The 252,494-nt window shown below is 47.2% G+C and overlaps 2 protein-coding genes across 2 annotated transcripts in view; both read left to right on the forward strand.

Moving 5' to 3' along the window:
• Positions 1–93,941: 93,941 nt before the first annotated feature.
• Positions 93,942–232,554, forward strand: DRC11 (dynein regulatory complex subunit 11). The gene is made up of 19 exons (XM_083154557.1): positions 93,942–94,762; positions 104,800–105,127; positions 111,212–111,331; positions 124,071–124,262; positions 125,376–125,447; positions 159,560–159,765; positions 189,059–189,143; positions 194,799–194,930; positions 210,698–210,773; positions 210,967–211,073; positions 212,568–212,660; positions 213,489–213,553; positions 215,220–215,302; positions 215,482–215,589; positions 221,527–221,726; positions 226,970–227,056; positions 229,809–229,986; positions 231,694–231,929; positions 232,394–232,554. The coding sequence occupies exons 1-19, from the start codon at positions 94,752–94,754 to the stop codon at positions 232,511–232,513; spliced, it is 2,499 nt and encodes an 832-aa protein (XP_083010683.1). The 5' UTR covers positions 93,942–94,751; the 3' UTR covers positions 232,514–232,554.
• Positions 232,555–249,383: 16,829 nt separating this feature from the next.
• Positions 249,384–252,494, forward strand: part of ASB18 (ankyrin repeat and SOCS box containing 18) — a 17,135-nt gene continuing 14,024 nt past the window's right edge. The window contains exons 1-3 of the mRNA XM_083155106.1: positions 249,384–249,555; positions 250,848–250,885; positions 251,602–251,948. Of these exons, the coding sequence (XP_083011232.1) occupies positions 249,384–249,555; positions 250,848–250,885; positions 251,602–251,948 (557 nt within the window). The remainder of the gene's footprint in view (positions 249,556–250,847; positions 250,886–251,601; positions 251,949–252,494) is intronic.

Below are 252,494 nucleotides of genomic sequence, written 5' to 3' on the forward strand. Positions count from 1 at the left end.
GATGGTGGCTGCCCCTGGAGACTGAGCTGTCTGCAGCGCCAGTGCTTTCTCTGTTACAGGAGCCAAGTGCTGCAGGAGACTGTGACGGGAGGCACTTTCTCAGTGTGGTCTGAGGAGTAGAGGAACCACTAACACATTCACATCCATAGGGCTAATTCGGATGTGGCTTAGTAAGCGATGTGCAGTGATGCACAGATATGGTAATGCAGCAGGAGTGGTCTGGTATAAGTGGATGTCTCCTGCATGCATGTGTGATCCATTGCTGTGTCCGATGATGCACCATCAGATAACTGCAATACAGAGTACTAAGCAACCCTAAGGTTATGTAGACTAGTCGCTGCAGCTCCATCGCTAAGGCCGGGAATTCTCCAACCCTGACCCCGGCACTCCCACAAAGCAGAGACCATCACTGCCCCCGCCCCGCCACAACCACCTTTGTAAGTGATGATACAGCAGTGACATGGGGCATGGGTAGGCAGAGCTGGCAGTGCCTCACCTGTCATACTCAAGTATACTCCAGTTTTGACTATAAAAATGATTACAATAAAAAGAGGATATTTACAACTTTGAAATATCATCTTTGTATTATTCTTGCCTCCCAGCCATAGACCTCACCGCACATCACTGTGACGCTGGACCATACTGCATGCCAGGTCCTATGAGGTATATTCTCCCCGTGCTCATAATTGTTGGACCTCCCGCATAAAATTTGCAGTAGGCCAATAGCCTAATGGGGCCCTCTGGAGGACCGGTGGCTCCTTTTTTTCTCATTCTTTGCCAATAGGACAGAGGGATAGAACTATGAAGCAGTGAAGAGAGTGTAGCAGGGTGCCATGACAACCAATCAGCTTTAAAATAACATTTGTCAAGTGCATTTATAATATTAGAGGTAGCAGCTGATTGGTTGCCACAGGCAACTTCTCCCTTGGCTCACTTCTCGTGGTGCAGGCTGCGCAGTGAGGTTGGTGCTGCCTCAACTGCCTGAAGTCAATGGGACCAGCCCTGTCATTAAGGGCATGAACGGACGGTGTAATGGTTAGCATTACAGCCTCACAGCGCTGAGGTCATGGGTTCTATTCCCACCATGGCCCTAACTATGCGGTGTTTGTATATTCTCCCCGTGCTTGCGTGGGTTTCCTCCGGGTACTCCGGTTTCCTCCCACAATCCAAACATATACTGGTAGGTTAATTGGCTCCCAACAAAAATTAACCCTAGAATGTCTGTGTGTGTGTGTACATGTGGTACGGAATATAGATTGTAAGCTCCACTGGGGCAGGGACTGATGTGAATGTTCAACTATTCTCTGTACAGCGCTGCGGAATATGTGTGCGCTATATAAGAAACTATTAATAAATAAATAAATGAGGGGATGTGATGTTGGGAGGGGATCTGTCAATGTGGGGAGATATTAATGTTGTGTATATAAATAAATACATGATAAATAGGCCCCTTTGTTTCAAGCTGGAATATATTTTGAACAAGACAATGCATCACTCAGTCTACACGTACTGTGTCTGTGCAATCTTTTCCTTTCACTCACATTGTCATCTTGTTCTATCTTGCTTGAGGTTGAACTCTTGGCTTCAGGCAGTCATGTGTGTGGGATTGGCAACACTTTAGTTGATGCTCTTGTTATCAAATTAAACAATGATGGAATTTGTTTCCTTGGGGTTAATATTTTGGCTAGCATTTACTAGATCACATTCATGGACAACAGGTATGATGCAGTTTTTGCTTTGACCTTTTATGTTGCAGACTAGCAAGTTGATAAACAGCAACATGGTGGTCGCCCGGGGGCCTTCATATACAGTGAAGAACCCACACAGGGTTAGTCTGACCCTGTAATTTCCAAGATCAGGGATCCAGGTAGGGACTGCTGCCACTCCATATTCAAGCATACAGAGTGCATGCAGTGCAGAGGGGCTCCCGAGCATTGGCGGATTTAGGGGGATGCAAATAAGGTGATCGCCTCTTCTCTGTAAATAGCCACCTATGGGTAGGCTGAGTGACACCCAAACAGTGGTCAGAGGGCAACACCTTGCCAGAAAATTAGCTGCCAACATTCCAATAAAAGAGCTCCTCTTTCTAACTTGGAAGGTGACCAAGGTGTCGAAGTCCAGCACCTTCTCTGGGTCATACTGGCTTTAGTATGGGTTAAGGGGCCATGTTTTTGGAGAACGACCTCACAACACAAACGAGCAGTTTTGTGGGGGGGGGGGGGGGGGTGTTGGTGGCATGGGGTATTCATGTATATACATTCTGGATACCAAATTTAGACAGATCTCCTACACCTGGCATGGGTTTGGCGTAAGTGCTGATGGTAACAATTACAGCTGCTCTCATTACAGAAGTGGTGGTGCACTCGCAGATATGTCTCTGAGTGTATAGCCGTATTAGTATTTCCTTTACATTTCATTTTTTTTGCATCTGTAATTTCATATAAATTGGGACAAATTAAAATTATTGTGCAGATATCAACAAGATGTTGGGGCCACGATGGAGCAAAGGCCCATGATGGAGCTAACACTAAGATCAAGCTCAGACCAAGATAGAACTAAGACCAAGATGGAGCAGAGGCAATGATCAAGCAGAGGCGCAGAGAACAATATGGAATAGAGGCCACAATGGAGCAAAAGTCAAGCTCCATAGCAGAGGCAAATGTGGAGTAAAGGGAAAGATAGAGCCAAGGCCAAGATGGTGCTGTGGCCAATTAGGAGAAAAGACAATATGGAGTAGTGCCCAAGATAGAGCAAAGGCCAAAGAGGAGGAGTGGCCAATGAGGAGAAAAGCCAAGATGAAGCAGAGGCCAAAGTATAGCAGAGGCCAGGGTGGAGCAGAAACCAAGGTGGAGCAAAGGCCAAAGAGGAACAGTGGCCAAGGAGGAGAAAAAACAAGGTGGAGCAGAGGCCAAAGTATAGCAGAGGCCAAGGTGGAGCAGAAGCCAAGGTGGAGCAGAAGCCAAGGTGGAGCAGAGGCTAAAGAGGAACAGTGGCAAAGGAGGAGAAAAGTCAAGGTGGAGCAGAGGCCAAGATGGAGCAGAGGCCAAAGTATTGCAGAGGTCAAGGTGGAGCAGAAGCCAAGTTATAGCAGAAGCCAAGGTGGAGCAGAGGCCAAAGAGGAACAGTGGCAAAGGAGGAGAAAGTCAAGGTGGAGCAGAGGCCAAGATGGAGCAGAGGCCAAAGTATAGCAGATGTCAAGGGGGAGCAGAAGCCAAGTTATAGCAGAGGCCAAGGTGGAGCAGAAGCCAAAGATGAACAGTGGCCAAGTAGGGAAAAAGGCCAACAGTGGCCAAGGAGGGGAAGTTATAGCAGAGGCCAAGATGGAGCAACGGCCAATATGGAGCAAAGGCCAAGGTGGAGCAGAGGCTAAGAAGGAGAGGAGCCAATATAAAGCAGACTCTTGAAGATTTTTAAATGAGCTGCCTCACGTCTTCATTGAATGGTCATTTTCATGATAAATCGTTTAGTAAAAATACTCCCCGGTCACAGTTTACATTTCTCCAGTAGAGTAAGAAATTCCTCCCCAGTGTTGTTTAGATTGCGAGGCTCAGATGTTGCCCTGGCTTTTGTGAAGTTAGCACAATGACTGAAGACTCTATAAGCCCATAAGAGACTCGAAAGCAACTGAATATTTATTTTTGAAAGCTAAACATTCCGCACTACACTTCCCGAAATTACTTGCCAAGTGCACAATGAACGTTACCCTTTTAATTAGGTGACATTTTTGTCCTTTAATTTTTGACAGTGCCGAGCCGGAGTGACATTGGACAGAGGTGTCTGCATGAGCTTTATTGAAGGTAAGATTTCCATACGTTTAAGAAAAAAAAAGCCACATTTTGTCTAAATAAAGTCTGTTCTTATTAAAGCAGGCGTCGTTTTTAGCAGGACAAGTCTGGTTCTTTATAGAGTTTGGCACAGTATTCCATTTCGTGTTGACGGAAAGCACTTTTGGGGCAGAACACCCCTCGGTTCTGTATTTTCCTTGCTTCCATCGCCTTGAATTGGATGGAGTTATACCAGCACTGACACATAAACAAATCGGGAATACATCAGTACGACAGACCCGCAGAGCGTTGCCGCACCGGCATGGCTCTGCGGCGCACCTCAGCAGTGTTAATTTAATCTGACACTACTGGTTTGTTTTCAGTGTTTGTATCCCTTACAAAGATCTCTTATGTTCTGATCTCAGTCTGTAGAAACTGCCGAAACAGCACTAATCCCCCAGGGTAACGCACGAGCTGGACAGGGAACATGATCCGTAACTGGGCTTTAACAAGTTGTTGAAAAGTCCCAAATGATGATAATTCAATAAGGCACGGCGGGATTCCGGTTACCATCTGATAACGCAACTCTGGGGACTGCATCGTTAAAGGGTTTTTTTTTTTTTTTTTAATTAGCCTTTTTATTTTTGCAGAAAGCATTTTGGGGAAGGATTTGGGGATGATTTGGGAATGATAGAATGATTCTATAATTTTCAGTAGGTAAAGAAGGAGCAGAGGATTGTGGGTGGAATCTGGGTCAATTATACCACTTTTACACCAGAATACCGGATAGGACCCGGGAAATCGAACACGGGATATTGCCAGGGCATGCCCTGCCTCAGACCCCATTTACACTGCACTTCAATCCGGGTTATTCCCGGGTAAGGCCCTTTCACACTGAAAACGGATGAGCCCTGTCTTTCCTTGCTGGTGTCATTAAAAATGGACCTTTGGGCTGTTTGAGATGAGGTCACAAGAAAGGGAAAAGGGAGGGGGTGGGTTCTGCTCCCAGCATTGCAGCAAAAATGGCAGACGGAGTAGCTGTGTTGCAGTTGCAGACATGATGGTGCAGATCAGGTTTGGGGTCAGCCAAAGTGGAACACACTGAGTGACAGCCAGTGTGTGCTGCAGCAGATGAGGCTGTAAACACAGTGTGGAGTGTGCTTGCAGCACAGAGTGTGGTAACGCTGCTGCTGCGCTGCTACATGCGCCCTGTGCGGGTCTCCAGCAGATGACATCATCTGCCAGAGCTGCAGAAGCACCAATCAGCTCTTTGCGCCCCTCTACCCACCAAATAACCCGGATAATGGCCATTTACACTACCCTGAGCCCCGGATAAGCCCTGTGTCCGACCCTGAACATTTGCCGGTTCAGATTCCCGGGGAACAGTACCCGTGTTATTTTTTTTCAGCCCATTTACACCATGCCCTGCCCCGGACTGGAGAGGCGATATCCCGGGTCCAACCTCTGGTGTAAAAGGGGTATTAGTGGCTTACTGTTCCACGTGATATAAAAGTAGCGCTTTGATTTCAGACCCATAGGGGCAAATGTACTAAGATGTGAGTTCTACTGAAGATGGGATATTGCCCGTAGCAACCAATCAGATCCGTCCTATCATCTTCTAGGAGGTGCTAAATAAATAATAAGCAAAATCTGATTGGTTGCTATTCGCAACAATATTATATCTTCAATAGAACTCCCATCTACTCCATCAGGACATGCAAATAATCCGTAAATGGTAAACTAAATATTTAAGGGGGAAATTTACTAAGATGGGAGTTCTATTTCACATGGGTTGTTGCTATGGGCAACCAATCAGAATCTACTTCTTACAGATGGAGCTGGCCTAGTTCTTGCAGGGGCTGGCCAAAGGATCGCCCGTGGCAACGGAGCTTGCCCTGGGTCCCCGCCACCTCCCCCCGTCATCGCCGCCGGTCCCCATCGCCGCCCCCACTTACAGGTAGCGGACGCCGATACGGCTAGAACAGACACGAGAGCATCCTGTGCCAGTCTAAATGCCCAATGCTGCCAGGCAGCTATTTCATCCACTACAGGACCATCTGACATATAGGCGTACTGCACAGCCCCAGCGGCCTGCAGCAGTGCTGGGTGGGGGGTCACCCAATCAGCCTGCCTCCAGCCTGCAGCCGGACAGTGAAAGGCTGATTGGTGGATCACTGGAGCTATCCACCAATCAGAGTGCTCACAGATATTCACTGTATGGTAGGGTGACCAACTCATCCCTTTAATCCGGGACACATATTAATTACACAGGTTCTGTGGCAGTTTAAAACCAGGTGAAATGGAGTCTTGAGGTGTGGCAGTTTAAAACCAGGTGAAAGCCAGCCACAGAACCTGTGTAATTAATATGTGTCCCGGATTAAAGGGATGAGTTGGTCACCTTACTGTATGGAAGCATGTGGAGAGACAGAGCAGGAATGCAGTATGGGCATGTTATCTTTATAATTGGTTCCTATGGCTGGGTAGGGGCCCCAGTGGGGCCACAGTGCATTGCTTTACTCACGGCCCACAGTCCTGGTAAGACGGCTCCGATCCATCGCTATCAACATATTCAACAAGACTATATTAAAGAGTAGTCTGTCCCTACTACAGCTATGGAACTACAGATCCCAGCATGCACTAACTGCCAAACTGTAACCGGACATGCTGGGATGTGTAGTTCCACAGCAGCTGCAGAGCCACACGTTAACTACTACAGTCATAGGGGGTGATTCTGATCTACTCGCCATAACGCGAGTTTGGCCTCCATCCCGATGTTTTGGGGACTGCGCATGTACATAGTCTGTTATGTCCATGTGCAGCTCCCCTTTGCGAATGGCTTCGGCGACTTGCATGGTGATTGGTACGCTGCGATGTTCAAACCAGAATCAGGGCCACAGTGTAACGTGTGTCTCTTATATAAACCATTTATTGCTACATAAATAATATTAAAAGTGATGCATATATTCACTATACGCAACCATCAGTCCTCATTGTAAGAATGCTGCAAGTCGGTGCGTTGCCTGGTACCACATTACAGCATGAAAGGCATCAGAAATGATTCAGTCATTGGACACAGGCAGGGGAAACGTAAGGCCCAACATTTCTTTTCATCTCAGAGTGACCCACTGTACATGAAAGAGACAGGGGGGCAATTCGGTTGATCCGCTGTCAGCACAGTGACACAGCCAGAGGAGAGTTCCTGACCTGCGTCCTGCAGGATGACACTGGGTGACACAGAGGCATACACTATAGCAGCTGTGGAACATGGCGTCTGACCTTCTGCAGGAAGGCTGGATCCCAGGGAAAACCCACCTCCGAGAATTTCTCTACAGATAAATGAAACAACATGACACATGAAAGTCGATGCTATGGGGTACCGCTATCTTTGTTATGGGGGAAACGTATCCAGACTTCTAAAGAGTGAAGTTGACCTTGGCAACCAATTATCATTTATAGAATACTAGTGTTATAAGTCCGTCAAAATGAGGCTTCTGCAATGTACTTTCACTTTGAGCTGTGACAGTTTTTACTTTCACTTTGAGCTGTGACAGTTTTTAGCCCACAAACTCTCCACCCCACCCCCAGTGTCTCTCTGCTCCTACCTCCAATCTCTGTCTTCACAGCTACCTCTCTCCATATCCAGCAAGTTTGAAACAGATCAGTGTCCCTGCAAAAATTGCTTTCATTTTCTGTTATGACATCCTTTAGCACACAAAGAAGTAATTTGATCTGTCTAGTGGCCTCTAGCGGTCACTGGCGGTACTTCACCTCAGAGGTGAGGAGTAGTCAGCCTTTAATATCTCTTATATATTTGGCTACATCTGTCACTCAAGTGTGTCTGAAGCTGTAACGCTGGGTGGAGCCTCTGACTCACATGACAGAGAACCAGCCCAGTGAGCCCACAGTCATAGGAGGGACACAATGCTCTGCTCCTGCACTTTCCTTTTAATGTATGATTGCCATCACCTGTGTTGAAGAACCTTTCCTATCAATTAACCTGTTCAACACAGATGGAGGTAATCATACATTAGGAAGAAAGTCCAGCGGCAGAGCATTGTGTCCCTCCTGGCATAGGTCATGTTAGGAGGTATGCACAGTGCCAGACACCCTCTGCCTCCCCATGTTACCCAGCAAAGACACAGCTACTCACCAGACACACCAGGTGAGCGCCCCACATACCTCCCAACATTACCCTCTCCAGGAGGGACAGAATGCTCTGTTTGTGGACTTCCATCTTAATTTAGGATTGTCATCACCTGTTTAAAACAGGGTAATTGATAAGGAAGGTGTTTAAGCACAGGTGATGGTAATCCATAAATTAAGAAGAAAGTCCAGAAACAGAGCAATGTGTCCCTCCTGGAGAGGGTCATGTTGGGTATGCACCTCCCTCCCTCCCCCCCCCCCCCCCCCCCCATTCACGGCATCCCCACGATTAAATGGCACATGCAAAACACTGACATGGCTATGGTCGACAATAAAAAAGGTTGACAAGATTTATTTTTCACTTTTTCAATGTTTTCATATTCATTCTTATGTGTCGACATGGACACCAATGAAGTGCCACACTTATGTCAACATTTACATGTGTTGACCTTTCTGAGTTGATTTTTTCTTGTGGCGATTCGCGGCACCCCCCGCAACCCCCCTCCTGCGATTTGCAGCACACTCCCCGCAATTCGCGGCACCCCCGGTGACTCCCGCGATTCGCGGCCCCACCCCGTGACACCCCCCCTTCTGCGATTCGCGGCACCCCGCGACCCCCCCTCCCGCGATTCGCGCCAACCCCCTGGGCCCCCCTCGCGAGGTTCACGGAGCCCCCCACGACCCACCCTCCCGCGATTCCCCACCCCGCGCCCCCTCCCACGATTCGCGGCACCCCCCCCCCCCGCGACCCCCCCTCCCGCAATTCACGGCATTCACCCACGACCCCTTCTCCCGTGATTCGCGGACACCCCTCACCTCCTCCCTCTCCCCCCCACCCCCGCGCGCGATTCACGGCAACCCCAGGATTAAATGGCACATGCACGGCTATGGTCGACAATGAAAAAGGTTGACATGAGTTTTTGAAGATTTATTTTTCTTTTTTTCAATGTTTTCATATTCATTCTCATGTGTCGACATGGACACCGATGAAGTGCCACACTTGTCAACATTTACATGTGTTGAACTTTCTGTGTTGATTTTTTCGTGTAGCAATTTTTTTCCAGTAACAACTATGAACTATGTGCACGTCAACCTACACATCATCAACCAATTCTTTGTATAATATATAACACCTGTTCTGTTTTACTGTAGGTGTTTACCGTCAGATCTTTTACTGCTACTATTACTGTTTATGTAAATGCATTCTGAATGACAGCAACATCCTACCATCCTTCTACAAGAATATATAACCAACTAGGTGATTCATCGCGCCCCGTGCCCCCCCCCCTCCCGCAATTCACGGCCCCCCCCCCCGCGCACCCCCTCCCGCGATTTGCAACCCCCCCCTCACGCAATTCACGCCCCCTCCCACGCTTTGCGGACCCCCGCCCTCTCCCGCGATTCGCCGACACCTGCGCCCCCTCCCTCCCTTGATTCACGGCACCCCCCGCGCCCCTCCCGCAATTCATGGCACCCCTAAGCCCCTCTTTAGTCCCCCGTATACTCACACACCCCTATCACTACCCAGCTTCCTGCTCTCCTGAACCGTAACTTCCACCACTGGGGAGTCGCTGACGCTGTTTTGCCCACATGCCCCTATCATGCCTCATAGCCCAGCCTCCTGCTCTCATGCACCCGAACTCCCACCCAGTAGGAGGAGACACTGACTAAGGGCCACCATCCTGTACTCCTGTACTGCCACGCTGGACCCTCACCCACTGGCAGAAGCTGCACAGTATCTCCCACACTCCTCTTTAGTCCCCCTTATGCCCACACACCCCTATCACTACCCAGCCTCCTGTTTTCCTGTGTCGTGACCTCCGCCAGTGGGGAGCCGCTGACTCAGAAACACCCTACTATACTATTGCACACACACACCTAAACAACATGCACACACAGCCCCCCCCCCACACCCACAAATGTCACTGTACCCTCCACACTATCAATGTACATCTTACTCTGTAACCGCTTTTTAATTAAACAAAACAATACACACCCCCTTCCACATCATATGCTCTCTATTTAACACATTTCACCTATAACTGAAGTTGCAATACAGGCCATCTTACATACAATTCTAACCATATTTCTCATATAAAAATGTTCACAAATTATGGGGGCGCAGCCCCTTACGACGGTGTGAAGAGCGCCCGTAGGGCGCGATGAATCACCTAGTGTATAATATATATATATATATATATATATATATATATATATAGTATTGGTGATCAAATAAATGAAGACCGGAGGCGGCACTCACAATAAGTCAAACAAAGCAAACTGTATTCAAATCATGTGGAAAAACATCACAGTGACAACAGTGTCAGCAAAACGTGTGTCGACCGTTTCGAGGCTTGCGCCCCTTCCTCAGGACAGCTGACTGTGCAAAAGAGCTTCAACAGCAAATAGTGCGGTGCAGAAAACAACAGACATTATAATCATCGTGGTTTAAATAGGTAAGCACACTTACGTGATCACAGGAGCTCGCTGTGCAGCGGGGCTGGCTTCCGGCAGCGTTGTCACGTGACAACTGACGTCAGTCCGTTGTCTCGGCAACCCGCCGGCGTCTGCTCACACTGACAGACGGCAAGTGAGGGGAGTCAATTTTAGAGTGCGATTCCTGTAATGAATACAAGGGCGCACAATTTACTAAGTGAATAAAGTGCATAGTGCTACAAGGTGACTATGGGCCTTATTCTGATCGGAGCGGCCAAACGTGCGTACGTTCGCTAATAACGTACGCTATCCGCACGCGGCCGTTGGGGTTAAGTCCACCCACAACTCAGCCGCATACGTACGGCCAGAAACAACGTCGAAGGGGAGTGGCGTACAAATGTGCGTACGCCAACGTACACGGACGGGCCAGCCCTTACTACTCCGACAACTGGCGTACAATTGAGCGTACACCACCGTTTACGGACGTCTCTCGTCCGTCTTCCCACCGACTTCTTGCGGCTATCTGAGCGTACGCCAGCTTGCACGGACGGGTCCCTATAGTTTTCAATAGAAAAGTCAGCTTATGTCACCGCTCGTGAGAGTGAGCGTACGTCCGTGTACGCTGACATACCCTTCACATATATGGACCTGCAAATCTTGCCTTTCAACTATAATTATGAAAATTAATTAATTGATTGAATTAATTAATGTGCAAAATAGTGGGCATGGGCTTAAAACATTGCTGAAACATCCTTTGTAGGTGTTAGATGTGGTTTATGTTATTGTATCATAAATACAAAACCTATGTTTGTATTAGAGTGAACACGTTGACACATGTCGACTTGTGTAGATTGAGTGTGCTACTGTGTAAAGTCTATGAAAGCACGTAGTGAATGTGTCTAACTGTTTAACAAATACCTACCTTAGCATATATAAGCAGGTCTTAAAAAGATTCTTACCTTAAATTAAACAAACCTTTAAATGTAGAGAAGTATGGAAAGATAAGCTTCCAATGTGTTTGAGTGCTGTGTGTGGCTTGCAGGTAGTGAAATCATGGTTTGGACTTAATAGACTGCAGCATTGGTTATTACATTCAGGTGTATGTGTTTGGTAGTAAGCAGCGTAAATTAGCAAACCCAGGCGCACGCTGGCATGCGGTATCTGTAGGGTGGTTTGAGATGGCGGTTGGCGGCCGCCTGTTTTGTGTCCGAAATGAACGGTGCTGTAGGCGATCGTGCGGTAGTAGCACCGCTCATTTTTGGTGCACACCCCCGTGTACGCCCATATTTACGCCCATTTTCCCTCATTATTTCGGCCGCTCCCCTCATCACGCCCCTATGCCGCCCCCAATGCCCGTACACTCGCGTATAGGTTTTTTCGCACGTAGAGACCCGTCCGTAAGCGTTGTGGAGTGGTCGCGCCTGCGCATTAGCGAATGTACGCATGCGCAGATCATAAAAAACACCGGGACGTCCGCGTACGGCCCGGCCGCTCCAACCAGAATAAGGCCCTATGTGCTTAACGTACAAAAATGCTTGAAATCAGGAACATAGCTATTAAACAGGAATCTATTCAAAAGTCAGGTCACGTTAGTGTACTTATGCTGACATTACAATAGCAACACATATCACAGTCATCTTAGTTTAGCTATGATACTTGCATGTTTAAAGAGACAACAATCACTATAGTATTATTGTTGCACCCAACAACACTGTATGTTACATGTTAATGCTAAATTTTGTGCATTTTTTGCACCATCTAATTTGCATAATGCCTATCAAAGGGGTCTATCTACTAAAAAGCTCACTGTAGACCAAGTCGACCTCTGTGTCGTCAGTTATACAATAATGTGTATTTTTTACGAAACTTGATGTATTGGTTAGGGGACTTCTGATAATAAAGGAAAGTGGCAGAAAATGGTTTACAACCCATTTATAGAAAGATATTTAAGGATGTCTTTTCATTTAGACCTTGTGGGGATCCTGAATTCAATACATGAATCCAGTAGGTCTCTCTTTGAAGGAGTTTTTTGATCCTATCGCCACCGCGGATCAGGGGTGGGACGTGTTCAATAATTTGATGCCTAAGGTCGGCTAAAGAATGTTGATGGGCCTTAAAGTGGCGTGCCACTGGCTGGTCTATATCTTTACCAGCAAGGCTATTTTTAATGGCCGACCGATGGGCTGTGGCTCGCTCCCGGAAGGGTCGACTCGTTTGGCCGACATAGATGTAAGCACAAGGGCACCTAATTACATATACCACAAAAGCTGTGGTACATGTTATAACCTGATTAATTTTATGGCGTTGACCAGTTTTTGGGTGTGTGAAGACTGGACCTGTATCCATGTGTCGACATGCCGTGCAGGTTGGGCAACGGTAGCACCCAGGGGCCTTAACTTGGGTGTTACTGGGGGTGATTGGCAATAAGTTGGTTTTCACAACATAATCTCTTATATTGCGTCCCCTTTTGAAGCTCGGCATAAGGGTGGTCTGTGAGAAACATGGGAGGTCTCGGTCACTCGTCACCAGTGGCCATGTGGCCTTTAGAACCCGCGGCAAAGCCGCACTGGTAGTGGAAAAGGAGGTCACAAAAGGAATTTTTTTACTTGTGTCTTTTTTGCTGTTGTTAGTTAGCAATTGTGCTCTAGGGGTATCCAATACCTCCTGTTTTTTGTTTACTGAGCAATCTATAATCGTACCCCCTTTCCAGAATTTTTTTTATCACAGTATTAAGGGCTTCATCCAATAGGTCATGGTCGCTGGTGATGCGCGCAATGCACAGCATTTGAGACCGAGGTAACCCCCTCTTCAGACTCGGCGCATGGTGGCTGCCGTGGTGAAGCAGGGTATTTCGGTCCGTGCTTTTGGTGTACACTGTAGTTTGAATAATGCCATCATTGAGATGGATCAACACATCAAGGTAGTTGATCACTGAGGGGTGGCATTGCATGGTCAATTTAATCGGGTTATCTAGGGCATTAATGTTGTGAACAAGGGCTTTCAAAGCCTCCTCACTGTTACCCCATAGTAGTATATTTATATATATATATATATATATACAAGCTTCCTCAGCATGGCAGCCGGAGACACAGACACTATGCTTTGCACCATTCACTTGGGGAATTACTTCAGTAGTCTCTGCCTTGTTATACAAATAATGACATGTGGAACTCGAGACTGTATCTTAGTATGGGATAATATACACAGAACAGAGAGCTTGTCTCTTGGACCAACAAGCAAACCAACCGTCCTGTATCATTGACTCAGTCTCCACCAGCGTCTCACAGCCTTTGATGTATAGATGCGTTCCCAGGGTAAATCAGGCACATTTACCTTGTACAGGTTGAGTATCCCTTATCCAAAATGCTCGGGACCAGGAGAATTTTGGATAACGGATTATTCCGTATTTCGGAATATTTTAATATTTCAATGATGTATTTTGAAGTATCTTGCATTTATGCTGTATAAACACATAATATACACACAAATATATTTTTTTACCACATAAAATACACACAAATATATTTTAATTGTTCAAAAAACAAGGTTTCAAAACGTGAAACAAAATGTGTGTACTATCTCAGCACTGAATTTGAATGCCAAGCAATCATTGTCTTGCACATATATAGTGCCAGTTACATATCATGTTCCCAGTGAAGCTGTTACAAATGTCCCCAGTGAGTTTTTAGCAAAAAAATTTTTTTTTTTTTCACTTTCTGGAATGTCCGTATTTCGGAATAATTTGGATAACGGATATTCGGATACGGGATACTCGACCTGTATATGCATCAGTGGAATTAAAGTCAAATGTGCACTTAGAGCTTACAGAAAATCACCATATCCTGTAACAATCCTCACCCATTATCACATAACACCCGGAAATTAAAATACAACATCTTCCAGTAATATTTACACATTATGTGACTGATTGAGCTTTGTTAGCAAATCCCAAAAAAAAACACCAAAATAGGTAAAACTATGCTGCACTGCAGATGGGGCAGATGTATCATGTGCAGAGAGTTAGATTTGGGTGGAGTGTGTTCAAACTGAAATCTAAATTGCAGTGTAAATACAGTATAAAGGTTGTAACATGTGTGGGCTACATGGAAATGCATCCAGTATTTACCCTGCACAGAAACAATATATATGTAAGTGCTCCCCTTGAATAGCAACATGGTGTGTTCCAGACACAAAATTACTTGGTTTTTTGCTATATTGAATCTGGCCCTATAACACTTAGTGGTCCTGCTCCAGCAGGTAACTGACCCTCTTGAGCCACTTTGAGTAACTATAGGGATATTCAGGATATTCAGAGTCCTGCGGGCCTCTGTGAGACAGCTGAAGATGGGCAGGTGGTTCACTTTCCCACACGAGAACAAAGGAGGAGGATTCTATCCTGATGAAGGAGAGTTGCATCTCCGAAACGCGTTGATGATCGGGGACCCTTGCACTTAGAAGCACTTTCTGGACGCACCATTGAAGCACTTTGTTGATGCACCAGTCACTTTATGGACGCAGACACCCTGGACTTCAAACAAAAAAGCCTATTCCGGTGGTGCCGAGCTTTATTGTTCGGACCGCTTAATCATTTGCTCTGGTCAGCAAAGCCCACTGCAGCATCTAGCCAGGGAGAGGGATTTCCATTGATTGGGATTTCCAGTCCTTTGTATGTGCACATTGTGTATATGGTCCCATAAAAATTTGTTTTATTTTATGTTTTATTATGTCTTCTGCATGCATATAAATACATTGTGTGTGATTTTCACAAAAAACATTGTTTGACATATTTTGCGCCGGATATATGCAAACTGCTTTTCTTCAACATGACAACAACCCTAAACTTTCCCACCAAAATAAGCATAGGAAGGCCGAATCAGTGATAAAGCTGCAGGACGCAGTGAAACGCGTTAGGTGAACCTGTACCCCCTTCCCTGCCTCAGGACCCTTTGTGAGACCTACTTCATTGTGGACATTCATTTCCTTGCCATTTATTGGAGACTACATTGCCAGGCGGACACCGTGTTCCCAGACACCACTGGTTATCAACATCCATACCGGTGAGACCATCCCTGGGCCACGGAAGCCTACCTCCATTCATCTGGACATTGCATTGGTCACTACGCCATAACTAACATCCTTCTGGTGTTGGAGACATATTCCATCTGTCTCACACCTCATCACGGAGGCCTTATCTAATTCAACGATTGCTGACTCCTCCAGTGGCACGACAAAATAGCCACATTCATCGTGAGGACCCAACCAGCACCGTACCTTCATTTGTTCTACAAGGATCCAATTGGTAAAGTGCACTTACCCGTTTTAGTCCACAAAATCAAGTGATTACATTATCACCCACAAATATATGTCCTTTGAGGCGGGACACTTTCACATTAACTTTATTTTTTCGTTAAATCCAGTTTACTTTTTATTCCCCACCTTCTCGATTTTATTAGGTTACATTATGCTATTTTGTTTATTATTGTAATAATGTATATTGTATGTACATGCATTTTTAAACCAGTAAAATATTTGTACTTTTATTAACAAATTTTGTTACTATTCATTGTCCTAAGCGCTGCCTTAATTCGCTTTGTGCGAATACTTTCTTCCTTTTTTACACTAGTGAGGAGTGACTACCCTCACACACTGGCAGCAGCTTATACTGTAGAAACAGCTCATTATTTAAGCGCCTGAATATTCCTAGTGAATATCCTTCCGAATCAGTGACCTGACTTAAATCATATAGAAAATATCTAGGTTGATTTAAAGAGAACAGTTTTGTCACCTCAAAATTTGAGTGAACGTGAACAATTCTGTAAGGGAGAATCTCTTATATATTTGGCCAGATCTGTCAGTCAACGCAGTGTGGCAAACGGTGGGCGGGGTTTCACGGGTGATTGACAGGCCCATCCACCGTCAGCCACACTGCAGAAGCAAGGCACTTCCGCACTTCCGTCCTACATGCTCTCCACAAGCACACACCCCTCCTCGCCCAACACTCCCCATGCCTGCCCACTAACTCCATCCATGGCTGCTCACCACCCACAACCCCTCCCCCAACACACTCATCCCCTGACCGCCCAGCAGAAGGCGGGCACAGGGCACCGCATGGCTCCCCCATAGGCTGTTGCGGACCATCTGCTCCCAGCTATATATATACACCGCCCGGCCGGACACAAGGTCGCTGCTACTACTTACATGTAACTTTCCGCAGCTGCTGCCAGGCGGGCGGGGAAGTGTGTGGGCACCGGGTGCTGGGCAGAGATCCGGCCAGAGAGGGCACCGGGTGCTGCAGAATGAGCCTGAGAAGTGGATTTAAAGGTCCGGCTGCGCTGACTGTGGCTGTGATTAGTGCGGCGCTGGCGCCTCCCCTGTGCTGGGGGTGGGAAGGGTCCCGGGGAGGGGGACAGGCATGAAAGAGCCACTGTGTTACTGCTGCTCTGTCCCTGCTGCCCATACCCAGCCAGCACGTATCTCCCTCCGTGCACACTCTGCTGGGGGGAGCTCAGAGGCGGCCTGGGCCGGGGGACAGAGTGACAGATGCCCCCCAGGCCAGTCCCATTCTCAGCAGTTTGGGCCGGCTGCTGGGCTTTCAGAGCTGCAACATGAGCTGCGTTATTGGCAGAACTAGGCAGCAGGAAATATGCACGAAAATGCTGGCACGTGAGTCCGCTGAGCTGTGAAACACAACCATGTTAAGATCGCTGACATGTTTACAGTCAGCGGTGAAGTGTGCCCGCCCTGCACCCCAGCCCGACATGGAGGAATAGTGCAGCAGGTGCGTGTCCCTACCCACTGTCTGTGCCTCTCTCCACTCCAGCCTGTCTGCATTTCCTGCCGCCAGTGAGGATGTGTGTGTGTCAGTGCAGTGCCACTGGATACAGAAGTGCTCTACTCCCGCCTGTCCCAGGCTCCCTTACACCTATAAAACCCGGTACCATACCTCTGTACTTTTAAACTAGGGAAACAGGATCCCTCGCGCGGCGACAGAAAGGGGGCGTGGTCGATGCTAATGAGGTTGCGGTGTATGCAAATTAGCCGCGATTGGGACACGCCCCCTTCCCTTTAGGCTGGGGGAACTGAGGAGCCATAAGGAACTGAAGCCATAGGCAGAGAACAGCTGCCGCCTGCCGGCCCCATCCATTGCACACAGAGTAAGGTAAAGGTGAGAGAGAAAATATATAGTTTACACAAACACACGTGCCCATTAACAGTGTGGTACATAGACACAGTGGTAGCTGGCTGCCCATTGATTGTAATGGAGTGGGCAGCTATGCCAAGAGAGGGGTGGTACTAATTACCTGGTGGAGGGGCCCGGTGGGTACAGGATGTCATAACTTCATGCGATAGTCGCACATTGCTCCTCTGGGAATGTTTTGTATGGCCCAGATATCTTTATGTGGCCTTTTGGGACCTCCTGGGTCTTAGGCAGGCACCTAGGTTGCCTTGTGGAAGTCTGCCTGGGCACGGGCCAGTGTTTTGTGCATGCCCCCCAGGCTAGACTTTGCCAGCCAGCCCCTGGGGGAGCTGCTGCAGCACCTCTTACATGCGGGGGGTTGCTTCTGAGTGTAATGACCCCCTTCCTGCAAATTTACTGTTACTTAATTTGGGTGGTAAAGATAGCACTGCGGTCCACCAGCCCTTCTCACAACTGAATCATGTAACCGCCTGGGGGGCCGGGATCCCCTTCTCGCAAATGACAACCTGTAACCGCTGGGTGATCCCGTTTTGCCCCCCGACGCCAGGCCTGGCGCCCACCTTGGCTGGCCCGCAGTACTTCCGCCCCCGACGCCAGGCCTAGCGCCATACCATGGCTGGTCTGCAGTACTTCCGTCTGTTGCTTTGCCTTCTTGAAGTTGCTTAATGTTGTTCCTTCTTCCTCTTGGGGTGGGTGGGTGGGATCCTTGCTGGGGTTGCTTCTGAGTGTAATGACCCCCATCCCCCCCCTTCCTTAAGTATGGCCTATCCCCTGGGGAGGGGCCATTTACCTTTTGTTCTTCACCTTATCTTCCCTCTTGCTTTAAGATGGCACCTACCCTACCTGCCTTCCCCCCTGCAGCAATTATGTCTCTTTTTTGTGGAGCACAGGCTGAGCGTTTACACTCATTCGTTGCTATTTGCAGCTCATTCTCTTTAAACCGCTGAGCGCCTGATGCCCCTCACCAGTCAACAAAACTTTGAACCCAAAGCACCATCTCCTCCCCTTCTTTCCCCTTTTGTAACCTTCCCCTTGTACCTGAAATAACCAGTCGGAGTCTAGTATTTTTGGCGAATTAAATGGTCACGATTTATTAACTTGATTTCAGATTTACTGTTACTTAATTTGGGTGGCAAAGATAGCACTGCGGTCCACCAGCCCTTATCAACTGAATCATGTAACCGCCTGGGGGGCCAGGATCCCCTTCTCGCAACTGACGACCTGTACCCGTGGGTGATCCCGTTTTGCCCCCCGACGCCAGGCCTGGCGCCCACCTTGGCTGGCCCGCAGTACTTCCGCCAACGCTAGGTCCTAGGACCGTAGCCCGCCACCCTACCATGACCCTACCTCGCCCTGGACTCTAGTCTGATGGGTTTTTCTGTCCCCTAATGCCTGCTGGTGTCCTAGTCCCCAGCTTACTCTCTGCCCAGATGGCTGTGACCGAGCTATGTTCTTGTCCATACTGTGCTCTGACCTTTGTTGCCTGTTGTTGTGGTAACATGGGTTGTGGGTAGGAGTGGCCTGTAGCAAGGGTTGCTAATGAATCCCTCACCATCTTGTTCACCTCGTCTTCACAATCTGCCATAAGTGAGGAGGACAGGTTAGACCTTGCAGCTGAGCCTGCGGTGCTGCCTCCCTAAAGGCTTTGCATTTTCCCCTGGAGAGGGCATCGGCTATTTTGTTGTCTACACCTGGCACGGTAGTTAATGTTGTGTTGCAGACACCCCAATACCAGGTGCCTGATCAGGTTAATCGCTGGCGGGGGGAGGCCTATCCTTGTTGACCGCCTGCACCACCCCAAGTTGTCACACCAGAAAGTTATCTCCTTGTTGGCTAACCTGCTGCCCCACAATTCCACTGCTACTATTATTGGGAACAGCTCCAGAAGCAGCTCTTAGAAGAAGTTCTTAGTCAGCCCCTCCTCTGCCCAGCTCTGGGGCCACAGTGCAGCGCACCATTCTCCCTCTAGGTAATCTCCGAAGCCCCATGACCCCGCTGCATCAGTGTATAGTTGCAGCTTCTTGTTTGGCACAGGCGCTGCCAGCCGGATCCTTACTCCATTGACTTTCTAGAAAAAGGTTTCCCCCATGAGCATGTCTTCTCTAATCTCTGCTGTTAACCTAAGTGATGCCCCTTTTCGTCCCTGTTGTGGCCCTTTCCAGTTTGCGGCAGAAGATTCTGCCCATGGGGATCACCCTGCACGCAAAGTTTAGTGACCCCAGCAATGATTGGAGCTGTTTTAGTGTCAGTTTCCTTGCCCTTGCGTGCTCCCTCATCTGCCCCAGGAGGTTGGACACCTTGCCTTCTGGTAACCTAAACGTCTTGTCTGAGGTGTCTATTTCTATGCCTAGGTAGGAGAGCCTTGTTGTTGGTCCTTCCGTTTTTTCGGTTGCTATTGGTACCCCAAATGTGTGGAATAGCACTTGGGTGGATTTGAGCAGCTGCTATCGGTATTAGCCTGGCCGACCATTAGAAAGTCGTTCAAGTAGTGTGCCATTGTCTTAATGTCTGTTCCGGCTTCCACACACCAGTGCAGGAACGTACTGAATTTTTCGAAGAAAGCGCATGAAATGGCGCAGCCCATTGGTAAGCATAGGTCAATGAAATAACTGCCCTCAAATTTGAGGCCCATGAATCTTTGACTCTGGGGGTGAAGCAGAAGGAGCCTGAATGCTGATTCGATATCTATCTTCCCCATAAGGGCCACTTCCCCGCAGCTGCGCACTATTTTGAGCACGTCCTCAAAAGACTGGTAAGCCACGCTGCACTGCTGTTTTTCTATAGCATCGTTTACCGACCCTCCTGCGGGGTATGACATGTGCTGTATTTATATGAATTTTCCAGGCGTCTTTTTTGGTACTACCCCCAAGGGGGACACTACTAGCTGCTGTAAAGTGGGTTCCTTTTCCAGAAACTCTGCATCTTCTTTGTTGTGGTACCATCCTAGCGATTTTTGCATGTTTTTAGTTGTATCGGGGTTGCGGCCTTACTTATTGCGCTGATGTCCTTCTGTTTTAGGCACTGTGTAACCCCCTGCTCTCTTGTAGCATTACTTTGCTGGGTGCCCTTTGCCGCAGTGTCTGCATGCGTGCCTGTATTTGCAGTACTGGCCCCTGGTGCTGTATGTGCTGTTGTATGTGAAGCATTATTGGGGACAGCTCCAGTAGCAGACCCTCCTCTTGCCTGCATGCCGGGTACCTCATACCTCCTCCATGCTAGCCTTAACTTGTTCTTTCCTGGGGCCCCATGAATGGCCATGCTAGCTTCACCCCTCCTTCCTGTCAAGGAAGAGTATTTTTGCATACTACGCTTTCTGCATTGTCGTAGCACAGTGTCCGTCCAGGTCATCAGCCTGCCAGCCTCCTCCGATCATTAGGCATCTGCATGTGGAAGAAGAAGGGTTGCACTGCGAGGTGACATAAAACATGTTAGTTTGTACTGTGTGTAAATACATTGGACCATGCAGCCTCCCAAACCTGAGCAATAATCCTATAATGCCACCTCCATGCATTCTCCTTTTTCCGTTTCTTAAACTGCCTCTATCCATATACAAGTGACTGAATTTGCGCTGATAACTACCCCCATGGAATTTGTAACGGCTTGTTCAGTAAATAGTTCATTACCTTTGTTCTAAATGACCATGATAGAGAACTTGTACTAAGCTTAAACAGAGAACCCAATTTCCTAATGAAAATTGGGGTTGTTAAACTGCTAGCATGTTGTTGAAGGGGCTGTTATCCCTCGTATTTGTATAAAGGTTAGAAGATTTAGCCACCACATTGCTGGCAGGTGCACTGCGCATATGTCTGCTTGCACCCTTCTGATCCCTGTCATTATTGCAGCTATGATGGTTTACTACCCAAGTTACATAAAATAACACAGCTTTTCTTATAATTATTGTGCTTTGCTTATTCCATGTCAGAATTTCCAGCACATTCCTCCTAATTGGCAAGCTAATGCCCACTGAGCAGTTACCTGTACTGTGCAGTTTATTTATTGATTTATAAACAGATTCTTATATAGCGCAGCAGATTCCGTTACAGTGTCTTATATAGCGCAGCAGATTCCATTGCGCTTTACAATTGTAAACAGAGATAAAACAAACTGGCTAACAACAGCTAGACTTGGAGGGAAGATTATGCGTACACCCATTTTTATTTATTTATTTACTTATTTATTTTGCCTTATCTGTTAAAGGATCCATCTACCTTTGCACCCAGCATCAGTAATATTTCTTCCATGCGAAGGCCATGCATGTACCGCAAACTTAGTTGCTATCAGAACTATGGTTCCCTCCCTGTGCCCTTATTAATAATACCCATTAGATATTGCACCGCGCTTTACAGAGAATATTTGAACATTCGGTCTAATACTGAAGTAAAATGCTAAACATGCACAAACATAATGAATTCACTTATTGATATCATGTACTACCATTATGATTGTACATATAAGCATGTAACAATGAAGTTACTATTTTGTATGCAACACCATGTTATACTTCTGAATGCAGCTTAATCTAACCTGATACAATATATCATTCCCCCATTCAGCAACATCTTTCTAATACTGTATATTATAACCCTATGATGCCTTGCACGCTGAAAAATGTGCCACCATATTAATTCTCCTGCCTTAAATTGCATTATATTAACATTATAAATATACACTTGCAACCATGCATTCCCATATTTGCATTCTGCCTCTTACATTATTGATTAGCCGCATCTTAATAACACTGCTACGCAATATTATATTATGTTACTGAAAAAACAATTCAGTTTTTCCAACATTTATCTGTACAAAACTATGCATTTGTTTCCATTGCTAGGCAGCCTGGTTCATGGTTCATGTTGGGAGGAGTAGATGCAGGGTGAAAGGCGATATCATCGCTATCAAAGAAAATCCCCCCTCCCCCCCCCCCTGCTATGTCATGTAAACAAGCCCTCAGTAATTTCATTAAGGGGGGGGGGGGGGGGGATCATGAGACTTGTTTTAAACTTGCTTGTCTCCATTGGGCCTAATTCTCTGCTGCTTTGCTAAAGGTTGCAGGGAGTATAATCTTAAATCCCTTTTATATATATATATATATATATATATATATATATATATATATATATATATATATATATATAAAGTACTTATATTTTGGCCTTGTCCCTTGTAGTAACCTCCTATTAAGCAGCATTGAACTACTCCTGCACTGAATCCCAACTGTACTATTAGGTAATTGGTGTACAAACCCTATAAGGTGCCTTTATTCCTTAGGGGAAAGTTGCCCAAACAGTATGTGGTATTACTGAGAGAGGACAGATGCATAATAAGAGAGCAGCAAAGGCAATCCTGCCCACTGTGACCAGGCAGGACCAGAACCTCTGTATGCTACATTGACTATTGAATTCATAAGATACATTGGGAGTTTGTGACAGCCGACTATAGAGGGTGGCAGGGTGCCGAATAGGAGATTAAGTAAAAGAATAAGAAGGAATACTTGTAAATAAATATTTCCAGATACTTAGGATAATTTCTGGTTCCTTTTCCTTGCTGCTGGATGATCCTTGCTGGGGTTGCTTCTGAGTGTAATGACCCCCATCCCCCCCCTTCCTTAAGTATGGCCTATCCCCTGGGGAGGGGCCATTTACCTTTTGTTCTTCACCTTATCTTCCCTCTTGCTTTAAGATGGCACCTACCCTACCTGCCTTCCCCCCTGCAGCAATTATGTCTCTTTTTTGTGGAGCACAGGCTGAGCGTTTACACTCATTCGTTGCTATTTGCAGCTCATTCTCTTTAAAACCCGGTACCATACCTCTGTACTTTTAAACTAGGGAAACAGGATCCCTCGCGCGGCGACAGAAAGGGGGCGTGGTCGATGCTAATGAGGTTGCGGTGTATGCAAATTAGCCGCGATTGGGACACGCCCCCTTCCCTTTAGGCTGGGGGAACTGAGGAGCCATAAGGAACTGAAGCCATAGGCAGAGAACAGCTGCCGCCTGCCGGCCCCATCCATTGCACACAGAGTAAGGTAAAGGTGAGAGAGAAAATATATAGTTTACACAAACACACGTGCCCATTAACAGTGTGGTACATAGACACAGTGGTAGCTGGCTGCCCATTGATTGTAATGGAGTGGGCAGCTATGCCAAGAGAGGGGTGGTACTAATTACCTGGTGGAGGGGCCCGGTGGGTACAGGATGTCATAACTTCATGCGATAGTCGCACATTGCTCCTCTGGGAATGTTTTGTATGGCCCAGATATCTTTATGTGGCCTTTTGGGACCTCCTGGGTCTTAGGCAGGCACCTAGGTTGCCTTGTGGAAGTCTGCCTGGGCACGGGCCAGTGTTTTGTGCATGCCCCCCAGGCTAGACTTTGCCAGCCAGCCCCTGGGGGAGCTGCTGCAGCACCTCTTACATGCCCTGGCCGTGCCCAGCACGTATCTCCGTGCACACTCTGCTGGGGGGAGCTGCTGCAGCACCTCTTACATGCCCTGTCCGTGCCCAGCACATAGCTCCGTGCACACTCTGCTGGGGGAAGCTGCTGCAGCACCTCTTACATGCCCTGTCCGTGCCCAGCACATAGCTCCGTGCACACTCTGCTGGGGGAAGCTGCTGCAGCACCTCTTACATGCCCTGTCCGTGCCCAGCACATAGCTCCGTGCACACTCTGCTGGGGGAAGCTGCTGCAGCACCTCTTACATGCCCTGGCCGTGCCCAGCACATAGCTCCGTGCACACTCTGCTGGGGGAAGCTGCTGCAGCACCTCTTACATGCCCTGGCCGTGCCCAGCACATAGCTCCGGCACACTCTGCTGGGGGAAGCTGCTGCAGCACCTCTTACATGCCCTGGCCGTGCCCAGCACATAGCTCCGTGCACACTCTGCTGGGGGAAGCTGCTGCAGCACCTCTTACATGCCCTGGCCGTGCCCAGCACATAGCTCCGGCACACTCTGCTGGGGGAAGCTGCTGCAGCACCTCTTACATGCCCTGGCCGTGCCCAGCACATAGCTCCGTGCACACATTTACTCTTCTGCAGCACCTCTTTTATGACCTGTCTGTGCCCAGCACATAGGGGATGTGGTCATTTGGTCTCCAACAACTGGGTCGACACCACTAGGTCGACATGGGTTTAGGTCGACACAAGCATTAGGTCGACATAGGCAAGGTCGACAGTCAAAAAATCCCACACGGACACCGCTACCTGCCTCCCAGGGGACCCGCTGCCTGACACTCCCAGCTGACTCCCAGCCAAACAACGCTACCTGCCGCCCAGGGGACCCGCTGCCTGACGCTCACACCGAACTCTGTCCGCTCCCAGGTAAGACACAAACGCTGCCTCCCAACCCCCCTCCCCACACTATCACAGACTACACCACCTTTGCAATTATATGCACTTTCATTTCTAAACATTTATGCTGTCACTCAAATTCACTTTCAGAACATTATTCACCAAATTACACTACATCTCACACATATTTCCACTTCAAATGGGGCGAAGCCCCTCACGACGGTGTGAAGAGCGCCCGGAGGGCGCGATGAATCACCTAGTGGGAAAATATTCCTTAATCTAGGTCAGGTCTGGCCAACCTGCATCTCTCTGGCTGTTGTAAAACTACACATCCCATAGAAACATAGAAACATAGAATTTGACAGCAGATAAGAACCATTTGGCCCATCTAGTCTGCCCCTTATTTACCCTTCAGGTAATCTCAACCCTTTTTAATCCTTATTTCTTTGTAAGGATATTCATATGCCTATCCCAAGCATGTTTAAATTGTTCTACTGTCTTAGCCTCTACCACCTCTGTTGGGAGGCTATTCCACTTATCCACTACCCTTTCTGTGAAGTAATTTTTTCTAACATTTCCCCTGAACCTACCTCCCTCCAGTTTCAGTGCATGTCCTCATGTTCTATTACTTCTTTTCCTTTGAAGAAAGTTTTGGTACTTGTTTCCTAGCACGGCCACAATCGTATGGATCGTATACCTTTAAGTTAAGGTACACGATCCATACGATGGACCCGATTTCCTTTGAAATCAGGTCCATTTTGCCGGCTAGGAGACAATATCGGGGGTATCGCGTCGGTCGGGACCATTAACAATGGTCCCGACGCGACCGACGCGATGCCCCCGATTTCCCCATAGGCTTCAATGTTAAAAAATATTTTAACATTGAAATCTTGTCGGGAAAGGTAAAATATCGGGGGCATCGCGTCGGTCGGGACCATTAACATTGGTCCCGACGCGATGCCCCCGATTTTTCCATAGGCTTCAATGTTAAAATATTTTTTAACATTGAAATCTTGAAAAAATGTGAAAAATGTGAAATGGGCCAATATGACCCATTTCACATTATAGATGTCCCCGTCGTCACCCCACGATAGACGCCAACCCGAAGCGTGGCGAGCGCAGCGAGCCCGCGAGGGGCGGCGGTGCGCGTCCTCCGACCTTTTCATTCCCCTACTATCCAGGTCGGCGTGGAGTTGAGAATAGAATAGTGTGGCGAGCGCAGCGAGCCACCGAGCCCGAAGCGTGGCGAGCGCAGCGAGCCCCGCGAGGGGACGCGTATACCTGTGAAGTTATACGCGTCCCCTCGCGGGGCTCGCTGCGCTCGCCACGCTTCGGGCTCGGTGGCTCGCTGCGCTCGCCACACTATTCTATTCTCAACTCCACGCCGACGTGGATAGTAGGGGAATGAAAAGGTCGGAGGACGCGCGCCGCCGCCCCTCGCGGGCTCGCTGCGCTCGCCACGCTTCAGGTTGGCGTCTATCGTGGGGTGGGGTGTACGCCGGGACATTTGGGGGGGTTGGGAATATTTTACATTGAATTCAATGTAAAATCGGGTCCCAGGGACCCGATTTACATTTCATTAAAAAAAAAAATCGGGTCCAAAATCGGTCGGTCGCGTCGATCGCATCGCATGCGACCAAATCGCATGCGATGCGATCGACCCGATTTTTCCGACACGACCACCCCGATGTAAATCGGTGTGGCCGTGCTAGGAAACAAGTACCAAAATTTTCCCTCCTGTACTATGTTAAAACCCTTGATATATTTGAAGATTTGGTACTTGTTTCCTAGAACGGCGCCCACGATTTTGATCTTAGGCATCGCAAGGAAAAAAATTGCGTCGGTCGCATCGCATGCGACCAAAAAATCACATGCGATGCGACCGACGCGATTACCACGATTTTACATAGGGAACAATGTTAAATGGCCCAATTGACCCGATTTCACAAAGGGAACAATGTTAAATGGCCCACAGACCCTAAATACCCACCCTAAAGTGTGAAATGGCCCCCCCAATTGTTAACGCCACCCCACGATCAACGTCAACCTGAAGCGTGGCGAGCGCAGCGAGCCCGCGAGGGGCGGCGGTACGCGTCCTCCGACCTTTTCATACCCCCACTATCCACGTCGGCGTGGAGTTGAGAGTAGAAAGTGTGGCGAGCCCCGCGAGGGGACGCGGAACACGCTCCCGAAGCGTGGCGAGCGGACACGGATTACTTAACATGTATTCTGCGTCCCCTCGCCACGCTTCGGGCTCGTATTCCGCGTCCCCTCGCGGGGCTCACTGCGCTCGCCACGATTCGGGCTCGTATTCCGCGTCCCCTTGCGGGGCTCGCTGTGCTCGCCACGCTTTGGGCTCGGTGGCTCGCTGCGCTCGCCACACTTTCTATTCTCAACTCCGCGCCGACGTGGATAGTGGGGGTATGAAAAGGTCGGAGGACGCGTACCGCCGCCCCTCGCGGGCTCGCTGCGCTCGCCACGCTTTGGGTTGACGTTGATTGTGGGTGGCGTTAACAATTGGGGGGGCCATTTCACACTTCAGGGTGGCTATTAGGGGTCTGCGGGCCATTTAACATTGTTCCCTATGTAAAATCGGGTCAATTGGACCATATAACATTGTTCCCTATGTAAAATCGGTAATCGCGTCGGTCGCATCGCAAGCGATTTTTTGGCCGGATGCGATGCGACCGACGCGATTTACATTTTACCATGCATTTCTATGTAAAATCGCGGTCGATCGCATCTGTCGCATCGCATGCCATTTTAATGGCATGCGATGTACATGCGATGCCCGCGATGGGCGCCGTTCTAGGAAACAAGTACCGAAGATTTCTATCATGTCCCCCCTTTCCCTTCTCTGCTCCAAACTATACATGTTAAGATCTTTTAGTCTATCCAGGTAAGTTTTGTGGTGTAGGCCATGAACCATTTTAGTTGCCCTTCTTTGTACAGTCTCCAATGTATTTATATCCTTCTGAAGATATGGCCTCCAGAACTGGACACAGTATTCCAGATGAGGTCGTACCAATGACCTATAAAGTGGCATTATTACGTCTTTTTTTCTGCTACTGATTCCTCTCCCTATGCAACCAAGCATCTGACTAGCCTTCCTCATTTCTTTGCTACATTGCTTTCCTGCCTTTAAGTCACTTGAAATAGTGACTCCTAGATCTCTTTCCTCCTCAGTAGTTTCCATTATAGTACCCTTGATACTATATTGAGCCTTTGGGTTTTTTGAGTCCCAAGTGCATAATTTTGCATTTTTTAGCATTAAACTGTAGTTGCCATTCTCTTGACCAATTCTCAAGTTTACTTAGATCATCAGTCATTTGATTTACCCCTCCTGGTGTGTCTACTCTGTTGCATATCTTTGTGTCATCTGCAAAAAGGCACACTTTCCCTTCAATACCATTTGCAATGTCACTAACAAAGATATTAAAGAGCTCTGGTCCAAGTAGAGATCCCTTGGGTACTCCACTGGTAACATGTCCCTCCATAGAATGCACTCCATTTACTACAACTGTCTGTTTCCTATCCTGCAACCAGGTTCTTATCCATTTAATTGTTTTATAATCCAATCCCACACTTTCAAGTTTATTTAGCAGCCTGCGATGTGGGACAGTGTCAAATGCCTTACTAAAGTCTAGATATGCCACATCTACAGCCCCCAACTTCATCTGGTATTTTGGTCACGGAGTCAAAAAAGTCAATGAGACTTGTTTGGCATGATCTCCCTGCAGTAAAACCATGCTGTTTTGGATCCTGTAAGTTGTTTAATTTAAGATATTCCACTATTCTTTCTTTAATAGTGTTTCCATTCATTTCCCTACTACTGATGTAAGGCTCACTGGTCTGTAGTTACTTGCTTCTTCTTTGCTTCCGCTTTTGTGCAGTGGAACTACATTTGCTCTTCTCCCGTCCTCTGGAACTGCACCTGTATCTAGTGACTGGTTGAATAAATCTGTTAATGGCGCTACCAACACATCTTTTTAGTCCCAGCATGCATTGCCACAGTTGTAGCATTTCCTAATAGCAAAACTGTAGCGTGCTGGGACTTGTAGTTTCATAGCAACTGGAGAGCCCCAAGTTGGCCAGGCCTAATCTAGGTGGCCAAAACAGGTGGAGACATAGACAAATGGACTGATGGCTGTAATTGCAGCAGCTGGTGGTTATACAAAGTATTACATCGGAGATAATTGATCACTTTTCCAACCCTATTGGTCTAGTTTTGATTTTTTCATTAATCTAGTGAACTGTTGACATTTTTTTAATTCGTTGAATGTTGTATGTTGAAATGTGTAAATAAAGCTGGAAAGAGTTGAATTGACTTTATATTCCAGGATGTGATGTCATTAAAAATATTGTAACAGTGTGTGATGATTTTCTAGAGGCGCTGTAATAGTGCAAAAGATCAGGGGTCTGATTCAGCAGGGCTCGCTAAGCAGCGGACATTCGCTAACTAGCGCGGCCATAAACTTCACACGTTGCCCAGCCTGACACACGCCCGTTCCCCCGCCGCAGAATCCCCTCGGTACAATGCGAACAAAAGAGGGGACGGGTGCTGACATCATGTGATGTCAGCCTTATTATTTATTAACAGTTTCTTATATAGCGCACACATATACCCAGTACTATTTTTCTGGAAAAATGGGTCCAGGAACTCCAGGTCTGGGGGTGGATCAATTAAATAAAAAATAATATATATAATAAAGAGAGGGAGGGAGAGAGAGATGTATATATTGTATTTAGAAGCAAAGGCACTCACAGGGGACTTTAAAATAAAACTTATCTTATAGAAAGTACATTTTAAGTTCCTGATTATGTCATATTTAATTAGAGGTTCAGGAACTGAGTTCCTGCTGGTTCCTGCTGAAAAATAGCACTGCATATACCGCAGCGCTTTACAGAGAATATTTGAGCATTCACATCAGTCCCTGCCCCCAGTGGAGTTTACAATCTATATTCCCTACCACATATACGCGCACACACAGACATTCTAGGGCTAATTTGTTTGGATCCAATTAGCCTACCAATATATTTTTGGATTGTGGGAGGAAACCGGAGTACCCGGAGGAAACCCACGCAAGTACGGGGAGAATATACAAACTCCACACAGTTAGGCCCATGATGGGAATCGAACCCATGACCTCAGCGATGTGAGACAGTAATGCTAACCATTACACCGTCCGTACTGCCCCTTATTCCACGAGCAGCCAACGGCCCACCTGCATTTCCAGGGGAATGCCCAAGAGTATATAGTAATATTTATATAAATTCAAGGGCAAGATGAATGGATGGACAGACTTTATTTATTTATTTCTGAACGACAAATTCCATTAGGGAATCCTTGGGATAAACTGATCCACCATATAATGGGGAACATGATACAAAAGGACTACAAACCGTGTGTATACAAAAGGCAGCTAAGTGTAATTTGGTCCCTGCAGTCTGGTGACATGATGCATGCACATTAATGGACAGAATGCTGGCTCTGGAGTTACTGGAAGGTATTGTGTAATGCCAGTAGACGCCAGCCCATGGAATCAAAGGGATTTTATTGGCCGGCCCTCAGTGGGAGATGACAATGAATGTCCCAGCCTTATTACTAGCCAGGATCCCGTGTAGATCTCAGTAGTCACATGCTATTTTGTAGATTGCTCTCCCTCCGTCTTTAGCTGTTTCTTCTTCAGTTAGGCTTCAAGTTTACGGCCACCGTATAAAAATCACAGTTATTGGACTTTCCCATCACAGAATGAATCCTTCAACTTCAGCTGTTATTTACCAGCAAACAGACAGAACCTTCTTCTAGGTAAAATATGCAGATAAGAGAAAGAAATGTTTCTGTGTGTTCTGAACTCTTTCCTTTGCGGTGTCAAGTGTAGAATCAGGGATTTCTAGGATCACTTATGTGGAACAACAGATTGCAGACCATACTGTGTCCTCTGCTCTGGCTGTACATAACCTATACTGTTTTTGCTTCCCCAATTTTATAACATCCCACACCCTGTACGGAGTTACAGGAAGATGTCTCTATGTAGGACTCTGCACCCCATACATGCATGGGACCGTTGTAGATGTACATGCAGTGCACACATACGCAGTGGCATAAGTTTGTCACAGTTCCCTGGAGGCTAGATAAATAGTGATGCTCCCCCCCCCCCACCCCCCCCCCCCCCCCCCCCCCCCACACACACACACACCAGGGTTGCCTACTCTGGACGGGAGGGTCCCAGAAATTGTGTCCCCCTCCCAGCCCCCAGAAAGGGGGCAAGCCTCCTGGAATGCTGGTCTTTTCCCAGGACACTGTCGGAGGGGGTCCGTGGGACCAAATGACGCATATCGCGTCATTGTAGCCCCGTTCCCACTGAGCAATGCCTGAAATAGCGGCAATGCATGGAGGGAGGGGGCATGGCCACAAGGATGCAATTGCACTGGCCCTCGCCCCAAATGGTGCCGTTCCATTGTAGCTTCACCCACACTCCGACCCTTTCTTGTCCCTTTCAGCAGCCCGCTTTCCTGTCTGAAGGAACTGTCTGCCCTCTCCCAGAGAGTAGGCAACCCTGACACACACACCACCTTATATAATTGTATGTATTGTGGCATAGACAGCATATCTCCACATGAGAGTGGAGATGTGGAGGATCCACACCAGGTTTTGGGAGCTGTAGCAGAAGCAAGGTTGGGTAATCAGCAGCACCTGTGATCTCCTGAGACAAGTGTTTCCAGGGCAAAGGGTAAATGCTCCTTAAGGTGGATTAGCTGCCCAAGTGATAGGCTGCGGTGTGGGCTATGGTAGGGACCAATGGTATGGTAGGACCACTTTGCAAGAGTCTGTTCTATGCTGTGATTACCGGTAATGTTGCTGCCGGTAACTCGCTTCCCTGGGAATTCATCTGGTATGCTGGGACTTGCTTTACAATATAAACATCAAAGACTTCATTTGAATCCCCGGGTATTTGATCCTTTTGACATATATTAACTGACTAATTAGCTGAAGTCAGTATTGCATAGCAAAATAGACTGTCCAGGCAAGGCAATTTTGACTACCTCTATGTCCGGTATTCAATGCAGCCGGCGAGGGGGTTAAACAGCGAGGATTGCAGAAAACCAGCGATCCTCGCTGTTTAACCCCCGCGCCGGCCGCTCGCTCTGTTCAATGTTCTGGGGAAATCCTCACTCACAGGACGGCGAGAATTCCCCAAAACAGCGAGACCCGCGGCTAATGCAGAAAACTCGCTGTATTTAGCTGCGAGTCTCGCTGCTTCTGGAGCCGCATACGCCAATTCCCCCTCGCTTAAAAAATGGAGCAAGGGGAAATTGGCGTATGAGGGGGCTGCGTTGAATACTGACAGGGTGAGTGGTGACAGCGAGCAGTACAGTGTACAAAACGGACATTCTAGACATTCTTAATATTGTCAAGAAGTACTTAATAGGAGAAAAGAAACACGAATGCTGATTAAGCAATGAGGGAGCATAAACCACTGATGGGTTCCTTTAGGTTGCACTTTGTAGATGTGAACTTCCTCTGTCCTGCGAAGCCCCACCCCCCCCCTTCCCTATTTCTCTCTTCTTCGGCGGCGGTAAAGAACGGTCATCCTTTAAGAACTCTGTGTGTGTGTAGATAGTCGGGTGCACTCTCCCTTGACATCGATTGTCATGGGCCTTGCTTCTGCACAGGGGATGGCCACACCACCTGCCTGGGTGGATGACCAGGGAGAGTGATCACCAGCGATGGTGTGTATGCCTAGTGATCTTTAACCCCAACCTTTCCTATAGTGACCGTTCTTTAGTGCCGCCACCATTTATAGTCATAGTTTTATTGTCAAAAATAAATTTGACATTCATTTTTTAAATTCCAGCACTTTGTGTCCGTGTCTTTTTTATTAGGATAAGTTAGTTAAGTTAAGGTGAAGTTACGGTTTAGAGTGTTAAGTTGTAAAGTGTGGACTTGGGGATACCCGATGGTGAGTTTATGGGAGGTTCGGCCTCATTCACAACGTTACACTTATTTAAAGAACAGTGAACAAAAGAACTAACTATCTTGCATAGAAAGTATAAATTTATTCACAGTAGTTATTGCCTGCTAAGATGCTCATGTGTAGTGAGTAACAGAGGGAGAGCGATGATAGTGAAATGATTTGTCATCTGATATTTCCATCTTATACACAGATGTGCTGAGCTGGCCGGACGCAGATCCACGAGCCAAACGCTGACGGATAAAATCACCCTGAAAGCATCTACATATGATATGTACCATACTATCCCTTTAAAGCGGGACACTAATGAATTACGCAGGTTCTGTGGCTGGCTGACTTCAAGCCTGCATCTCACCTGGTTTTAATCAGCCACAGAACCTGTGTGATCCTGGAACATTATGGTTTAAAGGGATGGCATTGGAAGCCTATGCATGTGGGTGACCACACTGGGTGAGTGCCAGCAGTTCTGGCTGACGCTGGCGCCTGTCAGTGATGTCATAAGAAGACAATATTTTGATTGAATTATCATTGGGCAACCAGCTGTAGAAAGATTTTAAAAACATCCTGATCTTTCTGAGAGGAGGTAGAATACTTCTCGAATGATCTAATTCTCAAGAGGGGGGATACTAATGTAAATATACGTGGCGCGCCCATTTAAACACGGGATTTGTTAGGTGACCTCATACAGTAACATTTTGAATTTGTAATGCGCTTCAGAGGCCTCAGAGAGAAAAACAAAGTAATGCAACATTGTGTACAGTGACAAACAGACTCACAACGTTGTCGTTTTGTATATATGCTCACAAACATGTGTATTGGGAGGGCATTCTGATTAGCAAACAGTTTGGGGTCAATCCTATTGTTCACGAAGGGTGCAACCAGTGGTGTAACAATGGTACTGCAGCCCAAGCGGTGGTTTGGGGGAGCTGGCGCTGTGAGGGGGCATGGTCTCTGCAGATTCCAATGGGTCATTTGTATGGAATCTGCTGAAAATGTCCCTCCAAAAATGGCCACCGCCTTGGAGGAGACAGATGCTAGAAGTCCTACTGGACAGATGGATAGATGCTGAAGGTCCTACTGGGTAGTGTATATCACAGTAAGTCAGGGTACGCTCTAAAGCACCTAACATAATATTACATTGCCGGCCTATCACCCAGCCGCATACCTCCCAACATGACCCTCTCCAGGAGGGACACAATGCTCTGTTCCTGGACTTCCCTCTTAATATATGATTGCCATTCCCTGTTTTGAACTGGGTACTTGATGAGAAAGGTGTTTCATTACAGGTGATGGCAATCAGTAATTAAGAGGGAAGTCCAGGAACAGAGCATTGTGTCCCTCCTGAAGAGGGTCATGTTGGGAGGTATGCAGCCGCTTTTCAGCATTGGGGGCAATGTATTCTTGCTCTGGACACACATCTAACAGGAAGCCACATGTACTGTTAATCATCCAAACCTTGACCACATACATTTAGGATATCTGAACTGGATGTAATTTTCCTGCTGCAGCTCTAATACCCGGACTGGATCTTCCACATTACCGTCATGTGGAAATATGCTGTACCTGCCACAATATACTGGTAGTAAAAATCAGTGCCCTCTTAGGAATAAAATCCCAAATAGCCTAAGAAAGCAGCACTCACTCATTTTATTCCAAAAAGTATATATATATATATATATATATATATATATATATATATATATATATATATAGATAGATATATATATAGATATATATAGATATATATATATATATCTATATACATCTATATATATATATATATATATATATATATATATATATATATATATACAGTATAAATAACTCGTGTTTCCATTCCAAATTTCTCTGTTCTCTTTATAAAGGAAATATTTAGCCCACTTGAAAGGACATTGTGCTCTGTGGTCCTGAAGGCATTAGAGCGGAGCACTGGTTTATGTGGGAAGTTTACATGTCCTGTAATCAAGGACGACTTTATGTAAATATTGGTGACAGGAGTCTTAGGAAAACAAAACACTGACCACTATTCCTCATCTCTGTGGGAAAGAGACGTAACCCATTAAGTCCCTGAGATCTGTGGGGCTGAGGAAGGAAGAGCAATAGTAAGTGGGAAAATCAGAATAAAATGCTGAGTATATCCCCCCGGCCATCCATAATGCATAATACCAGCAATAGGAAATGTGGGGGGGGGGGGGGGGGAGGATCCTACTTTTGTTTTCTTATGTAGAATGAAATAAACATTGGCGTTTCAGTATACAGTCACGTCCTCAACTCAGTTCAACTCAATGCGGAAAAAAGTCCATGACTATATTAGAGATTGGGGGTTTCCGAGTCGAATCCAGTCCCTACTCGATTTTCTCGGGACTCTGAGTCTAACCAAGTACCGGTTTAGAATCTTCCCGTAGTGCCTACTACGATGTGTATTCTACTTCACATGTGATGTTGCAATGGGCAACCAATCAGAATCTACTTTTATTTAGCACCCTCTAGAAGATAGTAGACAGGATCTGATTGGTTTCCTATAGCAACATCACATGTGAAGTAGAATACACATCTCAGTAAATTTCCCCCCATGTTTTCAGTTGCATTCCCAGAATGTTCCACGTGGCATTTCGGTGGTGACTGGAAAATAATGTTATTGATGTTGAAATCAAAACTAAAATCAAATCCAAATCTGAGTCCAAACCAAAACATGAGGCCGAATTTGCCAAGACGATAAACCAATACAAACACTGAGGGTGGTCCAAAAAGGGTGTGGTATAAGTGGCCGATGGGCGGGATCCCGACGGTCAGTATACCGCCATTTTTTTAAAGCGGCAATCATTTACACGGCATATCCAGGTAGATTTTGCCATGTAAAGGATTGCCGCTTTAATAAATTGTTAAAACTCTCCTAAAATCTCTCACCTTGTGATTCTTACACCCTATTACATTTGGCCCCTGGTTTGGTTCATAGGGTCAAAATATATTAGTTTGACAGTGTCTAGGTAGACCCCAAAAGGTCAAAATGCACAAGGCCGATTAATGTTTTTGTGTTTTGGGGGTATCGGTATTTATCTTGTAGCACCTGGACCCCCAATTAGTATCATGCATCCTCTCGCATGGTTCATCTCGCTCGCCAAACTTCTAGCCAGGTGACGGGTCCTGCTACATCTGAGCTCCGCCCACTTTCCTGTCCCCAATCGTAATCCATGTGGGAACAAGTTCAACAAAAATGAAAATAATTGTTAAATAGTAATACTAATGTCGACCATATGCTGTGTTGACTATTATGTCGATCTGCTGAGCATGTCGAACTATAAACCATGCATATCAACCAATAGTGGTAGACCTAATAACTGTCACTCTAAAGTCTGGATACCAATAAACCACAGCGCTTCGCTCATATGTTATCAATCCCTCATAGGGACTTTTTAGATGTTTAAAACAGTGATCCATAAAGTCTTTCTTCTGTCATACAGATGTAGCACCTCTCGGATCGACAACCACCAGCCCCCACCACAGAGCTGGCCTTAGGCATAGGCAGACTAGGCAATTGCCTAGGGCATTTGGAATGCCCAGGGGCATCAGCAGATTTTGCTGATTAAAATGATATGCAGCATGCCTATATTTTGTGTGTGAGTGAGGCTGTATCTGCATATGAAATAGTGTATTCATGGAAATCACTGTAACATAGCATTCTGTATGCAGGTACAGCCACAGTCGCACACAGAATATATTCATGCCACATATTTTAATCATCGGAAGCTCCTTGTGCTAGGCACCGGAGCGCCCCAGGCGGGGGGTCGCCCCGGCACCCACCGGAGCGCTGTTACGGGGTGGGATGATGCGGCCGCTGCGGAAGGGGGGGATGGAGGATGCAGTCGCTCCGGGGGGCAGAGCGGGAGCTGTGCGGCGGCAGCCGCCGAGTTTACTGGGGGTAGGGGGGAACCCGATCACCTGCCGGGTGCCTGCCACGTCGATCCACAGCGGCGTCTGGCAGGGGTTGGGTAGTGATGCGGCAGCCGCTGAGTTTGATGGGGGTGGGGGGGGGAAGCTGCTCACCTGCCGGGTGCCGCGTCTCTCCACAGCGGCGTTGGGTGGGTGGGTTGTCAGGGGGAGATGCATCGGCAGCCAACTAGGTTGCTGGGGTGGCGGGGGAGCCGCTTAGCTGCTCACCTACATCCAGGGGGATTCTCAGCTCCGGACTACCGCCCTCCAGTGGCCGGCGCCCTAGGCAAATGCCTAGAGCTGCCTAGTGGTGGCGCCGGCCCTGGCTGGTCATAACAATGCAAATAAGACGAATTTTCAGCAAAAAAGGCACCCAACGTTAGCAGAACTGGCCAGGAGCTGCATGGCCTATTGAGGCAAGATGTATGTGGAAACATCTGTATCCAAGCAGAGGCAGAGGTCACAGTGTTAGCGGCTGTGCGAGTGCTGTCTGCGGGTGGGTTGGTTGTGCAATAGTGTTCGGCATATGTGTAAGGGGCATTATGTGTGTCATGTTTAAATGCATTAATAATGTGCGACATGTGTAACAGGCATTATGTGTGTCATTATGTGTATGAAGGGCATTAATAAAGGTTGGCATAATGTGTAAGGGGCATTATGGTTATAAGGACATTAATAATGTGTGTCATGTGTAAGGGGCATTAACGTGAATAAGGGACACCATTGCATGATATAATGTGAATAAAGTTGCACTACTGTGTGGCATAATTTGAATTGGGGGTACTATTGTGTGGCCATGCCCCTTCCCAGCAAGAACACACCCCTATTTGGGCTGCGCACCGAATGTGTGCACTGTTTCTATTTAAAATATTGTGGATAGGAGCACCAAAATGATGACTGCTATGATGAGGGTTGATGGTGCTGGGAAAGGGGAGCAGGGTCAGAGGCGAAACTAGTGGCGGTGCTAGGGGGCACCAGCCAAAATCTTGCCTAGGGCATCATTTAGGCTAGGGCCGGCTCTGCCCCACCAGCCGCCTTAAGGGGATGCTCTCGTGTCCTCTTCCGACGGAGCCCTCCTCCGCATCCACGCCGCTTGTTGGCGATTTCCATCCCCTACCACTGAAATACTGGGACGTGCGTGCGTGTGAGGCAAGAGGTCTATATGTTATGTCAGCTGTCCGCCCCCCCCGCACGTGCGTCACAGACACATTAGCATGTGTACGCCCAGCTGGGCGTTCACATATGCTGGTCGCCCAGGCTAGCGCCCCACGCCCCTCTCCACCCCCCTCACAAGGCTGGGTGCGTGCACCCGGCGAACAGACTCTTCGCCAAGATCACACTCACCCAGCGTCTGCACATGCCCAGAAATGCTGCTGCGCATACGCAAAACATTTGTTTCCCTGTGCGAATTCGAACCGCGCGAGTCAACTGAATAAGGGCCATTGTGTAAGGATCACTATTACATAAGAATCAGTACTAGAATCTCCACTCATGTCTATGTGCTCTTACCAAAGCACATGCAGATACATTTATTACTGACAGTAATGATATAAACACTGCACAATTCTGTCTATATACATCCACTTGAAATATGAAAGAACCAGAAAGCACTTAAAGCCTCAGATGAGGACAGAGATGCATTGTACACGCTCCTAGGGAACCTCCTTATGTCTCCACTATCTGCATTAAATCTAAACTTATATGTCCTGTATTCTCCCTATAATGCAGCGTTCCCAGGGATCACCATCGATTCAACCCACCGCGGAATATAGGTAGCCGGCTTCTCAAATGTAATGCTATTTATTTTTGCCATCCAGATGAAGAGCGTTTCTTCGGCCTCGCTATATAACAAACTGGAAAGAAAAGAGAAAGATAGAAAGATTTTTGTATTTTGTGCCCCTTGCAGTCATTATCCCTCTATAGTTCATTTAGGCCTAACTTTATTCCACAATTACTGTTGTGTCCATTCAGTGGCACATCTATAGTGGAGGCAGTGTGGCCATTCAGGTGCAAAAAACACGTGGATGACTTTTCGCCCCCCCAAAAAAAGGTGAAAAGGCATGCGCGAAAAATGACAAACAAACAGGCGAAAACGCGAACAATTGAATACAATAGGGTAAATATAGTCCAATTTTTTCACCTAGTCAAAAAAAAACAGGACTAATTGAATACCCCCTTCTGTTTCCTATATTGTTCAAGGGTGCATCTGTGTCTCGAGGCTTCTCTCCCACTGACACTTTCTGCCTCTCCATGCCGTCCACTGCCTTCTCCCTGTCAGCCACTGCCTCTTTCTTCCATCCTCTGCCTCCCCCTGTCATCCACTGCCTCCCTGCCATCCCCAAAGACTTCACAGCATGTATAAGATTTAACATTTGGATGAATATATTAAAGAAACACACGCAGGGCAGGGGCTCGTAAAGTAGTAAAGTGAGTGGGTTAGTGGTCATTTCACTTCTGTTTTGTGCCTATGCAATGCTGTCGTGCATGTGAGCTCTGCTCACCACACGTATTTGGTGGCTGTTGAGAAATCAGCAGAAGCCATTTTGTTTTTCAGCATCCATTATTGTTCTTCTGAAGTTCAAATGTACCTGGGGAAATTCCAGTAGCAGAGCTATTTTGTGAATGTGTTGTGAGAAATGCTCACAGAGAAGAGGTTTACATGCCCGGTATCTGCAGATAAGATACTGAGGCCTTTGCTTCTTATTTAATGACAACTATACTTCTCAGACAACTCCTGGTTGCTTGGAATTGTTTTATGCAATGTCTGCTAGATGTGACCATTGGGTTATCTGAAGTAACTTGCTAGGGTCCTGTCAGAGGCGTAACTATAGCAACGCAGCCCCCGCGGCCGCGGGGGGGTGCTGTGCATGTGTGGGCGCCGGGGGCTGTGGTGCTATAGTTAGCCCCCTCCCGTCCGCCCATCTGCCGCCCATCTGCCGCCCGCCAATCCGCCGCCCGCAGCCTTACCTGTCTTGCTGGTCCCGTCCCGGCTCCCTTGCTGGCTTCATTCTTCTGCTAGTGAGACGGACCACAATAAAATGTCCGCCCCATATAGCAGACAGTTCTCTGAAACTGTCTGCTGTATGGGGGCGGACATTTTGTGTTGGTCCAGTTAGTGAGTAGTGTTCATTCTAGCACCTGCCATATTTGAAAACCCATGTAGTTCCTCTTCCCTGCCTGGGGTGTCGCTGTCTGCTGTGGTGTTTCTAGCACAGGACATGTTTGCATATCAGTGCTGATATACAGACCACACTGTTGTAGAAGCGCTACAGCAGACAGTGACACCCCAGGCAGGGAAGAGGAACTGCATGGGTTTTCAAATATGGCGGGTGCTAGAATGAACACTAAGGGCCAAATGTAATAGGGTGAGAGTTTCAGAAAGTGAGAGATTTTGGGAGAGTTTTCCCATGTTTTTTTAAAGCAGCAATCAATTACATGGCAAAATCAACCTGGTTTTGCAGTGTAAGTGATTGCTGCTTTAAAAAAAGGGTAAAACTCTCCCAAAATCTCTCACTTTCTGAAACTCTCACCCTATTACATTTGGCCCTAAGTGTGTGATTCTACGCATTTCTGTAGCCTGAGAGAAATGCGTGGACCTGTGGTGGAAGGCGTAACTGACTTTTGGTAATGCTAGGCAACATCCAAAAAGGATCCTACATAAAAACAACCAATTCTTACTGATTTCAATGCCCTGAACACAAATATGATGTTTAAAATTGTTTATTAGTTCAAGTGTTGAACAAGCGACTTGCAAAACTAAAGCGGCATTACAAGCAATGATTTGTGTTATTGTTGATGTTGTGTATGTATATTAAGCTATTTGTTTTCGAAAACAAATGTGAATAACTATAAAACGGCAACAAATATTTCAATTTCATTGTCATTTTCATTTTCATCACCCTAAATTCTATCAATAAACGTGTAATTTTCGGGATCAATTTTTTTTTTTTATTTGTTGTCTGGTGTAATAAATAAAACTCCAGCTGAGAGGGGTGTGGTATAGGGTTCCGACAGTCGGGATCCCGACAGTCATTATCCCGACGTCGGGATCCCGACTGGCCGGATCCAGACAGCATGGCGAGCGCAACTAAGCCCCTTGCGGGCACGGTGGCTCGCTACGCATACTGGCGTAAAAATCAGATAGTTTTCCAGTGACAATGGTCTTTACTAAAATCTAGTGTCATATTGTTCCCGTGGGATCTTGTTGTCGTTCTATCCCCTATATAGGGCACTATGGGTTCCCTGTGGTGGCTATATAAATGAAAAAATGAAAACAATAAATGATTACAATTGTGATTCATCTCATTCCTTCAGAGTTCATTGCCATTTGGCAAATTAAATAAATCATTTTGAGGCTAACGGCTAACATAATAATAACTAAATTGTGATAAAAAATAAATAATCTAACGTAGATAACATACATAGCATAAAGACCGGCACATACACAGTAAAAGCCTCTTGTCGGTATTTTCAGGACCAGTCGAGGCTTCTCTGTCCATGTGCTGGGTCCACAGATCGTCTGAAGAGGAACCATTGTACTCTTCCAAGAGCAGAACGTGGCATGCACAAGAGTCCGGGACTTCCCCTCAGTTTTATTTTTGGTCCTTGCGGTGCACTGTTACACAAAGTTGACGTCACCTTTTTCCCGCACTAAAGAACATCAATGACACTAATAAAAAAAAATTTGATGGAGAATTGGTCTTTGCATGGCCTGGAGAAGAATGCCCTGGCTGGTTTAGTTAAAAATCATTTGAAACGGGAGACGGCGGGCTTTATACACCAAAAATTTTGGGGGTTTTTAAGGCATTATTTTTTATCTATTTTTTTTATTATTACATCCTTTTGTAGACTCTTCAGAGAAAAAAATATATGAATAAAATAGATAACAAAATAAAAAAAACTGTCCAATAAAAAAACCTAAATAAAATAAAGTTAATTGCAATGAAATACTTTTTCGTAAAAAATAGACCATTTCTCAATCTCCATTTTACCTTACAGAAGTGTTTTTTCAACCACTGTGCCACGAGCTGATCTCAAGTGTGCCCGCAGATCTAGAGATGCCCAAACCAGTTTACAGCCACCACCAGTTCAACTTTTACTTATTGGTCTCTTCTTTTCATGTAAAGGGCAAATGTATTTTATTTTAGTTACCTGTGGGGACCAGTGTGATTGTTTTTTTTATATGGGGCCCAATAGGTTTTGTTTTTTCCTGTGGGGGCAAATGTGTTTTGCCCTGTGGGAATCTCATGGTGTGCCTTTTAAAATCTTATTTAGTGTGCCGCAAGGTAAAAAGGTTGAAAATCACTGCATTACAGGCTAATTGCATAGACAAACACTGAGTTGTTGCCCTAACTCCACTAAGTTAAACAACAGCACAACTATTTCAAACAAATTTGAGAAATTAACTTGTGGGAACTAATACTAACTTCTGGGATTAAAAGAAATGCTCCAAAAACAGCCCAAATTAAGTCCGGGGTTCTCTCCTCAATTTACCTTACAAGAAAATAACTGACAAGCTGTGATTGGGAACAATTATCCTAAAAAGATCTCAGTTCATTACTGGAGAATGCAGCGGGTGTTTGTTTATCTCATGTCACAAAGCTTTATTCGTCTCCAAAGACCTCGGCAATTTAACAATTACAAAATTCATTCCCAGCCGAAGGGACAGACAGTGTTTAAGACTACAGTACATGGGATCCGGTGTTAGGAAGATGCTTTGGAATTCCGTTCCTATCGTGTAAATCCTATAAACTTTTTGTTTCTCGTGCGTGTTCTATTATATATGAAAGAAAACAGTTGTTATAAAGGTAACCCATCTATCACCATGTAAGACTTTGCTGATCCAACAGCAACATGTGCGGTTTATTGGTACTTTTGCTCCTAACTGGTTAAAGTCTTATTCTGGCCAACAGGAGGTCAGTGGGTTAAATCCATAGCTCAAGGCTGATGTGCTGTCCCTTAGGATCAAAAACTCCTCATAAAAGACTATTGTAGGGTTTCTGCAGCTTGTAACTAGACCATCAGCTCATCCCGCATACACTGATTTCTACACAAACTATCCAGTTTCTACCTAGAAAGTGGCCCGTTAAATTATAGCCTGTCCGTGGTCTTAAAGAAAAACTGTTAATTTTTTTACAGAATATTGGCAAATATATATATAAATATATATTTATTTTCGAGAATATAAAAGTTTTTAGCAAGCTCCTGTACAGGCAGTGGCGGAACTTGCGGGTGGTGAACCCGGGTGCAAAAATATAATTTGGACCCCACTCTTCCACCCCAACCCAAGCTCACAATATGCTACACATTAGTGAGTGACAGGGAGAGGCAGAATGTGACAGGGAAAACAGTGGGTGCCAGGTGCAGAAGTAAGCCCCTAAGTTCTCAGCGGGCCCGGTGGACTGCTCCTGCTGCACCAATGGTAGTTCCGCCTCTGTGTACTGGTATACAGATTCCTTTTTGAATACTAATGCAGAACATTACACAGCTTACCCTCCAGAAAATACACAGCCATTTTCCTGGCATTTCGCATAAGGGCAGTAGACTCTGGGGCAGCACTAGGGTCCCCTAGTGCCAAACGTCTATGTCACGAAACTGTAATACTGGTCTATAAACTCAGGGATGTGCGTGACCTGACGCAGAGGCGTGGAGTCTCACTGTGCCAGGGGTTTTCTGCCAGTGACCCCTCCAATCGGGATTTGAGCTTCTGCGGAACCCGACACGCCTGTCGCGGCCCTCTGGTCAGGTTCCCTTTTTGAGCTGATATATATAGGAGATGGAATATGGATGTAGTCATCTAGCCGGGTTAGAAACAAGCGGGCGAGGCAGGTACCGAAGGGTTAAGAGAAGTCCAATGTCAGCCCGGGTCATACACAGGGAAACACAGTTTGCAGTAGACAAGGATGAGGCTGAAGAATAGTCGGGAACATGCTGGGATTGGTAACGATAGTCTGGATGGAATATAACTAGCACAAGGGAAGCTGGAACAGGATGTGAACCTATATACTCTGGCAGGGAATACCTCCTAGAGACTTCCTTAAATAGTCTGCAGACTCCTGATGATGTGTGCTAATTTTGCCTGCTGTCCCTTTAAAAATCTCCTTAGTGCGAGGCACGTGCCCGGACAACACGGAACCCGCCTGCCTCCTTCGCCCGCCAAGACCCCAGCACTGCAGGGAGCCACCTGCAGGTGCCCAGGGTCTCCCTGTCCACATGCCGCATGGACCTACGCTACCGCTACCCGGACCCCTGCCTTCCGCACCATCATTGCCCCCGGACCCGCTAAGTACCCCCTGTGGTCGGGGGGCTGTGACAGTCTACAGCACAGTCGGCTAGAGAGGAGGAGGCCTAGAAAGGGTCAGCATGCGGGTGTCCACTTCTCTAGAAGCACCCCTGTACACAGTGGTGTATGTGATATCGAAGCGTAGGCTTTTGCCTTTCGGCCTGAATCAGCATGGATTGTATATAAGCATGTCCAAAGTGCTCTGCTCCTGGACTTCTCTATTTATGATTGCTGTCACCTGGGTTGAAGAAACACCTTTCTCATCAATTAACTACAGGTGATACCAATCATATATTAAGAAGGACGTCCAGGAACAGAGCATTCTGTACTTGATGGAAGGGGTCATGTTGGAGGGTCTGCAAAAGCAATTAGCAAATAAGCCAAAGCGAGGCCAACTGCGATGCTGACCAAGCTATGGAAATCAGAGACTACGATGGAAGACAGTGTACATGGGTCAACTATCTGCAAGGCATTCCACTGAAAGGATGTTTATGGCTGAACAGTATTCACATTTACTGTTCTTTACAGAGTTTGCAGACTACAGAGGAGAAGTGAAGGCCAGTTTTATGGTCTGACCAAACTAAAGAGGAAGCTTTCGACCTGAAATCTAATGTGTACGGTTGGCACAAACGCAACTGAGCACCAGCCAGTTAACACTGTATCCACCGTGAAGTATGACAGTGTTAGCCGCAAGCTATAGGGATGCTGGGGACTGGCAGACTTTTAGGGATGAATGGGAAGATGGATGGTACACACTATAGACAAGTCCTGGACAAAAACCTGCTACCCTCTGCCAAACAGCTCACACTTAAGAGGAAGTTTTCCTTTCTGCAGGACAAAGAACCCAAGTGCTCCAGAAGAGCAACCATGGAAGGACTTAAAGTTAAGAAATAGATGTCCTCAAGTGGCCTAGTCAGTCTTGACCTTAACCTATGAACGGTCCTTAGCAGGGCCTCAAATCAGCTTTGATTCCGATCTTGGGGCTGATTTTATTAACGAGTTTTATCATAAGGAACAAGTTTTAAAAAATGTTGTGATTGATAAATGGTGCTTCGCTTCAGCCAATCAGCTTCCAGCTGCCATGTGTTTAAAAAATGACAGTAGTTGGTAGGTTAAATGGATTCTGAGCATACATTAACCCTACTGTGCGGTGTAATATGTGTGCGCTGTATAAATAAGTGTAAACAATTAATAAAGAGCGGTCTTTCATTGCCTAACAGAATATAAACTCCAATATTAAATGTTAGTAAGTTTTAAATAATTAAATGATTATTTTATCCGTAATAGTGAGTTTTATATCCTACTTAATTGGGGTAATTGGGAGTGATTGTGTCTGTACCCGTTGGAATGACAATGAACTAACCAAGTTAATTCTCATCCAGTTCCTGGGTACTCGGAAGTCTTTCATTTGATTGTGTGTCCCAAACAAGTGCCATCTATTCTGCCGAGTAAAGGGATTTGTGCTAATCGCAGTTACTTGTTACAATGAAGGTAAAATCCCATTAAAACGAAGTTCTTAAAAGAAGGAATTTGCAATCAAAATTGTGATATCCTAAGAGACATTCTTCCAGCTAAATCCAATGTGTGTCCCAGACATAGGGGGTTATTCACGTTCATTCGGTCCTCCGTGCATTCGCATGGAGGACCGATGTTGCGTTTCTGCGCAGGCGCGTTTCTGCGCATGTGGAGACGTAGAGTGAGTGCACCCATGGTGAACTTTCGGTTCGCTGGGTGCACGCATCCTACACGGTGTGCGGGGGGCGGAGGAGGGCGGTGGCCTTTCCATTACCATATGGGAGCGTGCAGCATTCTATGAGCGTTCCGATGAGAACGCTGGGCGTTCTCATGGTAATGAGGCGGTGATGCAGGAGCGGGGGGCTGGCAGCTGACATCACCGGATGTCAGCTGCCCGCCCATATCCGTCCCAGCGTGAACTTGATAGTCACTTTTATATGCGTGTACCTTCCACATCTTTCGATGGTTGCCAACCATTGAAAGATGTGGGAGGTTACCCGCGGTATACGAATGGATGTTTATGCTAAACATCCATTTGTAGCCTGTGTGAACCCGCGCTGCGAGGGGGGAGTGGGGGGCGGGCTGTGCATGCTGGGATGTGTAGTTCAACAACAGCTGGAGTGTCAAGGTTAGCCATCACAGTCAGGTTCGATGAATGGGAGAAGGAGACAAGGGAGAGAAGTACTGGTAATAATGCGGAGTGTACTAAGGAATAATTAGAGGGTCGGAGGTCCGTGCTGTAAGAACTTACATACAGCATACAGGTTGAGTATCCCTTACCCGAAATGTTTGGGACCACGAGCATTCTGGATAAGAGAAAATTCCGGTTTTTGGAATATTTTTTTTTGCCATACTTACCTGCCCCTGGTGGGTCCTCGATGGTCCCTCGGCGTCCATGAAATCTTCCGGCGTCCACGGCAGGCCACCAGCACCGTCTCCGGCATCTCCAGCGGTCCCAGGAGTGCTTTGCGCAAGTTCCCAGGCGCGCCAGTGACGTCACCGGCGCACTCGCGCAAAGCACTCCTGGGACCGCTGGAGACACCGGATACGGGATGCCCGGATACGGGATACCCGAACTGTATTAGCGATCCAAGCTGAATTAGGCCGTATGTCAGGTAAAGACATGTTTTCATAGTGATATTTGTGTGTTCCTCTTCACAAATTACCATGACCATACAAACTTGGCACAACCTTGAATAATTGTGACATTGCATTCTGGGGGTGATTCAGGTTGGTTTACAAAAGCAAGCTCTTTCTTTAATGGACAAAATCATGTGCACTGCAGGTGGGGCAGATGTAACATGTGTAGACAGAGTTAGATTTGGGTGAGTTATTTTGTTTCTGTGCAGAGTAAATACTGGCTGCTTTATTTTTACACTACAATTTAGATATCAGTTTGAACACACCCCGCCCAAATGTAACTCTCTCTGCACATGTTACATCTGCCGCACCTGCAGTGCAGCATGTCCATTAGAGAGAGATTTTCCTTTTGTGTGCCAACCTGAATTAGGCCCTCCGTAATTTATCTCATAAATGATATAGGGGAATATTATAACATATCATTGAACACAATTCCTTCCCAAACGTCTGCAAATGAACACATTTCATGCAAGACATTCTAGCAGATGGAAGAGTTCATGTGATTTAGCAGGGGGGGGGGGGGGGGGGGGGGTTCTGATGTCAAACATTACATCTCAATACATCTCAATAACTCAATGTAAAACAAGGGTGTAGAAATAAATGATGTCCTCACCCCTGCAAAATAAGATGAAAGCTCATTGCTGTGCGTTCCCCCCTCGTATGTGCAGGAATGTTAAACAGAATTCCAGAAAGTGCGTGTGCTGTAAGGCGCTGTGCGGGGCAGACGGTGTTTGTGCAGGGCTGCCATTGTCTTTGCACGTTGTCTCTTTGTACTCTTGTCACTGGGAGTTTGCAAAATGCCAGGGGAGCTATGAAGGAATGTGAGTATCCCGTCCCACGCTGTCTGCCCCCAGCATCACCTTGTGGCAGGCCAGGACCAGGGAATGGGTACATGGAATCCTGATTAATTCCACTCATTACTTTGCCGAATGGATTCCATGAAGTATTTGAGAGCATTAAGGTTTCTCTCATTTGAAAATCAAACACCAGTTCGCTAACGGGGCCGAATAAAGGTATCAGGAGTTCCCCTTAGTTCTAAGCACCTATGAAATATACAAGCTGCTGACATAAGGATGCAATATAACAAGGCCTGCTGGGCCCGGCCTGTTTGCACCTAGCAGTGTGGGCGTGGGGGGTGCGGTGGGGGTGAGGGGCTGCGCCCATGGGAACGTCCAGCGTTTCATAGGAATCCCCATGAAAATGCTGGAATTTCTGCAATTTTGAAATCTCCTGCTCGCCCGGCGCTGTCTCTACCCCCCTCTGGTCCTCGGTGCCGGCCTCTCTCCTGCAGCAGCAGGATAGAACCACCTTTTCCCTCTTACACTGCCAACACAACCGTCATCCCACAATGATGACACAGCCAGCATTCCTGCACTGCCGACACAACCACCACACACACAACCGCCAGCACAACCGCCACCTCTGTACTAACGACAACACCAACACCCCTTGTCACATTAAGTGTACTGTTGGTGTATCCGACCTTTACTGTGTTCAGCCCGCACTGTATCCAACCTGCTCTATATCCCACACTTTACCCAACCCGCATTGTAACCATCCTGAACTGCATCCATCCACATTGTAGGCAGCCTGCACTGTATCAATCTGCATTGTATCCAGCCTGCACTGAATCCATCTGCATTGTATCCAGCCTGCACTGAATCCATCTGCATTGTATCCAGCCTGCACTGTATCAATCTGCATTTATCCAGCCTGCACTGAATCCATCTGCATTGTATCCAGCCTGCACTGTATCAATCTGCATTATATCCAGCCTGCACAGTATCCATCTGCATTGTATCCAGTCTGCACTGTATCCATCCGCATTGTATCCAGCCTGCACTGAATAAATCTGCATTGTATCCAGCCTGCACTGTATCAATCTGCATTTATCCAGCCTGCACTGAATCCATCTGCATTGTATCCAGCCTGCACTGTATCAATCTGCATTTATCCAGCCTGCACTGAATCCATCTGCATTGTATCCAGCCTGCACTGTATCAATCTGCATTGTATCCAGCCTGCACTGTATCAATCTGCATTGTATCCAGCCTGCACTGAATCCATCTGCATTGTATCCAGCCTGCACTGTATCAATCTGCATTGTATCCAGCCTGCACTGAATCCATCTGCATTGTATCCAGCCTGCACAGTATCCATCTGCATTGTATCCAGTCTGCACTGTATCCATCCGCATTGTATCCAGCCTGCACTGAATCCATCTGCATTGTATCCAGCCTGCACTGTATCAATCTGCATTGTATCCAGCCTGCACTGAATCCATCCACATTGTATGCAGCCTGCACTGTATCAATCTGCATTGTATCCAGCCTGCACTGAATCCATCTGCATTGTATCCAGCCTGCACTGTATCCATCTGCATTGTATCCGGCCTGCACTGAATCCATCTGCATTGTATCCAGCCTGCATTGTATCCATCCCACATCACGCCCCTACATTTTGGGCATGCACCTTTAGCGTGCACTGTCCCTTTTTCCGAGTATGGGAGGGGGTAGGGGCGTTAATTCCCTTTATGGCACAGGGCACCAAAATTTCTAGTTCTGGCACTGGATGCAGTACTTAGCGTCTCTGTGTGAGCTGTTTCCGCTGCCACAGCCATTATACTTGTCCCTGCATTACCCCTAGTGCCATGCATTGCCTCTATTAATTCTGATACACTACATTACCGCTGTTACCACCTCTATCAGGTAAAGAGAGACAACAGAGTGAGGAGGAGACGAGAGGAAGAGGGATACAGGGGACAGGTGGACGGGGGAGAGAATAGGATGAGGGACAGGACTTCCTTGTCTGTGGGGAGGTGGAAGGAGCACGAGGTGGGAAGGCTGCAGGGAGAGGATGGTAGAGGCGGTGGAGTCACCGAGGGAACATGGAGAAGATTTCATGGCAGATAGCCTTAATTTTGGAGGAGAAGGAGGCCAATACAGTGGCAGTGAGGGAGGATGGGAGAGGAAAAGGAGGGTGAAAAGTGATAAAATGGAGATTGATAAACCACCAGCCAATCAGCTCCTATCTGTCATCTCACAGACTGTGTTAAAAAAAATGACAGTTGAGAGCTGATTGGTTGGTGGTTTATCATTGTCCATTTTATTTACTTTTCAAAGCTTAGTACATCTTGCAAGAGAGAGATAAAGTCCCTTAGATTAGTTGACCAGAGCACAGTAGCTTCAGTTATTTTATAGACTGGGCTAAATAAATGATAGCTATAACTGGTTGCTAGGGGCAACTTTCCCCCCCTTTATCTCTCCTGAAGGTTTCATACATCTCCAGTGTCTACAGGTGTCTGTTCAGCAATGATCCGAGGATTCTTATGAACTAGGACACCCTAGTGTGGCCTTGGATGTGTAGCCGGATTCACCAAAGTGCTTCTCGATCAGCAGAGAGCCGGTTACCCTGCTCCGTTCAAGGTCAGGAGGAGATTTGGGGAGACACGTTGATGAATGCCAGATACAGGAAGCTCAGATCTTATCTCCTGACTGTGTTTATACAGGTTGGAGAGAAGTCATGTAGTAATCATCCTTCTTCCATAGGCTCTCATAGGCCTGAGGGAGAATCTTGTGTGTTCCAAACTGACACTGTTCCCCTGGTTACTTCTCCATCTCTCTGAACCTAATGCTGTAGGTGTAAGTGACCTGACCTTCACATGACACCATCATGTTCAGAACATTATGGGTATGATGTTACGTATAAAACACATTTGCGTCCAAATTCACAAACATACAGGGTGGTATTCAATTGTTTTTACCCAGCATTTCATCCTGCTATCCCTGGGGGTGGTGAGCTTAAATGCACAAATGCGTGGCTAATCCTGGCCATAATGAGCGTGATATACGCAAACAATAGATCAATTAAATATCGCCCTACGATCTCCCATCATTTTAGACTGGAGATCGGCCGCGATATAACAATTGAATACCACCCAAAATGCTTGATCTATTAAAAATGCTTTGTCGTTTGCAGGTATATAAGCATCTTTTGCATTTGGAGGTATTCAATCCCGGCCGATTTGCCACTCAGTATTCAATCACAGGCATTTCTTTCTACTTTATCTCTTTCCTAGCTTAGGAATCTCCCTCTTCTTTATGGAAGATAAGAGTTGTCATAGGCCTCTCGGTTGGTTTCTTCGAATAAGAGTTTCAATGATCGGAATTGAAAAACAACATTTTTTTCCTGCTCTATATGATGGACTTGTCAGTGGTCTGAGAAAATTCCCGGTTTTGCTGTGAATGTCCTTTGAGCTTGTGAATCACTGATGCTAACAGACAGGTGTATTTGTTCTGAAATCAGCCTTTACTGCAGTAGGTGGGATCCAATCAATCACACGACTTCTGCAGACGCATTGTGGCACCAGGGTTTGCTTAGCTGTAGCTGAGGAAATGGATGTATTACTAATGTCATCACGTTTGTCTGGATGTATTTGTAATGAAGAACTATAAACTTGTTTCATTTGACATTGCAGAGTATTTTATATTGGTAGTTTGTAACAATTCCCATGTAAATGGGAATTGTTACTACAAAAACTAATACTACATAAAAAAAAACTGTTTATTAATAAAACTGTTCATAAATAAATAAATACATAAATGATTTCAATTTGAATAGAGAATCCTATATAATAAAATGCTCATGCTGCTCCTCACCTCTACAGAAATGTAAGTGTTGTGACCATCAGTGGCCACATGATGAAGCTATTTTTAAGTAATTGCCCCCTTTAAGACGCCGGGCAGACTCTCCATCAAGTCGCTGATGCCTCCATCTCAAAGACAATTATTTTTACCCCTTCATGTAATTTTTTTGGTCACTGACTTGTATTTGCATGCAAACACATGGGGCAGGATGCAGCAGGCATCCCACCTCCCTACGTATGCTTATAGGTGTCTAGTAAGGCCATAAGAATGTAGTAAAGGATGGCTCTTGCGCTGGTGTATTCTGAGCCGCAGATCGCCCAGTGGCGTTGTCCACAGCTAGTGCCATGATGTCCCTGTGCCACATCCCCATGTGTCCACATCACAAAGCACTCCCCGATAGGGATATCAGCTGACTCCTGCACACCTATCTACTACATATGAGGGTAATCATACATTAACCCTTTTAGCATACCTCCCAACATTGGAGAGGTAAAAAGAGGGACACTGTGCGCACCCCAAATTTTGGGGGTGTGACCTAGTGACAAGGGGCGTGGCCTATACCAGTAATGCAGCTGAGGACATGCTCCGCTTTTGGCGCAGTTGGGGACTAGTTAGCGGCTCTTTGAGCTGATAGCCATGCCCCCAGCCCCTCTGTTTGCGTCTATTCACAGATGACAGGGGGGACTCCCAACTGTCCCCCTGCAGCGGGACACTGGCAGCCCGAGCCGGACCACGGAACGTCCAAACAACCGGACGTAATACAAAAAGCGTGACAGTTGGGTGGTATGTCTTAGTGGTGGGTTTCAGGGGCAAACGCAGGATTTTCAGAAGGGGGTTTCCAGAGGGGCGGAACAAAGCACGGAGATGGACACTTAGGTGACCCAGTATATGCTGGGTCAGATAAAGTATTATAGATAGACCAAATGTATATAAATAATAATAATAATAATAATAATAATAATAATAATAATAAAAAAACAGCAGTGTAGACCCCTGGGCATAGCAATGTATTGGGGCACCTACCGATCCTCCAGCGGTAGGGGTGGGGAAGCATTGATGTCCCACGGGTGGTAGGGGGTATTATATCAACCGCTCAGCATGTAGGGCCTGGATCAGTTATTTCCTCTAATTGCCCCTTTACTGCACAGATGGTGGGAGAAGGGGGCATTGGGCTGAATGAAGGGGCCCTGATACATAACTTCCAGGGTGGTAGAGGATGTTTAATACGCAGAGGAGGGGTGTATAGTGGAGTCGGCTTATTATTCATAATTTTCTGGTGGGAGGACAGCTTGCTTGACTGCAGATATCTCCAGTTACCGGAAATAAATTTCTTAGATTTTAATGTAATTAAAAACTAGAGGATCCCACCTACCAAATGGTATTGGGGACCAGAGGATCAGAATTCAGGAGGCAGAGCAATCTGCCAATGAGTATATAAAACTACATACCAGGTGTGTGGTGCTGGAGCAGTAACCAGCTGCTGGAAGGTTGATAACTCTGGTTCTGGGAACAGTAGAGACAAGCTACTAGTGTCCATCAAGGGGGGAGAGTCCCAGCTTTTGGAATGTACCCTCAGAAAAGCTCTAAGTCAGAAAGAACCTGAAATATCTGACTGGGAAGAGCAATTAGCAGGCTTGGATGGGGACCACTGCTTTGAAGTCAGATATCTCCGGTTACAAAGGGCCGATTTTTAAAATTCTTGTACCTATGGAAAGAGGGGACCCTCAGCTTTCAACCTAAGGCCCTTAGACTCCTGGGGGTTTCTGGGTACTCAGAAACCCCCCCTGCGTGCGCTACTGGGTTTTCCCGGGGCAGGACAAACCTTCCAGGGCAGGTTTGTTCTGCCCAAGAAATACCACTCAAACTGTAGTCTCTGCTCTTCTGCCGCAGCCCCTACTCCCATGAGGCTGCTGCTGGCTTGGGTTGTTTCTGGCCACTTGGCGCTCAGGGAAGCCCAGAACCGCTTGGGGTAAAGGGGTGGGGGGCTTGGGTGCGCTCGGGTGTTCGAGTGTCAGTTGCCGGGCCGCTTCCGGCATGGGGCGCTCGCATGTGTAAGGCTGCAAAAGGATATTCATCATAAACATACATTCGCAGCTGTGAGGGGGAAGTCGGCGAGTGAGGGGGGGGGGCAGCCATGCGGTCAGCAGGCGGCGTTACAACCACACGTAATGCTGCAAATTTTGCAGCGTTGCGTGTGGACCAGAATAAGGTCCATGTATTGTTGCGCTCTTGCCGTTGTAAATTATGGGATTTATGCCCCTGACTGTAAGGTATGTGGTAGTTTCAGGGAAAAACTAATTTGTCTTGTAAATGGTAAAACATAATGCCTTCCAGAAGTGATACTTACATTATCTAGGATAATACTGAGCAATGCTGTAAAAGTACATGATCGGCCTCTGGGAGCCTATGTGGGACGCAGAGGGAAAGCCGCCGCGTATCTGCTGTTCCGATGCAGTTGTAATAAGTGGGGGGCGGGGGTGGGGGGGTGTAGGGATTTTACTGGTACTAAATATAACAGCATCATTTAGTATTCTTTATTGTTACACCACAATAATTGGCATTTATGTGTTTTCAGTACACACAACAGCCCACACACATAACAAGCCCATATAATATAAAGCAGATTTATACACAGGTCCACCAAGAGCTGGCCAGAACCTCGGTACTAAAGGTGACGTTAGCAAATCTGAGAGGAGAGGCCATACACCTTTGGGGGGAAAAAAAATAAAAAAAAGTCTCTGTGCACTTCAAAAAGACCTCATCAAGACTGCAAAAGGGGGGCATGTGTATCCCCCAGCATCTGACAGTATAAAGCAGCAAAAGCCAGAACTCAGTGATCATCAAACAGTAAACAGATCCTCCAGTGACCTTCATACAGTATACACAGCATAACAGGGACCACCATACAGTATACACAGCATAACAGTGACCGCCATACAGTATACACAGCATAACAGTGACCGCCATACAGTATACACAGCATAACAGTGACCGCCATACAGTATACACAGCATAACAGTGACCGCCATACAGTATACACAGCATAACAGGGACCACCATACAGTATACACAGCATAACAGTGACCGCCATACAGTATACACAGCATAACACTGACCACCATACAGTATACACAGCATAACAGTGACCGCCATACAGTATACACAGCATAACAGGGACCACCATACAGTATACACAGCATAACAGTGACCGCCATACAGTATACACAGCATAACAGTGACCGCCATACAGTATACACAGCATAACAGTGACCCCCATTAAGTACACACAACATAACACTGACCACCATACAGTATACACAGCATAACACTGACCGCCATACAGTATACACAGCATAACACTGACCGCCATACAGTATACACAGCATAACACTGACCGCCATACAGAAAGGAATCTAGGACGCGAGGGCATGAGTATAGATTAGAAGAAAAAAGATTTCATTCAGCTAGTAGAAAGAATTTCTTTACGGTCAGAACAGTCAAACTCTGGAACTCTCTTCCCAGAGAGGTGGTAACGGCTGGCTCATTAAATGCGTTCAAGGCAAAGTTGGACAAACATTTACTGGAGAAAAACATCCATGGGTACAAATAAGAAATATAAATTGTCTGTAAAATACCAGAACCTACCAAATCAGCAATGGATATCTATACCAGGTTGAACTAGATGGACGCAAGTCTTTTTTCAGCCTTACCTACTATGTAACTATGTATACACAGCATAACACTGACCACCATACAGTACACACAGCATAACAGTGACCGCCATACAGTATACACAGCATAACAGTGACCACCATACAGAATAGACAGCATTACAGTGACCACCATACAGTATACACAGCATAACACTGACCGCCATACAGTATACACAGCATAACAGTGACCGCCATACATTATACACAGCATAACAGTGACCACCATACAGTATACACAGTATAACATTGACCACCATACAGTATACACAGCATAACAGTGACCACCATACAGTATACACAGCATAACAGTGACCACCATACAGTATACACAGCATAACAGTGACCACCATACAGTATACACAGCATAACAGTGACCGCCATACAGTATACACAGCATAATAGTGACCTCCGTACAGTATACACAGCATAACAGTGACCTCCATAAAGTATACACAGCATAAGTGACCGCCATACAGTATACACAGCATAATAGGGACCTCCATACAGTATACACAGCATAACAGTGACCTCCATAAAGTATACACAGCATAAGTGACCACCATACACTATACACAGCATAACAGTGACTGCCATACAGTGTACACAGCATAACAGTGACCATCATACAGTACACACAGCATAACAGTGACCGCCATCCAGTATACACAGTATAACAGTGACCACCATACAGTATACACAGCATAACAGTGACCACCATGCAGTATACACAGTATAACAGTGACCACCATACAGTATACACAGCATAACAGTGACCGCCATACAGTACACAGAGCATAACACTGACCCCCATACAGTATACACAGCATAACATTGACCACCATACAGTATACACAGCATAACAGTGACCGCCATACAGTATACACAGCATAACAGTGACCGCCATACGGGATGCGGTTAATTTCCCGGCGGTCGGGATCCCGGCGGTCGGAATCCCGACACTGGAATCCCGACCGCCGAAATCCCGAAACTTTCTCCCTCCGTGGGTGTCCACGACACCCATAGAGGGAGAATATAATAGCGTGCCGAGCGTAGCGAGGCACCGGGCCCGCTGCGTGGCGAGCGCAGCGAGCCCGCAAGGGGGGGCGATCCATGTCCCCCCCTTGTCGGGATTTCGGCGGTCGGGATTCCAGTGTCGGGATTCCGACCGCCGGGATCCCGACCGCCGGGATATCATATCGGATCCTGCCATACAGTACACAGAGCATAACACTGACCCCCATACAGTATACACAGCATAACATTGACCACCATACAATATACACAGCATAACAGAGACCACCATACAGTATACACAGCATAACATTGACCACCATACAGTATACACAGCATAACAGTGACCGCCATACAGTATATACAGCATAACATTGACCGCCATACAGTACATACAGCATAACAGTGATCGCCATACAGTATACACAGCATAACAGTGACCATCATACAGTATATACTGCATAACATTGACCGCCATACAGTACATACAGCATAACAGTGACCGCCATACAGTATACAGAGCATAACACTGACCCCCATACAGTATACACAGCATAACACTGACCCCCATATAGTATACACAGCATAACAGTGACCACCATACAGTATACACAGCATAACATTGACCCCCATACAGTATACACAGCATAACAGTGACCTCCATACAGTATATACAACATAACATTGACCGCCATACAGTACATACAGCATAACAGTGACCGCCATACAGTATACACAGCATAACACTGACCGCCATACAGTGTACACAGCATAACAGTGACCCCCATACAGTATACACAGCATAACACTGACCACCATACAGTATAACAGTGACCACCATACAGTATACACAGCATAACACTGACCACCATACAGTATACACAACATAACAGTGACCGCCATACAGTATACACAGCATAACACTGACCACCATACAGTATAACAAAGAGAGGGGGTGTGGATCCACACAGACTTAAAACATGATTTTTTTTACGAAAAGCATCAGGGTGACCCACTAAGCTGTATTGAAAAGCAGAAGTCAACTGAACCTTAACTTCCACGTAACGACCAACCTGGTACTCTCATTCAACACCAAGTCTGAAAGGTAACCTACATACCCCAACACGGGCCAGAATCCAGCAGTACTAACAAGGGGCCAGCTTACTAACCAGAGAGGAGACTCCTGGTGAATAACTGGTTGGTAACATAGACAGGTGATTGAACAGCAGATACACAGGAGCCACCGGTCGTAGGAGTACTCTTCACGGGGGACTATTCTATCTTACATTATTCATTCGACTGGGACACCATCTTTTCTTGAGCATGAGAGTCAATAGTTATTATGGGATCACATTTAATGAGCATGAGAGACTGTCTGGGCTGATGTGGCTGAGCCATTTGTTGATATCTTGCTGAGGCAATTGAAACAGTGTAGATAAGTCTTTGAACATAAAGTGAGAATTTACTCAAATTAAATTGTCACACATTAAAAGAATAAGTGTGAATCGATATAAATTAAATTGTCGCACATCAAGACTAACTATGAGTCAAGCATGTCTTTCAATGTTTGTCTATGTCCTGTTTATATGTTGTGTGTGTTTTTTGATTGACAGTCAAATGAAAATGTACTAAATGACTGATTAAAAACTGACGAATGCTCCGTATATTTTAGATTAAGAAGTCCATTAAAAGTTATGTTTTAATGTAATAACCAAATCAAATTTAAATAATAAAGAGTGCGCCCAAAAAGGCACATTTGTCTTTTGGTTTGCTTCTTGCAAACACCCCCTTCCACTCACCATACAGTATACACAACATAACAGTGACCGCCATACAGTATACACAGCATAACACTGACCCCCATACAGTATGGTTGTTTATACTGTATCCCTGCTGCCCGATATTGGGGATGCGGCCTGCGGCGATGCAGGGGGATTGCAGCAGGGATTGGAGATTCCTGCTGTGGTCCCCCTTTGGTACATTCGGGGGATACTTGATATTTGCGGCTAACCCCCGAAAATGGGTGTTTTCCGGCATTTAGCCGCAAATATTTTTTGATACATGCGGCCCTAAACCTTCTCAAAAGAACAAGTGGAGAAGTTGTCCAAAGCAATGAATCAGCTTTCAACTGTGTGTAAAGTGATAGCTACAATCTAATTGGTAAGGACAGCACTCCACCAATTGACCTCTATATAATTGTCTTGTGTCAGCCAGCGCTGCAGACAGAAATTATTGGCAAAAAGGGCGCAGCGGCCATGTTCCCGGAGACCTGCTCATGCTCCTTAGAGTATGGCCCAAATCCAGTCTACAGCGCAGCCAGAGGGGAGGGGAACGCATGGAGCTTGCAGAGGGACCATCTCATCGCTTCAACAGCCCCTGCCTCCACTGCTTTTATGTAGAAGGTTTGATAAATGTCCCCCTAATTTGTAAAGCCTGGAGCAATGTGTCTTAACAATGTGATCTAAACCAGAATCAACAATGTCCCCATCGGTGATTATTTTAGCACTCTTAGCCGCTGACCTATCTCATCCATTTTGCACCAGGCGGTTTGATTAATTGTTCCACAAATCTTAACCTCTGACCCTGAACCGTCACCTTTATTCACATCATTCATTCTGTGTATTGGATAATATAGCCGAGAATGCAAACATTCCCAAACAATAAGAAAGGGAACTCTAAGCAGACTTAGCGAATTGTAAGTGGAAATGATAAATCAACAAAATGTAAGGAGCGAGGTGAAGGTGGAAGGGAAAAAAATGGCGATGGGTTAAAAAAGGAAAAAGTCTCCTCCTCAGGAATAGTGAATAAATCACTAGACAGGTCCACAGGTCCCACATCTGGAGCTGCTTACTGAGAACTGTGGGGATGATGTGCACGTGTGTGTGTGTGTGTGTGTGTGTGTGTGTGTGTGTGTGTGTGTGTGTGTGTGTGTGTGTGTGTGTGTGTGTGTGTGTGTGTGTGTGTGTGTGTCTTATTGTTCAAACATTAACACCTTCCCCTCCGGGTATGGGTAAAAACCGGACCAGGACAAGACGACTCAAACTCCGGTCCGGGGGGTGTCCCGTCCTGGGCGTGTCCTGTCCGGGGGGGAGGTAGTCCTTTCTCCTGCTACGTGACCAGCCTGGTGATAAGGCTGATTTATATAGTGCACATGTAGGGGGTCATTCTAAATAAAACAATCCCACATCTGCGCATGCACACACGGATGTATGCGCATGTGCAGGGTCCCTGGGCGCACAGATGCAGCGACTTGCATACTCACCGATCCGTTCGCACGGGACAGTGCGGGTGGGAGGTGTGGGGAGTTTCCATGAAAACACTGGCCATTCCCATGGTAATTCAGCGATGACACGGGTGGGGGGGGCAGTTGGCCATCGAATGATTTCCTCCCTGCAGGGAAGGTGCGAATGGATGTTTATGTTAAACGTCCATTCGCATGCGTGCGGGGATATTTGGCATGAGCAAACCCCAACCATCAAACCCCCACCACTACGAGTGATCCAGAATCGGCCCCTACCACATGCACACGACACACCCACCCGTTTTTTGTCAGCAGCCAATTGAACCAACCAGTGTGCTTTTGGATTGTGGGAGGAACCGATGCAAGCTTGTTCCGCGTTGGGAATCAACCTCGTGACTTCAGTGCTGTGCATAGTTACCTCCCCTCCTGCATTCTGCAGGAGACTCCCTGACATAGCAGCAATCTCCCTCTCTTCCTCATTAGTCTAGCAATCTCCCTCATGTCACCTAGCCCACAATACATTGTTACATCATAGCTGCCTACCCTCCTGCATTCTGCAGGAGACTCCCTGAAATATCAGCAATCTCCCTCTCTCTCTGATTAGTCTAGCAATCTCCCTCATGTCACCTAGCCCACATTACATTGTTACATCATAGCTGCCTACCCTCCTGCATTCTGCAGGAGACTCCCTGAAATAGCAGCAATCTCCCTCTCTCTCTCTCTGATTAGTCTAGCAATCTCCCTCATGTCACCTAGCCCACATTACACTGTTACATCATAGTTACCTCCCCTCCTGCATTCTGCAGGAGACTCCCTGACATAGCAGCAATCTCCCTCTCTCCCTCATTAGTCTAGCAATCTCCCTCATGTCACCTAGCCCACATTACACTGTTACATCATAGTTACCTCCCCTCCTGCATTCTGCAGGAGACTCCCTGGCATAGCAGCAATCTCCCTCACTCCGTCATTAGTCTATCAATCTCTCTCATGTCACCTAGCCCACATTACACTGTTACATCATAGTTACCTCCCCTCCTGCATTCTGCAGGAGAATCCCTGACATAGCAGCAATCTCCCTCTCTCCCTTATTAGTCTAGCAATCTTCCTCATGTCACCTAGCCCACATTACACTGTTACATCATAGTTACCTCCCCTCCTGCATTCTGCAGGAGACTCCCTGGCATAGCAGCAATCTCCCTCACTCCGTCATTAGTCTATCAATCTCCCTCATGTCACCTAGCCCACATTACACTGTTACATCATAGTTACCTCCCCTCCTGCATTCTGCAGGAGACTCCCTGACATAGCAGCAATCTCCCTCTCTCCCTCATTAGTCTAGCAATCTCCCTCATGTCACCTAGCCCACATTACACTGTTACATCATAGTTGCCTACCCTCCTGCATTCTGCAGGAGACTCCCTGACATAGCAGCAATCTCCCTCTCTCCCTCATTAGTCTAGCAATCTCCCTCATGTCACCTAGCCCACATTACACTGTTACATCATAGTTACCTCCCCTCCTGCATTCTGCAGGAGACTCCCTGACATAGCAGCAATCTCCCTCACTCCGTCATTAGTCTATCAATCTCCCTCATGTCACCTAGCCCACATTACACTGTTACATCATAGTTACCTCCCCTCCTGCATTCTGCAGGAGACTCCCTGACATAGCAGAAATCTCCCTCTCTCCTTCATTAGTCTAGCAATCTCCCTCATGTCACCTAGCCCACATTACACTGTTACATCATAGTTGCCTCCCCTCCTGCATTCTGCAGGAGACTCCCTGACATAGCAGCAATCTCCCTCTCTCCCTCATTAGTGTAGCAATCTCCCTCATGTCACCTAGCCCACATTACACTTACATCATAGCTGCCTCCCCTCCTGCATTCTGCAGGAGACTCCCTGAAATAGCAGCAATCTCCCTCTCTCTCTGATTAGTCTAGCAATCTCCCTCATGTCACCTAGCCCACATTACAGTTACATTTTGGAGGGAAAAAAGGGAATGAGAGATAGATACATTTACATTGAATCATCAGCACCATTTCCCAGCACTTTACCAAGTATATTATCTCTTACTAACTGCTTTGGGGCTCATCTACATTTGGATATTAGTCATGTTAGAAGATTCCTCTCAGATGTAGCAGTACACACCGAGGATTCTAGGTGCCAGTTTCACAATCTCTTTTCACAATCTCTCCATATATGGAACTAGACACGCCCTTTGGGTGGAGCAGGACACTCCCCCTCAATGGGGCACTGTGCAAAATTCTAGGCAATTATGGTGCTGTGAGGTAGCAATGCCAACCATTACATCAACCACGCTGCCTGCCACTGAAAGTCACAGAAGGTAACGCTATCCAGTAAACGCACCACAGCAACATTCCTACATCTAGATTCTTACATAGAATTTGTTAATGTTTCCCTTACAAAGCACAATACGAGGATAAGTTCTCGCAGTTCGACATGCACACAGGAGAGTCTACATATGAGAGCAGCCAGACTACAGACTCCTCACCGCACTCACACACAGTTATTGCTGATGAGGTAAGCGGTGATACTTACTTATATTCACCCAGGCTCAGCTCCAGGATTTAGAAATGCAAGAACCTAGTTGAAGGTTAGACATGAAGATTACTTCAGAATACAGTTCTGTAACACTGGACCCCTTCCAGCACAGAGCTAGACTGACATCTTTTTATTTTAAATAATGCGCATTTCCATACTGCACAGGCAAGCAGAAAATGTGCCAACAGAAATATGCAGCAGCATACGGATAAGCTTTCCCATGGCAGGGAATACCGACAGTGGTGCCGTGAGTATACTTACCTTTACCTGGTAAGTATACTCAAACTATATACAAAGTATACCTGGTAAGTATACTGAAACTGCCCTGACCAAAGTCACTAACGATCTACTATCGGCTAAATCCAAAGGCCTCTTCTCTATCCTCATCCAGCTTGATCTGTCGGCTGCCTTTGACACTGTTGACCACCCTCTCCTGCTCAACACCCTCCGCTCCTTTGGCATCACTGGCACGGTCTTCTCCTGGTTCACCTCATACCTCTCCGATCGCTCCTTCTCCGTCTCCACTCCAAGCTCCTCCTCTCCTACTACCCCCCAGCCAGTCGGTGTTCCCCAAGGGTCAGTCCTTGGCCCTCTCCTCTTCTCCCTCTACACCACCTCTCTGGGCACCCTCATCAGCTCCTATGGTTTTCATTACCACCTTTATGCTGATGATACCCTAATCTATCTCTCCTCCCCCGACTTATCCCCATCACTTCTGTCCAAGGTCTCCGAATGCCTCACGGCCATCTCAGCCTGGATGACCCAACGCTTCCTGAAACTAAACATGGCTAAAACTGAACTTCTAATCTTCCATCCCCCGAACATCCCCTCTTCTCCCACTATCTCCATCAGCATTGGTGAAACCGAGATCACGTCCACCGACCAAACGCGCTGCCTCGGTGTCATCATTGACTCCTCCCTCTCTTTCACCCCCCACATTCGTGCTCTCTCACAGTCTTGCCGCTTTCACCTACGCAACATCTCACGCATCAGACCATTCCTCTCCACTGACGCGACCAAAATTCTCATTCACTCTCTTGTCATCTCCCGCCTTGACTACTGCAACATCCTTCTCTCTGGGCTACCTCTCACCCGCCTCGCACCTCTCCAATCCATTCTTAACGCTGCTGCTAGGCTCATCTTCCTCTCCCGCCGCTCTACATCCGCCTCCCCCCTCTGTTTATCTCTTCACTGGCTCCCCATTCCTTTCCGAGTTCTCTTTAAACTCCTCACCACCACCTACAAGGCTCTCTCCTCCTCCACAGCTCCCTACCTCTCTTCACTGATCTCTATCCACACTCCCTCCCGTCCTCTTCGCTCCATCGCTGACCGCCGACTGACCTCTCACCTAATCACCTCCTCCCACTCCCGTGTCCAAGATTTCTCTCGCGCTGCCCCCCTGCACTGGAACAACCTCCCGCCACCCATCAGGCTATCTGATTCCCTTACCTCCTTCAAGCGCTCCCTCAAAACCCACTTTTTTCGACTAGCCTTTCCCTCCTCCTAACCTCTTTTGATCCTCCTATCCTGCCTCCGTTCCCCTCCGTTCCTACTTATCCTATTGTATTTCGTTCGTCCACCCACCTATTTTTAGTATGTTAACTCTTATGAGCAGGGCCCTCCTTCCTCACGTACTCACCCTACCTCATTACCTCACCTGTGCTCCTGTCCTGTTCTTCCCTTCCTCTACTTCATCTTCGGTCTCCTTGACTATTTTGACACCTACTTCTGAACTGATGCTGATTTTAGTTCTACCAGCTATACCCCTATTTATACTGTATCTTTCTACACACCCTGTACGTTACCTTGTAATTTTTTTTTTTTTTTTTGCTATGTACGGCGCTGCGGACACTTTGTGGCGCCTTATAAATAAACGTACTACTACTACTACTACCTGCTCTCCCATAACCCTAACCCTCACTCCCTGCAGCCCAACCCTAACCCTCACTCCCTGCAGCTGCCTAACCCTCCCCACTAGCACCTAACCCTAGCTTTTGGATCCTGGTACCTAAACCTAACCCTCCCTCCCTGCAGCCTAAACTTAACCTCCCCCCACAGTCAAATTCCCCGCTAGTGGCTAAACCTAACCCCACCCCTTGAGATAGGCCCTTATTCTGGTTCACTTGCAAAAGCAAATTCCTTCTCAAATGGACAAAACCATGTGAACTGCAGGGGGGCAAATGTAACATGTGCAAAGAGAATTAGATTTGGGTGGGGGTTTGCTTCAAAGTGACATCTAGTGTAAAAATAAAGCAGACAGTTTTTTCCCTGCACAGAAACAAAATAACTCACCCAAATCTAACTCTCTCTGCACATGTTACATCTGCCCCACCTGCAGTGCACATGGCTTTGTCCATTTGAGAAGGAATTTGCCTTTGCTAGTGAACCAGAATAAGGGCCATAATCCTTGACCCGTATGCATACACACTGTCGGGAGTTGTCTCTCTTGCAGGTGATAGACAAACTGATGATGACAGCCCTACTTAGCAATTTCTGATTGGCTGATTGCATCTTGAATCCTTCCACTGTTAGTACTTAATTCATTATATGAAGTTGTGGCCGTCTGTTTACTTTGCTTAACGAGTATTTCCATTTTTTGCTACAAAAATAATAAAGTTTCAAACAGTTGTTTGTAATTAGTATGTTGGACACCAGACATACAGTTACCTCCTGCTGGCAGCTCCCTTAATCCGCTAGGGGAGAGGCTCAGGGACAAGTCAATAATATAAATAAATTCGGTCATATTTAGTTAATCCTGCATTTAGAGATTTCAGTTTTTACCTTTTTTTAAAGGGAGGAAGGGAGACCCAGAGAAGAAAGGTAAATTTGTGTCTGGTCGGCATAATTGTGGTAGTAAAATCGAATGGAAGTGATAAGCTGTTGTAGAGGGTGAATCGAAGAGGGGCCAAAGACAGAACCTTAGGGGACCCCAACAATAAGAGGAAGTGGCAGGGAGATGAGTGCAGATATGGAAAGAACCATTTGAGAAGCAACAAGGTGAACCAGGAGAAAGTTATGTCATGAAGCCCAGGAGGAGTTCAGAGTCTGCAGGATGAGGGGTGGTCAACAGTGTCAAATGCTACTGTGAAGTCAAGGAGTATTGTAAGAGAATTTGAATTTAGCCAGGAGGCTATCATCATGGCTGATTGCCGTTTTAGTGGCAAGGAGATCGGAATAGGCCAAGAAGAGAGAGGCTAGAGTGGACAATCATCCATCCAGGGAGATTTGAGGCAAACAGGGGAAGAGAGATGGGATGGCATTTAGTGATGGGGGAGGGGTGAAGGAAAGGTCTCCTAGGAAGAAAAGATGTAGGAAAGGTGCCAGATTAGAGAGATATGTTGACCTGGTGGGCACATCAAAGTATGCTTCAAGGAGAATAAATTCAGAGCAGATTGGAGAAAATTGGTGGAAGGGAACAGGTGGAGAGTGAAGAAGAGACTGGGCAGAGAATTTAATCCCAGAGACCATAGTGACATAGGAAAAGGTTGGCAGTCCCAGTAGGGGAAAAGGGGAAGTGGGAGGTGGGACCTGAAGTTAGGACTAGGTTGGCAGTCCCAGTAGGAGAAAAGGGGTGTGGGAGTCGGGACCTAAAGTTAGGGCATTGAACTAAGTCTGTTTGGTGAGTGAGATTGCAGAGCTTTAAGTTGAGAGAATGAAGAGCTGTTCAGCAGATCAAGAGCACTTATGGAGAGCTTGGCTCATAGTAGAATGCTATGGTTGGGGAGGGGACTGTAGAAGAGTAATGGTAACAACTGAGGCATCACAGGAAACAACAGTAGTGAGGGCATGGTCAACGCAAGTGAGGGGAGGTAGACAATGAAATATATAAATACGAAGAAAGTGTAGGGATTAAATACATTAAGATTTCATCTAGTAAGAGTGGTCTTAGGTGTGGGGATGGAGTAGGGGGTAAATGTGATAAAGAAGGTAGTGGGAAAGGAAAGGGAGGGAGATTAGTTAGAGTTGGAAATAGTACAGACATGAAGACAAGGTCATTGAAGTGACCATTGTAGTAAGATAAGGAGAATGTCCATTAGGACACATTGAGAAGATGATTGGGATGTTGAAATCTCAAAGAATGAGGGACAGGAGGTCAAAGGAAATAAAGCTGAGAGGAGCAAGTCCAATAAGTCCAATAAGTTGGAATATTAGACCAGAAAAATGAAAAATGGCAACAATACAAAAGTAAATAGGATGGAAGAAGCATATTTCAAGTTGACCTCACAAACAAACCTATCATTCCAAAGGGCACAGTAGTGGTGACTCCAAAAAGACACACACTTACAGTAATGACCATATTTATTTATTTATTTACAGTTTCTTATATAGCGCAGCAGATTCCGTTACAGTGTCTTATATAGCGCAGCAGATTCCGTTACAGTGTCTTATATAGCGCAGCAGATTCCGTTACAGTGTCTCATATAGTGCAGCAGATTCCGTTACAGTTTCTTATATAGCGCAGCAGATTCCGTTACAGTGTCTTATATAGCGCAGCAGATTCCGTTACAGTGTCTCATATAGCGCAGCAGATTCCGTTACAGTGTCTTATATAGCGCAGCAGATTGCGTTGCAGTTTCTTATATAGCGCAGCAGATTCCGTTACAGTGTCTCATATAGCGCAGCAGATTCCGTTACAGTGTCTTATATAGCGCAGCAGATTGCGTTACAGTATCTTATATAGCGCAGCAGATTCCGTTGCGCTTTACAATAGTAGACAGTGATAACACAAACTGGGTAACAACAGACAGACTTGGAGGTAGGAGGGCCCTGCTGCAAGCTTACAATCTATAGGGATATAGGAGGGAAACACAAGGACAGGCACCAGTAATAGCATAGCAGTCCCACCAAGTTACATGTCCAGAAGGAAAGCTATATAATACATAAGTGCCTCAGAGGGTTATGCGTGTAGAACTTAAATATGATAGGCTTGCCTGAAGAGGTGAGTTTTCAGGGAACGCTTGGAAGTTTGGAGGCTAGTGGAGTCTTATTGTGCGTGGAAGGGCATGGAATATAGGATGGGAGAAGCCAGATGAAAGTCCTGTAATAGTGAATGGGAGCTAGTGATCCGTGCAGAAGAGAGACGCAGATCTTGTGCAGAGCAGAGAGGTCGTATGGGAGATATTTTGTGATAAGTAAAGCGATATATGCTGGTGCAGTATGGTTAATAGCTTTATATGCGAGGAGAAGTGTTTTATATTGAATACGGTAAGATACAGGCAACCAATGGAGGGACTGGCAGAGCGGATCAGCAGACGATGAGCGTCTTGCTAGGAAGATCAGCCTAGCAGCAGCATTTAGAATGGATTGCAGTGGTGAGAGTCTATTCTTGGGAAGACCAGTTAGGAGACTATTGCAATAATCAATCCGGGATATAATGAGTGCATGGATAAGAGATTTGGTAGTGTCTTGTGTGAGATAGAGTTGTATTTTGGATATGTTTTTTAGATGCATGTAACATGATTTGGAGACAGATTGAATGTGGGGAAGAAAGGATAGTTCAGAGTCATCCAAGATGAGATGGCAGATAGACATTCAGAGACTCGGCCCAAAACCACTGGTGACAACTCTGGGGTTGATAGATAGATTTGAGTATCGTCCGCATACAAGTGATACTGAAATCCGAAAGAGCTGATTGGTTTGCCAAGAGAGGAAGTATAGATTGATAAAAGCAGAGGACCATAGAGGGACTGAGGGTTAAAAGTTGAAGGACATCAGGATTTACCGTCCATTCCGAAGTTTATCAGATCAGCTGATTAATTTGAAACCATGTCTTCGAAAATCAGCCTTTATAATTTGTGCATATGTCAGAAACTTGAAGAGAAAAAACTTCAAGACTCATTGTGTATACCAGTAATGAGTACTGCTATGTTTTTGTGTGCACACCTGTGTGTAACGTAATCCAGTAGAAGCAAATAAAGCACAGTCTTCAACTTTGCTAAGTTACAACCCTTTTACTTAATTTAAATAGAGGATATACATTTAGCAAATTGTTCTTTGGTTCTCAAAGTTTGCACATCACCAGTGATGGACTACAGGCTTTATTTACCAATGGCAGATGAGCATTATGAAAGTGAAGTGAGAATTCAATTATTGGCGATGTGTGTGGTCTTTCTCTGAGAATTACAGTCTACAGCTACAGCTTTCACTTTAACTCTATTGGGTACAAGGGAAATGTTGGTGACTGCGAGGTGACTGTGTTCCAGGCTTTTCAGCATTGTCCTGATGACACTTTGCAGCCAACTAAGGGCGTAACTACCATAGGTGCAGGGGGTGCAGCTGCTATGGGGCCCAGAGCTGAAAGGGGCCCACTTTGCCTGTCAAGGTATATGGTACTGTATACATTTTTCAGCATTAGGTGCTAAATAGGGGCCCTTACAAACTTTTGCTATGGGGCCCACATGTATTTAGTTACGCCACTGCAGCCAACACTTCTAATTGTAGGTGTTTTTGCCAACGACAGCTCTCATTACTATGTGGCCCTATATCTAAGAGGGGGTAACAATCCCACTCAATCAAGTTCCCTCATGCATAACAAGATTTATCAAGTGTTCTTTAGTGTTGCTTTTTCCGGGAACAACAACTCAGTTACCATAGAATTACCATTTACAAAAAAAAAAAACGTGCTTTATTATATGAATATTACTAAAATATTTCAATCATGTTTAATGATAATTCTCAAACCAATGTTTGTAAGCGGGGACTGGGGGTGCCATTATGTCATTATTGCTGGACTGCCCAGGATTTTCCAATCTTCGAATGCCCTCTGGGATCGTCCAACTAGTGTTTGGATCAGGGCTTAAAGTGGTCCTGGAGAGGTGGTAAAACTCCTTTCCCCTAATACAGATCCCCCCCCCCTTCACAACACAGAGTAGCACAATCATGTACACATTATACCGTATGTAGTTCCTTTGATACATATTAAATCCTGCAGAATTGCCCCTTATACACATAGGGCGAGATTTAATAGAGTGCGATTTTTAAACTTTTTGTGATTTTTTTCACAAAAAAAGGCAGAATTCGCACGTTTTCCGAAAATCGCACATTTAATAGGATGCAAATTGTGCTAAAAATGACACCTTTTGCAGCGAAAATCGCACATTTTGACCTGTCGATTTTTTCTCACTCTTCAATTCGCATCAAGATGTTTTCCCATTATAAAGTATACAACTCGCACATTTAATAGGGTGCGATTTTTGGTAAACATTACCAAAAATCGCAACACAATAGATCAGGTTCAGGTTCTGAATTTGACAGAACCATGCACACACAGATCACTGAGATCTGTGCATGGTTCTGTCTTAAAAAATGTGTAAAAGTTCAAATTAAAAAAATAAATGGCGTGGGGTCCCCCCTCCTGAGCATAACCAGCCCCGGGCAGCACCCACCCTATGGAATGCCTTTCCACGCACATTAAGACTCTCCTCTAGCCTCCAAACTTTCAAGCGTTCCCTGATAACACGCCTCTTCAGTCAAGCCTATCATATTCCAGAACCCCCACATAACCTCTATTAGCATTCATATCTAATTGCATCCCATTAGGACTGTCTTGTAATCTGGTGGGACTGCCATGCTATGGAATTCTTTCCTCATGTATCCCTCCTATTATCCCTATAAATTGTAAGCTTGCGAGCAGGGCCCTCCTACCTCTATGTCCGTTTCTACCCAGTTTGTTTAGTCACGGTTGTTTCCAATTGTAAAGTGCAACGGAATATGCCGCGCTATATAAGAAACTATAAATAAATAAATAAATTGAGCTGGAGCTGGATCCAAAAAACTGGGGGTCCCCCGTATTTTTGAACCAGCACAAGGCTCCAACAGTAAGGTCCCCCGGGCGTACCATGCGCCCTGTGGCTGGTCAGCCCTGGACACGGTACCTGGGGGAGTGGGGACCACCTCAATACTCGGGTTCCCCCTCCCAGGCTTCACCCATCCAGGGCTGAAGGGCTATCCCCGGTGTCCCTAGGCAGGGGCGAATTTAGGGGTCAGGCCGCCTCTAGGCACAACATTTTTGTCGTCCCCCCCCATTTTCATGTAATCATATGTATATACATTGTTATTTATATATTTCATTACAATTTAACTGTAGCCCACCTTAATCTTTTTTTAAGCACTCTGGACTGCTCATGGTACGGAGGACCCGGAGGGAGGGAGGCACTTATTAGTACAGTGATTAGCACAGTGTCTCCGTCAGTCTCTCTCCGGCTCACACACTGTGACTAACAACTGAGCACAGGGGGGATCTGTGTGCCACTCAGCTCAGCTGTTGGATACACAGCAGCCAATAGACTGTGTGTGTGTGTAGAGTAGCCAATGGGCAGGAGCCGGCAGCAGTGAGCCTGAGCCATTTCTGGAAGCGCAGGGGGACCGTCGTACCCAGCCACTAAGCAGTGATGTAATGTGCATGGCAGAATGGGTGGGCAGTGGCGAGTGACGAGCGGCGCTGCCGCCGACATATGATAATTCATGTCTGCGGCGGCGGCGCTCGTCACTCACTGCTGCCCTCCTGCTGTGCCATGCTGCTATTTAACTGAATGTCAGCCTGCCTGCCGCCCTTAATTGGTGCCGCCCTGAGGCCGGTGCCTCACGGGCCTAGGCACAAATCCGGCCCTGTCCCTAGGCGGTGGATGCCAGGCTTATACATGTAAAATTAAATGAAAAAAACATTGTTTTTACAGTTGAACTACAACAACTACAATCCCAGCAGGCCTCCGACCTCCTGGGGATCCCGGGGACAGCCCCAGGCTTCAGCCCTGGATGGAAAAATTGCATGCTATTAAATCTCACTCATAGGGCCTTATTCTGGTTGGAGCGGCCGGGCCGTACGCGCACGTCCCGGGGTTTTTAATGATCTGCGCATGCGTACATTCGCTAATGCGCAGGCGCGAACACTCCACAACGCTCACGGACGGGTCTCTACGTGCGAAAAAACCTGTACGCGAGTGTACGGGCATTGGGGGCGGCATAGGGGCGTGATGAGGGGAGCGGCCCAAATAATGAGGGAAAATGGGCGTAAATATGGGCGTACACGGGGGTGTGCACCAAAAATGAGCGGTGCTACTACCGCACGATCGACTAAAGCACCGTTCATTTCGGACACAAAACAGGCGGCCGCCAACCGCCATCTCAAACCACCCCTACAGATACCGCATGCCAGCGTGCGGCTGGGTTAGCTAATTTACGCGGATTACTACCAAACACATACACCTGAATGTAATAACCAATGCTGCAGTCTATTAAGTCCAAACCATGATTTTACTACCTGCAAGCCACACACAGCACTCTAACACATTGGAAGCTTATCTTTCTATACTTCTCTACATTTAAAGGTTTGTTTAATTTAAGGTAAGAATCTTTGTAAGACCTGCTTATATATGCAAAGGTAGGTATTTGTTAAACAGTTAGACACATTCACTACGTGCTTTCATAGACTTTACACAGTAGCACACTCAATCGACACAAGTCGACATGTGTCAACGTGTTCACTCTAATACAAACATAGGTTTTGTATTTATGATACAATAACATAAACCACATCTAACACCTACAAAGGATGTTTCAGCAATGTTTTAATCCCATGGCCACTATTTTGCACATTAATTAATTCAATTAATTAATTAATTTTCATAATTATAGTTGAAAGGGAAGATATGCTGGTCCATATATGTGAAGGGTATGTCAGCGTACACGGACGTACGCTCACTCTCACGAGCGGTGACATAAGCTGACTTTTCTATTGAAAACAATAGGGACCCGTCCGTGCAAGCTGGCGTACGCTCAGATAGCCGCAAGAAGTCGGTGGGAAGACGGCCGAGACGTCCGTAAACGGTGGTGTACGCTCAATTGTACGCCAGTTGTCGGAGTGTAAGGGCTGGCCCGTCCGTGTACGTTGGCGTACGCACATTTGTACGCCACTCCCCTTCGACGTTGTTTCTGGCCGTACGTATGCGGCTGAGTTCTGGGTGGACTTAACCCCAACGGCCGCGTGCGGATAGCGTACGTTAATAGCGAACGTACGCACGTTTGGCCGCTCCAACCAGAATAAGGCCCATAATGTCCACAGTTGTGCTGCTTATACACATCTGTCTGTCACTCCAGCAGCTCACTGTCTATGTCCCGCAGCAGCACCATGCCCTGTGTCCCTCCAGCAGCTTCCCCACCTCTGAGTTCTTCCAGGCCCCTCTCACCCTGTCTGTGGCATATACAGAGCTTGCTCCTCTTAGTGGTTCTTCTTCACTTTAGCGGTGGTGATGGCATGACATCACATACGCCGTGCCAGAAGAAGAAGGCTCTGGGACAGGCTTTTCTGTTGGAATTACTATTCAGGGCTGTGGTAGAGGTGGAACTCAGTTCTCCCTACCATTAGAGGTGGTGGAACTCAGTTCCACCCTGTTCCCCCTCACTATAACCCAAGGTTGCTTATTTCCACTTCACTGCAGGGACTCCGGCCGGCAACATCATACTCAGCGCCGCAGGCGCAGGGACCTCCAGGCTCTCCCTGAATACAGGTACCATCGCGCCGCACGGACCCCCCTGCCAGCTCCCCGCTGCACCCACAAGCAGTGGGGAGCTGGCGGAGAAAAAATAGCACCCGCAGACCCCCAGCGCCTCCCCGCCACCGCGGGGGCTGCGGCCTTATAGTTACGCCACTGCATCAGCGGCCGCCCCGAATTCAGCCATCTCTGGTAAGAATAAAGGTCATTCTAGACTGACTTATATTGGCGATGGGGAAGAAAATCATTCAATGGTGAGCCCCCACTCCTGCATGACAGTGTCACCCCAGTCCCACAATTGTTAATTTTTTTTACATTCGTTTATTTTTAGGGGGGCGTGGACACACCATTTAAGGCCATGCACTGTTCATTGCTGGGGCTCCATGTGGCTATCTGAGCCCCTACCAACATCCCAGCAGAACCCAGACAGATATATCCTCCTCTCCCTTGTATTCACTTCCAACACTCTACAGATGCTGACATTGGGCGCCTCAGTTCTTGCACATCGGCCTCAGAAATTAAGCAGAGCGAAGACTGTTCCACTGATGTTTATGTTCATGAAGACAGAGAGAAATGTGTTTCTAGTAAACTATCCCGGAATCCTCGGCCTGCTCCCAGGAATTCATTGGTTCGTACAAATTATATCACCGAATTGTTATCCAAACTAGAACTGATTTTTATCAGTTGTGTTATTCTATCCCTGACTGTAAGGGTCTTTTTTGGAGGGGCCGGGCACCATTAATAAGGTCAGGAAAGTTTAAAGTGGTGGGGGTAACTGCGAAGAATGTAGAACGATGAACTTTCTAAAGGTAACAAAAACAAAATAACTTTTTTTTTTATTATTTAGAGCGAAATGGCCCCAATCTGTAACCCACTCATCAAACTCCAAATTTCTCTGTTGATTTACATCTGACAAATGCTGAGCACACAAATAGTTTTCATGAGAGTAAGATCCTGACCTAGATTGTGAACAACCAGTTAGAGCGGGGTTAAAGCCAAAGTGGTCCTCTCACTCAACTCCCGAAAGCCAACATTTGACTTTTGGTTAAAACATGCCATGTGCCTTAATGCTCAGTGTTTGTTGACCCTACATCACCCTGCTAAGAATCACAGGCAAGTCACGTTTGGTATCCGCAGAAGAGGGACACCGAGAGTGTGCAAGGAAAAAAATGATATGTCAGGAAGAGGTAACGGGGAGAATAACCTTTTAAACAAAACATGTCTCGGGTCTGGAGAGATAAGGAGATAAATATGTATTTAGCAAGTAATCCCGTGCTTATAGAAGGCTTTCTGGAAATAACATGAGGAATATATAGCAATGTATGGATCTGTCACTGTTATCTCCAGCACAGGATAGGTTGATCCGTAAGGGCCAGCCCAAGGACCACATGCATAGGAGTCTCTGTAATTGGTACAAGCTGTGTGGTGAACACGGCCCATGGGTCCAAGAAGGTCCACACCCAGCACCGTGCACCCTTTAATCTATCTATCTATCTACCTCTAGCTACTCCTCCCCTCTCTGAGGTGAAGTACCACCACTGACCACTAGAAGCCACTCGATGGACCAAATAACTCCTTTGAGTGCTGAATTATGTCACAACAAAAAGTAAAAGCTATTTTTGCAGGGACACTGGTCTGCTTCAAACTTGCTGGATATGGAGAGAGGTAGCTGTGAAGACAGAGATTGGAGGTAGGAGCAGATAGGGACTGGGGGTGGGGTGGAGAGTTTGTGGGCTACAAAATGGCACAGCTTAAAGTGAAAGTAAAAACTGTCACAGCTCAAAGTAAAAGTAAATTCGTAGAGAGCTTGACCAGTCATGGGCAGTTTAAGGGGATGTAGCTTAATCACAAATTTGTAATTAGTACCCCCCTTCTTAGTACCCCTGCACCTCCACACTATTAGCCCTAATGTCTCGAGATAGATATATATATATATATAGAGAGAGAGAGAGGGAGAGAGAGAGAATAATTGTGTCATTTTTGTGAGGAAAATATAAATACAATTTCCATGGGCGTTTTATGAGAGGAGGAGGCCCGTGTGCCGCCTATAACAATGGTTTTTATGCTACAGTACTAGGATGATGGATGTATGTAACTGAACATATGCATGTAAATGCAATTTGGCAATCACCATGATGCCTCTAATATCACATGGCAGCAATCACGGTGCCTCTAATACCACATGGCAGCCACCATGATGCCTCTAATATTTCATGGCAGCCACCATGATGCCTCTAATATTTCATGGCAGCCATCATGGTGCCTCTAATATCACATGGCAGCAATCATGGGGCCTCTAATACCACATGGCAGCCATCATGGTGCCTCTAATACCACATGGCAGCCATCATGGTGCCTCTAATATCACATGGCAGCCATCATGGCGCCTCTAATACCACATGGCAGCCATCATGGTGCCTCTAATATCACATGGCAGCCATCATGGCGCCTCTAATACCACATGGCAGCCATCATGGTGCCTCTAATATCACATGGCAGCCATCATGGTGCCTCTAATATCACATGGCAGCCACCATGGTGCCTCTAATATCACATGGCAGCCATCATGGGGCCTCTAATATCACATGGCAGCCATCATGGTGCCTCTAATATCACATGGCAGCCACCATGGTGCCTCTAATATCACATGGCAGCCATCATGGGGCCTCTAATATCACATGGCAGCCACCATGGTGCCTCTAATATCACACGGCAGCCATCATGGGGCCTCTAATATCACATGGCAGCCACCATGGTGCCTCTAGTGTCACATGGCAGCCATCATGGTGCCTCTAATATCACATGGCAGCCATCATGGTGCCTCTAATATAACATGGCAGCCACCATGGTGCCTCTAATATCACATGGCAGCCATCATGGGGCCTCTAATACCACATGGCAGCCATCATGGTGCCTCTAATATCACATGGCAGCCATCATGGTGCCTCTAATATCACATGGCAGCCACCATGGTGCCTCTAATATCACATGGCAGCCATCATGGGGCCTCTAATATCACATGGCATCCATCATGGTGCCTCTAATATCACATGGGAGCCATCATGGTGCCTCTAATATCACATGGCAGCCATCATGGTGCCTCTAATATCACATGGCAGCCATCATGGTGCCTCTAATATCACATGGCAGCCATCATGGTGCCTCTAATATCACATGGCAGCCACCATGGTGCCTCTAATATCACATGGCAGCCATCATGGGGCCTCTAATACCACATGGCAGCCATCATGGTGCCTCTAATATCACATGGCAGCCATCATGGTGCCTCTAATATCACATGGCAGCCATCATGGGGCCTCTAATACCACATGGCAGCCATCATGGTGCCTCTAATATCACATGGCAGCCACCATGGTGCCTCTAATATCACATGGCAGCCATCATGGGGCCTCTAATACCACATGGCAGCCATCATGGTGCCTCTAATATCACATGGCAGCCATCATGGTGCCTCTAATATCACATGGCAGCCACCATGGTGCCTCTAATATCACATGGCAGCCATCATGGGGCCTCTAATACCACATGGCAGCCATCATGGTGCCTCTAATATCACATGGCAGCCATCATGGTGCCTCTAATATCACATGGCAGCCACCATGGTGCCTCTAATATCACATGGCAGCCATCATGGGGCCTCTAATATCACATGGCATCCATCATGGTGCCTGTAATATCACACGGCAGCCATCACATGCCTCTAATATCACACGGCAGCCATCATGGTGCCTCAAATATCACATGGCAGCCACCATGGTGCCTCTAATATCACATGGCAGCCATCATGGGGCCTCTAATATCACATGGCAGCCATCATGGTGCCTCTAATATCACATGGCATCCGTCATGGTGCCTCTAATATCACATAGCAGCCATCATGGTGCCTCATATCACATGGCAGCCACCATGGTGCCTCTAGTATCACATGGCAGCCACCATGGTGCCTCTAATATCACATGGCAGCCATCATGGTGCCTCTAATATCACATGGCAGCCATCATGGTGCCTCTAATATCACATGGCAGCCACCATGGTGCCTCTAATATCACATGGCAGCCATCATGGGGCCTCTAATATCACATGGCATCCATCATGGTGCCTCTAATATCACATGGGAGCCATCATGGTGCCTCTAATATCACATGGCAGCCATCATGGTGCCTCTAATATCACATGGCAGCCACCATGGTGCCTCTAATATCACATGGCAGCCATCATGGGGCCTCTAATACCACATGGCAGCCATCATGGTGCCTCTAATATCACATGGCAGCCATCATGGTGCCTCTATTATCACATGGCAGCCATCATGGGGCCTCTAATACCACATGGCAGCCATCATGGTGCCTCTAATATCACATGGCAGCCACCATGGTGCCTCTAATATCACATGGCAGCCATCATGGGGCCTCTAATACCACATGGCAGCCATCATGGTGCCTCTAATATCACATGGCAGCCATCATGGTGCCTCTAATATCACATGGCAGCCACCATGGTGCCTCTAATATCACATGGCAGCCATCATGGGGCCTCTAATACCACATGGCAGCCATCATGGTGCCTCTAATATCACATGGCAGCCATCATGGTGCCTCTAATATCACATGTCAGCCACCATGGTGCCTCTAATATCACATGGCAGCCATCATGGGGCCTCTAATATCACATGGCATCCATCATGGTGCCTGTAATATCACACGGCAGCCATCACATGCCTCTAATATCACACGGCAGCCATCATGGTGCCTCTAATATCACATGGCAGCCACCATGGTGCCTCTAATATCACATGGCAGCCATCATGGGGCCTCTAATATCACATGGCAGCCATCATGGTGCCTCTAATATCACATGGCATCCGTCATGGTGCCTCTAATATCACATAGCAGCCATCATGGTGCCTCATATCACATGGCAGCCACCATGGTGCCTCTAGTATCACATGGCAGCCACCATGGTGCCTCTAATATCACATGGCAGCCATCATGGGGCCTCTAATACCACATGGCAGCCATCATGGTGCCTCTAATATCACATGGCAGCCATCATGGTGCCTCTAATATCACATGGCAGCCACCATGGTGCCTCTAATATCACATGGCAGCCACCATGGTGCCTCTAATATCACATGGCAGCCATCATGGGGCCTCTAATACCACATGGCAGCCATCATGGTGCCTCTAATATCACATGGCAGCCATCATGGTGCCTCTAATATCACATGGCAGCCACCATGGTGCCTCTAATATCACATGGCAGCCATCATGGTGCCTCTAATATCACATGGCAGCCATCATGGTGCCTCTAAAATCACATGGCAGCCATCATGGGGCTTCTAATATCACATGGCAGCCACCATGGTGCCTCTAATATCACATGGCAGCCACCATGGTGCCTCTAGTGTCACATGGCAGCCATCATGGTGCCTCTAATATCACATGGCAGCCATCATGGTGCCTCTAATATCACATAGCAGCCATCATGGTGCCTTATATCACATGGCAGCCACCATGGTGCCTCTAGTATCACATGGCAGCCATCATGGTGCCTCTAGTATCACATGGCAGCCATCACAGTGCCTCATATCACATGGTAGCTAGTGGCTATAACAGCAGTATATCTCGTCTTGAAAATGAGGCATCATCACAAACCATGAAGGACAAATTGTTATCATTTAGGTTGAAAGCTAAGGTGAGAGTCAGAGGGTAGAAAGTAGGATCTTTATGTAGTCTCTTTAGTACTAGGATATAAAGTGTGTTAGAGGACCAGGCAGGCAATAATATGGTTAATCCAAAACTTTGCCCTTCACAATAAGCAATAGCAATCTGTCCCTGACAGTGATTTATCACCTATATTCCTGTCCTAGCCATCCACTCCTTTGTGCTTGGGGAGAGGGGTGCCTCAGTGTAGAGGAATTGCTTAATTTGCTGCATTGTTTGGAGGTTTGAGTGATGACTTTCTATATAGAGGTATTATTGATGCTGACCACACAAATTTCCAATCTGTGACAGCCCCACTCAAAATCTCAGCTATCTAGACTTCCACTAATACGGGAGCAACTTAGCTATGGAGCGGGGAGACCAACTCTGAACCACACCTCCAACAGCTATTGTACCCCCCCCCCCCCCCCCATTTACACTGCACAGAACTACCTAGGTAATGAGCAATGCAGTACACTGAAATGCATCTTTTCGACAGAGGCTAGTATAACAGGATAATGTGACTGTAACATTTTTGGCCATAACTTTCTTTCCCTTATTCCCCCAAAAAGGGAAGTATGCAGTTAGCAACTTTGCGAAAACTAAATGTTTGGGGTCCTGTGGCATTGTCCAAACATCTTTGAGAACTGCCAGCTTCATTCCCGGACTTGAGAGAGCCATCGGCAAGAGAGCCCTATGTTTGGAGGCCAAGCCTGACATGCAGAAAAGAGCAATATTCATGTGCTAAAAGGCCCAGCCACACCTGTACAGCAGACCAGAAGTACATTCAATTAACATCCACCAGCTGGCTGCTGCGACTGATTCATCTGTTTTTGAGTCTAGTCCAAGTTTCCTATTTCCAACAATGCATTTCCTTGATTTTCTCCTTGGTGACTGTGAATATTGAGTCTCTGCTTCCGCTAAGTATTTGCATTTCCTGATTACTGTACCTGTAGTGAGAAATAATCAACCTGTTTTTATCGAAATTTTGGGCTTTTTAATTGAAAAGAGTTTAATTGATCATCGTGACAGCTCCGATTCTACCACAGCTGGTTTCAAAACTGATTCAAGTCATCAGAAAACCCTGGTCACGTATGAGAATGTGCTTTTTGGGTTTATTTTTTAAACAGCAGTTTCAATTTCTTTTTTTTACGGCGCCCGCACAGTATGCCGATATCTGTGAGGTCCGTCCACATTTACACAGACGTTAAAACCCTAATCAGGCTCTAATATACGGTGTCCATTTGCTCTCGCATCCATAGGATTTTACAAAGCGTTACAGCTGTTTTTTACCCTTAGAACTAATTCAAGTTCACCATATAGGCCCCAACAGATGTCTTCTATTTGTCTGTAGCATGAATGCCTGCCTACACTTTGAGCACATTAATGAATGCAGGTCTCGTCCAAGATCAGATTCATCCTTTTGGGTGGGAGAAGATCAGAATATAATTATAGTCGAGGGTAAATTAGTGTGGAAGCTTACAATGAGGAATGCAGAAAATGTTTGCGTCTGGATTAGCATAAGACGTAAATCGCTTCTGATAAAGAGTGAGAGTGAGAGTGAGAGCGAGAGAGACATTGGCAAAAAACTTCATTCAGGAACCTGTGGCCGATTCTTCAATCGGATTTTTAATAAAAAGACATTCTTGGCAAAGCCATCTATGTAAAAATCTGTAATAAAGAAAGGTTTACAAGTGCGTAATTTTAAGGTTTCGGAAATTAAATCTTCATATCTGATCCCTTCTGGCAATAAAACCGAAATGGTGTTTAATATGTCTTTTCCATTTAAACTGTTCAAAATTCTTAAAGGAAAATGAATTTTTTTAAAAATCCCACAACAAATAAACACTTTTGAATTTAAAGAATCTGTGCTACAAAATATTTAGAATTCTACATTCCATTTCTGTCCTTAAAATAATACTATATATTATAATTTTATATATCGTCTGCATGAAATGTTTATATAAGGATTTATTTATTTGGACGGATTTGTACCATGTGTGCTTTATACTCATTGTTGGCCAAGTATCCTGTTTTCTAATAACATTTTTTATATATATGAATCTCATAAGTAAGAGGGCTGGATTCCTTGCCTGGGGGACTGGTACGGCATTGTGCGTGGACGTTCTACGCACAGGAACCCTGCAGGAAGCTATCTAAGAGAGGGAGCTATTGTCTTCTTTCTCTCGTGTTATCAGAGAATAAATAAAAACGTGAAGCTTTCGCAAGTCAGTTGTGTTTAATCCAGAAACTTCAATACTTCACCGTTCAGGTCTAAATGCTGTGAATGGGACTTTGGGTCGTCTCTCTTGAATCATAAGCAGAGCAGGTGTTCAAACAATAAAATAACGCACCCCCCCCCCCTCCCCTTCCCCTCCCCTTTCCTACATCTGCCATACAAAAGCTTCCCCTATGTTTACCAGAAACAGGAACAATCCCCCTAAAAAACATCCTGTCTCCGGCACCTGACACTAGATTTGTTTCTTTTTATTTTTCTCACAGTCAATTTGAGTTATTTATAAAAAAAATAATAAGGTCTAGAAAGCAGCGAAAACAAGCATGAAATCCCTTTATACTGGTGAGCGCTGCTGTGGCTCTGCAAGGAAAACCAGGGTCAGTTCCAATGACCTTGGCGATGAACTTGAAAAGTCTTTAGATGTTTTGACCTCTTGCTGATCTAGAACAGAGCTACTGTTTGCTTTGAACTGAACCTTTAGGTGGATTTTCATCCTTTTTTGTAATTTTATTGTACTTAAATACTTATACCTATGTCACTTTCTTCAAGATGACCAATTATCTTCCATAAGATCTGTGTTAGAAACCAACTTTAAAGGATGTTGAGAAGTTCATAGTTATCAGAGTAGAAGTTAGAAGTCATATCTCAAACATAGTGATTACTTGGTGACACTGATGTACGGTAAAGAAAGTGATCTACAGTAAATTATGACATCACTTTATACATATACTGTAAAGGCCCACTAGTACCGGGTGAGTTGGGGGGGGGGGGGGGTGGCATGCAAGGTAGTGTATGGGGAGGTCATGGGTTAGATTCCCACCATGGCTCTAACTATGCAGAGTTTGTATATTCTCCCCGTACTTGCATGGGTACTCCGGTTTCCTCCCACCATCCAAAAATATACTGGTAGGTTAATTGGCTCCCAATAAAATGTAACCCTAGAATGTCTGTGTGTGCATGTACATGTGGTAGGGAATATAGATTGTAAGCTCCATTGGGGCAGGGACTGATGTGAATGTTCAAATATTATCTGTACAGCGCTGCGGAATATGTGTGCGCTATATAAATAACTGGTAATAAATAAATGGGTGCCTTAAGGGTTTATTTTGAGTTATGAGCAAAGAAAAAAAAAAAGCAAGAAACCTTGCAACTGGGGGGGGGGGGGGGGGGGTTGATGGTAAAAGGGGTTGCATGCAGGTCAAATACTGTCTGCATTTGTATACAGTTCACAAATGCTGGGTAGCGGTAGCGGTTGCTCTCCATGGGGTCTCAGCACACACCCCTAGCAAAAGATGTAATTGTACCTTTAATCTAGTTTTAAATATCTGCAGGTTTCTGCCTATCCATGTGGATGAGCGCCGTGCAGTGTCAGAATGGGGCATAAAGGGTGCCCACCGGAGGAATACACGGGTAGTGGTAATACACAAAAACCCAAATACATTTTTTCCTTTTTTATTGAATACAGTACACTATTGGACATTTTACATCCCCCCTTAGAAAACCGCTGGCTTTGCATTTAACGTATTTGATATTTAAATGTATAATATTATGTACTAATTAAAGGCCAGTCAAAATAACGGCTTTCACAATGTACTTTTACTTTGAGCTGTGACAGTTTTTAGCCCACAAACTCTGCAACGTCGAGTGGCCTTTAGTGGTCAGTGGCGGTACTTCATCTCATAGATATGAGGAGTAGTTAGCCATATATATATATATATACAGGTCGCACATACAATTACTTTGCTCATTTCTATTCCTGTAACAATTAGAGCAAAACAATGTCACCATAACAACTTTCCTTTATTTTCTAATACTGAACAATTGAACACTCACCCATAAGTCCTTTACCATGGGCTTGGGGCTTTGTGAGAGTGTGGGTGGTGGAGCTAAGCTCCTTGCCCCAACATTTTGTTAAAAAAATTATATTCTTTGCTTCTTCATCATCGATGGTGGGAAATCATCTGGTTCTCCCCCCCCATCAATGGTAAAAGTATTGGTCATTGACCATCGATGAGTTTGAATCAATGGTTGATGGCCATCCCTACTTTCAACTGACCCAGAAGGAAACTGGTAGGAAGGATGGCCAGATAAGGTTTCATGGTGATGGCTGATGGTAGGACTTCCATATGTTGTCTCATACTGGTGATATCTCCAGCAGGTCCACAGTCTGGGAAGATATACAGTAACTGTCTACATAAGTAAGCATATCGCACATGGAAGATGTCATGGTCTGCGCTTTCAGCCAGTTCTGGTCTTGGCTAGACTTCTATGTGTGTTGATTTATTAGGATGTATCTGAGAAATCTTTGGCAATCTGGAAACACTGGAATCCTTACATGTAACTTTAACTACAGGGAATTAATAGCACGCATCTTATACAGGACTGTACAGAATGCCAAATACACATTTATATGTTGCCTTATAAATAATTTTATCACTGATATTTGAAATGAAACATTCCCAAACACCAGATGAAAAGGATAAAATATATCTACACTGTCCTCCATATAATTCTCTCACAGATAATTTTCCATCATTCTGCTGTCCTCCATGAACAGAGTTATCTGTGAGTTGTGATGCCTGGTGGTATATATGGGAGTTGTGATGCCTGGCGGTATATAAATCACTTTATTACCCACCTGCGTAGCCATAATTTGCTCAGAGCTTCAACAGCATTTCAGCACATAGATATAAGACAGGCCCTTTACTTTCAGACCGTGTACTCCCAAGACTGAAATGCTGCCTTGGGAGTACACAGAAATGTAAAGTGTGACATTAATACCATGTGGAGAAAGCAGCTTTAAACAATTTTTCACTGTTACACTTATTGACACTTATTACACTTTGTTTTATACAATATTACGCTGGCTACCACTATTAAAAGTTATGTTTTAATTATACTGGGTTCCTGGAGTTCAGAAGTGCCCTGTATTGTTGTTTTTGAGTCTAGACAGTCACCAGGGGGTGTTGCTGATGGAGTGGCCAATCATTAGAGGGGCAAAATAATTCACTGGGCCCCTCTTCCCCCTCCGTGCAGGCAGCGGCGTATAGGCAGCTGGGTGGGAAGAAAGGTCTGCTGAATTTGAAAAGACTGGGTGGACGCTTGGCTGAGAGAATTCAGCCAATCAGTGTACAGCCAGTATTTTCAAATTCAGCAGCGCTTCCTGCCTGCCGCCTGGCAAATAGCTCTACAATCTCCCAGCTGGATCCCTTCAATGGGGTACAGCCAGCGGCGTCCAGGCAGCGGGGATCTGGGCCGCGATGGCTGGGAGCTTGTACCGCTATTTGCCAGGTGGCGGGCGGAAATCACTGCTGAATTTGAAAAGACTGGCCTGGCAGTGATTGGCTGAATTCTCTCTTGATTGTCTTATCAAATTCAGGAGCGCTTCCTGCTCCGCTGTATGGACGCCACTCTTTGGTCTCACTGGGCAGACAGCTGGCTCTGGCCACCTTCTCTGCCTACTTTTCTACCTTTCTCTATGGAGATATTTCCAGACTGGCCCATGTCCCGCTCCCTCTCTCCAGGGACCGTTCTAAACTCCTCCCCCTCCAATGGTGCCATTTTGGATGCTCCACCTTTTTCTGGTGACCTTGCTACAGCATGCTGGGAGCTGTAGGATGTTTGTTATAGAATCTTTGATGGTGACATTTGCAGATTAATAATATGGCACAGTGGGCTACATTTAGGAAGCATTCATTTGAACGAATATTAAACTGCTTTTAATAGGGCAGAGGGGGGATGTTTTTTTGGGGGATGGGGGGGTGTTTACACTGAGCACCAGACAAGCTGGTTATCAGCAGTACACCGCCAGTTCCGAAAGTTCAGACCAGGTACACTGCTAACGCTGCAATCTGGGCAAAATGAATAATATGTCTTTTTTGAGTACACAACACGTAATAACCCTGTCAGCAATGGTGAAGAATATACAGATGGAATTATAATGAATGTTTCAATAGATAAACAGGCAAAAATAAGCAAATATAATGAGAACGAAACCTTATTGTCAAACAGCTAATTAGGATCGCTATAGGAGTAGGCAGACCGAGAGAGATAACAGTCTCAGTATTTGTCTGTCTCCATGACAACACTCATGGAGGCAGATAGACCACATACTGTAGGTAACACAAAACCATGAGGTAGACGAAGGATTGGGGCCATTGCGCAGCCTACCGTAATCAAATTGGGGTTTTACCCACTTCAGAACTCAGGGAAGAGTGACCATTTTTTGCATAAGTGTCAGCCCAAGTTGTAGTAGGGAGGCTTGATTTCCCTAAAATGGTGGCAAAAGGTGGCATAGCCACAACAGAGCCCATTTTGTTGAACCGCTAAGTCTAGTCCAAGAACTCTTCCAGTCTGCTCACACATGGCCGGTGAAGACAGTGCAACCTCTATTATTTTCTTGTTTTAAACCAGTTAATTGTCCAGGCACAATTCAATGTGTGTTCAGTTTCTCTATTACTGCTTTCAGTTCGGTTATAGAATATTGCTATCTGTGATCCATTTGCACAGAATGCAGAATTAGCCTCTAATGGACCACTAAATTGTGCTGGAAAGTTCACTATAAGATTCTGGCTATTTCCCACCTGCGCCCCTATTGCTATAGTCAGCATTCTTTGCAGAATTGGCCTGTTCCCAGACTAGGATTTAACAAACTATTAAAAAATATCTTCTATTACAAGTTATTAAGAACATCTTATAATGTGATGAAGTTTTTAAATACTGTAGTCCGGGGGAGTACAAGTGTTATACTGGCGAGATGGATTTAAAAAACCACATACAAGTTGGCAAGTGATCCTGTTTTCCCCATCCGAGTTTACTGATTCCCACATTCCAGATGTTGCGGGTTTGAGGCAAGTTCTTTTGCTGGATGCATAATCCAAAGGTGGAACTAGCTGGGAACAGGTCCCGGAAAACACCAAGCTAAAAATGATCAGGTTCTTAAATATCCAAACTCTTATCTTCTAAAGGGTACGTGGTGCGATCTCAGCTAATGCCCTGGATTTCATTAAATTCTTCTGTTGATCCAACCTGCACACTGATAATGTAAATTGTCATCTAAACTATCATTTATTACACACTTACTCTGAGTTATTTGTGTAGGAATTTAACATTCAGCTCTGCAGATAGATTTTGGGGATTAATAATTTTTTCCCCCTTCATTTTGGTTTTCTTCCGAATGATATAATAATTGAAACTTGCTGTGTATTATCCGTTTATAAAAATCCCAGACATCCTCATTTGTCAAGGCATCAGTATTTGAAACGATCTGTTCTGTAAAAAAAATATATGGGGTCATTCAAGAAACAAATACAGATTTGAAACAGATTATTGTAATACGCGATTGCAATTGTTTATCCACTGGATGAAGAGTTGAGCGCAATTCCGCTCTGTAGACAGATCTGCCGAGTTTTAGGAATTGCCGATGCAGTTTTGAGTAACTACGGGGTGATTCAGAGTCATAGGCGTATCGGTCACTTCTCCGCTTGCATCTCAGTGGGCAGGGCCAGAATGGGAACTAAAAGCGGCCCTGGAAAAATTTCTAGAAGTGGTCTCATGTGGGCGGCACCACATCATATACAGGCTGAACCAACACCCAAAGAGGCGGGATTAATACATAACTACACCAGTGTGGAAGCCGTTGGTTTCAATACACGGGTGTGGTATATGGTTCTGACAGTCGGGATTCTGACAGTCATTAGCCCGACGTTGGGATCCTGACTGGCCGGACTCAGACAGCGGGGCGAGCGCAACAAGTGCCTTGCGGGCTCGCTGTGCTCGCCACGCTGCGGGCACGGTGGCTCGATACGCTCGCCACCTATTCTATTCCCCCCTTAATTGGAGTCGTGGCCCCCCACGAGGGAAAATAGCCGGTGGCCATCAGGATCTCGAGTGTTGGGTTTTTCAGTCATTACCCGACGTCGGGGTAATGACTGTCGGGATCCCGACTGTCTGGAAACTGTCCGGCACCCCAATACACTTGGCAGTCTAGTGGCCCCCAGAGCTTTAAGCTGCTGTGACCCACCGTAAGCCTCCACAGCTCACATAATACCCCCCCCTCCTCCCTCATTGAAACTGACCACAGAGCCCAAAATGTTTGTCAAGCAGACAAACATATTACCAGGAGATAAGGTCGCTGGGTTGACACTATAAAGGTCAACATACATTAAGTTGACCACTATCGACTTATTGGCTGTCAACCTTCCCATTGTCGACCTATTGCTTGTGTGGACCTTCCGACCGTGACAACCTTGGCCATGCCAACCTATTTAATGTGTCGACCTAGCACTGTCAAACCATTAGTGGTCGATCTCATAGGCAAACTCTTGGCAAGTGCCTTAAATTATGACAATAGCACTAGCATATAATATGAGCTGTCACCACATCATACAGTGTAAGGGACAGAGCAGAGCTGCTGCACATGCCCAGTGTACCAGCTTCTTCTACCACAGTTACTGCATGTGTGGATCTGAGCCCTCAAACATCGCAATGGACCAGAGAGCAGCTGCCAGGAGGAAGAAACAGGAGCCTTACCATAAAATGGGAGATTGTGAGCTTAGAAAGTGCAGTACTGTTAGTCTATTTATTTATTATATGTTAACCTTTTTTTCTGACCACTTATCACATTTGAATGTTTGAAACAGCCTATACTATAGACCATATGTACTGTTAAATATTAATACTCTGTTTCATACAGTATCCAGTGTATAAAAAGACCAATTTTCAGGGCTGTTACCACTCCCACAAACTTCCGGACTTACTCCAATGCACTGCAGAGAGGGAGATTATGGGGGGGTGTGGTATGTTTCACCAACAGTCGGGATCCCGACAGTCATTATCCCGACGTCGGGATCCCAACTGGCCGGTGTCAGACAGCGTGGCCAGCGCAACAAAGCCCCTTGCGGGCACGGTGGCGAGCTACGCTTGGGCATGCTCGGGCACCTATTCTATTCTCCCTCTATGGGGGTCGTGGACCCCCACGAGGGAAAATAGCCGGCGGCCGTCAGGAACCCGGCCGTCTGTGTTTTAACAGTCGGGATCCCGACTGTCGGGACCCCGCCCGGCACCCATTATGGGTTACATTTGGAAACCCCCTTTAAAAATCCTGTGTTTGGCACTGGATCTAATGTATTGATATTTATAAAAGCTTGGGGGGGGGGGATTAATGAAATTTCAGATAGAGATATAATGGATAGGTGATGTGATACCAACCAACCAGCTTACAGACTGCCAAAAATAAGTCAGGAGTACATTGTTGGTACATTTTATAGATGATACTAGTAACAATGTTTTTCATCTTTTTCTAGTATTGGGGGAGTCGGTAGTTTATGTACCAGGGAGGTCGATAGTCTATGTCCTTGGGGTGAGCGGTCCCATCCCTGTTGCCCTGTACCTGTGCATGCCTTTGCTGTGTGTCTGAAGAATTTTAGGCAGAGAGGTCAAAGTCTAAGATCAGAATGTATCAGGAAAACTCCTGTTGCAGAACTATTAGGAGCCAATTTCGTATAATAGCTGGCTGTGACCCCTTCTGGGCCTGGGGCTTTACAAACACAAGCGTCTCATTACCTAATGCAGGAAGATTACATGTTTGACAAAATAAGCTTTTAGCAACCAAGCTGGTTTTCAGGCTGACATGTAATTCACTGTAGTATTCTTTACATTCCTGCAGTTTATCTTAGGGCGTGTGACGGTGAAGCTTACACATATGGAGATCATGGGTTTAATAGTATCCAGTTGTTTTTATGTTATCATTATTATTATCGGCATAAAATGAGACTTCTCACAGATTTTCTGCTTTATTCATCAAAAGAATCATTAATTCTCCTGAACTGTTGTAAATTGTTTGAAGGTGATAGGACAGAATGATGAGGCCCTAATTAAAGGTGCGTTCGCTCAATAAGATATTGAAACGATATGCACGATAACAACATATTAGTATTACACCGACATTTTCAAGTTATATATTACGTCATCTGTACACGCAGGATGACAGAGGTAGCTAGTGAGAGCCATACTGTAGAATGTCCCCTTACTAGCCATCGCTTGCCGCACCGGCACTTGCCAATCCCATTGGGTCCCTGTCACTCAAGATTTTGCCAGCCCTATCTTTCTCCCTCCTCTCTTCTTCCCCCTTCTCTCACACCCCACACCCCTTCTCTCTTAATCTGTCTCTCCCCCACCCCACCCCTTTCCTCTTTTTAGCTCTCTCCCCATCCCCTTTCCTTTCACCTCTCTTCTCCTTTAATATTCATGCCCCCACCCCCTCTCTCTCTCTATCTCCTTTGCAGTCTCTCCTCTTGTTTATCTCTCTCTGCTGTCCCTCCCCCTGCACACTATCTCTCCTTTACCCTCTCTCATACCTCCCAACTTTATTTATTCATAAACCGGGACCTGCAACACGGAAGGCACGTCTCTGTCCCAAAAATGGGGTGGGGCTAAGGGTATAATGGCAAGGGCTGCCCTCTCCTAGCGACTGGGCGGCCCACTCACTGCCCTCCCTCCCTCTTCCCTGCACTGAAGAGATGCTGTGGGCAGGCTTCACTTTTGTGATCTCTGGCTCCCCCCAACTGCCCCCCCCCTGCCCGCCGGATATTGCCACCCATGGGAGGGACAGCAGGACAGTCGCCAAATAGTGGGACTGTCTCACTGTAATCTGGACAGTTGGGAGGTATGCTCTCTCACTCTCCCTCTGTCTCACCTCTCTCTCAACCCCTAGTCTCTTATCCCATATCTCTCTCCTCTTATCCCGTATCTCTCTCCTCTTCACCTCTTTCCTCCCTCTCAATGACAGTTCCCCCTTCTTTCACTGACACCCTCTCTCTCTCCCCCGCCATCTTTCCTTCTTTCTGTCTGACATTTTCCCTCTCACTGCCCCTTCTCTCTCACACAAACAACTCTATCATTCCCTTTTTTTTCCATGAAGCCCTTTTTCTCTCACTGACCACCCCTCTCTCTCTCGCTGACCACCCCTCTCTCTCCCTGACCACCCCTCTCTCTCCCCAACCACCCCTCTCTCTCCCCAACCACCCCTCTCTCTCCCTGACCACCACTCTCTCTCCCTGACCACCTCTCTCTCTCCTTGATCACCTCTCTCTCTCCCTGACCACTCCTCTCTCTCCTTGACGGCCCCTCTCTCTCTCCCTGACTACCCCTCTCTCTCTCCCTGACCACCCCTCTCTCTCTCACTGACCACCCTCTCTCTCTCCCTGACCACCCCTCTTTCTCCTGAACCACTCCTATCTCTCCCTGACTACCTCTCTCTGTCCTTGATCACATCACTCTCTCCCTGACCACTCCTCTCTCTCCCTGACCACCACTCTCTTTCACTGACCACCTCTTTCTCCCTGACCACCTCTCTCTCTGCCTGACCACCTCTCTCTCTCCCTCCCTGACCACCCCTCTCTCTCCCTGACAATCTCTCTCCCTGACCACCTCTCTATCTCCCTGACCACCTTTCTCTCTCTCCCTAACCACCCCTCTCTCTCCCTGACCACCCTTCTCTCTCCCTGACCACCCCTCTCTCTCCCTGACCACCTCTCTCTCTCCCTGACCACCTCTCTCTCCCTGACCACTCCTCTCTCTCCCTGACTACCCCTCTCTCTCTCGCTGACCCCTCTCTCTCTTTCTCTGACCACCTCTCTCTCCCTAACCACCACTCTTTCTCGCTGACCACTCCTCTCTCTCCCTTACCACCTCTCTCTCACTGACCACCCTCTCTCTCTCCCTGACCACCCCTCTTTCTCCCTAACCACTCCTCTCTCTCCCTGACTACCTCTCTCTGTCCTTGATCACATAACTCTCTCCCTGACCACTCCTCTCTCTTCCTGACCACCCCTCTCTGTTGTTGATCACCCCTCTCTCTTGCTGACTACCTCTTTCTCCCTGACCACTTCTCTCTCTCCCTCCCTGACCACCCCTCTCTCTCCCTGACCATCTGTCTCCCTTACCACCTCTCTCTCCCTGACCACCTCTCTCCCTGACCACCCCTCTCTCCCTGACCACCTCTCTCTCTCTCCCTGACCACATCTCTCTCTCTCCCTAACCACCACGCCCTCTTTCCCTGACCACTCCTCTCCCTCTTTGACCACCCTTCTTTATCCCTGACCACCCTTCTATTTCCCTAACTACCTCTCTCTCCATGACCACCTCTATGTCTCCCTGACAACCTCTCTCTCACCCTGACCGCCCCTCTTTCTCCCTAACCACCTCTCTCTCCCTGACCACCTATCTCTCTCCCTGACCACCCCTCTTTGTCCTTGATCACCCCTCTCTCTCCCAGACCACCTCTCTTTCCCTGACCACCCCTCTCTCTCCCTGACCACCCCCTCTCTTTCTCTGACCACCCCTCTTTCTCTCTAACCACCCCTCTCTCTCCCTTACCAACCCTATCTCTCTCCCTAACCACCCCTCTCTCTTTCTCTGACCACCTCTCTCTCTCTCCCCTAACCACCGCTCTTTCTCGCTGACCACTCCTCTCTCTCCCTTACCACCTCTCTCTCACTGACCACCCTCTCTCTCCCTGACCACCCTTCTTTCTCCCTAACCACTTCACTCTCTCTCCCTGACTACCTCTTTCTGTCCTTGATCATCTCTCTCTCTCCCTGACCACTCCTCTCTCTCCCTGACCACCCCTCTTTGTCCTTGATCACCCCTCTCTCTCCCTGACCAAATCTCTCTCCCTGACCACCTCTCTCTCTCCCTCCATGACCACCCTTCTATTTCTCTGACCACCTCTCTCTCTCCCTGACCACTTCTATCTCTCCCTGACCACCCCTCTTTCTCCCTAACCACCTCTCTTTCCCTGACCACCTATCTCTCTCCCTGACCACCCCTCTGTTTAATGATCACCTCTCTCTCTCCCTGACCACCTCTCTCTCTCTCGAATACCACCCCTCTCTCTTTGCCTGACCACCCCTCTCTCAGCCCTTAGTCGCTCTCTCTTTATCCCCTATCTCTCTCCTCTTCACCTCTTTCAACCCTCTCTATGACAGTTCCCCCTCCTCTCTCCCGCAATCTCTCCTTTTTTCTCTATGACATTTTTGCTCTCACTACCCCTTCTCTCTCACACACACAACTCTATCATTCCATTTTTTTCCATGAAGCCCTTTTTCTCTCACTGACTACCCCTCTCTCTTTCTCTGACCACCTTTCTCTCTCCCTAACCACCCCCCTCTCTCACTGACCACCCCTCTCTCTCCCTGACCACCCCTCTCTCCCTGACCACCCCTTTTTCTCCCCAACCACCCCTCTTTCTCCCTAACCACCCCTCTCTCTCCTTGATCACCTCTCTCTCTCCCTGACCACTCCTCTCTCTCCCTGACCACCCTTCCCTCTCTTCCTTACCACCTCTCTCTTTCTCTGACCACCTCTCTCTCTCCCTAACCACCCCTCTTTCTCGCTGACCACTCCTTTCCCTGACCACCTCTCTCACTGACCACCCCTCTTTCTCCCTAACCACTCCTCTCTTTCCCTGACTACCCCTCTCTGTCCTTGATCACCCCTCTCTCTCTCTGACCACCTCTCTCTCTCTCCCTAACCACCCCTCTCTCACTGACCACCCCTCTCTCCCTGACCACCCCTCTGTCTGCCTGACCACCCCTCTTTCTCCCTAACCACCCCTCTCTCTCCTTGATCACCTCTCTCTCACTGACCACCCTCTCTCTCCCTGACCACCCCCCTTTCTCCCTAACCACTCCTCTCTCTCCTTGACTACCCCTCTCTGTCCTTGATCAACCTTCTCTCTCCCTGACCACCTCTCTCTCTCCCTGATCCTCTCTCTCCCTTACCACCTCTCCCTCACCCTGACCACCTCTCTGTCCCTGACCACCCCTCTCTCCCTGACCACCTCTCTCTCTCTCTGACCACCTCTCTCTCCCTAACCACCCTTCTCGCTTTCCCTGACCACTCATCTCCCTCTTTAACCACCCCTCTTTCTCCCTGACCACCCCTCTATTTCCCTGACCACCTCTATCTCTCCCTAACCACCCCTCTTTCTCCCTAACCACCTCTCTCCCTTACCACCTATCTCTCTCCCTGACCACCCCACTGTTTTCATGATCACCCCTCTCTCTCCCTGACCACTCTATCTCTCTCCCTAACCACCCCTCCCTCTTTCCCCGACCACTCCTCTCCTTCCCTGACCACCCCTCTTTTTCCATGACCACCCCTCTCTCCCTGACCACCTCAATCTTTCCCTGTCCATCTATCTCTCTCCCTGACCACCCCTCTGTTGTTTTCATGATCACCCCTTTCTCTCCCTGACCACTCCTCTCTCTCCCTGACCACCTCTCCCGCGACCACCCCCTCTCTCTTTCCCTAACCACCCCTCTCTCTTTCCCTAAGCACCTCTCTCTCTTCCCCCGACCACCCTCTCTCTCCCCCTGACTACCCTCTCTCTTTCCCTGTCCACTCCTCTCTCCCTGACCACCTGTCTCTCTCCCCCTGACCACCTGTCTCTCTCCCCCTGACCACCCCTCTCTCTTTCCCTGACCACTCCTCTCTCCCTGACTACTCCTCTCTCCCTGACCACCTCTCTCCCCCTGACCACCCCTCTCTCTTTCCCTGACCACTCCTCTCTCCCTGACTACTCCTCTCTCCCTGACCACCTCTCTCTCCCCCTTACCACCCCTCTCTCTTTCCCTGACCACCTCTCTTCATGACCAACTCTCTCCCTGATCGCCTCTCTCTCTCCCTGACCACCCCTCTCTCTCCCTAACCATCTCTCCCTGATCACCTCTCTCCCTGACTACCCCTCTCTCTCCCTGATTACCTCTCTCTCTCCCTGACTACCCCTCTCTCTCCCTGACCACCTCTCTCCCTCCCTGACACTTTTCTTTCTCTCCCTAACCACGCCACCCTCTTTCCCCGACCACTCCTCTCCTTCCCTGACCACCCCTCTTTTTCCCTGACCACCCTCTCTCTCTCTCTCCCTGGCCACCTCTCACTCCCTAACCACCTCGATCTCTCCCTGTCCATCTATCTCTCTCCCTGACCACCCCTGTTTTCATGATCACCCCTTTCTCTCCCTGACCAATCCTCTCTTTCCCTGACCACCCCCCCCCCTCCACTTCCCCCTATCTCTTTCCCTAACCACCCCCTCTTTTTCCCTGACCACCTCTCTCTCTCCTCCTGACCACTCTCTCTCTCCTTCTGACCACCCTCTCTCTTTCCCTGACCACCTCCTCTATCCTTAACCACCTCTCTCTCCCTGACCACCTCCTCTCTCCTTGACCACCTCTCTCTCCCTGACCACCCCCCTTTCTCACACTCCTCTTTTTTTTCTCGCTTTCCAGACACCCTTTTTGTCTTCAGCTCACAATATAGGAAATATGTCTTATTTATGTCACTTTAGTGTAAAGTCACTTTGAATTATTCGTTGTTTTTTTATTAACGGTGCTTTTTATTTGCTACATTTATTTATTTTACCTACACAATACTTGTGCTATCACTTTATATAATAATGCTGCTCTTTTTGTATACGGAATGGGTTTGCTTGCTGCACTTTATACGTGACTTTTGTTTCATGTGACCCATTCGACTTATGTGTCGTGCGCGTCATCCGACTGGCCTTGGCGGCGGATTCCGTGGCGTGCACTAGCCCGGGCCCTCTGTCTGCCGCGGCCACGTCTCCTTAGCAACGGCCGGGCGGGGGCTCAAGAGCGCATGCGCGGCGTGCCCGAAGCTCGAGCACGCTGCATGTAAATAAACCGTATCCCAGGCAACAGAACCCGGGGACGGTCCTGAAACTGCAGTCACTGGCCCTCAGCTCATACACCGCGCATACAGCACTCTCATCATCCCACATTATATGCTGCCTATCTGTAATACATAGGATCCCTGTGTGTGCATATGATGCATGACAGTCACTACATGATTACCCTGTATATGCATCACACCTACATAACCTTAGTGCCCATGCATCCCCTCTAGGGCCCCATCCTACTAGCTATCACTCACACTGTTATATATTATACTACAGCAATGCATTCACCTGCATGCATTTAAAAGTTGGCAGAAAATCACTTATCAGCCAAACCTAGGAAATGCAGTGACAACCCTAATATAGTCATTATATTGTTATGACACTTTCAGCCCTCTACCAGTATACAGTATATATAGCATTAAGCATTACCAGCAGTATATAATGGGTCACCTACTATTCACACACTTGTAAGCTTCATAGGTCTGGTCTGCATGCAATGTGCTGTGCACCTGCAGAGGGTACTGTAACTTATCTCCCATAGCAACCAAACAAACACACACATCTCACTCACATCACACACACAACTCCTCTACGACTGGACTTCTGCAATCAGTGAGGGAATGGCTGTAATCCCCACCGCAGATCAGGGGGGAAGGCGTAAACCCCTTTTTTGATTTTTTTTTTTGCTGTTCTTTTGTCCATTTCCAGAAATCTGAGGGTATTTTGTAAAAGCAGGAAATAAGCGTATTACATTGCAGAAGTCATGTCTCACACGTAAGTACACATTCTCCTATTACTAACAGGAAACCTTCTTTCTTTTGTTTTCATATGTGTAGACTAGAGAGAAAACTATAGATAACATTAAATAATACCTAGGTTCAGATTATCATCTGTTTTTTTTAAACAACTACACACTGTCCGATATAACGTTCGTTCGATTGAATGATCGATATAGCAATGGAACATAGGCCAGTGTGTGTGTATCTGTGAATGGCGTTGTTCACAGATATATCGTGTTGGCTGTGCAACATAGCTGATGTCCGATATATCTAAAGATATCGATGCATCGTGCTGTGTGAAAGGGCGATCCACCGCCTGTGCAGGAGCCACCGGTGATTGACAGCTTAATGGGTGGGCGCATGCATACACACTTAGTGTTGGACCGCTCATTATGATGTCATCATACCTCCCAACTTTCATTGGGGGTTCATGGGGGATCTTCGCGTGCGCGGTGCAGCTGCACGCCCAAAGTTTCCGGGTGTGGAGAGGGGGCATGGCCTTCAAATTGCACCACTCGCGCAAGGCCGTGCACCCAATTTGTGGGGACAGTCAGAACTTGGAGGCGGGGCTTTATGGGTGTCAGGGGCTATGATCCATTTCCTGGCCCCTTGGGCCTATTCGGTTAGGCTGCACAATTAATGGAGAGAAGCCATCTGGTTTTCCTCCAGCGATGACAAAACTATTCTATATCGTCATAAACCATCAATGATTGTGAATGACTGATGGTCAATGGCCATCCCTACTGTGCAAAGCATCAGCCCGTGCAAGCCTCCCCCCCCCCCTTGCTAACACACCACAGGACACTGCTGCCGTAGGTGACACTGTGCAGAGCCGGCCCCAGCCTAAATGACGCCCTAGGCAAGATTTTGGCTGTTGCCCCACCGCCACTAGTTCCGCCTCTGACCCTGCTCCCCTTTCCCAGCAACATCAACCCTAATCATAGCAGTCATCATTTTGGTACCCCTACACGCAATATTTTAAATAGAAACAGCGCACACATTCGGTGAGTAGCCCAAATAGGAGTGTGTTCTTGCTGGGAAGGGGCATGGCCACACAATAGTACCCCCAATTCAAATTATGCCACCCAGTAGTGCAACTTTATTCACATTATATCATGCGATGGTGTCCCTTATTCACGTTACATCACACAGTAGTACCACTTTACCTTATGTACATTACAGTATACCCTTAGAAAATATTGTATTTTAAGCACCTCCATGGCCACACTGCAACCCAGCACAAAGCAGTGTGTGCTGGGCAGAGGCACCCCTGATAATACCACACACATGACACACATTATTAATGTCCTTATAACCATAATGCCCCTTACACATTATGCAAACCTTTATTAATGCCCTTCATACACATAATGCCCCTTACACATATGTTGCACATTATTAATGCCCTTATACACATGACACAGATAATGCCCATTACACATATGTTGCACATTATTAATGCCCTTATACACATGACACATATTACCTGTTACATATATGTCGCACATTATTAATGCATTTATACATGACACACATAATGCCCCTTACACATATGCCGAACACTATTGCACAACCAACCCACCCGCAGACAGCACTCGCACAGCCGCTAACACTGTGACCTCTGCTTGGATACAGATGTTGCCTCATACATCTTGTCTCAATAGGCCATGCAGCTCCTGGATAGTTCTGCTAACGTTGGGTGCATTTTTTGCTGAAAATTCGTCTTATTTGCATTGTTATGACCAGCACACACAAGGAGCTTCAATGATTAAAATGATATGCAGCATGCCTATATTCTGTGTGCGACTGTGGCTGTACCTGTATACGGAATGCTATGTTACAGTGATTTCCATGAATACACTATTTCATATGCAGATACAGCCTCACTCACACACAGAATATAGGCATGCTGCATATCATTTTAATCAGCAGAAGCTTCTGATCTGATGCCCCTAGGCATTCCAAATACCCTAGGCAATTGCCTAGTTTGCCTATGCGTAAGGCCGGCTCTGACACTGTGGGACAGTCCTAGAAACACAGGACTGTCCCATGGAATGTAGCACAGTTGGAAGGTATGCAATGATAACCATTATAAGTAAGCAACTGATAGGCTTGTGTGCTATTGTACAGGCCCTGTCACTCATTCCCATCTGTCCGACTGACTGAGTGCTCAGGGCCATCAGTGAAACTCCAATCACTAGGCCTCCCCGGCTGAGCAAAATGCCAAGTAACAGAGATTTCACTTTGTGTATGAGCAGGTTGCACCCAAGGTAAGACCTCCGTTTAACAGGTTGGTTACATCTATGTCAGAAAATAACACAGCATATAATTTATCACCCTCCATCTTCGACATGGCTGCAGCCGGTGAGCGTATTCCCTGTCAGTGCGCTGTCTGCCAGCCCGGTGCTCGCTGCCTGCGTGATTTATAGAGTCACACTGACAGACTCGCACTTCTCTCACCATCTGATCCACTTTATCCGACACATTATGTTCCGGCGCAGCTAAAGCGTCCAGTAGACTCTCTGGGCATTTGAGGACCTAATGTGCTGCAGCCGGGTCTCCTCAATGGGGCTTTTAATAAGTTCATTGCCCTTCATGCTGGTTATATCTGCGTACGACTCGCCTCTTCTCGCATCTTTCACGGGAATGAGGAGATTTGAACACGGGACGCATGCTGCACCCATTAATTCAGCGAGGAGCGAGAGAGATTTGCCAGAGTTATTTTTAAAGGTGAAATGTGTGTAGCGATAAGGAGCGTTCTGCCTCATTATATCGCAGCCATTCCCCGATACGCCAGATTTGTTTAATAGGTGAGAATCAGTAGATTAAGCATTTATGACTAATCTTCCCTGGATATAAGCCTTGTATTATGTCTAACCTGGATAAATGATGGATCGTTAGGGCACTCACTGTTAAACAGCTCCTGTCTGCGGGTGATAACTGGCAGCCATGCAGAGGTGCTTACTATTCCTTTATTGCTGGAGGGGCCAGGGATGAATACATAAGATGTACATACATATCATATAGATATAGTGATTAGTTTTGGCTTATTGTGATCTTTTAAATTCTGAGCACATTAAATGTTAATATACGTCGATTGTAGTGTTCTTGCGTAGTGGCCAGTAGGCACAACAATGGGCCTAATTCTTGTTTGTAATTGCGACATTCTAGGCCACGGAGATGCTAATGTTAGCAAGTGGAGCAGCCACCCAGAAATGAAAACAGAAGCCCACTATTGCCGCCATCGCAAGCTCATTCGCCGTTGTGTACACATTAGCATCCTGTAGGCAAAAATGAGGAACATCGAGGATAAGGGTAGACTTGGGGATGGGGTGCACAAATTGGGGGTCCTTGCGCTACAACACAAAAAATTCAGGTAGCCCCCCCCCAAAAAACTCAGGTCGACCACTTCATGTGTCAACCAGTTCATAGTTATCTACTGTCCTGCATTGTGTGGGAGACTCCCTGAAATAGTAGCAATCTCCCCTTCTCCCTGAAGGGTTTAGCAAACTCCCTGTTTCACAAAAATCTAATGGGCCCTACACATGTAGCGATGTGTGTCAGAGAGCGCTCTGAGCGATGCTAGATTGCTCAGCACACAGCGATGCACAGCGCTGTGTGCTGAGCGATGTGTCAGGGGGAGTGTTCTCCAGGGTATGCAGGTTATTAATCGTCAAGAGATGCCGAGGTTCTGGGCCATGGATCTACACACAGCGATGTAGGGGCATTTTCTGAGCAATGTAGTTAAATTAAGTTAAATCGCTCAGAAAATGCCTGCACATGTAGGCCCCATTACTCTCTCTGCACGTGTTACATCTGCCCCACCTGCAGCGCAGCATGGGTTTGCTCATTTGTGAATGGGGACTCTGATTGGGCATGGCGGGAATATGGTAGTGCCACGGGACATATTTATTAATCAATATTTGGGATACAGACATTTTTCTGAGGTACCCTAAAATATTAAGGAGCCCTTGGATGTACTATAGGCAGGGCTATTTTTCAGCAGTCCAGCAGGAACTGAGGCTCTTATTCTAGTTCACTCTTTCTGACAAAATATTTCTTAGATGGACAAAACCATGTGCACTGCAGGTGAGGCAGGTGTAAAACCCCACCCAAATCTAATTATCTCTGCACAAGTAACACCTGCCTCACCTGCAGTGAACTAGAATAAGAGCCTCAGTTCCTGCTGGAGCCTGCTGAAAAATAGCCCTGCCTATAGGTGTCTATGTGGGCCCTCACCCCATCTGCAGATGGCATAGCCTCAGCAGCCCGAGTGCAGCCTCCTCCATTTGGGCCCCTTCCTCTCTTCCAGCCGCAGCGCCCCTGCGGGCAGCGCAGTACTGTCTGAGCACTAGAGGGCTTAGACTCTACTGCGCATGCTCAGAAAGCTGAAAAAGATGGCGAAGTGGCCAAAGTCACTCTCAGATGGACTAAACCATGTGCGCTGCAGGTGGGGCAGATGTAACATGCGCAGAGAGAATTCGATTTGGGCGGGGTGTGTACTTCAAACTGATATCTATATTGCAGTGTAAAAATAAAGCAGCCAGTATTTGCTCTGCATAGAAACAAAATATTTCACACAAATCTAACTCTCTCTGCACATGTTACATCAGCCCCACCTGCAGTGCAGCATGGTTTTGTCCATCTGAGACTGAATTTGCCTTTGCGAGTGAACCAGAATAACCCACAGTGTGTCTTCTGGTAAATATTGGAATAGAACTACTAGCTAATAAAACTAACGGTGCTGCCAACCAGGGCCGGTGTAAGGCTTCTCGGCACCCCAGGCAAAACTTCAACCTACTGCCCCCCCCCCCCCCCCCCCCCCCCCATACTGCCACCAATAACCACTCTCCAACCGCTTAATGCATTCTTGCCTAACATTCAAGAATGGCAGGAAAGCTCCCAAAAATGATGTGGTCTTCAAAGACCCCCGGGAAGGTGGGCAAGTCCCCTGCTTTCCCTGGAGGCCCCCAGCACCCTCCCCTTTACCACCACCAACAGAGTACAAGGAAGAGGGGGCTGCAAAGTAGGCCATATATGCCTCAAGGGTAAATATGGCATTGAGGTCACCTGGCAGTACTAGGCACCAGACAGGTAGATATGGCAGTACTAGGCACCAGACAGGTAGATATGGCAGTACTAGGCACCAGACAGGTAGATAAGACAGTACTAGGCACAAGACAGGTAGATACGTCAGCAATACTAGTATTGTGCACCAGCAGAATTTATAATAATTAATTTTATTATTAGGTACTGCTTGGCAGTGGCACACGTCAGTGCACCAGCAGCATGGAATTATTTTTTTTACAGTCCCACACAGCACAAGTATTATTTTTTTATTAAATTAGATATAGCAGCCTAGTATGTAGTTGTACTACTAGGTAGGTACACTTAGGCAGTAACACTGCCAGTGGCAACAGTGGACTGAGTAAATAATACTGGCAACCTCTTGCGCCCCCCCCAGATCCCAGCGCCTTAGGCAGCTGCCGAAAACTGCCGGCCCTGGTAGAGCCAGCCCTGCTGCCAACAGAGAAAGAATAGTACAGATATATATTTTGAGGGGTATTCAATGGGTGGGGATAACCTTCCTCTGTTAACAAGTTCTACATGGTTAAACATTTCCCTCTGCCAGGATGAGATACCCCCGGGAGCAGCAGCATAGCGCACATCCTATATCACAGGGATACGTGAGAGCAGGTGCATTCATAAAGAACCAGGAGGATGCAGCACATTGCCGGCCTGGCTGGGAATCACACATCTGAGGCTCTCGCCTTCCCACCCTGTGACTTTCCCTCACCTCTCTGTAAGTCAGGCTTCCCTGAATGCCCTTATGTTGTCCCGTTAGAAATCAGAGACTGGGAGATCGGTAATCTGCTGGCGCTTAGTTATGCTCATAAAATGCATCTGAGCTCAGTGAAAGCATCTGTGCAAGGTTGTCCCGCCATTAATAAGATTTATTTAGGCAGACCTATCCCTGCTTCCTTTCTGCACACATGCCTTATTATTGTCCTCCGAAAATGTTCCGTGGCGCATGCAAGGGAGTATAGGCCTCCATTTGTGGGGTGGGGAATGATCTGGAATGCCAAATGGTGAAATCAAAGAAGTATCATCTCAAAGTCAAACCGTTTTGTATGAACCTAAAGTGCGTTTTGCCGTAAAAGTCCACTATGCACCTATACTACTTACCTCTGGCCAACGTCCCCACTGTTCTATTATTACTGGCCTGAGAAAACCCGCTGACATTGATGCTCGGTCACCTGCTGCTGCCGTTATAACTAGAGATGTGCAGACTCAGATTCGAGAGATCCGAGCCCCCACGAACGACATCATTCCGAGCCCGGTTCCGAGCGGCGCTCGGAGATTCCCGCCTGACTCGGGTCCGTCCGCGTGGTCAGAACGTCATCTCCCTGCGCCGGATTTTGCGAGGCTTTAAATAGCGGCTGCTGCGCCCGCCATCTTCACTCCAGTCTAGTAGTGGGTTGGGAGAGGGTGTGTTGGTGCTGCTGCTGGGGCTTAAACTTCAGCTTGACCTTGAACGCAATCTTTTTTATTCGCTGGGGCTGTCTCTCAGTGCTGCTGTGTAGTCTAACTGTGTACTTGTAGTACTACTGTCTCCTCTGTGCGGTCTACCTCTGGTGTGCTGTGCTGTAATTATTTTATTCGCTGGGGCTGTCTCCCTCAGTGCGGCTGTGTACTCTGTTCTCCTCTCTGCTTAGGGTGGGCTCTCCCTAGCAAGGAGGACAGTCTAACTGTGTACCTGTAGTACTACTCTCTCCTCTGTGCTGGGGCCTACCTCTGGTGCTGTGCTGTGTAATATATATTATATGAAATGAATAATTAATTATATTATATATAGTCCACTGGTGCTGCCTCCACTGAATCTGCCAGTATTATTTAGTTACTCAGTCCACTGTTGCCACTGGCAGTGCTACTGCCTACCTAGTGTACCTACCTAGTACATACTAGGCTGGTACAGGTATATCTAATTTAATTCAAGAATAATACTTGTGCTGTGTGGGACTGTAAAAAATAATTCCATGCTGCTGGTGCACTGACGTGTGCCACCGAGTGCCACTGCCAAGCAGTACCTAATAATAAAATTAATTATTATAAATTCTGCTGGTGCACTGCATAAAGCTACTGGTTGTGTGTAATATAATAACTACCTTTTGTGGTGACCACTGGCAGTGCTACTGCCTGCCTACCTACCTAGTAGTTTATTTTCTCTACCTACTAGGCTGCTATATTATTAATAATTAATTTAATTATATATAGTCCACTGGTGCTGCCTGCACTGAATACTGTGAATAGAGGTTGCCAGTATTATTTACTCAGTCCACTGTTGCCACTGGCAGTGTTACTGCCTAAGTGTACCTACCTAGTAGTACAACTACATACTAGGCTGCTATATCTAATTTAATAAAAAAATAATACTTGTGCTGTGTGGGACTGTAAAAAAATAATTCCATGCTGCTGGTGCACTGACGTGCGCCACTGCCAAGCAGTACCTAATAATAAAATGAATTATTATAAATTCTGCTGGTGCACAATACTAGTATTGCTGACGTATCTACCTGTCTTGTGCCTAGTACTGTCTTATCTACCTGTCTGGTGCCTAGTACTGCCATATCTACCTGTCTGGTGCCTAGTACTGCCATATCTACCGTCTGGTCTGGGGCTCACTGCCTTATACTGGCGTATTTACCTGTGTGGTCTGGGGCCCACTGCCTAATACTGCCGTATCTACCTGTCTTGTGTCTAGTACTGCCGTATCTACCTGCCTGGTGCCTAGTACTGCCGTATCTACCTGCCTGGTGCCTAGTAATGCCGTATCTACCGCTGCAGTGCCACTCTTACATGAGCCACGTGTTTGTGCCACACTCTTGTATGGCTTAGCATAGTTATCCAGCTACCTCTGTGCAACCTTTTGCCCTAAAAACAATGAGTGGAAATTAATGTTATTGAGGTTAATATAGCGTAGGAGCAAAATAAAAATAAAAAAAAAAATCAGAACCCAAAACCCAAAAAATCCAAACACAAAACACTTAGGAGGTGTTTTGCCAAAACCCATTAGAACCCAAAACCTCAAGGTAATCAGAACCCAAAACCAAAAACCCGAAAAGTGGCCGCTGCACATCCCTAGTTATAACGGTATTGGGTAACATCTGTGGTTCCCTCACATTCCTGAACGCCCTGCTTTTCTGTCATTGTATGACTTCATAACAGTGTGTGACAGGAGAAGAAACCTCGGAGACCTCCCACTCATCACCAGCAGCATTGGGGTAAACTACTCCATTTCCAAAATTGCAGGCAAGATATATATTATTGCCACCTGCTCCCCCCTCCCCCCCCCCCCCACACACACATATATGTATATATCTTCTGAAATATATGTGTTCTATAAATACAGTATATACTGAACTCAGCTACAAAAGCGATAGTGGTTTTCAGTTAACCTATTTAAACTAGCAGGAGAGGAGAGGTGCCCCCTTGTGAGCAGGAGCCCGGCAGCAGATGAATCCGTGGCCTCCCAGAGTTCTGCCTTTATGCTTACCTGTAAAACATGGTCCAGATGCTCCAAAATAGATGCACGTTGCCAAGAAAGAGTATTTCCATTGAGTTTTCCAACGTTTGCATTCTATCCTGTTGTGTATTTACATACACTAGGAATAACATGATTGCTGGAGATCACAAGTGGTTTTCATTACCGTAGTCTATGTACTTTGCACATCAGCAGCACACTTGTAATAAACTTGACTATATTGAATTAAGCAATTTGTAATGGATATCGTAAACAAGGTGGCCGGGAAGAAATGGGAATATTGTAGGCTGTGTCTATTCTTTCTTGCCTGTCAAATACAGCGAAAGATTTACCGAGACGCTCGTGAAGAGGCGGCATCTGCCATGGTGTGTTAAGGTGAAACGAACGTGAGTCTTAACCACACACAACAAATACCGAGGAATTTGGCAGGGTGAGCAGTCTGCCCATTAAAGCTGGCCAAAGGCCTTCTAAGCTGAACCTGTGCCAACAGCACTATTATCCCTGAACAAAGCGGGCACCATGGTGATTGGGAGCCCATTACACTTATGCATTCGTAGCCCCACCTCAGTACAGGATGCCTGGCACCCCTAACCCTTCCACCCACCCCCTCTATTCAGTACCGAGATTTGCAGCTGCCATGTGCTCCCGGTGAACTCAATAGCACAATGCCATCATATTACCGTATTGTTCTCTATACCGGGTCTTTAGAAACCAAATACAGCGCTCATTTATCAGTAGGATAAGTGGGTATATTGTGTGAATAATGTGCCAGCGCTGCACTAATTAGCTTTTTTGCTTTAATATATTAGTTCAAAAGCAAAAACATTAAATCTAGATTGTACGTTGTCGATGGCAACCGTTTTGGTCGATTGCTCGAGAATGGATGGAATTCGGTGCGAGTCCGGCAGCCGTGCGCGATACCGGAGTCATTTACAAGGCAAAATTATGTTTTATAAATGAATTCCCCTTCAAAAAAACCTCACAGCTCGTCCAGCATTGCGCACTGCATCACGTCCCGCCCATACCATCCGCCATGACAGATACTACATGTATGCTACATGTATGTACACAATATCTGACTTTGGGGTAATTGTATGAAGCAGTGATAACAGTAAGCCAATGGAGGAGCTGCCCATGGTAACCAATCAGCATTGAAGTAACATTTATAATTTGCATACTATAAAATTATATAGGGAAGCTGATTGGTTGCCAGGTGCAACATCTACACTGGCACACTGGCAGGGATTGCCAGATGGGTGAATTTTCCCCCATTCCAACAGATGATATGTTCATACGTCTCATTGCTACGGCTTCTTGCTTTGTCTCGGTAAAGAGGTAAAGCAGGTGTGCCACTATAGTGGATCTGCCCTCACTGTGGCATGCTGGTGGCAGTTGATGGTGGCGGTGTGTCACACATTGTAGACGCTTTGTGAAATGAATCCTATTGTCAGTAAACATTCTTACTGACGCTTCAACTCTTCCTTCTACAGGTTCTATAACAAGATGTGGGTGGAAGCCCAACAAGATCTGAGCCATTTGCTTCAGCAGGAGATGCCACATGTGCCACCTAAACCTGAGAAGGATCGCATGGCGGCTGTCCAACAGCTTGGGACCCTTTATATCCGATATCTACAGATCTTCCACAACCTGGAGTTAGCATACGATCAGATAACTCATCCTCAAAAGAGGCGGGTGATCAGGCTGGTTCTGGATGGGGTCATGGGGCGGATCTTGGAGCTGAAGAACGAGCTGGTGGAGCTGGAGATCTCGGAATTTCAGTACTTCGATGACATCTTGCAGGATCTGAAGATGGGACCTGTAAGTATGAGGGACATGTTCTCACTCGCTGTGGGCCAACCCTACCTGATTGGACATGGGGAAAATATATCAAACCTTCTAACGAGGATTGGTGGAGAAGTTGTCCATCGCAGCCAATCAGCTTCTAGCAATCATTTTTAGACTGTCTACATAAGTATAATTGATTGATGTGTGTGTGTGTGTGTGTGCGCGGATGTTCCGCGATAACTCTCCAACACTTTAACTTATCGTCTTCACACTTTGCACACTACTGTATCATCTTAAGGGACAATCTAAGGAGGTTATTCTGGTTGACTCAAAGGCTGCGAGTCCACCAGATGCTGAACAAACGGCCGCCCACCCCCCCCCCTCGCACGCCGGTGATCCCCCGCAGGCATGTGAATGGATGATTTGCATAATAATACATTTACAGATTTGCGTTTGGGGACAAAATCGTTCAATGGTCGTCGACCATTGAATGATTTTCGAAGCGCTCTCAGATTGGAGACACCTCTGTACTGTCTCTGATCTGCGGGCACCCTGTGGGGGAAAGGGATGGGCATCCTCCGCTGACATCAGCTGCCCACACCCGCGTCCTCGGGGAATTACCATGAGAATGCCCAGCGTTTTCCATGGGAACGCTCATGAAACGCTGGGGTATTGCAGGGGTGCCTTGGGTTAGTGGACCAAGACCAATTCATATTATTTATGGTCAATGTAGCAGGCAAAACCAGTGCTTGTGGCTGCCAATCATAATATATGTGGACAAACAGGAGCAAATCCTGTCCCTCACCAGATAACTGTGACATAAACACAATGCACTTCATTTTATATTCTTTTCTGAATTTCTCGACAAGAAGCATTTGGCCTAGGGGTGCCTTGAAAATATTTTGATGCTCTAGGGCGCTGTGGTTCAAAAACGTTTGGGAACCCCTGATGTATAGAGAGAGTTAGATTTGGGTGAGTTATTTTGTTTCTGTGCAGTGTAAATACTGGCTGCATTATTTTTACACTGCAATTTAGATTTCAGTTTCAACACACCCACCCAAATTTAACTTTCTCTGCACATGTTACATCTGCCCCACCTGCAGTGCACATGGTTTTGCCCATTTTGAGAACAAATTTGTACTGCGATCAGATCAGAATAAGGGCCAAGGTGCGCGCACCAACGGCAAACTTTTAGTTCGCCGGGTGCACACACCCTACACGCCGAGTGGGGGACGCCGGGCAGCCCCATCAGCATATGTGAACACCCAGCATTCCATGGGTGTTCCCATGCAGGGGGGCGGGCAGCTGACATCACCGGATGCCCTGACCTTGCACAGAGCGCCCGCAGCTTCCAATCACTATATAGGTCTCTTCAGGGGCGGATCCAGGATAAAATGACAGGGGGGGCACCATGATAAAAAAGGGTTTGGGTGGAGGAGGGGCGGTGTTAGTGGTGCCAGTGTACATGCTAAGAGAGCGTCAGGAGAGGGTGGGAATGGAATTAAAAATAGGCCCTGGCATTTAAAGTACGCAGGCCCACCATGGTGACAAAAGTGAAGGATGTAGTTGTGCGCGCGCCAAAGGCGCGCTCCAGAAAAGGGTGTGTGGCCACTCAACAGGGGGCGTGTCAACACCATATACAACTTCTACACATTATGCAACAAAATACTAGACCCCATTATACTTGCCCCTTACACATGATGCCAAATGGAATGAGCCAAAATTGACATAATGCCACATAGATTGAGCTAAAATTCAAATAATGCCACATGGATTGTGTCAAAATTCATAATGCCACATGGATTGAGCCAAAATTTACATAATAACACACACGGATTGAGCCAAAATTCACATAATGCCAAATGGATTGTGTCAAAATTCACATAATGCCACACGGAATTAGCCAAATGCATAAAATGCCATATGGATTGAGCCAAAATTCACATAATGCCACATGGATTGAGCCAAAATTCACATAATGCCACACGGATTGAGCCAAAATTCACATAATGCCACACGGATTGGAAAAAATTCACATAATGCCACACGGATTGAGCCAAAATTCACATAATGCCACACGGATTGAGCCAAAATTCCCATAATGCCACATGGATTGAGCCAAAATTCACATAATGCCACATGGATTGAGACAAAATTCACATAATGCCACATGGATTGAGCCAGAATTCACATAATGCCACACAGATTAAGCCAAAATTCACAATACACTTCATAAACAGGGACATTGTCCACCAAAGGCTCGCTTTAAACATTTACACCATAATGTCCATTACACGTTAAGTTACACGCCATTATGTCCATTATGTGTTATGCCAAACACCATAATGCCTATTAAACATTATGCTACATAAGTGCTGCTTCTCTACATGCTCATTGCCAAGGGTTCCATGCTCATTGCCAGAGGTTCCATGCTCGTTGCCATGTGGGATTACATGCTCATTGCCAAGGGGGAATACATGCTCGTGGTGAATGGGGGACAGCTGCCGCCAGGTAGAAGTGATAGCCACTGACAGTGGCAGAGCCTGGCTGTATTCAGAGCACTGCAGGTCCCGGCTATTTGAAATAATACCCCTTTCACACCAGAAAATGCATTCCCAGGTTGGCCCCTTTTACACCAGCCTAGTCCCTGAATTTTCTGGTGTGAGGTGGAGAGAAAACCACCCCTTCCCCCTTTAACCAGTTATCTCATTTAACCGGCTATATCTTCGGAATTAACTGACCCATTTACATGAGACAAGTATTATATTGAAGAACTTTTGAGTGGGCTTTGAATGATTTTGGTCCAGTGAAACTGGAACGTTTGGTTCCAGAGTAATCTGCCCTCAAAGAACATGAACAGCCATGAAATTACATTTCAAAAATAAAAAAATCGGTTTACACGCAATATCTCTGAAACCGATTGATCGATTTGGACCAGCCTGGTATCATATTGAAGGCCCAGCGATTTGGAATTTAATAAAACCACAAGATTCTGTGATGCCAGGGCGGGAACTGGCAGCCGTCGGAACCGGGTGGGGGTCGGAATTGACGGGTCCAATATTATCCTATGGGGAAAAAACGTTACAGGTTTGCCAGGCGATATCTCCGGTTCCCGGGGGGCTAGAGACAAGGGGCTGGGCTCGTTGGAAAGCCCTGGTCCTCAGCTACAAAATAAATGACAGGGGGGGCACGTGCCCAGGTGCCCCCCCCTGAATCCGCCACTGGGTCTCTTTGAACTGTGTGCGCGAGAGAAATCATTTTGATGGTTGGGGACCATCGAATGATTTATCCCCTGGGGAATGGATGATTGTGTAAATCATCCATTCGCAGCCCTGCGGGGGGTACTGCGTGTGAGGGGGGGGCGGCCCATCACTGCAGGCGGAGTGCGGGGTCTGATGGACTCGCATGGCTGCGAAATTCACAGCCTTGCGAGTCAATCAGAATAAGGTCCTACGTGTAGTGTATGAAAAACACACACACACACAAAATTAAGGAAAAAACCATGTCGGCCTTTTCATGTGTCAACCTTTTTCATTTCGACCTTTGGTTTGTGTCAAATTTTAGCGGTGTTGATCTTTTGCATGACAACCTATGGACTGTGTCTAGAAACTATCATCCAGATACCGGTGGCTGCGTCCGGATTACTGTTGCTGTCGCTCACCGACAGCGGACGAGCCACTATCTGCATATCCCCGGGCTGCACCCAGGGCAGCCGAGAGGATTGCCGGGCCCCGGTAAAATTTTGTGGGTGTGGCCTAAGTGTGTGTGGTGTGGGCACCTCCCACACTTAGGCCACACCCCCAAAATGTTTAGAGGTGGGTAAAAGAAAACTCTAAAAACTGTAATCTCAGAGGCAGCACACACCTACAGCATGTGCAGTGCTGACAGCAGGCTCAGCATGACCTCTCACGCTGTCAGTGAGACACTCATGCTGAGCCTGCTGTCAGAACAGCACATGCTGTAGAAGTGTGTGCTACTGGTGATACCCGGGAGGGACGGAGGGGGAAGGGAGGGGTCGAACCAGGGCCCCTGCGGGGCCCCTTCAGCAAGCCTGGGCCCGGGTAATTAGTACCTGCTCCCCCCCTCTCTCGGCTCCCCTGGCTGCACCTATCAGTAACATATTTAGGACACTCACCTAGAATAGGAGCAATCGTACAGGTGACCAACAGAAGCTATCGGAGCCCTTATATTCTGACAAAGCACAATACACAATGATAAGATACAGGTCTGGGTGGGGGAGCGGGATCTGTGCCTTTTGTTCTGCGTTAGTGGAACATACACAGCAGAGTATGGAAACACTCAGGTACCGGGATATGCACAATGGGGTAATAAAATGAACATTTCCGAGACCTGGCTGGAAAAATAGTTTTAATCCTGTGCCAACAATGTCTACATTTCTGTGTTAATGTTTTCAGCAGATTCAGTTCAGTACGTCTCCCCTATATAACTATATAAACGTGCAGTTATATAGAATAACATAGCATCTGGATATTATCGTAATAATGTAAGATACATAAGGCCAGATGTATCAAGCTTCAAAAAGTGATAAAATGGAGAGTGATAAACAACCAGCCAATCAGCTCCTACCTGTCATTTTTCAAACTCAGCCTGTAACTTGGCAGGTAGGAGCTGATTGGATGGCTGTTAATCACCCTCCATTTTATCACATTTTGAAGCTTGATACATGTGGCCCACTATCGCCTCCCTATGTTATTACAGCAATATACTCTTACTGGTTAAAAGCCTGTCAAAATGGCTTAAGGTCCATACACCCTGGCCGATTATGCCAAGCGTGTATGGACAGCGATGATTGCGTTCATCGCTGGGGGGAAAGCCGAATAAATCTTCAAAAACTCATGTCAACCTTTTTCATTGTTGACCATAGCCATGTCAGTGTTTTGCATGTGCCATTTAATCCTGGGGTTGCCGTGAATCGCGGGGGGGAGGTGGGGGGTGTCCGCAAATTACGGGAGGGGGGTTCGCGCGGGGGGGGGTGCCGCGAATTGCGAGAGGGGGGGTCGCGGGGGGTGCCACGAATCGCGGGAGGGGGCAGGGGGGGCACGAATCGCGGGAGGGGGGGTTGCTGGGGTGGGCGCGAATCATGGGAGGGGGGGTTGCTGCGAATTGTGGGAGGGGGGTGCCGCGAATTGTGGGAGGGGGGGCAGCAGGGGGGGTGCCGCGAATGGAGGGAGGGGGGGTCACGGGGGGGTGCCACGAATTGTGAAAGGGGGGGTCACGGGGGGGTTCCTCGAATCGTGGGAGGGGGGGCGGGGGGGAGTGTTTTGCCACGAATCGCGGGAGGGGGTCATGGGGGGGGTGTGCCACGAATCGCGGGCGGGGGGGTGTTTTGCCGCGAATTGCGGGAGGGGGGGCGGCGGGGGGCGCTCACCTGGTGGCTGTGGAGTAGGTTCCTGGCCAGCATGGGGAGGCAGAGGGTGTCTGGCACTGTGGGCTCACTGGGCTGGTTCTCTGTCATGTGAGTCAGTCATGTGAGTCAGAGGCTCCACCCAGCGTTAGAGACACACTCACACACTTTGAGTGACCGAAGTAGCCAAATATATAAGAGATAGATGCTTGTAGGCTACTAAATAACTCCATACATTCATTTAACGATGCACAATTATAGTAACACATTGCTACTTAGCTTATACTGTGATAGCAAAAGGTCGACACAAAACCTCTTATAGTTGACGATTGGTCTTCAAGGAAACTTATATAATTTATATGATGGTCAGTTTGGAGATTCTATTTTATTCTACTTTCCAATGTTATATACAGTAGAACTTTATGATGATAATAATACAGTAATTACACACTATATTTTCTACTGATGATTTTACCATAGTATTATCGTAGTAAGACTCAAGACTTTCCTGTTTACTCAAGCATTTCCGTAATTCCCTTAAGCATCATTTGTGAAAAGCTTTTCTGTACTCCATTGTTCCTGTACTGTATTACATTCATTCTCTCTGTTAAGCGCCTTGAGTCTTATTGGAGCTAGAGCGCTATATAAATACAATTATTATTATTAATGATGTAATATCATCACTGCTGTTGCCTAGACTTACAGCATAGGGTGGTCAGATGCTGCTAACATTATGTTATTTCTACCCCTAGGAGAGCCTGGAGATTCCAATTCCAAGGTACTTCATCAAGGAAAAAATGAAAGTTCTGAAGGACCGAGAGCGGATCCTGGCCCAGATTTTGGAACACATTGGAGCCAAGGATGCAGAAATGGTAAGTTGGTTGTGGTAAAAGACTTAACCCTTTGTACCCCATCCCCACACTCACGGACCGCATCGTTTCCTGAAGGCGTTGATGAAATTAGTAATGCGCCCATGTTTAGTAGGCACAGAAATGATCTACAATAGATGTCTTACGGCATGATCTTATCCAGGGCAAAAACAAACAGAGCCAAGTTAGCTCCGTACCCCCCCCCCCCCCCCCCCCCCCCTCCCCCAGCCACCAGGCACTGCCTGTATGACCAATCTCTCATAGTTATACATGAGCAGGAGTCAGAGAGATGCGTGGGATCTGCCATTGGAGCAGGCAGGTACAAAGTCTTACACAATCCCATGAGAACAGAATCTTCTCCCTGCTGTGTCCTCAGTACTATAAATCCTCTGGCTGGAAACGTTTTCCAATCCCTGCCAGATGCTGCATCGCTGGCATTCGGTGAGTGGCTGGGAATAGTACAGTGACCTGGCGCGACAGTGCAGGATCACATGCAGGGTTATCCCACATTCCTGTGCTGTACGTCTGGTGCTCCCATAAACTAGCATGTGTATATCTGGTGCTGCCAGACTGCTATGTCATCTGATGTGCTCAGACCAGAGGACCCACCTCATAAACGCCGTTCTAGTCATCACATGATCTATACATATGGAAAAATAAACATTGTGGGGGAAAGGAGTTCTATTTCAAATGGGATGTTCCAACCAATGAGATACTGTCTATTTTCTTCTAGAAGGTGCTAAATAAATACATGGTCAATTCTGGTTGGTTTCCCATAGCAACATCCTATGTGAAATAAAACTCCTATCTTAGTACATTTCTCAGTGCGAGCCAGTAATTTAGCTTGCAGAAAAGAGGGAGTATCGTGCAACTCAATTGCGGGTGATGCCCATGACAACTGAATAAAACAGTGTATACTAAAATACACAAAGGCCCTGATTCCTGTCTCATCGCTCCCCTGCGCATTCGCACCGCCTCACCTTTCTGCAGAGAATCCCGTTGTCATTGCACAAGACACATCCCCTGGCGTTACCTCCACCTCGGAATCAGGACATTGCACAAGACACCTCCCCTGGCGTTACCTCCACCTCGGAATCAGGACATTGCACAAGACACCTCCCCTGGCGTTACCTCCACCTCGGAATCAGGACATTACACAAGACACCTCCCCTGGTGTTACCTCCACCTCGGAATCAGGACATTGCACAAGACACCTCACCTGGCGTTACCTCCACCTCAGAATCAGGACATTGCATAAGACACCTCCCTTGGCGTTACCTCCACCTCAGAATCAGGACATTGCATAAGACACCTCCCCTGGCGTTACCTCCACCTCGGAATCAGGACATTGCACAAGACACCTCCCCTGGCATTACCTCCACCTCGGAATCAGGACACTACACAAGACACCTCCCCTGACGTTACCTCCACCTCTGAATCAGGACATTGCATAAGACACCTCCCCTGGCGTTACCTCCACCTCGGAATCAGGACATTACACAAGACACCTCCCCTAGCGTTACCTCCAACTCGGAATTAGGACATTACACAAGACAGCTCCCCTGGCGTTACCTCCACCTCGGAATCAGGACATTACACAAGACACCTCCCCTAGCTTTACCTCCACCTCTGAATCAGGACATTACCCAAGACACCTCCCCTAGCGTTACCTCCACCTCTGAATCAGGACATTACACAAGACACCTCCCCTGACGTTACCTCCACCTCGGAATCAGGACATTACCCAAGACACCTCCCCTGGCATTACCTTCCACCTCGGAATCAGGACATTACCCAAGACACCTCCCCTGGCGTTACCTTCCACCTCTGAATCAGGACATTACACAAGACACCTCCCCTGGCGTTACCTCCACCTCGGAATCAGGACATTGCACAAGACACCTCCCCTGGCGTTACCTCCACCTCGGAATCAGGAAATTACACAAGACACCTCCCCTAGCTTTACCTCCACCTCTGAATTAGGACATTACACAAGGCACCTCCCCATAGCGTTACCTCCACCTCTGAATCAGGACATTACACAAGACACCTCACCTGGCGTTACCTCCACCTTTGAATTAGGACATTACACAAGACACCTCCCCTGGCGTTACCTCCACCTCTGAATTAGGACATTACACAAGACACCTCCCCTAGCGTTACCTCCACCTCTGAATCAGGACTTTACACAAGACACCTCCCCTAGCGTTACCTCCACCTCTGAATCAGGACATTACACAAGACACCTCCCCTGGCGTTACCTCCACCTCGGAATCAGGACATTACACAAGACACCTCCCCTGGCGTTACCTCCACCTCTGAATCAGGAAATTACACAAGACACCTCCCCTGGCGTTACCTCCACCTCTGAATCAGGACATTACACAAGACACCTCCCCTGGTGTTACCTTCCACCTCGGAATCAGGACATTGCATGAGACACCTCCCCTGGCGTTACCTCCACCTCGGAATCAGGACATTACACAAGACACCTCCCCTGGCGTTACCTCCACCTCTAAATCAGGACATTACACAAGACACCTCCCCATAGCGTTACCTCCACCTCTGAATCAGGACATTACACAAGACACCTCCCCTGGCGTTATTTACCACCTCGGAATCAGGACATTACACAAGACACCTCCCCTGGCGTTATTTACCACCTCGGAATCAGGACATTACACAAGACACCTCCCCTGGCGTTACCTACCACCTCGGAATCAGGACATTACACAAGCACAGTACCAAATTGCATACGCACTCTTTATTTTAACCACAACCTTATAGAATTGTTGACCTTTGTTTCTGAGATTTATGAAGGTCATTCTGAGTATATACTGTCCTGGCGAAATATAGGATTCCTTATTTAATTGCAGTCATCTGGATAGTTGGTCTCTATTGCTGGAAACACAAACGAAGCCACAATTTATACTTACAGAAATATAGACATGAAGCCAAACAAGAGCAACAATAGGTCATTACAACGTAGGTTACACCAGAAGCAAGTGTGGTTACACAAAGCTACTACTGCACCCATAAAACATTAATATCCCTGCTTAATAGCGCACACAAATGGATATGTCATAAAATATTCAGTCCTTAGCATAAATCATTAAGTCTAAAAATAAACATTAGGGAGACTTAATGTGTGGAAGGAGACTGGGGAGGCTCAGGGAGATACACTACAGAATGATTGTTAGAACAGGAGAGGGGGCACAATGAGGTGATGACCTGGGAGAGGTAATGTCACAGTGTTCTGCTGCAATGTGAGTTCATATTTGGACCTGCGGCTGCTCTTTCGGAGAACCGTGTTGTACAGATGAATTAGAATTCTGTATTTATATAGTGCCTTACTCCCAGTGGCATCCGGTGCACTTTATTCCATTGTAGAGGGTGAGGCAGTAATCCTGGGTACACTCAATTTGTATGGGCGGGACATCAGATGTCTCGCAATTGGACCCATCAGTGGCACATCGCGGGAGATTTTTAGCACCCTCGATGTGTCGGGTCCGACCCTAGGTCTGTGCCCGTGGTGAAGCACCACGGGCACACACCTATGTGCAGCCAGCAGCGGGTCTGTGCGCCAGGGGCGGGCAGTGGGGCACCTGGGACGGACAGCTCCGAGTGGCGGTCGGCAGGGTCCATGCGGGTCCGATCAGCTGGTAGTGGCAGGCTGCGAGGTCCGAGACCATCCAAGCAGTGGCGGCGGCAGCTGGGAGCTGCCTTGTAGCGGCATTTTGCTGGGCTTTGGGGGGGGGGATGCGGCTGCTGAATATTTTGAATTCTCTCAGCCAATCAGTGACCTTCCATCTGATAGGCTGAGAGAATTCTCTCGAGCCGGTCAATTAAAAATATTCAGCAGCCGCATCCCGCCCTGAATCCCCACAAAATGCCACTACAGGGCAGCTCCCAGCCGCCGCCGCTACTCGGACGATCCCCGCTGCCCGCAACTACGAGCTGCCCACCCCCAACCACCACCACCAGCTGCCGGCCCCCTTCCACTACCAGCTCCCCGGGAGTTTTTTGCATGCAATAAATCGCATGAGATTTATTGCATGTAAAAATGGCACTGGACAAATCGGACCAGTGTATGGGGGCCTTAAGGGTCTGATTAAGCAAGGCTCGCTAAGCAGGCCCCCTCTGGAGTGAACGTCATGGGCTGGAGATGGCACTACCACCATCCCAGAATGGCGGCAGGCCCTGATGCGATGCTGCCCGATATTGATACATCGAAGAGCATCTCATCCTCCATAGAAATCTATGGAGGATGTGGCTGTTGGCCGGCTCGGAAGGATCGGTGCCAGGTCTGCGAGCGACAGGGGGCTGATAGTGGCATCGGAAAACCCGCTCTGCACATGCACAGAACGCACACCCATAAAACATCGTATTTGTACACAAACCATCGGGTTAGCTTACAAACATGAATTAGGCTCTATTTGCGTGTCTTATCTGACCATGCGTGTGCGTGTGAAGTAGCATCACGGATCAGCATACATGAAGACCTAGATGCCAAATAAGTACAGCGCAAATGCTTTTGTAATGGAGCGACACCATTTCCATGACGCCATCTCTTTGTTCCGGAACATTGGCCGTCTATTGGCACAGAAGTACCGTCTGGAACTTTCTATATAATCAGATTTCCTGCTACTAATCACAAGGGAGGATTATATACGTAATTGCTTTACAAGTTGTTGCCAATTTATCAGACAATTAAAGGGTTAAGTGCTGCTGCGGAGGACAGGTCAGGGATGAGCACTTGTGAAGTAAAGTGACAGGCGGCTCATCAATCCGACTCTCCCCTTTCAGGAACACCTCATACCAAGTATTCCCCTGGCACAGTGCAGGAAATATCAGTTTGATCCCTGATCTTGGAGTTCCTGGTCATTATTTAGTGTCAGTTTGTTTAAACAGTTAGTGTGTTTTATATTGGGAGGAGAGGACAGATAGTAGATGCAAACGGGAGAGATGAATAAGGTATCATTATCCCAATGCCTCCATAATGTACACAGAAGTATATCACAGGGGGGTGTAGGCACACGTCACATTAATTAGCCTGTGCTGTAAGGGATCTGGGACTCAGCGTTATCATTAAGCGTTCCCCCAACTGATGCAGTGTGTAGCTCTAATGATATACATCTGTCCATGTGTAAGAGACAGCACCTTATCTCTGCTAATATGTTATTGCATGTATTTGTAGTACATGTCCTAGGCACACCTAACGCTGACTCGCTACTCATCTATGCTATCAGTGAGAGCGTTATAGCGTGGTTATATAATGCACAGCACCAGGGCTGTCCGCACCCAACTTGTGTGCCCCCCTCGCTGGTTCACCCCACACCCCCCTATTACCAAAGACATGGTGGAGCTGCAGGTGTCAGCTTCACACGTAAGAAGCTGCCGACTGATTCCTCACTACCTCAACAGCTGGGTCTCCGTGTTGGGAAGCTGCTGGGACATTAAACATTTTGGTAAATGATTCAACCCCCAAATTATCACGGCCCTAGGCAACCACCTAGATTCACCTAATTGTAGCACCAGCCCTGCACAGCACATACCATACAGTGTAATTGCACAGCACTGGAAGTTTCTTCAGAATTTAAGAAGTATATATATATAAAACAGTGAAGCTACACCAAGGTAATCGAACCGTAGGCAAGCTACATTAAGGCAACCTACCCCCAAGGCAAAAATACCCCATGTAAACTACATACACTAAGGAAAGCTACCACAAGGCAAGCTACACTTAAGGTGCCCATCCAAGATGCATTTGGCAGGTGCGATGCAATGCGCGCTCCCGCACACATCCCATTGCACAGTTCAAAACGTATGTGCTGCACCTTAAGCCAAGCTACCCCAATGCAAGCTACACTAAGCCAAGCTATCCCAGTGCAGCCAATCAGAGCAGAGTGCATAGCAGCAGGGCCTGTCGTCCCCAGCACAGTGCAGCCAATCACAACAGTGTGCACAGCAGCAGGGCCTGTAATCCCCAGCACAGTGCAGCCAATCAGAGCAGTGTACACAGCAGCAGGGCCTGTCATCCCCAGAACAGTGCAGCCAATCAGAGCAGAGTGCACAGAAGCAGGGCCTGTCATCCCCAGAACAGTGCAGCCAATCAGAGCAGTGTGCACAGCAGCAGGGTCTTTCATCCCCAGAACAGTGCAGCCAATCAGAGCAGAGTGCACAGCAGCAGGGCCTGTCATCCCCAGCACAGTGCAGCCAATCAGAGCATAGTGCACAGCAGCAGGGCCTCTCATCCCCAGCACAGTGCAGCCAATCAGAGCAGTGTGCACAGCAGCAGGGCCTGTCATCAGCAGTACAGTGCAGCCAATCAGAGCAGAGTGCACAGCAGCAGGGCCTGTCATCCCCAGCACAGTGCGGCCAATCAGAGCACAGTGCACAGCAGCAGGGCCTGTCATCCCCAGCACAGTGCAGCCAATCAGAGCAGAGTGCACAGCAACAGGACCTGCCATCCCTGGCACAGTGCAGCCAATCAGAGCAGAGTGCACAGCAGCAGGGCCTGTCATCCCCAGCACAGTGCAACCAATCAGAGCAGAGTGCACAGCAGCAGGGCCTGTCATCACCAGCACAGTGCAGCCAATCAGAGCAGAGTGCACAGCAGCAGGGCCTGTCATCCCCAGCCTAGTGCAACCAATCAGAGCAGAGTGCACAGCAGCAGGGCCTCTAATCACCAGCACAGTGCAGCCAATCACAAGAGAGTGCACAGCAGGTTCTGTCATCCCCAGCACAGTGAAGCCAATCAGAGCAGTGTGCACAACAGCAGGGCCTGTCATCCCCAGAACAGTGCAGCCAATCAGAGCAGTGTGCACAGCAGCAGGGCCTGTCATCAGCAGTACAGTGCAGCCAATCAGAGCAGAGTGCACAGCAGCAGGGCCTGTCATCCCCAGCACAGTGCGGCCAATCAGAGCACAGTGCACAGCAGCAGGGCCTGTCATCCCCAGCACAGTGCAGCCAATCAGAGCAGAGTGCACAGCAACAGGACCTGCCATCCCTGGCACAGTGCAGCCAATCAGAGCAGAGTGCACAGCAGCAGGGCCTGTCATCCCCAGCACAGTGCAACCAATCAGAGCAGAGTGCACAGCAGCAGGGCCTGTCATCACCAGCACAGTGCAGCCAATCAGAGCAGAGTGCACAGCAGCAGGGCCTGTCATCCCCAGCCTAGTGCAACCAATCAGAGCAGAGTGCACAGCAGCAGGGCCTCTAATCACCAGCACAGTGCAGCCAATCACAAGAGAGTGCACAGCAGCAGGTTCTGTCATCCCCAGCACAGTGAAGCCAATCAGAGCAGTGTGCACAACAGCAGGGCCTGTCATCCCCAGAACAGTGCAGCCAATCAGAGCAGAGTGCACAGCAGCAGGGCCTGTCATCCCCAGAACAGTGCAGCCAATCAGAGCAGAGTGCACAGCAGCAGGGCCTCTCATCCCCAGCACAATGCACCCAATCAGAAGAGCAGTGTGCACAACAGCAGGGCCACTCATCCACAGCACAGTGCAGCCACTCAGAGCAGAGTGCACAGCAGCAGGGCCTCTCATCCCCAGCACAATGCAGCCAATCAGAAGAGCAGTGTGCACAACAGCAGGGCCACTCATCCACAGCACAGTGCAGCCAATCAGAGCAGAGTGCACAGCAGCAGGGCCTGTCATCCCCAGCACAGTGCGGCCAATCAGAGCACAGTGCACAGCAGCAGGGCCTGTCATCCCCAGAACAGTGCAGCCAATCAGAGCAGTGTGCACAGCAGCAGGGTCTTTCATCCCCAGAACAGTGCAGCCAATCAGAGCAGAGTGCACAGCAGCAGGGCCTGTCATCCCCAGCACAGTGCAGCCAATCAGAGCATAGTGCACAGCAGCAGGGCCTCTCATCCCCAGCACAGTGCAGCCAATCAGAGCAGTGTGCACAGCAGCAGGGCCTGTCATCAGCAGTACAGTGCAGCCAATCAGAGCAGAGTGCACAGCAGCAGGGCCTGTCATCCCCAGCACAGTGCGGCCAATCAGAGCACAGTGCACAGCAGCAGGGCCTGTCATCCCCAGCACAGTGCAGCCAATCAGAGCAGAGTGCACAGCAACAGGACCTGCCATCCCTGGCACAGTGCAGCCAATCAGAGCAGAGTGCACAGCAGCAGGGCCTGTCATCCCCAGCACAGTGCAACCAATCAGAGCAGAGTGCACAGCAGCAGGGCCTGTCATCCCCAGCACAGTGCAACCAATCAGAGCAGAGTGCACAGCAGCAGGGCCTCTCATCACCAGCACAGTGCAGCCAATCAGAAGAGCAGTGTGCACAACAGCAGGGCCACTTATCCCCAGCACAGTGCAGCCAATCAGAGCAGAGTGCACAGCAGCAGGGCCTGTCATCACCAGCACAGTGCAGCCAATCAGAGCAGAGTGCACAGCAGCAGGGCCTGTCATCCCCAGCCTAGTGCAACCAATCAGAGCAGAGTGCACAGCAGCAGGGCCTCTAATCACCAGCACAGTGCAGCCAATCACAAGAGAGTGCACAGCAGCAGGGTCTGTCATCCCCAGCACAGTGAAGCCAATCAGAGCAGTGTGCACAACAGCAGGGCCTGTCATCCCCAGAACAGTGCAGCCAATCAGAGCAGAGTGCACAGCAGCAGGGCCTGTCATCCCCAGAACAGTGCAGCCAATCAGAGCAGAGTGCACAGCAGCAGGGCCTCTCATCCCCAGCACAATGCACCCAATCAGAAGAGCAGTGTGCACAACAGCAGGGCCACTCATCCACAGCACAGTGCAGCCACTCAGAGCAGAGTGCACAGCAGCAGGGCCTCTCATCCCCAGCACAATGCAGCCAATCAGAAGAGCAGTGTGCACAACAGCAGGGCCACTCATCCACAGCACAGTGCAGCCAATCAGAGCAGAGTGCACAGCAGCAGGGCCTGTCATCCCTAGCACAGTGCGGCCAATCAGAGCAGAGTGCACAGCAGCAGGGCTTGTCATCCCCAGCACAGTGCAGCCAATCAGAGCAGAGTGCACAGCAACAGGACCTGCCATCCCTGGCACAGTGCAGCCAATCAGAGCAGAGTGCACAGCAGCAGGGCCTGTCATCCCCAGCACAGTGCAACCAATCAGAGCAGAGTGCACAGCAGCAGGGCCTGTCATCACCAGCACAGTGCAGCCAATCAGAGCAGAGTGCACAGCAGCAGGGCCTGTCATCCCCAGCCTAGTGCAACCAATCAGAGCAGAGTGCACAGCAGCAGGGCCTCTAATCACCAGCACAGTGCAGCCAATCACAAGAGAGTGCACAGCAGCAGGTTCTGTCATCCCCAGCACAGTGAAGCCAATCAGAGCAGTGTGCACAACAGCAGGGCCTGTCATCCCCAGAACAGTGCAGCCAATCAGAGCAGAGTGCACAGCAGCAGGGCCTGTCATCCCCAGAACAGTGCAGCCAATCAGAGCAGAGTGCACAGCAGCAGGGCCTCTCATCCCCAGCACAATGCACCCAATCAGAAGAGCAGTGTGCACAACAGCAGGGCCACTCATCCACAGCACAGTGCAGCCACTCAGAGCAGAGTGCACAGCAGCAGGGCCTCTCATCCCCAGCACAATGCAGCCAATCAGAAGAGCAGTGTGCACAACAGCAGGGCCACTCATCCACAGCACAGTGCAGCCAATCAGAGCAGAGTGCACAGCAGCAGGGCCTGTCATCCCCAGCACAGTGCGGCCAATCAGAGCACAGTGCACAGCAGCAGGGCCTGTCATCCCCAGAACAGTGCAGCCAATCAGAGCAGTGTGCACAGCAGCAGGGTCTTTCATCCCCAGAACAGTGCAGCCAATCAGAGCAGAGTGCACAGCAGCAGGGCCTGTCATCCCCAGCACAGTGCAGCCAATCAGAGCATAGTGCACAGCAGCAGGGCCTCTCATCCCCAGCACAGTGCAGCCAATCAGAGCAGTGTGCACAGCAGCAGGGCCTGTCATCAGCAGTACAGTGCAGCCAATCAGAGCAGAGTGCACAGCAGCAGGGCCTGTCATCCCCAGCACAGTGCGGCCAATCAGAGCACAGTGCACAGCAGCAGGGCCTGTCATCCCCAGCACAGTGCAGCCAATCAGAGCAGAGTGCACAGCAACAGGACCTGCCATCCCTGGCACAGTGCAGCCAATCAGAGCAGAGTGCACAGCAGCAGGGCCTGTCATCCCCAGCACAGTGCAACCAATCAGAGCAGAGTGCACAGCAGCAGGGCCTGTCATCCCCAGCACAGTGCAACCAATCAGAGCAGAGTGCACAGCAGCAGGGCCTCTCATCACCAGCACAGTGCAGCCAATCAGAAGAGCAGTGTGCACAACAGCAGGGCCACTCATCCCCAGCACAGTGCAGCCAATCAGAGCAGAGTGCACAGCAGCAGGGCCTGTCATCACCAGCACAGTGCAGCCAATCAGAGCAGAGTGCACAGCAGCAGGGCCTGTCATCCCCAGCCTAGTGCAACCAATCAGAGCAGAGTGCACAGCAGCAGGGCCTCTAATCACCAGCACAGTGCAGCCAATCACAAGAGAGTGCACAGCAGCAGGGTCTGTCATCCCCAGCACAGTGAAGCCAATCAGAGCAGTGTGCACAACAGCAGGGCCTGTCATCCCCAGAACAGTGCAGCCAATCAGAGCAGAGTGCACAGCAGCAGGGCCTGTCATCCCCAGAACAGTGCAGCCAATCAGAGCAGAGTGCACAGCAGCAGGGCCTCTCATCCCCAGCACAATGCACCCAATCAGAAGAGCAGTGTGCACAACAGCAGGGCCACTCATCCACAGCACAGTGCAGCCACTCAGAGCAGAGTGCACAGCAGCAGGGCCTCTCATCCCCAGCACAATGCAGCCAATCAGAAGAGCAGTGTGCACAACAGCAGGGCCACTCATCCACAGCACAGTGCAGCCAATCAGAGCAGAGTGCACAGCAGCAGGGCCTGTCATCCCTAGCACAGTGCGGCCAATCAGAGCAGAGTGCACAGCAGCAGGGCTTGTCATCCCCAGCACAGTGCAGCCAATCAGAGCAGAGTGCACAGCAACAGGACCTGCCATCCCTGGCACAGTGCAGCCAATCAGAGCAGAGTGCACAGCAGCAGGGCCTGTCATCCCCAGCACAGTGCAACCAATCAGAGCAGAGTGCACAGCAGCAGGGCCTCTCATCACCAGCACAGTGCAGCCAATCAGAAGAGCAGTGTGCACAACAGCAGGGCCACTCATCCCCAGCACAGTGCAGCCAATCAGAGCAGAGTGCACAGCTGCAGGGCCTGTCATCACCAGCACAGTGCAGCCAATCAGAGCAGAGTGCACAGCAGCAGGGCCTGTCATCCCCAGCCTAGTGCAACCAATCAGAGCAGAGTGCACAGCAGCAGGGCCTCTAATCACCAGCACAGTGCAGCCAATCACAAGAGAGTGCACAGCAGCAGGGTCTGTCATCCCCAGCACAGTGAAGCCAATCAGAGCAGTGTGCACAACAGCAGGGCCTGTCATCCCCAGAACAGTGCAGCCAATCAGAGCAGAGTGCACAGAAGCAGGGCCTGTCATCCCCAGAACAGTGCAGCCAATCAGAGCAGTGTGCACAGCAGCAGGGTCTTTCATCCCCAGAACAGTGCAGCCAATCAGAGCAGAGTGCACAGCAGCAGGGCCTGTCATCCCCAGCACAGTGCAGCCAATCAGAGCATAGTGCACAGCAGCAGGGCCTCTCATCCCCAGCACAGTGCAGCCAATCAGAGCAGTGTGCACAGCAGCAGGGCCTGTCATCAGCAGCACAGTGCAGCCAATCAAAGCAGTGTGCACAGAAACAGGGCCTGTCATCACCAGCACAGTGCAGCCAATCAGAGCAGTGTGCACAGTAGCAGGGCCTGTCATTCCCAGCATAGTGCAGCCAATAACAGCAGTGTGCACAGCAGCATCACCAGCATGTACAGTGCTGAACTGGGGAGAGAGGCTGCTGCAGTATCATGTATATCGCTACTGATATCTACAAGATTAGAGTCAATGGGCCTTATTTTGGTTCATTCTTTCTGACAAAATCCTTCTTAGATGGGCAAAACCATGTGCACTGCAGGTGGGGCAGATGTTAATTGTGCAGAGAGAATTAGATTTGGGTGGGGTTTTACTTCAAAGTGAGATCTATATTGCAGTGTAAAAATAAAGCAGTCAGTATTTTCCCTGCACAGAAACAAAAATACTCACCCAAATCTAATTCTCTCTGCACATGTTACATCTGCCCCCCCTGCAGTGCACATGGTTTTGCCCATCTAAGAAGGATTTTGTCAGAAAGAATGAACCAAAATAAGGCCCAATGTGTGGAGACATTCGCTCAGTAGCCATATCGGTACTTACTGTATTTGCTGGCGTATAAGACTACTTTTCCCCCCTGAAAAACATGCCTCCAAGCGGGAGGGTCGTCTTATACGCCGGATGCACTTATATAACAAACTCTATATTTTGAGTGGAAATGTTGGGGGGTCGTCTTATATGCCCAGTCGTCTTATACGCCGGCAAATACGGTATATGTTAGTTGGGCGCCCACTATAGTTAGTACGCTCATACCCCCACTATCCATTTCGGCATGGACTTGATTTTATATAGTGTGGCGAGCGGACGCAGAAAACTAAGCAAATAGCTTAGCCCAACTAACATATAAGTACCGCCATATTTAATGTATAGACATCCGTATGGGGAACCTGTTCTGTACTTCTGTATGTATACTGCTATCTTCCCTCTGTACCAGCAGCCTGACCTCTCACCTCCCATTCCAGGTAAAGCCTCTGAAACTGATGGCCCTGGATGAAGCCGTACGGGTGATCCAGGTGTCCGAGAGGGCCCGGCAGGGTCGCCTGAGAGCCAAGTTCATGAGGGAGATCCACCTAGAAGAGAAGAGGGAGAGAATGGCCAGAATCCAAGGGGAGAATGTCCTGGATCCTGAGTTAGCTGCTCAGCGTATACAGAAGGTACAAATGATCTCTGTTCCTGTCCTACAGGTGTCTGGCAACCGGCAGTGCTATGTTACACGGGATAGCCCTAGCTAGACCTCTGTGTGCTTCTCCCTAGGGATGGGCATCGACCATCGATGACTAGAAATCATCGATGGTTTATGGCTGATGCCGAATAGTTTTGCCATCGATGGGGAGAGAACCAGATGGTTTCCCACCATCGATGTCAAGCTTAAAACGAATAGTTTTGTTTCTGATTTTATCACCCAAGTAGCTGGGACCCGAAGCGTAGCTCCGCCCTGACACCCGTGAAGCCCCACCCCTGTATTTTGATTGGCCCACAGGCCAAGATAAAGGATGACCATCGATATGTAAAAACAGTGATGGCCATCCATTGAATAGTAATACATTATCGATGGCCAGTTGCGCTTTTGCCATCGATGGCAACCATCGATGGCAAAGGCAACGATGGCCATCCCTACTTCTCCCAAGGTCTGCCAGGGTCCGGGCCGTAGTACAACACACAAGTGGCATTCATTGGATAATTCGTAACAGTACAAAGGGCCTGATTCAGCCCTGTCCGCTAGGCTGCGTGTAATCGCAGCCTAGTGATGTAAATGCCGCCTGGCCGAACCCCCGCCGCGTCTGGCCCATAAAACGCTGGGCATTCCCCTGCCCGCCCCCTTCCCTCCCCTCCTCGAACAAACGGCCCGTTGAGTGTGAAACTCGCCGAAGCCGTTCGTTCCTGGGGCTGATTTCGGCCCATAACGAATGGTACTGAATCGGGCCCAAAGGCCTGTGCAGAAGCAGGCATAACCTTACCAGACAGCAAACATTTGTCCGATACTGAAAATAAAAAAAACTATTTCCATGAGCAGAACGTGGATGTAATAAAACAAATCTGCATATATTATATTTCCTCTTTCCCATAGCAGTAACATGGTTTATACAAAGGATTTTCCCAGGCCCCCCGTGCATAGCTCACAGGCCTGCAGCCAACGTCCCTCAGTACTGCCCGGTACAGTCCACACTCCCTTCCTCTGAGCTCTCCTACTTCCCCAATCGCTTGGCAGTTCAGGAAGCGGTTTCCATTGCTGCCATATCCTCACTGATTTCCCGTTCACACCGCAGGTCTGGCGAGGCTACATTCAGAGGAAGAGAACCCGGCAGCAGCGAGAGGAGGAAATGATCTTCCTGGGCATGGTAGGTTGTTCAGAGGACAGACTTCTCCACGGCAACGTAAGGTTATGTAGCACAACACCGAATCCTGCTCCCCCTGCGCTTAGCGATGTCCACTTTCTCTTCTGGTGGAGGAAAGGCACGTCTGTCCCCAGCAGACCCCACACTGACAGGGGCTGCCTATAATGTATGCAATGTTCTTACTATACGATATACCTTTAACATGACGCAGGTCACTTGGGCTTAGTGCACAGGTGGATACATACAGTAATCTAGTACCATTGGAAGCTCCAGCAGTGATTGGGCCTCATTCAGGTCTGTTAGTGAAGCAAAAAAGCACACAACTGGGCAAAACCGTGCTGCACTGCAGATGGGGCAGACGTAACATGTGCAAAGAGAGTTATGGCCCCCATACACAGGTGATGTGCCATTTTTTATATGCGATTTATCGCATGTAACAGAGCTCCCGGGGCGCGCAGCACGACCCATTCCAGGGGATGCAGTACACTGGTACGGCGTCAATGTCAACATATGTCGAAATTTGGGACAAAAAACTCATGTCAACTTTTTGACTCTCGATCTTCCCATCGTCCACCTAATGCTTATGTTGACCTTCAGACCATGTCGACCTAAGCTACGTCGACCTATTTCACGTGTCACCCTAAGCCCTATCAACCTTTAGTTGTCGACGTAATGTATGTCAACCTTTATACAGTCGACTGTGTCCCTAGGTCTAAAGGTGCCCATACACTGAGGCGATTTGGTCTGATTTCAGCTGATTGCGTCCAATAGGCCCGTTAAATCGGACCAAATCGCCTCTCCCTGACATGCAGTCGGGTCCGATACGCGGTCCGATGCGCGGTCCCGACTAGGTGGTCGGACCGGCTGGCCGTCCAACCCTCCGTTCTGGGGCTGGAGGGAGGCAGGGACGCATGCGATCCATCACAACGGAGGTCCCGGCGGCACGCAGGCTGTCGGGTGTCCGTACACTGCTGCGAGACATCCCAGGCTGTGTATGGGCCCCTTATAAGAGAATATACAGGGAAATACCGAAAGGGATAGATTACAAATGGAACAAGAAAAGACACAGGAGCCCATTTATCATTCAGTATTTGTGGCTAGATCCCTGAAAATACACGCAGATATTAAGTATCCCGCGAATGTATCAGGAGGAACCGCAGCAGGAACCTCCAATCCCTGCTGCGATCCCCCTGAACCGCCGCCGGCCGCATCCCCCATAGGTTTCTATGGGGGGCGCAAAGCTGCCCGATGTGTGAACATCGGGCAGCCCGGCTTCGCATCCCTGGGCTATCGCCATTCTTAGAAGGCGGTAGCCCATTGTAGTCTATGGCAATACACCACACTGCTCCCGGGGCAGTGCGATCAGCGGGGTAGGTGAGGAGTCAACGCTAACCGCGTGTGCGCAGACCCCCCCCCCCCCAGGCTTCCAGCTCAGCACATCGCAGGGACAGGTACTTTCCGGAGCCCTGTAGCTGCACCTCAGGTATGATACATCCCACTGATGGGATCACGTTTTACAATGCGATCCTGGGCGGTGACATTCCGGCCAGGTCGCATTGTAAATGCGATCGATGATAAATGGGCCCCTCTAGGAGAAAATAGAGGGAATTACCTAAACGGATAGATTACAAATGGAACAAGAAAAGATGAATTCAGTCCTAAATAACAATGTCAGATAGAAGAGTGAAAGAACGAATTGACCTGTAATCGTCAGGACAGCCAAATTCTGCAAGTGCCTATTAAATAACAAATACAGTGCTACAAAAACCATAATATTTTCCTGAATCTGCGATAAAAGTATAAGCATAAAATCCCTATTGTTATACGCACTCAGTGTCTATTCCCAAACCCACAATGGGAGCGGAGAGCTATTGATTCAGCGCAGATCATTTGCACGGATAGTAACTCCTCCCTCTCTCTGGCAGAGCGCCACTGGCCTCCAGGCAGAGAAATGATCTCTGCAATAGCTGGAAAGTGTGAAAATGCTAAAATATATGATCTATGGAATTGTAGAACAACTAAAACACGGTAACGGATACTTTAATAAGAGGTTGTCCTGTGTATTAGGAAGGGGAGCAATGTAGATATGAATGAGGTAATAGGCGCAGTTATGTCAGGCAGCGGGGGCCGCTGTAATGAGCTGTTTTTGGCGCACACAGCCTTTAATAATAGATCTTCTGTCTTTCAATAGCATTTTTCACTGTCTGATATATGTGTCGTAGAGAGAAAGTGATGAGCATATGCTGAAAGTAATGTCTTGCACTTAATGCAGCATCTCAGGATGTAATAGAAAGGCACTGACTGTGTGGCATTAATACAACATGATGCATCGCCCTTACAGTACCGAGTGACAGCGTCACAGCACTATTGTGTATAATGGTTCTGCGCACACGCAGGGAACGTCTAGGCGGCGGTGCAGCCGTTCCCCGATCTATTTATAGCCGCACAATCTGTCTGACAAATTAGCTGTTATGGACACTTTGCATAAATATTTATGCGTGTGTTTGCGTGGGGGGCAGAACAGTTTGATTTACCGGGTAATGTTTTGTTTAATGACCCGCACTCCACACACTGCGGGGCCAAAAGCCACATATCAAAAACTACAGCACGGCGTACAGATAACACGCAGAGACTGCGCTGCTGGGCCCTCTGTACTGTTTATGTGCCAGGGAAAAATAATTACCATTGCATATGGCAGGCGTGGAATAGTAACACCATTCTAGCTGCAATTTATGGGGTGTCACAGAATATTAGAGAGTACGGCAATGTCCTGCGCTACACACTGACACAGTGATATCAGGTGACCTCGCGTGCATAACTTCTTCCACGATTCTCTGTGTGCTGTAGATTCTGCAGTGTCGTTGCCATAATATATGGGAAGGCTTGCTGGGTTTCTGGCTGTTACCCTGAAGGTTTTGGATTCAGAGTACATTTTGAGCCTGATTCGGAACTGCTCGCTGGGCTGCAAGTGTTCGTAGCCCAGCGAGCAGGTAGCGGCAGCCACGCCAAATGCACAGCCCCTACCCCCCGGCTGCAAATGTGTACGCAGCCGTGGGACCATCGCATCCGATTGCATGTTATGGTGCATAAAGTGCCCTCTTCCAGCACCCAATGTTGCTTGCCATCTGCAATGACCCATTGGGTGCTGGAAGAGGGCAGGCAGCGGAGTAGCATAACACTGTGAAGGAGCAGCAGGGGTAGCGGTGGCGGCATAATTTAAAAAAAAAAACAGTTTAAGACACTGGGCGGCTCTGATTGGCTGAGAGAGCTCTCAGACAATCAGAGGCCTCACATTCAGGCAGACACTGATTGGCTGAGATCTCTGTCTCAGCCAAACAGAGGGCCACCCAGTGTTTTAAACTGTTTTATAACATTCTGCTGCCACCGCCACTGACCCCCGACGCTCACCAGTGCTCCTTCACAGCGCTACGCTACTCCGATGGACACCGCCAGCGCTCCCTCCAGCCCCCTCTCTCCTACACCCACCAATTGCATTCAAGCGATCGCATGTGGTTAAACAACTGCAATTCGATAGATATTATGTGCTGCACATAATACCTATCGACGTGAGATTGGACCGGCTAGCCCGCGCATTGCATTGCATGGGACACAAAATGTGCATACAATCATTCCATTTATCGAACAGATGTGATTGAAATTGAATGATTGTATGTGATATCTCATGGGTGTATGGGCTACATAAGTTGTTTACACACTATGCAATTTTTCTTTCCAATATGCATGATAATGATGTCCTTAACGATATTATTATACATATCATTTAGTGTGTGCCCACGTTGTTAATGATGCGTGCTACCATGGGTCATTAACGACCCCCTTTGTCATGGAGTAAATCTGACTGGATGTTCGGTGGGGGTCCCGGTGACATCACTGATCGATATTGTTAACGATATTATTCAGTGTTTAAGCGCTAGATTAGTGACGGCCAACCTGTGGCACTCCAGCTGTTGTGAAACTACAATCCCAGCATGCCCTGTTCCCGCTTTTTTATTAAAGAATGCTGTGGTAGAGCATGCTGGGATGTGGACTACAATCCGCAACGGTAGAGTGTGCCAAGCGCAGCGGCGGTGGACCGAGGCACCCATGCCCGAAGCATGTGAGCAAAAGAAGTCATGTCGAAATTGACACCAAAAAAGTTGAAAAACTCACGTCGACTTTTTTTGTGTGTCGGTATATTGCTTGTGTTGACATTTTGTCTATGTTGACCCTATGATTCGTAACCCGGGAGCAGCGCCGCTGCCTTCCCCAAAGCTCACATTTTGGCAAAGTAACTCGTTGCCTTACATCAGGCATGTCCAAACTGTGGCCCTCCAGCTGTTGCAAAACTACACATCCCAGCATGCCTTGCCACCGTTTTGCTATTAGGGAACGCTACAGCTATGGCAAGGCATGCTGGGATGTGTAGTTTCACCACAGCTGGAGGGCCACAGTTTGGACATTCCTGCCTTACGTCCTGCGTTGAACAGTTTTCGAAACACTTTAAGGTTCATCTTAAAATATTGTAAATTGCAGACGGGTCACTTATGGAGTTTAAAGTTTATCGGCCTCATTAGCTGAACTCCAAGAATATAGCAGACACATTACCTCCACCAGCGGAATGGACATGATCACTCCGTTCAGGCGCAGTGCGGTGGTGATAACAGCCATGTCTGGGGCGAGGGTGCGCTGCATGGTACAGAAGGTTCTTCTGTCTAATGCACAGGAACACCTCAGCAATCTCAGCCCATACGCCAGGGCTCAGGGATCTGTGCAGAGCTTCACTCCAGTGAACACCTGATTGTTTGGGAAAACTGCGGTTAAGTGTTCTCTGTGCTGATGTGTTTGCTTAGGCTTGTGTGTGTGTTGGGGGGGGGGACGCGCAGCAATGTTTGTCCTATTAGGAGAAAAGTGTTTTTTTATTTTTTTCATCCGTTTAATGTTTACTCAGAGAAAGTACAGTTAAGCTACAAGCTGTTCATCATGTATGGCCACTTTATTAACAATTAGCAGTGTAAAGGCAACATTCAGCTGGCGGACAATATACTGTATTTTGATTAGCTTTTGTATACAGGACCGTTACAGGCCTTTTTCTGACTCAGAGTTGTTGGAAGATCAGTGTAGATTTGTGTTTGTAACTAGATGTGGCTCACGCACATTAATTTATAACCAATATATACTGTAGGAGTTTGACCAGTTGTATTACATAGTTGATACAATTTACTGTTATATTTCCTATTGTCTGCTCAGTAATACCCCTTTTACACCGCCGCAAAAAACCTGGTTCTTCAGCGGGTCAGACCCAGGTCAGCGGGCGTGTAAATGGGTCACACCGTGTCCCTTTATACGGGACTTCTACCCAGGTCCTGACCTGGGTAGAAGCACAGCGATCAGCGGTACCGGCAGGGATGACTGTGGTCCCAGCGCTTGGAGATGATGTCATCTCCAAGTGCCCCCTATGTCTACACTGCTGGTGGGCACCGAAGTGTAAACTGGGTAAATCCCGGATCCAACACGGCTTGGATCCTTGTTCCAAATGCCACCATTCGCTGCATTGCGCATGCACCGGCGGCAGGCCCTGCTCGGAAAAGTTTGGGTGGCCGATTCCCCCCTGAGCCGCCCCGAACATCCCCGAGCCTGCTTCCTGATCACTGCTGTGAATAGCGGTGACAGGGGGAACTCTGGCGTACGATCGCCGGGGCGAGGGGTGCCACAGGAGGGATGAGGGAGTGGTCTGCCGCGTCTGTGGTGGGTATTTTTGGGGCAGGAAAAACCTGCCCTGTTAGGTGTGTCCTGCCCCAGAAAAATCCACCACTCAAGGGGTTAATCCCAAAGGAATTGGTATAAAGTTGCAGATTATGAACAGCAATGCCAGAGACGAGGCATCACGCAGGTCACTGGTATCAGGCCTCTGTCTTTTATCTTTCTACCCAGATCGCAGACTTATCCGGAACTTTATATCCACATTTGCGTGTCCTGTACTGAGGATTTAGGATTAGTATTGGTTTAATGTTTAAGATGCATATTTTTAGAAAAAGTTGCACAGTCTGTGATGGGCAGAACGAGGCTATTTGTTGCAATATGAAGATGTTACATGGACACATCTGGAATGGAAACTAAACCAAGTGTGGACCCTGATCATGACAGATGGGGAACATAGCTGCCAACAGGCCTAATTCAGACCTGATCGCAGGACAAATTGGTTCTCAAAATGGACAAAACCATGTGCACTGCAGGTGGGGCAGATGTAACATGTATAGACAGAGTTAGAGTTGGGGGAGTTATTTTGTTTCTGTGCAGGGTAAATGCCGGCTGCTTTATTCTTACACTGCAATTTAGATTTCAGTTTGAACACACCTCACCCAAATGTAATTCTCTCTGCACATGTTACATCTGCCCCACCTGCAGTGCAGCATGGGTTTTGTCCATTCTGAGAACAAATTTGTCCTGCGATCAGATCTGAATTAGGCTCAGCATACGTAGGCCACACACACTTGAGGAGCATTGGATCATTAGACCCAGACCTACCGATCGTGTGAATGCTGAAATTTAAAGGGCATTGCTTCTACTAGTAAAGACACAGCTACTATAAGCATTGTGCAGGATCGGAAGCGCACTGTGCCCGAAGCATGGCGAGGGGGCGTGATGCACTTTGACGGTATCCATATCGACAGTGTCAACATTCAGGACAAAATCTGTGAAAAAGTTGAGCTTTTGACCTTGCCATTGTCAACATCATGCTTGTGTCAACTTTCTAACTCTGTCAACCTTAGCCATGTCAGCCTTTTTCATGTGTCGACCTAGTTGCTGACATCACCAGTTGTCATCTGCCCGCCCATTGCCTTCCCAGCATGCACGCATATGTAAGTGACTTTAAAGTCCCTTACATATGATGTGGTTGTTCCCTGTAGCATGCGAATGGATGTTTATGTTAAACGTCCATTCGCAGCCTGTGCTTGGGAACACACGCAGCGAGGGGGGGAGGGGGCAGTATCCCGGCATTCGCCAAATTCGCAGCCTTGCGAATCAACCAGAATAACCCCCACAACCTTGGAGGCTTGCCTGGTGTCACCTGAGACACAAGCGGCTATAACACCAGCATAACAGCCCATCTAGAACCTTCTGTGCTTCCCGCCACCCCCCCTGTACGCTACGTATGTACAGTAACCATGCCAAGACCACACTAACGGTGCGTGTGAGAGGATGAATGAGTGAGCAGCAGCAGTGTTCTGTCTGGCTGTCAGGAGGAATATTTACTACCCAGCTGAGCAGGAGCGTATTCACGTTTGGCTGTATACAGGTTGTAGGGAAGTGGTTATACGAGCAGCGTCCTCGGGGCAGTGTGTATTTTGGAGCAGGAACAGGACAATCCTATTTTCCTTTCTCCGCTGTAGTCTCCGGGTCCCTATCCTCACTCAGCTTATGCTACCAGTCCCACACACGGCTCCGTTATGGCGCAGCCCTGAAGGTCTTAACGACGGCTCATCTCTGCTGAAGTTACTTTATAAATGAAGTCTCTGCGGGTGCATTAATCGCTTGGCTTTCACAGCTAATGGGATCGCTCTCGCCCCAACATTCCCCTCACCCCACTCGCTGCTTGTGCCGAGATGTCCTCCCATAACTGCCTTCCCCTGTTTAATGTTCTCCGCCAGCGCCCAGCACGCACATTGAGCAGCTGTTCTGGGTCATTAGCCCGGGGATGCAAGAACTGAAGAGGGCCTGCACTTTGGAGAATGTCCATTAACATGGACCCAGCATCAGCGTCCCCCCCCCACACCGCACCAGCAGCCATCACACATGACAGTGGGAAGATATGATGTATGGCTGGGCACATCCACATACGTTTATTTAATGCACCAGGCCAATTCCGGCTAGTGCACAAATATTTTTCTTTACAAATTGCCTTCCTGGTCACTTTATCATTCCGGTAAAGCACCTCTCTCTAGAGTCCTTCTCTATGTAACTATTCCAGCATAGAGAACCCGGGCTTGCATCATTCTTTATTATGCCGCTGCTGCTGCTGCTGCTGCTGGCCCGCATACAGACGTTCCCATGCATGTGCAGAGTGTTATCATGTAAGCCGACCACGGGTGAAATATGTGTCAGGTTCTGTTATGTTGTGTCAGGTTCTGTTATGTTGTGTCAGGTTCTGTTATATTGTGTCAGGTTCACATCGCACTTTTAAAACGGTAAATTGCCGTTTTTTTCCCTTTTTAAAACGTTTAAGCCTGCACTGTGAATGCACCACAGCCGATTTACCGTTTAAAGTTAACTGGCATTTCAAACCGTGTAAAAAGCAGAGTCCTACACGGTTCCTTGCCGTTTTTTTGTGCAATGTGAATGTGTACAATGCTATTCATTCACAGTGCAGGCTTAAACGTTTTAAAAAGGGAAAAAAAAACGGCAATTTACCGTTTTAAAAGTGCGATGTGAAAGGGGTATAAACCGGTATTTAAAACGGTAATCTGCGGCAATGTTAAGGCTCTGACCCGTTTTAATTACCGTTTTAAATACCGGTTTTTAAAACGTGACGGCGATGTGAAAGTGGTATTATGTTGTGTCAGGTTCTGTTATATTGTGTCAGGTTCTGTTATGTTGTGTCAGGTTCTGTTATGTTGTGTCAGGTTCTGTTATGTTGTGTCAGGTTCTGTTATATTGTGTCAGGTTCTGTTATGTTGTGTCAGGTTCTGTTATGTTGTAGATTAGAAGTCCCTGACCTGTAAGGGCAGAGACAGAATAGGAAACTGCGGCCAAAATGTACTATGATGGGCGAAAACTATTTCTTCTATTTAGCACCGGGCCCCCTATTTAGCAACTGATGGTGAAGAATGTATGTAAAACATATTACTTAGACAGCAAAGATGGGCCCCCTTCAGCTCTGGGCCCCATAGCAGATGCACCCCTTGCACCTATGATAGTTATGCTCGCAGGGCCAAAGCGATTCCTGCATTCAGTAAATGCACAAATGCTGAGCCAGCCCTTGTGTTACAGACCTATATATAGTCATTAGGAAATATAGGTAGTTTCATAGGCAAACACAGGGGGGATTTCAGTTGTCAGGAAATTATTTACTAAGGTACCGCAACGCCGAATATAGGGTGGACAAGCCCATAATAATGGCCATAATAATGCTAAGAACCTCAAAAATGCAATATAGCAATGATATTAAAAGGTCTAGCATTTATATTTAGTGTGCACCTGCAAACTCCTCCTCCTGCTTGCTGCACTACAGGTCTCAGCAGGTAGCACCTCATATGTCCAGGGTGTGCAGTCTAGGGCCCCTCCCCCGAATATAGGGGTAAACTGATTAGTGCTGAAAATACTTGTTGTACTTTTGTAGATGTAGGCAGGGGATTCATACAGCATTGCAGCAGGCAGGATACTGACAGGCACAATTACAATGCTGGCATTCTGATTTCCACCAGGACACCAGTACTGCTGGTACTGCAATGATGCTGTAGCATTATGAGGGTTGGGGTAAATGTAGGCACTAGGGAGGGTTAGGCTGAGGGGGTAAGGTTAAGCTGTGTACACACGGGGGCGATAGGGGCTGAAATAGCTGGAAATATGGTTGCTGGCGAACATATTGCCAGTGATGGGAGTGTGCCCCGGCAATAAATCGCCGGGTGCGCACTCCCGTTTCAGCCCCGTTCTAATCGCTGGTCGCAGGAGCTTGCTCCTGCGACCAGCTGATTACCTCTGCGGCTCCCCCGGCAGAGGTTCCCCTTCATCAGCGACCATCTCTGGTCGCTGATGAAAAGGAGAAACTGAGCAATATATCTCCCCTGTGTGTACGGGGCTTTAGGTTGCAGGGAGGGTTAGGGGTAGGCACTTAGAAAGGGGGGCTAGGGTTAGGTTTAGGCTGCAGTGTATGAGGGTTAGGTTAGGAGGTGGGTTGGGGGATTAGGCTGCCAGGAGGGAGGGTTGGGGGGGGGGGGGGGGGGGTGTAGGGGGAAGAATGTCCCACGTAAGAATAGCAATAATGCAAATTACCAACAAATGTGAAAGAAAAGGTGTCTGTAATTTGAAAGATAAAGACAGTAAATGGTTTGAGGGAATTAAAGGGCTTTGTTCTAGGAAAAATACATCTGTGCCGGGAATAGGATAGTCTTCGTAAATATCTCTGCCAGGAGAGTAACTTTGTAATTCATGGAGTGTCAGGCCCAGCATCTTCCATACCTCCCCATCGGAGTCCAGGGGAGAGGAAATGTTTATCTACCTCATTGTGCGCCATGCCAAGAAATATAATGTGTTCACTATTAGAATTTCTAGACCTCAGGCCGGAGGCAAGATCTACAATGAATGACTGGAGCCAAACAAGGGGATAAATATTTGCAGAAATGTGTTAAAATCTGGTTACGAGACATCGGCTTCCGCCATCACCAGGCAGAAATATGGGATGAATCTATTACATGCATATGTAATAGACAAGACCCAGATGTCTGTTATTGAGGAGAAATGAGATGCAGAGAGCTACATATCTACTGTACAGCTGAGGGATGTAAGAGAACAGTCTCACAGAGCGAGAGATCAATCATACGCTAATGTACAGTGTGTTACATGTTCCACCAAACACGCTGTCATCGCCTTCTCCGTGCCATCCTTGTGTTACCATAACATCTCAGTCAGCGAGCCAATCGGACCTTTCTTCTCCGCTTATTCTGGTTAATTGTTGTTAATTGTTGCATTTATAATTCAATCATTAGAAGATAGAACCGGAGACATGTTTTCAATTATTGGAAAGTGGTGAAAAATAATAGTGGGGAAATGTATCAAACATTGGAGAGAGATATAGGGTGACATTTAATGAGATGCGAAAATTAGATTTTTGCGATTAACGTCCGAAATCGCGCTTTTCCCCCGAATTTGCATATTTAATAAGATGCAGAAAAACGGCAAAAAACGCAGTTTTAAAAAGTGCAATAATGGGCGAATTTGAAAATGACTAAAAATCGCGTTCTATTAAATGTCACCCGTAGGCCCTTATTCTGATTGAGTCGGATGGCTCCGAGTGCGGACGGATGGCCGATGGTTGGTGTTTGCGCATGTGCAGAGGCGTATCTGCGCATGTGCGAACACCTCACAAGTACGAACATGGAGTGAGGTTCGTGCAGAAAATGATCATATGGAACCATCCGAGCAGGGGGTGGAGGGGGGTTGAAGGGTTGTTAGGGCTCATTACCATATGCGTACACGCCACGTTTCATGGGTGTTCCCATGAAACCGCTGGGCGTACGTATGGTAATCCGGCCGTGACGCACGTGTGGGGGGGTGGACATATGACATAGCCGGATGTCAGCTGCCCGCCCATATCCCTGCTTTCATACGGAAAAATGTCCGAGTGATCTGGAGCACTCGGTGCTGCCTGACCGCTCGGTCCAGCATTCGATGGTCGGCGACCATCGGAGGATGGGGGAGGTTCCCACAGATGGGGGAGGAGTTCACATGAAACATCCACTCGCGGTCCGTTCGGTCGGCGTCTTACCGCATTCAGACGGTGTGAGCGATCCGTGCGGTAGGCGGGGCTAAGAACACTCGGTTCCTGTCCCAAATATGCATCTATCCGATTCAACTAGAATAAAGGCCATAGTGTCAGCCAACCAGCTTCTTACGGTCATTTTTCAAAAACAGACAGTACAAGGACAGTTGGAACAAAAGAGTAGCGCTAATAGTAATAATAAGTAGATTGGACTATTTAGGGGAAGTAATACAATGTATTCATACATGATATATAAAAAATATTAACCCCTTCCTGACAGAGCCAGTTTTTGCGTTCCTGACAGAGCCCTTTTTTTCAAATCTGACATGTATCACTTAAGTGGGGATAACTTTTTTTTGCTTTTACTTATCCCAGTGATTTTGAGATTGTTTTTTCGTGACACATTGTACTTCAAATTAGTGGTAAATTTGGGTCGATACAGTCTGTGTTTTTTTGTGAAAAATACCAAAATGTCGTAAAAAAATGGAAAATTTAGCAATTTGCAAAATGTTAAATTTTCTGCTTGTGAGACAAATAATCATACCACTCAAAATAGTTAATAACTAACATAGACCATATGTCTACTTTATGTTTCCATCATTATTTCAACTTCCTTTTAATTTTTTTGGACACTAGGAGGCTTACAATATGAATAGCAAATTCTCAAATTTTCAAGAAAATTTCAAACACTGATTTTTTTAGGGACCAGTTCAGTTCTGATGTGACTTTGAGGGACTTGTATGTGAGACACCCCCATAAATGATACCATTTCAAAAACTGCACCCCTCACAGTATTCAAAACAGCATTTTGGAAGTTTGTTAACCCTTTAGGTGTTTCACAGGAATTAAAACAAAGTGTAGGTGAAATTTCAAAATTTCATTTTTTTTTGCAGATTTGCAATTTTAATACATTTTTCTAAGGAACACAGTACATTTTACTAGAGAAATGTGACTAAAAATTGATTCCCCCAATTCTTTTGTTTTCATAAATATCCTATATGTGGCCCTAGTGTGCACGTTGACCAAACCACAGGCTTCATAATAGAAGGAGCACCTACTTGATTTTGGAGCCTCCTTTTTATGAGATTATTTTTTAGGCACCATGTAGGTTTCTAGGCACCATAAGATGCTAAAATTTAGGAACCCCCCCACAAGTGACCCCATTTTGCAAACTACACCCCTCAGGGAATTCATCTAGGGGTATAGTGTACATTTCAAACCCCCAGGGGTTTCACCAATTGTGGTACAACTGGGCAGTGAAAATGAAAAATTAAATTTTTTACACAAAAATGCAGTTCTGGCTCAAAATTTTTCATTTTCAGAAGGTATGAAGGAGAAAAAGCACCCCAAAATCTGTGCCCCAATTTCTCCCGAGTACGGCAATGCCTCACATGTGACCAAAAAATACCATTTGGGTGCATGGCAGGACTCAGAAAGGAAGGAGTGATTTTTGGATTTTGCAGCTCAGATTCTGGTGGAATGTTGGTGGGTGCTATGTTGCATTAGCAAGACCCCCCAAGCACCAATACAGTGGAACCCCCCCACAAGTGACCCCATTTTGCAAACTACACCCCTCAGGGAATTCATCTAGGGGTATAGTGTACATTTCAAACCCCCAGGGGTTTCACCAATTTTGATACAACTGGGCAGTGAAAATGAAAAATTACATTTTTTTACACAAAAATGCAGTTCTGGCTCAAAATTTTTCATTTTCATAAGGTATGAAGGAGAAAAAGCACCCCAAAATCTGTGCCCCAATTTCTCCCGAGTATGGCAATGCCTCATATGTGACCAAAAAATACCAGTTGGGTGCATGGCAGGACTCAGAAGGGAAGGAGTGATTTTTGGTGGTGGAATGTTGGTGGGTGCTATGTCGCATTAGCAAGACCCCCAAAGCACCAATACAGTGGAACCCCCCCACAAGTGACCCCATTTTGCAAACAGCACCCCTCAGGGAATTCATCTAGGGGTATAGTGTACATTTCAAACCCCCAGGGGTTTCACCAATTTTGATACAACTGGGCAGTGAAAATGAAAAATTAAATTTTTTTACACAAAAATGCAGTTCTGGCTCAAAATTTTTCATTTTCAGAAGGTATGAAGGAGAAAAAGCACCCCAAAATCTGTGCCCCAATTTCTCCCGAGTACGGCAATGCCTCACATGTGACCAAAAAATACCATTTGGGTGCATGGCAGGACTCAGAAGGGAAGAAGTGATTTTTGGATTTTGCAGCTCAGATTCTGGTGGAATTTTGGTGGGTGCTATGTCGCATTAGCAAGACCCCCCAAGCACCAATACAGTGGAACCCCCCCACAAGTGACCCCATTTTGCAAACTACACCCCTCAGGGAATTCATCTAGGGGTATAGTGTACATTTCAAACCCCCAGGGGTTTCACCAATTTTGATACAACTGGGCAGTGAAAATGAAAAATTACATTTTTTACACAAAAATGCAGTTCTGGCTCAAAATTTTTCATTTTCACAAGGAATGAAGGAGACAAAGCACCCCAAAATCTGTGCCCCAATTTCTCCCGAGTACGGCAATGCCTCACATGTGACCAAAAATACCATTTGGGTGCATGGCAGGACTCAGAAAGGAAGGAGTGATTTTTGGATTTTGCAGCTCAGATTCTGGTGGAATGTTGGTGGGTGCTATGTTGCATTAGCAAGACCCCCCAAGCACCAATACAGTGGAACCCCCCCACAAGTGACCCCATTTTGCAAACTACACCCCTCAGGGAATTCATCTAGGGGTATAGTGTACATTTCAAACCCCCAGGGGTTTCACCAATTTTGATACAACTGGGCAGTGAAAATGAAAAATTACATTTTTTTACACAAAAATGCAGTTCTGGCTCAAAATTTTTCATTTTCATAAGGTATGAAGGAGAAAAAGCACCCCAAAATCTGTGCCCCAATTTCTCCCGAGTATGGCAATGCCTCATATGTGACCAAAAAATACCAGTTGGGTGCATGGCAGGACTCAGAAGGGAAGGAGTGATTTTTGGTGGTGGAATGTTGGTGGGTGCTATGTCGCATTAGCAAGACCCCCAAAGCACCAATACAGTGGAACCCCCCCACAAGTGACCCCATTTTGCAAACAACACCCCTCAGGGAATTCATCTAGGGGTATAGTGTACATTTCAAACCCCCAGGGGTTTCACCAATTTTGATACAACTGGGCAGTGAAAATGAAAAATTACATTTTTTTACACAAAAATGCAGTTCTGGCTCAAAATTTTTCATTTTCAGAAGGTATGAAGGAGAAAAAGCACCCCAAAATCTGTGCCCCAATTTCTCCCGAGTACGGCAATGCTTCATGTGTGACCAAAAAGTGGCAGGACTCAGAAGGGAAGGAGTGATATTTGGATTTTGCAGCACAAATTCTGGTGGAATGTTGGTGGGTGCTATGTCGCATTAGCAAGACCCCCAAAGCACCAATACAGTGGAACCACCCCACAAGTGACCCCATTTTGCAAACTACACCCCTCAGGGAATTCATCTAGGGGTATAGTGTACATTTCAAACCCCCAGGGGTTTCACCAATTTTGATACAACTGGGCAGTGAAAATGAAAAATTACATTTTTTTACACAAAAATGCAGTTCTGGCTCAAAATTTTTCATTTTCAGAAGGTATGAAGGAGAAAAAGCACCCCAAAATCTGTGCCCCAATTTCTCCCGAGTACGGCAATGCCTCACATGTGACCAAAAAATACCAGTTGGGTGCATGGCAGGACTCAGAAGGGAAGGAGTGATTTTTGGATTTTGCGGCTCAGATTCTGGTGGAATGAATGGTGGGCGCTATGTGGCATTAGCAAGACCCCCGAAGCACGGTGAAATGATGAACCTAAAAATCCATAGATGTGTGGTATATTTTAAAACACTCCTTTATACATAGGCCGGGTTTGTCGGGGCAAGTGTCACACTGGAAAATAGTTTGCTTTCTTATTCCCTTTTTATAGCAAACTTTGCACCTTTTTTGTGTCCTGCCCTTTTTTCCAGTGGAGGGGATTTCATCAGGAAAATGCTGCCCTGGTACAATACGGGGGCCAGTACTAGAAGTACTGGGGCCCTCTGCCTGCTGGTTCCCAAATACTAGGCCCTTTATGACTTCCTCTTGAAAGTGCATAAATGTCCCCCTCTGGCCGGTAGAACGGAATAGCACGTAAGCGTTATACAGTGCCATCTGGATGATATACACGGCCAGCTTCTTGTACCAGATTTTTGTTTTCCGCAGGGCACTGTACGGCTTCAGTACCTGATCTGAAAGATCCACTCCGCCCATGTACCTATTGTAATTCAGGATACAATTAGGTTTTGAGGTGTGGGTACTGGTACCTCGTACAGGGACGGAGGTGGTACTGTCTCCGTGAATTGTTGTCAGTATAAGGACATCCCTCTTGTCCTTATATTTGACCAACAACATATTTTCGGTGCATATTCCCCTGCTTTCACCCCTTCTCATTACTTGGGCAATGTGCGTTTTTGGGAGGCCTCTTTGGTTCTTGCGCACAGTACCGCAAGCTGCTGTACCTCTTGAACCAAGGGCCTTAAACAGGGGGATGCTGGTGTAAAAGTTATCCACATAGAGGTGATAACCTTTATCCAGGAAGGGGTGCACTAAATCCCAGACAATTTTTCCACTAACACCTACGAGGGAGGGGGGGCATTCTGGCGGTTCAATTCTTGAATCCTTCCCTTCATATACCCTAAACCTGTGGGTGTACCCTGAGGTGCTTTCACACAGCTTATACATTTTTATGCCATACCTTGCCCTCTTACTGGGAAGGTACTGGCGGAATTTAACCCTTCCTTTAAAATGTATAAGGGACTCTTCTATGCAAATGAATTTATCTGGGATGTACATCTCTTCAAATTTGGCACTGAAATGATCAATGACCGGCCTGACTTTGAATAGCCGGTCAAAGGTGGGATCATCTCTGGGTGGGCACTGTGCATTATCGTTGTAATGCAAAAATTTAAGGATCGTCTCAAATCGAGCCCGGGGCATGGCCATACGGTAAAATGGGGTGCTGTACAGAACATCTGTACTCCAATATTGCCTAATTTCTGGCTTTTTTACTATGCCCATATGAAACACCAGACCCCAAAACGTCATCATCTCTACTGCATCTACAGGGGTCCACCTAGCAAATGATGACGTGGGGTTTTGAGCAATAAACTGCTGGGCATATAAATTAGTTTGGTCCACCATTAAATTTATAAAATCATCAGAGAAAAATAATTTGAAAAAGTCAATTTCTCTGAGACCTGTGGAATCAAATTGGATTCCTGGCATGGCCAAAAACTCAGGAACCTGGGGCTCAAAATTGTCTGGTGGTGGGGTCCATACGAGATCAATTATTGGGGGGGGGGTCTCAGCTGCTCTACGGGGGCGTCTTTGAGGGGGTCCCTCATCACTAGAGGAGGAAGAGGAGCTTAAGACGAAGCCTTCAAATTCCCCGCTTGCATCACTGGCTGTGTCAGAGTCAGAGGCAAGCATGGCATATGCCTCCTCCGCTGAATACATTCTTCTGGATGACTGGGATGACATTTGGGATGACATTTGGGATGACATTTGGGATGCCATTTTTATTTTTGTGTTACTGGTAGTGAAATGTTTCAACACGTGTATAGTGTAGGGGGGGGTACAAACTTTATTTCAACCCGGGGGGTATGTAGTGTGTAGTGTGTATGTAGTGCAGAAAAAAAAAATACTTTATACAAAAAAAAAAAAATTGAAGGGGTTAAAAAAAAAAAAAATTGAAGGGGTTAAAAAAAAAATTGAAGGGGTTAAAAAAAAAAAAAAAAGGTCCTGCGCCAAAAATTGAGCACAGATGTTGGTCAGTAACGTCCGTCACTGAACAGCGCTCAAAGGCAACAGGAATTTGATCAAAAAAAAAGATCAACCCTGTGCCGAAAAAGCTGATCAGTGATGTACGTCACTGATCAGCGCACAGTGGCCACAGGACACCCACAAAATCACAGTGTGTGTAAAAAAAAAATTAAAAAAAGACCCCACAGCAGCCTCAAAAAAAAAAAAAGGTGATCAGTGATGCGACACTGATTACCAGTGAGGGGCAGCAGGTGCACAACCTTTGGTGCAACTGACAGTGCAACTGGCAGCAACTGGCAGGTATATATAAAAAAAAAAAACCTCTGCACCCCCAAAAAGTTGCTGATCACCTCAGATATAGTGATCAGCACAAAAGGCGGGGGCAGCAGACACAAAACTTAGCACTCTCTATCACTCTCTGTCACTATCTCTCTCTATCTCTCTATCTCTCACTATCTATCACTCTATGACACTGCAGCAGCAGCACTGACAGTTATATATATGAAAAATAACCCCTGCACCCCCAAAAAGTTGCTGGGGGTGCACAAAATGGGGGCAGCAGACACAAAATATAGCAGTCTCTATCACTCTCTGTCACTATCTCTCTCTATCTCTCTATGGCCCTTATTCTGATTTCGGACGGTACGGCCCGCGTGCGGCCGTACCGCCGATGTTTTTAGTCTGCACATGCGCAGAGGTCAATCTGCGCATGTGCAGCCCCATTCGCCGCAGACGTATTTCGTCCGCCGCAAAGGGGGCGTATAGGGGCGTGAGGGGCTTCATACCCTCATTTCCCTATGTATACGCCCCGCGTTTCATGGGCGTTCCCATGCAAACGCGGGGCGTATGCATGCTAATCAGGGTATGACGCCACTGATGGGGGCGGAAAGCTGACGTCGCCGGATGTCAGCTCTCAGCCCCCATACAAGCTATCACACGGACGATTGTCCGTGTGGTCTCAGCTTGCGGGAGCTGCTGTGGCGTGCGGCCCTGCCTTCGATGGTCGACGACCATCGAATGCAGGGGGCAGCTCCCACCATGGTGGAGGCGTACGCCCCACCATTTTTATGCGGATCGCCAGCCGTCCGTGTACGGACGGCCGTGGCGATCCGTCTCGTGGGCGGGGATTGGTTTGTGCGGCCGGAGCACCGTGTGCGGCTCCGGCCGCACCAACCAGAATAAGGGCCTATCTCTCTATCTCTCACTATCTATCACTCTATAACACTGCAGCAGCAGCACTGACAGGTATATATATATATAAAAAAAAACCTGCGCCCCCAAAAAGTTGCTGATCAGTTAATTTATACTGATCAGCACAAAAGGGGGGGCAGCAGTCAGTTATATAAAAAATATATAGCACAATCTGTCACTATCTCTCTATCTCTCTCTATCTCTCTCTCTCTATCTCTCTATCTATAACTATATCACACTGCAGCAGCACAAAATATAGCACTCTCTGACACTATCTCTCTCTATCTCTCTCTATCTATCTCTCTCTATCTAACGCTATTACACTGCAGCAGCACAAGTTCACAACACAGGAAGTCACAAGTAGTAACAGGATCCAGGAAGCATCCAGCACACTACAAGCAGTGATGAAGCAGTGATCAGGTAAGTATTTTGCTCGGTTCAGGTCAGTATACTGCGGCAGCTAGGCACGGTGACCGCACTGCACGCAATTCCAGACCGGAATGGCGTCTGCAGTGCAGTCACCGTTAGTTTAAATCCCCCTCCTTGGCTGTGATTGGTCCGTCGGTCCGACGAACCAACCACGGCCTTTGGGGGCGGGCGGGGTGAGGTGGGGTGACACCAGTGTCACCCTTACACCCCGCGGTGATTGGTGCTGTACTTTACAGCACCAATCACCTCCGATCGCGTGTCACCGGCGAACGTTATTCGCCGGTGACACAGAAAACGCTGTAATTGGCTGTTCACACTGAACAGCCAATCACAGCGATCGCCGACGGGGGGGCGGCATCGCAGCCCCCCCTGGGCATGCAGGGACATGTCTGCTGTCAGGGACAGCAGACATGTTGAAACTGTCACCGCGTCTATAGACGCGGTGACAGTTACAAGCCATGACGTACATTTACGCCATGTGTCGGGAAGTACTTCCCGACCATGACGTAAATGTACGTCAAATGTCGGGAAGGGGTTAAAAACAATAAGAATAAGATGCTAAAATGGGACACATAGAGGATAATGGGTGGATTTCTATAGCGCTGCTTGTTCCTAGAGTGCTCACCATAGTGACGACCTGCACATATGCATACGCGATTATGCTCAGGCCAGCAACATAGAAACATAGAATTTGATGGCAGATAAGAACCACTTGGCCCATCTAGTCTGCCCCTTTTAACAAGTGACAGTTTCAACATTGATCCTTGTTGCGGATTCAAAATGGGGCAAATGAACCAGAATCACCCCCATTATGTGAAAGGGTCACCACTACTGTGGACATTGTGTATAAGCAAGAATACTGTGTTGCATGCATGTATATGGATGCAATGAATATGAATCGGAGGCACTACATGCGGTGCAATGTGAATGGGATTGTGCTACTGTGTGGAGTAATATAAATTGGGTGTAATATTGTGTGACTACTGTCCCTTTATATAGTATGGGAGATGAGAGGTAGGGCTCACATTTCTTGTTTGCAGGGAGTTGCCAAAACCCCTGGCACTGACTCTGGCTAAAGGGGCGGTGGGGGTCCGGTGGCATGGGAAATGAGTTCCACCACCTCTCCAGGACCACTTTAAGTCCTGCTCTACTGTAATTACCGTATGTTCTTATCACCGTCTTACACCCCCGCAGTGCATCATTATAAATGACCGAACAGTCTCCTGGCTAATAGCGCCGCATTAGAAAGAGACCAGAATGAAGCATAACAAATAAGATGAATAGATTATTATCTGAACATTCGTTTAGAAAATTGCTGATTTAAATAGGTATCCATTACTATAACGTCTCCTCAAAGACATGATGCAATGCCATTAACATCTGCTTTCTGCGATATACATGCATTTTGCAATGTTAATGCCTAGATAATTGATGTCATATAGAATTTTAATTAAAGTTACTAATCATAGAGAGAGTAAAATCTATAAAGAATTAATAATTAAAATAAATACCCCCGTATTGATCATCTAGGATAATTACTATAGATGACTTGAGCTTCATCAGTTATAAATGATAGACATTATGAGTGTAACTAGCAATGATTGAATAATGATAAAAAAAATATTTTATTATTATCTGCAAACATATTTGTCTGAGAAAATGCACAAAGTGTAATTACCAGTAAATGCTGTCATCCATTGTGCAAGTTGTGTAACTGCAGATGGTGGTTGGGACGATTGTCATTTCTACGACTTCCTGTGCAGAACGTTCACAGCTAAAGCGGCCAGTATAAACCAAACCACCGTCTGTTACCTACACATTTGAGGCAGACATACTTTCAGCTGGGCCAACAAGAACAGCCAAAGGGCCTTATTCATATTCGTTTGTCTGCACATGCGCAGGCGCGTTTCTGCGCAGGTGCAGACACAGGGTGCGTCCACCCACGGCGAACATTCGGTTTGCCAGGTGCACGCACCCTACACGGCGAGTAGGGGGGGCGGAGAAGGGCGGGGGCGCCAGGCAGCCGATCACCATATGGGAACGCCCAGCATTTCATGGGTGTTCAAATGAGAACACTGGGCGTTCTCATGGTAATGAGGCTGTAATGAGGAAGTGACGCGGGTGCGGGGGGCGGGTAGCTGATATCACCGTATGTCAGCTGCCCGCCCATATCCGTCCCAGCGTGCACGCATATGAAAGTAACTTTTATATGCGTGTACCTTCCACATCTTTCGATGGTCGGCCACCATCGAAAGATGTGGGTGTTTATGCCGAACATCCATTCGTAGCCTGTGCGGGGAAACCCGCGCTGCAAGGGGGGGGTGAGCGGCCGGACATTCGCCGGGTGGGGTTTGGTGGACTCGCAAGGCTGTGAATTCGCAGCCTTGTGAATCAAACAGAATAACCCCCGAAGTGAAGTGGCTCACTCCTCCAATGGGTCCTGGCCGTGGCGAACAAGACACGTGTCACTCCAAAACGGTGAAACCATCGACAATAAATATATCCACAGTCAAAATATCAATAGGGGCATAACTTAGACATGGTCAAAAGTTACACAATCATTATTAAGACAGTTTGAAATATTGACACGTTCAAAAGGTCGGCATTCAGAATATAGACGTTAATAAAATGTTTATTCTATAATTGCTGGCGCATCTGTGGATGCCTACAGCTGGTATACTGATATACCTGTCAACGTGATGACCTGTCTATATTTCGAATGTTTACATTTGGTTGTGCCTATATAATGACTATCAACATTTTGACATGTTGACATTTTGACTGTAAAACTCTGAACTGTAGACCTCTTTTGATTCATTATCGACTTTTTGACCATGTTAATATTTTATCTCTCTCTAATATGAACCTGTCAACTTTATGTGACCTTTTGGTTGTCGGCATTTTGACCATGTTGACCTTTTAACCTTTTGGTGTATATGTTTTAACTGTCTATGATTTCATGGTCTAAATTATGACCTAGCCCAGTCATGTGACTAGTTCCTACTGAATAGGGTGCATTGGTAATATTATATCAGCTCACAGTGTTGTAGTGATGTCACTGACTTATAATCATAGAGTACATGCCGACTCTTCTGGAATGACAGACAGTCTCCGGGATTGGTGGTAGTTCTCCCTGACCTCTGGGAAGAGCGCATGGTTGGGTACCATGATAACGGTTCTGCCAGTACCCCAACCACTTCCTAGTAAAATAGCCTACTGCCCCTCCCTCCCCATATCGAAGCCACCCCCAGTTTGCCTTTAAGAAGTCTCCTGTGATTAAAAGAATAAAAGTAGGCAAATAGAACAACAGTGATGACATGAAAACAAACCTAGACCAGCGAATCGGCGGTCAGCGGATCGGTGGTGCTGTCTGATTGGTGAAACGGGGGAATCTGATTTATTGGGGCCTTACTGTGAGCTGTAGACAGCGTAATCCCATAACAAGCGCCTTTGCCACCTTAGTACGATAGCGCCTGGAACACTAGCAGAGCATCTACTGAACAGATCATTTTTTATTTTACTGCCTTCATGTGCTAAAATTCATCTTTTCATGATGTATAGGAAGTTCTACATGTTATTGGGGAAATGTACAGGATGGGCTATATCTCGTTACATAAAAAAAAAAACATCAAGCAGAGTCTTTATTCTGACTTTATTTCATTTAAGTAAACACATACTGATGAAAATATTGAAATTCGGCCAAGGCCAGGAGGTAGATGTTATGGAGGAATGTCTGAGCCAGCTAAAAGATTTACCGTTCCATAAAACGCTGGCTGAAGATTGCTAGTCAGTTACAAAAGGTCATTGTGCCCTCTGGAGACCCTTGGGCGGAACCCCTTACCAAGTGGGTTGAAATATTTTAGCAGCCGTAAATCTTTTTTTTTTTTTATGTTTTTTTTTTTCTTTTAAGTGTTTTTTTCTCTAGATTTCCCCAAGATCTACAGTGGTATTTTTTTTTCTAGTTTAAAAAAATTATATATATGTTTGAGCCCCATAGAACACACCATTAGTAGTAATTAAATTAGAGTCCACAACTCAGATATCAGACGGCAGACTATGTTAAAGATGAGAACTCCAAGCCACCATATGGGGGATATCAAAGTATTCTAGGCGATAATTGGGCAAAACGAGGAGAGAGGATATGAAATAATTTAATTCACTAAAAACACAAAGCTGTATGAACTCACACAGTGCTCGGAAAATTGCAAACCACACACACCAAGAACAAGCTCGGACCACAAGCAACAGCAGCACTTTGTTGTGCTATGGTTAGACCACCCTCATTCCTGATGGAATCCAGCAGGAATGGGAAATTGATCCCCAATGTGGGAGACCCTTTGGACAAGATTCGAAGGTTTTTGAGGGATGGAATTTACTTAAAGGAATCCTGTTTTTATTACATCTGCCAATAGGAGGTTTTATATGTTCACGGTATGAAAGAAATGTCTCCTATTGGATATTTACAACGGTCCATTACAGTTGGTCGCTTCTTAGTGTTCTGCATCCTGGCTGTGAGTGATACAACATGAGCTGTGGCTAAGAATTTTCTTATGCTGAATGGAACCGGAGACTTCCACAGAAGACTCTAAATTAGTTCTCGCCTGCTTGGCAGCTGTAGGAGCCATATAAAGTAACTCAATCATTGAAAGTCTTCTAATTGTGTTAAAATACTGTAATTGTAGGGAGAGTCTTGAAAAAAAAAATCATATATTTTGTTTTTCCTGGAGTATACCCAGGCACTGTAAATACCTTCAGTCACGAAGAGCTGAAGGCACGATATGTGACTTATTTATGGCTACATACACACATGATTTTTTTTTTATATCACATGATAAAATTGAAGTAATAACATATTAGGCCTGATTGGAAGATGGAAGTAACGCAGAAATTAGATTATCTTGAGTGAATGCCCAGTCTTTATGTCTAGTGTTCCGCCATGTCCCATTATGATTGAGAACCTGCTAATGAATATCACTCAACATGATGGGCCTCCATAGAAGGAATTTATACATATAGGGTTGGACTGACCCACAGGTGTACTATGAAAATTCTGTGGGCACCTCCCCTACGAGTCACGTTTCAGACTGTGCAACCAAATTATGCATTTTTACTGTACTAGAAGGATATCTTGGTGGAAAAGGGTCATGGATGGACTTGGGTGGTTTGGTATATACACCAATATTAGCTTTCCTGACAATCAAAATAGGAGGCCCTGACACAACCCTGTCCCCTCATGTTCCTTTCATTCTGTCTACATCCTCTCTGATAGTTTCCCAAGTACCTCTGTGACAGCTGGCCACATACTCTCTAGCATTCCCCAGTGGGTTCTTCATGCTCCAGTCTGATACTGTCTATATTTACAGGGTGAGTACCCTACTTTTGAGGTGAAAGGAACTCTATGGTTTTCCTGAAGACAATATCATTGTGGCAGCAGAAGAATCAGAGTCCTTCCTTACTACCATAGAGGAAGGCCCAAGAATAAGGGTTCTGAACAGAGTCTCTTTCCAAATAGGCGCAGAACATGGGCTTGAAGGGTCTAATATTATAACATTGGTTTTGGTTGTATAATTCTGCATAGATAATACTGTTGGATCGGGCAAAACATTAGCATTCATTTTAGTTTCAGCTTTTGCTTTGTAGCTGAACAGAAGTACAAGTTCCTCCAATGTCTGACATGCCTTGGAAACCCCCAGTGCCCTCATGATTATTTTATTAAGCAGTGTTGTTGATGATGACTGATGGGGCCTACACACGGGGGAGATGCGCTGCGAGAGTGTTTCGAGCGAGACTAGGTCGCTCATAATGCTCAGCACACAGTACTGTACAGTGATGCGCTACTGAGTGATCTGTCAGGTACAGTGTTCTCCGCTGAGAACATCGGCCCTGACCCCCGCTTTATTGGCCCAATGGCCAGTCAGTCAAAGAAAGTAGATGAAAGAAAGAATATTGAACAACCGCGCTTCCAAAAACAGGTTCAGCTTTAGAACCTTAGGTACTTGTGAGTTATCTGGACGCCCGATTTTTTGATTGTATGCCTTAAGTTAAGGCATACAATCAGATGCGATGCGATGCGATATCGCGAGCCCCGCGAAGCGAGCCCCGCGAAGCGAGCCCCGCGAGGGGACGGTATTCCGTGTTACGCTCGCCACAGGTTTATATCCAACTCCATGCCCACTTGGATAGTAGGGGTATGAAAAGGACCCCTTTTTCCCATTGAATTCCATGTTAAAATGGACTCAGTCCATTTTAACATTGATTCCTATGGAAAAATCGGGTCATCGCATCGCATCGCATCCGATGGTCGCATGCGATGCGATGCGATGTCCCGATCCGACCCGATTTAGAAATCGGGCGTCCGGATAACTCACAAGTACCGAACCTTATTCTGAACCATTTGTACGGCCTCATTCGTTCGCACGGGGCCGATGTTTCCTAGTCGCTGGGTGCACGCACCCATCCTTGCGAGTGGAGGGGGGGGGGGGGTGACCCATTAGCATATGGGAACGCCCAGCATTTCTTGGGCGTTCCCATGAGAACGCTGGGCATTCTCATACTAATGGGAAGATGACGCGGGTGCGGGGGGCTGGATCAGCTGCCGCCCACTTCCTTCAGAATGTGCACGAAGATCTAAGGTTGCTTTGAACAACCTTATATATGCGTGCACGTTCCACATCATTCGATGGTCGGCGACCATCGAATGATGTGGGTGTTCCCCCCAAAGTCTGTGAATGGATGTTTATGTAAAACATTCTTTCACATGCCATGCAAACGTATGCGTCATGCGAATGGTGGGCCGGCGTACTACCATTCGCAAGGCGGAATCTGGTTGACTCGCAAGGATGCGAATAGTAATAAAGTCAGTGAATGCGGTCTGCGCACCAAGTGAGGTTATAGGATATTCTAGTTCTAATGTTGTCTTCTGTTCTGACAACATTATAACTAGAAGATCATATATCCTCATTTGGAGCGCGGAGTTCATTCATTAACTTTATCAAAGAAAATATTGACCATCAATAATCAAAACATCGATGTTCATCCATCAGGTATTATGTTGCTATAGATGAATGTTTGTACTATCAACATCGATGGCAACCATCGATGGCAAGCACAAGGATAGCCATCCCTACCGCAGGTGCGGAACTTTTCATGAACTCCGCCCAGAATCTACCACCTGTGTGGATCATACCATAAATGACCGGATTACAATGTGCATGGCCAGCAGAGGAATTACTGTGTGCATTAAGCCTTATGCTTCTACCAGACCATACATACAACATAACATTGTATTTCCTTACAGTACTTGCACATGGTATGGATGTGCACAGGGTATACGAGCCACCGCTGAGTGACATTATGTGACGAGAGAGACGTCCCCCAGTCCTATTGTTTAGCTTTTCATTCATTAGCTGCGAGCAGCATGTTTTCCTAGTACACTGGTTGTTTGTCTTATTAGTTAGTGTTGTTTCCCCTGCTGCTGCGGCTGGAGGAAAGAGGGGGCAGCAGCCACTGAACCAGCTGCAAGTCAGGAAGCCAGTGACAAAGCCATGGCAATGAATGTGGGACCCTAACAAATAACACGTGGACGTGAACCATGAGAAGGGCGCACAGGGGAGCTGCGAATTCTCCTCTAGTTTGGGAACAGGAGGAGGCTGGCGGAATTAACTCCTGTCCAAGGGATATGAACCTGCTACTGCTGCCTGCTAATTAGCCTTCCTCCCAGACAATGAAGCATTGTGACCATCGGGCAGGTGTCCCTGGCACAGCCCCATAGTCGGCGGTAGTGAAACAGTATAAGGGCACCCGGGTGAAAGGTGGGGATTTACAATGAGAGGGAAATAATAGTCTTGGCTGGTGAGTTACTGGCAGCTGAGGAGTTCTCAGGCATTATGTTATCATTAGGCGCCGTGCAGTATGTGTTCCCTGTGTGATAACTGTACTGTCTCTGCTGTATTGTTGCTTGCCTGGCTGTTGCGGCGACCAGTGGCGTTGCTGATGGCTGCCTAGGCGCTGTGCAGCTCGGTGGGTATGTGTTCCCTGTGTGATAACTGTACTGTCTCTGCTGTATTGTTGCTTGCCTGGCTGTTGCGGCGACCAGTGGCGTTGCTGATGGCTGCCTAGGTGCCGTGCAGCTTGGTGGGTATGTGTTCCCTGTGTGATAACTGTACTGTCTCTGCTGTATTGTTGCCTGCCTGGCTGTTGCGGCGACCAGTGGTGCTGCTGATGGCTGTCTAGGTGCCATGTAGCTTGGTGGGTATGTGTTCCCAGTGTGATTACTGTACTGTCTCTGCTGTATTGTTGCCTGCCTGGCTGTTGCGGCGACCAGTGGTGCTGCTGATGGCTGTCTAGGTGCCGTGCAGCTCGGTGGGTATGTGTTCCCTGTGTGATAACTGTACTGTCTCTGCTGTATTGTTGCCTGCCTGGCTGTTGCAGTGACCAGTGGCGCCACCCAGGGGCTGGCTGGCAACTTTCAGCTTCGGGGGGCAACACAAGCAAGTGGCCTACTACCATCACCATCGTTTCACAACCCTACCCTCTTTCCTCTAGTATGCAGCAAGGATTAAACAATCATTCCACCCCCCACATATGCATCAGAAATGGGGACAGTGCGCGGCAAAGGCGCGTTGCAAAAATTTACACTGTAATGCCCATTACACATAATGCATCAAACGATAATTCCCATCTCACATAAAGCCAACACTTAATGCCCATTAAACATAATGCCTCACACCGTAAAGCCCATCAAACATATTGCCACACCATAATGCTCATTACACATAATGCCAACACCGTAATGCCCATTAAACATAATGCCACACACCGTAAAGCCAAATAAACATAATGCCTCACACCATAATGCCCATCAAACATATTGCCACACCATAATGCCCATTACACATAATGCCAACACCGTAATGGCCATTAAACATATTGCCAACAACTAAATGCCCATTAAACATAATGCCACACACCATAATGCCCATTAAACATAATAATGGCTATTACATATTATACCACATAACTGCTGCTTACCTACATGCTCATTGTCAGAGATAAATTGCTCGTTGCCAGGGGTTACATGCTTTTCGCCAGGGGTTTCATTCTTGTTGCCATGAGGGGGTTTACATGTTCATTGCCAGGGGAGACGTTACATGCTCATTGCTAGGGGAAATTATAAGAAGGGAGAGTGCTTGTTGCCAGGGGGAGTGAAATATTTTTTGCCAGAGGGGGGGGGGGGGGGGGGGGGGGGAGCCAGGGTACATGCAGGGCTGCCAAGAGAAATCCTGTGCCTCGGTACAACAACTTTTCCGGGCCCCCTGGAGGGGGTGTGATGCCAGTTACAAAATAGTATATAGTCTGGGTGACTCCTGTGTGTGGTGTGCATGTGCTGAAAGCATACACCATCCATACCCTCAGGAATCAGGCGGCACTCTCCAGATTTTTCAGGCGACACTCTCTGGATTTACATAGTCTGGTGTACAAACATAGGTAGGCAGACATTTCAGCACCACACAGGGCATTTTTCTCAAGATGCTATGGGGTCGATAGTATTAACCCTGAAGGGTGCCAGTTGACGCTCAGGTGCCGTTTTCACGCTGAAAACGGCACCCGAATTAACGCTAACTCGCACCCTTTGCAGGGCGAATTCACTGACATTTTCTATCTGCCTTTTGGGACAGGCCACAAAGTTGGAAAGCAATTAACAAAATTTGATGACATTTCTAATAAGGAGCACAGGCACTAAAGCAATGAAATTGATACTCTGGCAGAGAAATATTGTAAAAACTACTTGACACGTCTATAAATATCAGACAGAAGCCTTTCCAGAGTTTTCCTTGCCCGCGAGCTCTGTTGCAGTTTTTCTAAATGTCACTCTTTGTTTTCGGTAGAACAACAGAAGCCATTGGTCAGATCCGTCCCTTGAGACCGTTTTAGTAAGTTTGTAAACTCCTCTGATCTCTGTTGCTAAAGATCACAATTCCATTCCCTCGCCAGAGTTTTCCAGCCGCGCACAGTACAAAGCTCTGTTGTTATCCTTCTGTGTTATCCTTTGTCACCAATACCACAACTCTCCTGTGTCTTGAACTGTAGAAACTCCGACATCAGGCGGTTATTATATTCCATACTACATATATATATACACACAAGCCTTCTCTGTATCATTCGTACTGCAGGAAGAATGTCCTCAGATCACACAAGCTGTGATAGTCTGTGATATCCTACAACACAATAATTACCTGTTCTCTTTGCTTTGGCGAGCAGCACTACCCGTGTATCCAAACCAACAGTACACATCAATTGCCCATTATAGCTGCACAAAATACAGGTCGTAGGCCAAAGTTCACCCGCTTCATAATACTTTAAACCAAGATTCAAAACAGTCACATCTTTAATCTGCGTAGACACTAGACGACATTACAATGGCGGGTTCTGAACGGCAAATTGTTTACATGTCCGGTGTGTGTGCTCTATCATGATGCTGACACACGGGTCGTCTGTCGCGTCTTCTGATCTTTTGAACATGCAGGAAGATCTGTTTATATTGGTAACATCATCTATACTCCCGGATTTTGCCGTTAACGCTATCTTTTGTCAAATCGCTCAGTGTGTAGGCACTATATCGTTGTCTGGGAGTTCAAGAGAAATCATTGACAACATTGCTTCTCTTGCAATGTTGTCTAGTATGTATGCATCCTTCGCATTTGAATAAATAATAATGATTTGTTATTTATAACTTATATTATACCATCTCCCCATTGACCTCTAATGGGGGGTGGTAAGTTATGGAGCTTACACACTGGATGACTTTTTGAATGATAATGATAAGTAATAATGGGATGCAGTCAATATACCAACAGTCACCATACCCGGCATTCTTTATGCCGACATAGTCAAAATGCCGTTACGGTATTTAAAATGTTGACATGTCAAAAAAGTCAACATGAGTTTTTTTCTTTGAACCCAACTTGTTCAATCCAAGTGGGCCTAGAGTCATATTGGTGTGCCAGGTGCAGCGAGGCACCGTGCCCATTGCATGGTGAGAGCAGCGTGCCGTGTGTGGGGACGTGGTCCAATTATACTATGTCAGGGCTGGGCAACACCGGCCCTCCAGATGTTGATGAACTACACATCCCAGCATGCCTTGCATCAGTTTCAGCATGGCCACATAGCAAAACTAATGCAAAGCATCCTGGGATGTGTAGTTCATTAACATCTGGAGGGCCGGTGTTGCCCAGCCCTGTACTATGTCCATGTCAACCTTAGGGTGAAATGTAATAGGATGAGAGATTCAGAAAGTGAGAGATTTGGTCAGAAATTTCCATTTTTTTTTTAAAGCGGCAATCATTTACACTTCAAAATCAAACTGGTTTTGCCGTGTAAATGATTGCCGCTTTAAAAAAAACCTAGAGATTTCTTACCTAAATCTATCACTTTCTGAATCTCTCATCCTATATAATTTCCCCCTATGTCTCTACATAGACACCAAACAAAAATAATTATGTTGACATTTTAAAAGTTGGCATTTTGACTGTATTGATAATTGACCATGTTGGCATAATGAATGTTTGTATTTTTCACCATCAGTATTTTGAATGTCGGGAAATCATACTGAACCCGTCCTAACAACGAAATTGTGTATATTCTCCACTGTGTACAGTAGGGCGGAGTGAAAAAACTGAAATTGAGAAATTCAAAATCGGCTAGTGTGGGAAAGTTGTGACTTGACCTGAATAAGAAACGTGCAAAAGCATTTTGATCTGAGTCAACATCTTCTGTTCTGGCAAGAGGCCTAAAGTTTCACTTTTTAGGTGAAAATAACGAAACCTATGAAGATGCTCCAATCTAGTTATAATTATGTCAGGATGTCTTAGAGTGGTTCATTAATATACTTTAGCATAGTAAAAAACAGTACGAGCTTGTCCTAGTGCAAAGTGAATGACTGGCGGGAGAAAAAATCCCTAATAATTGACCCATTTTCATGGTCACAATTGTGAATATTGTGTGTTTTCTCCTGAACGTGTTTATAATAGAAGAAGCACAAATACTCTAAATGGAATTTCAGTGACACTGTGTGAAATATAACACTGCATAATTGCCCTTAATCAGACCTGATCGCAGTACAAATTTGTTTTCAAAATGGGCAAAACAAATGCTGCATTGCAGGTGGGGTAGATGTAACGTGCGGAGAGAGTTAAATTTGGGTGGGGCGTGTTGAAACTGAAATCTAAATTGCAGTGTAAAAATAATGCAGCAGGTATTTACCCTGCACAGAAACAAAATAACTCAACACAAATCTAAAGGTGGCCATACATCTACAGATCGATTGTCAGATCTGGCTGGTTGGAACAAATACCTGGTAATATCTGAGTGACAGTTTTTGGCAGTTTTCCAGCATTTCAAAGCAAAGTATCAGCATTTCAAAGCATCCATTACCAGTATTTTGTTCCAAACAGACAGATCGGACAATAAATCTGTAGATGTATGGCCACATTAACTCCCTCTGCACATGTTACATCTGCCCCACCTGCAGCTGCATTACAGCATATAATTATGCCAAAGATAAGCCAATATATTTACAGTTAAATACATTAAAGTGCATTATGCTGTAATAAGTATTGCTGATCAATCCTGCCTAGCAGGGCCGTCTTTTTGTATGGGCTTAATGGGCACTTGCCCAGGGGCCCCAGGCGTATAAGGGCTCTATGTTGATAGCTGAGGATCCCCTTTTTCCAGGGATACCAGAATTTTGAAAATCGGCCATGGGGAACTGCAGATATCCAACTTCAAACTAGCAGTCCACATCCGACCTGTTAATTACAATTTCCAGTCATATTTCTCAGGTTCTCTCTGACACTAGCGGCTTGTCTCTATCATGCCCAGAACCAGAGATATCAGTCTTCAAGCAGCCGGTCCCTGCTCCAGCTCCAAACGTCTGGTGTAGTTTTATATTTTTGTCAATGGATTGCTCTGGCTCCTGATCTCTGATACCCAAGTTCCCAGCACCTCCTGAAAGTTGGGACTCTAGGTTTTTATACCAGGCTAAGAAATCTATTTCCAGATAATGGCGATATCTGCAGTAAAACAAGCTGCCCTTCCACCGGAAAATGACGAATATTAAGCCCACTCCATTATCCAACCGTCCCCTGTGTATAAAACACCCCCTACCTCCCTGGAAGTCATTTACAAGGGACCCTTCATACAGCTCAGTGCCCCCCTCCACACGTTAGTGTTCTCCCTCCCACCACCTGTGCAGTAAAGGAGTAATTAGTAGAAGTTACTGCTCCAGATCCTACATGTTGAATGGAAGATAGAGCACCCCCTGCCATCCGTGGGACATCAAAGCTGCTGCTGATACCACCCCCCTCCCCTAGGAGGGGAGAATTGGTAAGGGCCCCAGTGCATTGCTTTTCCCAGGTGCCCACACTGCTGTTAAGACGGCCCTACTGCCTAGAAATGAACACAGTGATTGGCATATACAGTATGTACTGCTGGACACCACTCATAGAATGATTAACCTGTTATTTTTTTAATCAATGTTCTTGTTTTTTTTCCCCTAAACATTAGATGTATTTGTTTATTTATTTATTTATTTACAGTTTCTTATATAGCTCAGCAGATTCCGTTGCGCTTTACAATAGTAGACAGTGATAAAACAAACTGGGTAATGACAGACAGACTTGGGGGTTAGAGGGCCCTGCTGCAAGCTTACAATTTATTACATCATAATACACTTCAACGTATTTAACAGTTAATATATTGGCTTATCTGTGGCATAATTATATGTTGTAATGCAGCCCAATCATGTTCCCAGTATAGGGGATGCAACACTGTTTTTCTGTCAATAAACAGAAGTGATATGTAAAATAATACATTAGACAGTTTACACTGTTACTTGTAATACTTATTGTAACAGTTACTGTTTTTCAATAACAGACTGCAACAGTTATTTCTTATTTATATACACAGGATTGTCTATCTTTGTATATGCACTGTAAAGAGAGCAGCATAAATCCAATTTCATGTAGTTCAGTGACACTGTGTGAAATATAACACTGCATAGTGGCCCTTAATCAGACCTGATCGCAGTACAAATTTGTTCTCAAAATGGGCAAAAAAATGTTGGACTGCAGGTGGGGCAAATGTAACATGTGCAGAGAGATTTAAGGTGGCCATACATCTACAGATTTATTGTCCGATCTGTCTGGTTGGAACAAAATCCTGGTAAAAGATGAGAGCAAATGACAGTTGACCATTTGCTTTGAAATGCTGAAAAACTGTCATTCAGATATTACCAGCTGTTTGTTCGAACCGGCCCAATCTGACAATCGATCTGTAGATGTATGGCCACCTTTAGATTAGTGTGAGTTATTTTGTTTCTGTGCAAGGTAAATACCGGCTGCATTATTTTTACACTGTAATTTAGATTTCAGTTTCAACACACCCCACCCAAATTTAACTCTCTCAGCACGTTACATCTGCCCCACCTGCAATGCAGCATTTGTTTTGCCCATTTTGAGAACAAATTTGTACTGGGATCAGGTCTGATTAAGGGCTATTATGCAGTGTTATATTTCACACAGTGTCACCGAAATTCCATTTAGAGTATTTGTGCTTCTTCTATTATAAACACGTTCAGGAGAAAACACACAATATTCACAATTGTGACCATGAAAATGGGTCAATTATTAGGGATTTTTTCTCCCGCCAAAGTCAGTCACTTTGCACTAGGACAAGCTCGTACTCTCTTTTACTAAGCTAAAGTATATTAATGAACCACTCTAAGACATCCTGACATAATTTTAACTAGATCGGAGCATCTTCATAGTTTTCGTCATTTTCACCAAAAAAGTGAAACTTCAGGCCTCTTGCCAGAACAGAAGATGTTGACTCAGATCAAAAAGCTTTTGCACGTTTCTTATTCAAGTCAAGTCACAACTTTTCCACACTAGCCGATTTTAAATTTCTCAATTTCAGTTTTTTCACTCCGCCCTAGTGTACAGCCATGTTGCTGACAGCTCCCGCGGGTCATTAGCAACGTTTATGGAGGATATCGCTCGGGTGAACTATGGTGTCATGGTAGTCATACTATTTGGTCCAATCAGTGTATATCTATAGGCTCATTGTGCAAGGTCAAAGGTCTGCAATGATCCGGATGACTATATTACCACCGTGTATTTCCAGGTGCCACCAGCGCACTTCAACAGCATGAGCGTGGCCGAGATCATCACTAAGAAAACAGAATCCCTGCGGTCCGCACTACAGGAGCAGTACGAGGCTGACTACCAGCATGCTCTGGTGCAGATAAAGGACACTGTAAGAGAGACCGAGGGATTGGACATAAAGGAAACACTGCAAGATCGGATCCGGCAATGGTTCATCGAGTGCAGGTAACAATGACTCTACTGTGTCTCCATTCTAGTCCACGTGACGCAATCGTACAGCCGCACATACGCAGTAACGTAACATGTTGCAGGAAATGTCGCATTGCGGATGTTTTATTGGTCAGAAATCATTGCCCAGAATGATAGACACTGTTACACTGTTACACTGTTACACTGTTACAGATCAGGAGCAAGTTGGGCCTACTAGAAATAATGAGAAATCAGCTCCTAACTGCCATGTTACAGGCTGTGTTTGAAAAAATAAGTAGCATAACTATAAATTAAGTGCCCCCTGGCCGGAAATTTCGGCAGCGCCCCCCCAAATAAAGTCCGCCCTCCCATAAAATAAAGCCTGCCTCCAGCACCCAACCCTGCTTTACCCCGCTGTTTACAGCACCCGCTGGGTCTGTGGCCGAGACTACTTGTCTGCGGTCCCAGCTCTTCTCCTGGCTGGTTCACTTCCTGTTAATGAAAATGACCCTCACAAAATGGCTGCCTCCTCTAGCATCCTCAAAAAGTGTCTGCTGTAAGGGGACGGACATTTTGTGTGGGCTATTTTTCATTGACAGGATGCTGCCAGGAGGAGAGCCGGAACCGCAGACAAGTAGATCTGTGGTGCTATTGTTACGCCACTGTGAAAAACTACAGTAAGCAGCTGATTGGTCGGTACTTTATTTCACTCCAAGGTTTGAGAAATCTTGCTCAATAATTGCAAAAGAGTAAAATAAATGTAACCTTACACCTAAAATTATGTTTGATGCTATAAAAATTAAGAAACACTTTATTTAAAATTGTTTTATTTAAATTGCAATATAAAATGTAAAAATGCAATTTAAAAATGATTTGTATTGGACCCTATATTGTGAAAAAACCTATTAATATTGTAAGTGAATCAGTGTAAATTCTCGGGGCAGTACGGATGGTGTAATGTTTAGCATTACTGCCTCACAGCGCTGAGGTCATGGGTTAGATTCCCACCATGGCTCTAACTGTGCGGAGTTTGTATATTCTCCCCGTACTTGTGTGGGTTTCCTCCGGGTACTCCGGTTTCCTCCCACAATCCAAGAATACACTGGTAGGCTAATTGGCTCCCAACAAAATTAACCCTAGAATGTCTGTGTGTGCGTGTACATGTGGTAGGGAATATAGATTGTAAGCTCCACTGGGGCAGGGACTGATGTGAGTGTTCTAATATTCTCTGTAAAGAGCTGCAGAATATGTGTGCGCTATATAAGAAACTGTTCATAAATAAATAAATAAAATAAATAAGTGTAAACATGTTCACATCAATTCCCCGCACATGCTGATAACGTCACCATAGAGTATGTTGGGTAAATATAATGGGGTCCAATGACCCACGTGCAGCACGGATGCGCAGGTTGTAAATGATTGACCCTTTAAAAAATGCAGCATTCTCGCACAAAGGCCCACACCACCGATCTCTCATACCCTGTAGCATTTACCCCTTTCTCTTTAAGGGGTACTGAATTAGCATCTATAGGTGCCAGGTTCTCGCAAGTCCGTCGCCAGAACCTCAAGTGTGCTGTGATTGGGAAACTGTGCATTGGGATGCCACTGTGGGCATCCCAATACCATCCCAGCTGCATAGTGTATACACTGTATGCCAGCTGTCGGTGCTGCCAGGCTGTGTGGCAGGCCTGAGGAGCCATGTGGGTGCCATGTGGAATAATGCAGAGCAGCAGAAGAGACGTTGGACATTGGACCCTGAGCTGCGTCCATCTCTTCCCTCATCTTCCAGCCTCCAGTGCCATCACTGTTCCATCACATACTGTAGCCTATGACTATATACAATAGAGGGGCTTGTTATTCCCAGCACCAGTATAATGGCCAGGTCAGTCTCAGCATCCAGCAGTTGGTAATGAAAGCCTCCCCTACCAGCGTCAGGATCGTCCCTCCAGTATTACAGCCTGATGCCTAACCTTACTGGCTCGCTCCACAATAACCCGTAAATATGAGGATGACTCCAGCTCTCAGCAACTGGAATACAGCGAGATTTAGTGAGGCCATAAAACCCTAAGTCAAACATTCTGCACAGAGGCGCATATAAAAGTCAGTGACAGAGTATTATAACAGCGGCTTGTTTACAGCCAATAAGATTAGGAGATGCATTAGGGCTGTGAGAGTACATGGGGGGGGGGGGTTTCCTTGCTGGGATATAAAGGGATTCCATCTGACATCCAGCCTTCCCTTAGCGAGTTAATATTATAGTCAATGCATGACAAGGATGACGCATGTTTTTCATGATTTTTTTTCTTTTAAACCTACTTGTTCTCACCTCACGATCCAAGTGGGCATAGAGGGAGAACATACAATTGTGCCGCGCGAGAGGACGTGTTACACTACTATGGTGTACATGTCGACTAATGTCGACACAGACACCAGAAACCATGAATATTCACGACAATTTTTCCTGTGTCGGCCATTCCCATGTCAACATTTTGCTTGTGTCAACCTTTTGTCCATGTCGACCTAGACCATGTCAACTTTTTATACCTTGCATCTGCTGGACCCTTGGTGCAGATTACTTACTGATAGGGATGGCCATCGTTGCCTTTGCCATTGATGTTTGCCATCAATGGCAAAAGTGCAACTGGCCATCGATGGTGCATAACTATGCAATGGATGACCATCGATGTTTTTACATATCGACGGTCATCCATTTTCTTTGAGTGATTGGCCGGTGGGCCAATCAGAATATGGGGCGGGGCTTCACAGGTGTCCTTGGCGGAACTATGCTCTGTGTCCCAGGAAAAAGCAAAACGGAACTATTAGTTTAAGCTTGACATCGATGGTGGGAAGCATCTGGTTCTCCCCCATTGATGGCAAAACTATTCAACATCGGTGATAAACCAGTGATATTTTCTAACCCTCGATGGCCATCCCTACTTACTGATGGTAATGATCAGTGGCTGCTAATGATAAGTGCTTCTCCCTCCCAGTGATACTGTTACTTAGTACCATAACATTGGGGATAGTGCAAAGTGCGCTGGTCCCGCCCACTGCACATGTAAACTTATGACATCACAAAAAGAGGGGCTGGGCCCGCACCAGGGAGCTGAGCTCCCGGCACATTCTAAGCACGACCCTTCAGCTGATGAGTGTCGTTCCAAGCACCCAGCAAGCCAAATACAGGCAGTGATGGCAGCTCACCGGTATTGCAGGAGAGGCCGGCTTACACTACCCCATGGGTCACACAGTCAGTAGATGATGTTACAGATGATCCGAGATGTGGCGCCCCCCCGCTGCGTTACCATATTAAGTACTATTGCTTCTGTGAGCAGCAGCGATAGCTACTCCATTTACATATGAATAAGGCCCAATGGGGCAGATGTACAGGGTTTGTAAATAAAGTAATGAAACCAAATTTGTGAAAAAATATTTATTGAAGATATTGCTTCAAACAATTAAAATTCTTCAAAAGAAGACCCCTGTGCGTCAACACACATCTGCCAACGAGTTGTCCACGCTTGGAAGGCGCCCTGGAAGTCCTTTTCCGGAACGTCCTTCAAGCAGTGCGTCAAAGCCGCTTTGACCTCTGCTACGGTCCCATGGTGGTGTCCTTTGAGGGCTGTCTTCACTCGGGGGAACAGGAAAAAGTCCACCGGGGCGGGGCCAGATCGAGACTGTAGGGGGGCTGGGGAAGCGTTGCGATGCTGTTCCGGGCCAGGTAGTAGTTGACTACAAAGCTGGTGTGGCTTGGTGCATTGTCATGATGCAGCTTCCAATTGGCGGCACTGCACTTTCTGGATCATGGCCAACGTCTCCGTAGCCGATTTTCCGAGTCCCACACAGAATCCCATTTTTCTAACATTGCTGATTGGCAGGTGCTTTACTACCTTCTACTTTATCTCCACTTTATCTCTTTACCAGGCGTAATACATCTGCCCCAGTGTGTCTACCGTGGGTGTCTTTTTCTCATCACCCGCTGCCCTGTATCTCTAACGCTTATTGATGTAAAAGCATTTGTGCGTATTCCTGAGCTTCCCGTACCATGCGGCTGAGTTTTGGGTTTTACGGAAATATGTTCACATTTTTCAGTCATCGGTTTGCTATTCGTGGGATATGTGATTCTGATTTACTTTGCCCAAAGATTTCTTGGAACACATCAGATTACTCCTCCAGGTCGCAGGTATTTTATAGCATCATTCCGGTATAGGGGGGTATTCAATTAGTTCCGTTTTTGAAAAAAAAATGGAACTCCTACACCCCGTGATTATTCAGTTGCGTCCCTTTTCGCCGCTATTGAAGGCATTTTTTGATGATGCCTTTTTAGCTTTTTTGGGGTGGTTGAAAGGGCATCATCAAAAAATGCCTCTAAAAAGTGGCAAAGACGGCTGTAATTTCACCGAAAACACGTGAATCAACAAAAATGTTGCATATCCAGGTGTTTTTCGACCCCAAAAAAATATATTAATGTGATGGTTACATACACTTTCTTATAGCTGGTCTGTACAGTGGGCCTGATTTCCCAAGCCCCAGATGGCATTACCCAATAGTGGTCTATGTATCTGCAGGAGACTCCCTGAAATAGCAGCAATCTCCCTCTCTCCCTCATTAGTCTAGCAATCTCCCTCATTTCACCTAGCCCACATTACACTGTTACATCATAGTTACCTCCCCTCCTGCATTCTGCATGAGACTCCCTGACATAGCAGCAATCTCCCTCTCTCCCTCATTAGTCTAGCAATCTCCCTCATGTCACCTAGCCCACATTACACTGTTACACCATAGTTACCTCCCCTCCTGCATTCTGCAATAGACTCCCTGACATAGCAGCAATCTCCATCTCTCTCTCATTAGTCTAGCAATCTCCCTCATGTCACCTAGCCCACATTACACTGTTACATCATAGTTACCTCCCCTCCTGCATTCTGCAGGAGACCACCTGATATAGCAGCAATCTCCCTCTCTCCCTCATTAGTCTAGCAATCTCCCTCATGTCACCTAGCCCATATTACACTGTTACATCATAGTTACCTCCCCTCCTGCATTCTGCAGGAGACCACCTGATATAGCAGCAATCTCCCTCTCTCCCTCATTAGTCTAGCAATCTCCCTCATGTCACCTAGCCCACATTATGTAGCTGTTACATTTTTGGGGGAAAAAGGAATGAGAGGTAGATACATTTACATTGAATCATCATCACCATTTCTTAGCAATGGTGATAAAACACAATGATCCTTTTGTCTTGTCATGTGGCCATTTATATGGAACCATGTGTAAAACACAATAGATGAACAATCCCTGACACATATCAATGACTCTTGTTAACAAGTATAGTATATCTTACTATCTTACTGCAATTTGCTTAGTTGTAAATAAAGCTGGATGCTTCCATCTATATGCTCACAGCAGGTTGATCCTGTACGTATGCAGTTCTGCTTAGGGATGGCCATTGGTGCATTCTTCAACCAGCCATCGATATTCATAAACTATCTGATGGATAACCATCGATAGTTTTAGCTATCGATGGTCAACCATTATATTTGACGGAATGGCCCGTGGGCCAATCAGAATTCGAGGGCGGGACTCCTGGGTGTCGGAACTATGCTCCATGTCCCGGCACCTTGGTGGAAAAAAACAGGAATCATCAGTTCTCCTTTGCCATCGATGTAGGGAAACCATCTAGTTCTCCCACATCGATGGCAAAAGTATTCAACATCGGCCATAAACCATTGATGATTTCAAATCATTGATGGTCAATGGCCATCCCTAGTTCTGCTTCCTGTTTGCAGAATATAAAACCAAGACAAAAAAAGACAAGACCCAACTTGCTCTACTCTATCCATAAAATTGATTACAACTTATATTTAAGCTGAAGAATTGTATGGAATTCAGTTGATAAATGTTCTTCTTGGTAAAATCCTAGATAGGACATAAATACACTGTAACGCCTACTGGGCAGGGTGGTCCGCTCCTCCCGTGTCAGCCTTGTAGGTACTTGTTCTGATTGTATGCACAGAGTATATACAGTAGTAATTCTGACTGTCCATTATCCAGCTCTGCTGAAGCCTGGGGCACCTGACCGATAGATGAGGGAGATGAAGATAACATTGTTCCTTCCTGCTACACCGCTGCAGCCTATTAATATATATGGAGCAAACGTCTGTGACATAAATCCCGGCCTGTTCGCACAGCTGCAGATTCGCACAGCGGCAGATTATTGATACACTGCGCGTGGGTGACGCTGTGCTGCGATGAATTCCTGCTACTTTCCTATCCACATGCCGTGCGCTCGGTGATTAACAGGAAGTCAACCGTTTAGCTTAGTGGGAGGGAAAAACTAGGAAACCGCTGGGAGTGTCCGGAAAAATGCCAGGTGTTACTGGGCGTTGTAGGGGAGGGTGTGTGATGCCAGTTCCAGGCCGGATGTGCCTTTTTCCATTGTACCGCAGAGTAAGGGGGTATTCAATCTGTGTTGATATTTCTCGACAGGGGAAATATTGGCACTCGCCTATTCAAGTCTGCCGTTATCAACAGCAATGCTTCTGTTACCGAAGTGTTGAAGGCTGTCAGACCCTGTCGGATCTGTTTTGTCGGAAATGGCCGTGGATTGTCGATTCACCGCCGTTTCCGACAATTTGCTGCCGTTTTCACCGTTTTTAGGACTTTCCGACACTCGACTACCAGCACTTTGAATACCAACAGTCGAATTGCTGTCGGCGGAAACGAGCAAGATTCCAAGTGTCAGGTTGTACCGACAGTCTCTTGCTATGCGGTGCCTGTGATGACTGGTGCCCAGTGTAAACATCATTCGATGGCGAGCCTGTTACGATGGGTTGTGAACATATTTGCGCAGCTGCGATTGGATGTTCAGCCATACACATTCATACGCACAGTGAGCACATTAATTAGCAAGGCGGGATTTCACAGTAGCCGGGTGGCACCTTAACTGTGCAAATTCGCGGTCGTGCAATCAGGTCTGAATCGGGCCCATTGTGCCATGCTAGTTGTTTAGCACATGTCAACTTCCTAAATGCCCCCTTATCACTTTGATGACTGCGCCAGTCTGTTTGCAACACCCCGTGTGGCCAGGGCCGCCGACAGGGGGGTGCTGTGGGTACAACTGTCTCGGGCCCCGGCCTCTGGAGGGGCCCAGACAGCTGCCCACAGCGACAGCAGCATGGTGTCACATCCCCCCCCCCAGCTGCACAATGCCCCCCCCCCCCCCCCCACCCGGCGGTCCCTCAGCCAGGCACGCACAATACACAGTGCAACCTGCAGAGCGCGGAGCCTAGGACACTGCACTGTGTGATCCCGGGGAAATGCGCCACAGCTAGGTAAGTAATGGTACTGGGGGGGGCAGCGGCCATAATGGTACAGGGGGGGGGGGGGAACTGAAGGTCAGTCCCGGGCCCTGCGATTCCTAGTGGCGGCCCTGTGTGTGGCCTTCTGAGACCACGTGTAGACAGAGCATCCCAATACATAAAAATTTTAAATTCTCCATACACCTTATTATGTGTGAGGTGTGCGGATGCATACCTCCCAACATCTGTGCCTCGGTAATCGGGACACTCCCGTGGCGTAGCCATGCTCGCGACTGAAAAGGGGGTGTGGTCTATTGGTCTATGGAAAGGGGTGTGACCTCGTGGGATGACGTGTCCTCAGGCCACGCCCCTGTTTTCTGCCCCTCCACATTGCTGAATAGACAGTGACACTGGCGGCCCCAAGGGGGATTCAGGAACGTCCCAATAAACCGTGATGTTTCCGCGGAAAGCGGGACAGTTGGGAGGTCAAGGCCCTTCCATAGCTTGTACAGTGCAAAAGGCGTTGCGGAGAGAACGTTCACTGCTACCTTCATTTGTGTTCTGTTGCATATTTTACAAAGTAAGTACAAAGTATCCCAAATGTTACCAATATGACAATACCCAGCTCCTCTGTACATCCCTAGCTTAATAAATAAGTTAATTAGGGCTGAATAAGAAATGCTTAATAATTAGACGTTAATGAATTGTCTGGGTGTACTGGTAATTAGGTAACCGGACGTTTCTCCCATGTGTTCCCTGAGCATTGGGAGACGCAGTGGATAAGGGGTAGCACCATCTGAGTAAACAGGCCGTTCTGTTCCAGCGTGGGGAGTGACTGATGTGTGTTTAGGGTGCAGGCTCAGCGGAGGTAAATGAGGCACGCAAGCTTGTGATGTGATGTGCGATGTGTTGGCTGCATGTCAGCGTCACAGTTCATGTGCTATGGTTATGGAATTCCGCTGATTTGTCATGGGCCGGTACGGTAAAGTGGGGTTCTAATAATCTGCTGACAAATATATGGGGGGTAATAATTTACTATTGTTTGAGTTCATTCAAAATGGTATAAAACGAATACGTTCAGCTGTATATGGGGGATACGCTGTCAGGACCTTGTGGTTTTCTTTTTATAAGCACTGTGCCGAAATATAATCAGGGCCATTTTTAACATATAGGCACACTGGGCAGCTGCCCAGGGTCTTACAATTCTAGGGGTCTCTGAGCAGCAATGGCTGGTGGTCACACAGTCAGAGCGGCCAGGCAGAATTCTCCACCAGCCTGCAGCCAGACAGTGAATGCTGATTGGTGGATGGTGAGCTGTCAATCAATCGGAGTGCTGACAGCCAGCCACTGTTTGGACTTATCGGGCCAATTCTGACACCTTCAGACGGGCTGGGAATTCTCCCCCCCCTCCTTGCAGCATGTGTTTGCACACGGGGCCTGCGAATGGATGTTTACCATGAACATCCATTCACCGCCGACCATCGGTGGAACCTGCACGCATATCTAAGTGATTCTCTGGTCACTTAGATTTGCGTGCACCCTCGGGAGGAAAGTGGGCGGGCAGCTGACATCCGGTGATGTCAGCTGCCCACCTCCGGTGCCTATGTCACAGCCCGATTACCATGGGAACGCCCAGCATTTCATGGGCGTTCCCATAGGCGTGACTATCCACTGCCCCTCAGCCGCAGCCTTGGGTGCATGCACCCGTCGAACAGTGTTTTTGCCGGGGCCACACGCACCCGGCATATGCACTTACGCAGAAATGGTCCCCGTGCGAATGTTCTGGTCTGTGCGAACGGACAGTGGCGTAGCGAGGGTGGAGCTGGTGAAGCACAAGCTCCGGGCGCCGATTGATCACCGGGCACCGGAGCCGTGCACCGCCAGCCCGCCTGCCTCGCCCACTCCTTGCTCCCCATTGTGCGCTGCTGTCTGCCGCTATTTTTTATTCAAGTCTCCTGCTGGACCGCGGCGCTCACCAATAAGTGCTTGCAGTCCAGCAGCCAATCAGAAGCATTGGTGGACTGCAAGCGCCTATTGGTTAGCGCCGCAGTCCAGCGGGAGACTGGCCCTCTGCGAACACAGAGGCTGGACAGACAATTTGACTGCTCTGACGGAGGAGGAAGAGAGAAGACTGGGGAACCTCCCCTGCTGGAGCCGAGGACGTGGCCCTGCTGCCGCTGGCGCCAAGGCCATGACCCCAGAAACATGCCCGTGCTCCGGGCACCATGGCACCTAGCTACATCACTGCGAACGGACTAGAATAATCCCCTATATCCACATAAAAGGCTAAACTTGGTCATAAAAACCATTTCACCTCAAAGTCAAGGGTTACACCTCCTGCTTCTAAGGTACCAAACTGAAATGTGTTCTTCCTTTCTGCCTTTACAAGCTGTCTCGCTAGATCCTTTTTCTCCAGTAACCTTTGCTCTATTGCAGTCCAAGGAATCTTTTCATTTCTCAAGTGCAACTATTGTTGAATTGTTTATTTTTTTTTTAAAGGGGTTAGACCAAGCGTCTGCGTCCAGCCCCGTCCTGATGGTTCTCAGAGGTTCTTACGAAGGGTATTGGAGATCATCACTTGGCTGTGACGTCTTCGCAAGGTGTACACATCCATTCGCGTTTACCTGACCGCTGGCCGTTTGGACATTTGCGGCCCTTGCGATCGGGGCTGAATTGCCCCAATAAACAACCTACACTTGCATTCAATTGCATATATTTCACTTTTCATGTTATAGGTAATAAATTCCCTTATAGAAAAAGTTTTCACCTCTTCGATCGTTTTTAAGCCGCTAGTGAAAAGCCCATCGAAATGACGTCTTCTGCAAAGTACTTTCACTTTGAGCTGTGATCTTTTTAATTTTCACTTTGAGCTGTGACAGTTTTTAGCCCACAAACTCTCCACCCCCACCCCCAGTCCCTATCTGCTCCTATCTCCAATCTCTGTCTTCAAAGCCCCCTCTCTCCATATCCAGTAAGTTTGCGTCAGATCAGTGTCCCTGCAAATATTGCTTTCACTTTCTGTTATGACATCTGTTAGCACACAAAGGAGTCATTTGGTCTGTCAAGTGGCCTCTAGTGGTCAGTGCCGGTACTGCACCTCATAGAGGTGAGGAGTAGTTAGACTTTATATAGATTCTTCTTTATCTCCCTGCAACCTATTCACACTCCACGTCTATAAAAACCTGTTATATTTGGTACCAATTCCTTTGGGGATGTTGCACTTTTTTCAAATCTTGGGCTGATGTTTGGCGCCTGTTTGGGGGGGGGGGGGGGGGAAGGTTGATCTATAATGGAAAGAGAGGCAATCTGTTCTCTCTCTAACTGCTTCTCTCTGCAACAGGGAAAAGAGAAGGGGGCGCAGTAGTACCCTTGTCGGGCCCTCCAATGGGCCTGGGTAAAGAGTACCGTTTACCTACCCCCCATCCTTCCCAGTATCCATTAGATAGACAAAATAAAAAGGACACATTGATGTCAATGTAACATCAATGTTCTTTTGTGCGGGATACAGTTACATGTTCCAGCTGCAGACTCTATAAATGTATTTCTGGATTCCGGGAAGAGATTTGGAAGTTGGTGCATGAAGGGAATTCTATAGACCCTTACAAGTCAGCGAAGAGTGTTATACATAGGTACTGATGCAAAAGAAAACACGAGGTTTGGGACAAAGGACGGAGAATTCCTCACATGTTTCTATAAGCAGAAAAGGCTAATGAATGAATAATGCATGTCCCGACCGGGGAACAGAGGACTAATGAGTGAACCAGGCTAGCACACAGCCTGTCCTTCTAATGAGCCAGCCCCGGCCAACACACAGCCTGCTTCTTATAATGACGTGCCACTCAAATATGTTTACTTAATTCTAGTGCAAGAATATTTACCGTGAGGAATTCAAGATTAAGTGCTCTAGGTCTATGGAGAAAACCAGCCAAAGATGTAATTAATGTCTGGTCCTGCCCCAGTTGCTAAGGTTAATTAAAGAACGTCTAGGATATCCTCATCAAGGCATCCCTCAACATCTTGAGGACATGCTATTTGTCACTTGGCCAAGACACTCTTATCTTTGGTGGGGAAATAGTCGCATTGATAGATAATGGTTCTCAGTGAACCGAGGCATTTACAGACATGTTTATCAAACCTTCTAAAGGGGTCAAGTGGAAATGTGGCTGATATCAGCCAATCAGATCCTAGATACATTTTGTTTACGCCATTCTACAAATCGATCTGATTGGTTGCTATGGGAAGTACCTCCAGTTGTTCATTTTAGAAGGTTTGATAAATCTCCCTGTTATGCTACAGAACTAAAGTCTCAAGACGGACTTGCGTGACCCAAAGACAGGTCCCTACGTACTCTTACAACAGTATAGGGTCAAAAGGTCAACAATGACAGTGTTGACACCACAAGGCTTACAGTTACGTTAGAGTGTCGGATATTTGGGTTAATTTGCCAGGAGTGTATGTGGGGGGTGAATTAGGGTTCTTGTCTGCAGCGAGGGGTAGGGATCGGGGATAAGGGATAAATACCAGAAAATCCGAGGTCTGATATCGCAGCGGGAGGTAATGCAGGTAACCGAGCACGATATGTTGACATTGTAACTTGTTGATATCTCATCGCTGTCTACATGACGAATGTCGACGTTATGACCGTTTTCCAAAATGTGAGCACTCGAGGCAAGCACAAGAGCCACTTATAGAAATCTACTGGAACGAAGCATCCTCTTTTACAGCCCTTGTTGGCAATAACTGTAATAAAGGCAGCTTAGCTAATTAAAGGCCATTGGAATTCTAGATAAAAGGATCACGAATATATAAACGATCTTTTCACTTGCTAAAAAAGCGGTCTCATTCATTCAAGTGGTTCCTGCCCATTGAAAGGCATTTTAAACTTGTTTAGAATTCTTGACACTGCGAAGTCCCCATTGAATAGAGTGACAACTATTGGCCTTAGGAGTGGTTCTTTGATTTTGAAGGAAACAGGCAAACCTCTTTCACATTTATTTTATGTACAGTATCTGTACGGGAATGGGAAATTTGTGTTTAAAAGACTCAATATATCCACAAGCAATTTCGACGGATAGATGTAAGATAAGATATTAGATGTTATGATTGTTTGCCGCAAGTACTCGCTTGTTTGGGTTCTGTCCCACTTAGTAAAGCCGAGTCCATCCAGTCTCCATGTTCGTGGTCGTGTTATTAGAGAGAAAGCTATTTTGTTACTGTTTGACCTTGCGGTATTGCATCTAATGATAACCCCATTGCATTCCTTGTGTTGGAAGTAATGCCAGAACAGGAAGTGTACTGCTTATATTGGTATCATGTATTATTGAGGCTGACCTCAGCTCTTTCGTACAGAGGTGTGGGCCGGATTTGTGTCTTCCAGAAGCCCTTCGGGTGGATTGATTTTTGCCAAAACATGCAAGAATTCACATCGCTAAATGTTCTTTGGAAGATAACCACATTGGGAAGAAATTTGAAGTCTCTGAATGACAACCATTTTGGAGTGTTACGTATGAAGACCCATTTATGTTATGGTAAAAGTCCACTGGGGTTTTTTTTTCACATCTGGAGCCAATGCTCTTTATGGGGTGATGCTAGATTTGTAGGTGGAAAGGGACCTTTATGGAGCTTCTGTGTGTAAAGATTTATAGGTTTGCTGACACTAATGAACACGTCGGGGCAGTCTACATGGGGTTCAGGCGGAACTCCTGAGTTCTTTGTTTTTTCATGCACAGTTGAATATGGATAAATTAGAGGTATTGAAAGTCAGATGGGTAAAGGACGGTGCAGCCCGTGGGTCATTTATCAGTGTTTCAGAGTAGCTGTGGTGCACATTTGGATATAATCGCAGTGACATCTGTACACATTTCAACTTGTGATTGCTCTTTGGAGATCTCTTGCCTTTTAACCCAAATCCTTAGCCTTTATAAGCTTACGGTGTTTTCTTAACTACTATATCATGGACACAAGCACGAATCCACAGAGCACAGACATCAGCATGGAACAGTGTTAATCATCAGTTTGTCAGCCTGAGCATTGTGTATTTAGAGAAGTACGGTATTGCACAGTGCATGGAAGCGTCTGTGCAATACTGTACAACTAATATGCAAATGCTTCGGTGCTGCATTTAAAGACGCAACGTCGGACCACTATCATGACCATTGGTTGCGGTGATTACAGCCCTCGATCATGATGATTGTTCTTTCTATCTTTCTTTTGTACCTGTAATTATTTGCCAACTCTCTGGTGCACCTCCAAGATGATCTACTCAGGAATTGGATCCCCTATGTAATTGGCCAAAATTTGCTCTTCTCTTATTCAATTATTTGGCTAAGGTGGACCCCCCCCCCTCCTTTTTCCTCTAGATCAGGCATGGGGAACCTTTAGCCCTCCAGCTGTTGCAGGGCCAAAGGTTCCCCATCCCTTTTGTTGAGGTGCAGATACCTTGGGTTGGGCATTTGAATTCAAACTGTTTTACCGGTGGTCTTCTTCTTAAAAGCCACGGTCTTCTCTGGATGGTGCCGTTAAGTCAGTGTTAACTGTTGCCATGCCATAGTTGCTTTTTGGTTCAAAGAGAGGTGAAAACACGGTCTCCATGATTGGGTTGCCCATCGAGCATCATTGTCTAGCAACCATTGATGGTCTGTTGGTGATGATCAATGGTTTTACCTTTTTGGATGGCAGCCTGGTGGACTTCACTTCCGCACGTTTTGCAGGGCTTTCTCTTGCTTCATCGGGAGTGTACGCTGCAAGTGTACAGTACTTTTCTATGAACAGTCTAGTGTTTTAAAGGAATATGTTTTCTCTGAAGAGGTTCCAACCAAATAACAAAATATGGAACTACAAACATTTAAAACTATAGGAATGCAAGTTTTTTGTATAACCTATATAACATAATAGCAATATATTCCTAGAAAAGAAAAGCACTAGACTTTGTGACTGTTATCTTATGTGTTTGCAGCAGTGTAGGTGATGTAGCCGTGATTTGTGTTTTGTGCTGATGCAAATCTATTTAAAATTCACATTTCAGCCGAAAACCTCAGTTTTAATTAAACTTTTTCCGCTGCTTATTACGGAGGCAGCTCTTTGTCAGCGTTTTCAAGCTCACACGTTGAATGTGTGACTGCCGATCCCTAGGTGAGATGAATACGCTTAGCTGTTCCCGAGGAGGTGAAATCTGCCTCTATCCATACACACAATATTGTTTATATATTTATTTCAAACTGTATATATACTGTGGCAGATACAGCATACTTCCACATGAGGATTATGTGGAAAATCCAGACCATGTATTAGAGCAGCAGCAGGAAATTTAGATCCAGTCCAGGTTTTCTAACTGATGCGATCAGAGTTGGGCCTATTGGCAGCACCTGTGGCTTTCTGATATAAGTGTTTCCAGGGCAGGAGGTCATTGCTCCTGATGGTGAAATAGCTGCCCAGGTGATAGGCCGGGGGTGTGGACTATGGTAGGGACCACTGGAACATACTGAGGAGTTTGTACTATGCTGTGACATCTGTATGCTGCAATGCTGTAACTATGCTTGCTTATTCTGTTTACCTGGTATACTGATTACCTGGTACAAAATCAAGACCAAGGGCGGTATTCAATGACGTGAATCGTTGGTCACGGCGATTCTGATTTCAGATTCGCCAGCCATTCACCGGTTTTTTTACGTCGATTCGCCAAGCGTAGGGATTCGTCGGGAGTCGCCGGGACTAGCTGTGTCACCCTATTCAACGTGGCTGAGAATCGCCGCCCCCAACGGCGATTCTCAGCCAATCCGGCGTTTCCCTAAACAGCTTCAGTACTGTAAGAAATTGCAGTGAAATGCAAGAAAAATGCAAATTACCCTGAAAAAACGATTCCAATACAGCAGACTGCAAAAGCTGTGTAATCTCCGCAAACGCCAAACGAAGGAGTGAGGTGGGGAGGAGAATCATGGGTAAGTGAGGTGCACCATGGGTAAGAACAGTGCTTTGTGGGAGAAAAAAAAAATACCAGAAAAAATTAAATATATATTTGTATAGCACTTCTACGACCATCACATCACACAAGGGCAGCAAATAATAATACATTACACTTGCACAGTTAAATTGAACACTTAAAACCAATTATTTCACAGGTTCCGATAAAAGTTCACCATAAAAAGATGACGAGGGACACTCGGTGAGGAACGGCGATATGAAACAAGAAATAAGAATCGCCAACCTCTCATTGAATACACTTTTGGCGATTCATGGTGATTCCCGTCGACTACCGGCGAATCCCCATGAAAATTCCTATAGACAAAAACCGGCGATTTGTAGAGAATAACATTTGGCGATTGGTGCTTCATTCACCGGTCGTCATCGGCGAATAGAGGTCGTTGAATAGGGTGATTCGCTTTTTCAGCTCCAAAAATCGCCGGCACACACGAAAAAAACACAGAATCGCCATAAAACTTGGCGATTCTGCCTCATTGAATACCGCCCCAAGACTTCATCTTATCCAGTGTATGCGATTCCTATATATATATATATATTGTCGTTTTACTCACTTTTAGGAGCAGATTGATTAGTAGTTTATCTCCCTACTTTTTCTACTTTATCTCTCTCCAGAGCTCAGTACATATGCCATACAAAATCCAACGGTGCAAACTCCCAGAGCGAACGCCTTTGGCGAGTTATACAAATGCCGGAGTTGTGCACTCGCCGGGGCGTTCACAACATGATGGGCAGGCAGGGGGCCGATGCAGGGGAAATGCTGGGCGTAACCCTGCGAACTCAGGCGTGCCCATGCATCCTTGGGACGCATCCTATTGTCACATGACGCCAGCGCCAGTCCCCAAATCGGCATAAAGCGGCCGTCTGAAACGTAAGTATAGACTTACTTTTCAGAGCGAAGGCTGGAAAAATCATTTGATGGTCTGCGACATCGAATGATTTTTCATGCGAGCGGCTGTGTAAGAGTATAAGAGTTCACATCTGCTCGCATGCCAGTTCGGGGATTCGCTCGGTGGGTGGGGGGGGAGCGTTTGGTCGCTAGACAGCAAATATAGCAAGCAGGCCTGAATTGGGCCCTTCATTTGAACAGCATGGGTATAGTCTTTAAGTGCAGAAAATATTAGTGGCAACATGTTATTAGTGTCCTGAGATATCCACAAGGCGGCCGCCGAAAGACTGGTACTAGCTACATGGTGTTCTCCATGGGTTCCACACAATAGACCTTATTAAGGTCATACAGGGACCGATGTTTTACTGCGCATCCGCATTTCTGCGCAGTATGTACGTGACTTCTCTCGGTGACCATTGAGAGATGTGCGAGGTTCCCCCAGCCCTGCGAATGGACGTTACTGCGTAACAACCATTCGCATGCCCTGCGTGTAAATCGCACTTGCAAATGGGTGGTGGCAGCTAACCATTCGCAAGCCTCGGTTTGGTGGACTCGCAAGGCTGCGACTCAGCCAGAATAACCCCCGTTGTGCAGCACTCCAGGAGGTCAGGAAAGCCTCTGTTACAGGTGTGAGTGTAATGAAGAGTGAAGTAACAAATGAAGCTGTGGTCGGAGGGAGGAAATCTCCCAGACATGGCATGAAGTCCCATTAATCCAAGAGGATGTTATCCTTTCAGTTAACCATAGGAGAGCGAGGGCATTACCAGCCCCGTTGGCGTTTTGCACATATCCGCCGCACCTGCGGTGGGGAGATCTATACGGAGTTTTGTTCTTTTCGCTTTCTGCCGTTTGCTGTTTCCAATTGAAACTCCCCACAAAACAGTTATCTGGGTGAGTGCTTTCCCTCTAACGCTTTTTCACTGGATCATGTGGAGTGGAACAGCAGCGTTAATCCCCCTCAGTGCCAGCAAAGGCAGAAACATGGAAAGTTCAGCAACACAAAAAGAGCACGCAGCCCACCCCCATGCCACTTTTACACTCAACACAAAGCCGAGGCTCTTGTTACTAGTACTCATGTTTTTTACCATGTCGAACCACAACCCCAGTCAAATCGGTAAACAGGGACGTCAGCGCCGTCTCTCGCACCTTTCCGTCCTGGAACAGATCTCTTTAGCGCAACCTACCCCCGCCTCCCCCTCCTGGCACAGCAATCTGCAGTTGCTGATGCGGATTAGTAGAAAACACAAGTGGAATCTGTTTAACCCCAATGGGCCAAAGCTTCTTATCTACCATCAAATTCTATGTTTCTGTGTTTAAACGTCTCACGCTCCTCACATGCTTGATTTACCCCGGAGCAGGTTTTCTAATCCCAAGAAAAGAAAGGCAGGCCTCCGAGCCAGACAGGGGATAAATCTCAGTGCAGGACAGAGACGTGGAAATCACAACCTCCCATAAATCAAGTCACCATTAGTGCAAGTGGGAGGTGGCACCAGGGCCTCTATCAGGAGCCTCCAGTTTCCTGCATGCAATCAGCAGGGTGGAATCCTCCTGAGAACCATGATTATAATATATGCCTTAATCCTTGTGTTATTCCCCAAGCATTATGTGCATTGGGAAGGAACCCTCCTCCTTCCTCTCTTATGCTGCCATTGACTTTGGCTGGGAAACAAGTTTCTGGTATTATATTATAGATTTACAGCCAGGAGAGGACTGTTACCGCTAGGTCGGAACAAGTGACCTCTGTGTTCCAATGAGTAGTGATGGCTGTGGCTGTCTTGTCTTGTTAGTAGAGTCTTCTTTCAGGGGCCACAATGCAGAACATCCAGTAGGCGCGGGAGTATATGAAGGTCATCATTCGGGAGTAGGCTGCATGTTTTAACGAGACTGGGTGGTGGTTGGAGAAATCCGCTTATCTCACGTTCATGTTGAAAATTCAAAACATTGTTGGATGATGAGGATAGTGTGTGTGTGTGTGTGTGGGGGGGCTATTTACACCGTTACTCGCTTATTATATGTAGCACTGCAGATCCTAGCAGACCGGTAGTCGGACACCGTTTTATTGTCCTGATCTGCCAGTAGTGGCGCACATCTGTGCTTTCTCACCCACTCCAGTTATATTACCCTCTTACACTCCAGCATACCACAGGTGCTGTGTGATACATATCTGCTCAAGCATCTGTGCTGGTTCTCCTACAGGTACCGGTAGCTTAGTTATGACTTTACAAGGAACAGGAAAGCACTCTATTTGAAAGCTGTATATTTTGAGTTAGATAGTAGCACATCAATGGATTCGGTCTCTGGGTGGTATTGTTACTGGATAGCTGCATAATTGTGCTTTACCTCGGGGAAGGATCACTGTAACAGAATGCAAATAAACAGATGCAGGAGGCTCTGTACAGGATTCTTGCCTATGTTGTATTGAGCACGGAGGAAAAGCGTATCTATTCTTATAGACAGCCTGTATTTCCTCTGTATAACCACACATACCTGTTATTCTTCAGCTCTCATCTTAAATGCTGTGGTATTGGTTAACTTCATCTGAAGGACTACACCCCCCCCCCCTTGCTTGACCAATGGGAGGTATAAATAAAATCGCCCCCAATGCCTACCTGTCAGGGGCATATCCAGGATAGAATGACAGGGGGGGGCACCATGATAAAAGAGGGTTTAGGTGGGGGAGGGGCGGTGTTAGTGGTGCCAGTGTACATGCTAAGAGAGTGGCAGAGAGAGGGTGGGAATGGGATTAAAAATAGGCCCTGGCATTTAAAGTATGCAGGCCCACCATGGCGACAAAAGTGAAGGATGTAGTTGTGCGCGCCCCGAAGGCGCGCTCCAGAAAAGGGTGTGTGGCCACTCAACAGGGGGTGTGACCGTGAGTGTAGTGTACAACACCATATACAACTTCTACACATTATACAACAAAATACTAGACCCTATTATACTTGCCCCTTACACATGATGCCACATGATGTAAAGCGCAACGGAATATGCTGCGCTATATAAGAAACTGTTAATAAATAAATAAATAAACAGGGACATTGTCCACCAAAGGCGCGCATTAAACATTTACACCATAATGTCCATTACACGTTAAGTTACACGCTATTATGCCCATTATGTATTATGCCAAACACTATAATGCCTATTAAAAATGATACTACATAAGTGCTGCTTATCTACATGCTCATTGCCAAGGGATCCATGATCATTGCCAGAGGTTCCATGCTCCTTGCCATTTGGGATTACATGCTCATTGCCAAGGGAGAATACATGCTCGCGTTAAATGGGGGACAGCCGCCAGCAGGGCCGGACTGGGACCAAAAATCGGCCCTGGCATTTTGAGCCCACAGGCCCACCTGCAGCAGGCAGGACCCTTGCGCGGCGAAAAGGGGGTGTGGCCTCATGGAAAAGAGGCATGGCATCACAAAAAAGAGGCATTACACATTATGGCACACACCGCAATGCCCATTACACATTGTGGAACACACCGTAATGCCCATTACAAACTATACCACATAACATAATGCCTATTACACATTATATTACACAGGCATATACTGTGTATATTATAGATAGCTGACCGACACTTGTCCAAAACTTTTGAACTGCCCAGATGCACTCCAAGTAGATATACAGTATAGTGTGTAATACACACAGGCAGCACGCATGGGACTTGTGTTGCCATCTAAAGAAACTGCAGCCCACACCAGCAGATTAAAGACTTAAAGGTCTTTAGTCTGCTGGTGTGGGCTGCAGTTTCTTTAAAACACAACACAAGTCCTATGTGTGCCGCCTGTTTGTATTACACACTAATATATATATATATATATATATATATATATATATATATATAGATATATATAAAAGGACCAACCCCCCACCATGAATTAACAGTACCTGCTATTTGCTTCAGGTGTACCTTGACGATGAGCGCTGCTTCATCCGTCAGTGGGGCCGAGAGCTCATCTAGCTGATTTCAGCAGGCACCGCATGGAATCTTCCTAATAGCCTCCTGATGCACAGCGGCATCTTCAGCGCGGCCGCGCTCTTCAGCAGGGGGAGCCGGGGAAGCCGCCGCGTGTGTGAGGGAAGGGGGAGCAGCAGCCACGGCCCAGGAGACAGGTGAGCTCCAGGCACAGTGGAAGGGGGAACGGCAGCCAGGACAGGGTGCAGGGGGAGCCACGGACTTTGGGGACAGCTCGAGCCCCATAGCAGCTACGTGGGCCGGAAATATACGACATATGTAAATGAGGTGGCTCAGGCTGTCAGCTCATTACAGAGACGCCGCCGGAGACGGTGCTGAGCTGACAGTCAATCAGCCCACCTGGCCATCGGCCCTTCTGGCATTTGCCAGAAGTGCCAGATGGCCAGTCCGGCCCTGGCCGCCAGTCAGAAGTGATAGCCACTGACAGTGGCAGAGCCTGGCTGTATTCAGAACACTGCAGGTCCCGGCTATTTGAAATAATACCCCTTTCACACCATAAAATGCATTCCCAGGTTGGCCCCTTTTACACCAGCCTAGTCCCTGCATTTTCTGAAAACCACCACTCCCCCCCTTTAACCAGTTAGCTTATTTAACCGGCTATATCTTCGGAACCAACTGACCCATTTACATGAGACGGTACTTGTTTCCTAGCACGGCCACAATCGCGGGCATGGGGTGTCATTTTTAGTGGTCTGCGACGCGACCGACGCGATGCCCCCGATTTTCCCATTGAAATGCATTGTAAAAAGTCAATATCGCGTCGGTCGCGTCGTATGCGGCTAAAAAAGGCTTAAATGGTCCAGACGCGATGCCCCCGATTTCCCCATAGGGAACAATGTTAAATGCCTCAATTTAACCGCGATGCCCCCGATTTCCCATACGAATCAATGTTAAATGGCTCAATTTACCCAAATCATCATAGGGAACAATGGTAAATGGGCCAGAAACCCCAAAAAACACCCCTGAACAGTGAAATGTCCCCAAAAAAGTAGTTGACGCCACCCCACGATCAACGCGAACCCGAAGCGTGGCGAGCGCAGCGAGCCCGCGAGGGGCGGCGGTACACGTCCTCCGACCTTTTCATACCCCCACTATCCACGTCGGTGTGGAGTTGAGAATAGAATAGTGTGGCGAGCGCAGCGAGCCACCGAGCCCGAAGCGTGGCGTGCGCAGCGCGCCCCGCGAGGGGACGCGGATACCTTCACAGGTAAACGCGTCCCTTCGCGGGCTTCACAGGTATCCGCGTCCCCTCGCGGGGCTCGCTGCGCTCGCCACGCTTCGGGCTCGGTGGCTCACTGCGCTCGCCACACTATTCTATTCTCAACTCCACGCCGACGTGGATAGTGGGGGTATGAAAAGGTCGGAGGACGCGTACCGCCGCCCCTCGCGGGCTCGCTGCGCTCGCCACGCTTCGGGTTCGCGTTGATCGTGGGGTGGCGTGAACTACTTTTGGGGGGACATTTCACTGTTCAGCTGTGTTTTTTGGGTTTTCTGGCCCATTTACCATTGTTCCCTATGATGATTTGGGTCAATTGAGCCATTTAACATTGATTCCTATGGGAAATCGGAGGCATCGCGGGTAAATTGAGGCATTTAATACCCCTTTTACACCAAAAACCCTGGTCGGACCCTGGTCTTTGAATGCTGGAGTATCCAGGGTCTGACCCTGCTTTATACCCCATTTACACAGCACTTTGACCTGGGTCGGACCTGGGTCTGCACCATTTACACTGAACCTGGGTCAGCCCTGCCTTAAATTATATTTTATATATATATTTATAGAAAAATATATATATATATATAGAAATATATATATATATATATAGAAATATATAATATATAGAAATATAATATATATATATATATATATATATATATATATATATATATATATATCAGGGCTGACCCAGGTTAAGTGTTTTTTTTTTTTTTTAAGGTGCTGGGGGTGCCGGAGGGTACCTGTCCTGCCTGCTGTGCTTGGTGTACCTGGGGGTACCGGGGTGCTGGGGGGTGCAAGGGGTGCTGAAGGTACCTGTCCTGTCTGCGGTCGGATCTCAGCGGAGAAGATGATGTGCGCCGTTGCTGTACCACCCCCCCCCCCCCCTCCTCCCCGGCAGACGGTCCCTGCGGCGTGCGGCGTATGGAGTGTCAGTGGCGGGGGTCCCTCTGGCGCATGGGAACTAGTACTAGTTCCTATGCGCTGGAGGGACCGCCGATACTGACACTCCATACGCCGCAGGGACCGGCTGCCGGATGCGGGGGGGGGGGGGGGGGGGGTGATACAGCAGCGGCGCACATCATCTTCTCCGCTGAGATCCGACCGCAGACAGGACAGGTACCTTCAGCATCCCTAGCACCCCCGTACCCCCAGCACAGCAGGCTGACAGGTACCCCCCTCTCCTCAGTAGCCGCAGGGACCCCCCTCCTCCCGCAGCAGCTGGGAACATCTTCCCCAGCGCTGCACGCTGTGGACCCGCTGCGGGTGCCTGCACCCGCAGCGGGACCATTTACACCGACATTTACACGGGTCCTATCCGTGTTCTACCCAGGTCAGGACCTGGGTAGAGGACCCGTGTAAATGGAAACGGATACCCCCCATTTACACCGCCGCGGATCCGGGTCTGACCCGCCGCTGACCCGGATTTTTCGGCGGTGTAAAAGGGGTATTACATTGTTCCCTATGGGAAAATCGCAGGCATTGCGTCGGTACCATCGCACCCGATTTTTTAGTGCATGCGATGGCCGCGATGCCCCCGATTTTTCCTCACGATGCCCACGATCATGATCGTTGTGGCCGTGCTAGGAAACAAGTACCCATGAGACAAATATCATATTAAATAGCTTTTGAGTGGGCTTTGAATGATTTTGGTCCAGTGAAACTGGAATGTTTGGTTCCAGAGTAATCTGCCCTCAAAAAACATGAAATTACATTTCAAAAATAAAAAAAATCGGTTTACATGCAATATCTCTGGAGGCCATTGACAGATATGGACCAGCCTGGTATCATATTGAAGGCCCAGCAATTTGAAATTGAATGAGATCAACCACAAGCTTCTGTAATGCCAGGGGAGGAACTGACAGCCGTCGGAACCAGGTGGGGGTCAGAATTGACGGGTCCCATATAATCCTATGGGGGAAAAACGTTACAGCTTTGCCAGGCGATATCTCCGGTTCCCGGAGGGCTAGAGAAATGGGGCTGGGCTCGTTGGAAAGCTCTGGTCATCAGCTACAAAATGAATGACAGGGGGGCATGTGCCCGGGTGCCCCCCCCCCCCCCCTGAATCCGCCACTGCTACCTGTTAAACTACACTTGGTCTTGTCACAAATGTTCCCATGGATGACTCAGTGAAGATGGACCCTTCTGTAATGGGTCATATAATGCCCTGACTGCATCCATGCCCCCAAACACTAGGTAACCTCCTGATACCGGAAGCAGGTTTCCCCTTTTTTTTTTGGGGGGGGGGGTGTTTTGCTTGTTTGCTGAAAATTTGACTGTTATTAGAAAAGGTTTCCATTTTTTCAAGGATGAGATGGGCTAAGCTTTGAAATTGATAAAATGAAGAGCGATAAACCACAATCAGCTCCTAACTGTCATTTTTCAACGCATGTTGCATGCCAGTTAGGAGCTGACGATTGGTCCTTTATCACTCTCCATTTTATCACTTTTCAAGGTTTGTACATCTGGCTCCAGGAGATCTGGAAACACTGGTCGGAACGCACGATGCCGCCACAACTGGAATAGGGCACTTGATATAAATTGGGCCCAGCTAATTATCTGTCCACTGAGCGCATTATTTCATACTCCTTGATTGGCGCACTTCTCCCTGCTCTTGTTTTTGTCTTTACAACAATGGCCAGTAATCTCTAACGGATGGAATTAAACGTTTCCCACTTCTGTCCTGACTGTTCTGCTCAGTTAGGCCTTTCGTTACTGTTCACTCGTTAAAGTTACATTCTGACCTTTCAGACGACCAAGTAGATGCACTTCATGAGAAATGTGTTTGCTATTTGGTGTCACAGACAAGTGCACACACTTCATCAGATTTGTGGACACAAGCTACAGCGCAGGACAGCTATTAGGCAGTAGTATGAAGGGGCCGTTTCTAGTAGCCAGTAATGCTTGTGTGGATATTACAGAGCTGACATAAAGTCCAGTAGCTGGAAAGCCATAAGCGGTAATATGCTGATGCATACAAGTTCCCCAGGGTACATTAGCAGCAGATGAAAGCACAGGATCACAGCATCGGGAAGCCATGGCGAGACATGCCAAAAGGTCAGGGGCCACAAAAACAAGCTGAGGTCAAGCACAGGTTGGGAATCAGAACAAGCCATGGTCCGTGCCGGAGAATAAGATCACTGGGACCCAGGTTCTGGAGTCAAAGAACATGAGTACCCCTCCTCTCAATTTGAAATATCCACAGTATCCACAGTGGAAGCGAGCGGTATGTGTGTCCTTCTAGTAGCAGAGGAGTAGTGTGCGGTCAGGAATCGGGCCCCTCTGTGTCTGGCCGCTGGCTGTGTACTGTCTCCGGTAGTGGAGGAGTAGTGTGCGGTCAGGAATCGGGCCCCTCTGTGCCTGGCCGCTGGCTGTGTACTATCTCCGGGGTCTCCCTAGTGTTACATGCACTTCTCCGATTTTGCATCAATTCGCACCCCCTCCCCGTGAGTACAGCAAATGGGCATTTCTAATTGGATCTTGGATTTCATGAAACAAACTTGCATTGCAGACTCCGATATAATTTAAATCCCCTCCTTAATGTGCGTGCACCCTGACCTATATATCTCCAGTCGTCGGCCAATGTATACCAAGCGATACGTCTGTGAACGACGTCAATCACAGACATATCACGTCGCCGTTATATGACAGCCAATGGCCAATATAAATCTACGGTACGTGCAGCCTGCCTGTACACTTGCTGCACAAGCCAGCAGTAATGGACAGCGTAACTAGGCTGGCGCAGTTAACAGTTGTGATGTCAGTCAGGACTGAGCAGGCAGCATGTATGCAAGTTAACAGTTGTGATGTCAGTCAGGACTGAGCAGGCAGCATGTATGCAGAACACACTGCCCATCCTTCCAGAGATATATCTGCAGATAGATTCATCTGCAAATATATCTAAAGGTGTGTACCCAGATTTAGAGTAGATTACCCAGGTGGCCTCGCCCACATTGCATTTCTATGATATGGGGGTGATTCAGTAAGGCTCGCTAAGCAGTGGTTGTTCACTGTGTAGCAAGCCCATAGATGCCACCCAGCCGAAAAGTCAGCCTTCCCCCTCCTGCCCCCACCGCCAAATCCCCTCAGTACCATGCGAGGGGATGTATGTGATCACATGCGCTGATGCCATGTGACATCAGTGGCACTACACATGCTCAAATGCAGAGCCGCACAATCGGTCACCGGAGCAAATACTCAGGGACTGATTGATCCTGAATCAGGCCCATGATTTGTTCCTTACATGCTGTAAATGAATAATTGCATTGTCTTACATCGGTACACGTGTCCTGCTTTTGTATTGGTCATATCCACAGCACCTGTATAGATACATTGGCCCTTATTCTGGTTCACTCGCAAAGGCAAATTCCTTCTCAAATGGACAAAACCATGTGCACTGCAGGGGGGCAGATGTAACATGTGCAGAGAGAGTTAGATTTGGGTGAGTTATTTTCTTTCTGTGCAGGGTAAATACCGGCTGCTTTATTTTTACACTGCAATATAGAACTCACTTTGAAGTAAAACCCCCACCCAAATCTAATTCTCTCTGCACGTGTTACATCTGCCCCACCTGCAGCGCAAATGGTTTTGTCCATTTGAGAAGGAATTTGCCTTTGCGAGTGAACCAGAATAAGGGCCTTCTGGGAGAATACTGTATCTAATAGGACTGTAACATATATTATCCCAATCCCACTCTGCTGCCCATATGTGTCATTGTGCGATCCTTTGTGTATGTGCACCGACAAATGTGGGTCTGTGTTTAGTGTCACTATACAATAGTCATTGATAAGAGATCTGTGGGAGAGGAATTCTGGTGCTGGCTCTATACAGGAGGTGTTGATAGGACAGGCAATAAATAATGGTTCCGCCTTTGTTCTTTTAGCTTTGCTTCTCTGGGCAAGCAGATGGGAGGCCGCAGATCAGTGGGTCATGTTGTGTCAGACCCCGCTATTAAGTAAGACGATGCTGGTGAATGAAGAAGAAGTCTTGTATACCCTCATTCCCTGCTGCCTTTCAGCTTGTGTTCCGTCAGTTCCCACCATTAATAAGTGAGGCCTGCCAGAGACGGCTCAGCAGTGGCCACATAGAGATCAGTCATTGGAGGGCTGGATGTCCGATCTCACCTCTCTCAGGGGACTGGATCACAAATATGGCAGGCAAGGCCTGAATACTACCATTACTTACCGCTGCATGTAGCGATTCTACTTCTCGGGCTAATTATCATTGCTGACACGATCCCAGCGAAGGCTGACGATCATTTTAGCTAATGGGTCCAAGATCTGAAAAACATTTGTTTTCCGAGGATTGAATGCATGGATCCATTTAATAACTAGGCCTCTCCATGCCAGTATCAATGTGGTATTATATAGTGTGACGTGGAAGCACAAACACTGGGTCAGATGAAGTCTTGGGCTTTTATTTTTGTAGCAGGTGAACAGCGTACCTGGTGATCAGCACAGCAAGGATGGTTACAGCAATTTTTTTTTTTTGTTTTCAGTAAGTCACTTAAGCTTAGTTCTAAGACAGAATGGGTTACCCAAGTCATATATCTGCTCAGTACAGACAGCATAACCCCGTTCAGTACCCTGTATGCTGGTTGTGCTCTTCATCTGTGCAACTTGGAAATGGGCAGCTGTTCCTTGGTGAGGTTTATTTTATTAAAGGTCACATCAGTGCACCCGCCGCTTATGCACAGTGATGGCAGCCATTTTGTGGGCTGATCATAGATTGGTGGTTGAGCAGCCTATCAGCTCGCTACATACTTACATACTCCTCCCACACTACATACTCCTCCCACACTACATACTCCTCCCACACTTCCAGGACAGTAGCCCACTTCCTGGTTCCCATAGAGCTTCCCAGTGAAGTGGGCAGTCCGGGATTGATGACTTGCCTCACTTTGTCATGGCCTTGCTCCTGCTAACCTATGCAGCAAATCATGGCACAGGGTAGGAGCGTTGTAGCGATGACTTAATACCCTGTCTGCATGACCATGCAACAAACTCCTTCGTCATAACTTGAGATCTATTGTAAGTGTCACTATCTCCATGGATTCATTTCCTTTTGCAAAAGACATTTTTATTCCCTTGATCTCTTGATTGGAAACAAAATTATCGGGCACTCCAACCACCTGTATTGTGGGGCATTGTGGGTCTTGCTCTCTATGTGAATGACTATAAGTGGGCCCCTATAGTAAGATTGATACTAGGAAATCATTAAATCAGCAGGTTTTACTGTATATTTATGGTATGAATGTGCGCTACATAAAATACATTATTGTCAATGTTATATACAGATGAAGCGCCTCTCAGCCAGTGCCGGGGCTCGCCAGAATGCCGGAGAGCTGGCGCTCCATCTGACTGTGACGTGCGAGCATCTCTCACCGTCTCTCACGCACCCGTGTCCGGGGTGGCGGGGGACGCGAATCCTGCCCATCTCTGCTTCGGGGAGGTAGCGGCGATCGGCAGGCAGCTCCGTTGCGCGAACGTCCCCTTCCGGAGGCTGGCGGTTGGCAGTGCAACCGCCAGACTACCGCTGGATAAGAGCGGCTCCATCTGTAGGACCCTCATATCTGGATGATGTTTGGCTTTATGAGCAAACAATGACTCGCTAGCTCTATAAGGTAGGACCTATCAGGGCCAGACTAGGCCACAGGGGTACAAATCCCAGTTGGCCCACCGCCTTCTTTAGGGATCAAGTTCCAGACTATGCACTTGAGTTATGGATATGTCTCCAACTGCACAGGGCTATGGCAGTGGCGTAGCTTTGTTTGGGGCGCCCCCCCCACCGTTAATGGGGGGACGCCCCCCCCCCTCCCCCCTCCGGCCCCCCGTGCCTGCCCCCCGTGCCCCCTGTGCCCCCTCCCCCCATTGCCGCATGCTTACCTGTCCGCACGTCCCGGCTCCCCTCCTGGCTTCAATAAATTCTATGCAGACGGACCACGATAAAATGGCCGCCCCCATACCGCAGACAGTTTCAGAGAACACTCTGCTTTATGGGGCGGGCATTTTATCGTGGTCCGTCTCCATAGCATTGATTGAAGCCAGGAGGGGAGCCGGGACGCGCGGACAGGTAAGCATATGGGGGGCGGGGGGATTACTATAGCACCGCAGCCCCCCCCCGGCGCCCCCATATGCACAGCGCCCCCCCCCCCCCGCGACCGCGGGGGCTGCGGTGCTACAGTTACGCCACTGGGCTATGGTGTATTTTCTACAGTGCATTCCTGATATTCCTCTGGTACTATAAATTTCTTTATACATTTATTTATTAAGGGGCCTAGAGACTCTCTAATACAGGGGTGTCAAACTCAAATTCATCGGGGGCCGCATCAGCAGTTTGGTCACCCTCAAAGGGCCGGTTGTATCTGTAGGTCCCCCTGTATAATTATAATGCCATGACACCACAGGCTGCTCCCCCTGTATAATATAAAATGAATGCCATGACACCACAGGCTGCTCCCCCTGTATAATAATAATGCCATGACACCACAGACTGCTCCCCCTGTATAATATAATAAAAGTAATGCCATGACACATAAATGATTACATTTTTATGGTCGGCCCTTCATGCTCCAGTCCGACACTGGGTCCTACTGTAGTTTGTTGGATAAGCTTGTTTTGTAATGTGGTGATGGAGTAATTAGGGGTGTGGCATAACGGCTTGACAGTTTGGATTCTGACAGTATACCGATATCGGAATCCCAACTGCCAGAGAGGGGGGGGGGGCAAGCGCAAAGAAGCCCCTTGCTGGCTCAGTAGCGAGGGACGATAGCCCTGTCAGTCGGGATCCCGACTGTGGGGCATTTGAACAGTCGCGATTCCGATGTCTGTATACTGTTGGACCTTCATCCTGCACCCATATAAGATGACCGGGGAACATAAATGATATTTTTGCATGGTCATATTTTACTACAACGTTCTATAATGGATTTATTAATCCACATTTATTCTATTCCTCTCTATTAGACATGCAACGGGAAAGTTCCCTGAGCTTCCTGATGAAGAGGATGGTGGATCCAAGGTGATCTTTGCCCAGAAGACTCCAGAACAGGTACCATCAACTCCCATCATGTACATTATCCCTGTTACTTGTCCTGTTACCAGCCAGAGCAGAGGAGGCACGGGGTGGGGGGTGCAGTCTGTCTGTGTTCCTAGGAGACTGATTCCTTCCTATACCTTGTCCCAGCTGTCAGCTGTCACTTTGTGTCACCGCACAATAAAAGACGGGATACAATGTAACATTTCCCTCCCTGGCTCCTGCAGGCCGTAGTCTTTTCTTTGTGGTTTTTATCCCTGTCACTGGATCCGCGGCCTCATAATCCCCCCTCCGCATGTTATTGCCCTGGCCTTGCCTGGGCTTTGTACTCTGGCTCCTGCCTTTGATCCCTGAAGCGATAATAAGTATTAAATGTTAGCATATAATACAGAATACCCCTGGAGAGAGGTGTCTTATTCTACCAGGTCCGGTCTGGACATTGCTCCTATGTCAGATAACTGCTCACTTACAGCCAAGTGGTTTCACATAGGAGACAGACTCCTTCCCGGCTTGTGATGTCTTCATTTCAGAAACTGCAAATGTTGTATGTTAGTTCTATAGACTAATAAAACCGACGATCGTGTTCCGTAATAGCAATGATACGCATTAGTAATAGCCGTCCTGTATCCTGCTGTCACTACAGCCTGGACAGTCTAAAGGATATTACAGCTGTAATGCACGTTACAGAAACTGAGAAAGAAGGGGCTACGGGGGAAATGAAATAAGGCGATCTTAAACTGGGTCAATAATATAGAATTTGTAGCATACATATTGTGACCAGATGGAAGCAATCAAGGAGATTCCCCAGCATAAAAACACAGCAAGGATAAGGATAAAACCTAGCCTTTAATCATATAAATGAGACGGTAATGCAGTGATAGCCCCAGTGAGCAAATCAAAGACATGTGTGTAGCCCAGGCCTGGAAGTAAACGATGGGCTGTGTTATATCGCTAAGGACGAGGACGTCAAATCCCAGGTTATTGAACATGAATATTGAGCAAGCCGGGATTTAGGGAAGTGGAAAAGAAAACTACCTGGGACGAAGTCCTAGGATCATGATCGTGCTCTTTACCCGGGTCGGGGATGAGACCCGGTAAATTGTCAGGTTGCTAGGCCCGTCAAATTCCTGGGTCCGCTTTGGAAAAAGGGTATAAGTGTATTACTAAGAGGTTATAGGCCGGGGTGTAATGGGAGCCGGGGGAAAAATTGCACGAAATTAGACATTATAACGTCTGACCTTTTCCCGGCACTCGGACAATGTAATGGTGGGCGTCTTTAACAATCCAGAAGCAAATCAGATCCGACATGTCACTGTGTTTTTATAGCAGGAAGCGTCCGACTTTTTCAGACCAATCAGAACGCGTCGTATTTTATACAGTTTCAGGTAGGAGGTAAGTTAGAAACTCTCATACAAAATAGCTCCATAAAGTCAGACATAATTTGAGCTGGGGTTTATTTTTTGTTCTATTCGGCCAAACACTGTTATGCAGATACATTCGCAATTACACACAGAATATAGGCATGCTGTATATCATTGTATGCTGTTGTCTCTAGGGAAGCCAATCCCGGGGCATTTTTTCAATCCCGGAATTCGGGATTGAAAAATGCCCAATCCCGGGATCCCGGGATTGGCTTCCCTACTGTTAAAAACCCACCTCGGCCGCCCCGCATATTTACTTACAGATGCGTGGTGCGGCCGGGTGGGTGGGCGAGATGGGGTGATGGAGCCCGGGCTGGTCCGCTGGTGGCCCGGTGTGCCGGCAGGTCCGCTGCTTGGCGGGCGGGCTTTCTGGTCCGGGAACAAGACGGCTGGGCAGGCTGATCCGGGGACAGCCCGGGCTGGTCCACTGGTGGCCCGGTGTGCCGGCAGGTCCGCTGCTGGGTGGGTGGGCTGGTCCGGGGACAGGATGCAGGCAGACAGCCTGTGCGGCCTGAGCAGCGTGACCTCTGACGTCGTCACGCTGCGCAGAGCCGCACTGCCCGGGACGGGAGAAGCCGGGCAGCTGCTGAGCACCCGCTCAGACGCTGCCCGGCATTAGACTGCGCATGCGCAGTCCAATCCCGAAATCCCGGGATTGGAAACTCCAATCCCGGGATTGAAATACCGGTGTTTTGGGGGCCAAATCCCGGGATTCCGCGGATCCCGATCCCGGGATTGGCCACCCTAGTTGTCTCATTGGTGTAACACAGGTGCTTATACTACTGCTCTCTCCTGGTGTTACCCAGGCACATATACAGGTTGAGTATCCTTATCCATTATCCAAATTATTCCAATACTGTACTTTTTCCTTTTTTTTTTTTTGCTAAAATCAGTACTGGGGACATCCTTAACTGGCACTACTGGGGACATGATCTGTAACTGCCACTACTGTGGACATGATCTGTAACTGGCACTACTGGGGACATGATCTGTAACTGGCACTACTGGGGACATGATCTGTAACTGGCACTACTGGGGACATGATCTGTAACTGGCACTACTGGGGACATGATCTGTAACTGGCACTACTGGGGACATGATCTGTAACTGGCCCTACTGTGGACATGATCTGTAACTGGCACTACTGGGGACATGATCTGTAACTGGCACTACTGGGGACATGATATGTAACTGGCACTACTGGGGACATGATATGTAACTGGCACTACTGGGGACATGATATGTAACTGGCACTACTGGGGATATATGTAACTGGCACTACTGGGTACATGATATGTAACTGACACTACTGGGGATATGATATGTAACTGACACTACTGGGGACATGATATGTAACTGGCACTACTGTGGACATGATCTGTAACTGGCACTACTGGGGACATGATATGTAACTGGCACTATTGGGGACATGATATGTAACTGGCACTACTGGGGACATGATCTGTAACTGGCACTACTGGGGACATGATATGTAACTGGCACTACTGGGGACATGATATGTAACTGGCACTACTGTGGACATGATCTGTAACTGGCACTACTGGGGACATGATCTGTAACTGGCACTACTGGGGACATGATATGTAACTGGCACTACTGGGGACATGATCTCTAACTGGCACTACTGGGGACATGATCTCTAACTGGCACTACTGGGGACATGATATGTAACTGGCACTACTGGGGACATGATCTGTAACTGGCACTACTGGGGACATGATCTGTAACTGGCACTACTGGGGACATGATCTGTAACTGGCACTACTAGGGACATGATCTGTAACTGGCACTACTGGGGACATGATATGTAACTGGCACTGCTGGGGACATGATCTGTAACTGGCACTACTGGGGACATGATCTGTAACTGGCACTTCTGGGGACATGATCTGTAACTGGCACTACTGGGGACATCCTTAACTGGCACTACTGGGGACATGATCTGTAACTGGCACTACTGGGGACATCTGTAACTTTTGCAGCATTTTATTTATTAACAGTTTCTTATATAGCGCATACATATTCCGCAGCGCTTACAGCATTGTGAGTCAACCAGAATGGCCCCCATGTCATAGAGCAGGGGAGGCCAAACAGTTCTTCGAGATCTACCAACGTTCTACATTTCCCAGATCACCTAGCTGGTGCACAGGTGTCGTCATTACTAACTGTCACATTTCCCAGATCACCTAGCTGGTGCACAGCTGCAGTCATTACTAACTGTCACATTTCCCAGACCACCTAGCTGGTGCACAGCTGTAGTCATTACTAACTGTCACATTTCCCAGATCACCTAGCTGGTGCACAGCTGTAGTCGTTACTAACTGTCACATTTCCCAGATCACTTAGCTGGTGCACAGCTGCAGTCATTACTAACTGTCACATTCACCAGATCACCTAGCTGGGGCACAGCTGTAGTCATTACTAACTGTCACATTTCCCAGATCACCTAGCTGGTGCACAGCTGTAGTCATTACTAACTGTCACATTTCCCAGATCACCTAGCTGGTGCACAGCTGTAGTCATTACTAACTGTCACATTTCTCAGATCACTTAGCTGGTGCACAGCTGCAGTCATTACTAACTGTCACATTCACCAGATCACCTAGCTGGTGCACAGCTGTAGTCGTTACTAACTGTCACATTTCCCAGATCACTTAGCTGGTGCACAGCTGCAGTCATTACTAACTGTCACATTCACCAGATCACCTAGCTGGTGTACAGCTGTAGTCATTACTAACTGTCACATTTCGAAGATCACCTAGCTGGTGCACAGCTGTAGTGATTACTAACTGTCACATTCACCAGATCACCTAGCTGGTGCACAGCTGTAGTCATTACTAACTGTCACATTTCCCAGATCACCTAGCTGGTGCACAGCTGTAGTCGTTACTAACTGTCACATTTCCCAGATCACTTAGCTGGTGCACAGCTGTAGTCGTTACTAACTGTCACATTTCCCAGATCACTTAGCTGGTGCACAGCTGCAGTCATTACTAACTGTCACATTCACCAGATCACCTAGCTGGTGTACAGCTGTAGTCATTACTAACTGTCACATTTCCCAGATCACCTAGCTGGTGCACAGCTGTAGTCGTTACTAACTGTCACATTTCCCAGATCACTTAGCTGGTGCACAGCTGCAGTCATTACTAACTGTCACATTCACCAGATCACCTAGCTGGTGTACAGCTGTAGTCATTACTAACTGTCACATTTCGAAGATCACCTAGCTGGTGCACAGCTGTAGTGATTACTAACTGTCACATTCACCAGATCACCTAGCTGGTGCACAGCTGTAGTCATTACTAACTGTCACATTTCCCAGATCACCTAGCTGGTGCACAGCTGTAGTCGTTACTAACTGTCACATTTCCCAGATCACTTAGCTGGTGCACAGCTGTAGTCGTTACTAACTGTCACATTTCCCAGATCACTTAGCTGGTGCACAGCTGCAGTCATTACTAACTGTCACATTCACCAGATCACCTAGCTGGTGTACAGCTGTAGTCATTACTAACTGTCACATTTCCCAGATCACCTAGCTGGTGCACAGCTGTAGTCGTTACTAACTGTCACATTTCCCAGATCACTTAGCTGGTGCACAGCTGCAGTCATTACTAACTGTCACATTCACCAGATCACCTAGCTGGTGTACAGCTGTAGTCATTACTAACTGTCACATTTCGAAGATCACCTAGCTGGTGCACAGCTGTAGTGATTACTAACTGTCACATTCACCAGATCACCTAGCTGGTGCACAGCTGTAGTCATTACTAACTGTCACATTTCCCAGATCACCTAGCTGGTGCACAGCTGTAGTCGTTACTAACTGTCACATTTCCCAGATCACTTAGCTGGTGCACAGCTGCAGTCATTACTAACTGTCACATATCCCAGATCACTTAGCTGGTGCACAGCTGCAGTCATTACTAACGGTCACATGTTCACACCTGCTGCATTCATTCCTACTATAGATCCACAGGCTGCCTGAGACACATGAACTGTTGGTAGATCTTTTACGGTGTCCCAGTGAAAACTCATGTTGACCATGTATATATTAACCTTCAGCTTGTGTCGACCTTCTGGCAATGTCGACCTATGGTATGTCGACCATTTTCAGGTGACGGCCTAGTCACTGTTAACCAATAGTGACATTGTTGCCCCACTTTAGCGTAACCTCCGACATTAATGCTCTGCTCCCCTTCTCTCTGTCGCACTGTGCGTGTAGGTTGCTGCCGAGCTCGCTGCTAAAGATGAAGCCAAAGAGAAAAAGAAAAAGGGGAAGAAAGAGAAAGGGGAGAAGAAACAAAAGAAGGAAAAAGATAAAGCCAAAGGGAAAAAAGGAAAAGTGAAGGAGAAGGTAAGAAGACAGCTGCGCAATGGGGAGGGGGGCTAATACTTTATTGGTGCCCAGTGAATTTGTATCAGGTTTTATGAGCGCAACAGATATATCCACACAGCATAAAAGTGCAGTAACCGGTGTCAGATGCCAGCAGAAATATGTAGTAGCCAGTTACATGCGGCTTACTGCTAGTACTGCTCACATACAGACACATTAGCCGGAATGCATTCACAACGCGCAGTGAAAAGTCTCATCGCAGCACCGATATGCACACAGCTCTTACGCAGCAACATTCCTCTGGTGCCAGCATTCTGGGTAATCTGCGCTTCCTTCTGACACCTCCATAGCCAAAGGCAAAGGATTCTCAGTCGCACTGTCCCCATATCATGCTCTGCACTCATATACTGTACACTCAGGTTCGCAGAGACTTCCTGGGCAGATAACAACTGATTCATATCCCAATAATAAAACAATCACTGCTCAAAATTCAAAAACCGTTAAAGAATAACTGGCACTCAGTTATCTGTAACTAGATATAATTATGCTAAATGTCCTAATTTGTTATTGGTTCTTAAAAGTAGCTTTAAAGCAATTGATTTATAATAAAAGCTCAGTTTTATATGTGTAATAAAATGCTTAAGGTTAAATATGTTAATGAAAAATGTGCTGAAGATCAATACCCTCCAATGAGGGGACTAGGGCGGTCCTAGATCTTACCTATTGTCCGGGAATGTGCAGGAGGGTCCAGAATTTTGTTAAACACCCTCGACTCAGAAGTATCATGTGATGAGGCAATACCCAACAAATGATGCTTTGTTTTGCTGAATTTTGCCATGAAGGGCAGCGCCCTGTTGAGTCAAATCGTGTCTCCTTGCCCCCCCCCACACACACACACACACACACACATACACACACACCTGACCCGACCAAGATCTCCTGTAGGGCAGAAACAAAAACGGTACAAATGACACCTTCACCCAAATCACTCACTACACCCCTGCTGGTGACCCATAGAACGTCTTCAATTGGAGCACATGATTCGCTTCCTTCTTGCATCCAACCAGGCCCTTGGCACAGCCAGAGCACCAGAGGCTGCTCCAATAGGTAACTGCTCTTGGGTCTCCACCATTCTTGTTAAGGCTCAACAAGAAGGAGGAAAGATTGTGGCTTGTGATTGGTCCTCCTGCTCACACGCCCACTCCGTCACCCTCATTAATTAGGTGGTACTGTGGCTTTAAGACAAAAATGAGGTTACATAGAGAAAATCTGAACCTTTTAATGAATGAAGGAATGCTAGGACTAAACCTCCAACAATTTGGTTGTACAGTGCATGAGTTCCTGAGCAGGTCACACAGTCTCCACTCTAATAAAACCTGCATTGTTTTAGTGGCTATAAACAGCAGGCACTCAGTGGCTGAATTCCCCTTTGGGTACAGGTAATATAGTTAAAATATGCTGCATTTGTAATTTAGATCAGTCCGCGCTAACCGTGCTGTCAAGCAAAGCCACTGGAAAACATTATCAGTTCTTATGTTCCATTATAGCAGCTCACGTAAACCAGATGATTTAGGACATTTTAAACGGGTCGGCCTGCATTCAATTTAGTTCTAACGTTGAGGTAAGAAGAAAGCTTTCCCAATAGCGCCTTTGTTGTCTTTTTCATTCAGATTTACGTTTCTCTGCAAAACTTGTGTTCTATTCATAAGATTTGCGATCAATCAAACGTTCGGGAATATGGGAAGTGAAGTCCAGCACAAGCTTTGGCACTGGAACTGAATCACTTACACATTCTGTACAGAAGGTTTTAATTCACGGAGCAGTGCGTATGTGCGCACCATAGACTGGACTCCGAGAGCCATTAGCGTTATTATTTCACAATGTTTTTTAACCTTTTTATATATCGGGAATCTTAAAGTGGGGAGAGCGCGAGAGGGGGGTACTGGAAGAGGAAGAGGGGGGGGGGGGGGATCTCACGGAACTTTCTATGCTTTACTGGGAAACATTCTGCATCAGCAACAATCTTAGACTGCCATAGGGGACACAATCATTACTTTACGCTATCAAAATGTATTAGCAAGTAACGAAGTATAATGCAGTCCACATGGTATGTGTCAGAAACATCAAATTAGTCCTATTAAGGCTTCAGTCCATGTGGCACTGTTGTTTAGTGTCAGGCGGAGCGGATCAGTGTATCAGTAGTCTTATAGCTCACAGTGAATACCTCAGTGGCAGAACCTGCATACTTTGTGTTATTGTACTAGAGGCTGTTGTGCGTTCTGGGTACGTTATCCAGCTGTAAACCTGTTGTTGGCAGCCTTGATTGCCGCAGATGGTGCACAATTACTTTTCCAATTACATATAGCCGGTCACAGTTATGTCTGGTCTCGTCTGTTATAATTTTTTTTAACAAATCTATAATAAGTAAACAATTGCTTTTTTTAATGCAATAAGTTAGCCGTGTACAGATGAACCCGAGACAAAGGTAAAGAAAATGTTACACTAGAATTGGGCAGCACAGTGGCGTAGTGGTTAGCAGTGGGTTCAGATAGCATGTTCTCCTAGTGATTCGTGGGTTTGCACCATGTGTTCTGGATTCTTCTCAAACTCCAAAAGCTTAAGCAGGCCACACACCTTAGGAGAGGCATAGCTCTGGGAGACAATGGAGTGAATGCCGCCGGGCTCATGCTGGCAAGGGGGCACCTCTCCTCCCCTTCAAGTTTGCATCAGTTAGCCCATTGGATTTAACCAATTTTTAACAATTTAGTTACAAGTGTGTGTGCGTATGTGTATGTGTGCAGAGGTGTTTTAACAGAGGAGGGGGCCAGTGTATAAACTCTAGGTGGGCCCTCTACTCTTCACGTCGATGTACACTTTGGTATTGTGCTGGTCTCTGCAAACATGGCGTCCGCCATATTCCAGAGACAGAAGCCTTACTGCGTATGTGCGGTGGCCATTCGCCAGTGTACAAACTCTGGATGGGCCCTCTACTCTTCACGTCGCTGTAGACTTTGGTATTGTGCTGGTCTCTGCAAACATGGCGTCCGCCATATTCCAGAGACAGAAGCCTTACTGCGTATGTGCGGTGGCCATTCGCCAGTGTACAAACTTTGGGTGGGCCCTCTACTCTTCACGTCGCTGTAGACTTTGGTATTGTGCTGGTCTCTGCAAACATGGCGTCTGCCATATTCCAGAGACAGAAGCCCTACTGCGTATGTGCGGTGGCCATTCGCCAGTGATTTGTTTATCGTGGCTGCAGCTCCAACGCAGGACTCTGGAAAGGTAAGAAAAAGAATGCCCAGGCCTCCTGGACCTAAGTGGCCGTGTGCACCGCACACATTGCACCCATTATAGAAACACCAATGTACCTGTGTGTACATGTGTGTGTCTGTGTTTTGTACAATTAGGGCCTAATTCAGTCGTAGTTTAGCGATTCCACGCTAAACTACAACTCCTGGCGCTAGGTTGAACTTTTTATACAAGTCCCCCCGGCCAAAGCATTAACCCCCTGACCGGTCAGCCTGGGCAGGGGTCCTGGGGGAGTGGAGACCCCCCCCAATGAAGGGGTCCCCCCCCCCTCCAGAATTTGTATAAAAGTCTCCCCCCCCCCCAACTGTGGCATTACCCTGCTGGCTGGTTGGGCCTGGTGCTGGTTCATAAAATACAGGGTTTCCGTATTTTGGAAACCAGGACCGGCCCTTGGGCCTGGTGCTGGTTTTCAAAAATACAGGGAACCCTACTCAAATTGTTTCATGATTTTTTAAAACCAGGACCGGCTCTGTGAGCCTGTGGCTGGTTACGGCCGTGGGGGGGGGGACCCCACTCCATTTTTATTTATTTATTTTTCTATTTTTTTTACACTGAAGCCTGCACGGATCTGACTGAATGAAGTGTATTTTCCAGGCTTATTTTACCAGCAAGTAGCGTCTGTATCCCGCTAAGTGCCGGAACTTAGCAGCCGTATTGAAAATACGTCCACTGAGTAAATTAGGAATCACCATTCTTTTGAATTGGTGATTCCTATTCGTATTCTGTCAATGGCGTATACATTCGTATTTGTAAATATAGATACGAATGTGCCATGAATACGAATACGAATTGAATACGAATTTGTAAAAAATAGGTGTATTTCTATATATGAATATACCTATTTTGTACGAAAAAAGCTTAGTACATACAGCTGCATTGTGCTGTAATGTTATAGCACATTATAGTATTACAGTGTATCCTACTTCGGGTGGAGGCCGGGGATGGTCGCATGCACGTGGAGCTCCGATCCCCTATCCACGGAGCTCCACTATCCCCGGCCTCCGGAGCAGCGTGCAGAGTGGCGGAAGAGAGGGCGTGCGGAGTGGTGGAGAAGAGGCAGCGGGAGAGAACGGAGGCTGCTGCTGCGGCGACCCGGCTGATCCCGGCTGAAGGAGAGAGGAGGCTGCTGTGTCTGCCGGTGAGCGCCGAGTGCAACGGCATCCGGCCGGAGGATCGCAGCGCTGCAACCCCGGCGGCACCATCCCCCGGCGGCATCATCGACCCGGGGACCCCCCACCGGAGGCGGAAGATCACATGTAGCTCCCTCCATGGATGGGAGGGCCCGGCACACACACAGGCAAGCGGGACCCAGTACTCGGTGTGGAGGGCTCATCAAATCCCCTCCCCCCGGACAGGAGAGGGACAGGAGGCACATCAGCCACGGGGGGCCCCTGTATGACACCCAGAGGCCGGTAGGATTCTCCCCACGGAAGCCCCCAACCCCCAGTAGGCTGCACTAGCTACGGTTGAACTCTGCGGCAGCGCCCCCCCCCCCTATCACTGACTCTCACTGACCAACTCTTCCTGCCCCCCATGCTGGCTCCCCCTACAGGAAGATGGCGCCGCAAATGGCTGCCTAGGAACTGTGCACTCAGCCATATGTAACCCTGTGTCCCCAGTGTGATAACTGTACTGTCCGCTATAACTGTACTGTCTTTGCCTATACTGTTAACTACCTGGCTGCTGCAACGTCCAATGGTGCCGTTGATGGCTGCCTAGGCGCTGTGCAGCTCAGCGGGTAAGTGTCCCTGTGTGATAACTGTTCTGTCTCCGCTAAAAGTCTACTGTTTCTGCTCATACTGTTACCTACCTGGCTGCTGCAGCGACCAGTGGCGCCGCCGATGGCTGCCTAGGCGCTGTGCAGCTTAATCAGTGTGTGTTCCCGTTCCCTGCTTATATTGTTGCCCACCTGGCTGCTGCAACGACCAGTGGCGCCGCTGATGGCTGCCTAGGCGCTGTGCAGCTTGGTGAGCATGTGTCCCCCGCACGCAATGTTTTAATGTAATGTTTGTAAATCCCCCCCCCCCCCTTCATCCCTGATTGATGCTGCACTGTAATCCACAAAAAATTCCTAGTGTGCGCAAGCACACATGGCCAATAAAGTTGATTCTGATTCTGATAGTAGGGTGTGGGGGGAGGGGGGCTGCATGTGTAACTGGAACTATGGGAACACATGGTGGCCATACCCATGGACGTACAGTAGGTGATCTGGGTGTAACCACAGGAAAGGAATTACTTCTCAACATTATGTTTGGGCTGGGTATAAATCATTGCTGCAGCAGGGCGACCACAGAACCCCTCTCTCCCCCATACTGTACCTGTATTCTGTCTTCTATGTGACACTGTAATTCAGCACATCTTCAGTGTAACTGTTGCTCAGCTGTATAATCTATCTATAATGCTATATACCAGGTTGTATTATTACTGTTATAAGGTAGTTCTTTCTAAACGGACATTTGGTGGTTATTTACTAACATTTCTCAGGGGCACAGAGAGGGAGGGTTGGGGCCAGGTACGTATTTCCCAGACCCACCGTACAAATAGTATTTTGCAGGTTTTTTGTGTATAAAGTGGGTGCAGAGTTTGGTTATCTCTATAGCAGTGAAGGAAGTGTATGATTGTTGAAACGGATGCATAAAAGACCCATCGCCACCGTTTATTAGCAATCGCAAGTCCAATCCGCTGCGATCATCCATTGACAAAACACATTTGTGACGGTTTAGGGCAATCGTCACAAAATCGTCAAATTGCCCCAATCCATCGATCGTACGGGAAGCTTTACTTTCACTGGATGGATAAAGATGGACGCTGACTGATTGCTGCATTTTTAAATCAAATTTGCACCTTTGAGCAATGTTAGTACTGCTTGGTTAGTTTGTGTTTAGATGAAATATCCTGCAATTAGAATCGGACGTAACATATCCTTATTGGCCGGTATAGTCACGGACGAACGCGTCATGCATTTCTATGTAAATGAATGTGCGGTTTCCTTCCAGCCTTGGGCTACCTTTCTGGCTTTCCATGCAGCCAGCAATGGTTCCTGACCTAGATCAAAACTGCCGACTGCCTCTGTTTATTTATCTAGAGCACAATAAGGGGTCACCGTTGGGAAAACAGTCCCAAAAATATCTGCAATAATGAAATAATCAGCTGCATAATTAATATTAATAATCTTTGATGATTAATAGCACTTCCCATACGTTGGCAAGATGACATTGGATTGCGTGTGTGGAGGTGACACTTGGCTCAGTGCTACAGAGAAAGTAAACAGAGTGTAGTTCTCTACTGAATGACACACACACTGGCTACAGAGAGAACGCTGGCTCAGGGGAGGTGAGGGGAACCCGGCCAAGTGCTGAGAAACGCGAGTGGACCCTACAGGTCAGAAAGGAAAGATGTGGTTACAATTTGATGGCAATCTCTGGAAATATGCATTTAATCAACGTGTAACCGTAGTCCGCTCCCCCGCCCACCCTTTTCCTCGGCCCCAGAAATAACAGAATATCGGCTCCATACATCCCCCTGAAAGGATGGGGATTAGCAAAGGATTATTGTTAGGATTGTGTTGCCATGCACCTTTCCATGCACATAAATGTGTTGCGGAACAATGCTTGTGACATGAAACAAATTGGCAGTTGGCACGTTGCCCTCTCTCCATATATAAAGCTTATGCCGCAATAACCCCCGGCTATATTTTATGGCTTTTCCCTTTGATGGTCTCTCAGAAGTATATGGCTCATGTTTGCCTAAATGTTGTGTTATTCTGTTTATGTGAGACACACATAGTACAACTGTGTTTGCATTCTTAGGAGCCCATTTATTCTTGGGAGCCAATTAACCTACCAGTATATTTTGGGATTGTGGGAGGAAACCGGAGTATCCGGAGGAAACCTACGCAAGTACGGGGAGAATATACAAACTCCGCACAGTTAGGGCCATGGTGGGTATTGAACCCATGACCTCAGTGCTGTGAGGCAGTAATGCTAACCATTACACCACCCATGCTGCCCCATGCACTTATGCGCTGTCAATGTCGACGGATGTAGACATAGACTCCAAAAACGTGAAAACCTCATGTCGACCTTTTTATGTTGACCTATTGCTTGTGTCGGCCTTTCAACCCTGTCAAATTAAGACATGTTAACCTTTTTCATGTGTCGACCAATAGAATTCGACCTATTGACTTTTGACCTTATTACTGTCGACCCTATGATCCATCCCCATCCTTGTGCTGTTCCTCTATTGCTGCGGTTCTTAACCTCGGTTTGCTGGACCACCCAACAGTGCACGATTTCCAGGTAACCCGACAGGTGCGCTCATTATTCACTGATCATATGTGGAGCTAATTATTTCACCTGTGATTCTGTGTGGAGACCTAGAAAATGTGCAGTGTGTGGGGGTCCTGAGGACCGAGGTTGGGAACCACTGCTCTGTTGTGATGAGTACATGTCAAATCCACCTCTCTGTTCTCTAGTATTGTAAATATGTTTACACTTTATTAAAATAAAGGATAATAATGACATTGGGAGTCAGATTGTAGTGGGAGATGGTTTACATCAATTCATCACAATGGTGACAGAGTTCTAGATTACCGACAGCATAGCTGGGTACGCGATGCCATGACTTGACTGCTGACCCGCCAGCGTACTTACCGAGTGGCCAATTCAGGTAAGCATATAATCAACATGTCAATCTTCACATCACAGCTGGGTGGGCGTTTCATTTTCCCCACCCAGCTGTGATGCCAGTCCCTGTGCCCAGTGTACGGGCATTTGGGGGACCACCCGTAGACACAGGCAGATTGCATGAGGTTAAACCACCAGATGTTCCCCCCCTCAGTTGCATCCATTTATTAACCCTTGGTTTATGGGAGAACTCCCAGCAGATACAGGTAATTGGGAGATAAGCAGCGTGGTAATCTCATATCCACAGTCCTACACATGAGCCACATAGCTGTGTGATTACACGTGGCACCTATCTTACCAGCCATCAGTTCTCGCCTCTCATGAACTTACGAACCCTTACTGACGTGACAACTTATCACCCCGACAGGCATGTTATATTATTCTCAATGATATAACTATTTAGGGGAAATATCCAGGACATGGTTTGGTGTTCGGCCAATCTTAGACATGTGACTCCCATTTGACTCTGTAGTACTAGCGTTAATACGAAACTCTATAGTGATTCCCTGTTAACGACCACTAAATAACCATCTGACTCTACACACACACAAGCTGCAGTCACGTACATGAGAGTTGTGGAAACATCTGTTTGTAACAAAGAAATGTCTATCATTCTATCGTCTCTTTGTTCCACGCACGCACATACTGAGAAAGCATAAACACAGGCAAACTGGACGGATACAACATCAGCAGCAATGAAAGTATTTATCCCAATGAAGTTGGTAAGATAAGCACCTCTGTCACAGATCCAGGGGAGGCCCCAGGTGAACACCCACTGTCTCCAACTGTCATTCCAACCTGACTCACTGGCAGTGGGTGTGGCTTCCCTATTTGAATTTTGAACAGAGCTGCAGCCCCGCCTCCGGAAAAGAAGCCGTTGCAGAGATCTGAAGATGTGCTGCAGTTAACATCTCATTCATCAAAAGTATCTGGCAGAACTAAACCTAGTAGGGCCCTAAACAAGGTACTGGCTGGTGCGAGGTATCCCTGTGAAAACTCTATTAGCTAGTGTGATTAGAACGTAATTAGTCATATACAGTTCTAAAAGGAGTTTGTAACACTACAGAAATGCCAAAGCGTTATGAATAATTAGTATTATGGACTTGCCATTGACCGGGTCGCTAGCTGTCAGATTTCACCATCTCTGACCCTTTCTCTATACCAGTCCTATCCCATCTTTGGTTCTCCCCACTTCCATCTGCCTCTCTTTTCCTGTGTCTCTCCCCCCCCCCCCCCCCCCCTTTGCTCCCAATTTTGGACTGATTTATTTTTAAAGGACTCCCCAGTCTCCATAGAAGTAATGGATTTGAAAATACTGAGACATATTTGTTTATGGCCAAACAAAATTATTCAAAAGCCTGATGCACTGTAAGATAGGGCGTTGGGCACAGGACAGGAGCAGCGCTGTAAATGGTTACTTGCAGGCAGGGTCAGGCACTGTGCTATGACCAATCAGTGTACAGTATTGGGCATTTGAGCACACTCCTCCCATGCAATTCCTTCCCCATTGTTTCTTTTTTTTGCCCTGTAATGTTACATGATGTCCCAATCTGTGCTGAGGGATGAGAAAACAGGTAACACTCATTGGTTATCTCCAGACTGGACTACAGTAATCTCCTCCTATGTGGAATCCCTGACAAATTTCTCTCTCTCTCTTCCCTCTGCTGATGCACTCTGTCTAACCTTCCTACTCACTTGCTCCCACTCCTACCTCCGAGACTTTTCACATGCTGCTCCCTACCTCTGAAACTCTCTACCTCCCTCCATCAGACTCTGCACTTCTCTACAAAACTTCAAACGGACTCTCAAGACCCATTTCTTCACCAAGCCCAGCCAACTCTCATCGTAAATCACTGATACTTGCTCATTTCTACCCCATTACCTCGTTGGTCTGCCCCTCCCCTTAAGAATGTAAGTTCTCATTAGCAGGGCCCTATTACTTAAAAAGTTTTTCCTTCTCTTACTTAACCCCTTCAGTGGTTGGTTTTCTTTTAGGGAGCGCTCCCCACTTAGCAAATTTTTTATGGGGAGCGCTCCCTAAAAAAACCCTACTACACTGTCTCCTGGGGCTGGGGCTGGGGCCTGCCCCAGGCAACCCGCCTCTGCCCCCAGCAACCCGGGACAATGTTACAGTCCATCGCAGACTGTAACACAACAGCCGGGGGGCGAGGAGAGGAGGAGACGTGGCCGAGCAGAGGGAGCCGGGCAGCGCTGAAGGTAGCTGAATTTCAGTGATCAGCTCAGTAGGTCTGCCCGGCTCTAAGCAATGGCAATCCCGAGAATTTTCTGGGCTTGCCAGTTCTGGCACTGAAACATAACCTGGAAAATTCTTGGAATTACCACTGAAGGGGTTAAACCATCTTGAACGGCACCAAATCATGCGGTTTCTGCCATGCTTATACTTATTTCACTGTCCTCTGTTGATGCAGCTATGTGTATGTCCTCTATTGTATTTATCTGTAAGTCACTGTTTTCCTTATTCGTTCATATACTCTGTAATTGGGCACTGCGGATCCCTTGTGGCGCCATATAAATAAAGGATAGTAATAATAACATGTAAATAGGGATATCTAATGATTGGCAACCATATAACTGGCACTCTGGCTGGGTGGGCAAAAGGACAAATACGAGGAGATACGAGGAACTGTCTGAAATTAGACTGCTCATGTCAGTGACCGACATTCTAGTAGATTATATGGAGTGTTCAGAGTCTAGTGTAACGCTGCATACTGTATACATACTGTATGTTTCTGTGAGATTGCGATCCAGGTCCATAGTTACAAGTAAATGGTTCATTAATTACAGTTCTTCACTTTATCAAAATGTACTCTCATGGACTAGGTTCGCTTTAACTCTGCGCCCTCTATATAATATAATAGATGTTTCACTGGGAATGTATACAGTATATGGATGGCCGACATCGGCATCCCAATAGAGAGAATCCCAGTAAGGGTCCGGTAGGTATACTTCTCCCTGCCCGCGAGTTTCCATTTCCCCAGCCTAACCTGAACACTTCCTCCCCTGCAGCCTAACCCTAAACCTCTGCTTTAGTGCCTATCCCCAAACTTCCTAGTGCCTAACTCTAACCCCTCCCTCCCTGCAGCCTAAGCCTAACCTTCCCGCAAACTCTAACTCATCCCCTAGTGCCTAATCCTAACCTACACCCCACACTCTAACTCATCCCCTAGTATGTAAACCTAACCTTCCCGCACACTCTAACTCATCCCCTAGTACGTAAACCTAACCTAACCCCCCGCACTATAACTCATCCCCTAGTGCCTAAACCTAACCTACCCCCGCACTATAACTCATCCCCTAGTGCCTAAACCTAACCTACCCCCCCACTATAACTCATCCCCTAGTGCCTAAACCTAACCTACACCCCACACTCTAACTCATCCCCTAGTATGTAAACCTAACCTACCCCCGCACTATAACTCATCCCCTAGTGCATAAACCTAACCTTCCCGCACACTCTAACTCATCCCCTAGTGCCTAAACCTAACCTACCCCCGCACTATAACTCATCCCCTAGTGCATAAACCTAACCTACCCCCCACACTCTAACTCATCCCCTAGTGCCTAAACCTAACCTACACCCACACTATAACTCATCCCCTAGTGCCTAAACCTAACCTACCCCCGCACTATAACTCATCCCCTAGTGCCTAAACCTAACCTACCCCCCACACTCTAACTCATCCCCTAGTGCCTAAACCTAACCTACACCCACACTATAACTCATCCCCTAGTGCCTAAACCTAACCTACCCCCGCACTATAACTCATCCCCTAGTGCCTAAACCTAACCTACCCCCCGCACTATAACTCATCCCCTAGTGCCTAAACCTAACCTACCCCCGCACTATAACTCATCCCCTAGTGCATAAACCTAACCTACCCCCACACTCTAACTCATCCCCTAGTGCCTAAACCTAACCTACACCCACACTATAACTCATCCCCTAGTGCCTAAACCTAACCTACCCCCGCACTATAACTCATCCCCTAGTGCCTAAACCTAACCTACCCCCCGCACTATAACTCATCCCCTAGTGCCTAAACCTAACCTACCCCCGCACTATAACTCATCCCCTAGTGCCTAAACCTAACCTACCCCCCACACTCTAACTCATCCCCTAGTGCCTAAACCTAACCTACCCCCGCACTCTAACTCATCCCCTAGTGCCTAAACCTAACCTACCCCCCGCGCTCTAACTCATCCCCTAGTGCCTAAACCTAACCTACCCCCCGCGCTCTAACTCATCCCCTAGTGCCTAAACCTAACCTACCCCCGCGCTCTAACTCATCCCCTAGTGCCTAAACCTAACCTACCCCCGCACTCTAACTCATCCCCTAGTGCCTAAACCTAACCTACCCCCACACTCTAACTCATCCCCTAGTGCATAAACCTAACCTACCCCCGCACTCTAACTCATCCCCTAGTGCCTAAACCTAACCTACCCCCGCACTATAACTCATCCCCTAGTGCCTAAACCTAACCTACCCCCGCACTATAACTCATCCCCTAGTGCATAAACCTAACCTACCCCCCACACTATAACTCATCCCCTAGTGCCTAAACCTAACCTACCCCCCGCACTCTAACTCATCCCCTAGTGCCTAAACCTAACCTACCCCCCGCACTCTAACTCATCCCCTAGTGCCTAAACCTCACCTTCCCCCCGCACTATAACTCATCGCCTAGTGCCTAAACCTAACCTACCCCCGCACTATAACTCATCCCCTAGTGCATAAACCTAACCTACCCCCGCACTATAACTCATCCCCTAGTGCATAAACCTAACCTACCCCCGCACTCTAACTCATCCCCTAGTGCCTAAACCTAACCTCCCCCCCCACACTCTAACTCATCCTCTAGTGCCTAAACCTAACCTACCCCCGCACTATAACTCATCACCTAGTGCCTAAACCTAACCTACCCCCGCACTCTAACTCATCACCTAGTGCCTAAACCTAACCTACCCCCGCACTCTAACTCATCCCCTAATGCCTAAACCTAACCTACCCCCGCACTATAACTCATCCCCTAGTGCCTAAACCTAACCTACCCCCGCACTATAACTCATCCCCTAGTGCATAAACCTAACCTACCCCCACACTCTAACTCATCCCCTAGTGTGTAAACCTAACCTACCCCCCGCACTCTAACTCATCCCCTAGTGCCTAAACCTAACCTACCCCCGCACTATAACTCATCCCCTAGTGCCTAAACCTAACCTACCCCCGCACTATAACTCATCCCCTAGTGCCTAAACCTCACCTACCCCCGCACTCTAACTCATCCCCTAGTGCCTAAACCTAACCTACCCCCCACACTATAACTCATCCCCTAGTGCCTAAACCTAACCTACCCCCGCACTCTAACTCATCCCCTAGTGCCTAAACCTAACCTACCCCCCACACTATAACTCATCCCCTAGTGCCTAAACCTAACCTACCCCCCACACTCTAACTCATCCCCTAGTGTGTAAACCTAACCTACCCCCCGCACTCTAACTCATCCCCTAGTGCCTAAACCTAACCTACCCCCGCACTATAACTCATCCTCTTGTGCCTAAGCCTAACCTACCCCCGCACTATAACTCATCCCCTAGTGCCTAAACCTAACCTACCCCCGCACTATAACTCATCCCCTAGTGCCTAAACCTAACCTACCCCCGCACTCTAACTCATCCCCTAGTGCCTAAACCTAACCTACCCCCGCACTCTAACTCATCCCCTAGTGCCTAAACCTAACCTTACCCCCGCACTATAACTCATCCCCTAGTGCATAAACCTAACCTACCCCCCACACTATAACTCATCCCCTAGTGCCTAAACCTAACCTACCCCCACACTATAACTCATCCCCTAGTGCCTAAACCTAACCTACCCCCGCACTATAACTCATCCCCTAGTGCCTAAACCTAACCTACCCCCGCACTATAACTCATCCCCTAGTATGTAAACCTAACCTACCCCCCACACTCTAACTCATCCCCTAGTGCCTAAACCTCACCTACCCCCCACACTCTAACTCATCCCCTAGTGCCTAAACCTCACCTACCCCCCGCACTATAACTCATCCCCTAGTGCCTAAACCTAACCTACCCCTGCACTCTAACTCATCCCCTAGTGCATAAACCTAACCTACCCCCGCACTATAACTCATCCCCTAGTGCATAAACTTAACCTACCCCCCACACTCTAACTCATCCCCTAGTGCCTAAACCTCACCTAACCCCCACACTCTAACTCATCCCCTAGTGCCTAAACCTCACCTACCCCCCGCACTATAACTCATCCCCTAGTGCCTAAACCTAACCTACCCCTGCACTCTAACTCATCCCCTAGTGCATAAACCTAACCTACCCCCGCACTATAACTCATCCCCTAGTGCATAAACTTAACCTACCCCCCACACTCTAACTCATCCTCTAGTGCCTAAACCTAACCTACCCCCGCACTCTAACTCATCCCCTAGTGCCTAAACCTAACCTTCCCCCCGCACTATAACTCATCCCCTAGTGCCTAAACCTAACCTACCCCTGCACTCTAACTCATCCCCTAGTGCCTAAACCTAACCTACCCCCGCACTATAACTCATCCCCTAGTGCCTAAACCTAACCTACCCCTGCACTCTAACTCATCCCCTAGTGCCTAAACCTAACCTACCCCCGCACTATAACTCATCCCCTAGTGCATAAACTTAACCTACCCCCCACACTCTAACTCATCCTCTAGTGCCTAAACCTAACCTACCCCCTGCACTCTAACTCATCCCCTAGTGCATAAACCTATCCTACCCCCCGCACTCTAACTCATCCCCTAGTGCATAAACCTAACCTACCCCCGCACTCTAACTCATCCCCTAGTGCCTAAACCTAACCTACCCCCGCACTATAACTCATCCCCTAGTGCCTAAACCTAACCTACCCCCCACACTCTAACTCATCCCCTAGTGCCTAAACCTAACCTACCCCCGCACTATAACTCATCCCCTAGTGCGTAAACCTAACCTACCCCCGCACTATAACTCATCCCCTAGTGCCTAAACCTAACCTTCCCCCCACACTCTAACTCATCCCCTAATGCAATGGTTCCCAACCATGGTCCTCAAGTACCCCCAATACTGCACGTTTTCCAGATCTCCACACAGAATCACAGGTGACATAATTAGCTCCACCTGTGGATCTTCTAAAATGTGTCTGAATAATGAGTGCACCTGTGAGATGACCTGAAAATTGTGAACTGTTGGGGGTACTTGAGAAGCAGGGTTGGTTTCCACTGCCCTAGTGCCTAAACCTAACCTTTCTCCCTCACTCTAACATACCTCCTAGTGCCTAAACCTAACCCTCCCACCTGCCTGACATTAACCCATTACAGCATACATACGAGTGGGATGCCAGTAGTTGGGATCTCGGTGTCGGCACTTTCAGCGATGTCGGTATTCTGACGCAAGTCTTCTGGCCGCGAGTCGGTAAATATAATAATAATAGAATAATAGAATTTAAAAAATAATAATGAATAATTAAATGAAACATATAAATCTCTTACTGAATTTGAACCCAAATAATAATAATATATAAACTGGAATCATGAGTTCCAAACCTGGATCCTATTCATAAACTGGGTCTCAAGGCGAAACGCGTTAAAGGTCTGAAAGCCGTTCATTACACTGTCTGCTGTGCGGAGGAGAACAGATTATTTGATTGTCGGTCCCAATGAAATATTGGAAACCTGACCAGGATTTATGTGTTATGTGTAATGTTTTAAACCCACACCTTTTCAGGAGGAAGAACCAGGCTGGAAAATGAGCCCAAGCCAGTTCCTGCCTGACATAAGCTCTGCGCAGAACACATATGAAGGTAAGTCGCTAGAACTCGCCACAAATGGAAAAGTCAATGATTTGTGTTTGTAGTGGAAACTATTTCTTCTCGTTATGCGACTGAGCCAATGAAAGAGGAAACGGATCTCTTGGTTCCCATGGATTAAAGGATGAGGCGTCAAGGTCACTCCCTTGCGCAGTCCTTCACTTGTCCTTATCTTCTTTCCTTGCAGGAGTCTGGCACAATCGGAACGAGTCCTGGAATCTGCACCAGACACACGATTCTGAGCTCATTAAGGAAGATAAGAGGAAGGAAATTGAGGAAGAGATTAGAATTCAGGTTTGGCTGAAGTCACTATGAATGAGCCTATGTCCTTGTCACTTTAGATTGTCTGTCACATGACCTGCAACATTATCTTGGTGGTTAGGATCACACTACAAGTATAAAAGTATTCGATATGAAATCCAGACGGTCAAAATCCGGACAGGGTAAAAATCCTGAATGGGTCATAATACCGACAAGGACAAAATCCCGACAAGGACAAAATCCCGACATTTAAAATCCCGACAAGGTGAAAATACGACATATAGAATGTACAGGTGAAACTGTCAACATGACTTTGTTTCGACAGGTTGCGAGGTCGACATGGGTTTTTTGACTGTTTTTTGACCCGAATGTCGACACGGTCGACATGGACACAGTTGGAAGTGAACCGCAGCCCCTCGCATCGCTTGCAATGCTTCGGGCACGGTGCCTCGCTACGCTTGGCACACTATTTTATTCTCCCACCACGCCCTAGTGGATGGTAGGGCATGAAATACCGCCTGTCGGCACATGTCGGGTCAAAAAACAGTGAACAAAAACCATGTCGACCTCGCGACCTGTCGACAAAAAGTCATGTTGACTGTTTCACCTGTACATTCTATGTCAGTATTTTGACCTTGTCGGGATTTTAAATGTCAGGATTTTAAATGTCGGGATTTTGTCCTTGTCGGGATTTTGACCCATTCGCGATTTTGACCCTGTCGGGATTTTGATTGCATCCCATATAAAAGGGTCTAATAACTGCTGCTTTGCTGTTCATATTCTGTGGAGATGGTACGTCTGCAGCTTCCAGGTTATTGGTCAACATCACCGATGATTCTGTGCCAGCACCTGACAGACCCCCTCCATCTCTACATTTAGGACTTCAGTTACAGTAATCTAAGTATATACTTTCCCAGCAGTTATAGGAATAGTCCAGGAGAACTGGCATGCATAAGTATAGGACATTCCATACAGTATTTCCCATTATAGCCCCTTTACTGGGAGACTAGAATGACTGTCATATAAAGGCTGATCATTCTGCTCTTTCCCAGTATATGTAACACAAATCCTATGCATCTGATAATCCACACTCTATACCTATAGATTCCGTAAGGCACGGGTGGCCAAACTGGTCCTGGAGATCTACCCACAGTCCATGTTTCCCAGGCCTCATGTGCATCTGTAGAGTGCGATTGGAATGAATGCAGCAGGTTTGGAAAAGTGACAGTTAGTGATGACTGAACCTGTGCACCAGCTGGGGGTCTGGAAAACGTGACCTGTCGGTAGATCTCGGGGACCGGTTTGGGCAGCCCTGCCCTAAGGGTACTATGCACTGGTTGGCCAGGATGGCACACAATGACATCAATATAACCCCAGCTACAGGTGTAGCAGAATACAGGCATTAAGTCCGTTTGCCTGTACACTTTCAGACAATATATTCCCATGTATATGTGTGTACGCCGTGTATTACAGGCTGTGTTCCTAACACTGACTGGTCAGCATTATTGGCATTGTGTTCCCCTGAAGGTGGATGAGCTGATGAGACAAGAGCTGCAGAACCTGAAGCTGGCTGTAGACAGAGACAAAAGCAAGAAGAAGAAAGGAAAGAAAGGAGGGAAGGTGAGTAAGGACTGTGGTTACAGGTGGAGCCTTAAGTCATGAATGGTAGATATGGGACAAACTAAAGGTGCCCACACACTAGCAAGATCTGCGATCTTAAGATGTGCGCATAAATTAGCCTTGAAATCTTTTGTCCGTCCTGGACAAAAGATTTCAGGCAAGCGCACAAGGATTTCTCTTAAGATCCCATGTGCGTTTGGCTAAATCTTCTAATCGTTCAAGCAGCATGTAAGTTCAGAATTTAGCAAAAGATCCGTGGGAGCGCGTGTCCGACCGATATCGGCTGATAATCGGTCAGAAATCGACCAATCAGCAAAACAATTGTTCTAGTGTGTGTGTGGGCACCTTAAGAGTCTGCAGGAGTCAGCACTTTTAGGGTGGCGCTAGAGCATTGTGGGGGTGCAGTCTAGACAACGCAGACATGTGTGGACTGTTTGAGGGACAGGCCGCGGTTTTTGTGTGATGTCACACGTACCCACTGTGTCCCAAAATATGGCCACCTTACAGCTGGTTTTACGCTCGCATAATAGCAATATAATCACAAAATGTTTGTAATCCACCACGGGGCGGAACCTGGGATGCGCTGGGCACAATCCCCCCCCCCCCCCCCTAGTTTTACAAGTAATCATAAAACGACATCTGAAACTGAATTAGGCCCAATGCCATGATGGGGGCACAGACTGGTGCAGGCAGTACAGCTGGGCAGCATGTCACTTCTATTACATTGTTGCCCAATTGTATATATATATATATATATATATATACATACATACAGTTACTTTAATCTTTCATCAGGCTGTTCTGTGTTTGTAACGTGTCTTATTTTAGAAAAAGAAGAAAGGAAAGAAAGGTGGGAAAAAGAAAAAAAAGGAGAAAGACCTAACGCCGGACAGGTATGTATCATATGACTGACGGTACATTGCATTGTATGGTAAAATCCACAGCGACACCGATCCTAACGCAGCGGACTTATTGCACAGTTCCGTTACACACTGGAGAACAGCACAACATGGTCTTGTCCTTGATGACCTTCTGGATCCCTCCGATAGATCTGTTGTGGTTGTTAGGCGATCTGCGGAACACTATAAAGGCCATCTAATGTTCATTATCCAAGTCTGTCTGTTGTTACCCAGTTTGTTTTATCTCTGTTTACAATTGTAAAGCGCAACGGAATCTGCTGCATTATATAAGAAACTGTAACGGAATCTGTTGCGCTATATAAGACACTGTAACGGAATCTGCTGCGCTATATAAGTAACTGTAACAGAATCTGCTGCGCTATATAAGTAACTGTAACAGAATCTGCTGCGCTATATAAGACACTGTAACGGAATCTGCTGCACTATATAAGACACTGTAACGGAATCTGCTGCGCTATATGAGACACTGTAACGGAATCTGCTGCACTATATAAGACACTGTAACGGAATCTGCTGCGCTATATAAGACACTGTAACGGAATCTGCTGCACTATATAAGACACTGTAACGGAATCTGCTGCATTATATAAGAAACTGTAACGGAATCTGTTGCGCTATATAAGTAACTGTAACAAATCTTCTGCGTTATATAAGTAACTGTAACAGAATCTGCTGCGCTATATAAGTAACTGTAACAGAATCTGCTGCGCTATATAAGTAACTGTAACAGAATCTGCTGCGCTATATAAGTAACTGTAACAGAATCGGCTGCGCTATATAAGTAACTGTAACAGAATCTGCTGCGCTATATAAGACACTGTAACGGAATCTGCTGCACTATATAAGACACTGTAACGGAATCTGCTGCACTATATAAGACACTGTAACGGAATCTGCTGCACTATATAAGACACTGTAAATTAATAAATAAATAATAAATGATGTTGGTACAGAAGTACATATATAATATACATTGTATAACACTGTTCGGTACTTATGTAGTAACTGGGCTGCCGATTTCTAAATCGGGTCGGATCGGGAGATCGCATCGCATCGCATGCGACCATGCGATTCGATGCGATGCGATGCGATGCGATGACCCGATTTTTCCATAGGAATCAATGTTAAAATGGACTGAGTCCATTTTAACATGGAATTCAATGGGAAAAATGGGTCCTTTTCATACCCCTACTATCCAAGTGGGCATGGAGTTGGATATAAACCTGTGGCGAGCGTAGCGAGCCACCGAGCCCGAAGCGTGGCGAGCGAAGCGAGCCCCGCGAGGGGACGAATACCGTCCCCTCGCGGGGCTCGCTTCGCTCGCCACGCTTCGGGCTCGGTGGCTCGCTACGCTCGCCACAGGTTTATATCCAACTCCATGCCCACTTGGATAGTAGGGGTATGAAAAGGACCCATTTTTCCCATTGAATTCCATGTTAAAATGGACTCAGTCCATTTTAACATTGATTCCTATGGAAAAATCGGGTCATCGCATCCGATATCGCATCCGATATCGGATGCGATGCGATGCGATATCGCATCGCATCGCATCTGATTGTATGCCTTAACTTAAGGCATACAATCAAAAAATCGGCAGCCCAGATACTACATAAGTACCCACTGTTCTGTTTATCTGCAGGACCATTGATTCGCTGTACGAGGAGCTGGTCACTGAAGGTCTTCTCATCAAACCAAAGCCAGTGAAGATGTCGGATTTTATAGGTACTGCTCACTGTAGGGGGCATTTAATAACATGGTGCGATAGTCTATGTGCACGGGTTCTGTAACTCATAGCAACCAATCAGACACTTCTACCTTGAAAAATACAGTACCATATTCTAGTTTAGGTTTTTGCGTTCTGCGGCGTGTTATGAAACAGGTCCCTCTGTATGTGTCTGCAGGGGAATACAGTTATTTGGGGACCACCCTGCGTCAGGCTGACATAGAACCGATGCCATCTCTCAGCGATGTCAAGCAACTTCTGGTCCTGTATGGCGTCCTCCCGTTAGGTGAGTACAGCCGGCCTTTGTATGTTCTATGTGTCAGTGTATAGAAAATAAAACCTATGTATGTATGTATGTATGTATGTACAGTATGTATGTATGTATGTATGTATGTATAGCATCTATCTAAAAATGATTCAATGTTTCGGAGAGAGATAGGTGTTCTATAGAAGTACATATAAAAGAGTTTAAGCTGAAACAACTGAAATATTACTGGTCCCTACTAGTTCCCCTGGGAATGCCGGTGGGGTGATGCCTGTTGGGGGCAGGTGGTCGGCTAAATGATTTCTCCTGCTAGTGGCTGCATGCAAGGGGATGTCTTCACGTATCCCGTACACATCCCCTCGCATGGTACCGAGGGGATTCGGCGTGGGGGGGGGGGGGGGGGGGGGAGTTCGGCTGGGCAGCGTTATGCCGCTCAGTAAGCAGCGAATGCAGGGCCGGCGCCACCACTAGGCAGCATTAGGCATTTGCCTAGGGCGCCGGCCACTGGAGGGCGGCACTTGGGAGCCCCCCTCATGGTGCCTAGTGAGTGTAGCGGTGCCCGCACTGTCCCCAACCCCCTTTGAGCCAGGTACCCTGCGTCTGGTGAGCGCAGCGGCGCCCGCACCATCCCCACACCCTGCATTTATTGGAGTGTCTCGGCAGTGGTGGCCGCATCCCCTCCCCTTCCTCTGCCGCAACTCTTCTCCCCCTGTCATGACTCAGCGGTCGCATCACCCCCCCCCCCCTCCCGGAGCAGGTGAGCAGCGCGAGGCTCCAGTACCCCCCTGTTATGGAGCAGTGCCATACCTAGCACCGGCCCTGCCACCACCACCACCAGTTGCCTGTCCGGGGCAAAGCACACACCCCCCCTGGCCCAGGGCACGGAACAGACTGAGCAGCTCCCAGGTCTCCCGCAGCACGTGCTGGCTCAGGCTGCACTTGGTGTACTGGTTGTTGGAGGAGAAGGCTCTGACGGTGGACTGCACCCCGACCGGCTGAAGCTGAAGGACAGGAATGCGGGGTGTCTCCCCCGGTGTGCAGCAGCGCACGGCGGATTGTGCAGTCCCCCCCGGAGCAGGTGAGCGGCGACGGGCGGCGGGGCGCTCTCCACCCCGCCTCGCCTGGGGCGGTGCCGTACCTGGCACCGGCCCTGAGCGAATGACTGCTGCTCACCAAGCATTGTTGCACCCCCCACCCCCCCATGTGTGTATAGGTGTATATAGTGTGGTTTACTAGTGTAAAGTCCATACACATTAGATATATATCATTAACGATATATCGTTCATATCATCTAGGGTGTACACTCAACATCATTATTGATGCTCGCTCCTGCGGGTCATTATCGATGTCCGATGTACATGCAGCTCAATCTTGGCTATATCATCAAACATCTGCATGTACGGTGGAGGACCCGATGATGTCACTGAACGATATTGTGAACTATATCGTTTGCCCAGGAACTGGCGGGAATCGCTGACAATATCGCTCACAGAGTTATATCTTCTAGTGTGTAATGGGGCTTACGCTATTAGTGAGCAGCAGTGAGAATACATCCTAATAATTCATTAATTCATTAACAAGCAACACAACTGAGAAACTCATGGCCGGATCTAACGAGCGACCGTCTCCTAGTGACCTGGTAGAAGATTTCTTAGCATTATCTGTTGTTTTATATATGAGGTTGCAGTAGGGCCTCCTGAGGAGGAGAATGTGTATGATCAGAGGGTACTTATGTAGTATCTGGGCGGGACGATCGCATCGCATCCGACCAAATCGCATGCGATGCGATGGGCCCGATTTTCAATAGGATTCAATGTAAAAATGGTCCTGTTCATACCCCTACTATCCAAGTGGGCATGGAGATGGATATAAACCTGTGGCGAGCGCAGCGAGCCCCGCGAGGGGATGCGGATTATTTTTGTGACATGGAATACATTTTAAATAATCTGCGTCCCCTCGCGGGGCTCGCTGCGCTCACCACAGGTTTATATCCAACTCCATGCCCACTTGGATAGTAGGGAAATGAACAAGACCATTTTTACAATGAATCCTATGGAATATCGGGTCGATCGCATCGCATCTGATTGTATGCCTTAAGTTAAGGCATACAATCAAAAAATCGGGCGCCCAGATACTACATAAGTACCGATCAGAGTATTACTTCTACTTCACTCTCAAATTCAAATTCCTTCTCAAATGGACAAAACCATGTGCACTGCAGGTGGGGCAGATGTTACTTGTGCAGAGAGAATTAGATTTGGGTGAGGTTTTACTTCAAAGTCAGATCTATATTGCAGTGTAAAACTAAAGCAGTCAGCATTTTCCCTGCACAGAAACAAAATAACTCACTCAAATCTAAATCTCTCTGCACATGTTACATCTGCCCCCCTGCAGTGCAGCATGGTTTTGTCCATTTGAGCATGACTTTGCCTCTGAGAGTGAACTAGAATAAGGGCCATTTTGCGGTAGGTACTATTAGGCAGCACTGGGGACTGATATTCCTCAGGTGCTAGCATCTAGGAAGTAGCTGGCTGCATTCCCACAAGCACAGCCAAGAAAATGGCTGCCTCCATTGTTTGTAGGGGACAGGTGCACTGTAACAAACAGGAATGACCTACTTATCCCAAACAGAGGAGGACAACAACAACAACATATAAAAGTATGTTTGTGCCATAAAAAGCAACAAAAATAATAACAGCAAATAATTCCAGCCCCGGGAAAGCTGGATAGTACAAGTATAACTGAATCCATTCCTGATTATTCACGTGCCCAGTAATTGTTATACTGTACCGGCTCACAGTATCCTGGCCCACAACTTTATTGCTCTCTGTGCGCACAACTATCCTGTCATATTATATTACCTGTGTTTTTTAATATACCTGGCAAACAGATGTGTGCAATGGCTGAAGGTAACCCTATTTGTGAGCTCTTACTAGACTTCTGGCCTGGGAATGGTGCAGGGTTGCCTACCCTCCCGAAAATCGGGTTCCCCTCCCGGCCCCCCGGAAAGGTGGGCAAACCTCCCGGTTTCTGGGGGGACCCCCTCCGACGCACCATTTAAATAACCTTATCTACTTATCTCCAATGAGGGGGCGGGGGCTAAAGTGACATAATTGCGTCATTTTATCATTTATGATGTCACATTCAAGCCCCACCCCCTAACTCCTTCTGAAAGTCTCCTCTCCGGGCTTCTCCCGGAGAGGAAATTAAAACAGTCGGCAACCCTGGAATGGTGCATAATAATGAACCAGATGTATCAAACTTCAAAAGTGATAAAATGGAGAGTGATAAACCACCAGCCAATCAGCTCCTAAACTGCCATGTTGGCTGGTCTTGAAAAAATGACAGGTAGGAGCTGATTGGCTGGTGGTTTATCACTCTCCATGTTATCACTTTTGAAGCTGGATACAGCTGGCTCAATATGAGGTATGATGTTAGCTACCTCAGATGCAGACATTCACATGTATATGTATGTATAGTCCACCTGTGTCACAATGGGACTAGTCACTAGAATGTGCTGTTTGGGTGTCAGAGATTTAGGGCCAGATGTATCAAGCTTCACAAAGTGATAAAACGGAGAGTGATAAACAGCCAGCCAATCAGTTCCTACCTGTCATGTTACAGGCTGGGTTTGAAAAATGACAGGTAGGAGTTGATTGGCTGGTTGTTTATCACTCTCCACTTTATCACTTTGTGAAGCTTGATACATCTGGCCCATTGTCACATTTCAACTACTAAATGGTTAAATCCAGAGAGTTCCCTGCATACTTTCTGCATGGCAGTTATCGAGCACACACAGTTCCTGCACAAAGTACGGTCTCTCCCTAGTTTTACCTGATATCGAGTTGAGCATGTCTGGCCAGCACCTGTCGCTCTCCTGTCTCTTCATCGCCGATTACATTTAAAAAAAAAAACAATGGCTAAGATATAAACATAGTGTTATATTAGGGTTTCTGATATTAACCCTTTCAGTGCCAACATCTCTGTGAGAAATGTGCAAAATATCCACTAAAAATGCCGGCGGTGCTCACATTTGTTATATAAATTCAAATAAAAAATGTTGTGTAAAAAAAAAATAAGATTCGGTTTCCTATATAAGGTGACATTACAGGGCATTATGAGGAATAAAAAATGTTTGCTCGGCCATTTTCACACTTATTTGACAAATTCACTTGGCACTCAAAGGGTTAAACTATGGAACAGCTAAGACAGGGAAGCATGAGGTTCCTCTGGCTGCCTAACATGATGCTTTACATAATACTTTTGTACTTTCTTTAAATAACAGTAGTAGGGCCTTATTACAGTTATCCGGCCCATGGGCCTGACTGTCCGGCCAATTGCTGACCAACCGACATGCTTGTCATATGTGCTGGACCTTCTGGCAGAACTGTGGGCTGATTCAGATATTAACGCAAATTCAGATGTTTACGCAGCTGAGCAATTCATTGCCCAACTGCGCGCATCATGGTCGCACCGTACACGTGCCACGGTACCTCTGCCAAGTCCTCCGCAGTAAAGGTTTATTTGCAAAACGACTGACAGTCAGGGACCAACTGGGGTAGTTATGGGGAGTGTCAGCAAAGACATGTCATGACCATCTTCGGGGAGTCTTTGATCTCGTACTCAGTAACCACGGTACCAGTTTCTCTGTTTCCACGTCTATGCAGCGTGACCATAAGATTACTCAGATGGCCGATTATCGTTGTGAAAGCCACAGCTATGCTGGCACTTGTAGTTCTACAATTGTAATAATTTCTGGAATCCAGGGCTTGCTGGCCAGTAATGCCTTGGAATATTCTCCCTGGTTTCTCTCTTTTAATTACTGACTACCCCAACACCAAAATGGGTATGGTAGTTGGGAGGATCCTATCACTTTCCACATGCAGATGCTTTCTCTATGGGGAGGGGGCACCTCTAATTTTACTCTGGAATATGCACTTGGCTACAGCCCCCTCCCAACTTTTTCGCTGCCCTTACAGTTTGCTCTGAAGGGTGGAAATTGGTGCTGTGGGAACCATACCGCCACATCGGACTTGGTTACTGGGTGCCACACCCCCTTCTCCCAGCCCTGGCCCTTCACTAGCCTTCTGGATCACCTCCTCTGAAGAAGAGTCCTCCTCTCTGCGCCTGCGCTTACCCCAAAGTAACCCTCTGCACTGACACAGCCGGAGTAGCACAAAGAGAGACAGAATTATACCAATCTCAGTGTATCAGAGACAGGCTTCCATAGTATAACTGAGGTATACTGGAGACAATTTAGTGTGACACATGCCTCTAACTGCCTGGGGTAATATGTGCAGGAGGAGTGGTACAGGCCAGATCAGGCCTCTGTTCTCTTCTCTCATGACGAGGAGTCCAATGCTAGCTGTAGGAGAAGGGATCCTGCAGTATAATGAGACACACACTGTGCTGTCAGATAACAGGAGACATGTGAAGTGCGGCAGAGGTTCATCGTATAACCAGAGGTGCTGTACCGTTCCTTGCTGCATACCCAGCCTCATTAACCAAGAGCAGAGGTAACGAGGCAAATAAGGACTGCAGTACGTGGGACATGATTATCCGTGTTACTAATGCGCTCAGCAAGGGAAGCCGTTTCCTAGAACCATTATCTCAGGTAGAACAGTCTCTGCAGCCAATGTCTCAAGAACTTCATTTCACTGATTAGACAGCAAAGGTCAAAGTCAATGTGATGCTGATTTCTGTGTCAGTTCCATCATTTTTTATCAAAACCTACTGTCTGGACCACTAAAGTCGGGATCATCCTTCAAAATAACTGCTGAGCTTTTTATACTCTTGTAGGACCATCAGATCCTGGGCTATCGGCATGATGTGCTGCTGTGTTGCATGGTCCCTGTGATGTTAGGGTGTTTGGGAAGAACCGTTATAGGGCCAGCAATGTCTGTTCTGTTATCTGCGTTGCCTGGATGAGTGTAACCCTATTTAATCACACTGCTATAGGATGCGAGTCAGTGCATGAGAAGGCCCCGTCGGTGAAAGCCCTTCTTCTGGCAGGACCAGCTGGTGTGGGCAAGAAGATGTTGGTGAATGCCATCTGTAATGAGACTGGAGCAAACTTGTTTAACCTTTCTCCGTCTAACATTGCGGGCAAGTACCCGGGCAAGAGTGGTCTACAGATGATGCTCCACATGGTGCTGAAGGTGAGTCTTCAATGATGGAGATGGTGGCTTGTGTGGTCATTTGTAGGCATATAAGAAGGTTCAGTTGGTTACCAGAATGTAAGTAAAGTACCCTGCACCCCTGACAATACATTTGCCTTTGATGTTTTATAGTGCTGCTTGATTTTGGGGAGCGTTGAGCACATCTTAACGGTTGGGTGAAGTCACAGTGAAGTCCCTACTGTCACTTGAGGGCATACATGCCTACCCTTCCGGAATAGCCGGGAGGCTCCCAAAAAATAGGGTCCCCTCCTGGTCTCCTGGGAAGGTGGGCAATGCTCCCCAAAGCCCCCGCAACCCCCTGGAGCTGCTGAAATAAATTCCAGAATGTGCGGGTCCGTGGGGAGGGGGCGGGACTAAAATGCTGTGAACCACGTAATTTCTCATCTTTTTTGCCCCTTTTTTGACTTTTGTGATGTCAGCCTGGTCCCCACCCTCTGACGTTCAGCATTGGGTCTCCTCTCCGGGCTTGAGGGAAAGGTATCAAACCTTCTGAAGAGGACAAATAGAAGTGTAGCCAATCAGAATCAAGCTTTCATATGTCTAGTACAGCATATAAAATGATATCTAGAATCTGATTGCTTGCCCTTTGAACTCTTTAGAAGGTTTGATCCGCCTCCCCCTTACCCTTGGCAGTTATTGCACAGTAATACTACACAGCATTTATATACTAACTAAGCCGGCTCACAAACACACAAATATTTGTCGTGTAACAACAAACCAACCCTCTAACACATTAGCTCATTGTTTGCGTTACACAATAAATATGTATATAGGGATGCACACGGGACATGCTAGAGATACTGTGACATCATGAAGTAATTTCGGGGAAGATTCCGGAGTGTGAGGGAGTTGTTTATCCAAGGCCCAGTTTTGCCAACTGCAACAGACTTGGATAATTAATTAGACCCAGAACAGATGTGTGTCTCACCGTCAGCAAATAGTGCTCATGATTTATCATCTGCCACCACGGAGGGTTGGTTTCCGAGCGAGAGTCGGGGGGCACGGTGACACCACAGGGTGATGGGGGGGGGGGATATTTTCTGACAGGAAAATAAATATTCACGGCAGGTAAAAGAGGAATGTAAACAAATCAGAGGGCAGGATGGCGGAGGAATGCTACACTTGTCAGGCCTCGCAGGACGTATACATGTATGGTGTTACATGAGATATATATACATGTATGGTGTTACATGAGATATATATACATGTATGGTGTCACATGAATTATACCATATTGGTTCAAATTAAAGAAAATGTTACAGGTGCAGAAAGTTTTTGTTTGTATTAAACATAAATGACATTGTTTCAAGCACTAAATCATTTTTGAAGTGTTTGTATCTGACAGACGTAGGTGCTTCTGCTTCTTGGCACCAGGAAACAAAGACATTTGCTTATTTTAATCTCTGTATAATGTAAATATCTGTCTTCAATAAGTGATAATGTGCCTGATATACTTTCCTAGTGAGCAACTGCACAAGTGTTTGCCTCTCCGTACTCCAGGCTATCTCAGTGCTGCTGCCCGGCTCATCTTCTCCAAACGCCCTACATCCGCCTCCACTCTCCTACAAGCCCTACACCGGCTCCCTCTCCCTTTCAGAATCCAATTCAAGCTCCTCACACTCACTTACACTCCCTCACCCACTCCTCTCCCACTTACATCTCTGACCTTATCTCCCTTTATACTCCTGGCCGTCCTCTTCGCTCCACAAATGCACGCCCCCGCTCCTGCCAATTGATTACCACTTCCCACTACTGCCTCCAGGATGTTGCAAGTGCTGCTCCCTATCTCTGTAATTCTCTACCTCTCCCCCTCAGAGACTCTACGGGGACGTTTGGGGCTGCTCGGTCAGTGTGGAGTTGATTTTATATAGTGTGGCGAGCGCAGCGAGCCGCCGAGCCCGAAGCGTGGCGAGCGCAGCGTGCCCTGTGAGGGGACGCAAAATACATGTAACATAATATGCTTCCCCTTGCGGGGCTCGCTGTGCTCGCCACGCTTCGGGCTCGGTGGCTCGCTGCGCTCGCCACACTATATAAAATCGACTCCACACCGACATGGATAGTGGGGGTATGAAAAGTACGTAGTAAAATCGGGCACCGTGATAATACACAAGTACCGTACGTGTAATTGGGCACTGCAGATCCCTTGTGGCGCCATATAAATAAAGGCTTATGATAAAAATATGCATAAGATGGGAGGGCGGTGTCCACAAATCACGGAGGGAATACCTAGTGCTCCAGAGGAACTGGACCTCCCCCCCAGGCCCTTTTCCTTAAATGGGCCCACATATACCATAGGAAGGGCACACGTCACCCTCTCGCCACTGCTTTACTATGAAGAACACGGCGATAGGGATATACCTGTACATGCCAGCCTTCTGTCAGATCAGAACAAAGACCAACCGTTCTGGTTATAGAGTCCTATGGTAGGACAGTTGGGAGGTATGTGTTAATAATCCCATGACAGGTTCTGTTTAGACTTGAGCCGGCCAAACACTAGTGCAAATTGTTCACTTTTCATCTGATTTCCACGGATCGGGCCGACAATCAAATGAAAAGTGGCAAATCGTATGTGTTTTGTCTCCGATTCCGATCTGATGCGTGCTCCCGTGCACAACAGATCAGAGCCGAAGATCGGACGTGCTGCGTGTAAGATCTGCTCGTTTGGACAGCCACCGGCAGTGGTGAATCGCATCCCATACGATATATGCAAAAGGTCCGCATGTGAAACATGGCAAGCGATCCTGCTGCCCGGGAAGACAAGGGAAATCTTCTGCGACTTCTCCTTCCGAGAAGTCACATGAGTATATGGGCCAGCTTTAGAATTGCACATAGAGAAACCATGGGGCCTAATTCAGGCCTTGTCTAACTCTCTGCACATGTTGCATCTGCCCCACCTGCAGAGCAGCATAGTTTTGTCCTTTTGAGAACAAATTTGGCATGTGATCAGGTCTAAATTAGAGCCTATATCCGACAATGCCTTTCCTATTGACATTTGCTTCCCCTCCTCATAAATTTACCATGTCATGAATGTGTCACTAGTGCGTACACGTTATACTGGGGTAAATGTATGAAGCAGTGATAAGGGAGGAGGAGTGGCCCATGGCAACCAATCAGCTGCTCTGTATAATGTTATATTATGCAAATTATAGATGTTACTTCAGTGCTGATTGGTTGCCATGGGCCACTTCTCCTCTGGCTCCCTTCTCCTCCCTTATCACTGCTTCATACATCTACCCCTGAGGTGGAGTATGACTGACATATTTAGCCCACACCCACATCGATTCAGTCGAAAAGCTGATGTTTCCTGCAGGTAAGCTGCTGTGACATCATCGGCCCCAAACCCAACAATCCTTACAGTGTAGATAGCAAAGCAAGGCCGAGCATCTGTGGCCCATATTACCGGTCTATATAGAGAAGCATCTTCCTCCAATGCACATGGCAACGTGCTGAGAGTACAATGGACAGTTTTCATTAAATCTACCCCTCTTGTTGGAGTAGATGTAAGATGTCATACACCAGGCAGTTGGTGGAAACGTGGGAGTTCAGTGGATGACTTTCATCCTATGCTCATATGGACAGTATAGAATGGGAGCAGAGCTGTCAATAACAAACATTCATTTATATTAGATTAAAATTCCTCCACCGCACAGTTCATACAGTTGTTTATCTTCACTTCTGAATCCTGCCCCTGATGTTGCAGCATAAATCTTCGCCAAGAGAAATGAACGATTCCACCTTTCCGAAATACATTTGAACGCAGGAATGATATATACCGCATTAAAATGACTGCATCTCCCCTGAAAATAGACATATGTTATCTGTTTGGCTACATGGCTGTTCGAGCAGCTGCCACATGTCAGGAATAAAAGTCAGCTTATCTTAGCTCCACTTCGCATCCCTGTTGGGACTGTTGCATTCCCCCTGTCTTAAGACATTACTGTGGACTTGCCGCCTAACAGAGAATCAATATTACAGAGAATGTAGCTTATTAATACACCAGAAGCTTTGTGTATGGCGTCAGTGCACCGATATTATACATACAACAGGCCAAACTTGCCTACCCTCCCGGAATGGATGGGAGGTTCCTGTAAATCAAGTCCCCCTCCCAGCATCTCGGGAAGGTGGGTAAGTCTCCCGCATCGCCCCCGGCAGTCCCGGCTGTACCAAATACTGGTTTTCTGGAATCTACAGCGAGGGGGCGGGGCTAAAATGATGCACATTGCGTTATTTTGTGTAATTTTAGACCTCCGCCGATCTGCGATTTGCCACATATGACTGGCATGGGGACAGGGGCTTGGTGACATTAGCCTCATCCTTCCCCCCTGACCAGCGACAGACTGGGCTGCCGAATCGGCCCTGGCATTTGTGCATGCGTGCGCCGCCTCTCCAGGCTTGCAGGAGAGAGGGGAGTAACGGCATGTGATGCCCCCCTCTCTCCTGGACCCCAGCGGCACACAGAGAGAGCCACCGTACCCGCCGCGAGTCCAGCGACTCTTTCTGTGCGCCGATCGGGAGGCAGAGCCACCACCTTGCGGCAAGGAACCGGCCCACCTGGCCATTGGCCCCTATGGCATCTGCCAGAAGTGCAGGTGGCCAGTCCGGCCCTGCCCCTGACATTGGTAGGCTTCTCCCAGACAGGAGAAAAATAAAGTAGGCAAGTATGACATTGGGCCCAATTCAGATCTGCACGCTAGGCTGTATATATACAGAGCCTTGCGAGAGGTTAACCCTGCCCCGCCAAACGCACGCCTTCCCTGGCTGCCCAAATCCTCTTGCTACACCGCTTACATATATGCTCAAAGCGCCCGAACAGATGACTGTGAATCATCTGAAACAAATACAGAAAAAATAATAATCATGTCATACACCGGGTATAATATATCGGCTGTCCTGGAATGTGCATTAGTACAGGTGCTGCTGGCTGGGACATGTGGCTCTGTGTAGCAGTGATGGAAGACCATCCTCTAGTGGTGACTGTGGGGAATTGCAGTTTCAAAAGAGTTTACGTACCAGTGCAATGTACACCGATGCCTTCCTGTGTACTGTATATAAAACAAATCTGTAATAACAATCAGCAGAGACATTAGAATGCAATAGATGCAGAGATAATGAATTGGATTTTGGAAGACATGTAAAGAGATTGCATGAAGGTTGAGGAGAAGCAGAGGATTGTGGGTGTTTGTGTTATTGTAGGTCAGTTACTTACTATGCCGTACTTACAGGTGGCGCGCCAGCTCCAGCCCTCAGTCATCTGGATTGAAGATGCTGAGAAAACGTTCTGTAAGAAGGTGGCAAAGACGGATAAACAGGTAATGTCATATTGGCCACCAGGCTGTAACTTAATTCCATCCAATCAGGGTCCAGCTCTCAGTCTGAACCTTGCTCTGTCTTCCTGTGACATCCTCCAGGGTGACAGCAGGTGATCCGACTCCCAGCCCAGGATTGCAGTGGTGCAGTGATGAGCTTGCTGCCTTATAAAGGTCCCATACACTGTTCCCAGATCGCATACTATACACAGGGTTCTCAGCCAAGGCTGCTGGATCCGATAACTCTATAGTACAGCGGTTGCAATCTCTGGCTCCGATCTGATGCGCACACGACTGCGCATCGGAATAGGAGCTTATGGTGTGTACACACGGTGAGATTCCCTTGCTATTCGACTTTTACATACTTTTACATGTACTATTTACATACAATTCATGCTATCTACATTGGATTTGCACTATATAGTCATTGCAGCCCTGTCTAGCTGGGTTTTGATTTGTGCTGTCACGGGAGTGCGCATCGGGATCGCAAGGTAAAAACCTGTGCGATCTGCATACGATCTGCTTGCGATTTTGACTATATAGTCAAAATCTCATGCTGGATTGTACCGTGTGTACACAGCATAAGACACGTGCGATTGGACACTTTTCATCAGATTTTCTGCCCAATGCAACGGAATCGGATGAAAAGGGCCCAGATTGCACCAGAGCATGGGCACCTTAATGCTGGGTTTGAATCCCAGCAAGATCTATCTGTGTGCAGTTTGTATGGCGCAGGGACTAAATGACTGGCATGTGTGCACTATATCAGTGGTTCCCAAACTGTGGGCCTTATTCTGATCGGTGCGGCCGGATCCGAATATGCGGCCAGGACCGTGCATGCGAAACCCCGCCTTCCATACGGATCGCCAACTCCGTCCGTACGCGGTAAGAAGCTGGCAGAACGGACCGCACGTGTATTTTTCATGGAATACACCTCCTCCATCTCAGGGAACCTCCCCCATCATTCGATGGTCGCAGACCATCGAATGCAGGACCGAGTGGTCCACCAGCTCCCGCAACCTCAGACCACACGGACATTTTTCCATGCAAAAGCAGGGATCTGGGCGGGCAGCTGACATCCGGCGATGTCATATGTCTGCCCCCTACACGTGCGTCACGACTGCATTACCATACGTACGCCCAGCGTTTGCATGGGAACGCCCATGAAACGCGGGGCGTATGCATATGGTAATGACCCCAAATAGCCCTTCATGCCCCTCTCCACCCCCTGTTCGGAGTGTTCACATTTCATGCGGGATTTGACCGTACGCCCCGCTCGCACATGCGCAGAGACGCCTCTGCACATGCGCAGACACAAAACATCGGCGGCACGAACGCACGCGGATATTACCGCACCAACCAGAATAAGGGCCTGTGTGCCGTGGCTCCCTGGGGTGCCCCGGGACACTTGCAGGGGTGCCACGGGTTGGTGGTCCAGGACCAATTCAAATAATTTATGATCAATTATTTACAGACAAAACCAGTGCTGGTGGCTGCCAATCATAAACTATGTACAATCAGAAGCAAATTCTGCCATTTAAAACATAACTGAACCAAATAAGCACATATAAACAACACAATCTACTTAATTTTATATATATTTTTTTGGGCCTAGGGGTGCCGTGGAAAAATTCTGATACTCTAGGAGTGGGGTAGCCAACCCTAGTCCTCGAGAGCTACCAACAGTGCATGTTTTGCAGGTCTCCTCACAGAATCACAAGTGAGCTAATTAGCTCCATCTGTGTATCTTTTAAAATGTGTCAGTAATTAATGAGTGCAGCTGTGCAGCAGCTAGGTTGTCTGGAAAATGTGAACTGTTGGTAGCTAGGGTTGGCTACCACTGCTCTAGGGCAGTGTTTTTCAACCACTGTTCCATGGCACACTAGTGTGCCTTGAGCTGTTCTCAAGTGTGACCCCAGATCTAGAGATGCCCAAACCAGTTTACAGCCACCACCAGTTCAACTGTTATTTACTGGTCTCTTCTTTTCATGTAAAGGGCCAATGTATTTTATTTTTGTTACCTGTGGGGACCAGTGTGATTGTTTTTAATATGGGGACCAATAGGTTTTTTTTTCCTGTGGGGGCCAATGTGTTTTGCCCTGTGGGGATCTCATGGTGTGCCTTGGCAATTTTAAAATCTTATTTAGTGTGCCACAAGGTAAAAAGTTTGAAAATCACTGCTCTAGGGTGCCGTGATTCGAAAAAGATTGGGAACCCCTGCACTATATATATAACTGTTAATAAGTATTTGACATGTGGCTGTCTCTAGTCATTTTTAACTTATATTCCTGCCCTATACCGCTCAATATCTCTCAAATGAAATAATTAGAGTGATATAAATCCAGATTCTGTTACTTTAGTGATCTAATATCATTAGGGTTACCACCTAGTCCCTTTAATTCCGGACACATATTAATTACACAGGTTCTGTGGCTGGCTGACTTCAAGACTCCACTCCACCTGATTTTAAACTGCCACAGAACCTGTGTAATTAACATGTGTCCGGAATTAAAGGGACTAGGTGGTAACCCTAAATATCATGTCTATTACTAGTGTTCTTCTACTGACGGCACAATGCTGGTTCTGCTTCATTGACTTACTGCCCCCTGGTGTCTAACATTTATATTATTAAACAAAGGGAATAGCCATGTTAAAGAATGATCCTCAAACCCCCTCAAATGTCCCCGTTGTTATACAGTAGGTACACCGTAGTCTCTGTTATGTTATACTCAGTCGTTCTCATTGTTCTTGACAGTTAGATCCCAAACGTTTGAAAAAGGATTTACCAAAACTCCTGAAATCCATAAAGTCGGAGGATCGCATCCTTATCGTGGGTACCAGTCAGCGGCCGTTCGATGCAGAGGTCAAACCTTTCTGTAAGATATACAAGAAGATCATCCTGGTCCCGAGGCCGGACTATGCAGCACGCCTGGGTGAGTTGCACCCTAGTGATACTCTATATACCTGTATTCAGGGTTGGGCGGGGCACTGGGGAAATCACTAGTGGGCCCCACTGATGACTATGCGCATTTCCGCGCGTTGCCATTGACATCCTCTGTTGGCCCTACATGTAAGGCCAACGTGAGACATTGGAATGCAGCAGGGCGGCAAGTGTGTTTGCCAGGGCCCGTTGCCCACGATCTCGCTGGGTACACACATCGTCCAGTGTGTATCCAGCTTTACACAGTTTTATCCTTTCCTAGAATTACAGTACACGGGATATTTTGTTATTGCGCTCTGATATCTCAGTTACCATCTTGAGATCGAGTTTGTAACTGCAGAAACTTTCAGGAATCAACAAATTATTTGGTCTTTGTTCAAACTTTTCAGTATGAATTCTGTTCATCTTTATATATATATATATATATATATATATATATAAGTACTCTACACGCAACTTGTTTTCACGTCTGAATCCCCTTGCGGGGTTCGCTTCACTCGCCCACGCTGCGGGCTCGGTGGCTCGCTAGGCTCGCCACGCTATCTAAAATAAACTCCATGCCAACATGGATAGTGGAGGTATGAACTATCCATGTTGGCATGGAGTTAAGTTACTTTATTTTACATAGTTTGTGGCGAGCGTAGAACCCGGAAGTAGCACGGCGCCATGCTGGTGCCGTGAAACTACACAAGTACCCTCTACACTTTATAGATGACAGATTGTAAGCGCTCACAAGCAGGGCCCTCTTCCCTCACTGTACATTCCCTTCCCCCACTCATACCATTCCCTCCTCCCCACAGGGGCGAATTTAGGGGTCATGCCGCCCCTAGACACAACATTTTTGTGCCCCCCCACCTATTTTAATGTAATCATATATGTATATACATTGTTATTAATATATTTCATTAAAATTTAACTGTAGCCCACCTTAATATTTTTTTAAGCACTCTGGACTGCTCACTGTACAGAGGACCCGGAGGGAGAGAGGCACTTGTTAGTACAGTGATTAGCACAGTGTCTCTGTCAGTCTCTCTCCGGCTCACACACTGTGACTGACTGAGCGCAGGGAGGATCTGCGCGCCGCTCAGCTCAGCTGCTGGATACACAGCAACCAATAGACTGTGTGTGTAGAGTAGCCAATGGGCGGGAGCCGGCAGCAGTGAGCCTGAGCCATTTCCGGACGGGCAGGGGGACCGTCGGACCCAGCAACTAAGCGGTGATGTAATGTGCATGGCAGAGTGGGTGGGCAGTGGCGGGTGACGAGCGGCGCTGCCGCCGACATATGATAATTCATGTCTGCGGCGGCGGTGCTCGTTACTGCCCGCTGCTGCCCACCCGCTCTGCCATGCTGCTATTTAACAGAATTTTAGCCTGCCTGCCGCCCTTAATTGGTGCCGCCCTGAGGCCGGTGCCTCACGGGCCTAGGCACAAATCCGGCCCTGCCTCCCCACTGACTAGGGTTCTACCGGCCCACGGCTTATCTGAGCATTCTGACCACACCTCCCGACTTTTCATGGCTGGATGGAGGGACAGAAACAACCACTTAAAATTAGGGGGCGTAACCTTGTGGTTAGGGGCGTGGCTTAAGATTGCCTCACTTCCCAATCTGTACTTACATCTACAGTATGTATATCCTATCAGGTCACCCCCAGAATGTCACTGTCACTCATCCTGTATGTCATGTGTCTTTTCTCTCCAGTCCTGTGGAAGAGGCTGATCACCCAGCAAGTAGACAATACTACGTCACTGAACTTCAGTGCCCTGGCTAAGATCACGGACGGCTTCACCCCCGGGCACATGGTGCAGGCAGTGGACCTGGTCCTGAATGACAGAAGGATAAAGCAGCTTCCTCGCAGACCGTTGGCAGCCTCAGAGTTCCTAGGCTCCCTGTCCAGACAGGAGCCGGTGTATAAAGAGGAGGAGGAGGCTTTCAAGGTCAGACTCTAGGCTCTGTCGCACATGGTCTGTGGTCAGTTGGTGCGGGAAATAGTTCTCTAAGGCCTCAGTGAGATTCTCCATGCAATATGTTTAAAAGATTGCCCATGTGAGAGACTTACCCCCTCTGCTCTCCGCACTCTCTCTTCACGTGCTTCTGTTCTATACAGAATGGCTGCCAGCTGATTGGTGGGTAGCTTCAACCATACACCAATCAGCACATTGACAGCCATACACCGTTTGCCTACAGGTTGGGAGGCATGTAGATAACGCAGCGCTCTTATGGATAGATGGCTCCAGCTATCCACCAATCAGCATGATGAGAGCCATTCACTGGCGGATGCCGCCACCCACCCATGCCGCCAAGGCCCCTTATTTCATTTCTCACCTCCCCATACCAGTGAGTCCGACAATGTGTTACCTTTCAGTATACTGTATAACACAAGTTTCCCTTCCCGTAACAGACCTGGTACACCAAGACACCGCTTGGTAAGAAGAGGAGCAAGGCAATGAGTGGTGTAGAGGAGGAGTCTGGGAAGGAGAAAGGGAAGAAGAAGGGAGCGAAGAAAGGAAAGAAGAATTAGAATCTAGTTTTGCTGGCTGAGAATAAATTATTTATCCTGTTTGTTTTGGGTTATAACTTGTACAATGCCCCACTATAGCGCTGTCAGCTGTCTACTAACACCACCTTCCGCATACAGTATTGGGTACAGTTGGGGAAACGTACTGTGTTTAGAGTGTGTGTGTATATATAGATATATATATATATATATATATATAATTTGATTACTTTCCCATTAAGCATACATTATAACATTATTATACATTTTTCCCCATTTTTATTGGGCACTAGTAAAACTCCCCCAGATGTTGCTGGTGGAAAGCTGAAGATGAAAGAGTTGCAATGTGTGAAGTGATTAAGCGGCTCCTATAATATAAGGAGATAACGAGGCGCTTTCCGGTAATTCTATACGTCTCGCACAGTAATACTGGGCCAGTCTGGCACATGACAATAATCTGTATTAGGCAGGTAATAATCTCTGGATGGGTAATTACGTATATATAGCTTTGTGGCCGGTATTTATAGGCAATATGTATATATTGGGGCATAAGCATCAGAGTGTGTTTTTTGGCAAAGCAAATGCAGGGTAACATCGTAACTAGACTTTCAGGGCTATGGCTTTCCCCGCTCAGGAATTGGTTTACAGCAGGGGTGGCCAAACCTGTCCTCAGGATCTACCAACAGTTCATGTGTCTCACGCAGCCTGTGGATCTATAGTAGGAATGAATGCAGCATTTGTGAAAATGTGACAGTTAAGGTCCGTACACACCGGGCGATTATGCCCAGCGTGTATGGACAGCGATGGTCGTTGTCATCGCTGGGGGGAAAGCCACTCAGTGCATACACACTGAGCCGCTTTCCCCCTGCCCGACGCTGTCAGCGGGGGGGCGGGGGGCTTTCCATAGCGCAGCACTATGGAAAGCCGTCCACAAACCTGCTCATCTGCTGGTAATATCAGCAGTTGAGCAGCGGCCGGCAATGATTATGTAGCAGCGCGCAGCCCTTATCGCTGCCCTGTACACACTGGGTGGCTTTCGTGCTGAAGGTACAGATGAGAAAACCCAGTGTGTATGGGCCTTTAGTAATGACTACAGCTGTGCACCAGCTAGGGAGTCTGGGAAATGTGACAGTTAGTAATGACTACAGCTGTGCACCAGCTAGGGAGTCTGGGAAATGTGACACTTAGTAATGACTACAGCTGTGCACCAGCTAGGTGATCTGGGAAATGTCACAGTTAGTAATGACTACAGCTGTGCACCAGCTAGGGGATCTGGGCAATGTGACCATTAGTAATGACTACACCTGTGCACCAGCTAGGTGATCTGGGCAATGTGACAGTAAGTAATGACTACAGCTGCTGTGCACCAGCTAGGTGATCTGGGCAATGTGACAGTTAGTAATGACTACAGCTGTGCACCAGCTAGGTGATCTGGGCAATGTGACAGTTAGTAATGACTACAGCTGTGCACCAGCTAGATGATCTGGGCAATGTGACAGTAATGCCTACAGCTGTGCACCAGCTAGGTGATCTGGGCAATGTGACAGTTAGTAATGACTACAGCTGTGCACCAGCTAGGTGATCTGGGAAATGTGACAGTTAGTAATGACTACAGCTGTGCACCAGCTAGGGGATCTGGGAAATGTGACAGTTAGCAATGACTACAGCTGTGCACCAGCTAGGGGATCTGGGGAATGTGACAGTTAGTAATGACTACAGCTGTGCACCAGCTAGGTGATCTGGGAAATGTGACAGTTAGTAATGACTACAGCTGCTGTGCACCAGCTAGGTGATCTGGGCAATGTGACAGTTAGTAATGAGTACAGCTGTGCACCAGCTAGGTGATCTGGGAAATGTGACAGTTAGTAATGACTACAGCTGTGCACCAGCTAGGTGATCTGGGAAATGTGACAGTTAGTAATGACTACAGCTGTGCACCAGCTAGGTGATCTGGGAAATGTGACAGCTAGTAATGAGTACAGCTGTGCACCAGCTAGGTGACCTGGGAAATGTGACAGTTGGTAATGACTACAGCTGTGCACCAGCTAGGTGATCTGGGAGACGTGGTCCGTTGTTAGATTCAAGGACCTGTCGCTCAGCTGGCCATACCCCCACAATGATGGCAAATGGGGTCGGGACTCACAATTGTGACATGACTCCATTTGTTGAGACCAACCTTCCTCCCTTGCAGGGGGATGCGACCAATAGGTCAACAGTCAAAAGGTCGACATGGTCAAAAGGTGGACACAAGCAATAGGTCACCATGGAGAAGGTGAACATGAGTTTTTTTATACTTTACTATCCGAGTGGGCATAGAGTTTTATAGAGATAATAATCAGTGGCGGCTCGTACCTTATTGTGGGAGGGGGGCTGCCTCTGGCTGCAGCGGCGGTGCCGCGATTCAGGCACCCCCCTGCTGCCGCCGCCGCTGCTACCTTCTCTCCCATCTATGCACGCCAGCCCGCAGAAAGGCATCCCGGAGGGAGGGAACACCTCCCAATGGGACTGCCTTTGTGACTGGCAGGTGGGACTTCCAATAGGAAGTCACTGCCAGTCATAGTGAAGCCAGTGCAGCCTCACAGACTGCATCTGTCTTCACTACAGTGGCGGATTTTACCTGGGGGGGGGCTGCAGCCCTGCAGCCCATAGGTAAAAACCGCCACTGATAATAATATTGTGCCCCAAGCCTGTACACTTTTACGGTGTCCATGTTGACCTTTGTCGACTGTTATGACATCTTTTAGCACACAAAGGAGTCATTTAGTCTGTCGAGTGGCCTCTAGTGGTCGCTGGTGGTACTTCATCTCATAGAGGTGAGGAGTAGTTAGCCTGTTCTATACATACTGTATATAGATCTCAATTTAAAATAAATTGCCAGGAAATTACCCCCGATAAATACCCGTCTCGGGGATCAGGAAGAGGCCATGTGATGTCGCCACCTACAGACACCCCACAGCTACTGCGCAGCTTACCAGGTCTGCATGTGCGATTATAATATCATGTATATAGTTTACGCTGATCTGTTAAAAGGCCGTTATTGGACTGTGCATATCACATGACAACATATGAGAACACTATGCAAAGGTTATGTTACTTGCAATGTAGCCAGTATTGTAGCACCACATTTATGATGCCCAAGGAATCACTCAGCCACTTAATGCCAGTACACGGGTAGTGGTGGGTGGTGAGGCCGGCTGGAGGTGCAGGACTGGCAGCTGGTGTGCCTGTGATTACAGGGTGCTGCACCTTTCCTCCCCCTGCCATGGGCACAGGAAGGGCTGCCACAGTGATGTATGGATACAGATTGTTCGCTCTCCTTCGCTCTGTAATTTGGCCAGAGATGGGAGGACCCTCCCCTCCCTCCCTGTCAGCCATACTAATGAGAGGGGCGGGGACATAGGTAACAGCAAGGACAAGAAGCCAGGTGCTCAGAGAGATGAGCTGCATTAATTTATTGACCCCCCAAGCACCGTGCATTGGGGCCCTGCTACTGCTTCCATCACAGTTATTTTGTTATCGCTGACTGGCAGCATTAACCATTACTGTTCCCACACGTGTGTGCGTGTCTGCGTGTCTACATTTAGTACTATTATTGTCTAATTTTATAGTATTGCGCATTTTACAGGGATCATGCAATTATTTCTGCCAGCCCGTGGCTCATTGAAGATCACTTTATAAGGTGGAGAGGTATCAAACCTTTAAGAGATACTGTAAATGCAAGACGTTGCAAACAATCCGCTGCCAACTCAATCTACAGCCTTTGTTAGATTGGTTGCTATGGGCAACTTAACCCCTTTAAACCCCTTTGTGGTTTTCTCCCACAATCCAAAAATATACTGGTAGGTTAATTGGCTTCTGACAAGAAAAACCCTCAGGTGTAAGTGTGTGCGAGTACATGAGCAGACAAGATGGGCCGAGGGGTTCTTATCTGCCATGAAGGGGGGGATTCAATTGTGCACAATGTTTTTTCGTGGCTATTTGCTGCACCCATGCCTATTCAATTACCCCGATAAGCCCTTTCATGTGACCTAACAGGATAATGCCTAAATATTTTTTGGGGTTTGGGGAGAAACGTCAGGATAAAACACTTTTTTGTTCCCTCTAATTGAATCCCCCCATCCATAGTTTTAGCTATTGATGGTCATACATTTGCTTTGACTGACTGGCCCGTGGGCCAATCAGAATGTGGGGGCAGAGCTTCATTGTAGTGAGATGTGGAACGATCCCAGCACTGGGAAAAAAACAACATCGGTCCTGCTGTACCATCGATGGAGGAAAACCATCTGGTTCTCGCCTATAGATGGCAAAAGTATGACATCGGCCATAAACCATCGATGATTTAAAATCATCGATGGTCAATGGTCAACCTTATCCTTGTGTCTTCCTGACATCCTCAGCGTTGCCCTGTAATGTATTATGTTTTTGTACCACTGACCTTTCCACCTGGTTCTCTCAGAGCGAGTGAGGCAGAGCATGTACTGTCACTGAAGGATCATGGGATTTGTTCTATCTATAGACATGACAGAGTGCAGCGCTGACACCAAATATCTGGGCAGCACGCGCTGCGTCTTTACACAGACTTATCTACACACCGACACAATCTAGCCGATTAATGCATAACTCCGGAAAGCACTAAATTATATACATGCTGATATTAGTTTTTGGGGGGTTGTATATTAATGTTGCACATTATACACAGAACATGTCTGCTCAGAGCAATGGCTGGAAAAGCTCACCCCAGATTTGTAGGCCTGACTATCCTGCAGGGTCCTTATTTATTGGGCGCCTCACGTCCTTACTGGCAGCAGGGGACGAAGAAGCGGTCACCGCGCTGCTTATGGATAAAGTAAAAGACGTGGATGCTATGCTCTCCAATGACGACTGGATGATGGAGCCGACGGCACCAGTCCCTCCGCAAGTTATACTGGGTAATTAGCTTGGCCTACCCTTAATATGGTGTTTTAGACTTTTTTTGTCATCGGTGTGTTTAACGGAGTGTATTTGACCATAACTGAGTGTATCTGTCCATAACGGAGTGTATCTGACCATAACTGAGTGTATCTGTCCATAACGGAGTGTATCTGACCATAACAGAGTGTATCTGTCCATAACGGAGTGTATCTGTCCATAACTATCTGTCCATAACTGAGTGTATCTGACCATAACGGAGTGTATCTGTCCATAACGGAGTGTATCTGACCATAACGGAGTGTATCTGTCCATAACAGAGTGTATCTGTCCATAACAGAGTGTATCTGTCCATAACAGAGTGTATCTGTCCATAACGGAGTGTATCTGACCATAACAGAGTGTATCTGTCCATAACGGAATGTATCTGTCCATAACTATCTGTCCATAACTGAGTGTATCTGACCATAACGGAGTGTATCTGACCATAACGGAGTGTATCTGTCCATAACGGAGTGTATCTGACCATAACAGAGTGTATCTGTCCATAACAGAGTGTATCTGTCCATAACGGAGTGTATCTGTCCATAACTATCTGTCCATAACTGAGTGTATCTGACCATAACGGAGTGTATCTGACCATAACGGAGTGTATCTGTCCATAACGGAGTGTATCTGTCCATAACGGAGTGTATCTGTCCATAACGGAGTGTATCTGACCATAACGGAGTGTATCTGTCCATATTGGAGTGGATCTGTCGATATTGGAGTGGATCTGATCATAAATGAGGGTATCTGACCATAACGGAGCGGATCTGACCATAACGGAGCGGATCTGACCATAACGGAGCGTATCTGTCCATAACGGAATGTGTATCTGTCCATAACGGAGTGTATCTGTCCATAATGAAGTGGATCTGATCATAAATGAGTGGATCTGACCATAACAGCAAGGGTGTGATCATAACAGAGCGGGTCTGACCATAATGGAGCAGGTCTGACCATAACAGAGTGTATCTGACCATAACGGAGCGGATCTGACCATAACGGAGCGGATCTGACCATAACAGAGCGGATCTGACCATAACGGAGCGGATCTGACCATAACGGAGCGGATCTAACCATAACGGAGCGGATCTAACCATAATGGAGTGGATCTGTCCATAACGGAGTGGATCTGACCATAATAGAGGGGATCTGACCACACACACACAAATTCTATATCTAAAACAGATAATAAATACTCTGATAGTAAATGTGTGATTTAGAGCCATTTTCAGACCTGAACGCACGGCTGCGAAACTGCGCGGCAGACGATTATCGGTGAACTGCTCATGAGTATAGGCCACAATGCACGCCCACGACACTCGCCAGCGAACAATTCCGGCAACTTTTTTTTCACACAGTATATTCAGGTGTGAATCGGGCCCTTAGCCCCTGAAACACAACATCGATGTTGAGCTTTAGTAATTTTACCTCTTAGTAGCAATCAGACAATATATTATGTTGCTTTTATTATGCATACAGATTGCCAGAGAATACTAAAGATACTTAATCTACTGTTTACAACGGTTACAAATGATTCCTAAATAGAGAAAGTCCTTATCCTGGATCAGCAGTACTGTAAGTCCCTGCTTAGTTATTAATATCCCTTACTGTACTGCGGCATCTGCTCGTTGGCTGACACGAGGTCAATATTTCCAGCTCCTGATTGCATATCTCACATAATTCCCAATCATAATACAGCGCCAGCCGCCCCAGATTAACCTTTTCAGGAATTCTATTGTGACATCACTGATCCTGTATACAGAACAAATACATCTATGTAATCCGGCCATAGTTAGCTGGTGCCAAGGACTGCTGGTCGGGTATTAGGGAGATTATTGTAGTCTGGGTGACTTGGATTTAAGAACTGGATTGATAACAAGGTTGACAATCGGTGGATGGACATGATCCGTGCAATGATGCTGCATTATCTACACCTAAAATACTGTATAGATCATGGGGCGAGAAAAAGTGGGATGTGTAATGGGTCATCCCTGCAAAAGATCTAAAAAAAATAAAATAACCACCGTCGCAGAGAATGACATCACACACACAGAATACAAGTGATGTCACTCTCACAGGGGTTATTCAGACCTGATCGCTGGGCTGCTAGTTTGTGATAGAATCAGGCTGATCGGGCGGAGCTGACGTCACATGACTTCCTCTGTAACACCTGGCCACGCCTGAATTATCCCGGACACTCCCAGATAACAGCCGCTCACCATGTAATGTTTCCCCAGTGTGTGCGGTCTGTGCATAGCGGCTGTGATAGAATCAGGCTGATCGGGGGCGTAGCTGACGTCACATGACTTCCTCTGTAACACCTGGCCACGCCTGCATTATCCCGGACACTCCCAGATAACAGCCGCTCACCATGTAATGATTCCCCAGTGTGCGCAGTCTGTGCGTAGCCCAGGACTTACTTAGCGGTTGTGATAGAATCAGGCTCATCGGGGGCGGAGCTGACGTCACATGACTTCCTCTGTAACACCTGGCCACGCCTGCATTATCCCTGACACTCCCAGATAACAGCCACTCACCATATAATGATTCCCCAGTGTGTGTGCGGTCTGGTCTGTGCATAGCGGCTGTGATAGAATCAGGCTGATCGGGGTGGAGCTGACGTCACATGACTTCCTCTGTAACACCTGGCCACGCCTGCATTATCCCTGACACTCCCAGATAACAGCCACTCACCAAGTAATGATTCCCCAGTGTGTGCGGTCTGTGCATAGCGGCTGTGATAGAATCAGGCTGATCGGGGTGGAGCTGACGTCACATGACTTCCCCTCACACACCTGGCCACGCCTGCATTATCCCTGACACTCCCAGATAACAGCCGCTCACCATGGAATGATTCCCCAGTGTGTGCAGTGTGTGCGTAGCCCAGGAATTACTCAGCAGCTGTGATAGGATCAGTCTGATCGGGGGCGGAGCAGATGTCACATGACTTCCCCTCACACACCTGCGTATTACCTGACACTCTCAGATAACAGCCGCTCACCATGTAATGATTCCCCAGTGTGTGCAGTGTGTGCGTAGCCCAGGACTTACTCAGCGTCTGTGATAGAATCAGGCTGATCGGGGGCGGAGCTGACGTCACATGACTTCCACTCACACACCTGGCCACGCCGCTCACCATGTAATGATTTCCCAGTGTGCAGTTTGTGCATAGCCCAGGACTTACTCAGCAGCTGTAATAGAAACAGGCTGATCAGGGGCGGAGCTGACATCACATGTAGTGGCGTAACTATGGTGTGGCAGCCCCAGCTGTGGCTTGGAGGAGCACTGAAAAATACCTGCTGTCCTGTGCGAATACACAGTTTGCTGTCACTCAGTAGTAGTGAGTGGAGTACTACTGAGTGACAGCAAACTGTGTACTGTAGCTGCATACCCTAGGTGACAGCCCACTGCCCCTCCCCAGTCTCCTCGCCTCCTCTGCGCCTGGAGGCAGCCGGTGCCATTACCCGCACACACTTCCACTATTATCCACGGTCAGTCCTTGGAAGCTGAGGCTGGTGATGGAAGGCTACATTATGTTAGCGGACGGGATGTCCTCCCTGTTATGCTGCATGGGCGCACGTCACTCCTGGGGAGCTGCAGCACCACACATGGTGGCGCACAGTGGTCCAGGTCTGCACCATTGTCATGTTTTTTTGGCAGGGGGAGCTAAAGTTATAGTTATGCCACTGGTCACATGACTTCCCCTAAAACTCCTAGACACGCCTGCGTTTTCTCTGACACTCCCAGAAAACATCCCATTACCATGTTTGAATAACTCCCCTTACTCATTGCTTTAACTTGTACACAGTGGGTCCGATTCAGACCTGCTGGCTGGGCTGCAAGTATTCAGAGCCCAGCGAGCAGGTAAACGCCGCCCTTCTGAACGCACCCCCCACACACACACACACACACACCTTGTCCCTGTGCATGCGGATACGCAGCTGTGGGAAAATCATTCACCGACGAATGCTTTTCTTCCCCTGCTCGCAGCGCTGAGTGAGCCGGGATGACGGCAGCGGCCCTCTCTCCCAGTGGCCGGGAAACGCCTTCACTTTCTGGCATTGCTCCCCAAACGCCAGGCATCTGTCAATCACCTTGCGAGAGGCCAGCAAAGCCTAGCCTTCACATGGTCCCTTCGTAAGGGGACCCCGCACATGCGCACAGTGTACCGCACACATGTGTGGTCTTTAAATTATTGCCTGCGTATAGGTCTGATTTGGGCCCAGAGTGCAAAGGGCGGACACTCAGTCCTGCAACTAGTGCACAAAACAAGAGTGATGGAGCCCACTCAGTACTGCAGCACCTATCAGTCCAGGGGTGCTGTATAATTCCAGGGGTGCCAACATAGGTACCTTATCAGCTCATGGGTACTACCATGTGTGCAGTATCAGTCCAGGGGTACTGCCCTTTTTTTTTATTAAAAGAAAAAAAATATTTTATTGCACAGGTGCTGTTGAGTGTGCCTCATCAGACCAGAGGTTTCTCCATATATGCCGTATATTTCCAGGGGTGCCGCAATGTGTGCCTTATAATTCTAGAGGTGTTACCATGTGTGCCGTATCAGTCCAGGGGAGCTGCCCTTTTTTTTTTTTTTTTTACTGCAAGGGTGTTGTTAAGTGTGCCTTATAATTCCACCACATCCAGTCCAGGAGAGCCGGCCTTTATTTTAATAAAAAAATGTTTTATATATGTGTGCCATATAATTCCAGGGGTTCTGTCATATGTATTGCGTATCTGTACAGGAGAGATGCCCTTTTTCTTTTTTATTAAAAGAAAAATAAGAGTTTTTTTTCCCTTTAAGCAAAGGTTGATTTTAAGTGTGCCGTGTCAGTCCAGGGATGCTGTTGAGGTTGCCGTTTCATTCTAGGGGTGCTGCTAAGTGTGCCGTATCAGTCCAGTTTTTGTGCCGCCCACTTCTGTCGCTTAGCTTAGTCATCCAGCTACCTCTGTGAAACCTTTTGGCCTAAAAACTATATTGTGAACTGTAAGGTGTTCAGAATAGACTAAAAATTAGTGGAAATTAATGTCATTGAGATAAATATTACTGAAGGAACAAAAAAATAATAATCTGTAATTTTAACAGTTTTTATGATTTTTTCGCCTAAAAAAAATACAGATCCTAAACCATAACCTGGAAGGGTGGTTTTGGCAAAACCAATCCCGATCCAAAACACAGAGATCCAGATCCAAAACCAAAACACAAAAAGTGTCCAGTGCACATCCCTAATTAGAACCAAGCCTGTATATACACCTTTTTCAAACCACATGCTCTGTCTTATGTTCCTCATAAGCCTCCTCCCCACCCCAATGTCCAATATCATTGCTTGTCTCAGTACTTTCACCATGCTCCTGACAAAGGTGGGTATTTATCATAACATGTGGTAAATAATAATTTGAATAGCGATAGTAATAGACAGAATCACTCAATAATCCAATGCACTGGGAGAGTGGACAGGTAGGGTCAGCGTTATTGGCAGATGCCTAGAAGTTGGTAGGTGTGTAGCCAATGTGAGCAAGGGGGTTAGTTCGTTAATTCAAATCAAAGTAGGTTTTATTGAATATAACAGTATACATAGGATAGAATACAAACAGCACTCTTCTATATCTCTTGGGCTAAATTGTACAGCTGCACAGCACTGTGGTGCTTCAATAACACAGTGACAGACCTGTGCACATACAGATACTTTTATATAGAGGCTTTTAATCAAGCTCTGCACTAGGAGTCTAGATAGTGTAAACTTTACACATCTGCTCACATGCGGCTGCAAGGTGGAAAAAAATCATTTGATGTTCGCTCGCCATCGGTTGATGTTTCCTCCCTTCATAGATAAAATTAAGTCTCACGTTTATCCTGGACAGAGATGGCCGATATGGGGGCGGGCGCTGACATCAGCCGCCCGCCCCCAGCATGCATGGAAACCCAGTGTGTTTCTATGGGCATGCCCCCCGTTTTTTGTGGGCACGCCCATGAAACGCTGGGCGGACGCCATCGACCTCCCTCTGCCCACTCATCAGTGTGCGCATATTCGCGCATGCACATTTGCAAACCCCACCATCAGGACTGGGGTGATTCGAACCTGAGCGTTCAGGCCTGAATCATCCCCATAGTTACAAAATATTTTGGGGTTTTTCTGGGGTCCCCCCTCCCCTTTTTTCATTTTTACCTCGTCCCCCGATGTCCACAGTGGCCTTCAGGATCCTCTTCAGCAACGTTTTCAGACCCAGGGGTGCATTGCACGAGTGCGGCGGTGACGTCACCGCCGCACTCGTGCAATGCACCCCTGGGTCTGGAGATGCCACTGCAGAGGATCCCAGGGGCCGCCGTGGATGCTGGGGGACCATCGGGGCACAGCCGGGGGACCCGGTAAATATGAGGGAAAAAATATTCCGAAATCCGGAAAAATCCCTTATCCAAAATTCTCGTGGTCTCAAGCATTTCGGATAAGGGTTACTCAACCTGTATTACATATTATTCTTTATTTCGTATAGCACTGTCATATAACAGAGTGCTGTACAATGCTATCTTACTGCCCACCTGCCACGTATCATTCTTTCTGATGCTATTTCCAGCTCTAAGCTATTAGTCTAATAATCTTTTACTGGACCACGCTCCTCCTATGATACAAAGACAAATGGGAACCGACATGGGTTACAACTAGATGCCAAGCTGGTGGGATTACCCTTGGACATAGGCTGGGTCTGCAGTATCCAGTCATGCCCTCAGCCCGGGCACCTCGTCTCTCTATGCTCACTGTAGTATAGAGGACAAATGGCACTGAGAATGTGGGGGCATTACTCCCGGGATGATCGGTACGTCCTGCGCTGCTTCTCTGACGGGGACATGGAGGGGATCATCCTGCTGTTCAGGGACCGGCTAGAGGTTGTCAATCGCACACTGGTGGTTGAAGGAGAGGAGATGAGATGGAACTGCAATATCCTTGGTACGTACTATACCTATGTCTATTTCATGACTTGTTCTTAGGATTCTTAGTGGACAGTTAACAATGGTTTTACTGATACATATTCATATTATAACTGCCAGGCTGCACAGGCCAAACAATGGGGGGCTGTTAACTAAAACTTGGAGAGAGATAAAGTGAATGGAGATAAAGGCCCTTATTCAGATCTGATTGACTATTGGTAACCAATCTAGAACACTACATGATAATAGAATTCAGAGATATTGGTTACATATATTCGCGTAAGCCCCCAAGCCGTCGCCAAGGCTTCACTGCATATTGCCCCACTTGCAGTGCACATGGGCCCTTATTTAAATTTGTTTGGAAAATGGGCAAAACCATGTGCACTGCAGGTGGGGCAGATGTAACAGACGTGCAGAGAGAGATAAATTTGGGTGGGGTCTGTTGAAACTGAAATCTAAATTGCAGTGTAAAAATAATGCAGCCAGTATTTACCCTGCACAGAAACAAAATAACTCACACAAATCTAACTCTCTCTGCACATGTTACATCTGCCCCACCTGCAGTGCACATGGTTTTGCCCATTTTACAAACAAATTTGTACTGCAAACAGATCTGAATAAGGCCAAAGTACCAACCAGTTCCTAACTTTTATTTTTCAATCACAGCCTGTAATCTGGCCGATAGGAGCTGATTGGCTGGTACTTTATCTCAATGCACTTTATCTCTCCCCAAGGTTTAGTAAATAGACCCCAATGTCACTTGTAGTTTAGCACCAGTTTTATAACAATGTGGAATATATAGTAACAACGTGAATTATAAGCGGTTTATAATATCTGCCAGCACACATCACAGCATCAATAGTTACCAAGCACACAAGGGGCTACATTCTCTAAGCTTCAAAAGTGATCAAATGGAGAGTGATAAACAGCCAGCCAATCAGCTCCTACCTGCCATGTCACAGACTATGTTTGAAAAATGGCAGACAGGAGCTGATTGGCTGGCTGTTTATCACTCTCCGTTTTATCACTTTTGAAGCTTAGAGAATCTGGCCCAAGGACAGTAAAGTTCCAAAACAATTTGCACTCATTTTAATTAACTAGAAAAGCCCCATACACACGAGGCAATGTCGTTTACGAACGATATTGTCAGCAATTCACAGTTGAATTCCTGGCTAATGATATGCGGCTTGATTCAGACCTGTCCGCACAGTTAAGAATTTGCAGGCGATTATCGATACACTGCGGAACCGGGAGGCAATGGAGTCATTTGCCGCCGGGCTCCTGGCCAGCAGGGGGCACTGACGCCATTGCCCCCTATTGAATGTCTTTTACTACTCTAATAATGAGCCACAGAGTCATACGCGGCTCGTATACAGTGCAACCCCCAGTGCGCACAATCATGCAGGTCTCCCGTCTAGTGACAGTCCCCCCTCCTCCTGCATTACAGCTAGCGTCCCGTCCCGTTGCTCCGGTCTACTCTGCGTGCGCACAGCGCTGTGAGCATGGCAGGAGTTGACTAGCCGTGGCTGCAGGGAGGAGGTGCGAGTCCGCTGACTGGCTGTGGTTGCGGGGAGGAGGGGCGGAGTCCGCTGGCTATGGCTTTGGGGAGGAGACGGAGAGTGGTCCCGATTGCCGGCTAGCTGTAGCTGCGGGGAGGAGAGTCGGAGCATGCTGGCTGTGGCTGTGGGGAGGAGCATGTGATTCGGGTCTCCATAGCTGCGTGAAGGGTGAGTCACCACTGGCTGTGGGGAGGAGGGTGGGAGCCAGCTGGCTTAAGGAACATGTGAGTGGTCCCCTGTGTGTAGGATTTGCACACACACACACACACGTCTAGGTGTATCTATCTATATTAAAGTGGGGATGGGGGGGGGCACTAACATTCATCTCGCCTCCGGGCACCTGGGACAAACTTATGCCACTGTACGGTTCGCAGTGCACATGCGCAAGGCCAGTCTGCGATGACATCCTGCAGCTAACTCTATACACAAGGTGACTGACAGGAAGTAGGTGTCTGGGGGGTGGAAACCAGGCGTTTAGTGGGAGTTCTAAGAAAAACAGGGGTGCGCCCTAAACAAAATGCTGAGAAGGGACAAAAGGAGCATTATCAGTTGTAATATCGGTTTGGTGGGGGTTATTCTGCTTGGTTTGCAAAAGCAAAATCCTTTTATAATGGACAAAACCATGCCGCACTGCAGGTGGGGCAGATGTAACATGTGCAGAGACAGTTAGATTTGGGTGAGGTGTGTTTAAATTGAAATCTAAATTGCAGTGTAAGAATAAAGCAGCCAGTATTTACTCTGCACAGAAACAAAATAACTCACCCAAATTTAACTCTCTCTGCGCATGTTACTTCTGCCCCACCTGCAGTGCAGCATGGTCTTGTCCTTTAAAGAAGGATTTTGTTCCACTAGACTTCATCACGGTAGGACCACTAGGTGGCACTCTTGCATCCCCACAGCATCACTGAATGAGAAAACAAATCCACCAACATTTTACTGTATGGTTCTAGAAACAGAAGAGAAAATGAAGCCAGTAGTAGTGTATAGCTGTATACTGTCCCTAGGGGAGGGGGAGCAGCAAATGGAACCTGGCAAATAGAAATCCATCTAAGTTATACTTGCCTTCTTTTGAAAACTAGTTTCAGGGAGATTATAGTTGGTAGTAGAATTTTGTACAGCGCCCCATTGAGGGGGCGTGTCGTGCTCCACCCAAAGGGTGTGTCTAGTTCCATATACTGTATGGAGAGATTGTGAAAAGAGATTGTGGACATGGCACCTAGAATCGTGGCTGTGTACTGCTACATCTGATAGGAATCTATTAAAATGACTTATTTGTTAGATGAGCCCCAAAGCAGTTAGTAAGAGCTACTTATACTTGCTAAAGTGCTGGCAAATGGTGCTGATAATTCAATGTAAATGTATCTGTTTTTTCCCCAAAAAAATGTGAGTAGATTGGTAGACTAATGAGGGAGAGAGGGAGATTGCTGCTATGTCAGGGAGTCTCCTGCAGAATGCAGGAGGGGAGGTAACTATGATGTAACAGTGTAATGTGGGCTAGGTGACATGTGGGAGATTGTTAGACTAATGAGCGAGACAGGGAGATTGCTCCTATTTCAGGGAGTCTCCTGCAGAATGCAGGAGGGGAGGTAACTATGATGTAACAGTGTAATGTGGGCTAGGTGACATGAGGGAGATTGTTAGACTAATGAGCGAGACAGGGAGATTGCTCCTATTTCAGGGAGTCTCCTGCAGAATGCAGGAGGGGAGGTAACTATGATGTAACGGTGTAATGTGGGCTAGGTGACATGAGGGAGATTGCTAGACTAATGAGAGAGGTAGATTGCTGCTATGTCAGGGAGTCTCCTGCAGAATGCAGGAGTGGAGGTAACTATGATGTAACAGTGTAATGTGGGCTAGGTGACATGAGGGAGATTGCTAGACTAATGAGGGAGAGAGGGAGATTGCTGCTATGTCAGGAAGTCTCCTGCAGAATGCAAGAGTGGAGGTAACTATGATGTAACAGTGTAATGTGGGCTAGGTGACATGAGGGAGGTTGCTAGACTAATGAGGGAGAGAGGGAGATTGCTGCTATTTCAGGGAGTCTCCTGCAGAATGCAGGAGGGGAGGTAACTATGACGGATCAGTGTAATGTGGACTAGGTGACATGAGGGAGATTGCTAGACTAATGAGGGAGAGAGGGAGACTGCTGCTATTTCAGGGAGTCTCCTGCAGAATGCAGGAGGGTAGGCAACTATGATCTAAGTAGACGCTGTCAGGATAAAACCTTTGTCGCTGTGTGGAAGGAATGAAAGGACATCTAGGAGATTATAAAATGATTTAGATAAATAGTATTGTAATAATAATAATGATAATAATAATAATAATATAATAACAAAACAATACACTAATGCAAAATAACAAATAACTTTACAGACATGAAAATACAGTATACATTTCTGAAAATGAAACAATAGTGTACTACCACTTGTTCAGCTATGCAGGGCCACCAAGAGCTAATCGGGGCCCGGATACTAGAGGCGTGGCCAAATCCACTCTAGACTCGGATATTTGTCCTTTTCAGGAGCTGTCCAAGGTCCTTCCAACAAGCCCAGGCCTTGTTATACCCCTTTTCCACTATCAAATATAATTTTTGCGCGGGGACGCGTATTGCCCCGGGTTTAGGGGGATTAAGATAAAGGGGGATTTAGTAAAGGGGGTATTAATCAGTACACTTAATAATATTTTTTTTTGGGGGGGGGGGGGGGGGGGTTGGCAATTTATTAAGGTTATCACTTATTAAGAAGGGTCTAAACCTGGCAATAAATGTATTCATTGCCCATTTCCCAGGAGAGGCTCTAACACAGGCATGTCCAAACTATGGCCCTCCAGCTGTTGTGAAACTACAAGTCCCATCATGCCTTGCCGTGGTTTTGCTATTAGGGTATGCTAAAACTATGGCAAGGCATGCTGGGATGTGTAGTTTCACAATAGCTGGAGGGCGATAGTTTGGACATGCCTGCTCTAACAGAATCTCTATTTCAGCAACACATTTGACAAATAGCGTCGAATGATCATCACTACCGCTATAGTACATGATAGTCCCCACTGCTGCCACCAATGATAAATAGATCCCATGATAATGGCATAGAACAACATGTTCTGTTATTTGTTGCACCGATGCCAAGCAGCACCTGACGTTAGATAGGCTGGCATGTGTCTGAGGTTAGGTCATGTTGTTGTTATGTGTCTTTCCACACTACACGCCCCGCAGTGTTTGTATGTATATATTTATAATGTAAGGACAGAAGAATGCAGGTCCGGGCACAGCGCCCATAGTATTATCACCAGCAGCTTTGTGTACCGGCTACATGTGACCTGCGTTTCTTTGTCACTGTTATCTCCGCCATGTCTCACACACATACAGTGTCCTATAAATACCCAGGCCATGCCTGTGCCCAGGTCAGGGATGGACAGTGTAAGGAGCAGAGCGCTGCACAAAGTGCGGGTCACCTGGGCTATGGGTCACCAGGGGCATCGGGGCCCAGAGGAGACACTTCTGGTGGCACTGGAGACGGGAAACCTCAGCCTTGTGCAGCTGGTGGGAGCCAGGCATGCCAACTGCGTGCTGAATATCAGAGGGGAGGAAATGGGGTACGAGGCACAGACCCCTGCGAGGTTCGGCCTGGCAGGTAACCATCTTCCCGCTCTACTCATGTGTTTCAGTGGCACAGCAGGCAGTTATAGCCTTGGCCAGCTTGTTGTACCTGATTTAGGGATCACTGATCCCTACACTACCTAACTAAGGGCCTTATTCTAGTTCACTCTTTCTGACAAAATCCTTCTTAGATGGACAAAACCATGTGCACTGCAGGTGGGGCAGATGTAACTTGTGCCTAGAGAATTAGATTTGGGTGGGGTTTTACTTCAAAGTGAGATCTATATTGCAGTGTAAAAATAAAGCAGCCAGTATTTACCCTGCACAGAAACAAAATAACTCACCCAAATCTAATTCTCTCTGCACATTTTACATCTGCCCCACCTGCAGTGCACATGGTTGTATCCATCTAAGAAGGATTTTGTCAGAAAGAGTGAACTAGAATAAGGCCCTAACAGACCATTGTATTTTATTAACATAGATGAAAGCAAAACAAACGCACTGCCATCTATGTTCCCTGTGTCTGAGGTCGTCCTGTTATAGAGAGGAACAGTATCTGGAACTAATTATTGCCATACACATCAATTATTTATGAATCCAGATGTTTAGAATTAGAATGTGCTGAATAAGCCAATCCAGGAGATCTTTAGTACGAGATGTGGAATTCCGTGCAACTTATACTGTATACAGTAATTAACACTAATTAGGATACAACACTCCAGAACTTTGTATTGGTTAGCAGCAGAGTAGTTCCCAAACTGTGTGCTGTGACACCCTGGGTGCTCTATGTACTTGCAGGGCTGGTGCATTGGAGTTAGAGATGCCTGCAGCCATTGAATGCAGGGGGAAGGGATCACAGAGCACATATATACAGTACATGCATGTTATCATAGGTTGCTATGGGCGACATCTAGGGTTGCCACCTCTCCAGGATTTCCTGGATTCTCCCTGAATTGGTGGCAACCCTCCAGGACGTTTTTTGCAGTCTCCCGGATTCTGGGATTCTCCCAGAATCCGGGTGACTTTGAAAGCCTCCACAGCCTCCCAACTGAGGGTTCACACTGACAGGGGCATAGGGAGGGTGCTTTTGGCGGAGCGTGAGCTCCGGGTGCCAGAAAGGCCACAGGGAATGCACAGTGCGTCTCCAGCACTTGCGAGTTGCTGCCCGCCCCACAGCTCCCTCCACCTCCAGAAATATTTAAACTGGGAGAGGAGAGGACGGAGGAGCACTGTGCAGCCAGCAGCTGAGGATGCCGCAGCAGCGCTTCCTACCAAACTGAGTCTCAGAGGAGATATAAGCCGGCTGCTACTGTGTATCATTCCTAGGGGACCTCTGCCCGTCTGTGCTGTCAGATGAGGAAATGGTGAGGCCAGCGTGGAGGGGGGGATTTGTGTGTGTGGGCGGTCAGTGTTTGGGGCAGATATGCATGTTAGAGAAGTGAGAGGGTGGGGGTGGTTGCTGTGAAGTTGTGGTCACTGGTGTCAGGGTGAGGGGAGGATGTATGAGTTATTAAATGTAACAATACGGACTTCAATACAAGTCTGTATTAGAGACCACGCCCACTTTTTCAAAGAGGTCACATCTGTTTACAAAGTTACGCCCACTTTTCCGGGAGCACGCGTGCACATGAAGGTGTGGGGGGCGGGGGGGGGGGGGGAATCTCCAGGAATTGAAGATTCCTGAGGTGGAAACCCTAGCGACGGGTGCTGGTAGCGGCGATGGTGGCAGACGAGCGGCGCATAATTGGAGTCATTTAAAAAAAAAATACCCCGATAATGGTGTGGAGGAGACCCAACGCGGGGCCAGAGGGCCTGATGCAGACATGTTGGCAAACTGCAACTTATTTCAGATGGACAAAACCATGCTGAACTGCAGGCGGGGCAGATGTAACACACTTCGGTGCTTAATCATCGATCGCTCAGTACACATCGCCGGTGCGCCGAATTCACGGCCTGTGCATTTCAGTTGTGTGGCGGGGCCCCTGGAACACTCGCAGCTCAGCGAGCAGGTCTGAATACAGCCCATTAACCCTAATCATAAGCCTGTCCATAACTTCATTGTGACTTCATTTATTCCCAGGCAGTAATAGTTGCACATTCTCCGCTGACGCTCTCCTTTCATATCTTCTGTCCTATTCTCTATTCCTGGGTGACTCCAGGCCTGTGGTCGCTTGAATATACCCAGGAGCTGACATCCCCCCTGTGCATCACTTCATCCCGTGGTTATACAGAATGTGTCCGCTATCTCCTGCACCGCCGCGCAGATGCCAACGCTGCCCCTGGGGGGCGCACTCCGCTACATGAAGCCTGCTCTGGAGGACATGAGGACTGCGTTCAGCTACTGCTAGAACATGGAGCCAACCCCAACCAGCGCAGCGACAATGGCCGCGTCCCGCTGCATTTCTGTGACACAAAGACCTCTCTAAGGTAGGTTCATCACTGATCCTGTTCTCCTGATTGCAAAGACCATACAATAAGAGACCTATAGAATCGAGCAGCGATCCACAAACGCGGTCCCCAGGACTGCACAGGTCATGTTTCCAGGTCATCCAGAGAGGTGCGCTGTGGATCACCAACTGTCACATTTTAAAAATCCACAGGTGATCTAGAAAACATGGAACAGATGTAGATGGAGAGTGATAAAGTACCAGACAATTAGCTCCTAACTGCCTTGGTACATGCTGTGTTTGAAAAATGTCAGTTATGAGCTGATTGGTTGGTGGTCTATTACACCCTATTTTATCACTTTTTTAGGCTTAGTACATCGCACCCCCAGTCATTAGATCTGTGCCCCCTGAAATGTGCTTCTAATACCACTTGTACACCAATATCAAGATCCGACTCGGTATTTGGAACACGGTTCCGATCCGGGTTGGATCTGGGATTTGTCCCGTTTACACTGCTATGCCGACCTAGAATATTCCTGGGCTGGCATTGTTTACACTGTACACAGGTGCAGGGGGCAGCGCTTGA

The sequence above is a fragment of the Crinia signifera genome, chromosome 7 (genome assembly GCF_055691185.1).
Source record: "Crinia signifera chromosome 7, ASM5569118v1, whole genome shotgun sequence".
Classification (NCBI taxonomy): domain Eukaryota; kingdom Metazoa; phylum Chordata; class Amphibia; order Anura; family Myobatrachidae; genus Crinia; species Crinia signifera.

What these genes read in the sequence shown, in the direction of transcription:
- DRC11 (XM_083154557.1), top strand. An exon ending in CTGCTCAGCGTATACAGAAG is followed by an intron (nt 124,263 to 125,375) that starts GTACAAATGATC and finishes TTCACACCGCAG; the next exon opens with GTCTGGCGAGGCTACATTCA. An exon ending in TGCGCAGAACACATATGAAG is followed by an intron (nt 210,774 to 210,966) that starts GTAAGTCGCTAG and finishes CTTTCCTTGCAG; the next exon opens with GAGTCTGGCACAATCGGAAC.